This window comes from Accipiter gentilis, chromosome 29 (assembly GCF_929443795.1).
Source record: "Accipiter gentilis chromosome 29, bAccGen1.1, whole genome shotgun sequence".
In the NCBI taxonomy this organism is placed as follows: domain Eukaryota; kingdom Metazoa; phylum Chordata; class Aves; order Accipitriformes; family Accipitridae; genus Astur; species Astur gentilis.
This window is the reverse complement of record NC_064908.1, coordinates 2,481,092-2,755,208: the sequence shown is the minus strand read 5'-3', so window position 1 is coordinate 2,755,208 and position 274,117 is coordinate 2,481,092. Positions and strand designations below refer to the sequence as shown.

Sequence of the window (274,117 nt, the reverse complement as noted above, 5' to 3'; positions counted from 1 at the left end):
CACGTTCTGTTGGTTAGTCAACCCCACCGACTCTGATCTCCCACTGGAGCACAGCAAAGGTCTCCGAAGCAAACATCACCCCTGAGAAGACCCTGCCCAGCACAGGGGCAGCCCCCGGAGAACATCGTGGAGCCGGCGCGGGCTGTGCGTGGCAGACGCTGGGCTGTTTGTCCTCGGCAAAATGCTGAGGCTGGACGGCGCTTTCCTGACAGCCCTCTTCTCAGCTCTGCCTCCGGTGACCTTGAGCAAGGGCTGTTATCTTATTTGTAAAATAGGTGCAAGATAGCTGCCTTCTCCAGGGGAACACACAAGTACTCAGCAAGGTCTGCCCAAGGCCCAGAAACACGAACGGTGCTCAGCAGCGGGGTGAGCTGCTCCCAGGGGCTGGGTGGGGAGCAGCCCCAGCCCACACCTTCAGTCAAAAATGCGTGGCGTTGCAGCAGCTCCGTGGCCGGGGGGGGGGCCTCACCGCCGGCAGGATCGCCCCCCAGCCCGCAGGCTGCCGTGCGGAGGATCCCGCTCGCCTGGAATCTGGGCTTGGGGCTGGCTCCAGGCTCTTCTTCCCCCCCCAACCGCTCATTGCTTCCCCCCTCGAGGCTTTCTGTCCACTCTGTGAATTAGGAGAGTCAACCAAAATGAGGCTTTTTTGCACAATTGAATTCCAGTGAAGGGAGGCTTTCCAATTTGAAAAAAAAGAAAAAAAAGAAAAGAAAAGAAAAAAAAAGAAAAGAGGAATCTTTCCCCCCAAAAATGTGGGAAAGTGTGCGGAGGAGTTTGGGAGAAGCTCAGCAACGTGCAGCTGCTCCCTCCTTTATGCCAGCGCTTGTGCGAGGCAGTGCAAAGCCGGGGAAGCTGCAGGAGCAGCGGGGGGGGTACGTGGAAAGCAAAGGGGGTCCTGGCAGAGCAGGAGCCATCGCGTTTGTACCTCACTGCCTGCTACGTGGCCTTGGGCAACTCATTAAGGCCAAAATGCTCAAACCTCAGTGATGGGAGATAAAACATCTCATTGTTCGGGGCTCTGAGGTCAGTATCTTCAGAAGTACTCAGGTGTTTAAGGTGAGGATGGCTGCGATGGAGGTCTTGTCGCCCCTGGTTAGAGAGATCAGGATCCAGCTTTTAGATGAAAGAGCCGGCAGCCCGCTTGGGCTTTTTCAGAAGTTTTAGGCAGGGTGTTGCCGATGGCCGGGTGCCGGTGGCACGAGGCCAGGAGCCAGCTCAGGCTGCCAGTCTGCCTCGAAAGAGCCAGTGGGCAGCAGGCATTTAAAGCTAAATAAATAATTTTGGGCCAGAGGGATGCAATGCCTGGGTGAAATCTGGTGGGAGCATGATTCTCTGCCCTGTGCCTCACCCAGGGCTTGGAGGGAGTTCTGCAGCCTTGGTCCATGCGTGCCCGGGGCTCCTGGTCTGGTCTGGCCATGTCCCCAGGGATGCTGGTGGCCTCATGCAGGCTGTGCTTTGCAAGACCCAACGGTGCTCACGAAGAAGTACGTCTGCACTTTCCCTTTGGGAAAGGTTGCAAGTCACCATGGTTCGCATCTGTCCACGCTCTGAGGAGCTGCTCGTTCGTACAGGACAGAGTCTAGCCCATCTCAAGCCAAAAGGACGGGAATCTGGGGGCAGCGAGCTCCTCATCAGGCAGCAGGTACACATCAGCAGGAGGCTGAAGCTGCTCCCACTCTCCAGCTGCAGACAAGTACCGAAATTCCTTAGCGAAGACAATGTCCACCCCTGCGCAAAAGGCCACATCCACCCTGTGGGGAGCACTGCTGCATGCTCGATCCTGCCTCGGTCACTGCCAAGCTGCCCGCTGCTTTTGCTTGGATTTCTCCAAGTTGCTTTTGCTGCCATTATTCCTGTCCGTGCCTTGCCCGTGGGTCTGGCCCACGCACGGGACCCTCTCCACAGCACTCAGCATTTCTGGAGGGCTTTGCAAAATGCATATCGACTGCAAAAAAGGGTTGAAAAACCCTCCAAGCAGAACACTGCCCTAGCTAGTGCCCCACAGGACCGTGTTGCAGCCCCGTGCCAGGCTGGCTGGGGCAAACCTGCCCGTCCCAGCAGACTGCACTTTGCTGCTGTCCCGTGCGCTGCGGGAAGGACGCCCGAGGCTCAGGCTCGCTGCTGACTTCAGCATGTACCTTAGCTGACTGGGGGACTGGCCACAGCCCTTAATCCTCTCTACGTGCTGGCTCGCAGACTTGCTGCGTCCCCCGGCCCTGCTGCTCGCAGCCCCCGGGGCTGGGCAGAGCTCTGCGGCCCCGCACGACCCTTCAAGTGGACGCTCGCCGCAGCTGGGACGCGGTAACAAAAGCTCCCGTGTGATGGGTTTGAAGGAGAAGCATCAATATTAGCCATGAATAGGTGGATAATGAAGCAGAGGGCAAGGGGATGGCTTCAAGCAGGGGCTAATTGCACGTCCCTGGCAGTTGCGGGGGGGACAGTCACATAAATCCCATTGGTGACACCCGCAACAGGCTCACTGCTGGCCGGTTGAGGTGGAATAATGGGGCAGTGATTGAAGAAACAAAGAATAGTCATTCAAATAATTAATAGCATCAGCCGTGCTCATGTAAAGAGGTGCCAGTGTGCCGCGGGATGCTCCGGCGCTGCTCCGTGCCCAGCCACGCCACGCCACCGACCCTTCGTTAATGAGCGAGCGGTGCCCGGCACGGGGCTGGTGCTGCCGCACGCGAGGGACCAGGCGCGTCCAAGTACGGCACACGTAGCCTGCAAAAATCTGGGCTGACACCCTGCAGCTGCAGTTGCATACCTGCTGCCCGGTTGCACTAGAGGGCAGAGGTAAGGCTTTGTGTGATGCCATGATTTTATTTTTCGTGTTTGTAGTTCTTGAAAGGTTACCTGTAACTTCGAACCTCTGGGGTTTGTCAGGTTTGCTTTTAAGACCAATATCTTGAAGTGACTGGAACCGCTGCGTTACTCTCAATCCCAGCTCCAGGTTAATGGGGCTTCTCCTTTGGAACAGGAAAACTTGATTTTTTAAAAATCTGCTTTGCAGCTTTTTAAGCTACTTTGCAGTGCCTTTGTTTTAATTATCACAAGTTCAGTAAGAGAATTTAATTCCACCCGGTACTGGGTGTCGCAGGCTGGGGTGGACGGACAGACACTGCTGCCTGTCCCCGGACTGCTGGGACATGTCTGCAGGCGCGGAGCTGCAGAGCAGCCGCTACCTGTCAGCGCTGCAAAGAGGCAGTTTGCGATGCAAACCCACAGGCTCTAACCAGACTGCCACACCTGGAACCAGTCAGAACTCAACCAGTCTGGTTACACGAGATAAAATGGAGCGCATGCTGCAGTTTTAGAGCAGACGGGATGGCGGAGGGTGGAAGAGCTGTTAGGAGTCATTAAACCTCAGAAGCGCTGGAGCAAACTGCGGTGGGAAGTCAAGGGTTTAGGGTGAGTGTCAGGTGCTAATTCTGCAAATACCAAGGGCAGCTCTTCTGTACATGCCGACAGGGTAGGGATGGTTTCCGTTTGGTGATCGGCATCCTCAGGGTTTTACCCATTTTTGTGTGTAGCTTTGATCAGTGAATGAAAACCTGTAAAGGCAGAGGTACAGCCTGGCTGAGCTGGCCAAGCTGAGTGAAGCGCAGAGCCCAGCATCACGGCTGCAAAGTATCTCTGACTTATTAAATACGGCAGTGTGGGGTAGGACAGCGGGAGGGCAAGAGCTCGGGTTGATTTGGTTACTTCACTATCGCCATGGGCCAGGCGCTCCGCTGGGGTGAGCTGGTACCACTGACTGCACAGGAACTCACTGAGTCACACAAGGCAAATATTTTTCCCTTTGATTTTCACCCTGAGAAAATCTTGAGCTGACCTTGTTAATCCCGTGCGTTACAAACCTCCCCCTGTCCTTTATCAAGTTTCGGCCACGGGATAGTATTACCAGCTTAGCACCTCTGGCCGCTCCTGCCAGCATCCTGCCTGGCGCGGTGCCACCCCATTCAGTCTCCCGGTCTTCCTGGAGGAAGGATTCCCGGAGCGATCCCGACTGTCCCAGAGCTGCCGGTCTGGCAGGACCACACCGGTGGTGGAGGGAGAAGAAAAGCTGGATGGCTGCGGTCAGCTCCAGCGTGGTGCTGCACATCTGCAAGGTGCGTTAACTGGGGTCTCTATAGGGTGGTGATGCCATTAGAGATCCTGCCAGCTCCCGAGTTTGCAATCTCTTACGCAGTCTTAATTCCTGTGTCTGGAATGATGCTCCACGGCCACACAAAGTGCTCGGGCCCCGCTATTCTCCATCCCCTTCAGCTCAAGCCCAGCATCTCAGAGCCTGAACAAGGGCTCTGGAGCAAGCTGTGCCTGCCCTCGAAGGTCTGACCCCAGCTCGACTGGGTGCTGCGACACTGAGATGGGTTGACCCTGGCTGAACACCAATACAGACGCTCCTGCCCGTGCCTTGCCAGAGCAGCCCGGTCTGCAGGTGGACCCCCAAGCCAAACCTGCAGCTCCTGCCTGGCTCCGGCTCCTGCCGCTCACGGGCTTCGGCACCCACAGTAGCCCTGGGCACACGCCAGTGGCTACTCAGCCCCGGCCGAGGAAGCACCCGCTCCACTGGGTGCGTTTGTTCGACCTGCTCGGCGCTGGGTGTCCAAATAACTGCTTGCTGGAGTAAAACAGATCAAGTTTGCATCTACCTCCAGCACTGAGAGCTGCCGGAGAAAGGGTGTAATTAGAAACAACATCGCTATTGACACAGCCTGCCATCCAAACAGACCTGGCCGAGCGCACTGGCTGATGCTGAACCCAGAGCTGTGCCGGGACGGGGGCTCCGGGCAGGCTGCAGAGCCCGGCTGGGGACTGGGGCTGCACCAGCCAGCACTGGGAAGGTGCCTCGGGGGATGCAGGGGGAAAGAGCGTGCGGAGCTCGGCGAGGAAATAGTTAATGCCCCTCTCCTCCCAATATTAAGGGACAAATCCTTTCCCCGGCCTGGTGCCCAAATAAACAGGCTGAGTGTTGCACAAGGAGGAGGGTGGGAACACCTCTACGTGCCTCTCTGGAGACTGGCTGTCTAATTACGGCGTTGTGGCCCCCCGTGCTGAGCCCCCCCTTCGGGTTTCGCCCTGCCTGCACGCACCCGCCAGCCCCGTGCCCTGCCGCTGCCACGGACGGGTGCTGTCACCAGCACAGCTCGATGGTCCTGGGTGGGGAACAGCCACGATGGGGCTGCCGCTCGTGGAAAGGTCTGGGCGATGCCAGGGCAGAGCCCCCACGGCCCCTGGGAAGCTCTGCGGGACCACTGCAGTCGGCGTGGATGGGTCTGGGGGAGGGTGGAGAGAGGGCAGGAGGACCCAAGGAGACCCACAGGGCAGGGTGCCCACCCGGGGGTCTCCCTGGGTCCATCCAACCCTACGGCTCTGCAGCGAGCGGGGTGCCGCAGCCCCAGGGATGCGGCTCCCAAGGCCACGGGGAAGGTGGCACGGGGTGGCCATGGCCACCTCACCGGCCCCAGCCTGTGCCTTGACATGGTTTCTCGAAGGTGCCCAAGCAGGAGCAGGATGGATGCAAGAAGGGAAGCCGGTGCCTGGCTCGGCTCCCAGCAGGCTCCCTCTGCTGACAGCTGCCCCGGCCAGGCTCCCATGCCACCACCGCACACCCTTGCACTGGAAAAAAAAAATCCAGCCCCAAAATGCATCCCTTTGCCCCAAGAAGCTGGCACAGGCTTAGAGCTCCTGGCCTCGCCGGAGGAAAAGCTGGAGCATGGCCCACAGGACAGAGCAGGAGTCCGGAGCCCCCACCCCGTCCTCCTGCTGCCGGACCACAGTAGCATTTCACGACACATATATATAAATAAAAATGAAATATTTAATTTCCTTTTTTTTAAAAAAACGAATCCCTGACAAAGTGCTTTACAGAGCATCCTCACCAGTGAGGTGGGAGGTGGAAGGTGTTTGACAGGGGGTGTGCATGAGAGCAGGGGAAACTGAGGCACGGAATGGTTACGTCCACAGCGGCTGAGCCCGGGAGGGGACCCGGCTGCTCTCACGCCTGTGCTGTGGCCACCAGGACAGCCCATATGCACCGTGAGCACCGTGAGTGCCGTGGGGCCACCAGTCCACGCGTGGGGAAGAGTCACCCATGGGGCCAAGGTCGTGGTCTCTGGAAAAGCATCAGGAGCATCGTCCAGCTCCCCGGCACCGTCACCGCAGGGGGATCGCCCGCTCGGGTGCCGGACGGCAGCAGATCGAGGGGGACGAGGCCACTGTGACGCAGCGGCCGTTTGGGAGGCTGCTGGTTTGGGAGTGCAGCTCCGGAGACGTGGGGAAGCGGCAAGTCCCGGGATGCGCAGCCAGCTGGACCCGGCGCGTCGAGCAGCGGCCGTCCTGTGCCCTGGCTTGGCCAGCCTCTGCGGCCGGGCTGGGGCGGCCGGGGGGCACGGACCCCCCGGGCAGGGCTCCAGCCTTGGGCATCGTGGGGTCCAGGACACCTGGGCCGTGTTTGCGCAGGACAGCCCGGAGCGTGGCAGAGTGCCCGGGGTCAGCAGCACCTCTTCTTGGGCTTGTCGTTGGGAGTGAGTTTGATGGAGTCGGTTAAATAGCTCTCAAAAATCCCTTTATGCTGGAAAAAAACCCCAGAGAAGAGAAAGGGTGAGTGATGCCAGCTCAGCGCCAGCTTGAGTGGACTGAAGGACTGGGGAGCACAGGTTCACATGACAAAATCCAGGGAAAAGCCACCTGGCTCAGCCAGGGAGCAGGGCTATCCCGCTTGCTTACTGCGGGGACACGAAGGTCCCCGTGGGGTGGCCACTAGAGGACAGCGCTGGTGCGCTGTGCGCTGCCGCACACCCGGGCAAAGAGAAATAGCGATTCTTATTCTTTTCTAACTGGTTTAAGATCTATTTTAAGAAATCAAGCACTGATGCAGTTCTCTTTCCTGGGGCTTTCCTACACGTTAGAAATAGAAGATATTCTGCATCAGAGGGTGAGCTGGGAGGGTCTGTCAGATCAGCTCAGGGGGGTGGCTGAGTCCGGCTCCCACCCAAAATCCCTGCTGCCGGCACAGGCTTGGTGCAGGAGGGATGCTCACCGTCATTAACGCCTGCTTTGCGAGGGTCTCGAAAGCCTCTGCGACGTTGATGTTGTTCTTGGCACTGACTTCAAAATAAGGGATGTCTTTCTCCTTGCACCAGGCTGAGGCAATCTCCTTGGGTACCTGCGGGAAAGGAGGATGGAGCCACAACCCAGCCCGGCGCAGGGCTGCCCGGAGCTGCCGGCGAGTTGGCAGAGGGGACCCTCCTCGCCCACCCAGGCACTGCGGAGAGAGGGCAGGGTGCTGGCAGTGCAGGCAGCTATCTGAGATGCTTAATTCCTGCTGTCTTCAGCGAGGACAATCTCTGCCATAAAGGACAGTGGGGGGATGCTGCTTATGCCCTCCGAGAGGCATGGGGGAGGCGGCAGCACCAAGTGCCCAGCAGCTCCTCGCCCAGAAGCCCTGGTTTTCATGTGAGCATCAGAAGAAGCCTGGTTCTGCAGGCAAAGGATCAGCGCTTGTAAGCCATTGGGGCACTAAGGTGTCCCAATCCACACACCCCACTGTCTCTCCTCCACCCTTACCTGCCGATCGCAGATGTCTATTTTGTTCCCCAACACGACCATGGGGAAATCTTGCTCCCTCGGAATGACCTTCTCCAGAAAGTCATCTCTCCAGTTGTCTAGGGACTCAAATGACTCCCTGTCTGTCACGTCGAAGGCCAGCACGCAGCCGTCCGAACCTTTGTAAAAGGTCGACACCATGGACCGGAATCGCTCTTGTCCCCCTGTGTCCCAGATCTAGGGAGAGAATGGCATGGGTACAGACACACGACATGCACCGGCGTTTGCAGTCCTGTGCTCTCTTAAGCTCAGAGGACCAGCTTCAGGGAGTGCTGAGCCCCCAGAACTCCTGTGGCATTTCAGTATGGTCCTTGGATGCTCGGGGCTGCTGAAAATCAGGCCCTGCAAATCCAGCCCCACACCTCATGACACCTGTAGGCATTTGGGGACAGCAGGATATGGTGGCACACGCATGCCCACGGGATCGGGGTGGGCACCCCGGGCAGTCCCAGCCCCTCTCACCTGCAGTTTCAGGGGGGTGTTGTCCACCGCGAGGACTTTGGTCAGGATGCTGGCGCCCAGCGTGGTGCGGTAATCTTCGTAAAAAGTCTTGTGCACGTACTGATGCAGGAGGGAGGTTTTGCCCACGCTGGCGGGACGGAAGGGACGTGGGTGAGGATTTGCACTGCAAAGCCGGGCTCGGGGGGTCTGTCGCAGCAAGGACAGGGGCTGCGTACCCACAGGCTCCCAGACCAGTGCACACGTGGGGCTTCCCTCCCATCACCAGCACCGCTCCTTACCCCAGAGCTCCTATGATAATTATCTTCAGATCCACCTTCTTGCTGGCATCCATGGACAAGCCCTGCGGGACAAGAGGGGGTCACCCGGCTGCGGAGATGGGACCGGCTCCCGGCGAGCCCTGCGGCGCTGGTGGAGGTGTGGGAGCAGCCGCTGCTCCCCACGGCCTCTCCCCGCTCCCACCCCAGCCATCCTAGGGCCCTGGTTGCCCGATGTCCTCATCGTGCCAGCACCGTGTCCGTGCCGTGCCAGCACCCAGATGCACTCACGTCCCGGCGGTGGTGGGGGCAGAAACCCCCGTGCTGAGCCCAGCCCGCGTCACTGCCTGGGACCGGCTCCCGAGGTGCCGGTGCACGTCCAGGCACGCCACCGCACCACACCAAATCATCGCCATTAAAAGCTGCTGTGAGCAACTAACTTCCCTGCCTCTCCCTCTCCCTCTAAAGTGCAATCCCTGCACCTAAACCTGGCACACACCGGGGGTCCTGGGGAAAATTACAGTTATTAAAGAAGACCATGGTCGACTGGACTTTCCTGGGTACCCCAAACACAGCCCAGGGATGCCATCCAGCCCGGGAGCACCCCAAAAGACTCCCCACAGGCTGCATCCCCAACATGTCCTGGTGTCCCCACGTGCTCTGCGCCCGGCCATCTGGAGGCAGGAGCCCCAAACACCTCCAGCAAACCCCCTCCCCAGGCGGGGACGAGCATCCTCCGGCGGTCTCAGCAGCCCCGTCCATGTGGCAGCGTCAGGCACAGCACTGGCCAAGGTGCAGATGGAAATACTTACTGACAGCCTCTTCTCTGCATTTTTCCCCGATGCGTTGGCCAGTCCTGCGCCATTCCCCCTTGGCACATCGCCCCTGCCAGGGCGGCTCTCGGCCGTGGGATCCAGGCTCTCCCGCACCCCCTCTGCCACCCCAGCCCGGCCGTGGGCAGCAGCCTTGGCACAGGCAGAGCTTCATGTCTCAGCATACACAAATTTTCCAGTCTTTTTTGCCAGTGCTGGACAGCTTTCTCGGAGGCCAGGAGGTTTTAAACTCAAAATGGAGTTTCCCAACGTTTTTGCCCACCGGCTGTTGCTCTGGGGGTCCCCTGCTCAGCCGTGGTCTCGGACGCAGCCCTGGGGGCTGGAGGGCAGTGCACTCACCTGCCGGGGCATCCGTCTGCCGGGCGGCCAAGGCTCTCGGCTCCTTTCCAGCCTGCGTCCCGGGGAGGGAAGAGATGAAAGAGGAGGATCCAGGAAAGGGCGGCCGGCTCCGGCGCTGATTCCCGCCTGCTCGCCGCCCGGGGAAGGCGGCTGTGGGGCCCCGCACCGTGACATCAGCAGAAAGGGGCCGAGATCCTGCCGGAGCCGGCGGAGGAGCCACGGGCGGGTGCTGGGATGTCACGGCGTTTCCCTCGGCTCTGGGGCTCTGCCAGGCGCTCCCCGGCTCAGACTCTGATAGAGGAACGAGAACAAGGCTCCCCTCATCCCCCGGGCTTTGGGATTGACTTTTGGCCTCTTCTTTTGCTCAGGATCCCCCAGTACCTTTTACCCACCTCCCCGGGACTCCTTATCTGCGTTCCTGCCGGTAATTACTTAGGTCTGAGAACAAAAGTCTGGCAGGGCTATCAGCAGCATCCCTGGAGCCCGTGGGAGCCACCCTGGACTTTGCTCAGGCAGCTCAGATGATAGCGTGGGATGGGATAAGTGGCTTCAGGAGCTGGGAACAGTGGGGGACGGTGGCAGGGGAGATGGGGCTGGGGGCTTGGTCCAGCAGAGAGGGGGGAGCAGATGGGCAGGGGTCCCTTTGAGGGGGCTGTGGGCTCTGTGCAGCTTCATCTCCTTTTGCAGGCAGGAGGGGCAGGGTGGAAAGCCGGAGTGTTTGCAGCCCCTCGGTACACTGGGCCATGTCCCTGCAACCCCCAGTCTTAGGGCTCCCACCCCACACCCACGGTCAATGCCAGCATCCCGTGAGCACCCTAAAAGGAGGGGACCATGTCAGGATGGGAGCCCCAGTAACCAGAGCTGGTGGCAGCTCCTGGAGGTTGATGTGTTCAACCTTCAAGTAGGATTTTGGGGATCTCAGCTGCCAGCATGGAGCAACCGAGGAAGCCTCTGGATGTCTCTCTGAGCATCGGGCTGCTGGCCACAGCTCTTTGACGTGGGAAAACCCACTTGGCTGTGGCTGCAAAGGCAGAGCTGTGCTCCCTGGTGTGCAAGGGCAGCTCCTGAGCCTTTGCCAAGCATTCAGTAGGATTTGGGGTTTGCACTGGGAGAGGGGTATCCCCTCCATCTGTGAACCCTCCTGGCTCCCTCAGCCTGAACAGCAACCACTGGTGGCCTCGGAGGGACCCTGTGCCTGGGGACACAGGGGGAACCTGCATGTCCCCCCCGCGTCCCCAGGCATGGGGTCCCTCTGAGACCACCAGCTTTTGCTTTCCCACTGGCTGCCTCATTTTTGTAGACTTTTTTTTTTTTTTGCCGTAGTCATCCCTTATGGGATCTCAGGGAAGATTGCTGCACTCAGCAGGACAGCCCTCCTCCTCCTCCTTCCCAGGTGTAATTTTGGGACCTGTCTGGCCAGAAAAATCTGTTTTTTCCCCCCACAGGGCAAGCGCAGGGAGGAGCTGGGATGAGGCAGGAGAAGCACCTGAGCCAATTCTCACCGGTGGTGGGTAAAAGGCTGATGTTTCCCTTACTCCCTGTTTTCAGCCTATTTTCATCATGCCGCTTCACCTTTGCCCTTGCAGCAAGACTCTGTTGTCCAACCTCCCCCCCCAACTACTTCTGCCCTCATTCCTCTCCGCGTGTCCCTCCAAGCCCGGTGGGATGGAGGTTGCTCACCCAGTCAGATGATCGGTGCCGTTCCACGCTGGTGGAGATGGGGTTTGCGGTCACGTTGCTACAGCTGATGCTTGCAGCCACTTCTGCTTCTGGGCAGGAGGGGCCATACCCATTAGGGTGCCCAGCCCGGGCTCAGCACCGGCTCCAGCTTTTGTTTGATTTCACAAGAAAAGGTATTTTCCCAAAGCTCCTGCTCTCCTTACAGCTCCTGGTGTGAGCTTTGCCCCACATGAAGGCGGTGGGAGCAGTGGTTTAGAGGAGGTGATGGCCAAATTGTTGCTCAGCAGCTCCTGCAACCACAGCTACAATCCTGTCCTGATTGCTTCACCAAGTCAGCAATTCTGAGAAAAAAACCGTGGGGTTTTGTGCCCTGTGACTGTGAGGAAGATCTCGCAGCTAGGAGACGACGAAACACAGACTGGGACGGCCACGTCCAGAGGAAAGGACAAGGAGAGGACGGGCTGTTCCCTGCAGCAAGGCTTGCAGGGCAGTGACAGTGAGGGAGGGGGAAGAAAGCTAAAAGGCATCCAAGTGACTGAACTGTTCCCTATGGCTGTTCGGCCACCTCTGCTCCCCGGGGGACAGCGGGAGGCGGGTTGCTCCCTGTTGGGATGCTCTGTATTTGCTGTAGCAACATCCCTTGAGCATCTGCCGTGGGTGAGGAGGAGGGCAGGAGAGGACCCCCCAAAACCTGCCAGGAAGACGTGGCATGCTCTGGGATCCCAAGAGCATGTGGCAGCTGAGCAGTCCTGATCAAGTCCAGGCTGGGCCACCTCTCGCTGCTGGCCAGTGGTCCCTCGTCATGCTGGGGAAGCTGGATGCTCCCCCGCTGCCTACAGCTGCGGTGATGGGCTGGTGCCCAGCAGCACCTCGGCGTGCTGAGAGTTAAGCTGGAAGACCTTTGTCCAGCTGCCCTGGCATCTTATCTGTGCCGTGCCTGGGGAAAGCACAGCTGAGGTGAAGTCAATACAGGAACCGGTTACAGAAACCATATGCTGTCAGTGGCACAATCAATGTTTCTGAGTAAGGCAGATATCTTCTTCTATTGCAAACGACAAGGCTGAGCTGCAAAGTTTACAATCAGATCTGAATTTTCCAGCACTCACAACCCTGAAGACTCCTCCAGCCTGGCAAAGATGCAGCAGGCACGAAGCCTGGCCCTGGCCACGGGGACCCTGGCACCTCGACCTCGATGCCAGCCCTCTGCAGGGCCTCACTTCAGGAAAGCTGAGCAAAGGCACGGACAAAAATAACCCTTCTCTGTGCTTCCCTTTCTCGCTGCCTTCCATGCGTGTTTCGGGATGCATCATGCATGAGCCACGATTGCTCATGCTTTCTCCCGCATCTCTTGCGCCGTCAGCAAGTCACATGCGCTGCAGTGACTCTTGGGGACCCCCGTGGCCAGCAGCCCCCCGCAGCCCCCCGCAGCCCCCCGCTGTCCCTCACAGCCCCCCAGCCCCTGCCACCCTCCCAGCCAGTGCTGCCCTCTCTCGCTTCGTGCACCCACCAGCCACGTTGTCTTTGCAAGCGCCCCGGGGGATTGAAGCAAAATTCACTGGAAATCACTGGTTGTTCTGGGATTTTGTGGCACAGAAAGAGCCTCAGGGTGTCTCCAGTCTCCTCGTTACCTTTCGGGCTCGGCGGGGAGCTCAGGGATGCCCACAGCCGCCTCTGGGGACTTTCTGCCCTACCTGAGCAAAGTGTTCTCTTCTGCCCGGCTGGAAATCCCAGCTGAGGACCACAGAGGCTGACCTGTCAGATCCAGCATCTCCTGCACCACCAAGGCTCCCTCCAGAGCAGGGAAACTCCGGTAACACTGGGCACGCAGCCCTGGCAGTGCCGTGGGTGCACCGAGGCTTTTAGCTTGCCAGGGAGGAGGGCAGGGTCTGGGCAAGGCGGATTTAACACTCCAGTGCAACCCAGTCGAGATCTGCAGGGTTACTGCTCTGCTAATTACAACATGAGCATGGCAGGTTTTGTTTTATTAAAGCTTTTATTGACCCGTGTGTGAAAAAAGAGAATCTGCAAAGCAGATCACAGAGCTGCTCAAGACATTTTTATATTTGTTATTAAATGGCTTCCTGGTGTGGACTGAACTTCTGCTGGGCTCTTCAGCCGCAGACCCCAGGTGTCTTCATCACCTCCAGGGACACCGATGCGGCGGTGAAATCCCCTGCCCTGCCCGAGGGCAGCAGCCCAGCAGCTCCGTTCCCCTCCTGCCCCATGGGATGCCACAGCCCTAAGGGGTGGCAGGGGCCAACCCCACCCTGTTATTTCCACGGTCAAAGACGGAGTAAAACTGACGGATGAAAACGTCTCCCAAAATCCAGAGGGGTCCGGCAGGAGGGGGGATGTCCAGCCCCTGGAAGCCACTGGTGCAGAAGGCCATGTTGTCGCTGTACTCCTGGGGAAGGACAAGTGCAAAGCTGGGGACAAACCCGAGAGCCTCGTGCACATGGAAACACGCAGGAATGGTGACTGCAGGTCCCGTGCACGAAGCAGCGGGGCTTGAATCCGCTGGGACTCGTGGCTCAGCTCCCGGCGGGGCTCTGGGCCACCTTTGTCCCCGGAGCCATTGGGAATTGCAGCCGTACCGTGAGGGTGTAGGCCTGGGCACTGAGCGTGTAGGGGAGCCCGTTGATGGTGAAGGTCACGTCGGGCATCACGTTGAGGTTGCTGCACTCCACAGCGTACTGCGAAACAGCCGGGGGGCTCAGCGGTGCTGCTCCACGGCAGGTCCCTCCTGGTGGGATGGGGGTCCCAGGGCTTTGCCCCCCTCCTCTCCCTACCCTCGCTCTCACCTCTCCATCCACAGGTGTGGCACCAATATAGCTTTGCAATTCTTTTATATCCTTGGTGGGACCTGTGATGAGCGACGTCCCGGTGTCCACGATGGCCTGGCAGCCGTTCACGCAGAAAGCCACTGTCCCATCCAGCTGGATGCTGGAGGAGGTGGAAAAAGGACCAGGAAGGACTTGTCCTGCTCCCCTGCTCCAGCCCAACCCTTCCCTCCCTGCCCAGCACCACTCACTTGTCCAACTGGATCTGCCAGTACCCTTGCTGGGTGACCGGCACCCAGTTCAGGGTCCCCGTGAAGCGAGAGGGGTCAAAGCCACCAAAAAGCAGTTCTCCTCCCAGGGAGGATTCAGGATTCCTGGAGGGAGGAGGAGATGTGAGGGGTTTCCTCTCTTTTACTTTGCACATTGGATTTCAAACGGGTGGATTTATACCTACTTGCTTCCCACAAATGCTTAAGGTCATTTGCTTTATTCCTGTAAGGCCTGAGCTCTGTGATGCTCGGCACGGTACCAAAAAAACCTTTTACTATCTCAGTAAAACATCCTTATTTTAGCAGCTCCCTCTAAAAGCAATGCCTGAGTCTAAGCAAAAGCCCGGAGCAAAGCCGTGTCCATACGTGCTCAGGTAGACGGAGAACATCGGCAGCTCCACCAGATTTTGTGCTATCATGTTGTCAAAGACAGGGGTGACCCCATCCACGGCCAGCGAGGGGTAAGCCAGCCCCAGGATCCCATCGAATTCGGCATCCAGGAAGGCTTTTCCTGGCTCACTGACGCTCTCTGCAAACTGCTGGTTGCTCACGGTGAGGCCCTCAACCTGTGGGGAGAAGAAGGCTTGATGGTGGTGCTGAGTCTGTAGGCAAGTCCCAGGCATGTCATCCAGAGCAGGAGAAACCAAAAGTGACTCACAACTACTTGGTCAGATCCGATGACCCCCGTCAGACTGCCGGTCCCGTACTGGATGGAGAAGGGGGTCCCTATCGCCTGATACGTGCTGGACTGGGACGGCTGAAACTTGGTGTGCTTAGCTGGGGAAGGAGATGGGAGCTGTCAGCAGAAATGCTATTTATCTGCGTGGCCATGGATGCCAGGAGCTCTGGCCATGGCCTCGGAGCAAACCGATGGGGCAACGTGGCGTTGCCGAAATGCCTGCGTCGTGGGCGTGCTGCTGAGGGAAAGGGCTGCTCATGAGACGACAGGGCATGCTGGCATTTTGAGGAGGGATAAAACTTACCCTGTTTCAGTCTGCCTGAAAGATGTGAGGTTTGTTAAGGGGAACGGGATTAGCTCGTGCAATATTTTTATGAGACCTGAAGATCAGCACTGCTGTTCCTGTTTTACGGACAGAAGCAGCCCCACGGGCACTGCTGCATCCAGCTATTTTTCCCAACCCCTCCTGGGTTCTGTTAGAAGAACCCGAGGAGCCCTGGGGCTGCTCAGAGATGCTCCACATCCCAGGGCAGCAGGGCTGGACTCGCTGGGGCCGGCTCATCGCCGGCAGCCCAAACAAGCCCAGTGCTTGTCACCCACCGAGCCCGCGGGCAACCAGCCCGGAGCCGTGCCGTGCTCTGTGCCCGCCTTGTTCCTGCCACCCAGCCCCTTGCTGACAGGCTATATTATGTGCTATCATCTTTGCTTGTTTGTTTAAAGGATCTCCCCTAAGAATGGCCTAAAGAGCAAGTCCGGTGCTGGTGCTGTGGTTGCCGCCTGCGCCTGAGCAAACAAATGCGCTGAGGCTCCCCCCGCTCACCCCCCCGCCCTGGATTTCTGTTATCCGTGTGTGCCTTGGAGGGATCAGCTGGGTGGGGAGGTCCCCCCAAAGGTCCCTGGGCTGTGTGTGCTGATGACCCCCCATCAGCATCTCTGGGGCCACCCCGGGGGTGTCACCCAGGGTCCCACTGCAGCCGGCTGGGGGGGGGACACGGCCGGTCAGGGAGCCCCCTACTCACCGCAGGCTTTGCTGACGCAGTAGACGGATGGCACCCAGAGGTTGGAGGAGCCCGTGTCGAATATCACAGTGAAGTTCTGGGGGGGGGTCCCAATGGAGATCTCCCCAAAATACTCCATCTAGCAGAGAGCGGAGCCGTTAGCCGTCGGCACGGCAAGAAATCCTGGCAAAGGGGAGCCTGTGCCAGGGGGTCTGCAGAGGACTGATGGGGTTCGGTGCAGGGGATGGCTGGTAGTGGGGCAGCGTTTGATCTGTCATGGCCACATCATGGCAGGTGAATTAAAGGAGCCAAATATTTAAGGCAAGCCGAGAACAAAAGGCAGGACGACGAGTGTGGGCACCATCCTCTTTCCGCTGGATTCAGCGGGAAGTCTGGGCCCCGAGGGGACCCTCATCAGCGGGATGCAGACAGTGGCAGGGGCTTTGGGGACAGGACCCTCATGCTGTGGGGAATGGGAAGAGCCTGGGGAACACCCTCCGCCTCTGGCTCTGGGTCCTTTGTGGTGGGGTCTTCTCCGATGAACGTGAAATGTGTTAGTTTTGGAGAAAACCTGTCTTGTCGCCGTGTGCCCGAGAGCACTGCGGGCTCCGGGAGTGCAGCAGGCAGGGAGAGGGCTGGCAGCGCCTGCCATGAATGTGGTCCCTTGTCCCCTCTCATCATCACATTCCCGGGAACAAAGGACCAGGCAGGAGCGAGCAGGCAGCAAGCCCTGGCACGCTGGGGCACTGGCTGCAGGCATGCTCTGTTAGCAGGCGTGGGCTTTATGGGAAGCATTTGGGCATTGGGGACCGCTCATGCAAACTAATGTGCTTTTGGGGTGTCTGCGGCACGCTGCTGGGACTCGGTACCCCCCAGCCCTCGATGCCACCACGCTTACGTCCAGGTAGTTGATGAGGGGCTCGTTGGCCTCCGTGAAGGCAGTGCAGTCCTCGCTGTACTGGACCATGTCCAGCCTGTGGGATTTCCAGAAGTGGGAGAGCTGCCCACGGTCCCGCAGCGACTTCTTCAGGGAGGGATACCGCTTCAGGGTCACCCTGGGGGAGCAAGGGTCCTGGTCACTGACCCACGGCCACGGATGCTGCCGATGTCCTGCAGTCCCCACGTCCACCCTGAGGGTCCCGGCACCGCCAGGATACAGGTCCAGAGCCTGCTCCCCTGCGTTCCCCACCGCAACGCTTTCTAACCGAGGCGCAGCGAAACGGGGGACTTGTTCTGTTTTAGGAGACAGCAAGTCAAGGGCAAAGCTGGCAGGAGAGCACGCCCGCCCCAGTGCAGTCCTGCTTGCAGCAATGGGGCAGGCAGGAGCTCCACCGACCGATGGAAAAGGACCTTCAGGCTGGGAGAGGGGACCAGGGCCAAGGTGAATTTCTGCCAGCGTTTTCTGCCCCGGCTGCTTGCACAGACCTCGGCTGCGGCTGGCTGCTCGTCCTGCAGACCTCACCGCAGCCCACCGCTGCTGACGGGGTCTGCCCAGAGGGATGGAGACCACCACGGAGCCGATGGACTGATGGGAGCAAACCAGCAAAGCACCGCGTGGTTGGTCCCTGCGTGCCGGTGCAGCCGCAGGGTGTCCGTGCCGGGGGGAGCTCAACTCTGCCCGTTCACCACTGCCACGCTCGGCGCTGGCAGGACCCTGGGGGAAAAGCCCCTCTGAGAGCCCAGGGAGCTGGGGTGCACCCTGGGGGACCCTCTTACCTTTTCAAGCTGCTGGCCAAGGAAAGGCAGAGCATGGCGAGGAGGAGGAGGTGCTTCATGTCGGCGGCTCGGCAGCAGTGCTGGGCTTGGCTGGGGTCTGCGTGTACGGGCAGCAGCGCGGCTTTGTTCTTATACCAATGGGTACACCCTCACCGGTGTACCAGCGCCCGCGATAACACCCTTTCAATGTCAACACAGGGCTCTGGCAGTAGAAATGAATCACTGGCCATGCCCCAGGCGAGGCAGAGCGAGCGCACCGGGGTCAAGTTTGCTTTTGTGGGCGAGTGGCTGGTGGCGGCCGAGCAGGGCGGCGCACGGGGACCGGCCGGGCGCTGGGCTGTGGCGGCCGCTTTTGGGGCCAGTGAAGGTCCCGCGGCGGGAGCAGAATGGGATGTCCGTCCCGGCACCAGCCCCTTGTGCACTGGGAATCGCATGGACCAGCTGAGCCGGTGGAAGCCCCCCCAGATGTGTTTCCCCTTGCCTTTGCCCCCGCAGCCGCCCCCGGGGACTTGCCCGTGGCCGTGGGGTGCCCCACAGCCCGATAGCCGCAGGGAGGGTGCGGGAAAGGGACGTGTTCATAGCACGGGGCAGCTGCTGAACAAACTTTAAAAGGCAAAGACTAATTAGCAGTGATGAACTGCTCAGGAATCTGCAACCTTCCCTTTTAAATAGCAGTCAGTGCCATCAAAGCACGGTGGGGAAGAAGTGGCTTTGCATGGGAGACAGTTACACGTTGCTTTACAGCCACTAATGGGCTCTTCCCCAGTGGCTGATTTTTGTTTAACACAGGATGGCCGTCTCATTAAGCCTCTGTGAATGCAAATAAAAAATGCTAATGAACAAATAAAGCCTTCAGAGACGAGGGGAGGCGAGTGGGGGAAGGCGAGGATTTTCTTGCTGCCACCATCTCTCAGACACGCGGCTGAAGGCTTGTGATGATGCCGTGTCGTCCTCGAGGTTGTTTTCTGCGTTTATGCCGTGTCGTCCTCGAGATTGTTTTCTGCGTTTATGCCGTGTCGTCCTCGAGGTTGTTTTCTGTGTTTATGGCACTATAGTAACGGGTGAGGGGTGCCACAAAGAAAGGTGTTTTACCCAGTGAGCGCTGCTCATGTAACTAACAGGGTTTCTACCCTTAGCACGGTGCTAATCGATTTTGCATTTACCCCGCTTAGTATATTTTATCTAATTAAAGTCCTCGCCCTGGGAAATTAAAGTCCTCATCTGTGAGGCACAGGTACCAGCGGGGCTGAGAGTCCAGCGCAGCCACATGCAACCCTGGCTAATAGGGGATGGCCCGAGAAAGAGCCGAATCCTGTCTCCTCTTAGGGGGGGTCTTGTGTCCCCATCCCTGGGAGATGCTGCTGGGCTCCTCCACTCCTCGGCTTCGCCGGCAGCTGAAGCTTAAAAAAAATCTTATCAGAGGTTTCTTTAGTGTGAGCGCAGAGACGCTGGGCACGGCAGAGTCGACGCTGGTGGCAGATACAGCCATTTTTTTTTCAAGCCAAATGCAAATTCCCTGCATTTCCCCACGCCTAGGTCGGTAGCTGCAGTGTTCTTTACTGAGTAGCTTTAACACAAAGTTATTATCTATTTCCCTTTTAAGATGCAGTTTAATATACCGGCCTCCCTTCTTGTCCTAATCATATATTCATAGAAGGGATTTAAAAAAGAAAAAATCCTAAAACAAAACCAACTGCAGCAAGTGCCAGATCAGCCGAAAGCAGCAAGACGATTGTTACGGACATGGTTTATAACCTGAAAATCCTGTAAGAAAATCCAGCCTGAAGGATCACTGGGCTTCTGAGATAAACGTGAGTGTGAGCTGTAGTACAGACAAGCTGAATACTTCAAGCAAAATAGTTTATTTAGTGGAAAAGATCCCCAATTGGATCATCATAATCTGCAAACTCGTGACAGTAGGTTCAGCGTTAAAATATGAAGATGAAAGAAATAAAGAGGCCAAACCTTTCATTTAGAAATTTTTGAAGTTAAGCAAAACTATTTCTACTTTTATATAGTTATTTTAAAAGTAATTTTAAACCCCAAACTCTTAAAGGTAAATCAAAAGTTTTCTTTAAAGTCGAACAAAATGGTTTTTTTTCTCTTTCTTTTGGGAGCCAATGCAAGACTCGGCCGTATTTGTCCAGAACATTGGGAAAAAAAGGCTTTGCTTCATACATACTTTCAGCCGTACCTCAGTGTTGGAAGTACACTGCGTTTGCAGATGGAAGAGCCGCACCATTTTCAATACTTGGTGCTCCTCACCTCACAGGGGTCTGCTGCGGTGCTGCCTGTCCCTGCCCGTCCCTGCCCTTCCCTGCCTGCTCCTGGGGCATCCGCGCTGCCTTTATGGCCCCTCCTGATGTGGCGGAGAAAGCCCAGAGTGACGGAGCCAAACATGCAGAATTATTTATAAGACCGGGAGCCTTTGGACCCGCCTTGTTAATAAAACAGCAGAAAAAGTGCTTACATTCAGTAGAAATGTAATGAAAGGTGACTGCCAGCTACTAGAACATCCCAGGTCTTATAAGTAATATATGGCCTATATATAGTGCTGTATTGCTTAAAGGCAGTAGCTGTCATAAAGTGTATCTTACCCCATCCAGCTTTACATACTTGTCCTCAGATATGTTAGAAATAGGTTATGCATCTTGTGCGGAAAACATGCCTCTTGCCGGTTCAGCATACAGCGCTTTACTCATGTTAAGAAACCTGCTTTCAGGCTAAAAATATGTTATCAGTATTCTTTTTTTATATTTCCTTTAGTTTAGCCACTTCCACGATTAGCTCTGACTGGTTCAAATCACACCCAAATAGGGTTTTCTGAAAAGCCTTTTTTCTCTGTTTATCAAATACTTCTTCCACCTGTTAATCTGTTTATACATCAGTGAGCACTTGAAAGAATGAAACCCTGCAATAGGAAACACTTTAAAAAAAAAAAAAAAAAAGCAACAAGCAAGCTTCAGTTAAATATTTACCCGTGGCACAGAAGCTGTGGGTAAAGCAGGACTAAAATCGCCCTGCGATGGAGCTGATGGATGGCGTGGTCCCCGCGGTCCCAGGGGATGGGGGGGCAAATGCGGACAGCGATGGTGGGGACCTGCCAGGGGACCCCAACTCACGATGCAGCTCCTGGGGGTGAACCCCAACGGCGCCTGGCAGCTGGGGGTACGTAGTTCTTCTTAGGAGTCGGTCTTCTCTTTGCCTTTAGAAAGTCCCAGGGGATTCACCGAGATGCCAGGATGTTATCAGCCCAGGAGAGGATTGCTATGGGAGTGTGAGGGCGATGGAGATGTTTAAAAGACAGCGGGCACCGTTCCCATGAATCAGGACCCCGCGAGAAGGGGAATCTCTCGCTCCCTGCCCATCTCCTGCCCAGGAAGAAGCACAGGAGAGGTTGGGCTGCTGCAGGGCATCTCCAGCACCAAAACGCTGCTTCAGTGCGAGAGCTGCAAAATCAGTTCCTACGGAGCAGTGGCCCAGCGCTCCCCAAATCTGCTGTGATCCAACGAGAGTGAGTCTGCGTCTGCTGTTTGCACCCTGCTGTTATTAAGTGATGGTGCAAGTTACTACTGACCAGAAAATTCTTCCAGAAAATGGACAGGTGGAGGCCCATTCACCCCCAGCTGACACCAAGCCATGCCAGGCTCTGCAACCATGTCCCTTACGATTTAAAATGTTTTACCGCTATAGAAGACTTTAACTTGGAAGCACCCGGAGCGCTTTTTGGGTGGCAGCTGAATTGCTCAGGGCTGAGCCAGCTCCACTGCTGCTGGCAGAGCTCTCTGCCCTCGGGGACCGGCTTTGCTCCAACGATGCTCAGCTGCATTTTAGCACAAAACTGCTGGAAGGTGTTTTTTGGGGGGGACACCTCCAAGGAGAACCGCCCGGGGGATACAGCGTCCCCAGCCCTGGATCAGAAGTGACCGCAGAACAGCAGAAAAGCACAAAACAAATATATTTAAATGAACCAGTTGACAGAGGGGAAGCGTCATGGAACCTCTTGTGGGCTCGTTCCTGCCATCGCCATCGAGGTAGAGCGAGACCGCATCCGGCACCGAGCCGGCGAGCGCTTCTGCACTGCTGGTCCCCTGTGGCTGCACGGCCACCAAAAATGCTGCTGAAACGTCCTTAATTCCTGCTCCCTCCAAGGCCCCGGCTGCCCAGGTCCTAAGGAAAGGGAAGGTACGGAAAGCTCTGGTCCCCCAGGTAAAACCCCGTTGGATATTGCGCTCCATCAGCTGTTGCACGCGATGCCTCGGAAAGCGGAGGGGTTGTACATCGGGACGAGAGCTGGGTTTGGTGACCGTGACTGGGGGATGTCTGCAGGCATGTGTCACTGCCAGCCTGAGCTTTAGCCTTAACCTGGGTCATCGAGGCCCGAGTCAAACAGGATGAAAATAATTTGAGGCATTCCTGTGATTTTGCTTACCTTTTGACTGAGTGTAGATGTCTTGAATTCACTACTTGGTAACCAGCCGAGTAGGAGCTCTTTACAAGCCTTGATTTCAGTAGGGCATCTTGCTTGAGAAAGAGTTAATATCCTGGGGGCTGGTGGGAGGGAGGCTCACAGCAAGTTACCTGATTGATACACCAAAAAAGTACATGGGCTGCCAGCATCGTGCTAGCTGTTATCTTCAAAATAGATATTTCAATACGCATACGCATATCATCTCTTCAATCTCACCATACCCCATCTCAGCAAAGAAGCTGCCTGCTACTGATATTTGGATTTGGGTCTTATTTTGCAATTTCCTTTTGAATACCTCATTTTTCAGATTATTATCTGCTGCAGCAGCATCTCCTGCCCCACTGTAGGAAATGAGCCATTTAAGAATGACAGCCATTTGAGAAGGATATTTGGGGACAGATCAGTTCAATAAGGGAGGGGGGAAAATTCCAGCAAGAAATGGACTTCTAGCTTGGCAGTTCCCAGACTGTTGGGGTAAGTGGAATTTCACAGGAGATTGGTGAGGTTATCGGAAAAGCTTTTAATGAGTTACTCTCAGAAATGTGTCGTAGAGGAAATTATAGAATCTGATCCATAGGATGGGTAATGCCTTTGCTCTAACTATCAATCTATCTGTCAGTCTATCAGTCATATTATATGGTTCCTTTAATCATTGTATCAAAGCTTTAGCTGAAGATACCTCCCTATGTTAGCCATTTATAAATAGTAAGTATATAGGCATTGAGTGAAAATTTAAAGTACGTTTTTGGAAGTGAAAGGTCACAAAATTAATGACCCCGATTGCTGTCCTTTATTATAAATCTCTTTAGTATTATGGCCGAAATTCCCAAGCAAAGGGGCCCAGTTCAGGCATATGTGTTTTCTGATTATGTGCCTTAAGTTCCCTTAACTTCAAGAGGATTTAAGTGCTCACCTAGAATTAAACTTGAGGTGTTTCAAATGCAGAGGTGTCGAAGGGCCTCTGACCTTTCTGGCTGGATCTTGACTGATGCAAGTGCCTGCCGTGAAACCCGTGGCCTTCTTTTGGTTACTTTCTTCTATGGGGTTTTTTTCCAGATTATAGTTATCAAATATTTCTCATGGATTAAAAAAAAAAAAAAAAAAAGAAGCGTGAGAGAGGATAAAAGCAAGAAGAATAAATTTCAGTTCTTGTTACTATCAGTGCCACGGCGGAGCCCAGAAGCTCCCGTCAAGTATCAGATATGACTGAGGCGACAGTGTATAAAACCGTTAAGCTTGATGATAACGGCCGGGAGAGCCTGGCTGTGTAAGGGGTGCATACGAGAAGGACTTGCACATACAGTAAGAGCCTCGCGCGGAGGGAAGGCCGGGTACGTTTATTTTACGCCTGCAATGTCAGACCACTGCTTTCAAGTGGCGAGCCTGATCTTCAGTTGATGAGGAGCAGCGTGAAGCTCAATGGGACCATTTTGGTTGATTGCCACCAGGGCTAGCTGCCTCTCTCCGTCCCCTCCCAAGACCTCCAGCGCTTCGCTGGGCGTCACGCCGACCGCCGAGACGCCTCGCGGGGAGGATGAGCGCTTGCGAGTGGTGAGTACAACGCCCCGGGCTAAAGAGCGGCCGGCAGCCCTTCTGCGGGGAGAAAAACGCTCTAAGATGGAAGGATAACCGTTGCTACGTGGCACCTTTCTGCTAAGTTTCTCAGTCCTCGCTTGGCCGGGCTCTGGCTGCAGGGATGCTGTGCCCAGGGTCCGGGAGCAGCGGCGGAGCGCGGGGATGCCGCAGCCCCCGTCGCCGGTGACACCGCGCCGGCTTTTTGGGGTGCTGGGGAGCAATGACGTGTTCTCGCTGGGTGGCCGAGTTTGGCAGAGTCTCAGAAAGGGCTCGTGAATTTGGCGGGAGCCATATTTGTAACTTCTCTTTTTCAGCAAGCACTGCGCAACCTGCCCCGCCCTGGCAATGAGGCTTTTGAAAAGACGGGCACCCAAAAATGAAGTGCAAGGAGCACTAGTCATTTGTGAAAATGAAGCCCCAGATTTTTGGGCACATCGCCTTAAAGACAAAAAGCAAAACTAAAAACTGTACCAGTGTCGTGGTTTAACCCCAGCCAGCAACTAAGCACCATGCAGCTGCTTGCTCACTCCCCCCAACCAGTGGGATGGGGGAGAGAATGGGAAAAAAAAGTAAAACTTGTGGGTTGAGATAAATACAGTTTAACAGGACAGAAAGGAAGAAAATAATAATAATAATAATAAAAGAATTGGAATATACAAAACAAGTGATGCACAATGCAATTGCTCACCACTTGCTGACCGATGCCCAGTTAGTTCCTGAGCAGCAATCTGTCCCCCGGCCAACTCCTCCCAGTTTATACACTGGACATGACGCCACATGGGATGGAATACCCCTTTGGCCACTCTGGGTCAGCTGCCCTGGCTGTGTCCCCTCCCAGCTCCCTGTGCCCCTCCAGCCTTCCTGCTGGCTGGGCATGAGAAGCTGAAAAGTCCTTGACTTAGTATAAACACTATTTAGCAACAACTGAAAACATCAGGGTGTTATCAGCATTCTTCTCATACTGAATCCAAGACTATACCAGCTACTGGAAAGAAAATTAACTCTATCCCAGCTGAAACCAGGACAATCAGCAAACCTTGGTCTAAAACATGCTTTGAAGCAATGGCAGCTAAACAGATTTAAAATAATTTGGTTATTTCTTTCACTTAGACAAAATACTTTTCTCTTGTTCAGGTGGGTGCTTGCTGTCATCTCAGCTGTCACCTTGATCCTATACGCTCTCCTCTTGCTGACACTTTACATCATGCTTAGCAGGAAAATAGGTAATTCACTATCTTGTTGGCTTTATCTGTTGTGTTCCTCATTCTCACTCGCAATCGTCCAGTTCAGAGGGGGAAAATCATTTGCCCAAAGCTTCAACATCCCCCAGTTTGTAAAGCACAACCAAGTCCTTGTTCTGGGTCTGGTTCTCGCTCCCGCTCCGGGGAGTGACCGGCACCGCTGCGGAGCCCACATGGAGCGAGTGCGGGAGCTGGGCCCCCCCAGGGACCCGCCGGACCCCTGGGTGGATCGGGCACCGGCGTGGGACGGGAACAGGGCAGGGCAGGGACTGAGCACCGGCATCGCTGCGCTGTGCTGGGGGGCCAGACTGCGGCTAAGGGAGGCTACCCCTGTGAGCAGCTATAGGTGGTGTGGGCAGTATCAGATAGGGTTATACAGCCTTTTGTTGTTTCAAAACCATTTTCTTTTATTGCTTTTATTAGCAAAGTGGTGGAAAAATACCATCAGAACCCATTTGCTAAATATTAATTTGGATGAAGCTACAATTTCCAGCAGGAAAATCTTTCATGCAAAACTGCTGCCCGCATTTGTACACAGACAAGCTCTGCTTGGCCCCGTGGGTCAAACTAATTTCAAACTTGCACAGGAAGAGGCCCTGATGCCGTGATTTAACACTGGAGTCTTTCATCACGGGAGAACAGGGCACGCACTTAATCATCCCAGTAACTGAACTGATAGATATTTGCCTGCTCCAATACATAATAATAATTATTGCCGTGCCAGCGGCTTGCACTGAACTGGCTTTGCTGTGGGGCAGTGCTGGGGCTCGGAGAGCGGGTGGGGGTCCGTGTGCGGGGTGCGTCGGACACAGCCGGCGTCTTGGGCTGGAGCAAGGTGCTAACTCACCTCTTGGTTGCAGCCAGCCATTCCTGCAGCAAGCGGGCGAGCAGCAGCCCTGCAGCGCAGCCCCGGCAGCCTCCGACCTCTTCAGCGGGAGGAGAAGGGGTACAGAGACCGACCTACATGGGTAAGGGGATCCTGCAGCGATGGGGTTTTGTCCTCGCACATGAATGGAAACGTATGGTATTGCATTTGTGCAGGACTCTCTTCCTTAACCAGCTGGGAAGACCCTCACCTGCTGGTTTCGGGGTGGAAGAAGGAGCGAGCGGCCGGGCAAAGGGCAGACGCAACAGCCGCTCGCAATTCCAGTTTTGCCTCCTGCCTCCTCCGGGCTTCCCTGCCCGGTTCCCCACGGGCAGGGGGATGACGAGGGGAGAGATCACACTGATGCCTTTTGGTTTTTCGATTTTCACTCTCGAGGGTGTTCGCTTTTTCTCCCCGATTACTTTTTTCCTTTAATCCCCCCTCAAGTAGTGATGGAGGTGGTAATGTTTCCTCTTTTTAAGGGAGCAGCGACACGTCTTCAGAGACCTCGGATGACTCGGACAGCAGCCCTTCCAGCCCGAAGGTACGGCCGTGGCAGAGAGCCTTTGCCAAGAGCAGCCTTGAGACCCGCAGAGCAGCAACGGGGGACGAATGCATCGAACCCTATTGACATACTGGCAGTGAGGCTGGGGTGATGGTTGTCACCTGCCATACACAACATTCCCCGTTTAGAGGGAAGCATCCCCAGGGGCCAGGGAGATCCCTGGGCACATCCCGGGCACCTTGAGCGGCTGCACGTCTTTGTGTGGGTTCAAGGGCAAATCCATCCCCGGGGGATGCCGGTGGCTGACTTGGGGTTTCTGTCTGGTTCTGCAGGGCCCTTGCGCAGAAGAAAAGCTCAATTACACGTCCCTGGTTTTCCCGGGGAAAGGCTGCGGGCCAGGCTCCACCAGCGACTACGAGAACATGAAGACCGGGGCGGACTACGTCAACGTGGACCCAAAGAAGAGGAAAGCAGATTTCTGGACCTGCTCCAGCCCCGTGACATCCAAGTCCATCGAGTACACCGAGGTGAAGCTGTGACACCCAGGATGCTGCTGGCGGGGTTTCGGGTCAGACCGCCGCCGGGACGGGGAGATGCCCGAAGCCCCCAGCAGCCACACGACTGGTGCTTCCCCTTCCCCTCGCCTCGGTCAGCGCCTGGCACCGGCTGACGCCTGCCAGCTTTTATTCCTTGTAACACTCTAAGCCGCTGATACAATTTGCTTGGTATTTTACTTAAATGCATCACTGTTCCTGAAGGCTGCTGAGCGTGGGATGGCGCAGAGAAGCGTTCCTCCTACCCAGGCTGAAATATGCTCTCCAGTTTTGCGTGACGGCCCTTTTTCTCATTTCATGAAAGCAAATGAAACATCCCCCCCTGCCCCTCAAAATGGGATGTAGTTCGGGGAGGGAAACGCAGCGATCTCCAAAATATCCACCCAAACTGGCTGGCAGCTCCTCTGAATGATGCTTTCTTTGCTGATCGCTGTCATAAAATACTTTTAAATACGGTTCCTCCACCAGCTTTGCCCTCGCTGCCCAACAAGCCCTGATTCATCGCCCTCCCCTGCAGCCCTTTTCCACTGATGCTCAAAATCTTTCCAAGTCCCCGTCACTCCCAGAACTGTCACTGGAGCTGGGGTGGCCATGCGGGCAGCTTGACCTCCCCGACCACGCATCAGAGTTTCCTCCACAGTCGTCAGCCCAGCTGGCAAACGGCCGATGGATTCCCAGGGGATTTATATCCCTCCTTTCCAGCTGGTGAACAGGGGTTGGCTGCTGGTCCCTTTGGGCTGTGAGGGCACAGGACTGGACCACAGGTTTCCACGTGAGTGTAGGCAAGTGGAATCCCACTGTGTCTTGTGGGGAGGGGCACTATTCCCTGTTTCCCACCTTTTGCTTTTCCTGCTTTGTTCCTGCACCGAATGCCCTGGATGCCGGAGTCGGCTTCTCCTCGCCTGAGCGATGCCTGCACCCAGCAGAGCTGCAGAGGGGGGGTCAGTGCCCTGGGCTGGGGCACACGCTGCTTGCCCCCCGCCCTCGCCGTGATCTGGCACCACGTTTCACATTTTCCTTAAGTATTGGTTTAATTTCCAGGGGACTTGAAGTAGAGCACTGCAATTTTCTTTAACAAAACTGAGTTGGGGGCCTTCCAGCTTGCAGAGATAAGCTTGGGATTGTGAACAGAATATGCTTGAAGGCTGTTATCTTCTCAGAGGTGCTGTTTCCCCTGCTTGACAGTGATTATATTTGTCAGGTCACCTTCATGCTCCCGAGGTCCAGGAGAGCCAGTGCCCGGCCAACCCTCCCCATGGCTGGGGCTCGCTGCCCTCGCTCTGCTGCAGCAAATTGCTGCTGCAAACGGAGCTGGTTCCTTCCCCTCCCTCTGCATTTTGTTACTTATGATTTTTTCAAGAAATAACTTTCAATGTGCTGGGAAAGGGGAACGGTGCAAGAGCTGGGAGCTCTGTTAGGGGGATGGAGCCGCTGCCTCCCAGCACAGCCCCCCTCCATCAGGGATGGAGCTGCCCCAAGTGCATTTCAAATCGGCTCAGCCACGATGTGCTTTAATGAAAGGTTGTGAGAGAATTGATTTAGTATCGATCCTGGGGGCGTCAGGCACTCTTGGGTTTATGACCTTGTTGTGCAGATCTGGCCCAACTTGAAGGGCACATGAAGGAAAATGTTCAAAACCCCAAACAATCTCTGGAAAACTTTGCTAAAGGCCAGGAGAGGTGCGTTAATGGAACTAGAAATGAGGTCAAAAGCAGCTAGGGGGAGTTTCTGGAAAAACTGATTCAAATGCTTGGTGATTAAAAAGTGAAAATAATTTAAGATTTCAAAACACTTTATTCTTAATGTCTTATTTTGACAGAGTTAGCCTGCGATAAGAGAGGGAATAATGCACCTTTCTTACAGGGAATCCGGTACCCTCGTGCTTGCTGGGGCACCTGTACATCCCCCATCACTAGCTTTTGAACTGGACTCCCAGAGCAAAAGGATGCTCTTGCCTGCCTCACTCGTGCTTTCTTCTTACAACAAACAGCTTCTGGGAGACCCACAACACGCAGGGGGAAGGACGGGGGCCAGGCTGGGACTGCAAGGCCGTGGCTCGGTCCTGGCTGCCAGCCACCCCTCCTCTGTGCTCCCAAGCTCCCTGAAGCCGTCCCTGAGCCCTGGGTGGTTTCAGCACTCTGATCTCTGCTAAATAAGACAAAAGCAGCAGCAATTTGAGAGCAGCTCTTTAATGGGATGCAGCAGCTGTTGAACAGCGCGGAGCAGCCCTGCGCAGCGGCTGGGGGCTGCAAATAAACCTGATGGGAAGTGTCAGGGCACCGAGGGAGGCAGGATCTGCCTGGGCAAGCTGGAGCTGAGGCAGGGCTGCTCCCAGCAGCTCTTTGGTGGTGTCAGCGCTGCGTTTCGGATGCTCGCACCAGCCCGGTGCGATGCCGCTGTGCGCAGCGGGAGAGGACATTTCTGCCCTGGGGCTTTTGCTCCATCCCTGCCCATGGGGAGGTGGGCAGGGGGTCCAGCTCCAGAGCTGCCTGTCAGCTAGAAGGCAACGCTATGCCGCCCAGAGGGGAGAGCGTGGAGTGCCCCAGGGCGTGGGAAAGCTGTGTCTGCTCTGCCCGCAAAACCCTGAGGATGGGAGATGAGTAACTTGCTTGCAGGGAGCTCTCGAGCAGATGTAGCCACGTTGCCTCCTGCTGTGCTCAGGCTGCTTTGCTGGCATCTGTTAAACACCCAAAGCTCCAGTCCCTCCAGGAAGATGTGCTGGTGCAGCATCCCTTGGCAGACACCTGGGTTGCGAGGCATTCCTGGAGGAGAGCAGCCAGGCACCGAGAAGCTTCCTAACGTCCAAGGGAGGTGCATGCTGTGGTCAGGCAACAGCTGACGGGGCTCTGTCTATCGTCCCCGATGCTCACAGCAGACGCAGCGTGCACAGTAAGCAAGCACGCAAGGGCAAGGCGGACGGCGATGCTTTCTGGGTGAAGCACGCAGCTTTCTGCGAAATGAGATGCTACTAGCTGGGGAGAGAGACAGCTCTGCAGCGACAACGTTCGTGGTGTCACATCTGGTGGCAGCTGTCTCCAATGGAGAGATGTGCCTGGGGACATCCGCAGCCTAGAGCGTGCCCGACTCGGTCACCACCTCCTCGCAGGGTGGGCAGAAGTCCTTGGCGCTGCCCCCCTGCAGGGGGAGGCTGGCGGGGCTGGTGTGGTGGCTGTGGCTCAGGATAGTGGTTTTCCTGCTGCAGAGGCTCCCGGTGGACGCCTGTCTCCGCAGCCCGGGCCGGGGGCCGCCCCAGCAGGACAGGCAGCGTGCTGCGTCCTGGAGCAGGTGCCCGCTGAAGAACATGTAGATCCAGGGGTTGCAGCAGCTGCTGAGGCTGGCCAGCAGCATGGTGATGGTGAAAGCCACGTTGGTGGACTCTGGGAAGGCAAAAGAGAGAGAGGTGAAACATCTACCAGGCTAGGTATGATCCGGGCAGGGTCCCAGTGCGCAATGGGCAGGACCTGGGGATCCTCCTGGCTTGGGCGCGTGTCCTTTGTCCCGTTGCCATCCCATCTGATGGGCGTTTCTTTGGGTAGGAGAGTTTGCAGCGTGGCAGGCAGAGCTGGGCTCTAACTTTGGCTGTGGGTTGGAGGTGGGTGATGTACTGTTAATGGGGATGCGCTGGAGCACATCCTCAGGGAGAGCGCTGGGAGATGAGACCCGGCAGCTTTTGGACCTTCCTTCAGCCTGTTTGCTGGCCAAAGCATCTCCCAGAGGCCTTTCAAGATCTTGGATGAAGATCCTTCTACCCATGAACAGGCAAGAAGAGCTACTGAAAACTTTCAGAAAAAGTTAACTATGAAACCAGAAATCCACTTTTGAAACCTCTGGAGCTGGCTCAGCAGAAGCCTTACGGGCACTTGGTGTTCCACACGAAGGACCTGCTCCAGCAGCACGGCTGCTCCCTGAGGCCGTGGGAGGGTGGGAGCAGCCGGCACAATTCAAACCCTCCCTGCAGTCACGTAGCAAACACAGCAGCTCCTGAAGCAAATTCCCGCATGAGGGGAGAAACACACACGGCAAAGATATTCCCACGCCTTTACACGACCCTACAGGTGATGGGCAGAATCCATTGCTTTTCAGTGGGTGTTCTGGTGAAAGAAATGATTTGACTCTGCAAACTGTTTTCTATAAATAGTACCGGGGAGCAAATCTGTAGCCATCCCCATGATTTTTAACACGACAAAATAAGACAGCTCTTGTTTGTTAAAAATGCAACGAGTATGTTGTGTGCGTTGGGTGCCCAGGGCTCTGCCTGCCGTGAGCTGCAGCCCAGGATCCCCACCGCTACTCACCATCATCAGGAGCATCCTCGTCCCACACCGACCACATCTGCATGCTAAAAAACGGTGCCCAGCAGGCGACGTAGGCCACCACAATGACAAAGGTCATCTTCACCGTGCGGATCTTGGCACGGGAGATGGTCCGCACGCTGCTTACCCGTGAGGGCTGCCCGCTGGGGCATTGCCCGCTCTTCTCGGAGGAGCAGGGAGCAGGAGGGGCAGCTGCCGTGGGCCCCCCCGAGCTGGGGGCACCGCTCTGGGTCTTGCCCTTGAGGTTCTTGCAGATCTCGTAGCAGATGAGGCTGTAGCAGACGGTGAGGATGCTGACGGGCAGGATGAAGATGCACAGTGTGGTCCAGGTGATGTAGGCTCGGGCTCCCCATGGGTACCTGAAGTCTGCCCAGCAGTCCAGCACCCCCGAGCCCTGGCGTACCTCCCGCAGGGAGAAGATGAAGATCTGGGGCAGGCTGAGCAAGCAGCTGAGCAGCCACGTAGCCCCGATCATCACGTAGGCCTGGCGGCTGGGCTGCTGCAGGGTGTGCAGCGGGTGGCACACGGCCATGTAGCGGTCCAGCGTCATCATGATGAGCATGTAGGTGGAGGCGAACATGCTCAGCACCTGCAGGTACTTGACCGCCCTGCAGAGAGGGTCTGGGCCCAGGAAGCGGTACGTCACCTCCCAGATCATCTGCGGCAGCACCTGGAAGAGCGCAACGCCCAGGTCGGTCAGCCCCAGGTGCAGGATGAAGAGATGCATCCGGCTCATCTTCTTCCTCAGGCGGTACATCGCCAGCAGCACCCCCACGTTGCCTACGGTCGCTACGGCCAGGATGGTGGCCAGCACCCCGATCTCTGCCTTGGCCAGCTCCTCATCCCGGGTGTGCAAAAGGGTCAGGTTGGGGTCCCCTGCCAGGGTCTGGGGGCTCAGCAGCTCCTGGCTGTGCCCAGACCGGCCGCGATGAGTGCTGTTCCAGCCCCATCCTGGCTCCATCCCTTCAGGAAGCTCTGCCGGAGCACAGGCAGCTATAACGCTCGTCTCTGAGGGCCTGTTAAACCCTTCCCTGCCTCCCCAGGGCTGAGCTGTCGGGGTCAGCGCTGCCCCCGAGCGCCGCTGCGCCAACTCCTCTGCCCCCGGTCGCGGGGGGGCTGGACATGCCTCCTCCAGCGGTCCCCAACACCGGTGCAGGTTGTCACCTCTTCTGCCTTGCGCTCCTCAACGTCACACTAATCCTGTGCCGCGTGGCTGGGATTCCCCTCTCTGGCTGGGCTGCTCCGTGCAAATATTCCCGATAAGTGAAGAGGTGCAAGAGCTCCCGGCTCAGTCCTCGATCTTTTTCTTATCTGCACTAAACATTCCCAAATCCCTGTTTCCCCCTGGACTGCTCATCTTGTGTGCCCCCTCTACAGCCTGTGCTGGTAAATTGAAGGGGAAAGGGGAGTCGTCTTTGTTGCTTCTTTTTAGTGCAGTAAAAGTAACAGGAAAACGCTACAGAGGCTGCATCTCTTTGGCCTTCTCGTTCCAAGAATAGCAGAAGTCAGGCGAGCAGTGTCCAAGCGCCCGTGTCTCTGCGGGAAGCGGAGCGACCGTCTGTCGGCGATGGCTCTTGGTCTCCGTTTATGTGTGAACGCCGTCCGCCCGGGTCTGGGTTTTATAGCCTGGCAGCTCCCCTCCCTGGCTGGCCCCAGCCTCCTGGCTCCACCACGCCGGCTCTGCCGCCGCGCTGTGCCGAGCGCTGCCGGACGCCGCAACGGGCAGGTGAGAGCCGGTTCCCCTCCTGCCGTTCTCTCGGGAGCTGCTATCCATGGGCTTTGCCAGGGGCTTTTACCAAACGCGATTTCTGGGCGAGAGCCAAAGGCTGAGAATCCTCCTGCGCTTCCACCCTCGTCCCCCGCATCCCCTCTTCTGCAGCGTGTCAGGGCTGGGGATGCTCTGCCCCCAGTTTGCACCGTCCCTACTGGTCCGACCCCCCCCAAATCTCTACCCTTGGCTTCTCCGGGCCCAACAGGAGAAGCCTCTGTCCTGAGAGCCTGCGCATGGGGGGACGAGGGGGTGCGGGTCCCCCAGAGCAGCTTGTGCAGCAGGAGTCAGACATCCAGCGGCTTTGTGAGGCTGGGTCTCAGCCCCGCAGCAAAGTCGGCGGAAACATCATTTACTGGCTCCACGTCGTGTTTTGATCCGCTGTCCCTTTCCTCCTGTGTAGGAAGGGGATTGAGATTGTCCCTGGGACATGGCAAAAGCCTGAGTCTGCCTGCTTAGTCCTCAGCTAAGCGCTGTTGTTTTACTCCACCTGACAGAAAACCACCCCGAAGGTGCGGAGCGGGATGCTGCTCATCCGCAGAGCAGGCTCTGCCTCGGGTCGTCAGTATTTGCCCCATCCCTCATCTGCACAGAGCCTGGAAAAATTCACGGGAAAGGACAAGCTGATGGGGAAAAGTGAGCTGAAGGGGCCCCATCAGCTGCAGACTTTAGGCAAAGGTGTGGTGTGAGCCAGAGGAAAGGCGATGGAGGAGAGAAGCACCCCCAGCCAAGGGACAAATGCGCTGTAAATTCTGTGGCAGAAAATACAGACGAGACTATGCTGAAATGGTCTTGCACCTCGCCTGCCTCGGCTGAGCACGGGGCCGGGAGCTCGGGGACCTGCTCGCCTGTCTCTTCTCCTGATCTTCCCTTCCCACTCTTTTTTGAGCCTTTAATGTGTCTTCCCACACGGTGTGTGATTGCAAAATATTTTCATTGCATACATATACAAATATAGGGGTGTGTATACACAATTTCACTTTTGTTTTGCAACGTTAAGACTTTGGTTTTCCCCTACTGGCTGTGGAATGATGTCAATAAGAAATAAAGCCACACGTCCATTTCCAGCATTCTTTCCTTTCTCTACTGGAGAAAGACAACAGCAGCAAACAAAAGAAATGCATCGACACAGGCTTCTTTCTAGCGCTTGTCTGCTTGACACAGGCTTCGCTGCTTGCAGAGCCTGCTCTGGCTCACTGGCTGTGATATTACAATTAAGTTGCCTGTAAGAAGGCTGTTATTTGCTGAATAAAGGTTTGCAGATCACCTCTAATAACCATAAATGAGCGCAGTTTGTATCTAATTAAAAGACATTCATCCTTATAAGAGACCCTATGGATATAAAGTACCCATCACAGGAAAGTGCCTGGCTGAGGTGCTGGAGTTAGAGATAGGAAGGTATTTCAGCGAATAATGTAATTTTCTATGTTTGTGATCAGACAGCTGATTTTCTGGAAGATTAATAGAGGGCAGTGCAAAAAACCTACAAAGCAATGAAAAGCTGAGATGAAGGCAGAGATGAAAGGGCAGATTCTGCAGAGAGAAAGAAACACTTAAAAGGTTTTGGGGACAGACTCGGCTTTCACTGGCACCAGTTTGACTTGGGAGCAATTCCCTCAAAGTTAGAGCTTTTACTCCAGATTTACCTGAGTTTAGTTGTGGGGAGAATACTTCTGCAAAGGTGCTTAGAGGAAAGTGAAGCTAATTCACAAAAGAAAAATGATCCTTGGAAAATAGAAATTCATTTTCTTTAGAGAGATTATCACAGGAAGGAATTTTTTCAAGCAGATGGATTTAAAAATAAAGTAATTTTCTTGCATTGGTTCCCTGAACATTTTGACACATCACTAGTATTACCAGGCTGGACGTGTTTCAGCAAAACCAGAGCTGGGTTCTCCAACTCGGCAGCTTGGGAATTACTCGCTGAGCACGGTGCTGGTTTGGTTAGTGCTCTGGGAACCCCTGGGTGGTGATGGCCCAGCTGTGCCCAGCTGTGCCTGGGCAGCCCTGCCCCGCCCAGCCCCGCCCCATCCCACCCAGCCCTAACTGCAGCTATTTAGGCTGTTTCCCATATGCCAGGCCCTGGGGGAGTTGGGGTGTAGTAGTAGTAGTAAAAAAAAAAAAATGCTGCTTTTTTGTGGTAATGGTGGGTTTGGGTTTTTTTTTTTTTTTTTTGCTTGGTTTGGGGTTTGTTTGGGGTTTTTTGGTGCTGCAGTGGTTTGTGTCCCCAGTGGAGGGAGGATGGGTGTGCGGGTTGGAGATAACCCTTAGGGCTCTGCGCCGCTGGCTGTTGCTGCTGTGGGGTGATGTGAGCCCTGAAAGACTGTGAAAACTGTTGTCACAAGGTCTGTGTTTCCTCCCTTCCCTCTGGGTGCGATGCTGAGGTATGGGACCATGTAACTGGATTTCTAAGCTCTTTAAGTTTGGTTTGTCAAGGTAACACTGTATTATGTGGCTAATTTTTGGTAGCTGGTAGCATCAACACACCATGAAGCATAACGTGTAAAATGCTGTTTCTATTGCCAGTTGGTATCCTGTGCTCTTTTACTGTGGAGCACAGAGGTAGAGGTTTTGTGATTGCTAAATCATTTGGCAGAGTAGCCGGTTACTTTGCTTTGTGGGTAGCTTGCTGGTTAAATAAATAAATAAAATTTGTTGGCTTGGGTTTATATGCTGATTTGGCTTGCTTTTCAACACAAATATTTTATTTGTGGTATGTGATGGTGTTAAACTTATTGCTGACAGCACAAAGCATACTTGGTCTGTCTTTAGCATTTAATTAGTGAAATGCCTTCTGTGGTTCAGGTCAGGAAAAAGCAAGATTTGGTCATTTTGCGCTGGTTCAGATCCTGTAAAATTAATGATGTTGCAACTGCTTTATAGCAGCTTGGGATCATCTCCTTGGAAAAGCCGAGGACAGGAATGAGGGCTGGGAGTTCCTAGTATCTAATGCTACTTTTAATGCCAAGTCTCTGTCAAAATTAAGCCATGAATGACTTCCCCTCTATCTCCTGAAAATAGAAACTGTTGAGACTTTCCAGTTCTTAAAGGCTTCAGGACCTTTAAAAGCCTAGCTCGCTCTTGCCATTGCTCTAACTCCATGTGGGACTGTCCTTTGTTTTTCTCAGACCCGGGGAGTTTGGAAGCTGAAAACTTGATATAATTCTATTTTTTTTATGTTTTTTATTTTTAAATTGCTTGTGATGTTTGTGAAGCGTTCTCAAAGTGACTTTGCTGTGTCTGTCTTATTAGGGAAACAAATTTCTCTGCAGTGTGGTCATTAGACAGAGGATGTGACTGCAGCCTTTACTGGGAGTGCCTTGGTCCATCCTGATACCATGTGAAATGCCCCCAAATATTAAACTGTTTCTAAATGGACACCTGGTTCAACACTTGCACCATGACTCCCATTACCCTCCAGAGGGAGAAAACTCTGCTGTGTAGTTGGGCAGCGTTATCTGTCATACAGCTCTGGGATCTGACGACAGGAGCTTCTCTAATTTTAAGGCAATTATAAGCCAGATGTGTCAGTCAGTCTCCCCTTTCCTCCTGCCTTTCCCTCATTCAAATTTGGTTTTTCCATTTAATTAAAACATCTGATCCTGCTTAATATTAGAGAGCATGGCTGGGTGCATAAATAAATATGCTAAACACATGGCAAATGCCCCAAGCGGTGCCTGTTAGGGACACTGCTAGGCAGAACAAGCGGTTTTGATTTTAATGGAAAATCCATGTGAAGCTGTAAAACTTGGCAAGTGGAATAACAAAAGCTGACAGTGTTGCATTAAAGGACTAAACTTTAAAGTATCAGCACTTAAAAACATTGCCTTGAACATAAACTTGGGAGGTTGAGCTGCTGTCCCTGGAGGTGTTGCGTCCAAGCTGTGAATTTGACTCAGCCTCGCTTGTCTCAGAGCATCGCTCCCTTCGTCCTCCATGCTGCTCCCCCTGTCTCTGCTGCTTGGGGACAGACCTGCCCACCCAAACTCTCCGTGTCTCCCAAAACTGAGCCCAGAAGCACATGTCGTCCCCCCCCTCCAAAAAAAAACCCCTGCGGAGGCAAGCCAGCCTGCACCGGTGGGGTTTGGACTGGCCTCTTCTCCCTGGCACAGGCAGCAAGGTGAGCCTGAAATGCCTTGCAGGCTGGTGAACAGCACCAGGGGATTTCTGCTGGATAAAATAAATCCAGTCCTGGGGTGTTATTGCAGCTGATAACTCTATTACAGTTTACTTTTTCCTTGTTGTTTTGCTGTGTCTTTTCATTTGACCCATATGTGTGGAAACAGTCTGCTTAAGTAGAGGCAACTGCCAGAGGAAAAATTGAAGCTACAGACATCTTCAAGATAGCAAATTACTTGTTTATCATCCTTACGTTCTCCCTGTGGGTTTTCTTGTGTAGCCAGGGATGTTTAAAGACTTTGGTAGCTGTGAAATGCTTCAATTTACTTCCCCACTCCCTCATCTCCTTTTGCTGTTATCATCATTAGCATTTAAACCCCAGACACAGCCAGAGCATTTACAACCTTAAAATCAATAATAAAAAAACCAAAATTACATTTCAAGGCTGGAAACAAATGGCTTTTTCCTGTCCTCTCCTGACAGGCTGCTGTGGGGAAAATATATATCTGTTAGCTCTGGTGTGGACAGACAGACAAGCCAGTTAACAGCCGTGAGGCGGCAGGGGCAGGAGAATTCGCCCGCGTTAGAAGTCCCACCAAGGCAGCAGTGACGCCGTGGCCAGGCTGGGAAAGGTACTTTTTTAGGTCCTGTATTTTGCTTTACACAGTAGAGGTCTGATCAGTGCATGGGATTTTCAGGCCCTACAGCCTATAGAGAAACCAAGATGGTTTCTGTTGGTTTTTTTGTTTGTTTTTTTTTCTTTTTTTTTCTAGGAAATTTGCGTTGGTTGCTCAGATCACTCCCAGGCTCCGGTCCCGAGCATGGCTGTGTTGGGGACAGGTTTGCGTGGGACCGGGCTGGCAGAGCTGGTCCCGCAGGCAGTTCACGGCAGGGCGGCTGCTTGGGCTGCTTCGGGCATTGGCACCTACAGCGGCTTCAGCCCACGTCACCTTCCAGCATCTGCAGCTGAAATCGGGGTTGCACTAGTCCCGCTGGGCACAGGGATGCTGGAGGCGTCCTGTGCCCCGGAGTGGGAGATGAACCGCTGGTCTCACCCTCCTCCCTCCCCTTTGGTGCAGGCAAAGAAGAGCCCAGGATTTAAGATACATTTAATTGAAAAATCTCAATACAGGGGGGAAGCTCGCAGGAACCTTTCCATGACCTCAGATCTGCTTTGTCTACTGTTCCCCTGCTTGCCTGCCGCAAATGCTGCGGTTATTCAGAACCCATTGCCTTCCAGGTAAGAGAGGCATCAATCAGGATTGTGAAAGGAGAGGAGCAGCTGTTTCAGGACAGTATATTAGAAAATGATGAATCATAGGGAAAATGTCTGCAGTGATCTGTACTCTCTCTGCTAAAGCAAAGTTCAAGGCTTCGTGATTAAAGGTTGTTCTTGCCTGGGTGATAGTCAGGCCCAGGTTATGCCCAAATACAGGGAAACTTGTCTGGGACTGTGCAGCTGCCTCGGTGAGTCCACTTCCCTCTGAGTGATCAGCACTGAGGTCAGCTTCTATCATTCAATGAAAACACTGGGTATTTCGTACCTGTCCTGACGTTATTACCCTGAAAGCCCTTGGAGAGTCAAGCTGAGGGACTTTAAGGTGCTGAGAGGCAAGTTCACAGAATCAAGGCTGAGCCACTAGAAGCACTGCTATTAGGCACACTGCTTCTCTTAAGCTGTTTGAGCAACTTCTTTCCTTTTCTTGCTGCCTTTTTGTGTATGTGGAGAATAGGACAAAATAAGCCCAATTTAAGCACATTATTGTAGTTTCACTAGTAGTTTAGCTCAACAGGCTTAACAGATAAGAAGTGCCGGTGGAATTGCTACCTTCAGCTTGCATGAAATGTGGAGTGGGGTTTTTTCCCCCCTATCTTAGTGTGTGAAAATCTCCTAGGAAACGTAGCCCTAATGGTCTGCCTCCTCCCTGTGCTGCGGTTCTTGTAAACGAAGCAGAAAGCTGTGCTCTAAATATGCTGTCTGGTTCTCCTAATTAAATGGCTGTGGGCAGAAGAGCCTCGTAGTGTTGATGGAGTTGTAACACCAGGATGATGGCTTTGTTTAGCAGTTTCTTGCCGTAGCTCTTGATTCTCGGGCATCCACGGTTCATTACCGTGCTCTGACGATCCCTGCTGTCACAGGAATTGCCAGGGTGGAAGGTCCCAGACGTGGAGGTTGGGGAGCATCCCAGCTCTGCCTGCCGAAGGACATGCCGCCCCAGATCTGTTCTGACCGTGACCCAGGGGAGCAGAATCTCCTGGTGTGAACTGGGAGATGCAGCTTCAGCCCTTTGGGCAACAGCAGGGGGTTTGGTGCGAGGTGACATCCCACCGGGGAGTCCTTCCCCTACCCCCCCAGCTCGCTCTGCCCGAGGCTGCGGCACTGCCATCACCGCTGCTGGGGCTTGGCTGGGAACTGGCACCAGCTTTGGGGGCTCGCACAAGTGCGGTGAGCCCTTCCCCTGCAGCCCCATTAACACCCACCCACCACCTCTTTGTCCTTTGGTTCGGGCAAGAGTAGTTAATCCTCAAACTGCTCTCGTCTCGGTTCTCTGGCAGGCAGAGCAGCAGGATGGGAGCCCTCGGGAAGGCAGTTAATGCTGGTTAATCCTCTCCCGATGTGGGGTGTCTGAGGAGAAGGTGATAAAGTACAGCGGCTGCACGGAATGTACTGCCTGCCTGGGAGATGGATGGCTGGGGTCACATCAGGCAGCCCAGACCTGTTACCGGCAGCGCCGAGGCGAAAGGACCGGTGCGGGCTCTGCGGGACCTATCCTGTACCCAGCTGCAGCACAGGGCGCTGAGCTGGGTTGTCCCTGTTCTGCCCCCAACGGACACCGTTCCCCAGCATCTGGGATGCTGCACGGGCACTTGTTGCGGTGGGAATTTAGGATTGTGCCTGCTAATGTTAGGGTTATAGGTGGGTGTGTTTGTCGTCGAACTCGGGCGTGTGCTCCAGTGTTCAGGGGATTATTCAACTCAATGGGAAATCAGGTTTAAACCTCCCAGGGATCCACGGATAAACATCTGAATATTCTTCTGCATTTCAATTTTTACTTTTTTTTTTTTTTTTTTAACCTGAAGTTCAACCTCTGATTCCTTTCGGGCTCTTGTGAAGAACTGGCAGAAATTGGTATTTTTGGCCTAGAAAGCAGGAAGCTTGTGCATCTGTTTCCCAAGAGCTCCTTGCAGACCAGGACTTCTCTGGGGAGGCAGCAGTTGGGATTAAGAACGGTTGGTTGCTTTGATGGTAAAGCCAACAATCTAGAGCTCTTGTAAAAGCAACTTGTTTCACTTCATACTGATTGCCCAATAAGGTATTCAAGCAGCATGGAAGAGAAATGATTCTGCCCCCTCCTCAGAAATTGATTTTGAGAAGTATCTGACTTGGTGCCTCTAAGTGCACGATAACGGCGAATGAAGGTAAAAGCCGTGGCAGGAGTATAACTCTTATTTTTCAGGCAGATCATAGATTGAAGGGATTATTTTAGTCGAAGGTTGGACTAGTCTGTGGCAGTCTGGTTTGTGTGCCTCCAAAGAACACTGTTTAACATTACCAGACAATTGCTTTGTCTCGGACTCTTCCCTGCATGTACAGTGCTAATTGCCAAGGCATCTCTTAAAAGCTATTTTCATATGCATTTGCACAACAGATTTGAAAGGCCATGAGGATGTACTTAGCACTGCTGCAAATGGGAAATGTTGCCCTGTGTTTCAGAATAATGACATTTTGGAACCTGCCAAATGCATAGTTTTATCACTTATAATTCAGATGATCTGTGGACCAGGATTTTTGGCTGTAATGGATTATCACTTCATCATGCAAGCAAATCACAGTCTGTAGTGAGAGCCTGCTGGTAGGGAAACCACAGACTGAAATCAATGGATTTCTTCATTGGCCTTTACATTATCTCCCTGTCTCACCGAGCTGCTGTTGTCTAGAAAACGAACCAAATTAACATGCAGGTCAAGCATCAATGGGTGATTTTTCTTTAGGGTTTCTGTATGGGCATGAGAATATGGGTATTGCTGTAGCAGCAACAAAATAATTACATCTGTTCCGCATCCCGTCTTCAGGGGAGCTCACACGCTGAGTTAGCGGCAGAAGTGGGTGAGTGTGGGGAATCCCAGAGGGTGTTCAAGGAGGGGGGTGGGAGGGACAGATGCTTCTTTTTTTGTGCGTTGGTCATTTGAGGTTTTTATGGTGTTTTGTTTGGCGAAACAAAAAAAAAAAAAAAATCCTGAGAGAGACCTTGCTCTGATTGTAGTTCTGATGTTTCCAAATTAGATGGGGATTTGTGTGCGTGGTTCTGCCCTGGGCCTTTCAAAGCCCTGTATTTGCTTGTGTTTAGTAAATAGTCCATACCTGGTTATATCTAAGGAGCTTTTGCCTTACTATCCAGCACCAAAGAGAGATCGCCATTGAGTCTGGCTGGAGTTTGGGACCATGAGCCAGAGAGCTGTTGGGTCTCCTCGCAGACCATTCGTATCAATTCAGGGCATCAAATCCCAGCCCGAAGCTTAACGAAGCATTGCGCCTGTCACACCGAGGTGAGAGCAAACACCGCCTCAATGAGGGGGGTGGATTTACAGCTAACTGTTGGATTAAGATGAAATGTGAAAATCACTGCTAAACCCCTTGCATTTAGCCAAGCGAGGCAAGGAGGCTTGAACCTGCCCCGATGCCTCGTGGGTCCGGGCTCTCTTTGATTGTTAGCTTCAATGGTGAGACTTAAAAATAATTAAATTAATGTCTAAGCCCTCAAAACCTAATTGGGAAAGGATTATCCTAGATGGAAACCAGAGATGCAGAGGAAAAGGGACAGCTCCCTGACGTGACCTGTACTTGCTGCTTCAGCGGGTGATGAGCCAGATGCTGTTTTCCCTCCTGGTGATTTGTGTGTAACAGAATCCCCTGCTAGTCCCAGCAGCCAGGCTGGGGTCCCGACGAGCCCTGGACTCGACTGACAACCTCTTGGGAAAGCTGGCCTTGAGACATCTCGCCGGATGACTCGGCCACACCGGGATGGAGAGCAGAGCAGCTCTGACAGTGCAGCAGTTTTGAGGGGAATTATAACGCTGGGTGATTTCTGGAGCAGCAATCGGCATCTGACCTAACGTGTCTTGATCTTGCAAGCGTGCGTTTGTGCTCAGTGCGGGAGCAGTCCCTCTGCCTTTAACGGGAACAAGCGCGGCTTTTGCTTCACTCGGGGATAATTCTCGCACTCTTGAACAAGTCGCTGCAGGGAGCCACCAGTTCTCTTCTCATCTGCCCCACTTGAAAGACCACGTTCAGGGTAGAAGAGCACGAGGTATTGCTTGGGAAGTTACAAAGGTCCCCAGAGCCTTGGGCAACCCCATTCGACTAATATCCCAACTTCTGACAACCAATATCCACTGTCCTGCCCCCAAACTAATTAATTTTATACATGAGTGAATTTAACACCATCATTTAGCTCTGTCTGCTGGCGGAGACTTTGAAGTACAAACTGATTATGCAGGGAACAAGCTGGGAGCTGGTTAATAAGTTCCAACAAAGTGTGTACTGCTGGGAGGCCGTGGTAGATTAAATGTAGAATTTTATTGTTGTTTTGTCTTGGACTTCAGCTTGGAGACAAGTGAAGCAGCAGCAGAGTCTGTCACCAGAGAGACAGAGAGAACCACAATGACGGTGGTGGGAAACATTTACAAATTACATAAGTGTTAATGATCGGGATCTGACTCTGCCTCCTCTGAAAACCTCATTCTTCACCTCATTTCCTTGGTTTTGCTTCACTTCAGGCAGGCTGGTTGTTAACGGGGGAAATCAAAGTGAATCAGCTCAACAAGTCGGCTTTTATGGGGCTGACTGGACTAAAGCGTGAGATTGCTCAGGTCCGAGGCGGTCAGCTGAGGGTGCTGGGCAGCCCTTGGGCCGAGGGTGTGTTGCGAGGTCTTGGCCGGTCCCTGCATCGGCACTTCCAGGGCCACACAGTGGCTCCTGATTCCATCCCTCGAGGTTCTTCCCAACCCGAACGGCTGGGGTCTCTGGAGACTCCGTGTTCGTGGTGAAGGGCTGAGGCGCTAATGAGCTGAGCTCTTCTGCAGAGCAAGGGGAAAGCAAGTCCCGAACATTCAATAAGTATTTACCCGGACACGGTCACACTGGGAACTGTTGGTAACCTTCTGGCCAAGCAGCAGCGATGACCAGTCCAATCTGGGAAATTTAAGAGAAGTTCAAGCGTCCAACCTGACATGCAGTAAAACAGCACAACCTTTCTGACATCCTAGGTAATTGCCTTTTGCTCCTTTCAAATTCACAGTATGATCAAGGGAGAGAAGGGGACAGAAAAAAGGCAGTAGAATTGCTACGGGGAGGCTGTTTTAAGTAGTTGTTCCCACACAGTCCCCATGGATTGCTTGTTTCCTGGAAAGCTGGGTGCTGCAGAGTAGGCGCAGACTTAAATCAAAGCTTGTTAAATTGTGAACACTGCTTCTGGATGGCCTTAAGTCCTGATGCCCATGATTACCTCTGCTGAAGGCGTTCTCTCTGGATAACCCTGCAATAGCCGTTTGCTTTCTTTTTGATAGTCTCGAATAGGTAAGGCGTTACTTAATTGGATTTAAATGGCTTTCCACTACCTATTATCCACTTGATGGCACTTCTGAGGGGAAAACAGACCGGTAAGTATGTGCTGAACTTCAGCACAAATTCCAAGAGAAGAGGTTTGCCAATGGGAAGCCAAGTCCTAGTCGTCATGTTCTCCAGGGATTATCTTGGTTTGGCCAGTAAAGGAGAGGTAATGGCAGTTACGGTATTTTGAAGCTGTTTTGGTGAAGGGCAGATTTTCCATAGCCACAGAATCAAAACACAGCTGCAAAAATGTTTGTAAAGTCAGATTAAAACACTAACCAGAAGACGACTTTAGCAAAGACTTTAAATGAACCATTTCTGAGACTCTACAGACTTTATTTTTCTCCTCATTTCTTATTTTGCTAATGGAGAATGACCTCAGAAGGGGTTCAGCTGCCATTCACGTAGAAAGGGAAAGATGTAAGTCATGAATAAGATTGCCTGCCTGATACGGACTGTTAATTTTCTCGAAAGCGGGGCTCTCCCTCTGTCCGGCAGTGTCAGATACCGGGGCTGTGTTTCACACACAAGTGCCGCTGAACTATGCTGCCCCAATCAGGCAGATTTCTACGCCACGATCACGGTAAAAAAACCCAAAACAACAACAACAACAAAAACCCTAAACCAAAAAAACCAACCACCAAAACCAATTTTAAAAAGTAATTCTCAAACTTTCTATCCGGGGCGCGCAGGGGCGCGATTCCCCCGCGCTCCGGCAGGTGGCGCCGTGGACCCGGCTGCCGCAGGGGCGCGGCTGGAGGGGCTGGGGGGGCACAGGCGGTGCTGGGGGGGTATGGGTGGTGCTGAGAGGGTCAGGTAGTGCTTTGGGGGGGTTACAGGCGGTGCTGGGGGGGTATGGATGGTGCTGGGGGGGTTACAGGCGGTGCTGGGGGGGGTTACAGGCAGTGTTGGGGGGGTATGGATGGTGCTGGGGGGGTTACAGGCAGTGCTGGGGGGGTATGGATGGTGCTGGGGGGGCACAGGCGGTGCTGGGGGGGTTACAGGCAGTGCTGGGGGGGTTACAGGCAGTGCTGGGGGAGTTACAGGCGGTGCTGGGGGTGTATGGGTGGTGCTGGGGGGGTGTCAGGTGGTGCTGAGAGGGTCAGGCGGTGCTGGGGGGGTACGGGTGGTGCTGGGGGGGGGTTACGGGTGGTGCTGGTGGGTGAGGCAGTGCCTTGGGGGGGGGGGGGTGACGGGCTGTGGTGGGGGTACGCGCGGTGCTGGGGGGGTTATGGGTGGTGCTGGGGGGGTACGGGAGGTGCTGGGGGCGTCAGGCAGTGGGGGTACGGGCGGTGCTGGGGGGGGGCTGCCAGTGCTGGCGGCTGGGGGGTCAGGCAGGACGGTGCTGCTGCACCGGTTGGGCTGAAGCCGGGCAGGGAGAAGCCTCTCCCGGGCAGGGAAAAGCCTCTCCGGCTCCTCCGGCGCCCCGGGGCCTCTCCGGCTTCCCCACGAGTGCCAGGGAATTACCCCTCGGTCTGCTGCTCCCCTTCCAGACGTGGCTGGAGGCGGATGCTGGAAATGGGGTTTGCCGTCTCTGAAAGTGCTGGGATGGGGGGGGGTGTGCGTGTTTGCGGTGGAGATTTTTCCCTTGGGAGCGCTGGAGCTTGGCAGGGATGCGTTCAGAGCATGGGGGGCTGCGGTTCAGCTGACCACACCGTTCCATCCCATCTCTTCTGGCCGTGGTTGTGCTCAGGGGTCCTCCAAAACGTGTTGCTCCGTGACAGCCAGGGAGCTGGGAGCATCGCGTCCGTGCCGGGATGGAGGACGGCGATCGTCCCTCTGGACACAGTCGCCGGCGTACGGCCAGCCCCGGTGTAAGCTGGTTTACTTACTAGGGTTTTAAAAGACATACGTTGCTTGAGTCGCTTCACAACGTTCAAGGGAAAGGGTGACTTCTTCTTTCTCCTCTTTTGGGCCACCTGTAAAGCTGTGCCGTGGGCTGATGTCGGCGTTGTTTTCACCCAGCTCCCCCATACTGATGCTGAAGACGTTTGCTCCTAGTCCGTGGGGCAGTTATTACATGCCCGCCAAAGTATGTCTGATGCCACCAGGGTCAGGATTTCTGGATAAATAAGACTCGCCAAGCAATATCGCTGCCATTGCTTTCCTGCTAGTTAATTATGGCCAAATCCCTTGTAAATGAGACAGAGGCCTTTGCCCTGAGAACGCCTGCCATGACATTCTTTTGGTTACACATAAGCAGCTAAACATTTTGGAACCGGTTGGGAAATTTTCACCAGTGTAAAAGAGAGATTTGGTTGAGGTTGTTTTGTTTGTTTTTGCACATGTGAAATGTCTGGATTTTTCCCTTGTGTCTGGCAGGAGAGTTGCAGTTAGAGAATATTCATACGCTGATCTCGCTGACTTCCCTCAAGCTGGTTTTATTCCTACCACTACCCTATCCATATACTGCCTTTTTTTTCCCCTGTTCCAACTAAGACAAGAATAATCTCTTACAACGCTTCAAACTGTGAGGAGAATGGGTAGGGTTATTTTTGTGGCTGACTGGGCACATGAGACGCAGACATTGTCCTGATGTGCGCATTAACCGTGCCAATGCAATGCCAGGTTGATTCTTCTCTTTTCGCCTGCCTCTGAAGCTTCTGACACAGCCCGTGGCTCCAGCAGGACACGACAATGAGGAACAGGAATATAAGCAACATTTCCGTTGAGTTTAATAGCAGCATTTCTTACCCCTGCTGCATGCCTCAAGAGTGACTCCAGGCTTGGCCGTGCATCTTGCAAAACTGATCTGGCATTCTTAGGAGAGCTGATGTTTTTGGCTAGTTGGAGCTTCTGATAAATGTTGGCACATCTGATTTATTGTCTGACTCGGTTCCCAAGGCGACCACATATGTAGCAGTCTGAGATAAGCGGCTTATAACCTAAAGGTGAATGCCTTAAAATATCAGTGTCCCTTTCTCTGTTTCCATTGATAGTGAGCTCTTGCTTTTTCCCGGCTATCTTTATTTCACTCTGTTATCAGAGAATTAAGTACTTCGTGTTGTGTTGAGGAACAGTTCTGTTTCTACAATTGGCTGAAGTTATAAATTCAGCTGGATTTTCTGTTATCACTCTTAATGCAGATTTGTTGAGCGTAATGCCGGTGTCTATTATTCTGCGGACCGATGACAGCTATCATGCTGAGACCCAGAGCTGGAAGACCCCTAGATCACCATGGAACGTGCCCATGCATGAATTTGCTGTACTACCCCCACCCCCAGCCCTGCTTATTTGTGTGCTTCAACCTCCTTCAGCCTTGGTTAGAAGGCGGCGCGGTCGTCCTGCTCTGGCTGTGGGACTCCACCAGCTGGAGAAGGCATTTGATGTGTGGGGCACAGTTTGTGACGGTGGCGATCTTACGATAATGTTTTTCTGGTAGTAACTTCAGCAGGATGTCAAGCTACGTGGCCTCAGCAACAGGGACAGTCGCCTCCAGTGTCATCGACACCATGAGAATGCTAAAGGGGCCTCTAAGGGTACAGTTGGGTATCTGCGGGGGCTGCGAAAGGGGTGTTTTGGGGGCAACAGGCTAGCACCAACTTCCAGCAGGAAAAAAAAAAAAAGCAAACTTGTCAAGCATGAAACATGTTATTTAGCACGAAACAATTACTGGTTTGTGTTTAAAAGTGGGAAGAGGGAGGAATTGGATTGTCTGTTTTACAAAGAAATTTGGAAGGTAGTGGGGGAGGCACAAGTGCTCCTGCTTGGCTTAGGAAATAGTCAAAAGCTGTTACTAGAGCTCTGGGAGCATGGGATAGCTATCTGGCAAGATACTGGGGTATTCATGCACTGTAGGAATGAAGGCGGTTGTCTCCTGAAGCGTTAGCCAAGGCAAAGGGATGGGTATGAGTTAGGGGGACCAGCGGTGTGCTCGAGCATAGCAATAGACCCATCTTTTGAGTGGCACAAACGTGCTCTCTCGCTCAGATTGGCATGCCCAGACATCGCTTGCTACAAAGCCAACCTCCCCACCTCTCCAGTGAGAGAAAGGGTGAGTCTTGTCAACTTTTTATACACCTTTTTCCCCTGAGCACATTCCAACTGGTTCAGCACCTGGGGTCAATTTGCGAAGGTGTGCACAGACCTTGCAGGCTTGATGGATTCACCCAACTAAACCTGTATTTTATCCTTTCCCTCCCACCGCTTTGTTACACCCCCTCAGAGGCCACGTCCTGCAAAAACAGCAGCTTCCCTTGCAGGAGCAAAAGAAAGAAGATCATTCTTGACGTTGGTCTGTGTCCTGACCAACAGCCCCGGTGCGTGGTGTGGCAGCCTGCGAAGGAGATGCCATGCTGGCGCGGTGTCCGTGCTATGAATTATAGCATCACAGGGAATATCCTGGGTTGGTTTTGTCTATCAGTGGCTACCATGGCCCCATCGAGTGTCCTCTGGGATGTAGAGCACTGGCTCAGGCTGTGATCCCTCCAGGAGGGTGTTCTCCTTTCTCTCTCTAGTAGTGGCCAGAAGATGATGTCAAAAGACTGTGCAGTTTTGGGCTGAAGGGATGCTTGTCCCCAACTCTTATTAGGCAGAGTTTTGACTTATAATCCAAGCTGAAAGTCCTATGGCATCATTTGTGAGTTCCCAGCACTGTTCCCTTTTTGTAACCAAGTCAGCAAAAGGAAGATCTCAGTTTCCTGATTTTTCTGCAGTCATACCGTCAGCAGCGTCTGTGAAATCAGCAGCGTCTGTGAAATCAGCAACCCAACAAAGTAGCCATTTAGCCATAAACATTTCCCCTTCCATGAGGCAGGCAGGCTCCTTTGCAGTGACTGCTGATCTGACCGCGTGCTGGGCAGGGAAGGTAAAGCTCAAGAAATAAGTCACTGGGTCTGTGCTATGGCATCAAAGCCTGCGTTGGTGTTGAGTTTCTGCTCTTCAAAGCACAGGTTTTTCAGCCAAGATACACTTGGTTGATGCCTCTTCTCCCTAGGTCATTTGCAATCCAAGCTTGTTTTCGAGGAGTAAATTGGGCCAGCATGAGGTTTTTTGTGGGGGAGAGGTAAGTGACAAAGAGGGAACCAGTTCTTTTTCTAGCAGAGAAATTTTCAGACCATAATTAATGTGTCTTCTCCATGCATGTATGTGCATGCACACACCCAAACGTAGCTGTCTTTGATCTCTGCTGGGAGGCCAGGGAGAATACAGAGACTATAAAATCAAACTTATTATTAGGGACAGAGCATGGGGTTAACTGCACTGCTTTCCCTTGGGCTTTGGAAAACGGCAGGCGTGGATCCACCGGGCATCTCTTGCTGGCCATTATAGTATATGATGAGATGTGACTGCTTTAAATACACTAGCAAGGCATTGGGAGGGGAAAGTAATGCTGCTTTGTTGTCAGGTCTGGCAACGTACACTACAATTAATGCCAAAGCCATCGGTGCCCGCGTTCTGAACCCCCTGGCGGGAGCAAGAAGAGGCTCAAGTGATGCAGGGAGAGTGGCAGGTTGTAATCAAAGTGCTGCCACTGTCCAAAAGCTGCTTCTTATTAAGTCCTATGATTTTTGTGGTCGACTTACAGCAAGTGCAGCTCAATTTGCTGAGAATTGCTTTGTGCCATCAGAGTGGCACAAAGGTAAGGAGCAATTCAAGTTCATGCATCACTGGCATGTTTGTATCCAGTCAGAGTGGGCACCCAGTTAATAAGGTAAAAGGTTTCTTACAGTGGCCAGAGTCAGGTGCTTTTAAGCAGTTTTTAAATTTTGATTTCCCATAAGGAGTGGAATAAAAAAGTGGACATATTCTGCTGAATATATACTTCCTGGCACTTATGAGTGCTGCCTTCTGGTAGCAGGTGAGATGAAAAGACGTATTTATCTGAATTTTAAATTCTAAGCTACAAAGAAAGTAATTTGGACTTTGGGTAAAAATTGAAGCAGAGTAAAATTCACTTCCAACCTGGGGTCCAATAAAAAGCAGAGCTACGTTGTGGAAAGTCTTGTGATGGGTCTTTGCACAAGAGCAGATTGCTTAATTTTTTCCAAATATTTTAGGCGCTTATTAACATCTGAGTGGATGCTAGGGTAAATCTGCAGCTGCTTTCACAATCTTCCCTCAAGTGTGACCCTGTGTTATTCCATCTGCATTTTTAACCAAATAATTATCTGATTGTGTTGGCTTCATTGACCACACTGTGAGGAAACTGTTGCAGCTTTGGTATTCTGGTGGTCTAAAACCATTTACATCTGTCTTTATGTCCATTTAGACAGTGATGACTCAAGAGAATAAGTGAATTGGTCAAAGCAAGTGGCTCTAAAGTGGCTTAAAAATTTTGTAATTGAAAGGGCCTAGATTTTGCGTCTAGCATAGTAGCCTAACGCATAGTTTTGCTTGAATACACAGGTTTTGAAGGTGCATTCTTAGTCCTGTTTTGGGCATAGATCCTATCTATGCCGTCTTCAAGTGTTTTTGGGTCTATAGCTTCACGCGCTGTGTTTTTAATTTAGGCCAAAGTCTGCTTGCAACACTCACAATGAAGACTGGCACTCTTCGCATCCAAAGCAGCTTGCTGCATGCTGCACGCTATCTTGTAGCTCTTCCCTTGCCAACGTCTCTTGAAGAAGCTTTCTGGGTATGTTCTGTAAGCGCAGCAGAAATAACAGACCAGATTCATTCTTGTTGAAGCTTTGCTAGTCTCAGAACTAAATATATACTTGTACTTTTCAAAATGAAGGCAAGTAAATTCGTACTAAAAGAACAGCTACTGGCAAAACCTCCAAAAGGTGTAGACAAAGGGTGTGTGAGCTTTGTATTCCCAGTTTTCTCAGTGTCCTTTGGTCCTGAAACCCCTTTGCTTATCTGGGCAGGCTGTTGCTGGAGCATGGCATTGGCTCTGAGAGGCAGACAGATGATAGGAAGAAGCAAAATCAAATGAAAAATTTGTTTTTATTCAATTCTTATTAGCTTGCTTTTGTGTATGGAACTGTCAGATGCGCCCAGTAGACACAGGACCAGTTTCTCTTTAGTTCTATGTTCCCACAGAAGTTAGGATGAGTGTCCCAAAACACCTGTATTTCTAGCATTGTCTCCTCTGTTAGTGGAAATTTCCTATTCCAAAGCAGGCCATATGCTAGAGTGGGATGAACTAATAAGCTTCTGCCATAGCACAGCAGGGAAGAATCCTAGTGTGGCTGCAGTTACGTTGGAGAGATACTGGGTTATTTTTAATTAGCACTTTCCTCCAGGAAATAAGTGTAACCAGAGAAATGCAAAAGATCAAGTCTTTTTTATCAGTCTTGCTTTATAACTGCCTGCACAAATTTCTACATACGTTGACATGCAGATGGCAGTGCCTAAGAGTGCTATGGTGCTAATTTCCCTCGTGTGGCATTACCCAGAGACATCAAGCTGTCAGCATTCAGATGACATAAGAAGTGAAGCACCAGAGATTTTGTTTGGCTTCTATTTGACCAGCTTTGTTCCCCGTTGGTTTTTTTCCCTCATTGCTGTCCAAAATGTGAGGCATGCTTTCTAATGAGAAATCAATGGAGTGCAGACTCACTTTGTTAAGCTTGTCTCACGCGTGCAAGATGACAAGAGACACTGCAGACAGCAAAGCAGCTAAAATGTCCCCTGGCTAATAGCTGCTTGGAAATGCTGATGCTTTTTCAGAGCATAGCGTAGTTGATATTTCCTGATGAGAAGAGGGAATTTTGGGTGGTGCATCAACAACTTGGAGTTAATTTCACAGGAGATGTTCAAGGCAGGCATCCTGCTTTTCTCTCTCGTCGTTCCTGTATACCGCATAAATTGAAGAGCACATCTCTCAGTTCTATGAATGCTGTATCTATGCAGGTTTGGAATAACCTGTTTTCTTTGTAGGCTTTTTATGGGTGTTTGGCTAGAGGCTATATCCACCTTGTATGCTAGAGCAAGAGAAAAAAACTAATAATGCAGTAGAAATCCAGAAACACTGGCACAGAGAAGGATCCTTGCTTTAAGTACGTGATGATCAAGTATGTGTGCTGAAGAGATTCATCTGTTCATAGACTTGCAAATGCCTGTTGGAATAGGAAGAAGTGATCCATAGCTGCAGGAACAGGTATGGTTTGGTTCTCTGTTGTAGACTTGGAACTAAGGAGACTCCTCTTCAGGCTTACACAGTTCGGGCTTTCCCTCTGATCTCTGATCGAGCCAGTGGTGCCGTTCCCTTACCATCCCTTGGCTGCTTTGTTTACAGTGCAAGTTCTCCGAGTCTGCAAGTCGCTATGCTCGTACAGCCTCTTGCACAAGAGGCACTCGTAGTTGTTAGACTATACTAGCCTGTAGACACTCCCTTAACCCAAATAATAGCACACAAAGGCTGTTTACTTGGGATATGCACTCTTCCTTGGGGTATGCTTTCAGAAACCACACAGACTGCGAACGTAATAGGGTATGTAACACTGATCTCTCATGACAAAGTAATTGAGTGATTTATAATAAATGACCATTTTACTTGACTTCAAAAAGCATGCTAGCTCTTACATGCCAGAGAGAAGAGCAGAAAAGAAAAGATAGCTTAGTAATTTCTGTCTCTTGTAGGACTCTTTCTCAGATTCAAACCCTGGGACTCCAGGTTCTGTCCTAGGAGAGGTGACCCATCTGTCATCTGGCTGGAAGTGGATGAACTGCATTCCAGGCTGCGTAAGAAGAGAGTGTCTTTCAAGTCGAACCTCCCTCAATAATCAACATATCGGTTTGTACTGATAGAGATCACATACTGAATTTCATTACAGAATGATGCTTACCATGGTCCTTGCAGCATGCTGTCTACTTGGCAGCTGCTTTGCATCCTGGAGTTGGCTGCAGTTCAGTGGTAAAAGAATTCTTAACTGTTTGTCATTGTAAAGCACTTCGGGATGGATGGTGTTACATAAATGTAAGATTATGATTAGGCATTAATCTGTACTGGAATAATGAAGAATATTTAAATATGCTTTTCCTAGCAAGCCTTATTTAATATGAAGGGGAATCAATTTATCACTGTCTTGCTATGACTTTCTCCTACGCCTCCAGCTAGTATTGTGCATTGCAGATTATGCATTGCAGGAAAGAAAATGGTTGACCATCAATGGCAGCATGATTACACAGGTCCCTGTGATTTAAAAATCAAAGTTAGTTATCCTCAGTGGCTTTTGGAATTCTACTTCCAAATATTTTCATCCAAACGAGTCCGTGACCCTGAACATTCAAGTCTGTATTACACAATATCTTATAGCTGCAGAGCTGCTGAGAACAAGCCTGGTACATTGTGTGACCGATGAGTGGCCCGTGGCAGATGCAATACCAAGGGCATTAAGGCTGGCTGCATCGATTTCAGCTGGGCTGTTAGTGCCAGGAGACTTTGGAAGTCTTGCAGAAGTGCTGACTTTGTGTCTAAAATTTAAGACCCTTTGCCTGGTCTTCAGTACCTTCTGAATAAAACCAGATCTGACTAGAGACAGTAACGTTCTTTAATTACTTGCCTTGTGTACCTTAATGAGCAGAAGAGAAAGGCTTTAGGACTTGTTTCTTGTTTTTCAGCTTTGTGCTTTGCTTTTGACTTCATCGGCTGCATGGCAAAGATCATGTAAAATTTCACTGTAAAATCCTTACCAAAGACGACAACAGCTGCCCAGCTTTTTCTGTATCAGACTGACCACAGATCCAATCAGGAAGTTGAATTGTGCTGATATATTCATTCTGGAAGTTGTCTGTCTTAATGTTCAGTGTACCAATCCCTTGCAACCATCACGTTCCAAATGGTTCACAGCAGATTCCAGGGTTGTACTATAACATATGTATCTTGTATGTCGAAGAGTACAGAGAAAACAAAAACCCCCATAAAGTAGAGACCTGAGCTGTTTTATTTCAAAGCAAGCTTTGGGTGGGGTGAAGTACTTGGCAGTGTTTCTAGAAATATTGATCTGGTTTTGTGCCAGCTGTTTAGTGTTAGATGTATCTATCATCCTGGAAAGTATTTCCTTACACAGGGTGATTCTTGGAAATTTAACCCAAAACATTAGCACCCTGTGAATAAGAAGCGGTGGCTTTACCACAAACTGCTTAGTTAGTTCTCTCTTGAATTTCAGATAAAAAGAATAAAAGTAGCCCTAGCCATGATTGGTTTGTTTGGTAACATTCATGACAGCTGGGGCAATAGATGATGTTTGTTTACTTTGTATATAATACCTACAAATTCTTTATTGTCAAAAAAAAAAAAGGATTGAACCTACTTAAAAGTTGGCTCATTCTTTATTTCAAGCTGATGCCTGGTTGAGACGAACCAGCTCAAACAGGCCTGTGTAATTAAGGTAGTTCATAGTAGAACTTCCAGTTTTATGTGTACAAACAGATAGGGAGCAAAAACAGAATTATTGACGTGATGTGAAGAAATTATAGTCCTCTACTTCTCTGTGGGAGAATAGCTCTACAGTCAGCTCTGCCACTGACACAGAGTTGACTTGGAATTGTAAGGGTTATAAATGGCAAGCGCTGAACTTGCTACAAAGCAGAATTATATTACAGGAATTCTATTTGAACTATTGTGCTACTTATACAAAAACAATCAGATGTATTTTTAGCTCATGAATTCTGTTGGAAAAGTCTTTGTGTGAGATGTCACCTTGCCAGCTTAATACTGTAGTTACAGCATGATGAAACTCATGCAGCATAGAAAACTGGCAAAAAAATGGGATGTTGTGTTATAGAGGAGTTAACTGACTAAACACCTTTAAGACTGAGAAACTGTCAGGTTTGTCAGCCTAAAAAGGAGGCGATTTCTTTGGGAGCGGGGGTGTTCTCTAAAACAAAATCATAGTAGTAAGAACCTAATTATGCAACTAATTTAATACATTGTTTTGATTATCTAATATCATTACACATCCATATTTATTACAGCCCAGAAGACTAGGTAGTCCAAAACTTTTATTTAATGAGCAGACATAACACAATAAAGTCAAAACAAGACATACACATACACACGTACATATGTATACCAATATACATTTAAACAATGCAGAAGAGGTAGTACCGTTAATTAAGAAATATATAACATGCAGTAAAAATACTAAGACAATTCATATCTGCCTTCATTGCACCTCTTCCAAGTATCACAAGAGGCTATAGAACAATGTATTCAGCACCAATCCAAACTTAAAAATGTACTCTGTACTCTTACATGATTGTACCTTGAATTTTCTGAAGGTGATCCTTCAGGGGACAGTATTTAGTTCATAAGTTAAATACTATGGCTGTAACAACTCAGATAATGAGCTCTGAATTCATTTACTTCTCACGGGAACCAGATTGTCTGTACGCTTCAGGATGTAAAGTTAGGCATTAACACCAAATATTTAACCTGGTCTCTTTTTTTCTTTCTCTAAGACAACCCCATCAGATGACTGAGTTCTGTTTTGGAGGGATGCCTACCCTGTAAGGGGAAAAAACCACCACATAAAACTGGATAGAGTTTTTGTTGACCTTAAGAAAAACTCCAGTGTAGGCTTGAAGTTCTGTTAGACAGTAAGTAACTGAAGTATTTAGGTTTTACCGGGGGGGGGGGGGGGGAAATTATCTCTGCAGAAACATGATCCTAAAAGTACTGAAAGATGAAGAAGGGAAAACTCTGTAAGATAGCCCCCCTGTACACATTCAAGAGCATCCTAGCATGCCTCAGATGCTCAGAGAACAAGCTGCTAAAAGCAGGAGAGCCAGATCATAGAGCCAAAGCTCCAATACGTTAAGCCACTTATTCAGCAACTCTGTATACTCAGAATAGAAACTCTGGGCAATGGTCTGTGTGACCACAAAAGCAGAGCTCTTTCAGAACTTCGTTAACCAGACTGACTATTTCTTAAGATTTTTAAGCTGTACTTGCAGCAAGTGAAAGACTTTGCTCTGTGAATACTGTTTTAGGAAAGAAGAAAAAATACAGTTAAGAAGAATTATCAACTGTTGAGACTTAAATGTAAAAACCAAAACAGACCTAGACCTCAGTAAATGCACCTTCCATCCGCATTTCCAGATCTAACCAAGGTGTGTCTCTAGTCCCAAGATCCACACTAGGCAGATTCAGGAGTCTAAGGAAGGCTACAGTGAAAGAGGAAGGTGATATCTTCCTTTTTTAGGATTGTTTTCCAGATTTCCTGGTTTCCTGTATCATTTAAGCTCTGACGGGCCAGCAGTAAAAAAAAAAAAAACCAAACAAAACGGCAATGCAACAAATCTAGGGAAGATACTGTAGTATATTGTAGATAACATTTATCTGATATACTCCTCCTCAGAGATGCAGGACATATCTTCATCTGTGCTTTCTTCCAAATCTGGCAAGTTGCCCCAGAGCAATACATTCACACCTGGTGGGAAGGAGGTAAGAAGACAAAGGAGGGAAAAAAAGAAAAAAGTATTTTTGGATTGTGACCTTATTTTGAAGTTTCAAACTGTCTATTTTCAGAGAAGATAACTACTCTAATCATTGCAAAACCTGGTAAGTCACGTTCATGATAAATATATCTAGACTATTTCCTATTTTTCTTCCAAAGTGATCTTGTAAGTGTTGCTGTTTACAGCATAGTTCAAAGAATAAGTCCCTGCTCACAGATGTATTTATATAGCTAATTCATGTAATTATTGATAATCCCCTCATGGCTGATTTATTTTTAAATGCATTGATCTGAAGCACAGGTGACACTGAAAGGTTTAGACAATAAGTTACTCCCATCTGCAAGGAAGAGAAATGATTTGTCAGAATGCTATGCATTCCTGAGGACTCAAGGCAAATTATGCTAGACACTTGGCATCCAAACAACACCTAGCTGAAGAAGCTAGCTAGCATGAGCTGTAACTTCAGCTTGAGTTAATGAGGACTCAGTTATATAGGGTCAAAGTGACAACATGACTCACCCAAAAAGAGTGCCCGTTGGACAGCTGCCTATGTAGCTATACATACCACTATAAATAGCAGCTGGTGGCTGTGTTCATACTAGTTATAATATTGCTTCAGAAAATCCTGACTTCTGCCCACAAAAGGGATAGGTTAAGTTTTCTGATGAAGATAAATTTCCACTTAAAAATTTTCATTTACAAAGTAGCTACAACTACCTCCCCGAAAGTAGTTTGCTAGATTAGCAATACAGTAACGCTTGCCTTATGCCTCCATATGTTACGCTCCCTCCATATGCTTTAACTATATTGAGATGCCTCATTAGAAGGAGGACTTGGAATTCAAGATTTTAAGGAAGAGAAGGAAACATATGTGTTCCTTACCAGAAGAGTCTAGTCTGTTGATGCCAAAGACTGCTTGGCTATGAAACATCCAGAAGTGGCCATTATTACAGGACAGCAGGCAAGGTTTGCAGGGAGAAATCACATGATAACCGACAATGTTACCACTAGAAAGACAAGTGAAATAATGAGCAACACAAATACCTGATGAAAAGATACATGTCGGCTTTTCCAGCTCGAACTACTGTTAAATAGCCATGGTACCAGACCATTGTGTAATGCTCCTATTTTGATAAAAGTTAAGGGAACATAGTTAAATAAGCATCTTAAATACTTAGGGAACATCTGTCAGGAGTTACAGAATATCTAAGTTTTAGATCTTTGGCTTAGAGAACCATTTAGTAACCTAAATTGTGTAATCCAGATTAGTTTACATACCAGCAAATGGTGTAGTTTCTTTTTTTTTTTTCCTTTGGAAGGCCAGTGATTCCATTGGAATCAGTGTAGAAGTTCATCATGCACATAAAATCCATCTGTACAGAGGCACTGTACATGGGAGGATATCAGTAGTAGGAGTAATGAGACTGAGAATACTGAAGCCTTATCTACTCTCCTAGGTTGAGACCTAGAACAACTGTTTTTCTACTTTCTCAGTCATGCACTCCAGTGAGATATTTCTGTTTCTCTAATTCTAAAAAATAAAATACTGTGTTCCTATCACCCCCCCCCCCCACCCCGTTTAAATCTGAACAAGGTAAAAGTCTTGATTATGAAGCCAAAAGTATCATCTCAAATAACTGTGAGCTACTTGAGAGTTGTTGTTTTCACTCTTAAATATCAGGCATTAATAAAGAGGATAAAAGAACTCCAAGAACTTTAGTGACAGCATGTTCCATCTGCTAGCAACAACTAGATCTGCCAAGAGGATGTTCTATTAATTAGAATATGAGTAACTACTTCTTACTGTGGCCTTATTCACACAATTATCTCAGTGTTGAAGCAGACATTTAATCAGGCAGGTGGCATGCAAAGCTTTCCCATATACTCAGACTACTGACAAGGTTGTCACATTTCCACTTGGGACTTGCACAGAAATAGACTGGCAGCCATGCCCAGAAGTAGTGGGCTGAGTTTCTATCAAACAGCATTAAAATTGAAATAGAGTATGCAATCTGTTCATTCATCCCTTAACTCTTGCGCTGCAGTAGTCTGCAGTGAGAAGGTTAAACAGTATCGCGTCAGCACATACATGCTTGAGGAGGTGTTCGTGTCATTGAATGGCACACTTACCACTTTAAACACGCGATGTTCTTCAGTTTGCATTTGCAGATTTCAGTAAAATAGCAACTTCCGATGAAATCAACAGTACTAGATGGGAAGAAAGTAAAAATACAGAAGTTCAGGTGTGGCTATGATTAAAACTATAAAGTTTTGGTAATACTAGTCTGCAGTCGCAACAAAGTGATGTTGCCATTACGGTCTCCTGTGGTTTTATTTTAACCTTTCCCAAGAGCACACAATACGTTTTTCCTATCAGCTACCAGCCATTCTCATATCGAAACAAAAAGAGGACCCATGAGATGTTACATTAATGTATCGTAAGTCCTCTCAAATTAGATCAGAAGGCACCACTGCTCTCAGTACTTCCTAAGGCTTGCAGGCTTGGCCCTGCTGCTGGCTGCGTGGCACTATCTGTCCGACATCTGATTATAGACGTTGCCCTGGTTCCTGGCAAGTCTCAGCTAAGACTACAGAACAATAGCTTAAAGGCTAGGACATCTAAAACCAAACCTTTGATTTCTTATCTCCTTTCTAACCCCTACTTTCTTATTAACATGCCATTTTGCAATCTTATTTCCTTAGCATTCAAATATTCTTATGGGAAAGCAACAAGCAACTGACTTGGAGGAGAGTCGTGCTGGAACCAGCGCAAGATCAGGTTTGTTCTGTTTACAGGTATTTGTTTCAAATTCTCATCTTAAGGAAGGAGCTGGAGGAACTTCCCAAGGCTTCCTGAGCCTACGTCTTCCCCACGAATAGATTAAATTAGACTTTTCACTTGCTAGAGGAGGGACGGCCTTGCTCTCGCTGTCCCGCCTTGGCTTCCCCAGGCCTGAAGGAACTGCGAACGCAGGAACGGGTTGAATCGTGCCCTTTGGGGCCCTTTTCCTGGTGACACCACGTTTGCAGAAGGATCTTTGAGGCACCCGGCCGGCCGCTGAGCACCGTGCGGCCTTGTGGGCCCCAGCCGAGCCCGCTCCCTGCGGGGCAGGCCCGCGGCCCCGAGGTTGACAGGCTGCAGCTCCCGGGCCGGCCGTACCCCGCCGGAGGGACCCCCGTAGGGGAACCAACCGCCCCCCTACCCCGCGGGGTCCCGGCGCTTACCCCGAGGGCGGGATGTCGGTGGAGTAGAGGTCGATCTCGGTGTCCGCCAGCAGCACGGCCTTCATCCCCCGCGAGCTCAGCACCTGCTGGCAGAAGCGGCAGCACAGCACGGCCACGCACCGGTCCTCGAAGGTGCAGCTGCTGGTTGACATGGTGGGGGGGGCTGGGGGGGGGGGAGGACGGACACCTCCGGGCCAGGCCAGGCCGGGCCCCGCCGCCGCCGTTCCCCGTCCCGTCAGGACCCGACCGCCGCCAACGGCCACGCTTCCATCTGTCAGTTTGAATTCCCGACCTCAGTCTCCTATTGGGCGCGGCGGGCCCCGCCCTCCCCATCTGATTAGTGGAGATCGGCGGCGGGGCCCACCCCCTCCTTGCAGGGCCGTTGGAGGAGACGGGTGGTACCACCCCTACCGCCTGGATATTGGCGGAGGGGCACGCCCGCCCTTGCTCCCATTGGCCCAGCCGGCAGCCTCTTTGCATGACTCGCCCCGCCCCTGCGCAGTCCTTGGGGCGGAGGCTACTGCGCTCCGCCAGGCCCCTCCCACCCCCGTCCTGGCGGGGCGGTGCTATGGGTGCCGAGCGGCGGGAAGAGGGGTGGGCCCAGCTGACAGACGAAGCCCTCTGGTTGGCCGGAGCGCCCGTCGCTCCTTGCCCAGCTCTCTCCGTCGATTGGGCAGGCCGCGCGGCGGGGCGGGCCGGCGGCAGGGCCGGTGAGGGGGACCGGGTGGCGGGCGCCAGCGGCCGGAGGACGCCCGGCTGCGGGAGGCGGCTCCGCAGCGCCCAGGTAATCGCCCCGCCTCGGCCGCCGGGCCCCGTCCCCTCCCCTGCCAGCCCGCCGGGGGCCCCCCGAGCTGCCCCCCGAGCTGCCCCCCAAGCTGCTCCCGTCGGCCGGCCGGCCCCACCGCCTCCCCTCAGCCTCCCCTCAGCGCGGCCCTGAGGCGGGGCGCGGGGCCGCGTCCCTCAGCCCCGGCCCCCCCTCTACCCCCCCCCCCCCTCCCCGGGACCCCCCCACGCTTCCTCTCCCCGCCGCCCTCATTGTTCTTCCCGGGCGGGATGCGGATCCGGCGGGTGCCGTGTTTATTTATTTCTTCCTTCTATAAGCGCATCTTCCGCGGGGAGGGAGGGGGGCGGGGGGCTGCAGCCTCGCCCCCTCTGTCCCCCGAAAAAAAAGGGGGGGGGGGAAATAAAATTAAAAAAAAAAAAAGACGGGAGAAAAGTTGTGTCCCGCCGTCCCCCTGCGGGCAGGTTTCCGCCTGCCTCGCACATGCCGGGCTGCGGGCCGGCTCTGAGCCATGCCCCGGCGAGGGGCCGCCGGAAAAAAACCCAAAACGAAACACCACAAAAACCCCAAACCCAAAAGAACCAAAATTCCCCGGAGCTGCCGAAGGAAAAGCTGCGGATGGAGCCGCGCCGCAGGGGACGGGTCTGGTGTGGCGGGGAGCTCCCGGGCTGGTCCTCCGGCTCCCAGCCGCTGGTGTGGCTGCGGGCTGGGGTGCAGATTTGCAGCGGAGGATGCTGCAGCTTGGGCAGGCTCTGGCTCTTCTTCCCCCCCCGTATTGCTGCTCGTTTAGAGAAGGGCTTTTTCTCTGCGCAGGCTGGTTCCCCTCCCCTCCCTTCCCTCGCTCCCCTGGGGACCCCGCTTTCCAAATGAGCCCCTTCTCCCCCCCCCTCCCCACTCCTTGGGGCTGGCTGCCATGTAGGCGTTTTCCCTTGGTTACCTGGCCGGTCTGCATTTCTAACCTCATGCTGCTGCTTAAAGGACAATTTGCAATGTCAGGGCAGCTTTTCTTTCAGTCACAGATTTTGGCTGCGCATCTTGCGACTGCTGGCTGCAGGCTGTAATTCTCTACATTTTTTATTTTTTTTTTAATTTTTTTTTTTTTATTTTGCATTTGCAGGCAAGCAAACCAAAGAAAACGGCTTCTTGTCCTCCGTTTCTGCTCTCGTTTGGGATTTGATTTGCATCATCTCTGAGCCCATTTGAAAAAAAAAAAAAAAAAAAAAAAAGAAAGGCAAACCAAACCCACACAAAACATGTTGTGCGGAAGGACTTCCACTCCCTGGCTGTGCTATTAACGTTAGCAATCAGGAAGAGCCTTTGGGGGCTGCAGGATCTTGCTAGTCTGATGCTGCTGCTAAAGGTTTTGGTGCAGGGAGACAAAACTGCTGCCTCTTCCATCCACTGATCTCTTAACATCTGCATTTTGCTGCTGCTGTGCTCCGTCTCACACCCTCTCTCCATGGACTGATTTTTTTTTTTTTTTTTCCTTTTTGTGGGGGGGGAGGACAAGCGGAAAATCAAGGCATTGCACTGAGAGGAGCGAAATTGCATTTATATCTTGTGTTCTGGTGGATCTGTTTTGAGGTTAATCTTTTTGGAAAAGAAAACATGACGTCGCCAGCAAAATTCAAAAAGGATAAGGAGATCATAGCTGAATATGACACTCAAGTTAAAGGTAGGAATGGTTTTATTTTCATCTCTTTTGCTATTGCAGTCCTGACTTGCAATTGTAGGAGTTTGCAGTAGATGTTTGGGTGGGGAAGGGGGAAATCATTTGCAGATTGCCTGGAATTTGCAGGGCTTTTTCATAATACAATGCTGGATCGGGTTTGCAATGCTTTTTCTCGTCCCCATGGGGTAGGTTCCTACTATGGTATTGCTGTTTTAAGGTATCACGGTAAGGGCTTTTTTGCAGAATATAACAAATCTTTGAGTTCCAAGAGATCCATATTTTTCTGTCTGCTGTTCTAAAATATGGCTTTGCATTTGAAATATGAGAGCCAGTTAATTGCTTTTTAATCCTCCTCCTATCATGGGAATCTTTTAAAAATCTGTGTAGTGTCAGAAGAGCATATTTCTACTGGTAGTAACAGGGACTGTGCTGAGGGTCCCTGTAAAGCTGTTTGTGCTAGAAAGTTCCATTATTCAGGATTTTGCTCTTGCTGAGTCCATAATATTACTGCTTGGTTTTCCTTACTCTGCTCTTGGGTGTAACACCTTAAGGTTGCAGAGTATGTGTGTGTGTATATACACGCATATATATGCATACGTATATAAATGAATAAAACGAATGCATCAATGTTATTCCCACCATCATAAGAAAGGTAATAAAGAGTCAGAGGCATATTTGCAATGATCATGCAAGTCTTCTGCAGAATTCAGTTGGCTGGGTTTCAGGCTATCATGTGTCCTAGGTTAAAAAAAAAAAAAAAAAAGGATCGTGAAATGTCTACTTAGCTTCTTATTTTTGCAAAGTTTTCAAGATAACGCTTATTTAAAAAAAAATTATGGCTTGTGTGTGGCTTGATGTATTGCTTTTAGGAAGTTATGAGATATAGTGATTTATCTAATCGGTTAAAACTTGCTTGGTATGCTCATAGCATGCAGGAAAGATGGCCTTCGGGCAGGGTTGATTGAGTTAAATCAATGCGATTTAAAAAAATGTGATTTAAATCTGAGTAGGAAATCTAGATTAAAACTGACAATTAAAATATTGTTTTGCAATTATGTACTTTAGTTATTTTTCCTACTGGGGGGGCTGCTTACTGGTTGCAAATCATTAAAACACGTAGTCCTACAAGATGCATGCCCTGCACTGACCCTAGCACTCTGTACCTAGAAGTAGTTTTGACATTTATGTTAAAAAATGCTTACCTGAGCAAATACAAGGTTCGGTAGGAATTTTTTTTTTTAAATTATTTTTGGAGTTCTTAAAGTTAGAAATGGAGAAGAGCGTGTTTCTTTTTTACTAGTTTAGTTTCTATTCCTGTTTTCTAGCTGTCTTTGGAAATGGGAATTAAAGTCAGCGTAAAATTAGAGGCTTATACGTTCTTTCATTATTTACCCCATCAAAATGTGCATGATGGACACAAGCTTGTAGTCACAGTATTTGTGAATTGGACGCAATAATAAGAAACAAGGCTTCAGAATTAGCAAAGCGCATCTTCTCACCTCTCAGTTTTTTTCATGCATTAGAAAAGAAAAGAAATCTTTCCCTTCCTTTTCAAGAAAGAGACAGACAAGATGGGTAAAATGGAAATGAGCCTTCCCTGTGTTCAGAGACCATTACTGCCAAAACTCAGTTCATCTCTCAAGGTGCTTATGCAGAGACCTGTCAGTTAGCCTGTAATTGTGGCCCCACAAGTGAATTGTTGTAGTAGCATATAGATATTTTGTTTTGCTTTTTGCCTTGTAAAAAGTTCCTATCTTAAATATGTGAGGTTAAGAAGACCAGAACTGTGTAAATGGATCACGAGGTGCAGGGAGAAGGGGGCTTCCGTCCTGAATTAGTGACTAGGGCAGCTACGAGTTTGTCTTTGGATATTCATCCCTCTTGCAGTTCAGCTTTCCCTGCCCCGGGGAATCCAGAAGCGGTAGCCCCAGAAGTGGCTAATGGGAGGTGTCAATCCATCTGCTCTTCCCTTGAGAGGGAGGTGTACCTGGGACAAACAGCTCAAAAATTCACATGACAGTGGGGTAACAATCCTCTCCCCCATCACCTAATTTGTTTCAAAGTACAGGGGGGAGCTTCCCTGCTCCACTGAGCTTCAACATTTCACAGCCTGCTTTGACAATGGGGGTCGTTGTCCCTTTGCTTTTAGGTGTCAAGTTTGGGGGGAGACTTTGAAGTTATATATGCTCCTCTTAAAATTTCATGAAACTTGCTTTACATCTCATAGATACCTTGGCTCTTGAGTTGGATGGTGATTTGGCTCTATAGGGAAGCTCTCATGAGCGGTAAGACCTCTTGCCTCTAATTCCAGAGGTGTGCTGGTCTCTCTGCCACGGTGGGAAGATGACACGGTACTAAAGACACACTTAAATCCAAAAGTGTGGTGCTTGCCTAATCATTAAACATACCATGGTCCTTACATAAAAATTTTGGTGTCTTGATCAAATTCTGACTTTAACTGTGGGAATGGCGTAGAAATGGTGTTAACTTTGATTATGGGTTGTTTGGTATCTTTTCTCTTGTGTTGTGAAATGATGCCATGAAGCAGTCATTGTAGGAGTGAGATGAATCAGGTGTTGGCGTGCTACATAAATTGTAAGGTGTCATCTGTTTCTCAGGTGAGAAAACTGTGGTATTTTTTACTGGCATTTAGAAACTTGCTGCAATTTTTTGCTACGCTCCACTCTGGCTGTGCATTGGAAGCTGTGTTTAGAGGCTTCATTTAAAACCATTAATCCACAAACATACTCAAGCACTTTAAATTACTACTAATGGAATGATTGAGCTTTGTTTAAAAATTGAATAGTCTTAAGTTGTTAATCAAAAACTATTTAAAGAATAATTTGGTTATGGTTAATAGATTGTTGTTAGGCAAATTTTTGATTTTCTGTTACTGAATGAACTTGGTAATTTTTCTTGTAAAAGGTGTGTGGGGGTGACAGGGTGTCGATGAGTGAAACTTTTTGTTCTCCCGTTGCCATGCGCTATAGGTATTTGTTGTCCTCTTCCAACAGCCAGTTCTTTGCCTCTTGTGGGTTGGAGTTAGCTCTTCCTGTGGTTTGCACACGCAGCTAATGGCAGGGGACATCAATATTAGGAGGAAGTGAATTTCTGAAGATGAAGACTGTTTACCTCTTACACATGAGACTTACTGTGCAGAAGCTAGAGGACACGGAGGGAGGGATGTGTTTTTTCCTGATTACTTGTGCACTGTGGTTGAGGACAAGTTTTGCAGTCTTGTAGGTACTGGTGCAGTGCATCCATCCGTGGAGGCTGCTGGAACCAGACTGGATACAGCCTTGAGTTACGTGGTCTGACCTTATAGCTGACCACTGGAGGTTGGGGCTGGATGACCTCCTGAGCTCCCTTCCAACCTGAATTGTCCAATGATGCCATGGTCTCCAGTATCTGGAGGTTCAATTACAAACTCGATGTCTTCTGCAGAAGTGAGTTAACCTGCAGAGGTGTCCAGACTGGGTAGCCTTCCTCAACAACTGCACTGACCTTGAGTTTTTTGCCTCTGGATGATGCAAGCAAAATTTGCGTTTTATTTGGTTGCATTGGCTGTGCTATCTGCACTTGAATGTTTCATGCTGTTGGGAGAGGAGAGGTTGCCAGTATTGGAGGGCTCTTCTTGCAAGACTTACTGAGAGTGCCTCTCTCTTTGAGGAAACTCTGAAATGGCTGCGTGTCATGTTGTAGGAATTCTCCTGACAAGATGACATGGGGTCAGCAGGGGAGGGAAGTGCTGCTTTGATACGTTTCTGTACCATGTGCTCACAAAGATTATGAGTTCTGTGAAGCTGGAAAGTGAGATTCTGTGGTCTCCATATGGAGCCTTTGATATCTCAAGCTCATCCCCTTGTCTGGATTGTCTCTCCCAATTCCTTTGTGCAAGTTGCGGTAAAGCAGAGATAATTAATTTATGCTGTGTAGTGTGTTCCATATGAGATTTGGATGCTGCCTATCTATGCCCGACCAAGGACTGTCAGACTGTTTTTAATGTATTAAATTGGAGTGTACATTTGCTGAGGAAAGAACCGTCAGTGATTTATCTCTTAATTCTTCTTTTCTTTCTCCTCGTGTCCCACAAGAGCCTTATATTTAATTAGTTTGTATAAAGCTTCAGTAAATAGCTTCATGGTTTGGGCTACAGAAATCTAATACTGAAATTCTTTACACAGCAAGGGTTCATAAGCCACTTCTGTCCTTGAGTAGTCTCTAGCAAAGGTTAAAATGCATCTCTTGCAGCACAGCCCAAAAAGCACTAGGAGTATGAAAAATAGATGAGGTAATTTGTAGCAGGAGCAAGCACGGCACAGAGGTGGCTGCATGGTTATTTAGCAGTGTGTGTCTTGAACTAAGAGAAGATGCCCGATATGAACTTCAGGCAAGCCTCTCAGCTGCCATCAGATTCAGGCTACTATAATGTCTCAAACTTATTTTTTAATCTCCTAAAAATTGCTGATAAATTTCAGATAAGTCCCTTTTTCTTTTCTGGGTTGAACAACTGATAGTGTATTTGATCCGATTGTGATCTTTTGCCTTAAATGCTGCATACGAATCTCATTCTTATGGTACATCTTCTGTGTGCCTTGATTGATGGGCAGCAGTTTTTAATCCTGATAAACTCTTAGGAGTGGTACAGACCTTCTCTGTGTGAAAGGTTACAAAAGTAGTTGTGATTGGGTCAGCAGCTGTAATTTGGGGGCTAGAAAGGAAGTGTGATGCTTTTGGTGGTGATTTGAAACAAAACTGGCATTTCTCTCAACTGTTGAAAGTTTTCTTGTTAACACTGCACATGCAGCGCTTGTCTACAAAGAAGGTATTTGTAGAACTATCTTTAGATTTTTTTAGATCAGTGAATTGAAATCACTGTAATTTATTTTGTTCCTAAACCTGTGCACCTAGGGATTTTCAATACCGTTGACGTTAACGTATATATGATGATTTGTGTTCGTCTTCTGTTCAGGTCACCAAGTTGGTCGCTGCACACTATGACTGTGTTTGCACATCCAAGCACCATGTATGTGTGCCTTCAAGAGTTATGGCTGAGCTCTTGGCCACTTCTTTGGCAACGCCTATTTGATACACTGTGTAAATAGACTTTTCAGCCATGCACCCTGGTGTGGTTGAGTGGAATAGTTTTAAATTTTGAGATTTTGAGTTTGTATGTATTGGATTACCATTTACATTTAAAATGTAAAACTACCTTTTAAGGGGTTTTTACAGTTAATCATTACTCTGTGCGTGTAAGTGATTCCATTTGTTTGCAACAATGACTTGCTCCAAACTCCGGCTATGGGATTGCTGTAGAATCATCTGTTTTTCTGCAGTTCTTGATAGTGCTAATCCCTTGAGTTTTGGAGCTGGATTGGGCCAACAAAGCAGCCTGCTGCCAGAAAGGGGGAAGGGGCTGTTGGGAGACTGGTTTGATGTTACAGCAATAGTTTGTATTTCATTTCGTCCTATGTACAGTTCCTGCTAATGGATTATTAACGAGAATGGAAAGAGGTGAAAGAATGCAGAGTCTTCCTTCTTTCCACTGCATGTCCAAAATCCCTCTGTTGCAGATTCATCAAGTACTGCAAGACTAGAGACCAAAGCTGACCAAAAGGCTCGGTCCACTTAAGTGTTGCAGTTTGTTCCAAAAGCAGAAGCAATTGCCAGTGTAACTCCAGTAGGGTTTCTATAAAAAGTTTACTAGTGATAGCCAGTTTTCCCTGACTCCCAACTAAGGGAGCCCTACGACATTTTTCCTTAGCTCTAAATTATTTCCTTTCGCAGTAAGGGTACACATTAGTATCTTTTCCTTTTTCTGTTAGTTAAAAGGCTTGACTTTTCTTTTTTTTTGTTTTTAATGCTTACTAATTTTTGCCCATTTTGGGAATTGGAAGAACTTATTTGCCTGGTCAACTTTTTCAGCTGTCTTTATGAAGAGTGAAAAATCTAAACCTTTGTTGAGATGGAAAGTATGTTTAAACACATGTTCTTTTGAATAGCTTTTGCTATGCCATGCACAGTTGATACTCATTACTTAGGACTTTATTTAGTTCACTTTTGTATGACTTTTGCAGATTTCATGCCTTCTTTTTGAGAATTTCTACAACATCATGGGAGTCCTGCTCTCTGAATATTGTCAACGTTTTATAGGCGATGGAAGCAAATGCAGAGTTATGGTTTGATTTGCTGAGGGATAAAAAAAGTATGGGAGAAAATGGGAGAAAGGGTCTTGACTTCACAGTAATTCCATCATTAGAGACCGTTCTTCATTTCTACTTTCTCCTTTTCTTCCAAAATAGCAATATTACAGAAGACAAAACAGGATCTTCTTTTTGTGAAATCTCTAGGTAGTGGTCAGTGAAACTCTTGATGTGAGTGTTTAAAGTCAGAAAACACATGTGGATATAGAGTAACTGTGTCAAGGAAGCTCAGCTGGTATTTCTTCCAAGTAGATGCTGCAGATGGATTTGAACCATTTAAAGTAGTATTTTCTTGCCATCAAAGTAACTATTTACTGTTGTTAAACTCTAAAGCTTCTGATGCAGTCATTTTGCTTTGAGTTGATACAGTGAGAGTTAATTGTTGCTTGGAGAAAAATAAGGGGCTGGGAATTTAAAAAAAAAAAAAAAAAAAAAGAAATCACTTCCTCTGCGATTCCGAATGTAAAAGCATCATGTGTTTATAAGAGCTAGAGTTATTTGGGAGTGCTGCTTGCACTCTGAAGCAGCGTGGGCATGATGTTAGGATGGCAGCATGCAGCCTGTGGTGAGCCTAGATGAGAGTCAGTGACAGGCAGCATCACGAAGATGCGCACGTCGGGAGAAACGAGCATTTGCTGTTCTTTAACCAAGCAAGGCAGCAGAAATGGAAGCAAGTATAAATGTAAATGTGAGCTGTGCCTGGGTGTAAATCTCAGCTGATATGCCTGGCACAGCCCTGCAGTTTAATCTACTGTGTACCCTTTTGTATGCTGCAGCATGCTGCACAGAATAGTGCAGTAAATCTTTGGCATAAACTACAAGCAGCAATTTCTCAAAACATTCATAGGGTTCCCCCCTCTCCTTTAATGAGCGCTTTTTCTCCAACGTTTTCTCTCAAGGTGTTGCTAAACATGGTGCAAAAATTCTTAGGTCTTAAGTGTTTTCAGCATGCCACAGAAACAAGTTTTGCTTCACATTTATTTCTGTGAAATCAGCTGAATTAGGCCAGGGGAGCTGCCTTATCCTGTGGCACATAAGCAGCTCCTGGCTTTTTGACTCTTGAGAAGGAGCCAAATAAACAGATTAACTCTAAACCAAGAGTGGATTTTAATCTACAGTCGTGAAGTGCTGTGGCAGGGTGATTTGGTCAGTCCTACTGAGTTTGAAGTTGTTTTGTTTGGTTTTTTTTTGTAGGACTTTCCAGGAAGAGCCTTTTGGCTTCCCTTCTTTTAAGTAGGGAAGGGTTTTTGGTTTGTTTTTGTACCACTGTAATTGGACAACAGTTTGCATGCAGAGAGTAAGACATAGAGCTATGCAATTTATAGATGAGGAGTGCTTGCAAATTGAATCTACTTAAAATAACAACAGTTGTTGCCTGGGAATTAGTCCCTGACTCTTTCTTTGGTCCAGTCCCACTGCAGGGACATACTCTGACGGTCCCGTGAGGAAGGGGGGTTTGTTCCTGATGGACCTGTAGCTGCCAGAATTGCTAAACTGCTCACTCTGAACAAGTGGATCGATTGTTTTCTAACCAAAGATCCGAAACCTCAGTCAATCAAAACATTCTAGGCATTAATTGATCCCCTCGTTCCCCTTCTCAGCAGGGAGGGAGTGATCCATGCAGGGCAGGAGGAAACCAAATTGATGGACAATTTCAAGGAACTTTCTGGGCTGTGGCACGTTACATATGGTTATGCCTTTATTTGAGGAATATTTAAGATGCCTGTTGGTTGAGGTTTAAATATAGCGGGATAAGTTACTCTTGTGTCTTTGAGGATGCTCCTACTCATTAGCACTTAATTTGTGCTAGGTGTTACAGGAAATGCCACAAAATCCTCTTCTTTATGCAGGTTAACACTGGAGCAGTGCTCTTGCTATTCTACTGCTAAGAGTATCTGGTATCTAAAATGCATTTTACGTGATGTTCTTTCTTTTAGGAAACAAAAAACCAAACAAACAAAAAGAAGAGTTATTCACATGTTTCATTAGTGCTCTTTGTTATTAAACTATGAAGAAATATTTTAAAGAAAAAGAAATATTGATACTTTGGATCCAAGAACCTTCCTCTCAGCTACCAGATGTAGTTATTCAACTTGGGCAGTACTGTGGCATCCACAGACAGCTGGTAGCTGTTGTGTGCTCACTGGCATACGGCAATTTTCCTTCCTCCATCCTGGTCCATCTGGGGAGGGCTGTCTTAAGTGTTTTACTTGGTAATCACAACTATGATGAGTTAACTTCTAAGGCTATTGATGGCACTATGTGTAACTATCTGGGCAGTTTTGATCAGTGAACAGAAATGAAGCTTTCTAGAAAACATGGTCTTCCACCTTCTTGGAAACCCACAGCGGTATCATATGCTTACAAAGCAGAATTTGGACACACAGCACAAAGGCAGGCAGAGTGAAGTTTACTAAGATGCTGACATGCCTGCCCTCTGAAAGGGCTGCTTTCCTGACCGGAACATTTGGTAAATCCACTGACAGCGTTCTTTGATTTATTTATTTATTTGTTTGTCATCAGTAGATACAAATTCAGTTCTATGGACCGTAAAGCAGATCTATTACAGGTGTGTTTTGAAGGGTCCTGTCTGATGAACGTGAAGTGCTTTGAAAGCTCAGGACAGAAAACATGTAAGTAAGAAGCAGCCATTATTACTGTGAAAAAAATTTGTCTCAGTTTTTGTTAATATGTCCAGTGAATACATTAATGAATGATAATGACAAATCATACTGTACTAAGTGTTTTATGGACTGTGGAGGTACAGAGCTCTGAGCAGGCCTGTGGAGGTTTCTCCTCTGCCTTCGATAACCAGTTACTCAGAAATTTAATAAATGAATATCTCTGTGAAGTGGTTTTGGAAAGGAGCCTGGTTTTGCTTTGGTCTCTTTAATGAAAGTAACTCTTCCTAACTTTTCTATGTTCTCTCCATCTGTTGAAGAAGGAAGCCTGCTTTATCCCATTTACCCTTTAAAAAAAATGATCAGTAAACCACCAGTATTTCTGTTGCATAGTGGCCTGCTTGTACCCGTCTGTGTCCCAGCTCGACGGGGCAGACGCCGGTGCTGTAGAAAGATGCTGAAATATGAACAAAAGACTTTGCCAGTAAATGACTTAAAAGTGTGCAGCTGGAAAAGGGAGGGGGAAAGGGTTTCTGTGCTGTATTTAGGGAGGAACAAATACAACACTACAAAGGTCACAGGATACAGTAATGATGTTTGGATGGAAACTTAACTTGCTATGAATGAAATTGTGCTCTTGAGTTTTCCCCCTGGAGCTGAATGTCTAAAAACTCTGAATACTTCTTGTTCTGTTTCTTTTTTTTTTCCTTTTCTTTTTTTGGCTCTTGTGAGCTACCATGAGTTGTACTATAGAAATGAAAAAAAAATTGAAAAATGGAGGACGGACAGCACCCACACATGTGCTAGGAGAGTCTTAAATACACTAATCTCTATTGGGTTAATCAGAGCTGTGACAGTATTAATTTCTGGTTACTCTAGTACAACTGTTGCAAGTCAAAGTTTTGTCTATGCTAAACAAATGTGTAAGGTTTCTTAGCAGGGAACTTACTGTGTTACCAAAGTCATCAGCACTACTGACCAGGATTAGATAAACTCAGAACTTGCACTGAGCACCCTTTGGAGCTGACTCTTGGACCCCTTGAGTGTTGGTTTTATTTCCTGTGTGGTGTGAAGTCTTGTTACTGATTGCTAAATTGCCTTTTCTCTTTCCATGTGCTCTTATCCCATCCAGATTGCCTGTATTTTCTCTGAGGTTGGTTTGATCTTTTATCAATCCATATGCTGTTGTTACCTTCCATTATATGATTAATTTCTGCCTGTAATGATAAATTACTTTACCAAAAAGTGTAAGAGAGATCCTTTTATTTAGCCCAGTTATCTAATGCCAAGCTCATTCATATGCATTGTCTTCATACTTAAGGAATTAATCTTTACTTAGGCTTTAAATCAAATTATTTCTCCCATCCCCATCAAAATGATCTTGACAGAAGATAGCTGTGAAGGGCTTCTCGCATCCATTAATTTCAGCCTTTCACTCTTTCTCCCCGGAAACCTTCGCTAGAAGTGGCCTCCCCCAGATGTGCCCCTGAAAGTTCAAGTAGTAAGTTTGTTTCAGGTTTAAAACAAGGGAACAAATTCTGGCACTGGCCTCTCTGGAAAATCCCTATAGGTGGTAGTCTTTTATGTACTGAAAGCAGTGACAGCTGTTGCCAGCAAATGAGAAAGTGTTTTGGTTTGGTTTGGTTTTGGGTTTTTACTTTATTTTGTTCTGAAACTTGGAAGTTATTTTCTGGTTAACATATTCTAACAGTTGGTCGTTCTTGCTGTGATTTATAAATTTCCTTGACTGTTGCTGATTAATTTCTAGCTTAAACTTAAGGAGCACCCATGGTGGGAGTATTACAGTACTGCAGTCTTGGAGGAGAGAAGGCTCTGTCAGTATTTTGGGAAGGAGCTTGCAATCGCCAGACCAGCATGTACAGAGTGGACGAGTACGTTTTTCTGCTGCTGGAGGTTTCTCCAGAAAGCAGCATCTGTAACTTGTGAAGTTCCATAATAAATACTTGCTGTAAGCTGAAAGAGCAGCTATAATTTTCTCCGTACTCTGTTCCCTCTTCCAGCTCACTCACATCGTTTCAGTGGTTTTATGATTAGGCTTCACGCAAATAGTTTTCATTCATGCCCCACCCTCTACCAAACCCAGAGCAGCACAGCCAGCTGCTATGGTTGGGATGAAAGTGCTGCTAATTTGCTGTTACCTTTAGTTTAAGGATTCTGGATCTTGTGAAAGGTTTGCTGTTGTCCTTGCTGTAAAAAGTTATTTATATGTTGACTATTTAAACACATTTATCAGTTCTCAAAGATCCATGCCTCTCCTTTCAAGAAGAAGGTTGCTTTGAGACCTTACATGGAAAGGTGCGTGCAGAGGATGACAGCTGTATGTATCTATAGGACAGAGTAAGGTGATTTCACACACACACCACCCCCCCCCCCCCCCCCCCCCCCCTCCGAAAGTGATCAGTATTCAATCAGCCTTGCTTGGGCTGTCTGTTGTGGAAAGGTTACGCTATGTTTACAGAGCTACTTTGAATCTTTGACAGTGATAGTGAGAATAAATTCAACTCTTTTCACTAAGGGCTCTCTTGATGTACAAGGCAAACAGGTTCCTTTTCCTTCCCTGCCTTCCTCCCCCCCCCCCCCCCCCCCCCCCTTTTTTTTTTTTGGCTTCAAGTCGTGTGTCTCTCCTAAAGCTTATTTTGTTAACAAAACAAAGATCCCCCTGAAGCCTCACTATGCATGCTTTTAGCTTATGGCAATAATATTAAAATCTGTTGACCATTAACTTTTTAGAGCACAGGTGTTTTACATAGAGTGGTTTTTATCAGATATATGGGAAGCTCTTTTATTTTTATTTTTTTTATCTTTCAATGTATGAAGTGTTTATTTACTTTGGAGAGGTGAGTTTGTTTTTAACTAGCCCAAACAAAATGCCTGTTCTTTTCAATATGCTAAAGAGCTATTCAGCTGTATCGTAAACCTCTTGCAGTTCATATTTTATTACTGCATCACTTTCTAAAGTCCTCTTTCACTTAACATCTTAACTCTACTTAGGTTTCAGTCTTTCAGTGACCCCTTGCCAATCAGTGAAAGTGAGGGCATTCATGCATAATTATAACTGAGAACTCTTGCATCTTTGATATTAAAACAAAAAAAAGAAGCCCAAAAGCCAGGGTTGTCTTCTGTGGAATTCTCTGATTCTGAAACTTCCTGTGGCATATTTTAAGCATTATAGACATTATTCCTCAGCTACTTTGAAGCTAAATAAAGCAAATTATTTCTGGGTATAACTGTGGGTATAACTGTATATGTATTTATAACATGCATGTAATAACAATTAACTTTCTTTTCTCTTTAAAATTCCATCCATTTTCCTTTCAAATAGCTTTAAGTGGCTTATGGTCATTGAAAGAACATCCAGGCTAAATCAGCCTTTTTACTAGTCTGACAGTGTCAGAGCTTTGTGGGTGCTGTTTTCCCCTTGGGTGGGGAGAGGCATCCTCCTACATTTCGTGCTGTTAATTCAGATCTCTTTTGAGGAGTCTGTGTTCTTTGGGTTGCTGAATTAGGTCTTTCCACAGATCTTGCACAGTGGAATGGCATTGTGTTTGAAGTAGACTGAAAGTAGGTAAAAAGATTAAATGGTAGTGAATTACTCAAAATGACCTAAATCAAGGTCTCCAGTGAGATTTATGGGATTCGGTTACAGTTCTTGAAACATGTTGAGAAAACACTGAACTTTTTTTTTTCTTTTTTTTTTTTTTTTTTTTTGTGGCAATGCAGCCTGCATGGCTGGAAAGGATGTGCCTCTTTTTAAGAAAAGTTACTCGGGTACAGGAGATAATTGCATAGTGGTTTTACTTTTTTATTTTTTTGTTCTTGTTTGGTTTTTTGGAGGTGATGGAATGACAAATCCCAGCATTGTTTTGAATGAGACGGCTGTTGAGTCAAGAGGTCCTCACTGGTCCGAGTGGAAACAGGGAGCGGGGGAATGCAGCTCGCTGCTCAAATAAAACTCAGTGGAGTTTACTGCGAAGAACAGCCAAAACCAATTCCATGAATGAGTCAAAGTTTGTAATAGTCTTGAATTGGATTGTCAGGTAGCTGAAATGTGTCTGTAGGTATCCCTTCTTTTGACTCCTTTCTCCCTTCTCTTCTTCCTCCATGACTCCTGCCGTTGGGAAACGGTTTGAGTAGTAAGTAGGAAATAAACACTCCCCTGAAATTTCCTAACACAAATAAACAGGTTTGCTATTTTTAAGTGCCAGTTTTTTATGATTCTTCCAAAGTTCTTTTTGCTCCACTGGGATTGAGTCTTGAATGAATGTTTTCTTTAAGATTTATTTTTAGGAGTTAAAGGCTTATGTGAACTTTAGTGCTGGCAAAGATACTAGGTTGCCAGTCCTAGACATCAAATTTGTATTTTTTAAATTTTTAAATCTTTAAGCTGCCAAGAAGAGAGGCCGACTGAGAATACTGAAAGAGATGCTCATTTTACTACCTCTTGTACCAGGGTTTTGTTGACACTTTCCTACGTGTGTGAGAAATAACTTCATGTTGAAGCAAACCTTCACTGTTGCCACTGAAGTTGAACTTCAGAGCTTTGTGAAGATTTTCAGTTTAAATAGAAGAAAGTTTGTGAATGTTAAATATTTCTTTTGGTGGCAGAGCAAGCAGGAAACGCTTGTCACTGCAAACTATTTGGGGGCTGATTCCCTGTCCTTTCCTTGTGTATAAAGTGCTCTTGTTCCTTGGAGTGGACTTGCCTGGTCCTAGGGGATGTCTTGTTTCTGTTTGTGGTGAAGAGAGGTTGTGCCAGAGCAAACAGAAGAGCCCCTGAGCTGCAGAGACCTTCTCCTTAGTTTTAAGGCATGGGGCTGGGAATTGCTTCTTGCTTTCTGACCCGTTTACTTTGTCCAGCAAGAGAAGGGTCAGGGAGGTGGCTTCAGGGCTTGCTCTTGTCAAAAGCTGCATTTTTAGGAAGCTTTCTCAATGCTCCCAAATGCTGTTAATCCGGATGAAAGTGTTAATGCTTTTTTTTTTCTTGTCAGTTGGGACTAGAATAGACAGGGGAAAAGATACAAGGCAATCAGACGTGTTCGAGGAAGAGGAAGAGTGTGTCAGGAGCGAAGGAAAATCCGCTTTGCCTTGTCGGTAATTAGGGTGGACTTAAAATTTTAGCAAGTGTCTGGCTCCTTGGTGATTTAATTTTTTACGTGCCTTAGCTTGGTTTGAGGTTAGACTGTTCATACTAACGTGTTTTACAAAATGGATGTTCTCTGCGTAGTGGTGGCAGTGGGTATGTCTATTATTACTGATGGCAAATTGGTTAATAATGTGGTTAGTCTAAATAAACTAATAGTGCAGACTGTATTTCTTTCATTGCCTAAGTTAATATTTTTATACACCTACTGTGAACTTTCTGGTTTGGGGGTTTTCTGGGGGGTTGGGGGGGTTAATTTTAGTTCTTTTGTTCAGCTAGATGGAACTGACTGCTCAGCTAGATGCAGCTTTTTTGTACATCAGTTCTGTAACCATCCACTCAGACCTTGGGAGAATTTTAACAGCGAGTGGTGGTTCTTCCCCAGGAAGGCTTAAAAAAGCCACTGAATATTACAGGCTTAGGGCTTGAACTCATTTTTATCAAGCTGAGCAACTTGTTAATGACTTAATTGCTGTCATTTTGATTTGGATAGGGGTTAGTTTCAATCTTCTGCTGTTGGCAGGGTTGTTCTAGATGAAGTGAGAAGTCCACAGTAAGTGGAAGAGAGCTGGTTATCAGTGAGTTCAGTTCTGGGGGCTGGCTTCTTCCTCTGCTTGCTAAAGGGTTCCTTAATTATATTTTCTTTAATACACTGTTCATATGTAGCAAGCTGCAAATTGGGAATAAGTAAAATCTAGTTTAATGAGCAAGAAGTCAGTGTGAATGACTCAACCTTCATCGTTTTTTAGGTCCCGATTCAAATTCATTCCCTGTTTGTAGCAATTGAAATGTCACCAAATGTTCACACTGTCGGAAGAGTTGGGAGTGACTCCTGTCGTGATGATGGATTGCACCACATTGCCAAAGGTGGTGGGCTCCGACTGCTTCTGGCAGCTCTGGCGGAGGAGCAGGAGCCTTGGATGGAGAGTGGGAGGATGAATCACTTTTCTGCTCCTCTGGACCCAGATTGGAGCTGGGAGGAGCTTTTGGCTCTGGGCAGCTGCAGATAGAAGAAGAAATTCTGCCTTGGGTTTTTGCAGATGTCTTACAAGCGCTGAGGTTGTGATGGGGCTCCTGGGACTTAAGTAACATGTTTTTTTAAAGGCTGGTATTTCTGTGTCAATTATGAATCAAAAAAATTAATGTTTATGGAAATAACCCAAGTACATTGCTTTATTTTGTGAATGGGGCATCACTTCATAAATAATTATGAAGTTGTGCTGAGATGTAGTATCCCTAGGCAATGGTGTTCATTCCCAGTATACGCTTACTGGTTTTGATATATTTTGACTTCCTTACAAATGATGGAGGTTAGCTAGTGTTGTCTTGTTCTTGGAAAGCAGAGGCGCAGCTCATGATTTCCGATTTCAACTTGAAATGTGTGACTTCAACTTGTGACTGACTTGCTGTATGATTTTGCCTGCTTTACTTGCTATCTATCAACTTTATTGGTATAGGAACAATGCTGGATCAGAGAGAATAGTGGGAATTCAGTACTTTTATCAAACCTTTTCAGGTAATTCAATAGAAAATTACCAAATTGCTGGCTTATTGCAGGTATACTAGGAGGCAGTGGTTGTAATTGGGATATATTCACTGTATGAAGACAATTCACTGCACAGTCTCTCTTCTGTAGTTCTCTGTGCCTCTATCTATCGTGGATACTCTTTAAAACCTTAACCAGATTGAAAATGGTGGTGGCCTGGATGCAGTAGCAGCTGGCTTTTGTTGGGAAGGTGCTGGCTTTCAGGTATGCATGTTGTTACATGCAGCTTTCCAGACCTGCACTGGTGTGTTTCTCTTAGCAAGTTATTTCCTCTACTATTGTTTTTAAACATGAGATCCACTCTGCGCTGCTTAGTTGGTAGAGTTTTTAAAATCCAGCAATCTCAAAAGACTGCGTTAGCTCTGACTTGCCATACAGAACTGACATTCAAAGAGAAACTTGCTTCGTTTATGCTTTAAATAGCTCTCCAATGGGGAGGTGAATAGTGAGAGCACACAATACGGCCAGCACTGGGTTGTGGGGGCTCTGCAGGGCTATTATTAGATGACAATAGCCGGAATGAAAAGCCGTAGATGCTGCATCATGTTTGGGCCATTGTGTGTGACCGATGTTTTTAAGTTGGAGAGCTGGAGGTCTTTCAGGATCTCCTTCTCTTATGCTCCTCATTGGGGACCTCTTGCTATTTTTCTTTGCTGGGGACAGTGGAGGTTATGAAGGAAAATGGCTGCTAAGTGACTGCTTTTAAAGCAGACTTACAAATTCTGCTTGCATGGGATAATGTTTAAGACTATATAACAGGCTGTATGCATTTTCCCGATTAAGTGCTTGGAAGGTGACTTTTTTGCAAAGATGAGTCAACTGTAAGTTCAAAACATGGTTGTCTTTATACCTTTTTGTTAATGTTTTTGTTTTCAAAAGGAGGTTCATGCATGCAAAAGAAAGGTGATGATCTGTGTATGTATTCTCAAAAGCCAAAAACTCCCAGGGCGCCAGGGGAAGCTGATGTAGCTGAGTGGAGTTCATCTTGACCTTGGCTGATGTCAGAAATGAACAGGATTTCTTGGCATTTTGCTGACTCAGTCCATCACTGTGTTTAGCAGTAACAAAGCCTTAATTTTTAAGGAATGGTATTTTTTTGACTGAGCAGGTCTAACTTCTTTGTAAGAAAGTAGGCTGTTCATTTGTAATCTCTGGCACAGGCTACTCAAGTTATGCATCTCCACAGGTGCATCCATCCACAGATGTTCCTATGTAAGAGACAGCCTCAATTTCAAGGGCATGCAATTTCTGACAACTGCATGGGTCAGGGAAAGAGAGAGTGCTTGAATATTTGTATTGCAAAATAAAATCTCGTTTATCTATGGCTTCAAATAACTGCATCGTATTTTTCACAATATGTTGTATAAAGTGCCTCTTTCAAGTCTGGTTTCCGGGTGCCTTTTTCCCTTTACCTTCGCAAGCTTTAGCAGAAAAAAGCCGCAGCTACACAAATTGAGCATCACTCTATAGCATTGGGAGGAAGTCCTAAAAGACAAATTTGCCAAATTCACAGTTAAAGGCATTTTTCATGTATGATGCTATAGACTTGAACTTCTCCTATTGCAAGTCCTCTGAATTTCGGGTCTGCTGAAATGACATAACTGGCACCTAAGAAACAATCCCAACTGTTCCACAGCACTGAATATAACTTTATTATTTTAATATATTAGCTCTTTACCTGACTTGTTTACAGAGTGAAATCTTGGTCTGTTTTTCCACCAGCATTGTATCCTGTTTTCTTCTGTTTTGGTCTGCAGTTTTTTATGGTTAATGATAATTGATCTTTGACTTTCAACAAGACTAAGTTGAGCCCCAAAGATTTAATTGGCAAGTGTCCGCTTTTGGAGATCTGAACATGGCAGACAAGGAACAGTCTTGTCATAAGTCGTTGATGCAATTTTCGAAAAGAGGGAACTGAAACCTCTTGAGGAAAGAATTTTCTGTTCATTCTATTTTGAGTATATTGTGAAATCAAGGAAAGTACAAACTAATATTAAAATTTAGATGGTTGTGTATGCTGCAGCAAGAATCAACACTTAGGGTGAAGTGCTTGGTGATTGGGAGAGTGTATCCATCAGGCAGTCTTGCACTAACAGCCCTTCAGTTGTGCTGAAATACAGTTTTTGAACTGAACTGCAAGAAGAAATATTGAGCAGAGACGTGATGGGGCTAAACCATAACATTGTTCAGAGCGATGTGCAGTGATGGTGATTTGCTCTGAAACTCTCCTCTTGGAGGATGGTCATCTAAAATCCTCCCTACGAAGTATACAGGGGGAGAAGTATTTTCTCTTACAACTTCATTTTTAAGTGTGGAGCTTTCTGTAAGAAAGCTGCTGCATGCTTCTGCTTCCAGTGGCTGCAGTCGGTCTCAGCCACAGGGGAAACAGCTGCTGTCACTGGGCACATTGACTTCTTCCTCTGCAAGCTCTTGAATTTGAGGAAGATAATTTGCATTACTGCGTATGTTGCTGATGCAAGCTCCCAATGTGGAGCTGTTTGTTTCAGTCCAGTCCTTCTGTACATCATCTATGAGGATGTGCAGCAGCACTGCTGAGTGTCACAGCAGCTAAAAATGAAGTTTTTCAAGTTGGGCTGAGGTGGGAAGCTGGAATGCATCAGGCTATCTTCAGATTGATTGGCTTGACTTCCTTCCCATGCAATGGTTTCTTAGCTATACTTTAGAAGGAGATTAAAAGCTGGACATCCTGTTCTTGAGGAGGTTTTGCACTTCTGGCTTGCAGTGTAGGTTACTTGTAAGTAGGAATGCTGCAACGATTGATGTCTTATGCTTATCTCATTAGTGTGATGGTATTCCCAGTCCAACAGAGTAAACTTCCAACCATGCTATGGGACAGCCAAATGTAATGTCAGCAGCTGTGCTGAACCCTGTGCTGTTAAATGCAGGGGATTTTCATACAGTTCTTTTTAGTCTGCCCTGTCTGCAGACACAGGAGGAAGAACAAGGGGGAATGCAAGGTTAGGGACAGGAGTCTTAGTTGCTGTGCTCCGTAAATATGGGACAGGGCAAGGGGTAGGCATTTGTCCTGCGGTGAAATGGGCTGTTGCTATGTTGGTACACAGAGCAGTTCAGATTTGTGTTCTTGCTTCCTTTGCAATGACACTGCAGTATCACTACTTCCCCTTCACTGCATTTCTTAGTGTCTTTTTTCTTTTTGAAATCATGCTGGACATTTAATAGCAAAAATACATTTTGATTTTTCATCCTTCTCTTTTGGTTTTCTTCTACATGGTGTCCTTTTGCCTTCCCCTAAGCTCAACCCTGACTTCCCCTTAAAAGTAACTTACCAACAAGCTGCTGGAATTTATCAAACAAAAAAGCCAGGGGTTGTTAAAACAATGAAATACTTAAGAACAAGGCAGAGTGCCTACTTTGCTTTTTGTAAGATTTATTTTTTGGAATTGCAGGAGTGTGTGTAATTCAGGACTTTAAAGTTTGCTGACTGACTACTCACTCTTGCTGAAGAGCATCCATACTTGCTCACTTCCTATGTAATCCATTTTCTTCATGCAAATAAGCTGATTGCGTCCAGGTTTTTTTTAAACATAATTTTATTCCTTTTAAATTACAGCATCCTCTGCAGATGTTGGAGTGTCATAAAAATGAAATGTGGAAACAAATGCAAAGTTGTCATGGCTTGCTCCAAATTTGAGACAGTAATTAAGCTGTCGGGGGAGTAGTGGAAAGTGCGGCTGACTTTATCTGTATGTCCTTTGGCAAATGACGTATGGACTCATTAATGGGAAAGGCCAATGTGAAATGAACTATATTCAGTGGTTTGTCTGTATCAGTGCATCTGCTTTGGCAGATAAAGGATAAAAACTACCCTGGATAATCAAGTCTTAAGATTTGGCTTTTTATTTAGTAGCTGGAGCCATTGCTGTCAGGGGAAGTTGAGGTAGAAATGAGCAAGAATACCCAGGGTCTGAGTATTTCTTCTTTCTGGTTGGTAAGAAGAAATAGTGGCATGACATTAGTGTTGGGAGATTGCTGGTGTAACTTAGAAAAGCAGCTGATGAAGATGAGCTAGCGGGTCCAGAATTCCTTCTACATGGCAGTGACTTAAGGGGGGTGGGGACCAATTCTTTATGGCAAATGGTGACCTGATCCTTTAATGTCTCTTACACTGTAGGACCGTGGGCTCCCTTTAACACCCAGTGCATTACCTGCTCTTGGGTTTTATATCTGAAAACGCTGAAATGTAAAAAGATAAGTCATAAGCGGATCCCAAAAGGATACATGTTTCCTACCCTCTGTCTGCTTTCAAAGATTTTCTGGCCGTCTCTAACACGTTCAATGGATCATTTTGTGTAATCCTGTCTGGCAATTTGTTTCAAGATGCTGGGATTTTTAAAGCTATTGTCTGAATGTTTTGTCCAGATGGTCTTAGTGTGAGTCAGACTGTAAGGTACAGTGTCTTGCTTTGATAAGGTTACTCATTCTGTTCGGATAGCTGATGGCTTTATAGCAGTAAAAGAACAGATCTTTCATGTTAATGGGAAATTACCATTCATTCTCTTGGAAAACGAAAATAGGACCAGAGCGTCTGAAGCTTTCACTGCTCACTTCCCACTGTAAGTTATTCTCATGTTCCTGCGAAAGTGTTGGATTTTAAATGGTGATAACAAATCCATCTGTCCTGGCTCTTGGCAGGAACGTCTCTTGATAATAATGGTCCACCACTATGAGAATTTACAAATGTCAGTCACAGCTTTGCGGCATTAATGATTTATACATACAATGAGCAATAAAAGAAAATGAAATGTCTTGGATTGATAATTCGTAATTCAAGGATGCCAATAACTGGATTTCATAAGTTATCTGAGGTGTTGTCAGCATATTAATCAAATTTAAACAAGTTTTATTGAAAGTTACACGTGTAACTTTATCATTGGAGATTTTACTACACCATTTATTTTCTTGCTCCATATTGTTACAACAGTATTATTCATAGCTCTTCCTGACGTAGGCTTTTGTTAAGTATATGTATTTCCCCAAAAAAACAAACCAAACAAACCCCCCCCCCCCCCCCCCCCCCCCCAACCCAAACAAAATGCTCCACCTTCTTTGGCATTTTAATGAGACTGAGAAACATGGATATTCCTGGGCTGCTTAAATCTCTGGGTAAACTGGTATGCCACTGAAGGAAATTTCCTTTCTCTCACTCAAAGTGCTTTTTTCAGTGGGAAGATGGAGAGGTCTCTTGAAGTAACCTGAACCTGAATTCACACTGAAACTGAGAATGACTGGCCCATAAAATAGTTGGCACTCAGAAGCCTCCTAGCTATTTCTAATATTTCTGTGCTGGGCTGGTTGGTTGGTTGGTTTATTTGGGCGTGTTGTTTTAAGTCACTAGTAAATGAACCAACATAAACATTCCTTGTAGTGAGGCTGGCGGAAGAGCCGAAGCCGAAAGCTTCTCTCTCGGCTTCCATGTTGACTTTGGCTGGTCCTGTACAGTGCTCGTTCACAGGCTCCTTTTGGCAGATGGCTGGAGCTTCAAATAGTAAGGGTAAATAAGTCACACCCAGTATCTGAATTGCAACAGTGAATGTGTTACATGTGCTTTGGTTTCCTCCTGTCCAAATGGCTTTAATAAACCTTAGGGTTTTTTAACAATTTTTTTTGGGTGGCGTTTTCTAGGGACTGAATTGTTTTTGTGGCATTGCATTAAGCAAATGAAAAATGAAGTGAGTTGCTAATCAGGGCTCGGGTAGAGCTCGAGCTGTGGGGAGGAGACATGGTATGGCTGGAATCAGTCTGCAGGAAAAAATAAAAAATGACTAAACTCATTACTGTCTTTTGGGGGTCCAGTCCAAAATAGAAGAAAAAAGAGTTGTGCAGATCTTTAGGGGTTTCAAACCACTGAAGATAAAACAGTGAGGTCAAATATAAATATTCAGGAATGGAAGCAGAAACACTTGGCCAGGTGTGGAAACTACTTTGGTGCAGTGCAGTGGTCAGGAAAGGTTCCTGTGCTTGCAAATGTGAGGGGAAGCCAGGATGTGCACCAAGAGATCGTATTGTGCATCCAGGTGATTTTTGCCACTCTTTCTGTGAAATACACCGGCCCTGCTGCAGCTTGTGGTCATGCCCATCTCCCTGCTGCCAGCTGAGGCTTGGAGGCAGATCTCTGGGCAGAGGCTTCAGTTTATCAGACGTACTTATGCTCTTCCATTTCTCTGGGTATTGGCAGCTGAAGCTAAAATCCTCCTGATGTGATCTGAAGAGAAAAGCTCCTGGTTGTAGTCTCGTCTGTGTGTCGAGGATGCTGAAGCAGAGCCTCTGTGCCTGTCCTCTCCCTCCTCGTCCTTTGGGGCATACGGAAGACACCCATTTCTCTCCCACTTTTGCACAAAAGGGCTTTTAGTTCCTGCCTTTGGAAAATGTGTGCTGTTGTCAGTTTTGCTTTGGTTTCTGCTTAGAGGGAAGAGCTTTCTGATGTAGATAGGTGCTGAAGGACTTCAGTTTCCTAATGCGTTTTTTTTTTTAACAGTGATAATTTTTGTTATGTAGGGGCTGAATTTTTCTAGAAGCATCAAATCCTGCAAATCTTTAACTTTTATGCAGCTTTATTCAGGTATATCTAAGAAGTGCATTTTCTCTGATTTTGCCCAATGTTTCAAAGGCTCCTATAAGAGCAGGATTATTTCCTTCCCTCTGTCCCTGCTTCCGTCTGCTTGATAAAAAGGCTCCTTTTGACTTCTCAGAAGTGGAAGGAAGTGACACTGGACAGCATTCTGCTTTTCAGTGAACACATACTTGACATCGGCAGTACAGGATGCTTGATTGCAGGGAATACTTTATCGATTCTGTTATCTAATTGGTACTGGGAATCCAGATCACCACCTGGTTTTGTGTCTTGTACTCTGACTTCAATTGATTCAAAGTTACATATATTAAAAAAAAGTGGATTTTTTTGACTATTAGTCATATTTCTACATGATCATCTTGATGATCGGCTGCAATTTGTGTGGTGGGTTACATCTGTGTTTCTTGCAAAAAGCTTTTTCTGGGAGGTGGGTCATTTTCCCCAGAGGGGCCTGGGAGGGGAGCAGAGAGGATTTTAATTGTATTTTTATTGCAGAAGTTACCTACTGTGCAAAAACTAGGTAGAACCTTATATATTTTCCAAATAGCATATGTGGTATGGTTTGCTTTTATTGAACTTTGAGTAATTTATTGTAAAAGTTGGACCCATATAAACGATTTCTAAATGATAAAGTGTGCGTGTGTGGGCATGTAAAAAGGAGGACCGGAGTTTTAATGTCAGTTTTCTGACAAAGGCACGTGAAAAATAAGCATCTTGTTGTTCCTGATCTGGTCTAAGCTGCGCTGATTAATGGGTGTTGCTGTAGCTGACAATGAACTGATAGAAAAATGATGATTCACATAATTTGAGCTTTGCAGGCTCTGTCAAATATTCATTTCCATCTTTACAAGAGGTGCTATAGATTAAAATGTAAGTTCCTTTAAAGACAGCAGTCCTCAGCTTACACAGCTGAATATTTATAACTCTAAAGGAATGACTTCCATGTTTCCTATGATTGTATAGGAAAAGCCTGCTTGGGATACCTTTGCTTTCATTGAGTATTCCTGGTGTAAACTCCTTCTGAGTGTGAACAAAGACTGAGACAGAAAGCAACAGGGAATCTGGAACAAGATTTTTTTACATAAACTTTTTTTGGTGGTTTTAAATTAGGCTTATATCTGCTGGGTTTTATGTGTGCTATATAGGAATTAAAAACAATGCTCCAATTTGATTTCTTATGTAGACAGTTAAGACTGATTTATTGTAAACTCTCATGCCAGTTTAAAGAGGCGTTACTTTGATTTCACGTAATGGTTTTGGTTTAATGGCAGGAATTACTTATTACAGTGGGGAAAATAAGAGGCTGCTCTGGTGGAAACTAGCTCTGTCATCAGTGTCCACTGGTACCGCGGGCAAATAACTCAGACCTTTTTGATCTCGTTGAAGTCATCTGTGAAATGTCTGCAATGATGCTTGTTATTCACCTCTCCTGGAATGCTTATGGTTAATTAATGGTTCTCAAAACCTCCCAGAAACACGCACAGCAGTGTCTCTGCTGGGACTGACAGGGAGGCAGTGATGACTACATTGGGCTGCTGAAATATATTTGACTCGCCTTGTTGACTTCTTTGGACAGTCATCTTCCTTCTCGATGGACTGAGAGCCTTACCCGGTGTTCCAGCGGGAAGGGAAACAGGAACATAAGGAGGAGGGCAGCAGAGATCCTTCATGGTTCACTTGTACAAGTCTCCGGGCTGCTGGCCTGCGGCGGGCTTGGGCACTCGCTGGGTTATTCGCGACCGACCAGGTGGGTCTGTCCCTGCTGCGATGTGATGGTCAGCCAGGAGCACATCCAGCCTCGGATCTCCTGGGGACCCTCAGCTACAGGAGCTGGGAGGTGTGCAAGGAGGCGGGAGGGTTTCAGATCTGATGTCACCTTTTGGGCTGCGGCAGCTCCAAAATGTGGTTTATCTACATGAGACTGAGGACCAGGAGAGGAACGTATTGGAGGTACCAGGAAAAGGTATTCGTTTCCATGGCAGCTTCAGGATGCCTCTGGAGTAGTGGTACTAACCCAAGGTTATCTTTCACTGTTACATAGTTACCTGATTTTAAAATGAAGCCTTTTCCTGTTTGCTTATTTTGTACCTTTATGAAATATTCCAGGTAAATTGGTGTTGGTTCTTCAAAATGTCAGCTTAAACACAAAGCAAGGATGATTGTTGATGCAATTAAAAAAAACAAATTAAAATTAAAAAAACAACCCCACATTTATCTGTTTTTCCCCTAGCTGCCAGAGACAACTGTGGAAGCTGGCAGTCTACTGGAAGTGATTTTTGAAATTTAGCTTACTCTGCTGTGCTTGAGGAGTGTTTACATGTCCCTTTTTGTTTCTCTTCATTTATTTCTCGATTGTTTATGCATGTTAACGTGTTAGTTACCCAAGAGGAGAGGGAGGAGAAGAAATCCTGAAGTGAAATTAAATTAGACACCAGCATTAATCATTCTGTTTGTTTCTCTAAATATATGACATAATTCACCAAAGGATTTTCCTTTCCTTGAAGATACTTGTCCTGGTTTTGGCTGGGATAAAGTTAATTTTCTTTCCAGTAGCTGGTACAGTGTTGTGTTATGTTTTGGATTTAGTATGAGAATTATGTTGATAACACACTGATGTTTTCAGTTGTAGCTAAGTAGTGTTTATACCAAGTCAAGGACTTTTCAGCTTCTCATGCCCAGCCAGCAGGAAGGCTGGAGGGGCACAGGGAGCTGGGAGGGGACACAGCCAGGGCAGCTGACCCAAACTGGCCAAAGGGGTATTCCATCCCATGTGGCGTCATGTCCAGTGTATAAACTGGGGGGAGTTGGCTGCGGGGCACATTGCTGCTCGGGAACTAACTGGGCATCGGTTGGCAAGTGGTGAGCAATTGCATTGTGCATCACTTGTTTTGTATATTCCAATCCTTTTATTATTATTATTGTCATTTTATTATCATCATCATTATTATTTTCTTCCTTTCTGTCCTATTAAACTGCATTTATTTCAACCCATGAGTTTTACTTTTTTCCCCTGATTTTCTCCCCCATCCCACTGGGTGGGGGGGGAATTGAGTAAGCAACTATGTCATGCTTAGTTGCTGGCTGGGATTAAACCATGACAATATTAAAACATGTAACTTGTTAATTGCTACTTTTGTTCTATCAATTTAATTGATTTGAAAAATACATTTGATGTTACTTTGCATGAAGGGCTCGTGTGTAAGAGCGTAAATATCAAGTCTTACAAATTGGGAAAAAGTAATAATTTTTTACATTGCTGCTTCTGGGTTCTTGCATCCCAGTATCTTTCAGCACTTCCTTACTTTACTTAACCTTTGGAGCACCCTTGACAGATGGAGAAATGGAACTTTATAGTGTCAAATTAACTAAGGTTTTTGCAGTAGGACCAAACGTGTCTGGGGATTGGGTCTGGAGAACTTGGTCCATCCCTGAACTCTCTTCCCAAGGAAACAATTAGCACTATGGAGGATTTCATGCATCTGTGTGTGTATGGATGCCAGTTTCTCACCTATAGACGTTTCTGTGTGTGCATGCATATGAATGTGGTAGTCTAGTGATGTATAGTGAGTTTAATTTGGGATTCCTGAAGTGAATTGAAGCAGTGAGAACATACGGCAAATGCCAGAAATAATGATCGCATTACACATTTCTGATGAATAATTCAATTCAGTTTAGTGCTTTTCCACCACTGAAATAAACCCCTCACAATATTTGACATAATGCAGATGAAACACTTCAAGAACAAAAATTTGGAAGGCGAAAGAAGCAGTTGTTTCACTTCTGTTTGAATTGCCACTGGTAGAGGAAATCTTAACGCTCAGAATGAAGACGTATGTAAAGTCTTGGGCTGGAGCTGTGGCTATTAAACAGCTCTTCTAGTTGTGCAGCCGTGGAGCAGACTTCAGGAGGAAGAACAGTGGTCGCGAAGGGCTGCTGTGGAGCTGCAAAGAAACTATTTTTAAAATAGGCCAGGAAAGCACAGCAGAAACTATAGCAAACAATACAAACCATACACAGGAGAAATAATTTTTAAAATTGGTAAAAAGAAAAAAACCCAAAAAGTCGTCTTTCTCCTTACTCTAAAATCCACCTTTCTGAATTTGCGTACTGATACATTGTGGGCAAAAAGAGTGAAAGACAATATTTCAGTTACACCCAAATATTTTTGAGCTCTCTTGAAAAGAAGTTCTGCCATCTGTCACTCGAGGGGTGTGTTTTGGGGAGCGGGAAGTGAATGTTTCTGCAGCTGCTGGATGCTGTTTAGGCTTAAGTTTTACTAAGTGTTCACAGAGCTCTCGTGTCAGGTATCCTGTGTAGCTTTATAAATGGAGAAAGCAAGGCACAGGCTTAATTATTTATTAAAGGAGTAGGAGTGTTTGGAATGGAAATTAGTTGTCCTACTTGGACAGTAGGAAGAGGCAGTGGCACTGCAGGTACCTAACATTGCCTGTGAATTTGGGTGTATAAAAGCCTTAAGCAGGGCTGCAGGAGTTAGGAGTAGAAAATTCCTCTTTTAACTTCTGGTGTCAGGTAGCTAATGACATACACCAAGGCTGGTTCTTCATCGACTGAGCAAAACAGAGGTAACCAGCCCACTTTGTATTTTGTTGCATCTGAACTAAAACCAAAGATAATACAGATAATTCTGCATTTTACCATCCACTTTTTCAGTTTGTTTTGGGTTTTTTGTGTGTTTTGTGTAATGCATAGGAGAAGTACTAGCACACTACAGAACGATGAAATGCAGAATGATCCTACATCTGCTTCATGGTGATTTCAGGACGTAGCTCTAGCTGCTTGTTTTTCATCTTTATTTTTTTCTGTCTTGAATGAAGCTGGTCTGGAGCAGAGGGGTGTCCCACAGCCCTCATCTTGCATGGGGCTGGGGCATTTCCGAACCACGGGGCGAGTGCTGGCGCACCCCATGCTGGCAGAGCTCATCTGGGTCAGCAGCGTCTTGACTCTGCTTTTGTCTCACGGACCTGTTCTGCTGTTTCTTCCTGATGGGTTTCCATTCTAGAATAGACAGACGTTTCTGTTGAAAGCAAGCACCAGCCTCTCCCTTTACAGAGGAATTTAACTTCCTTTGTGCAGTGTGAAACACTGCAGTACAACATTCTTCATTCAAATCTCCTCCTGTTTTGAAATGAAGAGCCATGCGTACCTGGCTCCCCTCCCTCCATCTGTCCACACCCAGGCTGCTCATTGCTTGCAAATAAATTAACATGACTTCTGAAGGGTGTTTCTGTACATTTCCCACACTTTTTGGTCAGTCTCATTAATTCTCACACTCTGATGCTCCATGGGGAAGCCCAGGATTGATCACTGCTTGTGAGCCTTTGCTGGACTTGATACTTCATTCCTTCATAACTTTTTTGTGGTGTTTGAAATGTTAAATAGTGGTGTTAATGGTGTCCTGGACAGCACAGCAAGTGTTGGAAACGGCGGGTGGTCGGGGAACATAGGGTGGTCCGAGGGCTGGTGGAGGAGCAGGAGTTAAACTTCTTTCCTGGAGTGTGAGCGCCTCGTGCAATACCCAGTGGAAATCCCCACTCCTGTTCTCTCTCCCAAAAAGGATCCAGAAACTTACGTTTTACTCGTAGCCAGCCTTGGTTTCCTGAGAAATTGTGAGTTATTTGATTGAAAATGTGTGCAGCATGTGTTTAGCTTTATTCCTTACTGCATTTATTCCCTGTTGTTGACTTCCTATACCTGGGAGCACACGTCCAGGCTCCTTGCACTGCTAACCACCTTTTTTTGTAATTAACACAGCAGGGTTTGAGGAAAGAATCTCTTCTTTCTGGGAGAAAGGTTTGAGCAGTCAGGAGAAGAGTGTGGTGAAAAATACCTGAGAGTCTGGTGCTTCAGGGAGACTTGGTTTGCCCTGGGCCACAAGCAGAAAGGGCATTTAAAGCAGGAAAAACCCCCAAACCTTATGTTAAAGATGTTCACCAAATTTTTGGCTATCTCTGCAGTGTTGGCTTCGTCACCCTGCATGAGAGGAAGCTGTTCAAATAAGTATTAAAAAGTTGTTTCGAGAACATATTATTTCAGGTTGCTTAATGGGCCCAAAGCAATTTCTGCCTCCCAGAGCGCACAGGCACTTGGGATGCTCGTTACTGGAGGCTACAAAGAGCTCATCAGCTTGAACTATTTTCTGAGTACTAAAAATGTGATCTAGAGTGTGTGTGTGTTGCTTTTGATTAAGCTAATAGTCCATGTGTCAGAATGACTTTTAAATTGTTTATTACATAAATCCATGCTGCAAACCAGTGATAAAATGTAGTTTTACTCCTTGCCTATAGTATTTTATCCAGCATTCAAAAAGTGGGAAAGCATAAGAAAAGGTTTGTCTGAGGTTTTTTTAGCTTGATATCATCTGGGGGAAACCTTTAACTGAGTAGACAATCCTAAAATAGCTGTGAAACTTCCTGTAGGCAGAAGTAGTTGTAATGCTCCTGCATTTAAGTTTTGGGTTTTCACTTATTTGAAATGTATTGATAAACTTTTTTTATTGTTTTGAATAAACAGTTGTAGAACCTAAAGTATAATACAGTCCGATGTACTTAGACATGTTATCTTTATCAGGGGTTTTATGTGCACTATGGATTAGTTACAAAGATGAGGACTTGGCTTGTGCATACGGGAGGAGTTACCCACACTCTGCCATTGGAATTAGGGCAGTGAATCCCTGCACAGGGTAATTTAATCTGGATTCTGTTTTTAAACATCCTCCCTGAAAAGTCAACAGCGTGGACTGTGTTTTGATAAAAGTAAAGGACACTTTCATGGCTATTTCATTAGACAAAAAGAAAAAAAAAATCTAAATATTTAATTTGAATTCTCCATGGATTAAATGCCTTGGCAACTTTGTAAACATGTTTAATTGCATAATTTTGAGCATTTGCTTAAAAGCTTTGCAGATCTGAAGCCTTGCATCAGTTCACAGTCTGAATTGCAGATGACTTTTTTCGTACGGGTATGGAAAACCAATGTGTAGGCTTGCTGCGTTCAATGGGATTCTAGTTGAAGGGTGCTTAAAGTTATAAAATTTTCAAGCTACCAGTTGCGATGGAGATGTTACACAACTGTAATAAAGGCAGAAAGCATCGTCTGCCTTGCTCATTTAAGTGATGGTTTTGTTATGCCTAGAAAAGCTGGTAGACCCAAGTAATTAGTGATGCAAATATATTATGATGTAGTTATGAAAATAAAAAATGAGCGTCCTCAGTACTTCACTGAGACTAGCCTTAATTTTTGCTTTTAAGCATGTCTTGCATCCTCTTCTTTTACTTCACCAATGCAAAACTTTATGCACTCATCTTACACCTCAAAATGATTTTATCAATCTGTATTAGAAAGAATTTCAGGTACTAACGCCTACAATTTTGTTTATATATTTATAACTATAAAGGGATTCTTGTCAACGTGTATTACCCAATGCTAATATTTCTCAAATAGGTAAGGAATATTCTGGTTTTTAAGGGAAAATTTACCTCTTCCAGGGCATGCAGTTTCTGACAAGATTATCAATCTGAACCTGAATCTCCCTCCTGGCTTTGGTCTTTAACAAAAGACTGTATTTCCTCCTGTTATATCATTTTCCCTTCAAAGCCTGGTTTTTAGATACCAGTGAAATTTTTAAGGCTGTGATGATCAACAGCTTTCAGCTCGCAGCGCATTTTGTTCCGTGAAGTTCTTGCTGTTACTGTATAAAGACTTTTCTAAGTCATTAAACCTCCCAGCCGTAGTCAGGGTTGTTGGGCTATTGTCTGTCATTTGGCACAGCCCTTGTTGTAATCATATACTAAAAAAAATATTGAGTCTGTTTTCCCCAAACTACAAAGTCTTTCACTTTTGGAGTACAGCCTTACTTATATATGATGGTAGAGCAAATGTGAACAATTCCTAGGAATTAATAACGTAATGGGAATATGTCAAAATATGTAATCCAAAGCATTCTCCAAAACTTATTTATATATTTAAATGGTTTTAAATTTTAGTTGAAGCTGTGTTGTTGCTTGTTTTTAATTTTTTGAAACTGAATGGAGTGTTAACTTCAAACTAAACTATAATCTTAACATAAACTTCCACAGGGTTTACAAAATAAGGCAGGTGGATGCCTGTGCCACTGCTGTCTTACTCTGTTGTTCAGCACCTGCATGTGTGGCAGCTTTTAGGAGACGGGAATTTAACAAACTCATCACAGACAAGGTGCAAGATCTAAAATTACTGCTCCAGGCTTCTCTATGAAGTGGAGATTTTGTTCATTTTGGGTTGCTTTGTCTTTCATATGCCTGAAAGATAAGACTGCGTTGGAGCTGTGCGTGCAATTTAATGCTTGGTGTCTTCCAGTCTTTCTGTGTAATTGCTTCTTATATGCTGGGTGGGGGTCCTGAAAAGTCAGGGGTAACTGAGCTACACGTGAAGGTTTTGAATCTGCTGACTTCCACCTTCCCATTTGTGGTTTGATTCTGTTTTGCTTTGATTTCGACGTGCCTCCTGTTTGTATTGAGCTTATATGGCATTAACATGGGAGGAGGACCGCTCCTTGCAAAGCAGCCGTGGGGGACCACTAAGTCAAGGCAAGAGCGTGGACGGTTTTGGAGTTCAGCTCTGCCAGTTGGAGCGGATTTGTGTGGGTGAGAGGATTGCTGTTTAATCTGGGCGGGAGCTGGGGGTTGTTGGTGCTGTTTTGTTGTCATCCCACTCCTTTCCCAAGCTTGTCATCTTTTTATACAGCATGGCATTTGGGATAGGGGTGGGAACATCCTGAGAAACCTACAGCGCAGATACATGGAGATGCAGCTAGATACTGAAAAGCAGCTCGGGTTGCTTGTGCCTTCTCCTGGTGCTCTGTGCTGCGCAGGCTGTGATTCACCGTGTTGCTATCCAGTCAGAGCACTTAAAGCTTATCACTGGAAAGAGTTGAAACCCTGCCTAGGGAGATGATCCTGCTTGGAGCAGGAACGTTGCTCAGAGTGCGTGAGACGACTGGGCAAGGAAGTCTCCTGGGTCTGAGTTTGTCCTTCTAGCTCTGTGCATGACCTACTGAAGAATAAGTTGGTACAGGAATTTGTTTCTGTACTTCCAACTTTAGTTGATAGGATGCTTAAGCCTAAAAAAATAATTTTGGTAAATTCTTTTTTAGAAGCTGAACATTGCATGCTGCAGAAAAGCAAGGTATAGTTCCAGTCAGAGTGTATGTATCTGCCTGCTCTGGGTGTAAGTATTTTATGATAGTGCATATTCTTGCCAGAAGCTTTGCATAAACCCTGTCCTCTTTGGTGTAGTTTGAGAAGCCCCCACTGTTCAGTAGAGGTTCATAATTGCACCACAATTCTTATAATCTGCTCAAGTGTAAAAAAAGTATCGGTTTTAAAAAGTAAGGATAACCTACTATTAATTTTGTTTACTGGATCCTTCCCAAGATTGTAGGGTAGGAGTGTTTTGGGACCTCGGGTTTGTCATGTAACTAGCCACATAGACACTAGTCTAGTTTATGGGCTTTTTCAAGCAGGAACAATCAATTCCTGAAGATCAGCTGGATTTGTTAAAGAAATGACTGAGTATGGTGGTATCTTAAAATGTAATGTGTCTCTTAACTTGCCTATGATGAAAACTACTGGCAATGACCTTTCCATAGAAGTATTAGAGGGACTATCGCTTAAATACCATAATTTTATTCAGGGACAGTTACCTTCATGATAATGCAATATCATTTGTGCCTATCAATACTTTATATGCTTCAAAGTTTAAAAAGGAAAAAAGTCAAATAGATGATAAACATCGAGAATGACAAATGTGACTAAAATACAGGAGGTAGAAGATCCTTCTTTACCCCTTGAATTCATTAAAAAATAGACATGCCTGCTGAGTGCTACAGGGAATGTTGGACAGGTAGTTGCAGAAAGAGTAAAAGTAAAATTATGCAACTGTCTAGCATTATACAATACTCTGTCCCGCTGTGACCTAGGTGACTTTATGATCTGGTGATGGAAGTGAATAACTGCTTTGTTTTAAACGGATGGAAAACTTTTTTGTTGCTACTAGGGACGTTTTAAATAGGTAGCTGTCAGCCAGGTGAGCTTGAAATACAATAGAAAGGATTCTGCAATACAGGGCAAGGCTTAGTGTGAGAATAAGAATACCTGGTGTTTAATTGTAATTTTACTACAGGCATCTTGACCTTGAATTAAATGTGCTTATTCACCTTCAGGCACTTGAAGCATTGGCAGCAGGAGCACAGTCTTCAGGAGGTTGTTCCTTGTCTTGAATGACCACAGTGGGTGGGATCGCTAAGGTCTACAAGTTTTAGGAAAGGAAAGGAGGTGGAAGGCTTTTTGGTGTTTAAAGTGGCTGTTAACCTAATAACCTGTGTAAATTAAAAGAAGCGAAAGCAATGAATTCAAAATTAAAGTGGTTGTTGTGACTGCAGACATAAAAAGGTCCTGTGTAATAGGGTGACCTGTGGGTTAGAGCATGCACAGCCTCTGACTCTGCCGTGGTATGTTCTCGGAGTAAGTCTGAAAAAAAACCCCAACTTTTGCTTGTGTAAGCAATAGGAAAACAAGCAGATACTTTATACTCTAGAAAGCCCAATAAGCCTCAGGAAATTCCTGCATTCTTGATTTTATTTTGTGGCAAAGAACTGTGTGGTGTGTTTTTGAAAGATGAGCAAGGTTGCCCTTCTCCAGCCCAGCGCCACAGACTCGATAAGCTGGAACTGAATAGCTTATTGTTCCCTTGCAGGCAGCCCGATCAGCTGTCACTGCTCCCCTCAAAAAACACTGAGTTTATTTATAAAGAAAAAGTGCTGATATCACATTTCTTACTAAAGGAAAAGGTTACTAGTTCTTGCTGCTGTTTAGCAGGAGAGCTGTGTGTGAAGTATCCCACCTTGAGAACCAAGAGTTTGAGCTTCGTTGTAATTTTGTAATTAAAATACATGTGCTCTACTGATCTTCTAGTCTTTGAGAACTACTAGTTTTTTGGAACTGGTCCTTTGTATTTCTACTTTTTCTCCTGGAGCTAGATTCTCAGTCGAGAACGTGACTGATTGGAGAATGTCAGAGTTGCCAGGTTGTCACCCTCATAAAAGCTCCATCAGTTGTAGCACGGAGAAGGGTAGGTGGCCACACCATTACCTGTCTGAGCTGTACCTGGTGTTTTCTATTCCTACCTCAATCCTCTTTTTAAACATAGTGCCTACTGTTCATCCATACTAATAGGGTAGCTGACTTTTTCTGAAAAATAACACTGTGCAGATGATCAAGCCCTAAATGCACAGATAGGTGCATCATATACAAGGAAGATATTTGCTGCATTTGAATTCTGTGCCTCTTTCTTTATCCGCTTAGCAGAAAATGCCACATCTGCTCAAGTATTTTCTATGTGTGATACCTTTTCACGGGCCTAGGAACTAAGCCACAGCTTATTAAAATGAATGTCTTTGCCCAATGACTTCTGAAAAGGTCACAGAGTTGTTTCTATGTTGGGACCATCCCTTCTGCTGAGGAAAGGGTGGAGGAGAAGACACAAAGGGAGGAAGAGCTTTCTAATACTTCTTGCCTTGAAGGATGTTCTTTCTTGAATGTCAGACTTGCAGATGAGTGTTAGGTTAAGGACTAGGCAGACTGATTCATCGCAGCAAGGAAACACTACGTTACTGTGCATTTTGGTGCTATTATTGTCTAGCTACCTCACCTTTTCTTTATGAAAGTCTTAATGACAAAGCCTCAGGTAGAATGGGGTTGTCTTGTTTGCATTGCACGTGGCTAAACATGTCACTTGTGCAGAGTTTTGCAAATCCATGAGTAGTTTTGTAATTGGGGACTGAGCTGAATGAAGATGATGTATATAGCATACGTTGAGCATCAGCAGCAAATTTTTAAATAAGTGCTAGTGGACTTAACGTGTGTAAGCATTCGTTCGTTCCCCGTGCCCCTCCCAGCCCCTGTCGATCCTGAAATACTTCTGCTAGCTGGAACCGAGCAAGCAACAAAGAAATCTCACAAAGAAAGAAATCTCACAATTTGCAAGAAACGCAGTATGCAGGTTTTACCTAGCGTTGCTCACGCCTCCCTGTGCCGCCTTCCCTGTGGACCGAGGGTTGTGCCCTTGCGAGCGCTGTAGGGCAGAGGTTTCCCCCTCTGGGCTTGCTTCTGCAGTGCCCTTGCAGCCAGCCACGGCAGCAGGACCAGATGGTGCTGGTCCCTGCCCAGGGGTGAACCCGCACCCTTCCTGCTTCGGCCGCCTCGGCTGGAGAGGGAACCGTAGCTGGGGCTTCCCTCAGCCCGGAGAAATGGGCGTGCTGAAGTGGTTTTGATTAGAGAAGTATGTGGACAACTCAGGCCTGTGTATTTGCTTGTAGTTCTATTTCCTGATGAAGGAAGTTTTCTGTTTTCTAAAATTCTCTCCTGAGAAAAAAATAAGCTTGACCAGCTTTGCCCACACGTCGCGGTTTCGACTACTCAGTTTCATTCTATGTTACGACCTTGCTGCCTGTATTTTCTTCTCACAGTGAAAGCTACAGAAGACCCTGGTTACTACATTCTCAGAGAAGTGGTACTACCAAATGAAAGTGCTAATCAAGGTCATCTTCAAGCCTGGAAACCCCACATTTTTGCAGATTTTTTTTTTTTTTTTTTGGCAAGCCTAACTAGGAGCTGTATTTGTATACATGTGTTTTGGGGTTCCTAAAATAAAGATGCGTGCTTTCTTCATTGCAAATCCTGGACCCCCTGAAACTGTTTGTTCCCACAGATGTGAGCACAATTCAAGGCAACTGATACTCATAGTGCATGGCAAGAGTAAAGCGCTTGGAGGTCCAGATGGTATGCTTTTTCTGGGCAAAGGGACAAGTGTACAGAGGAGGCCAAGCTGGCCTCTATAACTGCGTATCTCAGGAATTAGCAATGAAGTAGTTGATTAAAAAATTGCATTTGGAAAATGATACTTACCCATCTTCAGTTGTGGTGACGAAATTGTGGGTGCCTGCAGTTGCAATGCATAGATATAAACAAAGCTGTGCATGCTGAAAACCTGAATGTTACTTATTTTATTGCTGATTCTGAATTCAGCTTGGAACAATACACCTCTGAAAACCTTTGGAAAGAGCAGCAATAATAGTCAAGCAATAGCGGGCATCTCTACGGTTTGAGTGCTCAAAGACCTTTAGATGAAAGTGCATATTTTATTGTTTTCATGTTGAATTTATTGCCTGTATAAAAGCCAAATAACCTCTATTAGCTGCATCACTGAATATTTCTGCATTTTTATACTCCGAGATTGACATGCTTCTGCTACGTTTTCTTGCCCTGCTTGATGGAGAGCAAGTCATTTCACTATTCTGTCCCTCAAATTCGCAATCAGTAAGATAAGGAGAACACCACCTGGGCTTGAAGGGCTAGTGTGAGAAGTTTTCATATTTGTAAAATGTTTGAAAAGTGTTTGTAAAATATTGTGTTAATACAAATAGATGTCTTCAGTAATAATTATGCATAATAATACTACTAACACCTATACCTGTGTGCTTTATGGGTCCTTTAGACATAGATAAGTTACTTGCACATATTTTAAAAAGAAAAATAGCCTTCCTGGAGATAATTCCCTAGTGGGAAGTGCTATCATGTTGGCTCTCCAAAGGGGTGTCTTTATTTTGATGGCTTGGTTTATAATGAGAGCTGCACAGCTGGAGTCTCAGTAACTAACTGAATAATCCGAAGTTGGTGCCTTTGGGGAGTGCCCCAGTATGTGCAATGTCTTGTTTCTGCATCAAGAGTAGTCTGCGAAGGAATTTGATAGAAATTCCCTGAAGTGATTTTCTGAGCTGACGTGGGGTATTGCAGCATTCAGTCCTTTTTCCAGACTGAGATTCAGTACATTTTTAGGCAGTGACCACTTCTTCTTGATGCCAAAAATGCACTTGACACTCGTAATTGATGCACTGTTCAGCAGTAGAGCTTTGCTTGTAGGTCTGTGCACCAGATTGCAGGTTATTGGATAGATTTCCTGCAACTGGTGCATCCAAGATGCAATCGCAATATTTCTGTCTGCAGATATAGTTAATCATAATTGCGCTTTGCTGACATACCACTAATGAGGGAACATATTTTAAACTATATTCTACTGGAGAATTTTTATGGTGTTTTTTCTAATGGGATTTTGTTTAATCTTTAGTGCTTTTATTTGTTACAGAGATCCGTGCCCAGTTGGTAGAGCAGCTGAAATGCCTTGACCAACAGTGTGAGCTTCGGGTCCAGTTACTGCAGGACTTGCAGGATTTCTTCCGCAAGAAGGCAGAAATTGAGATGGATTACTCAAGGAATTTGGAGAAGTTGGCTGAGAGATTCCTGGCTAAAACTAGGAGCACCAAAGACCAGCAATTCAAGTAGAGTATTTGCCTTTTGTTTTTGCCCTTTTTCCCCTGTAGATGTGGTCACAAGGATAGGAATACAAAAAGAGAGCTGATATAGCACTGCTGTGAATGTCAGAATAAAACGTTTCCCAAGTTTGTGTTAAACACAGAACCCATTTCATTTTTTCTACACAGCCTGGTTGCTAGCTTCATTTCAGTAATTCCTGGTAGGTCCTGTGTTGTCAATAGGGATTGGAATGGTAAAAATTTGCATGTCTAAAAGGAGTACTTTTCTTGGGAAGGTGGGCACAGCTGTACACCTGGTCTAATGGACAAAGCCAGAATTTCCTTCAGCCTCGGTGGCTTTGGTCTGTTTTTTCAAGTATAACTGTTTCTAATCTGTTAAACGCTGTGATTTACCATTGCAGCTCTCTGTTTTCAATATCCTACACATATTCAGTGCAGGATTTAAGAGTGTTGTACCTCTGCTACTATTACTTCAAAACAGGACAGAAATAAGGCCAATAGTACTTCTAAATGGAGCTGTGCCGTTTGGCGGGGCAGAATCCCTAGATACAAAGCTGATGGGACTCGTTAAAATTTAAAGATGTCCTTATTGACAATCAGCTGTCTCACCAGCTTGAAACATTATTTACAGGTAGATCTGACTGTACTGTTTTGGTTGTTCCCTGCTCAGATGTTTGGGTTGGGATGACTAATGTGTATCAAATGTGGTTTCATGGATTCAAAGCCTTCTGATTTACTACTGACTCCTGGCTGGAGGAAGGGACACAGGTGCTTTTCACAGGAAGGGGGATGCAGGAGAGGACCTGTGGGTGAAGAAGGGCCTGGTGCAGGCTGCATGGCATGGAGACATCAGCCCAGTGAGTAGGTGGCCAGCACAAAGCCACAGCCACATGGCTTTTGTAGCTGACATCTGGCCAGTGCACAAGCTTGGTGGGTTTTACTGTCAGGGTAGCAGCTGGGGAAAACACCAAGCAAAAGCAGCCTTGGCATCTGAATCATTTCTGCTTTGGACAGATTGGTCTGAGAGGATCCGTCTGGGTCTGCCTCCACCCAAAGTGCAACGTCACTTTTAGCATTATTTGGGTCGGGCCATTATCGTGTTTTTGTTGTTTTGTTTTTCTTGTGTTTGGAGGGTTATGGGGATATATCCGCTTTGCCTTTCCACTAGAAGCTCTTTTTGTGAAAGCCATTAAGTAGGCACCATTTTAGTTTGCTTTCTGTACAGCTTTGATGTCATTTACTTGAGTTCTCATTTAAAACGCATATTGTGCTATGTTGTCGGGAAAGCACGACTCCCAAGCATAGCTATTTGACAGGTTGGAGAAGAGTTATTCTGCGTATCTATAGAGCTGTAATTGTCTTAAGTATTTTTTTCTTTTCCTTTACAGTGAAAGTGTTCTTGTAACTATAAGCTGCGCATATTCTGCATGTGCCTTTAGGATGGCACTAAAGAAATGGCATCTTGAACTACAATTTTCCTCTGCATTATGATTGGTCTTTTTCAGTTTATTTTGTTGTTATACCTGGTGAAAATTGAGGTGATTTCCTTTATATTACATGATATGAAACATCTCATCAGAAATGCTTTTGTATTCAGCTTTCACTGTTGGGAAAGTTGTATATAGCTTACTTCCTATTTTGAGATTTAGAGTGAATTTTTAATGCGGAATTTTTTACCCTAATTGAACAGAATCCTATGTGGTGTCATGCTTCATGTGAATTAAATATGCTGGCTGTGATACTGCAGTGTTTTTTAAATTTGTTTGTTTGTTCTAATGCGTTTTCCTCACTGACCCCTGCCCCTGGTTTTTGAGCTGTTTGTACTTTAGATAGGCTTTATAAAGTTGTGCCTGGACCAAATCGACCTCAAATATCCTAGCTATTGAGTGTAGCCTGAATTGGACAGGTGATTTTATCAGCACATAAAACTTTCACTTGAATTCCTGAATTAAATGTCCATGCTTTTCTGGTCAAGTCCAGGGCATTGCCCAAAATATGCTAAAACCTGTTACTGAGCATCAGTTTCACTTTGCTTTGCAGAGAGAGGGCTAATGCTGCTCAGGCTCCTGATTTCACTTACAGTAGCAGCAGATAGCTCCTGGCAGAAAAGCATCTTGCTTTTGGAATATGTTACCCTGCAAGGTTTGAGTCCCAAATGTACATGTTGTTAATTTGGTCAAGAGTTGGAATAAGGGAAAAAAATAACTACAAGGCTGCTGGGTCTGTGGGCGGTATTTTGTCAGAGCAGTGGCACACAGTTGTGAAGCTGTCTGTCCTGGGTAGTTCCATCTATTACTTGTTTGGTCATTTGTGTCCGCTGGCTGTAAGATTCAGAAATGTGTCAGAATACCACAGGGATCAGTAAGGAAGCAATTCCAATTATAATTACCTATCCCTAACACTGCTTTGTCTGAATAGCGAAGAGTAACTTGGCTGGTATCTTTTCTGTAGATGCTGAAGCTGTAATCTCATTTGGAAGCCCCCAGAAGACCATTTGATCAAAGCCAACCATCAGATCTCTCCTCCTAAGGAGCCTGGTATTACATGACTATGAGATGTGCACAGGCGGGTGGCTACTCTGTAATTGCCTGGCTGTGACCCTATAAATATACAGTAATAGCATGTTCTTTTGATAACATGATAATTATGTCGGAAGGTACCATATCATTCAGTGACTGCTTACCATGTCACTTGCCGTTTTTAGATCTCATAACACACTGTCAAGGAGGAAATCTGTCAGGCAGTAACCCTGTAATTTGCATGTGCTTTCATACTCAATAGCTATTATGTAATTGCCAAGTTGCTCCAAATGTGTTCATTTAAGGGAATGCTGTCAAGGGCAAGAGGCTTCAGTCTGACCCTTGAAATTGGATTGTGTGGCTTCCTCCACCATCCATCTCCAAGCTGGTAAAAGCACATGCTTAAAGGAAAGAGCAATGTGAAGTGCAGGCTTGTGTTGGGTTTCTAACAAATGCATTGCATGGGGTTTATTTTTCTTAGATGTGGTTGCATCAGAGGGTAAGCTGATCAGGTGGCTACATTTTCCATATGGGTTTTGAAATGTAGGTGGTTGGGTCTTGACAGCAAACTGTGTATAGCTGGTGATGGACTTAAAGGGTGCTTGCACATTGCGCAGTTTGAAGCTAGCTTCACTGGAGCATCTTAAAATGATTTACAGAGGTAGGTGTATGTTATTCTCATTTTATATCTTTGAAGAAAGGGAACAGATTGGTTTAGCCAAGGTGACATACGAGTTGATGACAGTTGGATATGTCCCAGGTTTTACTTGCTTTTAACTACTCTACCATGGCTATTAGACCTCACTTTGCCTATTCTCTTTTAAAAATGTTTTTTCAATTAGAACAGACTATTAAAGAGAATAGTCATATAAAATGTATATATTTGGTAAGGCTTCTTCAGTACCTGTTGGTAAATGTCCTTGCACAAGATGTAAGGACTGAAGGAAATGCATTTCACGGCCCATGTCTGGCACCTCTAGTTGTTACAAGAGCTTGTTTGTCACAAGTTTGGTATAGTCATTGCTCCTTAAAGACCTGCCTAATTACAGGTCTCCTGTGTAGCAGTTAAATCAGAGCATCTATCTCAGCAGGTGTCCATCTTGCCTGTTGGGTCTCGGGGGTCCCTGCAGGCAGCAGTGCTGGGTGTTGATATGACTTCCATCCTCAAAGGAAGGTGTTCTCCCACTGCAGTGAAACCCTAGGACCTTTTACTCCAGACTTCAGTTCTCCCATTTCATGTGATTTTGTCCTAAAGGCATTTGCCTATTCAAATAATCAGTTAACAATATAAAGACTGTGGCAAACCTTGACTGATTCCTTTCAAAAGAGAAAATGAGGAAAAAAAAAAAAAAAAAAAAGGGAAAAAAAAGAAAAAATTAAAAGACAATGCTATTTTAAGGCTGTATTTTAAATCAAGTTAATCTTTGGTAGTAGGATACTGAGTAGCAATTGTCAGCTGGAGAGCTGAATGTCCAGGATATCCCAGCATGAAATTCAGATGGCTTTCTGGCAGCCTTTGCCTTGAAGTAGAAGATGCAGAATAAGTCTGGCAACCTTCAGGCTGAGCACTTGTAAACAACAGATGTTCATAACTGGAATCTTTTGGAAGAGAAGGGCAGTGAGCAGCGTGTATGTCCATGCTTGTAATTCTCAAAATTTGCAGTTAACACTGAGCTGTGTCAGGAAGACTTTAAGGGGAAATCAAACACTGATTTGAATGAGCAGCTTGCAGAGAAGTTCAACTTTAGTATTCTTAAAAGTGGAATGATTTCTTTAGAGGTGAGATGATACAGGCTGTGAGGGAGGTATCGACAAAAGCATTTGGATCACGTGGACTTCAGTTACTGTTGTTGTTACTATTGTTATTTTAATTGATAAATATTGTCATAGGCTATCTTGACCTGTGATTCTTTTTGACGGAGGTGATTCCTGAACATTTTTTTCTGAGTCTTTCAACTAACAACATTTGGAAGATTTTTCTAAGCATGAAGCATTCATTAATTCAGTGACCTCACTGAATCTGGAGAGCTAAGGATACATGACCAGTGAAAATTGATGTAAAACCCCAGGGAGGATCTTCGTGGCGTTTTTCATCATATCAGTGATCCTACTATTGCACTGTATTGGTTGGTATGATGGTAGCTACTCTTATGGAGCACATTGCAGAGGACAAAATACAGACAGGTTTGAAAAAGTATATACAGAAACAATTACGTCTCTGCTTTAACACTTGGTCTAGCTCTAGCTCTAGTGGTTTGTAGGGTGGACTTGACAATGGCACAGATCCGCAAATTACTTTTTCATCTCTCCCTTCACCTCATATCTAATTTTAGCAGGTAGTTCAGGTGAGCTGGGCATGAGGTCAGTACTGCAGAGCGAGCACCCTGTAGAGCTCAGAGACCTGATCCCGCAGGTCCCTGTTGGGCTGGGAAAGGTAGTGCATGCAGGTTGCTCTACAGAGTGAGAAATAAGTCAGTTTCTCAGTTCCCAGGATTTTGATCACTATTTCAGAATGTACCAGGTCTGGAAATGTCTGTTGCACACCTCTAGGAAACAGAGCCCGAATATTGGGGGGAGGGGGGGCAGGGAGGTGAAACAGGAAACTTCAGTTTTTGTATGTGCCACCGGGAGACTTGCTTTAAAAAACTCAGTTCGAAGGAGGGACTGTCAGAGAAATTTTCTGTTCACACGGATGATATGACGTGCCTATGTTAATTTAAATGTTTCTCTCTTTCTATTTAGTAATATTTTTGTTCTCATCTGACTCATTCCTTTGTTTTGCACTCCTTATGGAAACCCAGTATTCCTATTCCTGGTTTGTGGGTGTGGGTTTTTTGTTTTGTTGGTGTTTGGGTTTTTTTTTTTAATCTAGTGTCGGGGAGGAGGTTGTTTTTTAAGATAATTTTTCTGCTGTTGCTCTGAACAGGGTTACCTTGCAATGCCAACTAAGGGTCGCTGGCCTTTGTCCCTCTCTCCTAATTGCCTTAATGCAGGTAAATCTTGGATTGTCTGTGAGTTCCTTGTATGAATGAGTAATTTAATTAAGACGTTTTGGATTCTTGGGACTCAATCTTCCCATCTGATCTTTTGAGACTGACTGCGACCTTTGAAGTGGAAGTTGCACAGGACCCAATCAAGATAACACCCGGGAAACCACAGAGCTTCATACTTTGTGGTTCCTTAAAAATCTGTGCACAACTTCCTCTTCCTGCTCCCAAACACCCCCGATTGCTGTGATCTGCTGTAATTTAGGCTAACCTAAATAAACTCTCCAGATTCACTATCATCACACGATCTTTAAATGAGTATAAATAGTTCTTGAAATAAACCTAGATCTTGGCATCTCCCTCCTCCTCCTCCTCCTCTCCTTGCAGGGGAAGTTTGAGTCAAACAGTTGTAGTGAACGTGAAATCGCCAGCACTTTGGGAAAGTTCATGTACAGGTTCTAAAGTTTTGGGTTGATCTCATCAATTTTACTTCTTAAGGGTGAATACTGATTCCAGTCCTTCTGCAGAATCTGTGGAAGTTGAGCTCGCTCTTGATTATATGCCACAGTCTCTATTGCATATTTTTCTTCCCTTTTTCATCCCTCCTCTGTGGTGACATGAAACTGGAAGCAGAGTATATTTGCCAGCTCCTTTGAGAATTGAAATGGTTAATGAAAATTGCAATTTGCTTCTCTGCCATCTGCTTGTGGTTATGATAGAAAAGGGTCTGTTGTAAACAGTTGTATAACTTCTGCTCTGTGTTGTGAAAACTGTTGCCATGTTCTACCCCAGAAAATGCTGCATTTTTAGAGGTGCTTTAACAGTTAATGTGTGTGTAGTTTTCAAGGCTAGTTGGAAGGTTTGAAGCAAGTAACTGCCTCTTTCCTTTTCTGTTTCATTTCTGTCTTAAGGCCTGCCTTTATCTGCTTTTTGTCAGTGCTAGGAAAATTGTAACTAGCAAATAATGAAGGAGAGTTGTTGTCTTCCTGTGAAAACCTTGCTGTGAAAACATTGGACCTGTACAAAAGCGAGGTACTGAACAAGGTACTGAAGGGGTTAGTAAAACCAAGAGACACCAAGAAATTAAAGGAATTTAAATGAAAAATCTTGAAGTGTGCAGAGCTGTGGTTGCATGAGGTTGAGCTCAGGGTGCGGCACAGACCCGAAGGTGACAATCCCGGTCGCGGATTGGAAGCATGTGGGGTTGTGATTATTTTTTCCTGCAGGATGGCCTTTCATGTCTAACCACACGGAGTGTGTCAACAACCCATCTGGCGCCATTAGACACCAGCAATTTTACTCACCATGCTTTTCATGGACTCTTGGTATTCGTGCTATGTGCTGCCTTAGAATAGCTTCGGGTGTTGTGGTAGGGCAGCCTGGACAGCTGGGAATTGTCCAGTTAACTATTGCATCTCTTCTGGTTCCCGTTTGGTGCTTCAGTTTTCTTTGGAAAGCAAGGCACTCGTACTGTGCTGCTCTCTGGTCCCTTGCATGTATTCTTGTCTATAGTCATAACCCTTGGTCCTTGTTGCTCACAGCTCTTCCAAACTGCTCAAGGTGGGGTTGGACTGATACCTCAGCGAGGGCATCCATGAACAGCCAGGTGCTCTTAGTGGAATAGATAGCAAAACTTCGTAATGAGATGGAGGATGCGGTGGGAGATACTAAGGATCAAAACAGCTGAGTTTCTGGGTTAACAGTTCATGCAGATGAGTAGTAGTAACTTGCCTGAGAAGGCAAGTTAGCAGGCTGCACACAGCTGGACTTCTGGCTGCTTAGAGATCTGCGGCTGCACTGGTCTTAGGAAAAGAGTGAAGCAGCAAAGTGATGAAGCAGTAACAGGCTGTTAAGGGTTTGGAGGCAGGATTTTGAACAGCTAGAACAAGATCAGCTGGGGGAGAGTTTGAGCTTTTTGTTCCTATGTTTCATTCCCAGACTTTTTTACAGTAGTTGATTAATTTTCACTTGCTGAAGCTCTTGCAGCTTTAGAGGGCAAATACTAATTTGCTGTGTAAAGTACTTCAATATCATTGGTGTCAAGGAGCAAACCAACCAACTTTTAACATCTTTTAATACTGTCCTTCATAAACTGCTCTTTACAACCATCCACAATACTGTCTCATTTAGTTTGCTTCCTGTCTTCTACCTGAACCACAGTTTGTCTGTTGGTAGAGATGGTGGCTCTCCAGATGGCGTGTATACCTCCAACCCAGCTCTGCTCCTTGAAGGAGCTCTTTCTGGAGATGCCTTTCTTCCTCCTGCCCTCTCTTTAGTGGAAGAAATCTGGGTGTTGTTTTTTGTCTCACCTAAATTAAAAAACCACCTTAATGTATATATTATGTAATAGAATCATAGAATGGTTTAGGTTGGAAAAGACCTTTAAGGTCGTAGAGTCCAACCATTAACCTAGTGCTGCCAAGTCCACCACTAAACCATATCCCCAAGTGCCATGTCTACATGTCTTTTAAATACCTTCAGGGATGGTGACTCAACCACTTCGCTGGGCAGCCTGTTCCAATGCTTGACAACCCTTTCAGTGAAGATGTTTTTCCTAATATCCAATCTAAACCTCCCCTGGCGCAACTTGAGGCCATTTCCTCTTGTCCTATCACTTCTTTCCTAGGAGAAGAGACTGACCCCCACCTGGCTACAACCTCCTTTCAGGTAGTTGCAGAGAGCAATAAGGTCTCTCCTCAGCCTCCTTTTCTCCAGACTGAACAACTCCAGTTCCCTCAGCCGCTCCTCACAGGACTTGTTCTCTAGATGCTTTGCCAGCTTTGTTGCTCTTCTCTGGACACGTTCCAGCACCTCAAGGTCTTTCTTGTAGTGAGGGGCCCACAACTGAACACAGTGTTCACGGTGCGGCCTCACCAGTGCCAAGTACAGGGCAATGATCCCTGCCCTGCTCCTGCTGGCCACACTATTTCTGATACGAGGCAGGATGCTATTGGCCTTCTTGGCCACCTGGGCACACTGCTGGCTCCTCTTCAGCCGGTTGTCGACCAACACCCCCAGGTCCTTTTTCTCTGGGCAGCTTTCCAGCCACTCTTCCCCAAGCCTGTAGCGTTGCATGGGGTTGTTGTGTTCCAAGTGCAGGACCCGGCACTTGGCCTTGTTGAACCTCATACAGTTGGCCTCAGCCCATCGATCCAGCCTGTCCAGACCCCTCTGTAGAGCCTGCCTACCCTCAAGCAGATCAATGCTCCCACACAACTTGGTGTCATCTGAAAACTTACTGACGGTGCACTCGATCCTCTCGTCCAGATCACTGATAAAGATATTAAACAGAACTGGCCCCAATACTGAGCCCTGGGGAAACCCACTTGTGACCGGCCACCAACTGGATTTACCTCCGTTCAGCATCACTCTTTGGGCTCAGCCGTCCAGACAGTTTTCTACCTAGTGAAGAATACATCTGTCCAAGCCATGAGCAGCCTTCTCTTGCGGTGGCAGCTTTTATCTCCATTTCAGTGGGAGTCAGAGCATATGGCTCCTTATCTGCATGTGTGCCCTTCGAGGGCTGGCTGCAGCCTGGTCAGTACACGTAGATTCACAGTTCTATTAGCCGGGTCTTGTGGTTACTAATTAGCTCTCTGGCATATTAGCAAAACGAATGGTATGCTGCAAAGACTGGTTGCAGATCGGGGGGCAACTATTTGATTTATATAGCTTAACATCTAGCAGTTTCAACCTTATACAGTTCAGCATTTTGATCATTCCATCTGGTTTTGTGCGTCAGCAATATCTGCAATACAGGACACTAGAGTACGAAGGAAAATACTGTCTCTAAATAAAATCTATGCCTTCTCACATTTTATTTTCTTCTTTTTTTTTTTTACTTAAAACACCAGGAGAACCAAAAGCCCAGAATACTTTTTATACCCCCTCCCACTGTACACACGCGTGCACTCCAAACCTTGAAGCAGTCCAGATCACAAGCTGCAGTGATTTCCTGAGCTTTTCATTTTTTTGAGGAAAAGAAACAAAGCGTCAACATCAGCTGTTCCGAAACTATTCTTCTTTATCTAAAATTATCCATATTGTACTGCAAACCCAACCGCTGATGTCACGAGAAGGATAATGAAAGTCTGCTATGGCTTAATTTTCACATTTTCACGATGTCAGACATTGCTTGCAGCAGAGATTGCTGTCCTTTTTCAGTGGAAATTAAATGGCATTTCTTTTAAGAGGAAAGAAATCTGATACAGTTGCATACAATAATCAAGAAGAGCTCTGGCTTTCCACCAGAGATCTGACTTACTCTTTTCTAAATAAATATTATTGTACTGTAAACAAATGATAAACAGATCTAGAGAGAAGTAGATGATGTAGTTAAGACTACACCTAGATCTGCCAGTTTCAAACACTGCTGCGGGGCTGCTGGAGGACCATGCAAAATCATTGCTAATGTCCTTGCTTTCATCTGGTATGAAATGCTGCCTTAAGAAATGACTTGCTCCTTCCAGTAGATGAAATGTTGATCCAAATAAACTGAGGTTCCTCTCATCTCCACTTTTGCCCTTTGTATTGCTTATTTGCAGGGTACAGGGTGAATCAGCCATAATAAGGTGGAGTAAGTTCAAAGATGAGAAAATAAAGCTGGTTGTATGAATGTTGCCTTCTCTTTTGCTTGGGACAGATATAGATGCTTGCACATAATTGTTTTTGTACATGAAACATAACATTTTGTTTCCTATGCAGATGCTATTTAGCTAACTGGATGCTTGAAATCTTTTTATTGTGGTTAAGTCACAAATGCCTGAGACAGCACTGTGAAACCTATTGTCAGACGCTGGAGCCATCGCTCTCCCTCAGGCACTGTAATTTATGAACAAAATCTTGGATTCAAAGGAAAAAATTAGAGCCTACATTTGGCACATGGTAGCTTGCATTTGCCTTATGTTTGTTGGGGGACAAAAGCCCATGGCCATGTGAATGTAGTTGGTGTAACTGAGGGCGTATTTTCTGTATGTTCAGTAGCCATTTTGTAGCCTTCCTCTCCTCTCCCTCAGTAAATCCGTACGTCCCATAGCTGAGTTTCTAGTGTTTATAGGTGTAGAACATCATGAACAGAATAATTTTGTCCCCTTCAGCTAAAGTCCTATCCAATTCTTGTTTCTATTTTGTGTCCTTTATAGGAAGGATCAGAATGTGCTATCGCCAGTCAATTGCTGGAATCTCCTGCTAAATCAAGTGAAGCGAGAGAGCAGGGATCACACCACCCTAAGTGACATCTATCTCAACAACATCATCCCGCGCTTTGTCCAGGTCAGCGAAGATTCGGGGCGCCTGTTCAAGAAGGTAACTGAGTGTTACAACACATGTATTTTTGTTTGGGCCTTCTAAAATACAAAGTTTTAGCTATTACTTCTGGTGGAAGTAATTTACTGTTGACTCTGCCTAATACATGGTGCTTTTTTCCCTCTTTGTGGGTAACTATGCTTGACTTACCTTTGATTTCTTTAGTAATTTTCTTCTTCTAGTATTCTAGGATTTTCCCAAAAGTGGTCGGTTGAGATTTGTTGGTCTAAAGTTAGGCCATGTTTTTTCCTCTTAACATGCTCACAGTTTTGTATGCATTCTGAAAATTCTATTAAACAAGCAGAAGCCCTCCAGGTCTTTAACTCTGAATATAATCAAGAACAGCTCTCTAAAGAGAAATTTGTATCTGCCATGGAGGAGAAACTACTGTTAAAAGAAAAATTAGGGAGAATTCCTACCATGCTAGATAATAAAAGGTTGTATTGTCCTTCTCTGGAAAAAGGAGAAAATGAAGCTGAAGTCTCTTTTGTTAGCCTTGTCCCCTTGCTCTCCCCTTGATTTCCACCTGGAAAAAAAGGTGGGGCAGTGTGTGAGGGTATTTTTCTCTTAAGAATCTGTTCTTCCAGTTGAAGAAACACGATATGGAAGCTTTGACACTCCTATTAAATGGTAATGCCTAGTCTCTTCAGACATCTGTCAATCGCTGTAACATCTGCTAGTTACCATGTTAAAAACACTGCAATTCTACTTTTGAAAGCAATTTCTCTTCCCCCACTCCCCACCCCCTTGCAATGTGTCATGATCTTGGAGAGTTATTTCTGTTATTGCAAGGCCTAGAGAAGAGAGTTGCAGAAGGACTCGAGCCTTCTGAAGAATACTTTTATGGAGACTCATCCTAGACCACATTGCCTCTGAGAGAAACGGAAGAGGAACACTTTTGATAAAAAAAACTCCTAGCGTACTTTCATGTCTGTCTTTGCCTTCAGTGGTGTCAGTTGTTATATTAAAAGAGAGTCATGTGAGTAGTTTGTGACTTTAAAATTAAAATCTGTTTAGGTGCAGTCAGCAGTAATTGGAGGCCTTGTTGGCTTTTCACTCTGGTCTTGACAGTCTTTTGAAATGTCTTGAGGAGAGAGTGTTCAGATATTTCTTAACATCTCTATACTGCTTTAACTGATAAAGAGAGTCTATATAATGCAGTCCCTTTAGACTGCTAGAAGATGAACAATGCTCAATATTGTGTGTGATATTTCATGTCAAGATGCACTTGAAGGAGCAGCATCTTGTGTGTTACCTGGAGAGCAGAATGCATTTGCTCTTTTACAGCAGGTATTTGTGTGTGTTGGCAACTGATTTCTATGGGAGAATGAAAATAAGTGCAAGTGCACTGTTGCGTTCCTTGTCCTCTGCATATTTCTTGAATTTTTAATGGGTGGCAATGGATTATGAAAAATAAAGTGTTACATTCTGTTTGTCTTTTACTTCTTTTTTTGAGATATTGCCCAAGCAGAGGAGGAACCTTCTCTTTTTCAAGTAACGTCACACTAAGGCCTTTTTGACCTTTTAAAACTTCCTGGTAATTACATTATGGTTGATTAGACACTTACACGGGATTATTGAATGGCAGTTACTCTTCAATTCCTTTAATCCTTCCAAAGGATAAGTAATCTCCCCACTGAATTTCAACAAGGGCTGTGCTTGAGGAAGGTTGCTGAGAAAATGCCTCAGCAAAGAAGTACATGGAAATTGATATTATCCCAGTTTGGCTGGAAACTAGCATCTTAATTTTCAGCCCCTTGTATAAGCATGGTTTTGCCCTGTTTTGTTTTATTTGGGGCAGTAGGACTGGAATAAAAACAAACAAATAACCAACCAACAACAAAATACCCTTCTGGTTTCTTTCTCACAGGCCAAATGCAAACTCCGTATTAATTTGTGCAAACAAAAGGCACTTGTTACTAAATTCCAACTACTTGTTGTCTGACTGTTTGCCAGGCATACCAAACTGGCTGAAGGCCAAAACAGGTATTAGATTACTATTCCACTTGTGCTGGGTGGTTAAAAACAAAAATTGCATCCTGTCTTATCTAGAGTGTCACATAGTTGAGTAAGATAGCACCTGATAAATAAAGAAATTTGGCTGAACATGGACCTGCTGCTACTTGTGCTTTTTCACTAGAATCTCTTACCTTCCTGAGCTGCAAGAAGCGGCATGAAGTGGTACAAAAGATACTGTAGGCTAGAAAACAGATGTGGTGTGTTGCAAATCAGCTTTATATTCCATGGATTTAAAGAAAACGCTATCCATTTATAAAACCCTTATGTAGCATGCTTGTAGTACTCAGTATATCCCAGGGAACAGTACAAACAATCTCTCTGGACCATAAGCAGACAAGAGGTACCTTTTCCTGGATGAAAAAACAGGGACAAGTGGATGAAGTCACTTATCCAGGGTTGCTCAGCAAGTCTCTGGCAAAGCCAGGATGCCTTCCTGATCAGTATCTGTAGGAATTGAAGGGGAATAATTAGGTGACTCAGCAAGATGTTTAGGAGTGGCATATATTTTTGTGCCTGTAACCGGAAGTTAAAACCATGCTAGCCCAAAGGGAAATTAGTCCTATTGATGAGAAAATCTACAAGAACATTCTCCTCCCTCTCCCCTTTAGCTTCTCCCATCCTTTTTTAGACTTTTGAGACATCCTTTCCCATTTTTTAATGGAGAAGAGCTACCATAGTATGTGACAGCTCAGAAAACTGAGCACTCTTTAGCAGTCTTGAAACAGATGTAGTTTATACAGGAGCTACATGGAAAATAATGCTACTGTGCCGTGCTGCAAAACTTCCCATGAAGCTGTGGAAGGCAAATTCAGAGGTCCTAATCAAAAACCAAACGTGAATGAGCTCTGAATGGCATAGCTGAATTAGTGTGGTGCTACATCTCGGCAAATTTATGTAGCTTCTTCACAGATCTAATTAACCAGGCTACGTCAGTGAAGTAACTGGCTGTATTACTTCTGAGACCTGAGTTTCCTGCCTCTCTTGTGCCATGCAGTCGTTCCAGCTCATTCACTGCTTCCAGACTATCTCCTGTGTGGTGTAACACATGCAGTATGGTCACGCTAAAATGCACTGCAGTTTAATGAAATGCAGCCTGCAGGAGAAAGAGCCTTAGCTGTGTTGCTGTTAGGGCACTCAGGTTTAGCTTAACACAAGAGCTGTTTTTTACTGTTTTCCAACAGAAATTGTAGCTGTTTGAATTGTGCTGCCAATCTTGCTGCTGGTTTGGGAGCTCTCTGTCCTTGTGTCATGCTACCCAGGGAATCTATGTTAAAAACAAGGACGCTTTATTATTTGAAAGGCTGAGGAACATTATTTTTACATTTCTCTTTGGAAAATACCTTCTCAAAAAAGTTATACATGCGTCTGGCTGATTGCACGTGCTCTAGTAACTTACATTTAGGAACTGCTCACTGGGTTGTAAATAATGCTGTGAAATATGGAGAGGATAGTGATATAGAGATCCTCATTTGCTGAGGGCAGTTGGGATAAAATCCTGTGACATGAGATCTTTTTCTTGGGCCATTTATAATTTAGGGCTTTCTCAAATCAGTGCTTAGTATCATGCTGGGATTGAGCAGGTGAGCTAGGAAGGACAGACAGGGTAAAAAGGATGCACTTAAGATCTCTTTTGGCGCTAAACTCTTGAGTTGCTCTATCTTGCACTGTCTGAAGTGGTGAGCTTTTTCAGACGAGAGATCTAAGTACAGCGTGCAGCCGTAATCCAGCCTTAAGGCTACAAAGGGCCTGGATGGGTGTGATAAGGTCTGTGCTGGGAAGGAAACACGTTGTCAAGGGCAGTGGAGATGCGGGGTGGGAGCTGGCTGTGTTGCAGCGGGAGCAGCGTGAAGCCTGATGTGGGCAAACCAGGTCTCTCTCTGTCCGGAAGAGCATCAGTAGTGGTGGCAATGTGGGCTTTTTGTCTCTTCCAGCGACTGCGGTGGAGAATCGTCAGGCTGAGACACATTCTCGTGTGTTCACTCTTGGACCCCTCGGACCAGTTATACAAAGGGCACAGCAGTGCTGACAGTTGAGCTCGGATGGGTCTGTCTTGATATCAGTGTAATTCTGGAATTCCAGTGGTCATGCCTGCGTTGCATACAGGTTTTCAGAGGGTTTATGTTCACAGTGTTTGGATTCACAGTGTCATGGGAAGCCTGCATGGTCTGTGGCTTTGTCTCATGCAGTTTTTCTGTTCGTGTCTTATGATGAAGAGATCCCTCTCCAGGGCTGTGTTACGATGTGGAGGGTCTTAGTTGTTTGAGTGTTAGATGGAAGCTTGCCAGCCACTTCAAAGGTATCTTTGCTGATAAGAGAAGCTGTGTTTGCTGCCAAAGCCAGCACTGAAGTGGTGCTGGATGTACAGTGTGTGTCAGCCCTGTTTCTTCCTGGCTCTTGGATTTGTTTACTTCCTCGGTTAGCTCTCCCTGCAAAATCTTTACATGTCTGAGCACTGGGCTGTTTGCATCAAATGTGGTTTTATATCTTATTGCAAACTTGCAACCTAATGCATAGGTATTCTTTGAACACTGTACTCTTTCCGTACCCTTTGTTTTGGTTTCTCCTGAGGAAACACTTTTACATTTCAGTAAAAGATGTTGTCAGTAAGGGGCTTGCTACTATAGCAGTCTTGCAGATGAATCCTATTGGCATCAGTGGGGATCTGGTGTTTGGCTTCAGCGGTGCTGCGGTGTCAGTGCAATTCTGTGCTACTACAAAAGATAAATGGTGAAATAAATAACCTCTCTCTTGAGCAAATAAAACTGGAGGGGAACTGGTGGAAGTGCTCTAATAACAAATTGTTACACCTTGGGAAGGAGGTAATATTTTCTTATTTCTCCAACAGTTAATGACATAGCCCTGGGTTTCACACACGGTTGAAGTTTAAAGCCTGTGTGCCACCCGGCATTGCTGTTCTGGTCACCTCTCCCTCTCCTGGAAGACTGTCCTGCTTTGATGTCAGCACCTGTTCTTGTGCACACTCTGTTTCATTTCTCCATCTACTTTTGTGGAGAGCACTGCTTTGATTTTTTCCTGCTTATCCTCCTTTAGTGTGGCCCTTTTATTTATATATTTATATATATGTAGTCAAAATATTTTTCCATTTGAGCTGACTCCTGTTTTGATTTGCCCTTTTTTTCCTTTTCTCTCTATCCCCCTGTCATCCGGTTGTTTTAATGTGGCCCTTGATTTCTCTGCATGGTACAACCTTTCTGTTTCTCACATGGTTATCAGGTTTTCTTGCCTACGGACGTGTCTTTTTAGCGGGATCCCTTGGTATTATTTATATATGTATAGCCTTTTGAGAAGCAGTCTTTTTAATTTGGTATCTTTAATCACTCTTTCTCTGTTGTCTCTTTGAGATTTCTCTAGAAGTAGACTGATAGTCTTGTTCAAATTTAATGAAAAAAACCCTTTTAAAAAGAATGGACTGTGGAAGCCTCAGTCACTTTGAGCAGTTTCTGAACAAACTGATTTTTTTCAGTTTGACAGATTTTTACATAACAAAATTATGAAGTAATTGGAAAGTGTTAATAGGTAGAAAGACAGATTTATTCTGCGTATGTGTAAGCTCCTGTGTCTGGAGGGGCCTCAGGACAGGCAGTGGCTGTTAGTTCGATGCTTTTTAGAGCTTTGCCTCTAAATAGAGCCAGGTACCTTCTCAGCATCTGCCTGCCTTGCTGTTATGTGTCCCTTTCTTGCAGCGTTGGTCCTACTGTGTTTATACCGTAGGTCCTCTGCTGTATTTTTAACTTGGGGGTCCTTGCAGCAGTGCAAACTGGGAGGCTCGCTGGAGATGCTCGGAGCTGTAACCCTGTCCTGCCCTGCTGTCTGGCTTGTACAGGTGGACGTGTTCTTTTGGTATAGAGTAGTGGCGACAGGGAAAAGTGGTTGCCCTACAAATCTTGCTTTGAAAGCATAGCATTCCTTTACACTATTGTATCAAGTTCAGTTGTAATATTTATGGGGAGAAAACCTTGTAAGGAATGAAGAAAACAAAACTGGGGATTTGAAATTTGCTTCCTGTCTAATACCGTTGATAGTGGAAAAAATGGTTTATCTACAAGTACACTGCACAGTATTTGACGTGAAATGAAAAATGCACAATGAGTTGGCTAAAAGGCTTGCAGTAATCAAGGAAGAAGAATTATTAATTCTCTTAAGGGGTCTGTGCCAAAGATGACCTACTTTACAGCTGCAGTGTGTCTCATTGCTACATTGGTACCAGAATATGAAAAATGTTAAAATACACCACACATGCAAAAGCCACGCAAATGAAAGAAATGCACTGGCCAAAATGCTGGGCATTTGTAAAAATATTTCTCCGTAACAGTGTAAACACATAAATACAGAAACGCCATAAGTAAAACTGTCACTGAGGTGCAGAGTTGGTAAGTACATGCTATATCCCTCCCCACTCTCACACTCACATCCTTACCCACTGCATCTTCCTCTGCCTTAGGTGCTTTAGGAAATAGTAATGTTGAGTTCTCTACTCTTTTCCCAAAAGTTAAAGAACACAGAGGCCTGTTTTGAAATGATACTTTCTGATTTCTCGCTGGGGAAATGAAATCTCCCAGTTTTCCTACCTGCTTATTTTTAGAACAAGTGGAATTGAGAAGGGAGAGGGAGTGAAATAATTTGTGTAGTGCTCTTATCTGAGTTAGCAGTATGTAAATCTGCTTCTAAGTTATGATTCCCCCCACCTGTAAGTGGAGTGGATGGTTTCTGTTGTGCTGCTAACACTGTACCTGCTCAGATACAAAGGGGCGATCAGAGCCTATTGCCCTGGGTGATGTACTGGATACTGAAAGCTACAGCTGGAGTAGTTCTACTGCATATGTTACAGGCTAAAAATGTCACTTCTGCATATAGATTGGGCAAGGAATACACTGCATTTGACCCTATTTAATGTGTGAAAGTAGTCCATTGTTATTACATTTTGTTTCTAATTTCCTGTATGCTTACGTTGTCTTTCAGTACACCAGTATGCTAGTCTTTATTTTGCTGCAGTGTGAATTCAGGTCAGCCAGGAACAAGGGAACAGCAGTTGTACACTCCAGGTCATTCATCTGACTCTGATCCCTCCAGTCAGTTTTTCCTAGAGATACATCACAGCAGTTTGAAAAAGGGTATTGGGGAAGTTGGTAGCACAAAGCTGTCGTGCAGAGCATTAAGAGTGTGAGCAGAATTACAGAATGTTACTTCTAGTATTTTACAGGACTTCACCACTTGCTGGTAGGTCTTGCCACCTTCTGAAGCCCGTTTCGCATGCGGCTCATTCAATGAGAGCAAATGTAGCTGGCTTTACAACAAGAATGAATGCTCTCAGCCATAAAATTGCTTGGTTGGTTGGGATTGAGTGCCTGAAGCCCAAGATTCAATAGGATCAGCACAGAATTCTGCAAAAAAAAAAAAAAAGAGAAAAAGGGCGTGAGGTTTGTTTGGAAGCAACTCTTTCAGCCCAGAGCATGGGAGGCAGCGCTGTGACGTGGTTTCATGGAGGAATGGCTTTTCAGAGTACACTATTGCGCTGCAATAAGGAAAATGCCTTATTACTGACATAGTGGTGAAACAACTCACTAGTGAAATGGTGGAGAAAACTAGATAATACAACTGTAATTTAAATGTGACTGACCAATGCATAATGGATCATTAAACTGGAAACTGATGATCTATCACCCAAAATATGCATGTATATTGTATGACATAGATTTTGTTTTCCTAGCTTTTCTTTAAATTCTGGAGAGTTTGGAGCTTTAGAAGAAGTCTTTACAGAATTCCTGTTCTGTAGGGCCATGTGATAATGGCCAAGCACTTCATCCGTAAAAGTTGTGGGAGAGACTTGCATAAAACTTGCACAGTCTTCAGGTAGCTTACAGGCTTTGTTGGGAGTACATCCTTGTAAAATAAGGGGTACATGTATGACAAATGGATTGGATTGATGGTGGTGATGGAGTACTTCCATACAGTGAAGCTAGTGATTGTTTAGATGAGAACATGAAGATGATTCATTCATTTGCATGCAGTAGCACATATGATTTAAGGCAGGCCTGTTTAAAAAAAAGAAAAAAGAAAATTATCAAGAATCTACCTGTAAAGAATTCCAAACTTTAATTAGCAAATTATTTTTAAGTGCCACATGTATGATCAGGAAAATTTTACCTGGCAAGCCATCTCTTTATCAAACTTAGTAAGTAGATGTTACCTAATGCATAATAAATACGCGGTATTGTAACCTTGATTTAGACAGGAATAAAAAGCTTCTTGCACTTCTGCAAATTTCCTCACTAGTCTCAGCAAGAAGTCAATCCACTTGCCTCCCAGCTCCCGCTGTTGATTCAAAAAGCGTTAGAACATTTAATATTTGTTTTCCACCTAGGTATAGTTAATTATTCCTTTTTGAAAGATGTAGAGAAATGGTCTTGTTAGAGAGTGGTTTTCTGAATCAGCAGATTTGGGTTCCAGTTCCAGCCCTGTTACTGGCTAACATAATTTTAGGCAATGTATTAGGTAAAATCTCTTATCTCAGTATGTTACGCATCCACCCACCAATGGTTTCTGAGTGCTTCCTTGCTGTTGTTGAGTTTATACAGAAAGCATCTTGTGAACTTCACGGTATGTTTGTTTTGAAGCCGTACCATCTTTCTATCAGATTTGGAACTACGTTACTGAGGCTTGAGATCCGGGGCATAAAATGTTGACAGCATTCCTTAGCTCTCATATTTATTATCCCCCCTAAATATTTTGAAGCTGAAGTCGTTAATGTTTGGTGGAATGCGGAACAGCCAAGCGAGTGCTGCAGTAGATCCCAAAAACATCTTGATTAAATTAGAGGGGAGGTGGAGGGGAGGAGGGCTGGAACAAAGAGGCCGTTGAGAAGCTGGCACGGCGTGCTGGGAATTTATGTTCCAGCGAGGGGTGGCAGCAACCTACAGCTCTGCACATGGTGCATATACACCCTGTTGTAACAAAGGAGTATGTGTGCATGTGTGAGTGTGTATGCTTATGCATGTGCACGCACGCACACTTAGGGCAACTTCTTTTGCTTTCCTGTTTTGGGTTGAAGAAAAGGCTTGAAAAAGGCAGCTTGTGAGAAAAATACTGAGCTTGCAAGTTAGCACTCCTGGGCAACAGTTACTGTTGTCACCCTGCTGAAATGACTTTCTTGTGCTCTTGGGTGCTGTTGATAATTTTCCTGATTTGCAGAGAAGAGGAAGGCTGTGTTTATCACTGATCAGCAGGTACCTTTGCAGCAGCACAGGTGAGGTTGTGCTGGCGCCCTGCTCATCCCCTTCCCCAGCCTCAGGCGTGTAGTGGGCTCCCGTGCTGTGCCATCTTGCAAGACCATTAATGGTGCATATCAAACTAGATAATCTCCCAGATCAAGAGGACAAGTGTTTAACCCTGATGGGATAAGAAAGAGACAAGATTTGTGGGGACACCCCCTCCCCACAGGCACGCACAGTTTATTATTGGAGACAGTTAGGTAAGATTTTGTTGCATAAACCTTTCCTCAGGCTTTTCTAAGGGATTTACAAATAGACTCTAGTTGCAGGTACAGCCAGGAATAGATAATAATAAAATTTATCAGATTTTCTTCTGCTTTTATTTATTGCTTTTTTCCTGGAAGACTGTTTACAAAATGAATCACTCTAAACTCTGTCTGCCTTTGAAAAACATAATATATAATTTGACGTTGAAATAGAAATTGATACCTGGAGATGTTTGCAACTGCAGAGACTATGTTGTTTTTCCTTGGCATACGTTTTATTCGTAATTCCATGCCATATTCTGTCATGATCTTGAAATCTATTATGCCTGTATGGCAATGGTTAAGATCGGCAGCCCTTAATCTGGATGCACATTGAACTCCATGGGACATCAGAAAAGTTCTCGTTGTGCATCAGGTCTACCACCCTCTACAGCCCTTGAGCAACGTGTCTAAGGCATTTTCTTTTGACTTTCCCAAGCTAACTGTTCTGCTTCCTCCAATGTCTTTTCATTTATCAGGGTCACCTAGCTCAGCTTTTTTCTCCTAAACCTTTTTTGTTGGTGGAATCAGTATGGGGACCAGCATTAAATTAACAGTGTTCATTGCATAGCTCTTGTTTTCATGACACCTGTGATCTATCTTACCTTCATCTTAATGTAAGGTTTTTTCCAGTCCAGCAATCTGGCAGTTTCTTTCTTGAGAGCTCATTTGGAAGCACAAAGAGTTTTGTGTTTTGACAATTTGGCACTTAGACTTTTTCTTTTCTTCTTCAACCTGAATATGCATTAAAATATTCATTTTAATCTATTTCGCATAATTGATGCTTCAGCAGTTTGTACAGTGAATGAGCAATTTTATGCAAGAAATAAGTAAATGGGCTGAAAAGAGCCGGGTGAAAGGCAGATGATTGGTCCAGTCCAAGCAGTTTAACCAGCACAGTGAAGCGTGCTGCTGAAAAGCTGCTTCTGTGTGAAAAGTTCAGTGCTCAGGGCATTTAAAACAGACCCAGCCAGTCACTTTCATTAATCATCTCCCATGTTGAGAAAAAGGCAGTCATAAAATCTTTGCGACCCATATCACTGCAGTGATGAGCAGCAGCTTCAGCTTTTTTTCTGCTTTCAGAGATGAAAAAACTGTAGATCTTGTTTCTTTAAACTCTCTTGGAGATTGGGAATCACCGACTTTTTTGTTTTCTTTAAATGAAAGACTCCTCAGAAAAAGCAGGATGCTCCCCTTTGTCAGCATTTGTGTCAGACACTTGTTTTTCCAGTAGCACATCTGGCCACCTGGGAAGCAGGTTTAGGAACATGGGACTGGAACATATGGAAATGCAAAGGACCCACCCTTGGATGCTTCTGCTTGTACGTCCCATTGCGCTGCCAGCAGCGCGATGCCAGGCTGGTCTGAATGGGTCACAACATACATAAACAGTCTATAATAAACCATCTATCATCTCAGAAACACAGTAAACTCTGAGCACTGCTGAACTGGACGGTATTCAAAAAAGGATAATTTAAAATTAAATTATATAATCTTTCTCTTTTTGCTTTTTAATTTATGAGGTGTTTTTTTCCTCATGGCTTAATGCTATCTTGACTTCTTAGGCAGAAATAGTGGTTTAAGTGTGGGTTTGCCTGCATTACCTCTTCATCTTTTTATTTTCCTGAACTTTGTAGGCATAAATAATCTTGAACCTATCAAATTTGCTTAGCCCAGTAGATAGTATATACTTCTAACATGCAGAGCGCGAAGGTTCAGTAAGGCAAGCGCTGCCTTAGTAGGTAGTGAACGAGTAGAATCTATAAACTGAATAAAGTTATTCTTGTTATATGTAGCAGTAGATGCATTTGCACTTTCTAATTAGTGGGAAAATGTGGAGAAAACATAGTTCTTAGATTATGAGTGCTTAAGCCTGCCTGTTTTTTTGTGAATAGAAATGTTAGTGTAGAGAGACAAGATGTCTGCTCTTTTCCTTGGCTTCTCCAATTACTCACCTGGATGTCTTTCATTAATAAAACCTCAGAAAAAGTGGAATTCTGTGTGCTTATCTCTTTCCTGCACCTCAGAATGATTAGAGCTATGAAATTACAGGCAGGGGTTTGAAAACGTTAAAGATTGTGCTGCAAGTGCTAAGACTGCATTTCTGAGATTTCTGTCATTAAATACTAGTAACTGTTGGGGTGTTTTCCAGCTAAACATTTTATAGGAGCAAAGCTGTTGAAGCTGGCTGGCTCCTGTGCAGCCCAAGTGGAGACGACATTACTGAGTGTCAGAGATGGATCTGTCCTTTCCCTCTGGATAGCGTGTGGGGTTGGTTTTTTGTTTGGTTTTGACAAGGTAACAAATCCCGGTGCGTCTGTCTGCTCCCATCTCTCCATAGGTTGGGGGAGATGCTACAACGAAACCCTTGGGGTTAGACCTCACCCCCATAGCTTTTCCCTGCGCTCTCCGGAGCTGCTGGTATGATTCCTTCCCTTCCACCAGACTGAGAGAAACATTTTGTCCGATGGCGGACAAAGGCAGCTCTGTTTTATACTTCTCTCCCCACCCCCATTTCCCCCTATTTTGGTACCGAGCTTACAAGGTTGACTCAAAGGCCTCTTCCTCTTGTCGTGGGCTGTACCACTCTTCATGTAAGAAATAATTGCCTCTTATCCTTAAGTTTGTTTTTTTTGAGGGAGCTTTCCCCTTCAGCTGTGTTTTTGGCCCAATACGTGGCTTTATAAAATATCTCATGATTGATCTCTCCCATTTCCCCTCCTCTTCCTTTTTTTCACGCCTTGAAGGGTGCGTTGTATAACGCTCTGAACCCAACAGCTCCGGTATTTGTATAATATGCTTGCTACGAGGCAGGGATGATAACCAGCTCCCTGTCAGAATGGATATGGATTTTCCTGGAATTTCAAAGGATGATTGGGTGTGATAATGTGACCACAGAACAGGGTTGAAGCAGTAAGTTAAAATCATTCCAGCAGCCTCTTCGGGTGAACAGGATAACAGTTGGGACATCACTTCTTGGAGACCTCAACAGCAAAGAAGGGAAACATCTGTTTGGGTCTAACTGTAACTTGATTGGCTTTGATCTCTTTCAATAACTAGGCTGAAAGATGTAATTGTATTATAAATACAGACTTTTTCCTTGATAATTTATACTCCTGCTATAGAAAAAAGGGATTTGTTGAGGTTTGTGTGCACAGCAGTGCTATGCCATGGCAGCTGGAGACAGCAAGGCTGGAGTGTGTGGCTGCACCTTTGCTTTGCTTTGCAAGGTGTGTCAGCAAACGCTGCCTCAGTGTGCTTTTTGATGTGTCTGAATTTCTCAGCTTTTCCGTGGAAGCTCTTCAGAATGCAAACAGTGACAGTTTTAGCGTGAAATCCTGCCTCTAATGAAGTGAAGATTAATAGTACCATTGAACTCATTAAGTAAGAAAGTCTCTTCGCCCTCCTTTGCATACAAGCTATATTGTATGCAGAAACACCTCTTCAAAGAGGGCTTTGCATACAGAGGTGCCGTCTGACAGTAATTACGGATGCACGTCTTTGGACATTCCAGTGTATTTATTAGAAAACCAGAAGCTTAGTTGTTCCTGTTCCTGTATTAGCTAAAGCCAAATGTTTGCCAGCACCGGCTCTTCATGTAGTAGTTGAGTCCAATTGCAATGTAGAAGTGCTGGCCGCTTGTTACCTAGCAGGGAGTTTAAATAAGTAAATATATTTTTAAAATCCGACACTTGGCTGCAGGCTAGTTTGGATGTCAGCCGATTTTGACAAGCAGTCATGTCTATCTGCACCTCTTTTTCTTTTTTCTTTTTTTTTTTTTTCATTCTACTGTTTTAGTGAAAGAAGCAAGTTCATGAGTCATATAGCCTTAGGTTTAACTAGGCAGCTCACTAATGCAAGTGTCCCCCAAGACAGAGTGATTTGTATTGATATGGTTAAATTGTGTTATAGTCCTTGTAGGTTTAAAAAAAAACCAACAACAACAAAAAACTTTTTGCTTTGTCTATTGAGGTAAGTCCCATATTGATTTAAGATTTGAATGGAAATGGGAATGTATGAATGTAAAGCCCCATAAGAGTAAATTTATTTTTTTATTTTTTTAATGTTGATGTGGTGGTTTTTTTTGTAGCTGTGGTGATGAAATAGAAAAGTGAAGGAACATTTGCCAGAGGAAGCTAGAGGATGTAGCAGGCTATTGTAGTCTTTGTGGAAGAAGAGGTAAACTTTTGGTAAATCTCATGGAGACTCAAAGGAGAGATTGTGTATCTGAAAGCACATACTTTTCTTTTTTTTTTTTTTTTTTTTTTTTAAAACTCCAAGTGGCTTTATCATACAAAACTAAAAAACCCCCCCCACATTTACATTAATACCGTGCTCAAAAATAGACTGCAGGCTCTGTATAGCCTTTCAAATACAGTCACCACAAACTGTAGTTGGATCAAAGCATCTCCTTCAGTACCAACAGGCAAAAAGACCTGCTGTTGAGCACATGTCCCTACTCCTCCAGACTTCTCTGTGACAAACACTGCTTCTTCAGCAAGCCATTTCCACTCCAGTATCCAAGAGTGACTGTTGCCCTAGTGAATCCAGGAAATAGGTTTAATAATCTGTGCACAAGGCTTATCAAGGGAGAGCTGGCAGACGCTGGAGTAGGGTTTCCCTCCTGGATCTATCTCTAAGTTGTAATACCTTGCCAGACCCCACCTGAGCAACCTAGTTTCTTCAGGAATCATCACGATGGGGTGGCACTGGCAACTCGTGATGTGCGTGTGGTCGAGGGACAAGGAATAAGGATAGGAGGGGCAGGCAGTACCAAAGGGCTGCAAGTGAGATGCAAGGTCAAAGGAAAGAGCAGCGGCAGCATTGCCTAGAGAGATGGGAGTGTGAAGGAGGTGGTGGCCAGCTGTCATCGCAGCCTCAGAGTTGGGCTTTGTCAAGGAGGTGCCTTACATCAGCAAAATTGAAGTATTGCCTGTTTTGTGATATGATGTTCAATAAAGGAGGATCATTCCTGTCGGCTTTCTTATCCTGCGTTTCTTCAGCTTCCATACCGAGCTGTCCTATATTCGTAGTTGATCCTGCTAAAATGGGCAAATCTATGTGTTTCCAAGGCTTGTAATGTTGAAAATCCTACATTCTCTGGAAATTTCCCTGTCTCCACGTGGTAGGGCTTTCCTGACTGTGCATATATAACATTTCAGTTTATTAATACTGTTTGTGCAATTTGACCATAAGTGGCTCTGGTCTGTGCAGTTACTGGATTTGTTAGCATAAATAGTGGTGCTTAATTGAGCCTAAATTATTTGTAGATGCAGAGCATGCTCACTTCCTCCGCCTTTTTACTGTCTTCCCCAATTAACTTTCATTTCTCTGTTTTGTTGCAGAGCAAGGAAGTGGGATTGCAGCTCCAGGAAGACCTGATGAAGGTCTTGAATGAACTCTACACGGTAAATCAAACTGATTTCTTGGCATCTTTTCAGGCAGAAGGAAGAAGTGTTTGACTTCTCCCAGCCTGCTGTTACAGCAGAGATTAAGCACCAAGACTGATAAATGTCTGCAGTCGTTGCAGTTTGAGGCAGCTTGTGTTTGCCAGTCTATAGAGTACCATAAATCACACTTTTTTCACTCTATCCTTATATTGTTTCAGTTCTGTAAGTGTTGGCTCCACTTCTCAAAGATCTCACCTTAATGCACACTTGCTGCTAGCTGCAGTGTTGGTTTTAAAAAGAGTAAGAGATATTAGAATTATTTCCAAATACACTAAAAATCTTCAGTCCATGGTTTTGTGTGGTCTGAGCGTACAAAAGGCAGCATACAGCTTCAGCAGGGGGATCCACTGTGTTTATTTGTTCCTCAACTCATTCAGCAAAACAGCTCCCTTTAGAGTAATAGTCCTCCATCTGTGCTTTTTGCTTCTCAGTATATCCATTGGAGACACCAAGAAAGAGGCACTGCCTCAGAAAGGAAAAGGAATGTGTTCATAAAAGTTCATATGCTGCTTGGGGATTTTTCTTCTCACATAGATGAATGGAAAAGCCTATTGTTCAATTAATTTTTTGCTTTCTGCAGCTGTTACTGAGCTAGTTCTGTTTTAAAAGCAGAACCTACGCACAGTTTTGTTGCTCCAAATATTTTGTCTTTCATCCTTAATGATACATTGGGTCATTACACTGAGGTACATGTTATTTCCTTCGTTCTTTCAATAGATGATCCAGGGTTGTCTCTCAAGCCATGGCATATCAACCTTGTGAAGAAATTTGGTATTAATATCGATGCTAGAGTATTAGGGGATTTCCCTGAAACTTCCCATATCAACAAAATGTATAGAAGTGAATTATTTGGCATTGAAGCCAAATATTCAGACTAATCTTTTAGGAAGAAAGGGAGCTCAGGAGTAGGAAAAATGTTCTTGCTGCTGAAATGGCAGTTGAAGAGGTGAGACACTGAATCCAGTTTATGGTTTTCCTCCTTTTCTGGGTTAGTGTTTAGCATGACTGAGTCTTTTCTGTGGGCAAAGAGGGTTTGTGTTCCTCAACAGGAAAGCCAAGAACGAACAGTACAGTGGAAGCTGGAGGCACTTTGAAGCTGACGTGTTGTTCAATGGACTGTCGCTGTAGATAGTACAGCCTTGGTATACAATAGTACGAGCAAACTGCGTTGTGCTCGTGTTCCTGAAAGGCAGACAATTTACTTCGGGTATGATGGCTTTGTAAATATAGCAGTGCCTGTCTTCAGCGCTGCCTGCTTTCTACATCTAGAAATTATTTTTTATTTGAGGGCACAATCTGATTCAACTTTTGAGTCATGTACTTGGACGGGATCCTAAGGAAGAATATAGGTCTGTCTCTAAACACAGACTTTTAGGAACTGAGATTTATTTCTAATCCAAGTTCACATGGCACTGAAGTTGATAAGGTGGCTGGATAGTGGTGTTTACATAGATGTATGTAATTATTTCTGCATGCCAGGCTCTGACAGATCGTTCAGCCAAATACTGAGTCCTGATAATTTCTCTATCACTGGAAGGAAGATCTTCCAGAATTCAGCCTTTGATAAACAAAGCGATGTAGGATATTAACTTTTTTAATGTCAGTGCTAGGAACTTGAAATCTATTTATTCATTCCTTCTGCTGTAAAATTTTAAATTGTCCCTTCACCAGAAAATGTCTTTTCCTTTGAAAAAGCCACTTCTGCTGATCATATTAAAAGATACTTCTTGCTGGACTCAGTTTAATCACTGATGGGATTGCTTTTATTCATGCTTTTAGAAATACTTCCACCTCTTGTTCTGCTGGCTATCCAAAGGATTGGCAGAATCCCTGTTTTCAGACAAAATGGATATGGGCAAAGTCTTTAGTTTCTCTACACGGAGAAAATGTAGAGGATTGCTATAACCTGTTAAGTTTTTGTCCTGAATTGTCCTGTGCAATCAGTCCTTGACTGTGCTGTTGCCTTCAGCAGGCTCTAGTGAGTCAACAGTGACCCCATCACCTAATGTGGGGCAGGCAGAGCTTGTGGTTGCCAATGTGGCACGGTGGCACCGTCAGTAGGATAAAAGAATTAAAATTTTGATTTCTTTTTCTGCTTCTCTTGCTTTCTGCCAGTTCCACTTTCAGTGATAGAGGAAAAGAAACTACTTTGCATCTATTATTATAAATGCCTGCTTTATAGTCTAAGCATATGCAGGAGCTGAAAGTGTGTGTGTGTGTAAATTATTCAGAAAGTCTCTCTTTAATACTGGCTGCATTCACATTCTCTTTCATGTTTAAATACAACGTCTCTTTGTATCTAAGAACCTATGCTGATCATTGCATAAAGAGAGAGCATGCATCCTACTTACGTAAAATTATGTTACGGTTCGAACTAAGGGGAAATAGGTATAAATGGGTTTTCATCTGAAATAAAATCAAATTATTTGCAGGTAAGGTCTTTATTAATGCTGGAATGATACTATTGGGGTGTCTATGCAACTGTGCATTTTTTGGCCCCCTATCAAAATTATATCATAGTAATGTTTGCTTTGGTATGTGGATTGAATTGCTTTGCATTTATGGATTAAAAAAGCTAGTTTATATATTATGTCCTTCGGGGTTTTTTGGTTCTGTTTTCTTAACACAAAGCTAGACATGAATATCCTGTGAAACAAATGTTTGTTGTGTTTCTTTTTTTTTACTTTGGGGGATATTTATCTATACTTAAGTATTAAAAATGTGCAATAATAAAAGTTGTCCATACAGTACAGGGCCCAGGTCTCCCTGAGCAAAAGAACCACACTCTGTTATTAGTATTTTTATTACATAAGGTGAACAGAAGTACTTTTACATATCAAATTTGATTTAAACAAATTGAACCTGAGTTGCTCTTGCAGCCATTGTGTTCAGACTATTGATTTGCATACGGTTCCTCAAGACTTGTGATGTTTAAAGGACTGTGATTCATCCAGATGAGAGACTGATAGGCATCCCTTCTGAAACCTTACCTGCTGATGAAAACCTGTCATTTTCCAACGTTGGCATATAATTTTCTTTGAATAATAAGGAGGCTAGATTTAGTCTGTATCTCTTTTTTGGTTTTTATGACTCTTTATTGGATCGTACAAGAAGGCGCATGACAAAGTTAAACAAAGAAGCAGCTGCAAAATAATCCACTTTGATTTCAGATTCATTTTGAGAGCCACACTTTCATTTGTGCATCTTCTGTCATGCTTTTTTGAGATGTGAAATTTCCTTGAGTATTTTGCCAGTTTAGGTACTTCTAACTCAGAACTAGCAACCAGATCTGACTTGCTGGTCACTGTCCAAATGCCTTTGCTTAGTTAGTATGATATCTTGCATTTAATATTAACATGATGGACAGTTATTATGAAATATTTATGTTAAAGAAACCTACAGTTTTGGGGAGTGCATTGGCCAAATTACAAAATAACGTGTCACAGCATGTGAATTCTTTCTTAGGATTTTTTCCTCCCTCGTAGCCCGTGAGCTTTCCAGATTCATCTATTACTGTTCTCCCTAAGACTTCGTCATGCAGATAAAGTAAGGCAAAACATCTGTATGCCTAGTTTGTTGGTTAGGTAAACCCACTTCTTCCTCAGCAAATCGAACTGTGGTGCTCTCTGACTCTTGTGTGTCATTTTCTGCAGGTCATGAAAACCTACCATATGTACAATGCTGACAGCATTAGTGCTCAGAGCAAACTGAAAGAGGCAGAGAAGCAGGAAGAAAAGCAGATTGGAAAATCGGTGAAACAAGAGGATAAGCAGACACCACGCTCCCCTGACTCAACTTCCAACGTCAAGTTTGAAGAAAAACACGTTCGACGAAGCTCTGTCAAAAAAATAGAGAAAATGAAGGAGAAGGTACTTCCATAGCATTGCTACTGCTTGTGTAGCGTGCTTGAGGAGGGGACCTTTGCAGTAGTTCAACACAGGAGCTACTGAGTTCCCTCCTTTGTTATATTCAAATGCAAGTGTCAGTTTTTACAAGTTCTAAACATTCAGATTTAGGAAAGGCAAAAGCTAGCAGCAGGGTTCTTTTAGGACAATCAGATACATATTTTGAATTATCCCAGGTTATACAGGCATGGCACAAAAAACTAAAATGAGGTTCGAGTATGAAAATAACAACTGTCTTCTTCGAAGTCATGGTTAACAGATTTTTTTTTTTGTACAGAGTACAAGATTTTTGTTTACCATTTCACGCCAGCTTAAGATCTGACCTGTGCTACAGGGAGACGTGCAGTCCCAAATTGACTTCATGGGCAGAACCAGTTGCCTTAGCAATTGGTCAGTCAGTTAAGCAGTTCAGCGCTAAGATTCAAGCCAATAGAAAGTGAAGAGTTATTTTTGGATTGATTTAGGCTCTGGAAGGACCAAGTTTAGGCCTAGCTTCTGTTGGAAGAGGTAGGGTGCCTGCAGATTACCTGTGGGCTTCTAGCAGCTGCTCTGGTAGTGCTGGAGCTGGCCATAACGTCATAAACCCACCTCGTTCCTTCATTCTTCCCTTAATCTTCTCCAACCCTATTTTAAGAGAAGACTTTAAATGCAAAGCTACCTAATATAGTAATGCTTAAAAACATCTAAATAATTGATCTAAAATCTAAGTCTTTGAGTCTTGATAAAACTGGAATCCAAATGAACAAAAACTGTGAGCAGAGTAAGATTTGTTCTGTATTCTCTGGTGTTACTAAGAATGCTATTACTCCTGCTGCACCCCTTTTTAAAATGTATTCTGTTTTTGGTTCTCTTTTAGCGCCAAGCAAAGTACACAGAAAATAGACTGAAGGCTATTAAGGCAAGAAATGAGTATCTGCTAGCTCTGGAAGCCACCAATGCATCTGTATTCAAGTATTACATTCATGACCTGTCTGATCTCATTGATGTAAGTGCTGCTGCTTGGGTGCCTGCAATGAATATCATTGCCATTAACCCTCACATGTGCCTCTCCTTTTTCAACATCTTATATACCAGCACAACTAGTAACCTCTGTACAGCTGTGGAATGATGGTCTTGGATGGGCAGCTCAGAGGGTAACAACAGGCATGATAATTGGTCATTAAGGTGTTAAGTGAGCTTTTCTTAGTCAGTTTGTTGCACAGACAGAAGCTTGCACAAGAAACCTGGCATTGAAATGTGTAGAAGGAGGAGTTGCTTAGTTAAAATGAAACTCAGCTTCAGTATCACACTGTTGCTTGACATTTTCTATTTACTATTTTAAGCAAACCTGCAAAACTATAACTCAGAAGCACATTTAAAAAAAGAATGTTAACTGGAGAAACAGTATACCAGTTGGTAAAAGAAATCAAGGAAAGAAGCATTTTCTAAAGCTGCTTTTAACTTGTTCTGAAAAATTCCATATATTTCAAGGTTAATGCTTTCTCTAGCATATTTCACAAGAGGCTTGAACCTTCCTGCTTTTTAGACCTTCCATTCTCTGATACCCCGACCACCAGCTCTACAGCGACTTGATGCATTTCTTCGGTCATTGGGACTGCAGAGCACTTTCAGTCCAGTTCTGAAAGGTGTCTGAGGAGCGTCAACAGTGATGGAGGTTCCACTGCTTGCCACTCTGCCATCTCTCTGTCTATGCAAAGAAACAAAGAAATAATCTGGCTATAGAAACTAGTCCCTTATTTCCTTAGAATGAGAATGCTCTCTGCAGAAACTGGGTAATGGAGCAGAAGGTGGAGGGAGCTTGTTAGCCAGCTGCCTGAAACCTCTCTGTTCTGCAGCTGAATGATGCCCCCAGTATTCAGGGGGCATCAATTCTGCTTTTAGTAAAATGCAGAACAAAAAACCCGAAATTTCTCCTTTTTTGAAAAGTCAGAAAAACCAGTTAGGAATCCTGAGTTTTTGCACAAATACATAACTACCCACTTCAACCTGCAGAACTAGAGTACCAAATGCACTGAACATGTTGTGTCTGGGTCAGTGACTGTTGCTTGATCTTACTCTGCTTGCCAAGGACAGCACACTGCCGTCGCTATTAGAAACAATCAACTGCAAAAGCCTGAAGGGAACTTTCTTTGTAGGAGGGGGGAGTAATGAGCAGAAGTGTCTCTAGACACAGGCAATAAAGAGCACTCAGATCACTATTAATTAGTCAGCTATTATAATACCTAACAGTATATATAATACATTTATTCAGCTGATCATAAAATCACATGAAGTGCTCTTCTGGTAGGTATTTATTTAAACCTGTCCTTTGGAGGTCAGGATTGTCAGTGCTAGATGGTTTTGAAAAATACCATTATTTAAAAATGTCATGTTTTGCAGAATTGCTGCACTGAAGAGGCATGTTTCATTTATACCTGCTGCCTGTTTAGGAGACCTTTTTTGGTTAACATTTGCTTAACTTGAATTGTGCCATCTTGTTTTTTTAACAAATTATACCTGTCTATGTATTTTTATATTGAAATGTACAAGATAGGGATTCATTTCACTGACATCAGCATAATTCAATTGTCTTCATTTTTTCTTTTACAATCCTATCTGTAAGGCCTCCCCCAAATACTGCAAATGTGCTTGGTTCAGTTTTCTGCTAACAGACTGTTCTTAGTACATTTTCGTGAGTCGTATATAGTAAAGAATCCATTTGGATTTCATAAACCCATAACAATTTTTAAGCACAGACCTGAGATCTTTCAAGTAGTACATTGACAAATGTAGGTTATCCAGCTTTGAAGGAAGTGCTTCTCTCGCTAGATAGTCTCAGCCGTCTCTGAGGCATGGTAGGCAGTGGTGCAAGACAAGAAGCCAAGCTTCTGCAGTATGTGGATTTGTCACTTTTCCTAGAGAGGAGCCATCGTGACTCTGGGTGAGTCCATGGCCATGTTAACCCTCTTGTGTTCCTTGAAGCATTCAGTTTAACACTACATTGCAAATTCTCATAATCTTTAAAAGAAAAGTACTATCTGCTCTGTTTGCGGAAGAAAAACGTCGGATTGCCTGGGAGCACAGGAGATGGAATTCAGTTATCTCATTGTTAAGACGCAGGGAATATGGATTTACTAATGCCTTTGATCCTGAAGGATCGAAAATTAACAATTATAACCAACGATGGTTATCTGAAACATCTGACTTAAATAAAAATGTGATTTTTAAGCCAGGTCTTAATTCTTTTCCTTGATCTAATCATTTGATGATATTGAATTTTTAAATATAATATAAAAGCAATCTTCAAAGTTACTTACAAGTAGATTGTGTTAGGCCAAATAGCATTAAACTTGTCATGTTTATACAACACATTGTGTTCCCCCTCCAATGTGCATGGAAGGATAACAGTGAGTTAATTCTTCATCGTGAGTTAAGAGCAATAAATTGTTCCTGACATAGCCCAGTAGTTTTGAATTTCCTGACTTTGGGGACTGAGACAGCTCTTTGATGCTAATGAAATATTACAGTAATGGGGAAGTTTGTATTAACTCATTTTTATGAAAGGGTCACTAGGACAGAATTTTAAAAAAGATAAAAGCGCATGTGTATGTGTCAGTCCTAATGTTTGCTTTTCTACGAATAGGTGTGCTATTGCTGCTTACTCCAGGATCTCCTACTTTCCCTTCCAAATGTAAATTGCATTTTAAAACAGAGGGCTCTTTCTCCTTAAATCTTCTGGTTTGGGCCTGTTTGAAAACTGCTATCTGGCAAAGGGTTAATCAGCTGTCATGTTGAGAAGTGAATTTGAATGAGTTATCATTAAATTCTTATAAAAAATTGATTTCCTTGGGGAACGATTCCATCAAACATTTATATAACCCAGAAAAGGGATGACAAGACTGATACATTTATAAATATGGTGTGCTGGACTTTTTAAAATGTTAAAGTGGGGGAGTGGGCTGAAAAATGTTTCCTGTCACTGGCTTCCATAACATAAAGCTAAAAAACTTTGCTGTCTTAATGTAGTCCTGCTGCTAAGTGAGGTGGGGTGTAAAATATTAAGTCTCGTTTGACTTCCCAGTCCCACCAGCGAGCTCCCCTTGTGCAGCAGATGAGCTTTCCTTCTGGACACAGATGTGTGCTGGAGGAGGGCGAGCGCAGGGAGGACAAGCTGGTCGCCCTGGGTGGGTGTGCAACTGTCTGGCCCACAGCAGGAGGGGAAAAGGAGTGACTGCTCCTGTTAAATCTGAGCTGCTCCTAATCCTGGCTGGACTGTTGGCCCAACTTGGACTAGCTTTCCCCAAATCACTGCAGAGGATGGCACTGTAATGTGCATGCAAAAGAGCAGTAGCTTTGAGTGGCTGTTGATCCAAGACTGCCTCCACACGTGCAAATTCTCAATCAAGCGTCTTTTGTTTGGGTTTTTTTGGCTAGTTTTTGTTCTTTCTGATTGAATGTAATGTCCTTTAATTCTCTGCCTCCAGCCTAACCAGCAACTGCAGCTCTTTTTACAAGACTCCACACCTGCCACAGCTTGTTGGCACAGGAGGCAGGCATCTAGCAGCACTTGGTGACAGAAATTCTGTGAAAGCAGGGAATGGTCCAGTAGTTGCTCTCTTCTCTCTCCCTCCACCCCTCCTTCTCCCCGCCTTTTTTTTTTTTTTTTTTTTTTTTTTTTGCGTTTGCACACAATGACAGTGATGAGACCCAAATGATGGGTGAGGAGGAGATTTCATGTGAATTTTGCTTACAGAACAGCACAGCAATCAAGCAGATGGTCTCTTTCTTTTTGGATATTCTCCTAGCGTATGTAATCTTGCTTGTAATTCCAAGAAGGTGGGCTCCTTTCTCACTCACTTTATTAGATGTCTGAAAAATTCAGGCTGTTTCTGATCAGCTAATGAAAAGCGCCTTTCTCCCTTCTGAAACATTAAGACTTGGCTGCGCAGCCATGGTGGAGATGAAGCTGCTTGATTGTCTTCCAGTGACATCATCCTGCTGTCAGTAATAGCCAGGAAATTCTTGACCACGACCACTTTTTGCTTGAAAGTTTTTGCTTTTCTGTTTCACCCCAGCAATGAAGTCATCCCAACTGATTGCTTGTTGCTTTTTGGATTTCTCTGTTCTTTATGCCTGTGATGTACAGGTCATGTTCTTGCTTCCTGAAATACACTGAATTAAACAGTTTTCTTTATCTTGGGTGGGAAAATTTAGATGCAGATTAACCTTTGCAGATGATCCAAATCCTTTGTCTTGTTTCTCTGGGTAGTACTTTAGTGCATTGTTTCCCTCTTTGAATAATTTTATTGTAAGGATTTTGGAGTGTTTTCAATGGGAATCAGTGCCCCTGAAAGTAAAAATCCAAAGAAATACACTGAACATACCCATTTCTAGGTTGCTTTTTGGTTTTTTTAACAGCATTAAGTGAACTCTCCAGTACTCCATGAGAGCTCTGCAAAGTGTTACAATAGTTTAAGCTGTACTTGTCTTGGAGACTAATTATAACATGATGTTGAAATTTGTATGGGATTAGAGGCTGAGAATTCTGTTTAGGGCCAACTCTGAGGACCTCTAGTCAAGATGCCTCTGCATTCAATGAGAGATGTGAGACTGCTCTGGTACCCAGAAGATGATAAATATCCACGACTTGTTATCCATTTATATAACTTCTGGCTTTGGAAACGTTTTACATTACAGAATTTCTTCGCTTATTCATATGGAGTTGTGTGTCTTTTTCCAGCAGTGTTGTGACCTGGGATACCACGCTAGCCTCAACAGAGCTCTCAGGACATTCTTGTCTGCTGAGCTAAACCTGGAGCAGTCAAAGCATGAGGGTCTGGATGCCATTGAAAACGCCGTTGAGAACCTGGATGCCAACAGTGATAAGCAGCGCCTGATGGAGATGTACAACAATGTCTTCTGTCCGCCCATGAAGTTCGAGTTTCAGCCGCATATGGGTGATATGGTCAGTTTATATTCCTCCTCCAGCTCTAGCTCTGTAAACACTTGCAGCTTTGCCTGTTTACTTCCCTCGTCTTTGATAGATAGACCCACTAAAAAGCCACCTGTTTGGCTCTATTTTTGGGAGGTAGAAGGGAGCCTTGGGAAAGGGAGCTGATTTGAAGATTAAGCAGAGGCTCATGGCACAGATGTCTGAATACAACTGACTCTCACTTTTTGACTATCAAAGCTACTGAAGATGAAAATGCTTAATTAGGTATAATACTAAATGTAGATTGGAAACACTGTTTTAACTTCTGATTCAACCCACAAGTTAACCCCTGCACCCTGAGACGGACTCTGAAGTTAGAGATTTGAAGGGGCAACAAAATAAGAAACTTAAATGCTGTGTTTTGAGGCATTTGAGTGTGTAATCTTAGACTACAAATGGTTTATAGTGGTGCTTTATGCATCTTCATTGTGAGACAGGGCGGTCAGGGGACTTTCATTTTTGGCAATGAAAATCTCTCTCTGTATAGGTTTATCAAGATGTGGTTACTCATCTGGGAACTGTTTAAAGTCGCACAAGCTGAAACCGGTTCTAAATGGGAACACATGTACAATGTAATAATTTAGGTCAATTGGTTGGATTTCTAGATTGTCCTGAACACTGAGGAAACACTGTAAGGATGGTCTCTTGCAGCCAGCCTCTTCTTTTGGTCTAAGAATTACAATCGCTGCTTAAGGCTCCTCCTTGTCTCTTCCCTCTTAAGTGAAACACTCAGACTGCAAATGACTTTTCTTGGGTTTTCTGAGCTTTGGTTGTATCCTGTAATATCATGGGAAGAAAAAGAATTACCTGCAGACTGTCATTCGGTTAACAGCTCACATTTGCCGAATCATTTATCTTGGCTCTTCTCAAGGCCAAATGAGTGTTTATAAATGCAAGCTGATAGTCTTGTTGCAATGGTCCTGTGTATACCAGATTGAATATATGATGGCGTATGTGCACGCATGTGATAAAGCTCCAATTCCAATTTCTTTCTTTAAAAAATAGTCTTATGCAGTGAGGTCAGCATTTTCCTTTTAAAAAACAGCAACAAAACACAACTAAAAGGAAAAGCTGCCTCATGCTGTGAAATAGTCAAGACTAATTCTTAACAGTACAAGGAAGTCCACAGTTCTGGCATGTTTGACAGGTCTCTAGCCTGCTCTTTTTTTTTACTTCAACTACCCTGAATTTATCTAATAGTGGATCGTACTTGTTGCTGCAGTGTACAGGTAGTTCAGCTGAGCAAGCTCAGCCACTCATACCCTGCCCCAGGATGCCTGGCTAATACATTGAACCAAGTTCTTCTTGATGTGCAATGTGATTTAACCTAATATCTGTAATAAAGCACCTTCAGACTTTCAAAACACATGATGAGCTTACATTTTGGAAAGTAGCTAATTTATTCTAGTTCTTCTTTGGCGTTCATGTTCTCTCTCTTGCTTACTTTTCAATACAGTCAGGAATTTGATATTGATACTTAGTAGAACATGGACCTTTCCACTGGTTGAAATCCAGGGCTACAAAGTTTTAAAATGAAGCACTTTGAAAGATGTTTGCTTGTAATAATTGAATGAAGTAATCACAATGTTCTTGATTATGTGGGTTTTTTCCTAGCCCTCTAAAAGCGGTGCTGTTTCTCTTCCAGGAGTCGCAGCTCTGTGCCCAACAACCAGTCCAGAGTGAGTTAGTGCAGAGGTGCCAGCAATTGCAGTCTAGATTATCTACGCTTAAGATTGAAAATGAAGAGGTGAGCTAATCAACCAAAAATCAACAATGCTCTTACCACTTCCAGTGGGGAGTGGGGACTAGTTAAGGAAGAATCTAGTTGCTGTGATCCTCTTTTATGAAGACTTGTGGTAAAATTCCAGAATAAGTCAGCTGAGGCCAGCAGTACATTAGTGTGTGATCTCGCATGAAAGCTGGGTGTGTGGTGAGGATCCTTTAAAATACCTCCACATATCTCTCTTCCCATCCTTAAGTTGATAGGACTGGCTATGTTGCAAAAGTTGTATTTGGATAGCTAAGAGAAAAAGAGGAATTTAATGTTTTGAAGTGAAGACAGTGAGTTTGCCTAACCTAAGGTAAGAGCTAATTTTTGTTTAATTGGTCATCTGAGATGAGAAGACTAGATCAATGGCATTTGTTTGGGAACAGGTCAAAATACCTAATCTGCACCTCTGTGTTCAAGAATTTTTAATCCTCCTTGGGCAAAATTTGTGACTCCTTTATGTCTAGGAAGTTGATTCTGGTCTTCAGTAAAGATTTATAGTGCTGCAAAGTCCTGTTTTTAATATTTAACATTTGATGCCCAGTAGATGTAGTTACAGAAGACGATTATAAGATCTTTGTTCCAGCACTCTTTGCTTTGAGGTTGAATTGCCTTACATCTCCTCCTCATCCCAGCCTGTAAGATCACAACTGTTTTCCTACTCTTGGCAGGTTCTGCGTGCTGCCAGCCCTTTGTTTATATGGACTGTGCTGTTAATGAGCAAAACTTGCACCTTAGTTGTGGCACACAGGATGTGAAACCAGTAATATCTGTTTATTAGTAAAATGCTCCAGGGTACTTACTAACTCTGTTTTTTACTTGCAACATACTGTCTTCGGTTTTTAAGTACTCTTTATGCTTGCTGGACAGGTTAAGAAGACTATGGAAGCTACACTCCAGACAATCCAGGATATAGTCACGATAGAGGACTTTGATGTCTCTGACTGCTTTCAGTACAGCAACTCTATGGAGTCTGTTAAATCCACTGTCTCGGAAACATTCATGAGCAAACCGAGCATTGCCAAGAGACGGGCCAACCAGCAGGAGACAGAGCAGTTCTATTTCACAGTAAGGAGTTAATTTTCAGTATGAGCACGTATAATGTATTTAGAATTATACTCACAAGAAAGTGCAAAATGATGCTATCATCTTACAAAAATGCTTCTGTAATTGATTTTGGACAAGCAGAGTAAGCATGTTAGGTTTTAAAAATGGGTGCTTTGAATTCTTTACAAATATATTGGGATACCTTTGTTGATGTGGATAAGTTGTGTAAAATTTGATTTCTTCTGCATCTAAAAAGGAATTGTCTGAGAAAGAACTTAATAGCTTGTAAATATCCATTTTCAAAAATAATACAAACTAAAAGAATGTTTAGCTCTTTCATATTTTTGTTATTATCATCTTAAAATTTCAGCTCACATAAGCTTTTAATTGAGTCGATGCATTTTTACAAGATGCTAAGAGCTTTTTATATTGAATTTCATACCAGACTATATGTTTTTTTTCCTAAGTAGATTTATGTTAAACTGTTGAATTCATTTCCATTTTAAAAATATTTCAAAATAGCAGATGAAAATCACACCTCTTACCCTGGTTACTTTGTCATTCCTTTGGGCATCTTTTGCTATACTTAATGCCCTTTACAATCCTCTTCCAAGAATGGTTTTGCTCATTAAAAGCCTGAAGTTTCTGTGCAAATTACACTAGCTGGCAGGATGGTTTCTGCCAGGCCTTGACTTACAAAAGTGAAAAAGCCTTCGTAGAAGGTGAAACTGGCAATTGAGAAAAGTGGGTGGAGAAACTGATTCAATTAAGAAGGGATTGACCACCCTGCCCAGGGTTATGAAACTAGAAAAATGATGTTTAATTGAACTCTAAGCGTTCCCTCTCTAGAGAGGGACTATTGTAAGTTCAAATAGGAGACCGAACCCAGGGCTTTATTTGGATGTAATATTTTTCCATTTCATCGTGTTCATATCCTGCTGCAGAGCAGTGAGGTCCCAGCAGGACTGCGGAGCCATTTCAGTAAGCAGAGGTGCAGCCTGTCATGTCCTGCACAACGTGGGTAAAATAACTATCAACAGAACGAAGCTGTTACAGGGAGGCCCTCTTTAACCAGCCTAATCAGATGCTTGATTGATCTACTATTGACCAGACTTATAAATATCCTTTATAAGGATTTCGAGCTTTGAATCTATGAGAAGTTTTTTCAGTGTATGAGAAAATGCTCAGATGATTATTAACGAGACTGTGGGCAGAGCTGTGCAGCAATATGGGCGAGGCATTCTTTGTGTAGGGGGAAAAAACAGTGCAGTGCAGAATAGAGATTTAAATCCCCTCGTACCTTATGATGTGCTAAATGCTGAGGGCTATGAACTGAAAAAAATACTGATTTGAAAGAATATTCCATATTACTATGTCACTCAAGTTGGAAATTCCACGTACTGCATTGCTAGCTAGGCAGAGCTCTTAGGTAAATATAGTGATGCCACCATGGGAATTGAATTGAAGGAGTACTGACTGTAGTATCTCTACGCTGGTATAAGCTGTATTTCCACTAGAGGCATATCATCGCACGCTGGTGCCGAGATGGCTCTGTTGTTAGGGCTTTGAAGGAAGATTTGTATGCAGAGTAGAAGCTTAAAACTTCCCCGTGTCAGTGAAAAGCACAGGAATGATGATTGACTTAACACTGAGCTAATGCAGGTAGCTAAAGCAAGGAAGCAGCAGTGACTTCAGGGAGCTGAAATCCAGGGATGTGTCCTGGGTGCCTGGCAGGAGGGTGCTGCCGCTGCCATGGCTACACTCCTGCTTCCTGAGCCAGCAAAATCGGAGAGCTAGCGTGAGGATGCCTGTCAGAGCTGAAATCCTACTGCTAATTGTAATACAGCTGGCACTCCGCCCTACCTGAGAAGTGAAAAGGGGAATGAATGATTTGATTCTTTTTACCTCTAAAATGGGGTAATTGTAGCTCTTTGTCAAAATGTTATTTTTTCCTCTAGCAAGATTAAACCCCAGTACAATGCTCATTCTATGAAGTGCCTTAAAAATTAATGTAAATTTGTTATTACCAAACCCTTAAGACATGGGTAAGTATTATATAAAGCTCCCCTGCTAATCGATCCCACAGAAATGTCATGCTGGTTATGTCAATGTGCCACTGTTCCCACGTTCAGTCGCGCGCAGGGGCGCAGGGGAGCGGGGATCTGATTCACCCGCTCCTTCAATCGAGTGCCTTGTTTGAAGTCGTTCTTGTGGGGTGGAGGAAGGGAGGAAAACTGCTGAGCTTTCCAGATGGGAGACAGTTAGGGATGTGGGACAGTGGCAGAAACTGTTTTTCTTTATAGCCTCAAAAGCATAAAATCTCCTTTCCCACAAGGCAGGAAGATATGGTCTAGTTTGCATTTCGCTTCATTATGTATGCCACCTGACAACTGGTTCTCGCTGGAAAAATACTGCAATGAGTTTGGGCTTAGAGAGGGTGTCAAAGTTGCATGTTTTTGAGGAGATGATAGATGCAAAAATGCTTACTGTCTCTGGCTGACAACAGATCTTCACCTCTTAATTTTTACAATGCAGAAGTAACGTGACTTGAGGATGTTTCTACTGCTTTGTGTCTGATTGTACTTACTCTGACTCCAGCTGTGCTCTGCCAGAAATGAAATCCGTAGGAGTTCTCCTGTAGTTTGATATTTTTTTTTTGACTGTTTTTATTAAGCCAGAAATCAAATGCATGGATCTTTGTAATTCATTGAAAAAAGCCTGAAGCCTTATTTTGAAATTACCTTCTTTTTTTTTTTTTTTTTTTCATAAGCGTACTTGTAACGAGCAGGGTACAGAATGTTAGGCATGAGGAAGTAGAAAGAACGCATGAAATACTGCACTGGATAGGAACCTTCTCTTTTTCTCCTTTAAAACAATCCCCGGTACTCGTCTGCGGGCAGGCGATGTTCTCATTGCGACCGCTGCAAATGCCTCAAAGCCGGAGCGATCAGCCAGAGCATCTGCGAGTGCCAGCAGCGTGCCTCTGCTCAGGGAATTCGCCTGCCCTGTGCTGAACCACAGCTACCAGTAGGCTGAGCTTAAGTTTTTATATCTGCTTCAAAGGGCAGCTTAATACTTTTCCAAATTGAGTTGATTTGCTGATCTTTAAGCTGCTGTTTGAGCTATTTGAAGCTGAGCCTTCTAGCCCTTCCGTCTCTTCACCTGATCATGATTTTGATACAGGGAGCTTGGCAGTTCCCAGAAACAGATTTATACTCAAATTCCCACTTCAAATTCTCCAGTTATTTTTGCAGCTTATCCTCTTCATGTTTTCTTCTGTCAAAATTTGATGTGAAAATTTAACTGATTGAGCAAAATACATAGTTGGGGCATAGCAAACAAATTCTACAGGGAAATTAAAAAAAATATGGTTAATTTTTTTTTGCCGCAGTGATCATGCTTCCTGTTTTCTTCTAAAACAACAACAAAAAGTTGAAGTATTAGCATAGGAAGCAGGAAGTGCTGAGATTCTCCGAAGGGACTTAAATTCTTGTGAAATTTTTCTTCCAATGTTGTCAACCAAAGCAACATGAAACACAAACTCCTGGCAGTTAATTAAAGCCCCAGCTCAGCCATTTTTGTCTGTTGTGTCAGTACACACTACTGCTGGAGACCCTGCAGTAGAAACTTTGTTAGCTCCTGGAAGGTTTCCCCCCACCCTCAGTACTGCCACAGTATATGTGTATGTATATACTACTCCTTAGTTCTTTACACCTTGCACAGAGGCTGCTGTTGTTGTGACCTGCATAGTTCAAGCAGGGTCCAGGCACTCTTATTGCTAAAATCCTGGGTTTAACCTTAAGGATTTGCAGTCTAATTTGGCAATACCAAAGCAGAACTGGAAGAAAGCGGATAGAATTGGGGAAGGCTGAAGACAAGAACTGAAACATTTCATTATTAAATGAGAATCCTTTCTTTGTGTTCATTTTGCTAGCTGAATTTTTAAAATATCTCATATCTAAAGAATGGCCTGTGGTATTTTAATAGTTATGTGCTATTTATGTATTTTTGAGTCTAAACATGTCCTAATTATAATGTGGACAGCTACCATACAGCAGAGTATTTTATGTGCTGCAGCACAGTGAAGATAAATAATGCTGTTCTGAACTACAAAATAAGAGATGAAAGAGCTGTAAAAACCCAGCATTTGCAGAGCTGTGAAAAATCAGAAAGAAGTGGGAAAAATGACTGCATGATTGTATAATATTTCACCGAGAGAACAAATCTGAACTTAAATAATATCTTTATTTGTTTTGTCCCATGCCCCCCCTGCAACCCTGTGTATCATCCAGCGTGGAGGCAGACACACTATTTGACAAGTAAAGTGGGGTGAGAGAGGTTAAGTGAGAGAATAAGCACAGTAGCAGCCTTTTAGTTTGTTAAAACAGATTGCTCATTCAGTTGCCTGTGACGTGCGAGGGAAGTGCATTTCCATTTCACCCTGTCTGGAGAGGAGATGCATGACAGCTTCTCAGATGTCTTAAAAGATGCCAAACATTCAGCTGATTCCCCAGTGAAACAATAGAAATTGCACTGCAGATACGTATGGACAAGCTTCAGATTTGCCTGAGTATATAAACCAGGAGGACTTAGCTCATCCTTAGCACCGTAAATTTCAGTGCAGGATTATGTTCAGAATCCAGTAACCTAAAGATGCAGTCAGAGAAATTAAATGTCCACTCATGATCTTGTTTTTTTCCACGTTCACAGAAAATGAAGGAGTATCTGGAAGGCAGGAACCTGATAACGAAGCTCCAAGCCAAACACGACCTCCTTCAGAAGACCCTAGGAGAAAGTGAGTCTGGGACCTGCTCGTCACTGCTATTAGCCAAGCTATTGCACTTATTGAATTAGTCAGGTGACTGAGTGTAACGGTCTTGGATTACTGACGCAAAGTGGACATACTCATGTTTTATGAATTTATTTTTCCGATCTGCATCATGGAGAAGGCAAATGACCTACATGGCTGCTTGATTAATGGTGAACAGAAAATGCTTAATGAATCACTAATGTGCATCACTTACTTGTTAAAATGAAGCATATGCCCACTCATTCATCCTGTCCTGTCCCTGTACACGCACATTCTGCTTCTCACTTAATAATCTGTACTAGGGTAAACCTTCTGATTTACAGTTTACTGATTAGTTGAGAAGTATTGCCTTGTTAGGCTGGTCAGAAGTTTCATTTGCATGGTAGTTTAGCTGCTTCTCACCTCTGTAGGTTCAATCCAGACCAAACTAATGTATTTGAGCGCAAGCTTTTATTAGGAGAAGAGCAAACAAATTTCAGAGTATGTAAAATATGTTGCCTATCTAGGGGGCATTAGGCAAAGGGCAGCAGCCAGAATTGAATATGCGTTTGCTATTAGTGTCAGAACAAAGGAAGATTTCTTTCCCTTCATGGTATGGGCAAATCCTGTTGGCCAAACACACTTAAACTATGCATCCAAGTTTCCATAGAAACCTGTCTGCCTCGTATTTGCAGAGGAGAAGGTTTTAACAGTCTAAATGTCAGGTCAGAAAAATGGCTCAACTCGTTCCTGGGTTTATACGCTGGAGCAGGGCTTGTGTTTTGATATGTAACTTAACTGGACTCCCCACAGTTTATGGTGTGCAAATCTTCTGAATGAAAACTTAAACAGCATGTGGTCTTTGAAGTGCTCCGCTTTCAGTTTAAAAATGCACTATAAAAATAAAATACTTATTGCTACAGTAATTAAGAGTTTCATGTTTATCAGACCCAAACCACTAGAAGGTATGGAAAGGATGTTGCCATCGTTTTGAGCTTTCTTGTTTAAAGTTGCTCGTCTCTTCAGCTGTCCTGTAGAAAGGGTGGATGAAGCCAAAGATCTATGTCCTTAGGGTATTTTTCTTCTGCCTCTAAATATCTCCAAATGACACCCATGCTGCCCCTGTGACTAATCACATTCCTGGATCATAGCTGACCTCTGCATACCGAGACCTATTTCCTCTTAACCTGCCTGCCCCTTGAACCCATCTCAAGCTGTGGTGGGGGGAAAAGAAGAGGAAATTAAATGCGATTTCTGTATTGCTATGTAGATTTAAAGGCTGCTTCTGTTTTCTTGTGGTTGCTTTGCAAACCAGAGCTTTCTTAGTCACTCTGTGAAGGGACCCAGTGTGTGTCAGGGTGAGCTCCTGCAGCTTCTGAAAAAAAATAATCACTTCTGTCATCTGTGAGATCAAAAGGAGCTGAGAAAGGGAGGTACATTTCGTCTCCAAAACCACATTAGCAGGTTAATGGTACAAACTGGGGACTGTGCCTAGACTTATCCATAAAATGTCACTTAATTGGGAAATGGGCAAATAAAATTCCTTTCACAAGTCCCAGGAGCATGGTTAGAAGCTTTACTGAAAAACGTGCATACAGCTGCATGTCTTCAGTCCCTGGAAAATTCGTGGTTTTGTTATGATTTTTATTCTTCTTTGCCCATCCTCAGGTGACATATATTAGTCCTCTTGCAAATTACCTTAATCTAAAGATGACAAGTTCCAGTAATAAAAATAGCAGCAAGCCTTCCTATCTACAAGTAATTATGTCCCTGCCTACTGTACATATTTGTCACCCTAATGTAGGAGCCCCTTGATGTTGCCACAGCCATGTAATTTATATATATGAATATTCTATGATGGAAGTGGGACAGATGGCTGGAAATTCTGCTTCAGAATAACATTTTCATGTAAATTATGCACTGTTTTGGCTTTACGTGGGGAGAGGAAAGTGGCTATCGAGATGTGTTCAACTAATTGTCAGCCATCAGCAATTAGACGTTTCCCTCATTCATTCTTCCATCTCCCCAGGAGCAGGAAGACAACTGTAGGGAAGGTGGATTTTCAGCTGTTGTAAATCAGTATGGTTTCACTGATGATGATCTATACCAGCAAAAGATCTGGCCTGTACAATTCCCAAAGGCACAAACTAGTTTTCTGTCTCTCTTACTCCTTGTTGTGCTATTTTAAAATGATGCCTGCATTAGTAGTAGTCGTTAGCTTGGCTGCTTCCTTGCAAACTCAGTGCAAGTTCATGGAACGTTTTTATAAATATGGTTGTGGAAAATATCATTAAACGTCTGTCTCCCAAAATAGTTAATGCCAGCACATTCAGTCTGTGGGCTAACAAATCTGTGAATGTTTTCAATCTTACTAAGTGGCTTTATAAAGTATAATCTCTCACCCCACCAATTCCCCTGGGAAGGGGGAGGGAGGGAGAGGTTGACAAGCCCAGTTTTTTGGCAGCAGAAGTCAACAATTAGAATGCACAGGGAACTAATTTTCAAAAACAATACTTTCCAAAGAAAGAGTCCTCAGGCAGCCCAAGCTGTTTGCTGCGTTTCCTGGTCAGCCACGGCGGAGCTGTGCCAGCAGGGATGGGCTTCAGTGGTCTTCCCAGCAGCACTCCTGGGGGAGGCAGCCACTGTCTGGCTCCCCAGAGCTGCCCCCTCCCTGTCCAATGGTTCTTCTCCTCCATCTCCTTCCAAAACTGGCTTTGCAAAGCCTTTGAAAGTATTTTCCCATTCCTCCCTCCTAATGCTGTATTTCTTTGTTGTCTTCACAGGTCAACGGACTGACTGTTCCCTTGCCAGGTAGGTGTGGCTCGGGATCATTTTTTTTTTAAGGAAAATCTGATGCAGATTGGTCACTGCCATTCTAGATCAGTTACCAGCCCAGGATATGTATCTGTTAGAAAAAAATATTCATTTAGCTAAAACATAAGCAAATTTGTGCTAGTTAATATGGCTTTAAATACCATCGCTATTACCTACATCAGCGCAAGGTAGTGGCACAGCTTATACATACATTTAGTAACCTCTGGTCAGCTAGGTAATGAATATTTCTTTTGATGCAGTGCCTGCTTAACACCTCTCCTTGCTTGTTGCTGCCCTGTGTAGCTGCCGCAGTTGTGACCGTAAACCTGCTGGCAGGGCTGCCTGTAGCAATGGGTTGGGAAACTGGCTGGGGTTAAAAATAACCAAAGGAGGGGAAAAAAAAAAAAGATACATGGAGGTTTTGCACTTTTGATTGCACCAGTGCATTTAATCCAGATCAGGAAGGGGACAGGCAGGTGTGAGAAACTGTTTAATTTTTAGAAACGCATTTGTATTTCTGTAAGGGAGATGGGCCCGTGACTCTGCAGGGTTTATCCACATGGTTGGTGTACAGGGCTGAGTAACATTAATCGGAAAACTCTTTATCCTGTTGATGCTCTCTGCTCTGCCATGGAACTGGATTGCAGCAGTATAGAGGTCATGGAGAATAAACTTTTCGTTTATAATTAGGCCAATCACAGAACCATAACTAAGCTTCTCCTGATGGGGTTTTTATAAAACATAACAAATCTCCATCTCCAAATTGATGTATTCAAGGGGCTCCACTGGGCACGAGGAGCTGGAGTAGGGGCTGTGCATCATCCTGCCTTGTTAACAAAAGGAAGGTGATTACTACTGATCTGGAGTCATTACTACTTTTCACATTCCTTACAGCAAAGCAAAGCTGACAGGTCCTAATTAGAGCCTGACATCTGTAATAATAAAATATTATTCATCATGAAACAATTTTAAATATCAAAGAATCATTACTGCTAATAGTTTAAAATAGACCTTATTGTCTGTGACAGCCCATGGAATCTGATTTTTTTTTTTCATTCAGTGTTTTTGATTTTTATAAAAGGAATTTCCCCTGAATTAACACACTGTACAGTCTTTTTAAAAATCGTACTTCTAATCACCTTATTTATAATTCAGCAGCCATCTGCCCTAGCAGGGAATTGGCTTGAATCATACATTAGGGCCTCTCTACTATTATCTCTTGTGCTTCATTTTTACAAGAAACTATAGGAATTTTAAACCCCAGTAATAAATTTTGAGAGGAAAAATCCTGGCAAAGCAAGGCTTTTTCCTGTTTTTCTACAATTAATATCTACCAAGATAAATAAATGAGACCATCATGGTTTATACTGAAAAGGCTTAGCCTGGCTAGTGTGTGCTGGGTTTTGAGAGGGTTTGTGTTATTTATTTATTTGAAGTCTTATCAGAAACTATAATAAAGACGGCACAATGGCAGCTCTTAACAGCACAGTAGGAACCAGCATGCTCCCACCTGCTTCTCCCCTCTGTAGAGTGGCTCATTCAGAGAACAGCTATGTGCAATTTATAGCAAACTTCATCTTGAACAAGGAGCCCTATATAACAGATTTCCATGTGTTTGGAATTAAAATGTCAAGGGTAATCTTCTGTCAAAGCAGTGGACTCCCTTGTGTCTGTTTCAGGTTTTTAGTGATTTAAAGTCACTTAAAATCTTTCTGAAGTTCCATAAATTGAATGAGACTAAGTCGTTATGATTGACTTGTATATCTGGCTCCTTCCCTCCTCCAAAATACGTGTGGTTTGGAATACTGAACGAATGAACCGATGATAGTAGAGGATTATCTTGACTTTTCTGTTCTGTTTTTTCCCTCCTGCACCAATGGGCGGTTCTGATCTTCTCATCAGCGGCAGGCGCAGCTCCACCATAAGGAAGCAGGTAATAAACATTTCCTTAAGTAACAAAACAGTGGTACGTGTATGTTTGTGTAGAGGAGGATAGATGGAAAACAGGCAAGTGTTGTTATCCTTCCTTCCCTCTCTGTCACGGACCTTTTCAGTCTTGTTCAAGTGGAACTGGTGTCTGCTCTTTCAGTAACTGAAATCAATAAAACACAGATTCACAGCCTTGATTTGGTTTTCTTTGACAAAATTTAAAAATAGTTTTACTCTGTGTTTTGACAGACCTGGAACCAAAAATGCCAAACAGCCTTGAGCTGTCTGGACAGTCATGGTTTATGGGTTTCATGCTGTTGTTTCTTTGTCCCCTTTCCCTTTACTTTCACTGGTATCCCACAAAAATGCTATTAAACCAGTAACTGCTCGCTTGTTGTGCCTTCTTGTAATAAAGACACAACAGCAATGCTTTGTTTCCCTGGCTGTGGTGGATAGTCTGTTACTTTTTAGTACCTGATGAGGTAGAATGTGTTTCTTTGAGATAGGGAGAAACCAAAATATTTCTTGTTGATACTGTAAAGACAAAATTTGGTTTGGGATTTCATTTCATACAGTCTGTCTTGGGGTGCTGCTTTGTAGTTTTTAGGATCTCTGTATACTGGAAATTAAAAGGGCAAATTGGGGTTTTGGCGTGCAGAGTGACACCTCATTTTCTGAGCTTAATTGTTGTTCCTTTATTTATGCTCTAAAAATGGTCTTTTCCTATGCTGCAAATGAAGTATATTTGTGTCTTGCCGTTTTCACAAGTAGTTTTTGAGGTGTCTCAGAAGCATATTCTGACTCGAGTCTCTGATTTGGAAACCTAAATTAAAAACTAATCTGTTGGCAAACACTGAATCCACAGCTTGCAGTAACCTACATGATATCACTTGCATGTGGTTTTAATGGGTTTTTTTGATTGTGACTTAACAGTTTAAAACATAACTGCTCTGAGAGTTTTAATCTCTGCTTGGGACCCAGAATATGTGATTCTCTGTGAGTTCCTACTGTCGAACTCAAAAATAAGTCTGGGAGCTTATAATGCTGTTTGGATGATTATTAATAAAGCATGTCTTCAGGGGCCAGTTGAGTGGCAGAATGGCTTTTGAAGTATTCTTAATTGGTTGGTGGTGTTCTGTACAGCATATAGTTCTAGTTCTAACTGCCTATGGCTAATTAGTAGAGAAATCATTGTCAGTATATGACCAAGTTCTATGACATTTCAATAAAACAAAAAATCATTAAACCTAAACAAGTTAGGAAAAGTGTTGAACTGGTTTTTTTTATATATATCTTTGAGCAGAGGGTTGTCATCTTTTTTAACTGATCCAAATGTGTCACTGTAGCATCCTAACAAGTGAGCATTTTGATATAAATTAGAGGCATTGCTGTCCAAAACTACTGTAGAATAGGCCATACATAAACAGAAACTTGGAAGTTTTAATCACATGGTAATTTTAATCACTGGCATCTGACCTTAAGCAAACTGCAGCACTTCTGTTGCTTAGTTGCTCTTCCCCCAAATGGGAGGAATAACTGCAGACATTGCAGAAATTCAGTTGTCTGAAAAGTAATCTGTGACCCTGTGAAGCAGAGACTAAGGAAGTGTAAAGGCTTGTTTCCATACTGAAAAATCTCAATTAATGGTGTTTAAGCTGGAAACTGTCAATCTAGAAGATTTTACTGTGTTTGGGCCTTGGACTGATGACAGCATTTTCCTTGAGCAGGTGCCTGTATGGTGCACCTTATTTAATGAATTGTGACCGCAGGGCACTAAACACATGTGGAACTGCATGGAATCAGAATATGGCAGATGAGAGGACAAATTTGCTTGTCTTTTTTTTTTTCCCCTTCACTTTTACCATCACTCTTCATTCTGACTGCTGCTCTTCTTTAAATTTCTCTTTGCGCAGGATTCCTCACAAGCCATTCCCCTGGTCGTGGAGAGCTGCATACGATTCATTAGCAGACATGGTGAGTTTTTGGACAAAAGGTATCCTGTGATATTTCTATAAAATGAACGGTGATGTAGAAGCGTTCTGAAAAATGTTCAGAGTTGCTCGGGAGACAGTGCTTGTGCAGAGGAATCCTAGAGACTGCAGTATAAAAAGTCACACTGACTTTTTGGCAATATTGTTGGTATTGTGTGTGTGATCACTTTTCCAAATAACTGACCTTGCAAATGTTGTTCTTTCAATAATATCCCTTTGATTCTTGTAAAATAAGATTCCCATCCATAGATACCACTTACCCCTCACCTCCACTCACCTTGCTTAGAGCCCTGAAATGTGGCCTTCACACCAACAGTAATCATGCGCTTCCTAGAGGAGGAGGAATACTCTTAAGTATTTGAATGTAGGAGGTTAAGTAGTGAATTAATTGCTTGCTTATTGCCACAGTGAGATGATTTATACCTGTTCTGAAGGTTAACTTCACAGCCTTGAATGCTGTAAAAGATTTTATACGTTTATTGTAATTTGTTTTCATTTTTAATCGATATCATTTGTTAGTAGTATGTGAAACAGCTGTTAATTAACATATGTAGAAAGAGGTTGAATTTATCTTCATTAAACAAGACACAGAGCCAGATAGTAGGTCCCGTTTCATTTTCCTTGTTTAATTACCACTTTAGAAACTATAATCTAGAGTCCCATTCTCATCATCACTTGGAAGAACCAAGTGCTATAATCCTTCATTAAGGCCATACTTGGCATTTGCTGGAAGAAACATTGAAACCATATTGCAATGTGAACCAACACATGACAAATCAGGGCCATCAGGAGATTTCATTTTTTAGACTCATATTCCTGGGTTAGCTTAGATCCCCAACAGAAAGATTTTCCAACAGACTCAACTGATTTCTGCACTGAATATCAGATCATGGTGTAAAGGTACAGTTTGGAGTTAGAAGGAATGTGCTTTTATACAACAAATCTACTTTAGGCAGAAGAAATGATAAAACTGCCCGCCTGACGCACTTACACTGCAGGAATAAGTTTTGTTGGAGGTAGCCTGACTGACACTTCTAAATGTTTTGCTGCGTAGGTGTGGGATGAATGTCATTTTCATTCTTGCTTCTCTGCACTTGGGATTGTTTCTTTTCACTGTTCATAGCTGTGTGTCACAGCTACCAGATACAGCCACATACTGCAAAGGTTTCAGTGCGTTGTGATAAAAACAGTTGCAGAAATTGAGAGGAAGAGGCCACAGTTGCAGTCAAGAGAGCTTATTAGTTTATAGCCGTTATTATAAATAAAGCAAAGACATTGCAACATTCCTTGTTTCAGAAAGTGTACAGTTAAAAGGCTTGAGTGAACGGGAGTTGATTTCCCTATGTGAAGCATATACTTTGTTCATTAGTTGATTTGTAACAGTTGTTGCTCATCTTACATGTACCAACAAAATTGTTATGATGGTAGTATATTGGAGCATCTCGCCTACTTGATCATTGGTTTTAATGACGTTGCTAATGCTTACTTTTTAGCAGGAATGTCTTAAAGACTATCCTAAAACCCTAGATAGCAGGTCACGCTAGGGTAATTAAATGCTTCCGTTTCAATTGGTTGACTTGCTCTGGGCCTTTGTGGTATCGCTCTTGCAAAATAAACTGCTTCCTTGTGTAGTTAGCCATATTTTACTTCTGGCTGGTATACCATTAGTTTATGACTTTCTCTAGGTTGTAAAATCCTCTGGGGATCCTTCAGGGTAAAAGATAACATGCACGGCTGTTATAACCCAGTTATTCTGTCAGTTTACGAAGAAGGGTTAATATTTTTTCTCCATGTGCTGAGTTCTGTATTTACATATTCTGTATGTGCCTGGACATATAAGGGAAAGGTGGCTTTTAAAACAGTGTATTTTTGCTTATATTTCCTTTATCATATATGCAGTATCTGATGAAGGTGCCAGCTTATCTTATCTTATTGTTATCAACATCTCTTATTGTGTTACAGGTTTGCAGCATGAAGGAATATTCAGAGTGTCTGGGTCACAAGTTGAAGTGAATGACATAAAAAATGCATTTGAGAGAGGTAAGGAAGATCTATTCCAGTATCTCAGAAATGATTGCCAAATCTATGTGTTTGTTTAAATATTCTGAAATGGCCTGTTTTGAATGCAACTTGCTATATTTTGTCCCTTTAATTTCTGTGTTTCCTAAGTGAGCCTAGCCCAAACACTTCCCCAGTGCTCATTAACCTTGAATACTCAGTTGTTTGGCATTATGCTTTATATCTTGTAGAGTGTCTATACAATAAATACCCTGAATTCAATCTTCTCTCGTGTCTGATAGCTTATTGATTATTTGTAACGCTAAAGGATATAGAGAATTTCATTATTGGGTGAAACTGCATTTTCCTACCCTCTCCCCCCAGCGCTTTGTGAATAGGCTGGCTGCTAGAGGATGAAATTTTATGTTTTGCGTGTTCTTGAGGCACAGCTTGGCTACATTTATTCTAAATATCAGCAAGTGAGAGAGTAAATTTCAAGACACTGTTAACTTGACGTAGCTTTTAATAGATTTGATTTTCTATGTGAAGAACCATTCCATACAAAGGCAAAGAACGGCTGGGAGTCTCCTGACTCATCAGCTTCTAGCTGAGCTGTTCTCCCTAGCAGAGCAGGTTCAGAAGAGCTCGCTCTTCAGGCAGTCCTTGCAGCCGGTCTCCCCAGTCTTGCTTGGGTCACTGAAAACAACAGGGCTTGTGTTAATTCCCTGATTACATCACTCTGAAAGAATATCATGTGTTTCTGTGCTTGCTGTTGGAAGGGATGAGCAGTAATTAATTAGTTATAGCAAGTTTATTTTGCTATTGGGAAGAGAGAACTTTAATGAGCAACATGTGTGAAATGTGGCATCTAATTTCACCTGTCTTCATCTCCATCTACCTGCAAATTAAAATCTCAAGAATAGAGGAAGCAGAACTGTGTATCATAGGCTGCAGGTAAAGGCTTGATACCAGAATCAGACCCCTTTTTTACATAAAGGAAATACCAGTCATCTTGGGAAAATAGCCAGTTGTTGCAGCACTAACATGCAGAAATAAAAAAGGTGGGCTGGGGTTTTTTTTTGTTTAGGTTTTTTTTTTTCTCCTTTATCTCACTTGTCTCTGTAAAGCATATGATAGACAGAACTCACAAAGTTAACAATAATGTCTCTGCAGTTTATTACTTCATCCAGAACCCTTGGTGGCAGTTAATATCAAGGATAATGCTCCGGTTTGTAGTGGCCCATTTATTATCCTGTGTGTTATTAAAATAATAGGCAAGCTTTGGTAATTTCAGTCACATAATGGATATATATAGCTTCAGTTTGAGGACTGCCCCGTCATTAAATCTAATTATATCTGATAGGGAGTTTTCCCTAGAGAACAACTCCTTAAGTGGGCATCTTTTCTTTTGTAATACAGACAAACTGTGGCATATCTGCAGCAACAATTATCTGTCCCAGAAACACTCCTCCCCCCCGCCCCCCGCCAATTCAACATAAGATGTCTGCATCCTGCCGAGCCAAGTGTATGATGCTCAGTGGCCTCTTGTGTGTCCACTGAATCCACTTTAGCTTCAGTTGTGAGTTTGCGTAAAGACCTTCTCCTGGACTCGTGTGATGTTCACCTCCGTGGTGGATCTGTGGAGTTCACAACCTACCAGAATATCTGGAGCACAGAGCCTGGAAATGTAACTACTGCTGTAGGAGCAACACCACCCTCTGTGGGCGTGAGCCAGGCGCTCCGGTGTCAGACTGTAATCTGTTTGATAGAAAGCTGTCCCAGGTCTCCTGGGATTGCTGTCAGAGGCTTCCCTTCTCAGCTGCGATGCACAGGAGAGATGTCTCTCTACCTCATGCTGGTTGTAGTGCAGTTGGAGTAGGTGGGATTAACTTTCTGCTGCATAAATCCTTTTCTCCAGCTGAGGTGCATCCTCCCAGTCTGATACTTTTCTCCAGTATTCTGATTTTTCTTGCCTGCTTTTCTTTGCTTGTCATGAAGGGGAAGATCCATTGGCTGGGGACCAGAATGACCATGACATGGATTCAATAGCAGGAGTTCTGAAGCTCTATTTTCGAGGGTTGGAGCACCCTCTCTTCCCCAAGGATATCTTTCATGATCTGATTGCCTGTGTCAGTAAGTATATGAAGATCTGAAAAAAAAATAGGATTAATTTTTCTAATCTCCCACTTTTCGCCCCTCCCCCTTTTTCCTGACTCTAAAATAAGGTTTTTTGTGGTTACTTTGGTTGGGTTTGTGTTGCACTGGTATCCTAGTCTTTATTAGCCACAGTCTGGGCAGTTACCTGGTCACAGCCATCCTTATTCTGATAGCAATTTTTTTAGGAATGAGCAAGGAGATAGAAATGAATAGATTTTAAGGGCTGTGTCATGGATTTTTCTGAGACAGTGCTTTGTGACAGGGTTCTTTTAAAACAGAATAAAGCAAAGCCCTCCACTTCTGAAAAATGATCTTTAAGCCCTCTCATCAGAAGGTGTCAGAAATGCCCTCTCAGAAGCAGGGATTGCCAGCAGAGTTTCTTGCCCTGCGTGCTTTCCCTAGCGTGGATAGATACACACTGCCTGTACGTCTGCTGCCAGGCTTCTGCAGGCTCTCTTTAGCTGGCAAGGTAGTAGTCATATACCTTTTAGCTTCATGACTACGAGGGGCCATTTACTGACTCCTGTTAAAGAATTTCAGTCATGAGGGCAGTCACAGGCTGGTTGTTAACATTTTTGACGGTTCCTAAAGGTGGTTCTGGTAGGCAGAGGGTTGTTTGTGGGTTTTGTATGTGAACAACCTCATTTTAAATGGCCTGACTATTGCCATGTCCTTCAGAATCGAAGAATGATCCTATTGTCCAAATAGTGAAATGGCTTTTGCGGTGGCAGCCTTTGAAGTAAAGCAAAAGATAACTGCTTCTAAAATGGCTCATGGTTTTCTTCTCCTGATAAATGCATTTACAGAGTTGAATTCACATTATATGAGAAGTAAAATCTGCTTCCAAATAAGTTCTCCCTTCTGAGATGATTTATGCTGCCCACTTATTTCTCAGTAGGCTGCTGCACACAGAGCTTTTTGCCTCACCCTTTAACTATGTTAATTTTCCTTTGAGTGTTATACAATTTCTTTTTTAAACACCCACCTTTCTAAGCTAACTTGAATGAGCTATTGTGCCAGAACTATTGAAACAGATGACATCCACTGCTCCCACGCTAGGAAGGAGCTTGCAGTGAAGTTTCACGTGTTCAGGGACCTTCATTGTCAAAAGGCTTCACCAGCAGGTTCTGCAGCCTTTGCATTCCCATGCTGGGCAGCACCGGAGGATTCTGGAAATGGGCAGACCCTTCCTTCCTCCTGCTGCTGCTCTGCTGGCTGCCCTTCTGAATAGTTTGCACAGGAACCATCACAGTTTACTGGTTGCATTGGGACTCAGTGGCAAGTTGTGGGTATGTGATGTGATGACTCACTGGTGCTCTTTCTTCTTTCAGCAATGGATAATTTACAAGAGAGAGCGCTCCACATCCGGAAGGTGCTTCTGAACCTGCCGAAGACCACTCTGATTGTAATGAGATACCTCTTTGCATTCCTCAATCAGTGAGTATCCTTGAGAGCACCATGGCCCTGCTGTAGGACTTGGTATAAACATGATAAATGACAGAACCAGCCTTGATATTGCTTCATGTGATCTGTGCAACGGTTCAAGGTACAAAGTGCACAGTAGCTTGCTATTGCATCTGCCTTCCTGGGCTTTTCAGCCATGCCAAAATTCATCCCAATGATAAAAATGGAATCTCAAAGGAGTTCCAGAAATGAAAGGGAATAAAGTGCTGGTAACCCAAGCAAAAAGTGATACGAAAGAGTCAGAAACTGGGTTCCACACCAGCAAGGAGCGTTACGTACTGAGTAATATGCGTGGTAGAGAGTGAGTTTATTTTTTTAAAACAGTCCACTGAATCAGGCTAGTTCATTGGATAGCTTGGCAGCAAAGAGTCAATAGTTTCCTCCAGTAACATGGTCTTGACACCTGAGGTAGCATAAAGGAAAAATGTCCTAACCGGAAGGTTATATATACATTGTCAGAGCCCTTCGAATGCCGTTTAGGTGAAAGAGAAATACAACTGTAAGACAATATTTTGACCTGACAGAGACCTGAGGCTTACTGTCTGCTTTTGTAAAGCTCCAGTTCATCAGCTACTTTTGATGAACATCTTATTCCTTACATTAAAATGAGGCAATGTTAGAGTTTGAGGTTTTTCTAAAAGATTTGTATTAAAATGGAGCAGGACATTTACTAAACCTATCCATATATTCAAGTGGTTATTTCTGTTTGGAAAGCAGGGGGGTTGTTTCACAGATGTCACTGCTGGAGTCACTGAAATGTGATTTTCCAGTCTCAGTAGCTTTTAATTATTCCAGGTAGTGATCTAGAAAACAGGGAATTTCAAGGGGAATTGTATTGGAACTTAGTTTTCTGTTCATTCTTTAATGGGCATCTGAAAGGCTTAAATTGCAGGCTTGGGACAAAATTTAGTGAGATAAAAATTGTGTTTTAAAAAATGGCACCATATAGAAACTATAAGATTCAGATTTGCTGGGAAATCCTGAAGAAGAGTCTCAAAAAAGGCCCACTTGAGAAGCTCCTGGGCCTTGGAGAAAGGATGGAACACTCTGTGCGCTTGACCACATGCACTTAGGCAGAGTGGACCTGATATAACTCTGGTGAGTGTTGGGCTGCAAGTGGCCTATGAAGAACAATAATACAGAGTAATTAAAGACAAAGATTGATGTCCTCCCCTTGTAAAGTCAGCACCTAGTACTTTTCACATAGTCTCGAGCTTTCAAACTCCATTTGCAGTTTCTATTTCATTTCTCTGTAAATGCAATCAGTATCTCATCTTTTACACAGACCCAGAACATTCATGTCCCAGCTGATCAGCTTTAAACAGCAGAAAGCCCAGAGCAAACTTTCCCAGATCATCTGTCCTCCAGCAGATGATGGTGATGATAATATTGTTTTCTGCTGTTAACCCTCTTCCCCACTTCTGTTTTGTGCAGCTTATCTCAGTTCAGTGAAGAGAACATGATGGATCCCTACAATTTAGCCATCTGCTTTGGGCCAACACTGATGTCTGTGCCTGAAGGTCATGATCAAGTCTCTTGCCAAGCTCATGTCAATGAATTGATCAAAACCATCATCATCCAACATGAGAACATCTTCCCAGGACCAAGGGAGCTGGAGGGTCCCGTCTATAGCAGAGGTGGAAACACTGAGGATTACTGGTATGATAGATACCTCTGAGGAGAAAATGAATGGGTGGATATTATTTACGGATTAGTATGCTACAGTCATGTGTTCTGTGTTGTCTAATTCTGGATTTGAGCATCTGGCCCAGCCTTTCAAAAATCTGTTTTATGGAAGAGAAGATGGCTGTGGCATCTCTGGAGAGTCATCAACTTAAAAGAAAGAAGCTGGTAGAAAGTAGCTATTCAGTTGCCAAACCTAGCTCACTTACCTTGAAGAGCAAGGTTGTGTAGGGATTTTCTTGGATGTTCTGATATGGTAGCTGCCCAAATCAATCTTTTTTTTCCCTCTTCTCTTTTCTTTTTAATCCTGCTTTTGGTTGGGGTTTTTTTGTTGTCGGGTTTTTTTCCTGCTTGTCTTGAGTGCCTTTGCTTCAGATACAGGGGTCACTTGCAGCTGAACCTAGAAAGCTGTGGCATGGTTCAATTTTCAGGGCAGCAGTGATGGTGGGGGAGGGAAGAGGGAGGAATGCAAAATCACCGTTTCCATCCAGCTTAAAGCTCAAGAGGCCCGGCCGCATGTTCAGTCTGAAAGCCACATCTGGAAACAATTCAGCCAGAGCGGCTCCTGTCATCTGGGGTGGAAGGTTGGGGAGTGGGGGAAGGAAAGGAGGTGTTTTCTTTCCTACTGGCCAAGCTGATCTCTCCCTCTGAAAATGAGGAATGTTAAATTGTGTCCTGCTTCTCCCCCCACTCCTTCCCTCCTCTAGTGTCCCAGGAATGCAAGTGATTATTTTCATATACTAAAATAAATACATTTTTTAAATGAAGTCACTCTGGTGACAGAGCTAGCCTTGTTTCCCTGACTTGTTTCAGAGTAGCTTTAACTGTCAGCTCACTCCACGTACGTGCAGTGAGGAGAGGCTCCTCTATACTAACTGCTGCATGCAGAAGACTTGCCAGAGCCCCTTTTGGAAATTATGTTAGTTTTACCCTTCGCTCTGATGTTTTTAGCTGATGTTATATGTGAAAGAATTGGAGGGGAAAAAAATTTAAGAATCTTTATGACCTTAAAGAAGCACATTAACTTTGACAAGAGGTTTTGTCCCATAAGGTGAAGGGGATAAAAATGTGAAATGTTGAGTACGCTCAGTGCGGGTGCCGCTTCACATGAGTATGTAGGAGGCAAAATGTCCTGAAAGGTAATACCAATTTTCTGAAGGCATTTGGTTTTTCTTCATTGCCCTTCCTAACCACCCTGACCTGAGACCCTGCTAAGCAGAGTAGGGTAGAAGCAAGCAAGGGAGACAGCTTAAAGCCAGGAAGAAGCATCTGGTTCCCATTCAAGCCTTCTCATAGCCCTGGTATTTAGATAGTTGTTAGTTATTGCCCATAGGGCTCCTTGCCGCAAAGTGTGCAAGCAGCAGAGTGAATCCTTGTCGTTCAGCTGATTCATCAGGAAATGGAGCCTGCTATGTTTGTAATCGCCCGGTGCCACTTCACTGGGCTGCGTCGTCTTTGTGCCGGGGAACTCGCAGACGGTGCTTTGGCATGGAGGCTGCCCGGGCTCGGCGCCACGGCTCGTGCGCTCTGCGCCTCCGTGCCTGCGCTCTCGCTGTGAGCGGCACTCGCTTCGAGTCGGCAGCTGCCGAGGAGCTTTGAGACGGCTTGCCTCAGGCAGAGGAGGGTAGGGTGAGGTTCAGAGTTTATGACAAATTCGGGGCTGTGCTGCGGGCATCTTTGAAGTGCTGCCTTTGAGTCAAGCCTAGGACTGTGCTGCATGTCTCTGTCCATTTGAGACTGCACAAAGACAGCATGGGGAGAGTCCAGGAGTCCTGCGTCCCAGCAAGTGAGACCATCAGAATTGCAGGGAAGAAGATAGCTTATAGATGCTCAACTTGCGCTGCACTCCTCTGGCGGTATATGTTGCTTGCACTTTCAGAGCCCTCGGGGTGAAACCCAGCAGCCTAGCACTTCCCACTGCAGCATCCCGGGGCTCACATGACAGAGAGACTGAGTCTGCAGCAAGGACAGGTTTTTTTGGTGGAAAGTGCTGTTGGAGGCATGGATAGGAAGAGGCACGTGGTCTTTGTGCAGTATTTGGATCTTTAGCATTGGCTGTACGCGACATTACTTCACAGTCTGTGTGAAACTTTAGCCCTCAATGCTGTGCTCCTCTTGGGACCTCCATTTGGCTTCAAATTCTTCTGTAAACTTTATTAAGTATCATAAAGGCTTTGCAAAGGATGGGAAAGGTTGATTCCTGAGGTACTGACTCAGAAGATGGTGGGGCAGCTTCGTGTCATGTGGATTAAGCGTAATGAGACGCCAGAATTATTCAAACATTTTACCCCTTCTCCTTTTTCTTTTTTTCTCTTCTTTAAAAGAGTATAGGAGGTAGATTACCAAAGGGAGAGCACTTTACATCCATGCTCACTTTAACCATTGCAAGGCCAAAGCGAGGGATGAAGTTATTACTGTGTGAAGAGAATTAAAAATCACCTTTAACGAGTTACAGTGTAAGAGCGCAGCAAACACGTTTTGTCTTTAGCAACAGCGTCTGGTAAGATGAGGAGTGAGCACTTTTCTTCTTCCAAGATGAGCAGGCAGGGCAGGCAGGCAGCGCTGCCAACTGGCAGCAGGTCTGTGGAGCTGCTTGGGAGAGGCAATGGATCCTCTTCCAGTTTCCTTTCTGCTCCTGTCCTGAGGGAACTGCTCGTGTAGCTTCTTATAAAAACATAACCTTTCATTGCCACTTGTTTTCTATTGATCCTTTCAAAGCTTTTCTTCATGCAAAACATAAATGAGTACTCTTGGTGGTTTAGGTGCTCTGTAAATAAAGATTCCAGGCAATTAATCTGGCCATGGGAGTCGTTCAGTGAAATGAATGGGACAATTTAAGGTTGTGATAAAAGGGAAGGAGGGAGATGACAAACTCAGACCTGGAAACATCATTATGAATTGAGAAATAATTTCCCCCAGGAAGTGGTAGCTATCTCATCAGTCATCTAATGAGCTAATTAGAGCAATGGAGAATACAGCCGGGGGAATAATTCTGGCATGGCAGAGAGGAGCTAGACCCAACATGCCACTGTTGTCTAACTTCTAAACATCTCCAAAGGTCCGGGTTATAAGATCTGAAGTTGGACTTTCCTGATAGCATACAAGAAGGTTAACAAAGATGTTCAGTTTGCTCGATCAAGTAAAAACTTAGCTTGATTTTTAGACGCACTGACTTCAGTATGTGCAAATGTGTCTGTCACAATGGAACCTAGATATTGACTTCCGATACGGATGTTCCTAGTTAAGTTATCTTTGATTGTTGTAAATGAGGAAACTCAATTTCTATCAGTGTAAAGCACTGTCTCTATTTCCTTCTGTTGTAGCGAAAGTCCTCATGGAGAGAGAGCCTCAACAGAAGACTCGGTTCAGGATGTTACAGCTGAACACCACACCAGTGATGATGGTATGCAAAGTCTATTAACTCCTTGGTTAACTGTGCAACCTGCTGTGGGGGAGGCAGAGAAGATAGTGCCTTGCAGTTTAAGTTCAAAGTTAGATCCAAAGTGGGGTTTAAATCAGAATAGTCACTTGAAACACCACATACAGCATTTGATGCCAAAAAGTAAAAACATATGGGATCAACATGAATCTTTAGAAGTTACCTGACTATTTTTAAAGTATCCCTTCTTTTCAAGGGTATCTCATCTTAGCAGCAGGCCTGGGCACATGCCATGTTTGCATTACTGACTGAGCTCATCTGTACCCTAAAAGGACCCTAGAGTTGGAAGTCATGGGGGAAGTGTAGAGCCAAGGCTGGATATGTTTCAGCATGTGCTCCTGCTCTCCTCTGCGTGTGCCAGGCACTTCCCCTTTTGGTAGCTTTGGCTAGAGAATTGTGAGTGCTTTAAGCCCCAGTTCTGCTTTAAGGAAGCAAGCAAAATAAAATCAAAAAGTGTTTGTCTTCCACTGAGAGCCAGGTTTTAGGGTAGAGGGTCCTCGTGGCCTCTCTCATTGATAATTTTGGGGTCGTCTTGGGGAAACTGTTCCATTTCTTGTCTGATCAGTGAAAAGGTGTGCCAACACTGAGAATTTCACGGTATTTCCTAAGGAAAACGTGATTCTTTGAGTGTCTGTTGTTGATACTTCCAAAGCCGCCTCCTGCAATGGGGAACAGCTGCATGTGAGCCCCATCCAGAGCAGAGGAGAAGACTACATTGTGAAACGGTGATCCCCAGAATACTGACCAGCATGTAAAGCAGACTGACCAAAACAGGACAGAATATGGTTTTATTCTTGCGTTTTGGCCCCTTGCAATTGTCTAAGCAAGTTCTGCGATGGTTTTACTTGTGATGGCCTCAGTTGTAAAGGTGGACAGAAGGTAGCATTCCCTCAAAATTAGGTGGCATCCTTTCTGAGTTGGTCTTCAGTAATTTGCTCAATAGCCCTACCGTGTGCTCCTGTGCTGCTTTTTGCTCTTTGCCATGGCATTGCTGTGCTCTTGCTAGCTTCGTGGTGTTGACACACCAATAACAAAGTAAACGATGTTGAGCACTGCTAGAAACGCTGGAAAATCAGTTCTCCCTCAGCAAGGTCAAGCACTGTCACGGCGACTCCTCACCAAGGTTGTTGGGAGGAAACACAAAGCCTATGGGAATGAAACATGAGTTCCCTGTCTGTCTTGAACAGAGTGTTCTTTCTGAAAAGTGTAAGCTGCTTAAAAATGCATGAAAACATGCCGGGTTTGAGTTTGTACCTAAAGGAGGAGCAGTTTCATTGCTGTAATGAAGGAAAGACTAACTCATCCTGTATCTGTAAAGCCTGGGACTAAAGCCTGCAGGCTGATACATCATGGCGTGTACTTGCATTGTTTCTGTATGGGATTTTTAGGATCGCTTATGTGGCTGAGAAGGCACAATGATGATAAAATGAGCACTTAGAGATTACAGAAGGACAATGTTTTACAGTGTCTGGAACTAGATTGCATGGGGCCCCTGAGCAAGGTAAAATTTGGAGGCATTTTGGATGGAGTTCTGCAACCTACATGGAATATTCCATAGGAAGCATTTGGGAGGGAGCATTTGGCACTGAAGCAGAGGAGGGAGCTGGGCCTCTATCTCTTTGAGGGAGTAGCAAGGTCTGGTTAACTGAGGTGTCTCATGTCCTTCTAACCGAGCTGTGCAGTGTCACACCTCGGGCATACTTGTCAGAAGTGCAGCATACAACTCCGTGACTCAATGGGATGGACGTTCTTAGGTTTTTCTCACTCCTCAGTCTTAAGATGTGTCCAAGCACTTGCTCCTTTAGCTCTTTTGTGAGGCTGGCACTACTGCTTCCAAAGCAAAACTGTCATGCCAGCTGTCTTCATTCGAGGAAGGAATTGGTTTTGGTGTGGGGAGAGAGGTCATGTGTTGCAGAGTATCCATGTTGTTCACCGTCAGCCTTGCTGTACAAGTGAGTGGACACTGTGAGACAGGCATAAGAGGTCAGAAATGCTGAAAGACAAGCAGGTCGTATGTTCGTTAAATTATGAGTGGAAAGATTTTTAAACTGCTGCTTTCCTGCACAGGCTGTCAGACTGGCAGGGGTAATTGTTTGGCTTAGCTGTATTGCTCTTTATTCACACAGCTTTCTTCTCTGAGCATAAGTGTAGTAGGAAAAAGCTACTGGAAATTAGAGTCTAAAATCACTTCTCTGGATGAAAGCCAGAGTCCTAAAAAGCAAATTGGAAACATAAGAAACCTGAGTGCCGCACTCATCTGGAACAATAAACACTTCTTAATGAAACAGATGGAATTTACAAAACCACACTCCCATCCCCTTCATAATGGAGGGGGACACCAAAAAACATCATTATCGTTTTTTTAGTGTTGTGAAGACACTGGCTCCAGAGGCAAAACAAGCAAGAGGAAAGAAGGAGCCAAAACCAGATAACCATGTGCTTTGGGGAGTCTGGAGCAAGGCGGCTATCGCAAGCTGCAAACATGGGCCAGGCTTTTCTCACCCTTGCAAATCTCTCACTGGTTGCTGAGGGCTGATAACGGGATTCGTGTGAGTCTGACCACAGGCTTACCTGAAATGTGTGACTTGACAGAATTCTGAGCTGTCTGGTTTAGTAATGGAGAGATGAATTGTTGGGGAGGTCTATCTAGCAGATCCTGTTGCTGGTTGCCCTCAGCGCTGGGTCACTTCATGCTTTGTAACTACAGATGCTGCTGGGGCTCTTTGGTGGGGGATGCTTCTCTCTGCTCTCTCAGACCGGCTGATGAGACGGTGGTACTGCAGCGTCAGCTTGCTCAGATGGATTTACGCTATATATTTTCTCAAGCCCAGCTACTACCTTGCCTGCCTACAGTCCACCTTGGAAGACCTAATTGTTGAGCATATGTTCTCCCAAGGAATATTTGTAAAAGCTGTGGCTCCTGTTTGGCTTTCCAGTCCCTTTTGGCTGGCTGTTGCACTATATAAGCTTCCCGTGATGCAGAGGAGATTTCAGGACAAAATGGCATATCTTTTCTTGTCCTGGAAGATGAACTGCAAATCTTTTTCTCCAGGAAAAAACCTCAGTTTCCGTGGACTGCTTGGCTGCGTTAAAGCTCCTTTAAAGTAATTAGAGGCTGAAGTCCACTGGGGCCATGTGGCTGAGCTCATCTCCATTCCCCTGATGTCTGCTTAGAATTGGGAGCTGGCTTAATATATATTTAGATTTAACCAATGGCAGATTTTTCTAAGTCTTAAAAATAATCCACGTGAATTTCATATTGATTTTCCTGAGTGTCTAAATGCCCATATTGTCCCTTTGTATAATATCGGAGTCCTACAGGAACCCATATTAGTGGCTGGTTGCAGACACAGCATGGTTGTAGTTCTTCTGTGAGCTTTTCAAGGAGGAGCAGTTGGATTTGGAGCATGTTGCGCAGCTCCAAGTGCAGCACCGCTGTGCTTGGCATGCACAGTGCAGCCCAGCTGTATGGAGCCCGGGGGAGCCGCTTGCTCTCCTGATTGCTGCACAAACCGCAGTGGTGGAGGCACTGAATGTTTTTGTTAGCTTCCATGACAGTTCGATGAATAGCATGACCTCCCACAGTGCCAGAATCCGGTCTCCTGGGTCAGGTGAACCTCGCAGGCAACAGAAATTTCTTTCTCAATAGATGCTTTATTTCTGAAGCAGCTTGGAATCAGAGGATGTTTACCTCCCTAAATGCTAGTAACAACTCCTGCTTGCCTGCCCAGGAGTTTAATTTAGCTGCCTGTAAGAAAGGTACCATAGGCAGATTTTGGTCTGGAACATACCTGATTGCTACACAGCTTTGAAATATTTTTTTTTATTTTAATGAGATACTAATTTTGCCGTTGCCACTTCCATCTTTGTACACTTGAATTGCTGTAAGTGGGTTTATGACTTGGAAAATGCGAATGTGTCCACCACGTAGAGATTAGGTAAATGCTGAAATTGCAACATCCTCATATAATAGGGGTTCCCCTCTGAATCTTGCTGCTTCAGCCCTCTGCTGCTTTAAGAAGCAACACTTTATCCTCTCCCATGCTCTCATCATAAACTGTTTTGTGGTAGGTTTAACTGTTGAATACTTACCTGAGCCCAAGTGTTTAGTGAATTATTGTTTATTCCCTTCTATCTCCTAGAGTGTGAGCCCATAGAAGCAATAGCGAAGTTCGACTACATTGGCAGGACTGCACGAGAGCTGTCCTTTAAAAAAGGAGCTTCTCTCTTACTCTATCAGCGGGCCTCAGATGACTGGTGGGAGGGACGCCACAATGGAATTGACGGCCTTATTCCTCATCAGTATATCGTCGTTCAAGACACGTATGTTACACTTTAAGCCCATCTGCAAGATGGGCTTGCTTAAAACTCAGGTGTGGAATGGAGTGTTTGTGTCAAGATGTTGACACCAGGTGGGGAGAGTTCACCCTTTGGCCTTCCCTGCAAGAAGGGAGTCCTCTTGAAACAAGCAGAGCTCCGCAGAGGCGTAGGTGTCCACGTATGTGGAGGCATGATATAAAAATTGTTCTGGTGCTGCCAGCCTGTTAAAGATGCAGAGCTGGGATCTCCAGGTTGCTCACGGAAATCAGGCTCTCTCATTTGAAAAATATGTAATGAATCTTAAGAGAAAGATGCTAGCACAGTATTGTTGTCCTGTATGTATGTTTACATACACAGTGCTGTATTTGAAATTCAGTGCTGTTCGTCCTGTTTTGGTTGTGATTTCCTTCCCTCCTCCTTCCTAGTGAGGATGGTATCTCTGAAAGATCCAGTCCGAAGTCTGAAATAGAAATAAATTCTGAGCCACCGGAAGAAAAAGTGACTGCTAGAGCTGGTGCCAGTTGTCCAAGTGGGGGTCACGTCGCAGATATTTACCTTGCAAACATCAACAAGTAAGAACAGCCTTGCATTATTTTACTTAACTGTAAAGATCTTGGTGATGAGTCCAGTAAAATATTTCCTTCCTTGAAAAAGGTCAACTAATGAGTGCTGCCACCATTTTTCTCTGCTTCCCCCTCTTCTAACTTGCTCACATTTTACTGTCCTCTCTCTTTCTTTCACCAGTGTGGCCAATGCTCATTTAAAATCCCACTGGCTATTCTTCCCTATCCCTGAGGTACCATCTGTTCCCGTTTTCCCAAATATGTCCTATTTTATAAGCTAAGCACACAGAGAAAGGGAGGGGAATAGCAGAATGAGTTCTTGTAATCGTGTGTTCCCATTTGTTGTTACGTTCTGTGATTTGTTATGTCTCGTTTACGTTTAACGTGTTTTGTTTTATGGGGTGGGGGACAATTTCTTCAGAAACTAGTGTCACATTTTGTGCTAAATGACATACCTCAAGTCCCACCATCTGGCATTGCCCATAACATTCTTTCGTTTCTGCAGCACTTCTCACCTTAGGTTACTAACCATATGCTTGCAGTGAAACAACACACCTCCCTGTTGCTCTAACTTTACCTCCTCAACCAGAAATTGTTACTTTAGCAAACACTCAACATAATAAAAAACTGGGAAATTAAGTTAGTAACAGACTAAGTTTCTTGATCTGTTATTTAATTATTCTAGAGCAGACTTATCTCCCATATTTTTCTGATTATTTCCTTAGTATTAAAAAACCCCACCTCTCTATTGTGCAGTGAAGGTATTAATATGATAATTACAGTTTTATGGGAGTGGATATTTTTAACCTTCAGTTAATTTAATGGAATGTAGTCTAGAAAGGCATTAACAGAAATGCATCCTTTTTAAAGGTTTGGACCTGCTAATGTCCTACACAGAGCCTGGTCCTTGGTTTACGGGAGTCAGCAGAGCTCCACTGCTATCTGTGAAGCTATGTTAATATGCGTCAGCTTGGGATCTGGGCTTTCTTTTATGATATTTATTGTCTGAGCCATTGAAGTATGCCATTCTGCCAGTTACAAAAAGATTTGTATAATGAACAGACCTATGTTGGAGCTTCACCATCTGCTGGTTTTGGTAGTGTTGTATGTAGTGTTTTTAAGAAGCCTGGGTAATGTCCACTCCGTTTTTTTTTCCCTTTACTAGGGAACTGATATTTAGCAATAGTAGCATAAGACTCATTTTGTTGTTTTTTCTTTAGGAATGAATCTTCTGACCTATGTGTGAACAGACTTGGGCAAAATTAAATCAGATGGTTTCGCAATGACAGTTGTGCCACCCACTGAATTATTATTTGGATGCCAAAATCCTACTGGAGTTAACACTTTCTTGCAGTTATTCATGGGGCTGGTGCTATATATAAATGGATCCTTTCCCTGTATAATGGATGCCAAGCTTCAGACCTATGGCATAAAGTATTCTGCTGCATTGGCCTTCATATGATTTGAATGGAATCGTGCTGTCAGACCGCATGGTGCTGGGGTAGAAACTAAATTGGTTGGACCAGCTCATCCATTTGACATCATCTTTTGGTATATCTGCAGCGCTACATAGATAATGCCTTGTGGTCCTGCTAAAGCAATGAAAAAGAAACATCTATTACCACCAGCAAATATTGGAAATGATCATTAACCCCAAACTATGGGGTCCTTTGCTTGCCAGTCTCTGAAAATAATAACTTGATGCCTTGGGCCAGGAGCTTAGTAGACTTATACTGTGTCCTCCAGTCAAGAATTGTAGCTCTGCTCTTCTAATGTAATAAAAACACATCATCAAAACCTGTCGATGGCACAGAGGGTTTTTTTTTTTGTTCAAATATAAATTCTTTTCCTCTTGACCAAGTTAATTACGTTCCATCCAAGTTTTCTGCTTTGCTATGAATGTGCACAGCTGCCAGAAACTCAGTCTTGTTGTTAGAAGTGTTGAACTGAAATGATTTATAATTTCACTGTTTCACAATGACTTCTAAAATCCTGGGTGTATTTGTAATCTGAGTATCTTTGTCTCTTCCCATTGTCCTCTGTGTTGTTTTGGGGGGATATCTTCAAATTGCAGCCCGTTATGTGTACCTGCTTGTATTGACTTGTTTTGCTTTTGTGACTGAAGGCAAAGAAAGAAACCAGAGTCAGGCAGCATCAGAAGAGCCTTCCGTCAAAGTGACAGCCATGGACTAGGTAGTTCAATGGCAGAACCAGCCTCCCCAGGAGCCATAGCCGGTTCCAGACCCTCATCTCAGCCCATTATGAGCCAAAGTCTTCCCAAGGAGGTTCCAGATAAATGCTCCATCAGTGGCCATGGCAGCCTCAATTCTATCAGCCGACACTCGTCCCTGAAGAACAGGATAGACAGCCCGCAGATCCGGAAAACTGTGACAGCAGGGAGGTCCAAGAGCTTCAACAACCACCGGCCCATGGACCCTGAAGTTATTGCACAGGTAAATAGGAGTGCTTTGCTTTAAAGATTTGTTTTGGAAACTTAAAGGATGTTGGATACAATGAGTTGTTTTAATGCAAAGTCTGATTTAATCTCATATCCCTTCCCTTCTCTCAATGCAATATTAGCTTACTACACAGCTTGAGTCTAGTCTTTCACCCTTGTTTTGTGTAAGTCACTGAGGCTGCTTTCATGGGCAAAGATAAACAGTAAGGTCCTTCCTCCATAAAAACTTGGCCCTGTTCATTATTCAGAATTTAGTTTCAACAATAAAAACGTCCATTTCAGAAAGTTACACAGATTCCAAAGCTGTCAGCAAAAAATTAAACAATCATAACTTCAAGACTTGAGAGAAGTAAAGTATTTAGCGTCAATTTAACATTCTCCTGTCAGTTGTGCAAACTTGCCTGTGGTTAGACATTGGAAGCATATGGAGTAGTACAGTCAAAATAAAAGCAGGCTGCTGAGTTGTACAGTGCTCACAGTGGCATCTTTATATGCTTACAGCGTTCAGTGTGTGATTAGAAACCAACTTTGAACATAATACTGCTAGTTTTCATTAGTTATTTATTTAGACAAGTGCCTTGAAATGAGGACAGGCTACCGATGCGTATGCAGCTGTGCTTTAACTTTGCAAAGAGCTCTGCTTTTGGGACTGATTCCACACACTGACCAGACGACAAGGAAACAGTCTTCTCGGGTCCCTTCTGTGCAGCTTAAAGGAAAAGGTGTTCTTAGTACTTTTCTTATACTGTGTCAAAAACTAGCAAAGACTTTTATTGCACATTCTTCGTCTCTATGCATATTTTCTGCATCCCTATACACAAAGATCTGTCCCGTCCCTGTGTCTGGGACTATATGCTGCCACAGGAGTGACTGGTGGTCACAAAAAAGCAAGTGGTGTCTTTGCATCCATCCATCTGCGGTTTCACAAGTAGAACAGAAAACAATCGAAAGTCAGATTTCGATTGGAACAACTGACAGCTGTTAATGGGGTGAATGATGTAAATGTTAAGATTTCCCTCTTCCAAGAAGGATCTTCCCTTTCTCCCACTCCAAGCTGTTAGATGTGCCTGCACATGTATGTTGCCTATACCAACTGTTTTCAGTATGCAATGGATCTATCTAAAGCCAAGGAATGCTTGGGTCTCGGATTACAAAGCCAGCCCTGGGAGACCTGACTTCTTTGCCTGGTTCAGGAGTCTGTAGGTTTCTAAGGACCTGGGGGAAGATATGTGAAAATTATCATTTTTATTGACAAAATAGCATCGCGAAGTAATAAATAAGGTCCAAATAAAGATCTGATATGTATTCTGATGGAAGGTTGTATTTTGCGGTTATGATATCTTCAGCTCATTTGTTACAGTGGAATTGTAATATATGGTTCTTGTTGTCTTCATATTTCATTGTCCTTCCAAGACTTTGGTTGACATAAATCAGTTTTTTTGTTTTTTCAATTAAGCTCTAACTGAAGTTGTTCTGTCTTCTCTTCCTGCCAGAACTTTAACTCCATTGTTTTCACTGGAGAAGAGTCTGGGGAGAAAAAGAAAAGGGCGGGGGGAAGAAAAGGGAGCGGGGCGGGAAGCTGTGTTAAATTAGTGTTTCTCTTTGCCCTGTAGTATCTGTTCAAACACCATGTAATAATCATCCTGCATTTTACATATTTTCCCTAACTTCATAAGTAAAATCTGCCTGGCCTCAAGATAGACTCGGAGGTGTCAGATTACTGTCTCTGGTTTCTTCCACCATTCCTTGACTGATTTACCTTCCCCACCCCCTGAAAAACCTCTAAGGAAGCTAAAAAGCTGTAGCCAAACTGTGAGTCACAGAAAGACTGAGCTTTTCTGCTCTCCGGTGAATTCTGTGCACCAGTGGGCTCCGCAGCGCGGGCTGTAGCAGACGTGTAGGTCCTGCTACAGCTGTGAATAAAAAACCCCCACTTTTTTATCTTAAAGTTCTCTTTATTTTTTAATTACTGTAATATTTTATAAGAGGAAGGAGAAGTGCCAACTTGAATTTCTATATATGTTTCTGATATCTTTTGTGTTCTCTAAAACGTGAAAATTTTGAGTCCCGTGTAATACCTTTCTGGGAAGGGAAGACTACTCAGACAGCAGGAAAACCAGTGAGGCAGCAAGAGCACACAAGGATTTCAACATTCGGTGTGTGGCCCTCCAGCCAGTGTCAAAATGATCAATCCTTTCTTCAAGGATTTACTCTTCTGAATCTCACGTGCCAAATAAAGTACAAGAATGGATCCTAGTACTTTGAATCACATGCTTTTCTGTTCGTTGCTGCATTTGGGGATTGTAGTCGTCTTTGAAGTCCAAGCAGCATCAGGACCAGTAAAGGACCAGATTAGCATCGAGAAAGTGCTAGCAATTATTTTGTTCCCTGTTGATGGAAAATATTAGTGCTTATTGGCTTCAGTATATAATGCTGTGTAGTTTGGCTTGGGTTTCACTTTGACACCTGAAGGTCCCCAACCCGCCGGTTGATTCGAGTGTTGGTGTTTACAGGCTAAAACCAGATGCGTCGTTCTTAAAGACTGACTTTTATCTCCATATTTATGTGCCTGAGTTCTGTTACTCACTTGGTTTCTCTTTTGTCTTTGCAGGATATTGAAGCTACTATGAACTCTGCTCTGAACGAGCTGCGGGAGCTGGAAAGGCAAAGCAGCGTAAAGCACACACCAGATGTTGTCCTCGACACCCTGGAGCCTTTGAAAACGTCTCCAGTGGTGGCCCCCACCTCAGAACCTTCCAGCCCTCTGCACACTCAGATCCTCAAGGACACTGAACCAGCTTTCCAGCGCAGCGCTAGCACAGCTGGTGACATACCATGCACCTTCAGGCCAGTGAAGTCGGTCAAAATGGCCACCCAGGTGAAACCTCCGGCAACTCGGCCGAAGCCTACAGTTTTCCCCAAAACAAACGCCACGAGCCCTGGCGTTGCCTCCTCTGCATCTCAGCAGCCTACTGACAAGTCCTGTACTGTCTGATAAACTTGATGCTGCTCTGTGGATATAACTGTATTGTTTCAGATGAAGAGACTCTGTTAAAGACATTAAAATTCCTATTTAACTAATTTTTGAACTTCTGCTGAAGGTTAGTTGTGAACTGCTACTTACTGCTGGGAGCACTTCCTGGGAGTAGTAACAACCTCGTCCCATATACCCGTATCAGTGATGTTCGTAAGGCAAAACAGTTCACGCCACACTTAGGAAATCCAATATCGGGTCACTGTGAAGCTGAGGAGGAAAACACACAAAAAGCAATGAGTTGGATCTTGGTTTCTAGTTGATGCCTTGTTCAAGTGTTTGGCCACTGAAAGAAATATTTAGTGGCATCATGTTTTGAATACTGGTGTAGTGACTTATATATTCTGTGTTTCATTTATCACAGGGAAACAATAGGATAGATTTTAGTCTATTGCATGTTTTGGTGCCACTGGTTACGTGGAGCTTGGACATGCCTGTTTCTTGTGCATTATTATTATTATTACGTCGCCCGCTGGTGCCACGGTGGTTAAGGGTCTGTCTCGACTTCCATCACATCCTCTGGTTTTGTTTGTTTGCTCCCCCATCCCTCCCCCCAGGGCCAAAGCTCTTGGCCATCCAGCCTCATCCTTTAGTCGACACTTGTCATGAAAAATAGTTTACTCTGGAACACTCTTAGATTTTGTGGAGTTATATGTAATATGTGTCTGTGCAAATATAAACAAACATGTTCCTGAGGTTTAGGAGCATAAGAAAGAGCCCAGTTGTTGCTTATGGACAATCTAGCTGTTTTCCCCATTTGCTCTCCCATATTTAAAAACAGCTTTATTGTTTTTCAGTGTAATTTTCAGCCCATAGGCTATGATGTGGTGTGTGGTCTCGGGAGACTGAATGTAAAAACAAGTTAACTTTTGAAAACTAAGCGTACTCTGATGGGAGTTCATTTACTAACGCACACGTTCTTGTTTTGATCATGTATCAAGATGGATCCTTACCAAAATCCCAGTTACAAGCACTGTAAAAACTTCAATCAGAAGTTCTCAAGCTTTGTATCTTCTCCCTCTTCCTGGTTGCAAATGCTTCGGTCGGTGGCTGTGACCGCTGTGAACTGCTTTAGGGATCTCTGCTCTTATAGAGCGGTGTAGGAAACGCTGCTGGGGACGGCGACGTGACAGCATGCAGCTTCTGGAGTGGCTTCCCTACGTGTTCGTTGGTAGACTGGCATGCCTCCGTAGGACTCTGCAGACATGTGAATGAATTCTTAGTACTTGTATTTATATGGTAGGCAGCAAATGCTTCAGCCGCTAGCAGGCTGCATGAACTCTTTTGTACTCTACTGAGAATTTTCCACAATGCTAACATTTATTTAATTTAAAAAAAAAAAAAAAAAAAAAAGGCATGTGCCACTTACAACGGTAAAGAAGATCTCGCAGTCCTGCAAGAGAGGAGACTCTGGCTGACCCTCAGTTCACCTTGTTCCCAAACTTTTCTGGGATTTAAAAAAAAGCTGCACATCTTATGTTTTCATCAAATAAATTCAGGCAAGGACAAGATAAGAAAAGTCATTTTTCTCTCCCATTTAGCTGAGTTTCTTTTAAATTTGTGGGTTTCTCACACAAGGCTTCCTTGTGACTGCAATGTCGTTTTAATCGGCACTTAGTAATTAAAAAAGAAGAAACAAAACTTGCATTTCTAAGAACAGTTTCCGAAATGTACTTTTCTGATTCATTTAGGATGTTACTTGGCGAAATGAACAGGGGTTTACTGTGTCCCTGTCCATCCCCACATGCACACCCCCATCTCTACAGATGTGTTATATCCATATTAATGATGGTTTTTAAAAAGACCAGCTTTCTCTGTGCCCTAAATTAAGAACATGTGAAAATTGGGGAACACCGGAAAGATTTCAGTGAGAACACTCCTTATTATTCTTTCTTCCTTAGCTGATCTGTAGCAGCAGTTCCCCTTGGGAAGCACCGCGGTACGTGTGTGACTGTCACTGGACCTTACCCTGTTCCTTTCGCAGGGGAAGATCCCCACCAGTGCGACCAGCGATCTTTGCTCTCAGGTTCTGATGGACTTCTACCACCAAGGAATCACTTGTTCTTTTGGGGAAAAATAGAATTAAACTTGTAATTTTTTGCTCAGGCAGAACTTTCTGGCATTTACTTTTAAGTAGGGAGTTTTTTGTTTTCTTTTCTTTTTGGTCATGAATGGCCAAAGTTAATCTGTGTCAAGAGCAGGATCTCTGTAAATTTACTTCGACTCATTTGTAATGCCTTATTTTCTTTATATTTTTATGCCTAGCATTCATGTTTCTAAGAATAAGTGTCCAGCCATGCACAGCACATTTGGAGGAGATGCTCTTTTCTATCTTCGAGGTCTGAAGTATGAATGGAAATTAAGAGATGATAAAACCCCAAGATTTCAGGTTACTGTAACAGCAACTGTCTGTATATGAAATTACTGTGTTTATCTCTAGCATCCACAGCTCTGGGACAATCCTACTGTCAAGGGGAATATGCTTAGCAGGATAACCTGTATATTGAGCAACTCAACTGGAATTTTGGTGTGCACTGTGATTGACACTTACACTTACAGCAAGCAATATGGCAGGCTGAAGATCATCCTTCCTCTTCCACGTGCTCTGGGTCTGGCCAGCCAGCAGAAAATTCACACACACACGCACACACACACGCGGGAGAATAAAAAAAAAACAAAAAAAGGAAACTTTTAGCTTGTCTGCTTCACTCTGTGAACATACAAGGCTGAGAGAACATTTGCCACAAGTGTTTTATGACCAGTCGTTGCAGAAGAGGTGGGAAGGAGAAACTGGAAATGTCGGCACTGCTCCCTGCAAAACCAGTGGGCATCTTGTAGAAGAGACCAATGTAGAGTGGACAAGTACGACACAGTGGTTTGCTTGGGGAGGTATCAATGTTACTTCATATCTTCATATTCAGAAGAAATATTAGCTCTTCCATGGAAATTCTCTTTCATGACTTTTATGTAATGTTTGTGTCAAATATAAAGACAAGAAGTGTTTGATAACTGGAATAACATATGTCTGTTTGATAGTGCTTTGTATGAACAAAGGATTCTTGTTCATCAGATGTTGGATTGCAATAATCCAAAGCAAAACTTTTAAAATAAAATACGATTTTAGGTGATCAGTCTTAATAGTTTCTGAAGCTCTAACCTTTTATGTTTTATTTCCCTAGTTGGGAATTGAGCAGTGTGCTTTAACGATTGCTAAATTTCTGCCTCTCTAAGGTAATCCAAAGGCTCGCAGTTTATAACTTGTAAATTTGTTCTTCATGTCAAAGCAGGGGGACATGATCCAACTCTCTCACTTTATCTGTACTGGATATTTTGTTGCAATGAAAGTGATTAAATAATTAGAGTGCACTGTGACAGCAGAAAAAAAATGTTGTATATGTATGTATTTTGATACCTGTTCAAAAAGAGTCTTTGGGTTTCCTGTGATGAATACCTCATATGTTGGGTTTTGGGAGTTTTTGTTGATTTTTTTTTCTTTTTTTTTTTCTTTTTTTTTTTTAAGGCAAGATTGTTCTTGCACAAAAGTAGGTTAAGATAACCGAGTTCTCATAAATTTATTTACTGAATCAAAACACTTCAGAGTTTGGCAAGAAATTCCATCTGTTATAGTTCCCCACCTTGCACTTGGTACGGGGTGAGCAGTCACTGGGCTGTTCACCTGCGCGCTTGGAAGAGCTCTAGCAATATTAAGACTAAAGAGGTCGTTGCAGATGGAGTTTGCTGCCTTATTTCTCTTCTTCTGTGTGTCAAAACCTCAAATTCAGTTGAACATTGTATAGGTTTGGAGATTTGTTAAGCATTTGAGAGATGTTCTTCAATAGAAATAAATGTCTCTAGTTAGCACTTCAGGTCCTTTACATACATGTACCTGATAGACTGGAATGCTCCGTCGCCTGATGAAATACGTATTGAGGGAACACTTAAAGGAGATTATGCTCTCAGCAGGGCATAGCTTGCTAGTAAGGCAACAGTAACGATGGAAAAATACCCATCGAGACAATTTGTCTGGTCGACTTGGTAAGACGTTGAGCCGTCTGGCCCCTCTCCAGCACATCAGTGAGCCCAGGCTTGAGGTTAAGCACAGGAGCAGCCTCCGCCCGTTACCACTCCGAGTTCGAGTGCCTGGTGCTGGCGTGGTGGGCCAGGTCAGGGGTACCTGTGCTTGGCAGGATCGAGCCCTGACTGTAGAGGGCATGTGCTGCAAAGTATAAATACGTTTACTCACTGGCCTATGAACCACAAGCTAGGAAAACTGCTTTAAAAAAACCCAACAAAACTAAAAGGGAAACAGAAGCATTTGGGCACTCCCATCACTAATGAGCCTATCCAGAACAGAAAATTAGTTTTAACAAGCTGGGGATTTATTTATTTTGAGATTTTTTTAGTTTTCACAAAAATAATGAGCCTTTTTGTAGGCTTATCTGGCCTTGGCTAACATCCCACAAATGCAGTTATAGACATAAGGCTGTTTCTTTAGTGGACCGGTAGCACTAGAGGCCTTCGCAGAAGGGTGCAATGTTCTTTCGTGGGTGAACGTTGTTCCCTGCAGTTTGCTTCCAGCCTCCGGGTCTGGGAAAACGCTGAGCACTTACTGGCGCTCTGGACTGAACTTTGGGGTTTGAGCTTACATATCACTTTTGAAGATAATCCTCTCTCCGGATCAGCTTTCTGCTTGTCTCTGTGTGTGTGCGACAACCTGGTACTTGAAAAAAAAAATAATAAATACTTGACCCACTGCCTTGTGCCCGCCGAGGCTCCGACGGGGCCGGCATGGTCCGGCGGCTGCGTCACGCACAAGTGGCAGCGGCTGCAGGGGCGGTTTGATCGCTCGCCTCTGCTGACCGCCCCGCCAGGAGGCAGATGAATTCTTTTCCAGGCTTGGTTCTAGGAGTCTATTTTGGTAGATCTAGAGATGCCAAAACAGCAATTCAAGGCCTGGAAAACGTAAGGTTTGGGGTTTGGGTTGTGGGGTTGGTTTTTTTCCTATTACATTTTGTGCTTCCTATTACGTAGTTTGAGACAAGAGAGTGTTTTTTTCAACGATGGGCCAAAAAGAGGTAAAGGTGGAGAGGGAGGGCAGCTCCCTACTGTACTAATACTTGATATACCAAGCTTCATACAGGGTAAATATTTAGCAGTTTGCAATGGAAATAATAGATGGACCCTTCCTTTTAAAGGCACTATAGTAACCTTACTTCTGAAGTGGACTTCACCAGCCTTTCTCTCCAGGCAGAGTCCTGTAATTTGAATAACTGAAGTCCAATGGGATTGGACTCGTGAGTGTGCCAAACTGCTGGAGCAATACTTGTGAGCAGCAGGTTCTTCAAAAGACCAGCTCTATGTAGCCAAAATAGGGCAATTATTGAAAACCATCTCTGACGCATTTTAAAGGATCGCAGTGATGTCATGGTTCTGCTGTAATGTAGGAAAGTTCGGTCGCAAAGTCTAGAAATCTTTGTTTTCTCTGTTGGTCTGAAACCTCAGTCCTGCAATAGTGGGCTCGAGCTCGTATGGTGCGTTGGGTTTTGGGTTTTTATTAACAGCAGTTGTTTAATGGTGGGATGGAATGTTCTTGCTAAAACGGTTTCCATTGTTTCATGTCTTCTACACCAATATATATATGGTGTATATATTAAACTGTGTAAAATTGTACTTTGTATATATAACTCTGTACAATATGGAGGTACATCCTTTTTTTTCCTTTTGGTACAGTATTGTACAGTATTAGGAGTATATGTGTTGGAAATGTTAAATCCATACTGGGGCAACAAAATGTATCCATTGTCATTAGCAATAGTTTTGGAGAAATAAATGTTTTGGGTATGGTGGAAGTACTGACCTGTGGAGACCCGTACGTGATGTACAGAGCGAGCGCGTCTGTGTGAGCGAGCGCGTGTGTCTGCGAGCGCGGGTGCCTGTGTTTGAGTGAGGGAGAGGATGAGCATCTCCTGCGGGTGCCTTCCTCGGCAGGCGGCACCAGCTTTGGGAAGTGCGGGGAATCCTTGGGAATTTTCTTTGACCAGCGACTGGCACCGGTAAGTAGGTGAGGAAGAATCTGCAGGATGCAGAAATACACAGTGTCTTTCACAGGCGCTGGGATGCTTGATTGCAGCGGGGAAGGAGACAGTGGTCCATAGCATGGCGATAAGGAGGATCTGAAAAATAAGTGACTCTACTGTGGTGCTTTGAACCGCGCCAGCCGCAGGCAGAGCCCCGTGTTTCCCCACCCTTGGCTTGCACATACCTACCAGTAATAACAGGATTCAGTAGAGCGTAAACTTCCCTTGCAATGACCTGATTTAAAAATGCTTAATCTTCATCATTTTCCTGGAGAGGATGGGTCTCCAACTGTCTCAGGGAAAGAGGATTTAAGATTGAGATTATGGATTGGATCGTTATTATTATTACTGGCTTTCCCCATCTCGGTTTTTCAGTATGCCTTCTTCAGAGCACGGCGGGGAAACGGTTTCAGGGTTTTGTCATTTTGGATTCTCTTTGTTTAGGTTTCAAGGAATGAATTATTTACGGTGAGGTTTCACGTTTAACCGAGCCATTTTGTTCTGTGCTGGAAGTCAGCTGGGGACAACCCAACCCCACAGCCCCTGGGCTCAGCTCCTGCGGGAACGGAGCATCCCTGTGCTCCCCGGGGACCAGGGCGAGGAGGGGGCTCGGGCGGCCGCTCCCCCCGTGCTGGTGATGGCCCACGTCTCCTCTAAAAGCAGCTGGTGCAGGGGTTCAGGAGCTGCAAAGCCGGGATGCTTTTACTCACTAGTTTAGTAGCTCAAATCACAGCAGCCTAAATGGTAATGCCTTAAAGCAGGCTGGGCGCCCGCGGTGGGCAAGGCAGCAACTGCTCTGTGGTATCTGCCTCTCGCGTCTCAAATTGCTGCTGGAGAAGCTTGTTTTGCTGAAAAAAACCCAGTTTTCTGCAGAGTGCAGGTCTACTTTGCAGCAAGGTGGGACGGACCTGTGCCTCTAATACGCAAAGTAAGTTGTTTTTTTTTAACCTGGGGACTGCACTTTGAGGTTGTCACGGCGCTTTTGTTGCTGCCTTTTGCAGATGCGCCTTTGCCACCCCAGCGCCCGGTCCTGCTGCGGGGCGGCTGGCAGGGGTTTAGCAAACTCCGGCTGCGCAGGGTGGGAGAATCCTGCCCGGCATCCGTGTTAAACTGAAACTGCAGCGCAGACCCTGAAACCGCACCATGGCTTGTGCAGCCAAGCACCCACCTTGGCTGGCCCAAGGCTGGCCCCAGCGCTGCCCGCCGGGGCTCTGCCTCCTCCGGGATCGGCCAAAGAGGCCAGGTGAGCCGGGAGCCGACCTCCCTAAACTGGCAGCTGGGGTGAATCCTGCTTCCCTTCCGTCTGAGTGAATCTTCGATTAGTGTCCGTTGATTTCTGGGGGACGCAGGTGGCTTCTGGCACGTTGGTCGTTGGGGTTTTTTAAAGCATGAAATAGGAGTCAGAAAGGTAACGGGGTGACGCATAGAACAAATTGCTTTTTATTTTCCGTTAGTCGCTGCAGTCCAACAGCACAGAGGAGGACACTGTAATTAATCCCTTAAACCCTTCTGATCGCATCATTTCTGCCGAACTGCGCCTAGGTCTGACCCTCTCCTCGCAAACCTTTTGCTACGTTTGGTTTTAATGGATAAAGAAACACGGCGGTAAGGGATGGAAGGATTCGGCCACTTGTGAAGGGGCGGTGAGGGTGGGAAAGGTGATGCTCCGGGCAGGACCGTGGGATCGGGATGTGAAGAGATGGGACACGCAGCGAGGCCGCACCTGGGTCCTGCTTTGCTTTGCTTTGCTTTTTTTGGTTGGGACAAACCCTGCTGCAGGCAAAAGTCAACCTGGGCGTGCAGCAACCTTGCACGCAACCGAGTGTGCAACCGGGCGTGCAACGGGGTGCGTAACGCAGCGTGCAGCCGGGTGCTCAGCGGGTGCCCCCGGCACAGGGGGTCCCTGGGGCTGTGGTCTCTCCTGGACGTGTCCCACGCTCCGCACGTGCCAAGGAACTGGTTTTTGTCGCAGGGACGGTGTGGGGACAGCAGCGGGACCGTGGCTTTCCCCTGCTCCTGGTTGTGCCCCGGTTTTGTGTCCCAAGCCCCCCCCAAGGACAAGGTGCCTGCTGTAGGCACAGCACGCTGCTTGGCCTTTATTTTTTAGGCTTTGCTGCCACCAGCTGGAACAATTATTTTTTTATTACAAATTTGGGTTCGAGGCCGTGGTTTTGCTCTCCCAGCCGGTGCAAAACGGGCACACGGGTCCCACGCAGGATTTGTCTCCCGTGGGCTCTCGCCGCAGGTTTGGTGCTGAGTGTGACTGACTGGTTTCTGACGATGGACGTGAACGCTCTGAGCGGGTCAGATGGGATGTGGGTGTCAGCCTTGAGACAGAGAGGATAAAAACTGCTGTTGGGGCAACCGGGGAAAGGAAATAAGCTAGGAAATGTAAAAGGAGAGCAAAAGAAGGGAAGGGGGGTCTGAAAGGAGCTGGGATCTATTTCAGGGAAAAACCCAGCGGGTGAGTTCCTGGGGTTGGACTGGGATCTCCCACCGAGGCTGAACCTGAAGGTGCGACCAGCCAGGAGAGCTGCTGGGGTAACTGGGATGTCCTGGAGTCCCTGGGCTCCCAGGGCTGGCACCATCCTGGCATCAAGGCATGTTGGTTTCCCTTTTGGGAATGTTTATGGAGAACTGTGTGAAAAGACTTGCAGCACAACCTGAAAGTAATCTTTTTTTGGGGTGTTATAAAATATTTTGATTATTTCCTTCCTGTCTGTCTTTACCCCGCACCAGCCCAAATCTGCTTGCCCATCAGTGAAAGCTGAAGCACCGCGTACAGGTCAAAAGTCTCAGAAAAATGCCTGAGTCTGGGGTTTCTGCCTTTAAAAATCTTTGTTTCAGTTTCTTCTTACAGTAGACAGCTGAGTTGCAGAACGGCCCCTTTCCACCATCCCTGGACGGGCTCCTCGGGCTCCCGGGGCTCCTGGGCAGGAGCTGAATTTGCAGAGCCGCAGCGGGTGCAGGGGGTGAGCATGTGGTGCACGATGCACCACTGAATCCACAGCAGCTCCTGGCCTTTGGGCAGCTCTAGGAAAAAGCCGGGATTTCCCTCCAGAGGTTTTACTTGCCCCTCTTCCTTGCGTTAACTGCTCTTATCTATGATTTCAGTGGTGGTCAGAGATGAGAAACAAAATGCGGGGTTTTTTCTGCCTGGGGAAAGGCTTCTCAAGCATCTCCAGCTCTAATCGACAATTCTTTTTTGTCTGGTGAGGGAGGGATACCACAAAGCAGCCCAGCCAGCACATACCCACGCTGGATCCTGCACCCACAGCGTGTGAGCTTGTGCAGAGAGATTAATGGTCCCATTTGGAGGGGACAAGGACACGAGTTACCACACGCATAGAAAATAAGGCTGGAAATGACTTCAAGAAGTCACCCTCTCCCTTTCTCTTCCTGTTAGCTGAGCTGCAGCAAAATGACTTTAATCAAAGCGATTAAAAGTTTCGCTTGGTTAGACTTACGTCACGCCGCTTCCGCAGCTGTCATGAACTCTGCTCCCGGCACCAGCCTGAGCCGCCCCTTCGATAAGCTCAGGGCAAGGGCCAGCCCGTGCCCCGCAGTTTGGCAGCTGAGCAGCTCTCTGGCAGGTTTCTCAAGCAGACTCGCACGTGGCTGGGAAGTGAAGCTCAGCAGTAATTAGCAAACTATAGGCGCAGAGTTTGTGTGCAGGCTGGTGAAGTGTCATATCAGTTTTTGGATGCACCACACGCCGATGGACTCGCCTACCTTTGTAGGCTTCATTTTGTGAGGACAGGGCCCTCAGACACACGTCCACACCAGCCTGAAATAATTTGTGCTGGTGAGACCCTGGCTGCTGGTGCTGAGGCTGGGCAGGGCGAGGCGTGGGTGTCTCTGGGCCAGAAAGCGAGCGGGCAGAGCGAGCAGCCCCGCTCTGCCCTGTGCCGGCAGCGGGGGCGTGCTCTGAGCACCCTGCATCCCATCCTGCACCCTGTTCTGCCTCCTGCATCCTGCCCTGCACCCTGCATCCCAACCTGCATCCCGCATCCCACCATGCATCCCACCCCGCCCTGCATCCCACGTCTCACCCTGCATCCTGCTCTGCATCCACCCTGGATACCACATCCCGTCCTGCCTCCTGCATCCCACCCTGCATCCTGCCCTGCATCCCACTTCCCACCCTGCACCCTGCTCTGCCTCCCACATCCCGCTCTGCCTCCCACATCCAGCCCTGCTTCCCGCATCCCACCCTGCACCCTGTTCTGCCTCCTGCATCCTGCCCTGCACCCCACATCCCACCCTGCCCTGCATCCCACATCTCGCCCTGCACCCTGCTCTGCATCCACCCTGGATACCACATCCCATCCTGCCTCCTGCATCCCACCCTGCATCCTGCCCTGCATCCCACTTCCCACCCTGCACTGCCTCCCACATCCCGCCCTGCATTCCGCATCCCAGCCTGCATTCCGCATCCCCCCCTGCCCTGCATCCCACTTCCCACCCTGCATCCCACATCCCACCCCCCGCATCCCACCCTGCATCCCACTTCCCACCCTGCACCCCGCTCTGCCTCCCGCATCCCACCCTGCCTCCTACATCCCACTCTGCTTCCCGCATCCCACCCTGGATCCCGCATCCCACCCTCCACCCTGTTCTGCATCCCAGCTGCCGGCCGGCTCTGTGAACCCCTGCCTGCTCTCCCTGCTGCCTCTCGCCCTGGCAGGGCTGGGTGCTGAGGATTTGGGGCTGGTTCTGGTCCCTCTCTGGGGACATCCCATGGAGGGACTGCTGTAGCTCCGGGTTCCCGGTGAGGCTGTGCCGTGGCCCTGCCATGAGCATCACGGGGTGCTGCCCACTGACGGAGTGGGATAGACGGCGTCCGTGTTCATGTGGGGAACAGCGATGCTCAGCCCCGACACAGCCACCTTCGCTTTTTCGCACTCAGATGCGAAGTCCTTGATCTACCTGATCGATCTGAATCACCGCGTGACTCCTGGTGAGAGCGATGCTGGCGGTGCAGCTCGGGACCGGCTGGCGCTGGAGCTGGGAAATGCCCCAAAATCTCCCCTCTGCCCCTTGCGCGCCTCTGAAACCCTCTGGAAGCGTTTGCAAGTGCCGGGGCTGGGCCGGATCCATTGCTTCACAGGGATGGGGGATGGGTTTGTGGCTGGGGAAAGGATCAGGGCTCTTTATTCGATTTACACCTGCTTCCTCCCTCCTTTTCTGCCCTTTATTATGAGCAGTTTTACCCGCTCGAGGGCTGCCCCTGGGGATGGGGAGCTGCAGTTCTACAGGAGCCATCCCTGCAGCTGGATGCAGGAAAATTCTGGGACCTGTAACTCCTGCGCAGCAGCTCTCGGAGATGGAGAGCTTGAGCTAAACCACCTCGGCCCTGGCATGGCTCGCGAGGATCCATCCGGAGCAGGCGGTGGCTCTGTAAAGCAGGACAGCGGCAGCAGCTCATCGCAAACGCATCCCGACGTGCGACGCTGCGTCCCGTGCCAGGGACAGCCAGGGCCGAGCACTGACCCCGCGCACGGCGGGTGCTCGCCATGGCTAAGGAAGGCTGCCGCAGCCCCTGGATGCAGATCCCGAGCTGATTTCGCTTCCCGACTCCCCGACCCAGGCAGAGCTGCGTGATGGCTGGTGCTCAGCACCATTTGCTGTTACCGGAGTCCATCCCGGCCCTGGCCGCTGAGCCAGCGGAGCGGCTGCGGAGCCCAGCACGCCTGGGGATGGCTGCAATTCTGGAATTTTTTTTCTCGAGCAGGAAGCTGAAGCATTTCCTCCTCCAGCCGCAGCTGATGCTTGCAGAGCGGGTTTTGCAATCCCATAGGTTTCTGTTCTCGGGGCGGGGAGGTGCCTCTCGCCACCTTGCAGCTCGGCAGTTTGTTTGCTCGTATTTTTTTTTTTTTTTTTTTTTAATGCATCTGTCAGTGCTTCACTGCCAGCCCTGACAGGTCCCAGCGACAGGGTGGTTTTTGGCAGCCTAACAGCTCCGTCCATGCGCGGCCCTTCGTGTGGTGTTGCCCGCTCGGTGCTGGCGAGGTAGGAGGCTGGCGGCTGCTGGCCAAGGACTATGTCCCACGGTCGGCTTTTTTTCTCCGTGCATTGCCAGGCCAGGACGGATAAACGCCGGGGTTCGGTGGTGGGGCTGGAGGAGCCCAGCGGCCCCCCTGGGGGTGACCCGTGTGCTTTCCCCCCCTTCCCGCAGCGGCGCTGCTGGAGATGCAGAGCACCCCAAACTACCTCTGGAGCACCGAGGACCTCCTGGGCCAGGGTGCCACGGCCTGCGTCTACAAAGCTCGCAACAAGGTGAGCGGGGGCACCGGGGGGGGGGGGGGGGCAGCCACCCCAAAACCACGGTTCCCCTCTGTCCCCTCCATCCCTCCTGCCCCGCGGCGCGGGGATGCCCGTGCTCCCCTCTGCTCGCCCTCCCGGGAGCTCCCCGGCTGCCGGCAGCGTTGGGGGCTGCTTCGGGTTTTATTTTCGTTTTTCATTTGGCTGCTACTCCCCCCACCCCCTCCGCGGCACCAGCTCGGGGCTGCGGTTCAAGAGCAGTTTTTGGGGTTGCTCGCAGCCGGGTCCGGCTCACCGGCGCTGCCGTGCATTGGGGGGGGGGGGGGGAAGAAGCTGTTTTGGGGGGAATGCCCAGAGGTTTTGAAAACCCCGTCTTTGGCGATTTGCATATTTCATGCAAACACTTGCCAAGGTTAGAATAGAGCCTCTCTGCCTTGCTGGCTTTTGAAGTTTATTGAGCAAGCTGTCTCTGCAGGGCGCAGGGCAGGAGAGGCGGCTTCGAGGACGGTTTGGAAACAGCCCCGTCCCGCAGAGAGCAGGGAGGGAGCTGCCAGCCACAGCCCCAGCTATAAACGATTTTATGAAGCTGAATAAACACGCTGCCATGTAGCACGTGGGCTTCAGGGACAGGAAGCAAAGGGAGGTGAATAACAGCCGGTTGCTTTTGCAATGGAGAAAACGAAGGCTGGGGGACGCCTGTTCAGAACACACGTCACGGTGTCAGGGTAGTTTGCATCCCGAGCGGGATGTGGGAACAGTAACGGAGCTGATGGAGCTGCTTAGGGTATGGATGGTGTCCCCTCCCATTTCCTTTCTCTCCTTTTCCTCTTTCCCCAGAAATCAGGGGAGCTGGTTGCTGTGAAGGTCTTTAATAACGCCAGCTACCTCCGGCCCCAGGAGGTCCAGATGAGAGAGTTCGAGATGCTGAGGAAGCTGAACCATAAAAACATTGTCAAATTATTTGCCGTGGAGGAGACGGTAAGTGGGACCTCAGCTCAGAAACCCCCTGGGCCAGTGATGCAGGGAAGCTGGTCCGAGGTGCCTTCTCCTCCCACCTCCCTCTGGCTCCACACCAAGCCTCAGCCCACCCCCTTCAGCACTGGGGGCACTGGTAGCACTGGCTCACTGGGCTGGAGCACAAACGTGACCTGCTGTTGTCCCCTGGCCAGGCGCGTGGCACAGCAGGGACATTCTCCAAAACTGGTTTTTCTGAGCAGGAGAAACCCAGGGACCCACCAACCAAGGGAGGGGACCGGTCCCACCTTGGGGGGGCGGCGGATGGGCCACCGGCTGGGACCCGAGGCTGGCCGAGCCCCTCACGTCTGCTCCCCGCTGCAGGGCAGCAGCAAGCAGAAGGTGCTGGTGATGGAGTACTGCTCGAGCGGCAGCTTGCTGAACGTGCTGGAAGACCCGGCGAACGCCTTCGGCTTGGCCGAATCCGAGTTCCTCATTGTGCTGCAGTGCGTGGGTGAGTGGGGAGGGGTCCCTGCACCCCCCCCCCCCGTCCCGGGACGGGTGGCTGCCTGCCGCCGCCAGCGCAGCCCAGGGCCAAGAAGCTGTGGGCTGGGGACCTCGTGGTGCTGGTGGGACCCTGCGGGCGCCAGCCCCAGGCTATGGATGGGACGGTTGTGCTGAGAGGTCAGAAATTGCACCTCTGAACGGCGTGGGTTTGTGAGCTTTGCGTTCAGGGGAAGCCTGAGGGTTTCTCCTTGCGGACCTGCGCCGGGAAGCAGCTGTGGGAGCAGGCTGTGTCCCACGACGGAGGAGCAGGAGGGCAATGCCCTACCGTGCTCATCGTCTCCATTCCCCCAGTCACGTTGGTCCCCATTTAAGTGCAACCAGCCCTGGGGGTTGTCCCCTCGCTGGCCCTTCTCACGTTCCTACATTTCGACAAAAATGCAAAATGCTCCAGCCCCGCGCACGAACGCTGCCTTCCATCCTTGTGCCCAGTGGCAGGGATGAACCACCTCCGCGAGAACGGCGTTGTCCACAGGGACATCAAACCTGGGAACATCATGCGGCTGATGGGGGAAGATGGGCAGAGCATCTATAAGCTGACGGATTTTGGGGCCGCTCGAGAGCTGGATGATGATGAAAAGTTTGTGTCCGTCTATGGGACGGAGGAATATCTCGTGAGTATGGCGTGCCACCAGTCTGGTTGGCCACTGGGAATCCTGGGGGAAGCTGGTCCCCATCCCTCCATCCAACGGCTGGGCAACTTGTAGAGAGCAGCAGTGACTCGGAGAGCCCAGTCTCAAAGGGGCCACGTTTTTCAAAGAAGAGAGGCTCAGCATTTTTGTTGTAGAGTTCCAGTTGACATTTTGTTTAGAGGATCCAGCAGCAGGAGAGGCCAAAGCCAGCGGTCAGTGTTCAATCCCAGCACCCAAGGCTCGATGCAAACCCGCAGCGCTGCTCTCTGCTTCATCCCTGCAGCACCCGGACATGTACGAGCGAGCGGTCCTGCGCAAGCCGCAGCAGAAAGCCTACGGCGTCACCGTCGACCTCTGGAGCATCGGCGTCACCTTCTACCATGCTGCCACCGGCAGCCTCCCCTTCGTCCCCTTCAGGGGACCTCGCAGGAACAAGGAGATCATGTAGGTACCGCGTCCAGCTGGGAGGGCTGGTTGCTGCTGCTGCGTGGGGAGGTGGGACCTGGGGGGCTGAAGGACAACCCGGCTGCGGCTTGGTGTGTGCCAGCAGCACCGTGAGACTGCGTAATTTGCTGCTTATTTATTCCCACATAGCCTAGAAAGCCCTGAAATGTAGCCCATCAAGAGCGTGCATGTGCGGTGTGGTAAAGGATCTGTGCCCCATTTACCACGTTTGCCCTCAAAACACGTTCTCGTGACTTTGTGGCTAAATGGCTGGAAGAGAAGGCAGGGTTAATGTTTGCTTGAAAGTTTTTGACTGTTTCCTGAAGTATTTTCCCTCTGTGTGTTTTTTGTGGTTTGGTTTTTTTTTTCTTTCTGCTAATCGTGTCTTTCCCAGCCCATCCATGCTCTGCCCTTTCCCTCTTTGCTGAACCCGAGGGATGTAGTGCCCAAACAGAGGTCCCTTGGCTTGTTTCAGCTGCAAGAAATTTTCTTTCAACAGGTATAAAATTACCACCGAGAAGCCTGCCGGAGCCATCGCAGGGGTCCAGAAGCAGGAGAACGGGAGCATCGAGTGGAGCTACGAGCTGCCCGTCACTTGCCGGCTCTCCGCGTGAGTGTCCCTTGCAGGAGTTTTTAACGAGGCAGATGAGCTTTTCGTCTGCAGAAGCCAGAGCTCTCAGACCAGGCCTTTGCTTTACAGCCAGGAAAAGGGGGTGTAAGGCAGGGCCGCGGCTCCGTCGGTACGGGAGCTCAGCCACGAGAGAGGGGCTGCAACTCTCCCCGGCCCCGCGGACCACCGCGGTGATGGCTCAGGGTTATGCCAGTCTGTGCTAACATCTCTTCTGCTGCTGCTGCAGGGGGCTGAAGGACCAGCTGGTACCCATTTTGGCTAACATCCTGGAGGCGGATCAGGAGAAATGCTGGGGATTCGACCAGTTTTTCGCAGAAACCAATGACATTTTGCACAGGATCGTGGTCGACGTCTTCTCCCTGCAGCAAGCTTCCTCGCATCGCATCTACATCCATTCCTACAACACGTAAGGATGCCGAGGCCGTGTTAAAAGTGAATTTGGGAATTGAGCTCAGGAGCCTCGGCCCCTCACTTCAGTAGGTGAACCTGGGGGGAGCACCCATTCCCTTTGCATCGCAGTTAAACCAGCTTAAAACAAACCAGGCTCAAACCAGCCTTTGCTGGGGAGTTCATTAACTGGGAGCTGTCAGCTCCTGGCATGGCACATGGAGAGCCCCAGGGGGGTTGTCTGAGGGGCTCTGCTGACTTTGTGCAGTATTTTACTATGAGAAGAGGGTGGCAGGCTGTTAAAGCGATGGAAATCTGAGCGCTCATTGCTTATTCCCTATCCTTTCATTTCTTCTTCATTTCAGTACCACCAAGTTTTTAGATGCTGTCTTCAAACAAACAAATATAGTCCCTCACCATCAAGAATATTTTTTTGAAGGCCATCTGTATGAGTTGGATCCTAATCTGCAAGCTCATAATTTCTGCAAAACCACAGAGCACAACCCCCTGACCTTGCTGAGCACCGCGGAGCAGCCAGAAGAGATAGTAGGAGTGAGATACAGAGACCGTGAGTACCGTTGGCTTGGAGATGCATCACGGCATGCCGGGTGGGTGCCATAAGAGAGATTTCCTTAAATTATTATCCTAATAGACTCCAGTGCACAGCAGGAGGTGGAAGGGTTACGATGCTGTAGCAGGATTAGGAGGTTTCAGGGTCAGTTTTCCCCCGCCGTGTGCTGTAGCTCCATGGCCACCCACCACACGGGGCTCTGCAGGTGGTTCGTGCCTTCGTCCACATTTCCAAAATACCTTGGAGGGCTGCGCTAAGCCTCCAGCATCGCGGCTGCTCCTCTGCCTGAAATCCTGAGCGGCCGCCGGTTTTTCTTAGGTGGGTGTGAGACATCCCTGTGGGTCTGCAGCCGCGGCTCGGGAGCTCCAGGCTCGCCCCCCAAAGTGACCGCTGTCTGTCTTTCCAGCAGCCCTTGAGTTTCCAAAGTTTGTCCCCAAGGTGGACGTGGTGGCCGACTGCGGCGCAGCCAAGGTACGTGGGGGTGTCCGTGCATCCCGGGGGACCCCCGGCCGCAGAGGTGCAGCCGCCGGCAGCACCCTTTGCTTTTGCAGAGCGCGGTGGGTGCTGTGCACCAGACGCTGCGGATCGCCCAGGACCTGCGGCGCTGCCGGGAGCTGCTGGCGAGAGGGGTCCACTGGGTGATGTGAGTGCCGGAGCCACCGCGGTCGTGGGCGGCGTGGGGGGGACCCCCATCCCTTCCCAGCACCAAGAGATTTGTGTGTCGAGAGTTAAACCCCTCGGGGTTTTCCAGCCTCTTCCAGACAGTGCAGGACCGCTGGGTCTGGTGGGATGCGGTCAGGGCGTACTGGGAGGGGGCACAGCGCAATGGTCAGTGAGTGCCAGGCTGCGAGGGGGCTGGACCTATAGGAAAATACCACTCGGTGGTGTGAAGATGCTCCCGTTCCTCTTTGTTACTGTTGAGTCACTTTTTTTCAGTTTAGGAGATGCTGAGGAAAACAGAATAATAATTATTCTAATAGTAATAATAATAGTAGTGGTAGTAACAACAATAATAATAATAATAATAATAGTGCATTTTCACTGTCCCACCTATTTCCTTCGGGGCAGGAACTTCTTGTGCAGTGGCAGGACAGTGCCCAGCAGGCAAGACCCCCCTGCCCAGGAGCTGCACCCAGTTTTACATGCATCCAGCCCCCCATTTTCTCATGAGCAGCCAGAGAGGAGCCACCAGCTCCATCCTAAACCCCCGCCACGCGTGGCCGGTGATGGGACGGAGGTCGGGCTGCCGGGGAGCGTGAGTCGAATGGGCTGTTTTCTGTCCTGGCAGCGGGAACCTGAAAACAGAGTGCTTGAGGATTTTGGAGCAGAGGAGAGGGGCTCTTTCGGTGCTCACCTGCCTGCAGCTCACTGAGGTGAAGACCCGCGTGCTGTAAGTGTGGCTTTGCGGCTGCGGGAATGCAGGTGCTGGGCTGCGGCTGCTGCAGATAAGATACAGGACTCTCAAAGGTGCCTGAATAATCAGAAATAAGTAAAATTCCAGGAATAAGCTGGTAGCTGGAAGGTAAGAGGCTTTTTCGCTGTACGTGGAGGCTGTGGGACATGAGCCACTCTGGCTGTTTCTCCCTCTTTGCTTCAGTTTTTAGTGATCGGTCCCTGGTTTCGCAGGAGCCCAGAATTAGTCCTTGCTCCCTGGCTCCTGCTCCAGGGTTTTCTGACTGTTACAGCCCACGAGCTGCAGAGTTAGTGCGAGAAGGAGACAGGGCTGCTGCTGCCAGCTTGTGGGAAAGGGGAAAAAAAGAGCCGCTGCTGCCAGGAGAGTTAAAATAATGGGCAGGATGGCATCAGGGGCCACGTCCCCTCTGGGGTCTGGCCACCACGGCCAGCCCCGCTCCCTGCAAACAGCCTTGGAGAGCCGAGCGTGGGGAGCATCGGGCAGCGGCCGGCAGCCCATCGTGCTGCGTTCCCACGGAGCCGGCATCCCGCCTGACCACACCATCCGTGATGAGATGTCTCTTATTTCCATTCAAGAGGCTCCACGAATGGAGCATTCATCGGAGGCTGAAGTACGGAGAAACCCTGGGCTGTCCTCAACATAACCGATGCATTCATTCCCACTCAGGCTGCCCCAGGGAAAGCTGACCTGTTTTATCTGAAGTAACCCACGGTTATTTTGCTTTTCTGTTTTGTTGTTGTTGTAGTGGAAAATTCTTTGCTGCTGGGCTGCTGTTCTTCCATTCTTTTCAATTTAGCAAGTCTTTTAATTTCCATTTCACCCAAAAAGACAGGGACACATGGTTCCCATTGACTTCAGCCGGATTAGCGCAGGGCTGTAGTGCCAAGAGCGCTAATGCTGCAGCTGGATGCTGCTGCCTTATCCATCCCTTCCAACACGGTCTGGATCAGGCGTATTTCTGCTGACTTCGCCAGCGTGCACCGCTCGGCGTTACACTCCCGTGCCAGCTGCAGGGAGGCAGACAACATCTGATCTGGCGTAGAACCAGTGGCTATGAAGCTAAGAATTTTGGAACAAATTGGACACAACGGGGTGAGTTTTTACCGGATCAGCGCTTTGCATCTTGCGGCTCAGATTCGGTACCCTGAACGCAGAATTATTGCCTGAGCAAACCACCCCAGCGACTCTGACACTGCCTCCACCACGGGATGGATTTTCTTTGCCCAGGTGACGGCTGCCTCTGGCTTCTGTTCTGCTTCAGGACTATTCGTTTTCTGACTTTCTTCAGGTACGAGGCTGTTCCTGCAGGCAGCGGGGTGCCGGCTCTGAAGGACGTGGCCACGGTGAAGACAAGGCTGCAGAGGGTGAGCCCCCGCGGGCAGCCGGCTCCGTGCGGGGCCGGGGAGCACCCGCAGCCGCGGGTGATTTTCGGAGCAGCCGGCCCCAACGTCTCCTCCTCATCCGCAGGTGGCCGAGGAGCTCTGCCAGTGCTCCCACAGCATCTTTGACTTTCAAGGGGCGCTGGACGGCATTTTGACTGAACTGGTGAAGCACGGGCAACAAGTGCATGAGGACAAGAGGTTTGTAGTAGAGCCGGCTTTACCGAAATGCCTGCCAACGCTCTGCTGTTCTCAGCTGGATTGAGCAGACATCGCCGCGGGCTCCCGAACAGCCAGGCACAGCCCTTCATTGCAAACAGCTTTTAACAGCCCTGTGCACGCACGTGTAACGTTGCGTGATGTCCCTGTGCGCAGACGTGGGTAGCCGCAGTGTCCCCTAGTTACGGCGTGTTCGGGTTTCACCCCAAAGTGCTAATTTCACCCCAACCTCATACCCTTCCTCTTGCGGGGTCTCACGTCTCCTTCCCTGTCCCGATTTCAGCATCCGGCAGATCGAGTGCTGCCTGGAGAAGATGCAGCTGATCTACAAGCAGTTCAAGAAGGCCAGGACGTGTCTGCGTAAGTGCCGGGGACGGCAGCCCTGGGGGCACGAGGCACGGGGCTGCAGCAGGAACATCCCTGTGGAAAATTTGATTATTTCAGTTTGCTGGGTTTAGCAGTTATTTCTGTGCCATAACAGTAGTCCCAGGGGCTGCGGCCCTGAAAAGCCCCTCGAGTGATCTCTGTGTGTTGCGAAATTGCCCATTTATTGGGTTATGAACCAGAAAACGTGTGGTGACCGGTGTCTTTCCTCCTCAGGGCTGGGCTACAATGAGGAACAAATACACAAGCTGGATAAGTAAGTCCCAACCCTCTCCCTTTTCCAGGTGTTTGGTGTCTCTGATTGAATCCTAAGGGGATGTAAAATATTCCTGGGTCACTAACGCTGAGAGAGGGCACCTGTAAACGGCTTCTGTGATGGTTCATCCATGCGGGACCTTTCACAGCAAAAACTTTGAAGCTACAAGCTATTTCAGAGGAAGATGGGAGAAAAACCCTGCAGACCCAGGGGCAGGGTGCTGCTGGTGGGCCAAATCCCTGCGTTGGACTGCGGGGATAAGCACATTTCAGGCTATTGCTCACACAATACTTAGTTTGTGGCCATTTATTCGCTGAGATGCTGATTTAGGAAGTGTCCATGCTTTCACGTCTGCTTGACTTTCAGTGGGGGTGAAGTGTCTGACGCCTTTTGTGCCTTTAAAAATCCTCCTTTCAGTTTCCACTGAAAGTGGGGGAATTTTACATAGGCAAGAAATAAAGCGCACTTCAATATATACCAGGGATGGTGCAATTTAACGGGCAACTCCTTTATCTTAATTAATCTTCAGTCTAACCTTGGACATTTGCCTAAAATTCCAAGGTAAAGACTTCTCAGAAGTGCCCCAGGGGTGGGGATGACAACCCAGCTGGGTCCCCCTGGCCCCCGAAACCCCCCTGCCCTCTTCATCATAATTAGGTTGTGTTTGCTCTGTAACACTGATGCAAAATTCATTACTGAGCATCCAGTCCCTCTTTCTCCATTTGGGAGCCAGCTTTAGGTCTCCTGCCATGTGAACTGTGATGTTCATTTTCATACATTTAAGGAAATAACAGTGTTCTCTCTTTTTTTTTTTTCTTTCTCCTGGTTTTAGGGTGAATTTAGGGCATCTGGCCAGGAAGGTTCTGTTGATTTTCCAGGACAACTGTGTCCAGCAGTACCAGGAGGCTCTGGCCCTCCACGGCAGCAGGATGAGGTACCAGCCCCTGGGGTTTCGGGGCTCTGGCTTTCGGAGCTGGTGGGGATGGGAGAGGGGACTTTCCAGTAACCTTCCAACGACCAGGGCTTCAGAATGCACTCTGCTATTGATTGAGTATTGGGAAGCAGATGGAGATGATGTTGTTGGTAACTGCTGCCGAGGGACTCGTAAAGGGGTAATAAGGCCTTAAAGAAGCAGCTCTGTGTGACTGCTAGAAATCCTGCTGTGTACGCTGGTTCTTATCCCTTGCCATGTATTTCTGCCCTGTTGTTTTAAGTTTTTTGTTTTTAAAAAGCCCCCCAAACTCGCAGCTTGAGTTCAAGCAGCTGGTTACCTCGCTCTCTGATGGGGAGAGGTTATTTTATCAGGACAAAATTGCTATTGAGACAAAGAGATCTACTTATTAGGAATGATTTTCTGTTAAACGGCGTTTGGGGAATAATGCAAAGAGCAAATTACCTTGTGGTGATTGAGCACAATCCACTGCCTATCGCAGCAGCAAAGAGCAGGGGTGAGGAGGAGGCCGTTAGGGGAAGAGGATGTTGCAGAAATTGGATTTTTATTGCAAGGTTCCTTTTAGAGAGGAGCATCCGTTCCCCTGGGCTGCCAGTGTGGGCAGAAGGAGAACGATTTTCTAGAATGCCTCCTAGAATTAAACCCGGCTTTTGACCTGGTCCCTATTTCTGGTGTGGAGTAGCCCTGCACAGGATTTACTAGGGGGTGGATTTTTAGGCTAGAAGTTTGTCCCAGGTGCTCAGGAATGTCCCAGGAGCAGCAGGCAGTGTCTGCCCTGTCCCTGCCCTGTCCTGCCTTGCCTCGTCCCTGCCTTCTCCCCTTTCCAGCCTCAGCTTGTGCAGCCGGGACTTTCCACGCTGCAAACCCTCGCCCACGGGCAGGTTTCACTTCGGGGACAGAAGATGTTGCCCACAGTCGCCTCCCACCATGTCCCATCACGGGGCACTGAAATCTCCCCTTGGCTTCAGTGGGAATTTTGTCTCAGGGTGGGATTCCTCTCTGGGTGTAGAGCCCCACAAAACCCACGCAGCGCAGGAGCCCTGTCTGCACTAAAGCAGGGCTTTTAGCTTTGCTCACAGGGAGGAAAAAAGCTTCTTCATGTTCTTCTGGAGTATTTTTGTATCTGTTTTTCTGTCCTTAGGGAGAAGGCACCGTGAGTCACAAGTGGATATTTTTGATTTATTGTTAGTTCAGTTTTAATCGTCCTGTTTTGAGTTTCTTCCTGCTAGCAGCCAGGGGTTGTGGTGTGGTGGCTGTTTTTCTGGGGACTGGAGGTGGACCGTTCACCTGAAATATTCTTTCCTTTTTTCTTTTTTTTTTTTTTAAAGCCAAACCAAGTCTCTTTTCATCCAACTCACGGCGCACCTGCTGGGTGCGTGGCACCTCCACCTTGGTGCCCCTCACCCTGGCAGGAACAAGGCAGTCGGTCCCCAAAAAACTCACAGGAGGATTTACACCCCAGGCTGGGGCAGAGCAGAGCAGGGCACTGGTCGCACCATCCTGGCCCAGCTCAGCCCCAGCGGCAGAGCCCGCCGAGATGCTGCCTGGTTGGGGCTTTGGTGTCAGCCGTGGTGCCTGCAGAGAGACTGGCCCCAAGGACGTGCGCGGGGGGAACCCTTCTGGCCTTCATACGCTTCAAATGCGAAAGGAGAGCATGTATGAAGAAATGCAAAAGCAAGAAGCCTTTTTGAGCAGATGGTCAGTCCTCCACAGGGCACGGAGGACCGGCCTGCGCGGCACTTACGGCAGAAGGGATGGGCTTGAGCTGTCTCTCATATAAGCAACACTTTCCCTAATTAATTTGCTATTAGTGTTGTTTGGATAACCTGGCCTATGGTGGCTATTAGCAGAGCTGCAGCTGCGATTACAACGCTGTTGTGACTCACTTGCTTTCCTTCAGGATTTTAACTTAAATCCAGACAGGTTTGCAGAAAGCAGTACAGAAGTAAAACACACACGCAAAAAAATTATAACCACGCTGCTGCCGAACACTGACCGGGAATTTTCTCATCGTTTTTCTTTCTAGGAAAGTCTGTGAGATAAAGAAACATCTGAAGAGGCTCAGCAACTGCATCAGCGCCTGCAGCGTGGAGGCAATGGAGTGCCAGGACTGCCTGCAGAGCGTAGGTGCCCGCGCGGGGTCCTGCCCGGGGTGCAGCTGCACAGCATCTCCCCGCTTCCAGATAACGCTGCTGCTCCCCTCTCCCAGCACCCACCGTATGCATGAGCGCCTGTCTTCAGTAGGGAAACCCTGGAGCATTTTTAAACAACTTGCTGCAGTTCTTTGGGGGTGATCCACACCGGAGAGCTTGCTTCCCCCCACTGCGCGAGCGAGGAATGGGTAAAACTTTGGCAGTGGCACCCCTGGTCTGGAGGACTGCCTGGCGCACGGGAATCTGTACCCGGTAAACAGGAATTGCTGTAGTAGAAAAATGATGCTTCACCTCCAGCTTTCGCGATGGACTACCTGCCAAGCTGCGGCACAGCCACCCAGTAGATGCCCTAGTCCTTTGGTTATTTTATTTCGTTTGAACTGACGAAGTGGATGTGCTGCGTGTGACTATGTAGGCGTCATTTCCCCAAAGTGTTTTGTCCCGGGGTAGGCACGCCGCACTCGCAGGGCTGCAGGGAGAAAGAGCCCAGGCACTGCAGCACCCGGGGATCAGACCACCATGAACAGCCCCGCTGTCTGCCCAGGGCTGCCAAGTCTCTCCGTCTCTGCAGGCTCTGGACAGGTTTCTCCAGACGGAGAAACGGAGTTTGGCCCCGGTTCCTCCCGTGCCTTCACCCTTCCATCTGAGCCAGGCACGCCAGGAGATGGCTTTTCGGTGAGTCTTTTTGGAAGAGGGTTTTGCGGACAGCCCAGCTCCCCTGGGAAGAAGCGGGACCTCCCGCTGCTCATCCTCTGCACCAGCAACCGGGCAAGCGTTGGGGCGAGGGCTCCGCGTCTGCAGGGCTGGGACAGTCTGCGTTAAAAGCCCTTCACCGCCGCGCACGCCGTGGCCCTGCCGGGTGCGATCCCCGCTCGGCGACCCGTGGGTCGTCATCCCTGCCGGCTCAGCCAGCCCTTCTGCAGGACGTGGTCCTGCGGGGAGCAGGAGGCTGAGCAGCACGGGGGTAAGGGGCTGGTTGTGTCCCCGGCAGGATGCAGGAGCTCCTGGAGCAGATGAGGTCAGTAACTTGTGATCTCCAGTTCAACAACAGCATCATCGAGCGGTGAGTAAGAGCGACCAGAGAGGCTGCTCTGAGCAGCGATTCCTGCCCCTAACACCAGGACATGGCCCCTGGGAAGGGGTGGTGGGTCTGGGTGGGCTCCCTGGGAGTCTGTGAATGAGCTCCGGCGTGGGGAGCCGTGCCCGGCACCGAGCACAACCACAGCTACTCATGGGGTGGTTCACGTGGTGGCACCAAGTTTACATCATGATCTGGCAGCAGAAGAGAGGTTCTCTCTCTTGGAAGTTTAAGCATGATCTTCTGCAAATGCTATGTCATGTCTGCACCCTCTTTCCAGCCTTTTTTCCTGGGCTGCTCAGCAGTGTCAGCTGCTGACTGCGATGGAGAAGTGGAGGCTTTCCGTTTCTGGATGAAACTCTGCAAAACCCAGCATCCTACTGCTGACAAACCCCCCTGGGTTTTTTCCTCGGCAACCTTTTTTTGAGGATCTAAATGCAAATCAACAATATGGATATGCATATCAAAATGTCAAAGGGTTTCAGATCAGATTTTAAAAGAAAAAAAGAAATCGGTGATTCACCCCAGCCCTGTTTTTATAGGACCAACTGTGTTGTTGCAGCATCTCCACTGTGAATAAGGGGATAAGCAAGGTCTGGTATGCTTTCAGTATGAAGAGCTTACCCCAAGAGACACAGGAACGAGCCCAAAGACTAGTGCCTAGCCCAAACTGTAGTTTAGGACTGCATGAGCCCAGGTGATTCCTCTCTAGCCTAAAGCCTTTGGTTTTGTTCCTGCAGGTTAAGTGGGGCTGCCCCCACTCCTGGTATTTGAGAGATGTGGTGAATTTGCAGCTGCTGAAGCAAACCGCTTTCCACAGCAGGGAACACTTACAGCACTTTGGGTCCAGAGCATCGGAGACATTTGACATTCGTGTTTGAGGAGCTCTCTGTGTCCTACCTCTCCGCTCCAGCACTTTTGCACAGTTCACCAGCATTAGCTTTGAGTGGCTTGCAAGCCTTGAGCCTCTGAAAATTTGACCAGAAAATTGTTGGGTTGGGGGTTTTTTTCCCTTTTAAAAAGTGCTTGAAGGACTTCACGTTTTTCTAGCTTCCCCGCATCACCATGTCAGATGATGAAGAGGCTAGACAGATAAATTATCTTTTGCCCTCTTACTCGTTCAGGGATTACTCCCACTTTTAACGTACTTCTGCTCCCTGAGCCTTCATGGAGCAGGGCAGGAGCCCAAGGCAGGAGGGATGCTGTACGTGACGGACAAGAGAGGAGATCCAGCCCAGGACGGCTCCAGTGCTCTGCCCAGGAGGCAAGAAGAGCATGGGGAAGGTGGAAGCCGCAGACGTCTGCCCGCAGACACTGCAGCCTCCCCTCCTGCTCCAGGGCTTCACCTCCAGCCCAGCCCTGTGTTTGGGCTGCTGAGGGGCACGGGAGTGGGAGGCCGAGGGAGGATTCTCTTTTTTTGGTACATTTCTATAAATGTAACTGTGTTCTGTGTTTATGCATGTGAGGGTGTGTGCCTTCTCCAAACAACCCTGTACTGAAACTGTGGCTCCAGCCACCGAACCTGGGGGTGCTACTGAATGCCAAGGCAAAATCTCAGACAAAAGGGCTCCCGCAAACCCTCTCCAGGCACATCTCCGCAAGAGAAAGCAAGGATATTTCTTTTTCTTTTAGGTGAAAGATGAAAAGAAATCCTAAGCAGCCACCCCTGCTGTTCACACGCAGGCTGAAAGGATGCATTCATCTGTGGAGGTGACAGCAGCCGGGATGGCAGAGCTGGGATGGGGACAGGAGGGACCTGAGCAGCTTCTCTGAGGGCTGGCTGTGAGCGTTGGAGCTGCCCCGGGATGGGCATGCACAACACTTCACCCCTGTTACGCTCCAGAGAAATAGGATGGAGGGGAAACACGTTACCCCCCACCTCATTGCCCCCCAGGAAGCACACAGAGAGCTGCAGAAGGACCCCAATGCTCCACGTCGGGGCTGCACCCAGCCCTTTGTTAGGGGTAGTTATTATGCTCTGATTTTCCTACTGGTTTTTTGACCTTGGGTTTTACAAGGAGCCGTAATCCTCTGGTTATCGGCTGAGTCAGCTGCTCAGCAGCAGCAGCGTGCGGAGCAGCGATACGGGAAGCCTGGGGTCTCAGGAGCGTGAGCGTTAGATGGTATCAAGGAGCTCTTTGTGGGAAGAGTCAGACACGCCGCCCCTCCGTCCACCTCTTCCCGCCTGTCCCCAGCGTGATTTATGGATTCTCACCCTGATCCCACAACCCGCATTCCGTAGTGCAGCAGAGGGGACCAACGTCCCCAGGCTGCAGCCAAAGCCAGGCAGGGTGACAAATCCCATCCAGCCGGGCTCAGACGTGAGTATTTACACCTGGGAGGCTCCTGGCAGACCAATGGGCAGAATTGCCTCGGCTCTTCCCACCGCTCCCTGGCACACACGAGTGCAAAACCATATAAATCTCTGCCCTGCCCTCCGAACCCTCCCCAGGGAAGGGGACCGCGCTACTGAGGCTCACGGTGGCAGCAAACGGCTGGTGGGAAGCGCTGGTCCCCCCTGGTCCTGCAGGGTGGGAGGCTGCTCTGGCAGGAGAAATGAATGCTTGGATTCATTCCTGTTCCCTGCACAAAGCCCTTCCCTCTGTGTTTGCCCGGTTCCTACCAGTGTGTAAACTGTGACTGGCTGCTGGGGTTAAAGGACAGCACTGGCACCAGCAAAGTCCAAGGCTGAGGGACTTGCTGCAGCTCCCAGGGACTGATTGTGCATCTGGAAGGAGAGGTTGAGCCACCATCTGGGCAAGCAAACGCGTCTGACTCGGCAGCAGTAGGGATGCTCAGAGTGCCTGCCTGGACCCGTCCCTCCATAGAAAACAAAACACCCGACTCTGCCCTTCACCTTTCCCTCAGTTTCCTCTCCAGCCTCTTTTCTGGAGGTGACACACGTTAGCTAAACCAAAAGCCTTCAGCCGAGTCTGGGCCTGCCGTGGCAGTTCTGGCTGCCCGGAGGCTGTCCCCAGCCCCTGGGAGCCGGGAATCTCATTCCCTGACGGTGCTCAGAAGCAGAGCTGCAGCAAGGATAGAGCAAGGGGTGGCCGGCCACGGATGCTCCTTGGATTGACCGTAGCAGCAGATATTTCTAACCTCTGCTGGGAGACGTACGGGGACGTAAGGCAAAGTAATGCATCCCTGGAGCTGAACGTCTTGCTGCAGCGCTGCCCCGAGTCTCAGCAAGGGAGCAAAAGGAGGAAGGAGTGGCAGCTCTGGGGCTGTGCCCGGCTTTGCTTTCTTGTAAGAACAGGCAAAGCGCGCCCAGGAGCTCCCCCCGCCAGGAAACCTTCCTGAGTGGAATTTGGCACCAAGCTTTGCCATTCATTTTCATAGTAAAACCCAACATCCTGACTGTCAAACCCAACTGCTTACTGTAGAAGAGGTGGAACTAAGCAATCACTTAAAAGCTTTTCTCCCGCAAACTATTTTCTAGGATTCTCCTAGTTTTATAATGAACATTATTTTTAATCCAGCTCGAATTCACTGACATCCCCTGTAGGAGCAGGGCAGGGAGCCCAGGCAGAGTCTCCTGCCGCACTTCCTCGGATTCAGTGGAGCTGCACTGATTCGTACCAGCTGAGCGTTTGACCTGGAACATGTTTGGCTTCAACAAAAAGGGATTTATTTCTTGGCAAAAAGAAAAAAGAGTCTTTGCTAATAGCCCTTGTCATGCTTAAACTGCCATAACACAGCAGCTGCAAAGGGGACTCCCGGAATCCAGATGAAACAGGAATTTTCCTGCCAATGTTAATTAGGGTTTTTTTCCCCAAATATTTTAACCCTTGGCCTAAAAGAGCTTCCTAGGCTGTCAGACCTGAATACCTGGAGAGACAGCTGAGAAGGGTAACAACTCTGCCACATCTCTCGTGCAGGTATGAGCCAAAGCTTCCTACGTCGACAGAAAATACGACATTATTTATTCTAGAAGCTGGGGTCTGCAGCTTCCAGCCCTGGCACAGCCACATCAGCTGCCAGCAAGAAGGGGCCAACGCCTGTGACCCCTGGGCAGAGGGTCCTTGGCATCGGGGAGGACTTTCCCCGAGGATGTCAGCCTCCGCTGGAGCATCTCCTGCGGGAAATTGGCTGCAAGCTGCAGTCAGGCTGTGCGTGCACTCCCGCTGCGGCCGCTCGGCTCCCAGGCACCGGGGATTTCCTCGGGGGCGAGGGAAACCAAAGTCCTTCACCATCAGTGGGGGATCGATCCTCTCCTGCCTCCTCCACCCTGACGCCGCAAAACTGAGACTGAAATTGTGCCTCAGGATGGCACTGGAAAAGCAAACATCCAGAATGGTTTTAACAGGTTCCCAGCCAGGTGCCAGGTAGATCTTTGCCCCCAGAAAGGTCGTCTGCTTTCTTGCAGGTGATTCCTTATACTATCAATGGTCTGGGAAGAACACAGGATAAAACACCAAGTTTGGGGGAAACAATTTACCCAGGGAAAAATCTGCTGCTGTTCTCAAGCAGAAGCAGAGGACTCATGAAAGTGAATCAGGATCCTGAATAGGGAAGGAAAAGACCTTCCAAAAACTAATCTTGCTACTTAGCACAGAACAAAACTAGAATTTTTCAAGCTGCATTATTGCTCCTTTAGTTTGAAGCTCTTATTAGTGACTGCTTATGGCACTAGCCTTTTGTAACTCAGAGCCAGTGTTTTAATCCATCCTTCAAATTAAAATCCTTGAAAAGGATTTAGATATCCTTGGCTTATCCTGTCCTCAAGAATTCATGAGACATCAAATTCAGCTTCCCGCGAGCTCAGAAGCCAGGAGTCACACAGCCCAGCACTGCACTCACTGCAGCTGCCTCTTTTACCCGGCTGCTCTCACGCAAACCAAAGAAGTTCAGGGGCAATTCTTTCTGAGATACATATTTCAAACCAGTATGACCACGGGGGAAAAGGGCAGTAGCTCCTGCCTCTTCCAGCCAGCGGGGAAGGCAATACGGTGACAGGGGACCTTCGCATCGTGTGCGATATCCAGCCCTTGCGTTCAAAGGAGGAGAGAGTCACTTAGTAATCAGACTGGCGGAGCGGCAGAGGACCACGCCGCCCCCCCCCCCATTCGTGCACCCCCAAAACCTCCTTGGCCCAGGGGAGAGATTTGCAAGCCAGCTAGGCAGGCACGGGCATCCTCGGAGCTGGAGCCTGCTTGGAGCCACTTCAAAATTTGGCCATAATATTTTCCTTTTCGCATTTCCCACAACCACAAGAGCCTCATTTGGGAGAGATAATTACTTCGGCTCACCGCCCTGAGAGTCGCCCCGGAGCCCCTGCTGTCATTGCAGTGGGGAAAGGTAAATTTCTTCCAGCTGCTCTCACAGCCTGGTCCACGCACCCGCCTTGTGCCAGGGGAAGGTTTGAAGGTTTGCACCGGCCTCTTTCAGTTTCATCCGACAGCTCCCGCGGGGGCAAAGCCCCGGCCACGGGTGGGAGGTGGTTGCGCTCAAGGAGAAAGCCCCCGGCTCCGCTTTTTGCTTCATTCCCCCCCCCCCCCCCCGCGGGACCCGGACCTTGGGGGGGGGTAAGGGGGGATGTCCGAGCTCCCCCAGGCAGCCCGGGTCCCGTGGAGGGGGGGAGGCGGGGGGAATTCCCACGGGGGACATCCCACGGGGAGGAGAGTTTCCACGAGGAAGGAACACCCGGGGGGTGTGGGGGGGGTGCCCAACGCCGATTGCTCCCGCGGAGGGGGGGGGGGGGGCGGACACCCAGGGGTCGGTCCTCCGGGGAGTCTCCACGGGAGGGGTCCCCCGTAGGGCCGGTCCCGGTCGTCCCCGTCCCCCCCCCCCCACGACCGTGTCTCCTCCCACCCACCCACCCGCCCCCCCCCGGCCGGGTCCAAGGCGCCTGCGCTGCCCCACACCCGCCCGGCTCTCCCAGCCCATGGCGTCGCCGGTCTTGGGGCCGTGCCCCCCCCGCCCGCTGCCGCCCTCCGTGCCCGTTTCCATGCGGCGCCGGCGACCACCGCCCGGTCCCCCCGTTCCCCCCGAAGCGACGACCGGTCGTTCCCCGGAGAGCCCCGGCGGGGTCAGGGCGGTGAAGCTGCGGCGGCGGCGGCGGCGCGGCGGAACCCCCCGGCTGCTGCCCGACGTGCGGAGCATCTTCACGGTACCGGCAGAAACGGCGGAGGGCGGCCGCGGTCACCGCTTCGTCCTCCGTCCCCCGCCCCGCGGCTGGTGCGACCTGTGCGGTGAAGCGGTGCGGGAGCGGGCCCTGCGCTGCGACTGTGAGTCCTGCCTGCGCCCTGCCTGCGCCCTGCCTGCGCCCTGCCTGCACCCTGCCAGCACCCTGCCTGCGCCCTACCAGCGCCCTGCCTGCGCCCTGCCAGCGCCCTGCCAGCACCCTGCCTGCACCCTACCAGCACCCTGCCTGCACCCTGCCTGCGCCCTGCCTGCACCCTGCCTGCGCCCTGCCTGCACCCTGCCAGCGCCCTGCCAGCGCCCTGCCAGCACCCTACCAGCACCCTGCCTGCGCCCTGCCTGCACCCTGCCTGCCCATCGCTGCCCCGCAGCCCTGCCCGCATCGCTGCCCGGCCGCTTCATCCCGCACTGCAGCCCTACCTGCCGCTCTGCCCGACTCTACCGGCCCGCAGCCTGCGCCCTTGCCCGGGTTCTTCCTTCCCCCCCCCCCCCCCCCGGCCCCTCTCCCTCCCTTTCACCCCCTCTCCCTCCCCCCCGGGGATACCGCGGGGACCTGTCGGGCTTCCCTGGGGCGGAGGGGGGGGTCCCCGGTTCCCCGCGGTGCTGCGCTCCGGGTGTTGGATGGAGGAAGGGACCCGGGCCGGGGTCTGCCCGCAAAGGGGCCGCTGTCCCCGGGGGACCGGGCTGGGCACCGGGACCGGGTGTTGGGGACGGGTGCGGTGAGGTGCTGCCGGATGGATTTGGGAAATGAAGCTTTTCCGGGAAAGAGGAGGTGATCGGGTAATCGGCGGGGTTGTGAAGGGGTTGGTGTCAGCGCCGAGCAGCAGGTCTCAGTGAGCAGGAAGGATTCGTGTTTGTAAAGCTTTACGGTGAGGTGTAAATTCCTCTAGAAACGGTACATTTGTCAGACACGCCTTGCTTCGCCTAAACTCGGGTAAGAGCGCTCGTGCCAGTGAGATTCACCGAGATGCATATTCCTCACGTCAGACATGTGCTGTATCCACGCTTGTGTTCTGCAGGAGAGATTAATCTTTCCATCCTGTGGGAGGGGACACAGAGGGGCCAAACGAGGTGACTCAGCTGGGGCCATGCAGTAGCACATGTGTCCCATGTCCCTGGGGTGCTGCTCTCGGGCCACGGGGGGGTTTGCGTGGTCCTCGGAAAGATGTGACCCGTATTGGTTGTTGTGGCTGCGGTGGTGCGGGTGGGGAAATGAGGAGGCCGTGGGGTGCCAGGGCAGAGGAGGTTTGAGCGAACCAGTGTCACAGGTAACTTGGTCCTGGGTGCTGTGCTTGCTGCTGGCAGCGAAACTGCTCTTTTCCAGCAGGGTGCATGGGCAGATCTCCTGCTGCAGGCTTCCAGGGTGGAAACTTGTCTTTTCCGATGCAGCTGGAGTGCTGCACTCGGGCTTGAGCGACTCGAAGGTTTGCTAGTCAGGCTCAGCTGAGCCTATTGATTTTTGGCCGAAGCAGTTAATGCCAACACCGTTCACCCCAGGCTTGTGCCCGCAAGACCGCCCGTACCCTCAGCGTCGGTGTGGAGGGCAGGGAGTTGGTGCCGGTCGTTATTTGGGGCGAGGGAATGAGCTGCATCCCACCCCGGGCTCTGGGCCATCTGCCCAGCTGGTGGCTCTGGAGGAGGCTTCGTTGCTCGTTTGCTGGTTTGTTTGGGGGGTTATGCCAGACACGTGCTGTAACGCCAGCCTCGCCGGGGCAATTAGTCCCTCGCTCAGTCCGTTCTGGTTCTTACGCTTGGCTTTCCTTAGCTTGTGAATCAATTAAATGTTTCTAGCGGTGATTTGCATAGCGCGGCGTGAGCAGGACTCTTCCACGTGCCTCCTGGTGCCGTTTGGAAATGAAGGGCGATTGGGAGAGACAGTCGCACCATATGGCCCTGCTGCATCGCATTAAGGTTTTAGCACTGACTGCTGTTAATTAAATGTAACCCAGCCATCACCACGCAACCAGCGCAACGTGACACAGGAATATTCTGGGGCTGGTGAACTTGCTGCATGGTGCGTTGTTTGAAAGATGGTGATGTCAATATGTTTTCTGGTGTGTGCCTTTGCTTTTTGCCTGCTCTTCCCGGTTAACTCCCTCCAAACCTGGTAAGGGCCAGTATATTCCCTGGGGCTGGCAGCTCTGCTGTGCCTGGCACACCAGAGCAAATGTGTGAATGAACGTGCTTAAAGAAATAGCGTGGGTTTCTCTGAAGCACAACAAACTTCGTTGGGGCTCTTGTCTTTCACCAGACACCCTGCAAAGCTGTCACAAGGCTCGTGCGTGAGGTGAGGTACTGGGCTGTGTGTTTCGAAATATTCATCTAAAGTCATAATTCACAGAATTTTGTGGTGTTGCAAATACTATAAATAGTTGTTTTGAGGGACTTCTCCTCTGGCAGGATTTTTTCCAGAGTTATATTGAAACAAATCTTAAATAACTCTATTTCCCTTTTCATTTCAGAGGAGAGTTATTCAGACCGTGGGAGTAGTTCTGTCTCTAAAATTCCCCAAACAACCAGGCTGGGGGGGGGTGGGGAGTGGAAAGTACAGTGGAGATGCTCATAACATCATCTGCATTCCCTGTCATCCCAATAGTGTATCCTTTTAAAAATGCCCAACAGCTGCAGACGGGGTGTGCTAGCCTCCCTTGGTGAATATTTCTTTTTCTTCTGATGCAGGGTCGCTGCTTGTTTGCTTTTGACTTGCAGCCTGAGGATATTCGGGTTTTTGTTTGTATACTTCTGGCCTATTTTTATTTACATCAAATATGGTCGTCTTTACTAAAACAGGAAAGTGGTATTTCTTCCTCCTCCCTCCCCAAACGGTCTGTGTCCCTTCCCGTCCGTGCCGTGGGCACAGTGTCCCGGGTGGCTGCAGGTGGGACGGTGCCTGGCTCTGGCAAGAGGGGAAACAGGGAAAAGGGAAGGGGCAGCGGGAGCCGGCCCCGCTGCTGAGCGAGGAGGGGGTTTTGGCCGCGTGGTTTTTATGCCAACCGGCGACGCACCGAAATCCCCTCGGGTCTGTTTCCCCTTTCTTGAGCGGCGTGGAGCCGTCTTTCCAAGACTAACGTGGGATGCTTGCTCTGTGGTTCCTCTTCCAGCTGGGGGTCTGGGTGGAAGGGGTAGGAGCAGAGACCTGGCAGGTCCCAGAGTCAGGAAAATGACCCCCTTGGGTGGCTTTCCTTGGGCATCTGGTGGGTTTAGGCTGTCCTGGATCAGTTTTGTGGCTCTGGAGGTGGCGGACAGGCTCTTACTGAGGTTTTAGTTCAAGTCCTACCCACGGGTGCTGCATCTGGGGCTTATGCAGATGTCGTCTGAGACATGGGGAGCCTTTTCACTGCCTTTATTGGGAGTTTCTAGGTCGGTCCTGCGTGTGACAGACATCACGCACGCTGCTCCCATTGGCATCAAGGTGAAGGGATGGGGAGGTGGGAGCTTGGGAGCGACTGATCCCGGGCTGTCCTGCTGGCGTTAGTTAAAAGTGCTTCTTTTCAGTCTCCAAGTGAATGCAGTTGGGCAGGAGGAGTAGCTGTGGCATTATTATGCTGTGTCTTGAATATCTCCTATCTAACGTATGTGGCTTTGTGCTGCTGGCACCTTTCAAAGCCTGAATGAATATTAAAAAAATAAAATCTCCCCGTAGGAGTGTAAATGTGTCCTGCTGCCAGCAGCTTTTCCCGACACAAGAGGCTGCTGTAGCTGGGGAGAAGGGGGCTGGATGGGCAGGTTGCAGAGGTGCGTCTTTGCTGTGGGGTTTTTTGGTGTTTGTTCTGGTGGGGTGCAGTGCAGTCATTTGAATGCAGTGGTGACTAATGCAGCTTCAAAGCCTTCAGCGTGTTTTATTTTGCTCTTTGCAGGTTTGTTGGGGTTTTTTTCCCTGGCAGCATCACACTGGTGACTCAGGGTCCCTCTGCGCTGCGTGGGGTGGGCTGGTCACTGGCAACTGGGCATCTTATAGCTTAAGGCAGGAAAAATTATGTGAGAGCCTAACCTGTGCATGGGTCGGTGGCTTTGCTCCTTTTCCATCCCTGAGTTGGACTGGTTCTTCCCAGGGGACTTTCTCATACTTGCTCTACCCGTAATGCAGGTGCTGATAGGAAATTCCTGTTTCTGGTACTGCAGCCGTTAGCAAAACCGGCAGCAAGCCCCGTCCCAGCGCTCGCTCAGCAGCGCACCCACTCCTCCACCTTGCTCCATCCTCTGGTTTGGCCGGGGTGCTTACCCCAGGCGTGTGCCAGCCCCGTGTCTGTGCCGGCAGGGCTCCCCCGTGGCCGTGGCCAATCTTCTCCTGGCAGCTGGGGACGTGATTTACCGCCCACGTATTTCCTGGGTCATGGTGATGGAGCGCTGTGGAGTTGTTTCTTTGGCCCAGGTGAATTAAGCCGGATGCATCTATTGCACGTGGAGTGACCATAAACGGTTTCTGTTTGGTGGGCGGCGGGAGCTGTGGTCTCCCCAGTAGAGCCGCTGGCAGCTGGAATTGGACGCCCGCCCCGATGGGCCACGCTCTGGTGGCCACGGTGTGACCAGACTGGGACTTTGTTGGCTGACGTGCTGCTTTGCCAGAAAATCACTCCAGCTCTCTGTGCTTCCCTGCCGGGAAGGTGATTGTGAGGCACTGCCTTGGGAAAACCTCGGAGCAGGTCCGGCGCCTGATGATCTCGGTGGCAAATGCAGTTGTACCTGAAGTCAGATTTTGATCTGTAGGTCTTGCGACATGGACCTGGCTCAGTAAAGCACTTCGGCGTGCGCCTGGGTTTATGCCTCTGGTCTGAAGCCACCCTTATCTCTCAGAGCAGTTAATTCTGTGGTCGGGTACCGTGCTGAATCAGGACCTATTTCCTTAAGGAGTAAGTTGGTTAAACGCACCCCACTTCTCTTTCTAGTTTGTAGAGCAAACTACAGTTCTAATATTACCGGTTCTCAAGTAGACGTTTGCTTAAGATAATGAATTCTTTAGCAGGTGTGGACACTCTTAAAAGGCACAGCCCAGCCTCGCCGGGACGAGGCTCTGCTCACCCCACCGTCACTCTCCGCGACGTGGTGGTTTTTTACGTTCTCTTCTTCCAACACGTCCTCCTGCGCTCTGTTGCGTCTCCGCTCCTGCCGCTGCAAAGCATAATTGCTAACAGTTCGTAGGACGCGTGGTGCTTTGCGTTTCTGTCCTGTTTAGCGGGGTCAGACAGGGTCCCGAGGTTTCTCCTGCGCCCGGGTGACTCGGGCGGGTTGGGATGGCTCTTGCCGGGCGGGCGCTGCTGAGGTCGGACGAGGACGGGGTGGGGTGCTGGGGTGCATCCCGCCCGCTGAGGCTCCCCGAGGCAGGGCGTTCGCTTACCCTGGGGGAGACGGAGGTGTGGGGAGGGACGGTGACCTGCCCAGAGCTGTGTGGCAGGCTGCCGGGGCTCCGAGAGCAGCTCAGGTCTTCAGGGACATGTTTCTTGCTGCAATCCGGTCCGGTGCCTTGGGAAGGATTTATGGAGAGCAATACCAGGCAAGGCTCCAGGTCTTACTTTGCAGGTTGGTTTTTGGGCTGTCCCTTTTCTTTTCCCTCTTTGTCCCTGGTCCAGTAAGTTTAGTTGAGTTTGCTGGTCACGGTGTGGGAAGTGGGGATATGTGTCGCTGAAGAGATGCTGTCTAGGTGTTGGGGCAGCGGGGGGTGAATAAGAAAGTCTCTTGTTTTAACTCCTTGCTCATGCCGCTTGGTGTGATTTTTAAGATTAGTTCAATTTCATCTTTGTTACTCCCTGTATAAAAGCAAGAATGTGTTGTGCAGGGTGCTGGAAACCTAGTCTGTTTGTGAGAGGAGTCCTGAGCAGAGAGGGGCCAGTCGTGATGTTGAGGGTACAAAGTGGCAGATTTCAAGCATGCTGTTAAACTGATGTTTATGTCCTACCCCATCATTCGACACCTGGTAGAGTTGTAACTGATAGGTGCTGTGAAAGGACTGTAGTATTGATCTAAAAACCTAGCTAACTATGTGCAGCGTTTAAATCAATATTATAAATATAGTTAATCTCAGTGTATTCCTTTAATTTAACCTTTGATTAAACATTGGGGGCTTTTTTTTTTTCCTTAAACTGTAGATGACCGTAGGGGAAAAGCAACAAAGTGAAGAGGGGATGTTGGAAAGAGCCCTTCCAGTGTATGGCTGGGTCCTGCGCTTTCTCTCTCTAATCTCTTCCGTTGGGTTGTTTTATCTTATCAAGCAAAAAGCCCCAGAAATAGAAAGTTTTCCATGGCTAACAGGACAAGCCCAGAGATGCACAAGCTCTGAGCTGCGTGTTGCCTCATTGCTCAAAAAAAAAAAAAAAAAAAAAAAAATCCATCAAATGTCAGCGGATTGTAAATGGACAATGTCAATGGTTTATCTCCGTGGGAGGAAAGGCCTCTCGTGGAAGCAGACGTAACTTGCACCGATGCACGCTGCATCTCGGCAGCGTTCGGCGATGAAGAGCTGCCCGCTTGGCTCCGCGTGCCCGGGAAGCTCTTGATCTCCTCTCTCAAGGATGACAGACGGGAAAGCAGGGGCAGCTGCGTGCTTTGGGCTTGTAACAAAGAGAATTCGCAAAATATTCAGGCATTTTCCCAAGTCAAAGACTTGGTCTGAGGGACTCCGGCTGCTGAGGACGCCGAGCAGGGAGGTCTCGCTGGTTAGAGGTAGGTGGTGGTGTAAATCGGTGCGTTTGGACGCGTTTGCTGGCGGCCGCTGCGCGCAGGCTTTCTGCTGCTAATTAGGCGTTGGGGGATTCCTGCGGCGCTGCCCTGCCTGCGCTGCGGAGCACGGTGGGCGATGGAGGGCCGGGTGGGATCCTGCCTGGCAGGTAGCGGGGCCGGCACGGGGCCGGCACGCTCTCCTGCCACCGCGCCGCCTTCAACTTCTGCTCCGGCTCCTTCTGCAGCCCCGTTCTCGCGGGAGTGCTGCAGCAGAGCGTGGCTCGGGGCATCGGTGCTGCCCCAATTGCCGCTCAAAAATTTGCCTTTTAGTATAAGTAACGGCTCTAGAGCATCTGCCTGGCAGCTGGGATTACATCCCGGATCCTGCAATGGTGCAGGTACCTCTCAGAGGGGTTGTTGTCAGCAGGGGGGGTCTTGTCTGCTCTGAACAAACAGAAGGCCACCCGTGGGTTTCACCTGTGTTTGCAAAGGAAACCCAAACCATCTGGTTTAGACCTAAAACTGCTGAGAGCTCCAGTGATGGAGCTGCAGACTTGAGGCAGAGACGGGGCTGGATCGTTGCCGCGGGGGCTGTCGGAAAGCGCTTCGCAGGGAAACTTAAGACCCTTCCCCACATTTGCCGTGTGAATGCTGGAGCTGGTGGCGATGCTGCAGGTCCTGCCCTGTCCCCTCCCGGCAGCCGGAGACTCCTGCCAGCTCTTGTGATGTCGCAGGGCCACATCCTGAGGTTATCCCGAGTGACGTCAGGCATCACCTCCGAGCGAGGGCAGAGGCACCCAGCCCTCAATCTTAAGCAGCACAGCTTGCAAAATCAAACCTCAGCCTGCATTTAGAGGTGTGTGTGAGCTGGCTGAAGGATTCCAGAGTTGGAAGGCGAATGGAAGAAATCGCCGGTCTTCAACATCGTCCACTTCAGTGCTCAAACACCTGCGGAGTCTCAGACCGCTTTCAAAATTCCTGGCGTTTTATTTTTCTTTCTTTGGTGGCTCTGAGCCTTCCCGTGGCAGCTGGGTCACGCTTCAGAGGTTTTCCTTAACTTTGCTAATATGGGGAGCATTTCTGATTTGCCTTTTTTTTGTTTGTTTGTTTTTGAAATGAATGGCAGGATCCTTAACAATGCAGGAACTGGAGCCTTAACGTAACCCCTGCAATGTCATGATTCATTTTTAACATCACGCAAGGGGTTTTTCTATAGCTTGTTTGAAGCGTGCCCTCTCAACAACCCTGTGCTACGGTCCTGTGTGTGCCGGGGCTGGCAGCCCTGCCATGGGGGGGCAGCCGGGGGGGGACGCATTTTCACCAGGGCAGAGCAGTTGCCCAGCACTGCTGCAGGAACCGCAAACTTTGGCCAGAAATTGGAGTTTAAGACCATCCCAGAGGAGGTGTTGGGACACTTCAGACCCTTTCCGTTCTAGTTTTGGGGGCAATCGTATCTGGTCTCCAATGCGGTGTTGCTTTGGGGTTGCAGGAGGTTTTTGTTTAGGTGAAAGCCTGGCTGGGGTCAGGTTCTTGGAGCTTCTGTCACCGCTGGGGCCAGGATCTGGCCGCTCTGCCACAGACCCGCACCTTCTCCTTTTGTGTCCCTAACCTACAGATCTGGGCCTTGCACGTGGGCTGGATCGAAAGATGCCTCATAGCTTCTGCGGTATTTGGGAGGTGGGAGTGGGAGGATGGGGGCGGGCAGGATGACTGCAGTCCTATATTTAGGCATCTGGATGGGCATCTGTATTGGACTGTTTTACTCTATCCAGCTTTATCCCCCTGAGAAACTTTATCTATGGAGAAAGGGGAATTCCCTTCAGCCACCGAAGTTTTTCACAGTGTCGTGATCTGACTCATTATTTTATTTTTTTTAAAGAAACTACATTTCCAAGTGTTGCTTTGACTTGAATGGAAATTATCTTCAAGCCTAAGTGGAGGCATCCTGCTCCTGTTGGCAAACCTGTCACGTGGCTGCTTCCTAAAGCTGTGCTGCGTTTCTAAAATTAGTGTTCCCTGCCAGATACTGAGCGATTAGGTCTGTTAATAGGTGACGGTGACTAAGGAGGTGTCATACTTTAATCCCGTAAAGAAATGCCTGGCCGTACTGGGCCTGATCCAGAGGTGTGCTTGAAAGCTGTAATTTCTGTGGTTCGTATTACGTATTTCAGACCTCTTACTATGTGCCTCCTTCACCAAAGATGCTCGAGCCTTCCTGCCCTGGCAGGCTGCAGTCCAAGGGAGCAGGAGGCAGCTGCCCAAATCTGAAAATTCTGGACCAAATGGGCAGAAGGGACTTTCTGCTGGCGCCAGATGCTCAGGTGAACCTGCAGCCGGAGCATCCTCATATTGGCACCTCCAGCAAAGACTTGGCAAATGTCCCCCATTAAAAGGCTGTTCCAGTTGCTCAAAAGGTCATGCATTAAATTACCATGTAACTGTGCAGCTTATCTCTAATTAAAAAAAAAAAAAAAAAAAAAAAGTGCAAGTCTCCTTGCTTTCCCCCAGGCTTACTTGAGACAACTGACTTGGAATAGGAGAATGATAGACAGCTCATGCCAGATGAATGTTAAATGATAAATGATTTCCCTGTTTCCCCTGGAGATTGATGTTTTCCCCCCTCAGGCACCAGCTCCCAGCAGTGGTTCAGCTCCTCTCATTCATTCTCAGGCATTCCCGCATGTGAGCATTCAGCAGAGCTGAGCAGAAATCGCTGTTTCCAGAGCAAACACGGGATATTTCTTTGCTTTCCTGCAAGCCTGAGATATTCAAAACCAATGACCCAAATGCTAAAGAAAAAAAGGAAAAGAAAAAAAGAAAAGAAAAAAGACGGGTGTTTAAAATACAAGCTCGCCAGCTTGGAGTGGGGTGGCAGGGCTGGTGCAGGGACAGGCACTCAGTCCTGTTTCCTTCTGTGGAGTGAACTCTCTTGCCTTGGTTTTAGGATATTATTTTTTTCAGGTTGGTGACCGCTCTGGAATTTTAGGTAGTGTAAAAAGTAAATTTAATGCTGTTTGTACGACAGTTAAAAATTAAAGGGATCAGAAGGGCCATTAAAGTGGAAGGAGGTTGTTAGCTGCAGTCAGGGGGGTACGGAGAAGTCGGGGCTTTGAGGGAAAGGGCTGGGGGAGCGATAGCCGCGAATATATAACTGTTGTGTCTGGTAGATGGAGTTGGCTGTCCCGAATGCTGCCTTCCAGCAGCCGTGGGCTGTGGGCGAGCGGGACCCTGTGCCTAAAGAGGTTAAACCTGGGCTCTGCAGAGTCGTCTCTGCAATTCCTACCTTGAACTAGTTAATGTCTTACAGGATGGGTCAGCGTCCAAAGAAAACACGCTACGTAAATGCCTTACCGTACCTGGGCAGTGTGTGTGCCGGGGATGGGAGGTCACAGCCTTTGCTGCAGCCCGGGACGTGTCCCTACCCTCTCCAGGGGTGGCTTTTTGGCAGTTTGATGGTAGATCCATGCCTCAGTCGCTGGCTCTCGAAGCGTTCCTATTTAGTGACCTTAAATAGTTTGACTTCTGTCTAACACAAAAATGTTTCTTCCCTCCTGATGTTGGAAGACGAAGTATCCTTTCCTCGTGAAGTGGCCAAGCTTGTGCTGCAGGCGCTGTGCAGGTGACATCTCCGAGGAGCATAGCTGGGGAGCGGTGTACCCCGTGGTTTTGGTGGGACTTGAGCATATTCTTTACTTTGTATATTAGCGTGCCAGCAGGTCGGAGGAAAGGCAGCAACTCCGCCCGTGCCGCAGCACTGCAGCAAGAAACACAGGTTTCCCTGGGGAGAGGGCAAAGGAGCAATTTTTTCTCTGGACGAGGTATTCTGGTACCTCTCCCCATCTGCAGAAATGTACCCCGATGGGGACATGTCCCTGGCTGGCAGTTCTGACCATGCCCGTGCCCACGAGCATCGGTCTGCCCTCCGGCAGGAGTCTGGTCCCTTCCCGGGGTTCCCGGCAGGCTGTGGGTCTCGGGTGCCTGACTTTCTCGTTTCTCCCCCCCCGTGCAGATTGCAGATACACGTGCCACCAGGAATGCCGCAGCCTTATCCAGCTGGACTGCCGCCGGCCGGGCCAGTGCCAGAGCCAGCTCTCGCCCGAGAGCACCCTCCTGCCGCCCTGCACCCAGGTACGCCGGGGAGGGGGCTCCGCCGGGGGGGTCGACAGCCTCATGGTGACCGATCGCATCTCCTTCAGAGACCTGATTTCTTGCTCCCGGAGGGTTTTACAGGAGGAAGGGCTTGGCAGGGAGGTCAGCCCATCGGTCCTGCAGACCCAGGCAGGGCTCGCTAATGAGTTGCCCGTGTAGTGGGTACGGCTTGCCTGGGTGGGTGCGATCTGGCGTGATGGAGGTTGTGCCCCCGGGCATCCCCCTTGCCGTAAATGCACGTGTGGAGCCGTGTCGTGTTTAAAATGCTGCTGTGGGCCCGGCTGCCCGGAGCAGAGGGGGAGAGAGGAGCCGTGCCCTGCGGGGACATCGGCCCCTGCGCTGCAGCCCGGCCGTGTCCAGGCGCCTGCGAGGGAGGGTCGATAGCGGCGTTAAATTGTGTCCCAGCACCGGGTGTAAAGTGCTTGAAAAGAAGCAGCAAAGGTGCATTTCTCCTGCATCTCGGCAGAGTTTGCAAGGAGCTCTGGCTTAATAACCTTGTTTTAAGAGTTTCGGTAGTCCTGGGGGATTGAGACTCTTCAATCTGTATTAGGGATGTGCAGTAATCCCCAGGGCTGCTCCGGAAGGCTTAGCTGTTTGTTTAATCCCCCCGAGGGTCCCGTGGTGTCTGCGATGCCGGCAGTGGCCTGTGAGCCGGTGTGGGTGTCTGCTGGAACAGGCTGCCGCACGTGTGACAGGGCGCAGTGAGACCGTACGATGCCACGCAAGTTGAGATGTAAGATACTTAATGCTGGAAGCTTAAAACATTGCTTAGAAACCTGCCTAAAGTGGATTTGACTTGCACAGAGCCTTTTCAATCTCTATATGCTTTTTAAAAACTGTATTCTCTCCTTTGTTATAACCGTGCATTTATATTCCTCTTTTCGGAGGACCTTGATGCAGTTGTGCAAAACTAGAAATGGAAATGTGCACTTTTTCAAAGAAGATGTGGGGTTTCTCTTGGGCGTGTGAGGAGCCAGCGGTGGCGTTTGCTTGTCGTCTGCGCTTTGCTGTGAGAGGTTTGCAGAGCTTTGCCTTGTCGGCATGTGGCTGGGCGATTGCTGCTCAGAAGAAAATGGTCAGGAGGGAACCTGGAGTTAGATGAGTTTTATCTTATGCGTTACAAAGGGACTCTGAGTGGATTCTCCACTGAGCCTTGAGGTATCTTTGTAAGGGGGTGAAGCGAGATTTGTGTGTGTTTACATCTCCTTTGGATGTCATTGGGCTTCCCTCAGCAACGTGAGAAAAGCTTGATTTTTTAGAAAAATTAGAAAGGCTTGTTTCTTTTTCAGGGTGATAACACCAGCCAAGGGTTATTGATGGTCCTAATAATAAACACGGAGCCTGCGCTTCGTGGCAATTCATCACTCTGACGTGTCTCTGGTGCGATCCCGGGAAGGGAGGAGGCATTTTGTGCCAAGGAAACAAAAGTCTCTCCAATTACAGCAGCAAACACAAATCCATAAACCCATCCCGAGGTCCTGGTCTGGGATTGCACCTCTGAACCCTCTGCGCAGCAAAGTGCTGTCTGCAGTCTTGTTACCTGTGCTGGGAAAGGCTGCAAGGCTGGGGGGGGCTGGGAGGTGCGTGGGCTGGTGTGAGGGTGGCCGAGGGTAAATCACTGCAATAAAGCTCCGTTCTCATTTGTGGATAATGGATAATCGGGGAAAAGTCACCTTCAAGTTTACTTGATCTGAGCCCATAAAGCTGAGTACACAGCCATGTTCCTGGTGTTCCTGTTGGCCAGGCAGGTTTTGCTGCTCGAAAGAAGGAGGATGGAGGGAAAACAGTGTCAGTATTCCAGAAAGAGCCAAGGGGGTGCCTGAATACACTGGGGGTGAGGGGAAGGGGTTTGCACACTGAAAACACAAGAAACTTTACTTAATAGCCGACATAGTTGGAAGTCATTAAATAGTATTATCAACTGTAAGCAAACTAGAAGCATCATAGAAATAGCTACTTTAATATCGCATAGTTAAGTACTGTTACCATGTAATACCAGGTATTAATAATTTGGGCTTTGATCCAGCGAAGTACTTAAGAGTGCATTACATTTGGGTCCCAGGTTAGCCTCCCTGGGTGAAATCCACTGAAGCTGACGAAAGCCTTGGCTAGTCTCAACAGCACCAGGAGTTTGGCCCTTGGTTTTGGCGGAGCTGGTCATGCGCTTCCCACCTGCGAGCTGGTGCAGGACATTGCTGGGTGGGTTTTCTGGGGGCTGTTTTGCAGGTAAGCTATTAACTGGAGCCGCTGCTGAACCAACGGGTCAAAATTACTTGGGTTTTTTTGCTTGGTTGTTTTTTTACGGAGCTGATCTCCCAAGCAGGTGGACCACAATGGAAAAGCAAGGGCTCCTTGGAGAAGCCCATGGAGCAAAGCAGTGGGAGCGCATCCAGCTTTGCATGGGGCACTGTAAAGCTGGCTGCACCCTGTTCCCACTGTGAAACGCCCAGGGCTGAGGCTTCCATGAAGACCAGACGCCTGTGCCATTCATCGGCCCAACGTTCACTTTCTGCTCATGTTGTACATGCTCAATTTAAGCCTCTTTCTCTTCTAAATATAGCCCTGTGAAGCTGAGGAGGTTTGTGCCACTGCAGAAGTACGCGTGCTGCTAAGAGGCTAGCTTATTTATCTGCAGTGTTACAAGTTGCTTTGTAAATATGCCGTTTGGATTCTTGCCTTCCCCTTTGAGATGCAGATGTTGCGTCCTCCCGCTAGGCTTTACATTGACATCCTGGTTTGTATTCACGGGATGCTGCTGGCTGTGGGGTACAGAGCTATCAAAGGCTTGTAGCAATTTAAGTCCTTCAGCTGACAGATACAGATGGAAGGGTATGAAACACCATCTGCAACCTATCAAGAGGGGAAGAGGTTTTTGTGCATAGATGGTGGCTTGTGCGAAGACCTTGGAGCCCTTTTGGACCAGTCGAAGGGGCCCTGTGAGCTGAAGGAGTGAGTGATAACTCCAGTCTACGGGAGGGCTTTGCTGATGGTCCTACTGCAGATAGTCAAGCTGGGGAGCAGAACCAAGGCTGCTGCCCGCCAGCTCCCCCCGCTCGCTGGCCTGCCGTAAAAATAGCACTTAGCGATGGTGAGAGTTGTGCCTGGAAAAGGACACGAAGGAATTAATGTAAGAACAGCCATCTGGGCACAGCGGTGTCTTCTCTCTGCTCGGCTGGTGGATGTGGAAGGAGAGACTCTGAAGGTGTGCTGCCGCTGTGGCCTCCCTTCGAGCAGTCTCGTGGGCTTCCCTCGGGGTTGCGTCTGGACCGTCATTTTTAATAGCTGCCAGTGAGCTCTTTCTGATGAGTCTGACGGTGCACGTCCACCACCAGAACACCTAGTGATGAGTTCTGCAAATCTGATAGTGCATGGCCTGGAAAAGCACTCCTGCTTTTGGTGTTAAACTTAACCGCACTCCTAGTGTAAACATCTCCTGCCATTTTGTAGCTCTCCATCACGTCTATGTTCTTTCTAGTCCTTCTTTTCCAGATGCATGCTGGCCCCAGGCATGGAAACCTTCCTGTACCTCTAGCCTGCCCTGCCCTTTGTGGTACCTCTTATAATCCTGTATTCTTTCTTGGATGGGCTGGCCAGGTCTTGTGGGAAGTATCCGAAGCGTGGGCATAGGATGGACTAACTCAGTGGCATGATACTCTCAGGCTTTGTTCCCTCTTCCTTTTCTGAAGTATGCTGGAGAATTGTTAGGATGTACATTAATACCGTACTACCTAAGCGGAGTCCTTTTTAAGACGGTGTGTCGGGCTTTTTCTTAGTCCCCTCAACCTGCTCCTGAACACACGCTGGGTTTCGAGTGGGTGGGGAGAACCCGTGCAGGGATGTGCTGCATCCCTATGGATGCACGGCCCCTCACGCGGAGGATGATCGGCTGTGGGGAGCGGAGCCTTTCCCCAGCCAGGGTCTCCAGAAATACCTGCGATCCTCACCAAGGAGGGAGGTCACCGCTGCCTTAAAAGCTGCTGGGTAAAGCACAGGGTATCAGTGGGATGGTGGTGGCTCTGGAGGGGACGGAGGAGAGTGGGACGGAGGTGGCAGCTCAGGGGATGGGTCTGTGCCGGGCTGGGTTTCCGCAGGACTGCGGGGGGAGAGGGGAGCGGGGATGATGCTGTCGCTCTGAGGCTCTTTCCAAGGCCAACACAGCATTTTAATCAGTCTGGAGCGAGTGCTTCTTGCAAACGGGACCGGAGAGCTGAATGGCTTTTTCCTGGGCTGCAACCGAAGCTGCCTCAGCCGGGTGCCGGCGCTGCTGAAGTCGCTCCTGCTGCTCTAAAATTAGCCGCAGAGCGGAGAGGCACCCGCTGTCTCCCGGAGTTTGGTGGCCGGGGGCTCCTGGCCACGTCCTCGCCAGCCTCCCCCCATCCCCACCACCTTTTGGCAGCGCGGTCAGGCTCGGTCCAGCCTGGACTTGCTTCCCCAAGGCATCCGATGCAACGCAGCTCTCGAGGACGTGCGAACGGGGAAAGGAGCGAGAAGCCAGCCTGCCGTGGCGATGTATTTTTGGGGAGCAAAGGAGGTGCCGGGGGTAACCGGGGGCCGGGCAGCGCCCAGGGCCAAGCCCAGCACCTCTGCCCCCCGGCGCACAGCAGGGTGAGAAATTTTGCAAGAGGAAGTGGCGGAGGGCTGCGCGGTGCGAGGCGAGCGCAGGAAGGGGAGGCGATGCTGCACGGGAGCCCGGGGGACCAGACGACGGGTGGTGAGCGAAGCCGGGCACCGAGAGCGGGAGCAAATTTTGCAGCTCTGCCCCTTCCATGCTACCCCAGCGCTGCTGCGCAGGGAGGCGGGTGGAGGAGGAGAGGGAAGGGTTACCCGGCACGGCTGCCTGTTAAAGAGAAATAGCTCTGCTGGCTCTGGAGGATGAGCAGAAGGAGCTATTGCAGATAAAGCGCCGGCGAGCTGAGGATGTGAGAGCGGGCTCGCTGCTGGTGCGGGAGCCGGAGCGGGGACCGCCGATGGTGGCCGGTCCCCCGGCGAGCCCTCTGCGCGCTCGGCCTCTCGCCTCTGCTGGGCTTCGATGACCATCGGCAGCAGCATGAGCAGCGGGTATTGTAGCTTGGATGAAGACCTCGAGGATTGCTTTTTCACGGCAAAAACCTCTTTCTTCCGGAGCACGCCGAACAAGGTCCCTGCCAAGGTAACAGCTGAAAAACTAGTGGGAAGGGCTGTGCTGGGTGGGAGGTGGGGGGGGGGGGGGTTGCCGGCGAGGGGAGATGTCGGTGTTCTTGCACGTCTGGCTGCAGGTGCTGCCAAAATTAGCTTGCAGCTGGAGTCAGGGCAGAGCTGCTGGTGGGGAGGAGGGCTCGATCTGCCTCTTGCAGGCTCCCCGCTCCTGTGCAGGGGGTCTGCACTGCTGCAGATTTTTCTCGGCCACGTCTCGACCTTTTGCGTGCCGGGTTGGCCCCTTCCTGGGGGATCCACGGTGGAGGAGCCGAGTCTAAATGTGGGTTTTTCAGCTTTAGGGGGGGCAGGCAGCAGCCCTGCCAGCTGCCATCCACGGGTCAGGCTCGCGGCCAGGGACATGTGGTTTGGCCTTGCGAAATACGCATCGTTGGTGAAAATTGTGCCTCTGAGGTGGATAGGGAGATGGGAAAGTTACAGGACTAAATTAATCTGCGAACTTATTAACACAGTGATGAATCTGGTCCTTTTCTGGGCGCTTGGGTGCATGTGTACCTGCCTTGGAGCAGGACGAGATTTCTGTATCGGTAACGCTGACAAAGCTGCTTCACGTTTAAGTGTTTATTTAAAAAAAAACAAACACAAGAACATCCCCATCATAAACTTTGGGGCCCCAACCAGAACTGAGCACAAAAGGAGAAGGCGAGAAGGCGCTGCTGCGGAAGTGGGGGTTTCGCTCAGGAACAAGAGCCCTGCGGCGCTGCGAGATGAGATCTGACCCGGGGAGCAGCTTTTTCACTTAGAAATTCCCCTGCAAAACATCAGCACCAACGCGCTTCTGTTCGGGCTCTTGCTATATTTGCACGCCCGAGGTTGCTGAGCTGCAATCCTCAGCAGGTGATTTGGGGTTCGGCTTTCCGCAGCGTGGGGTCCGGAGGGCTCTCCCGGCGACCTGGGCTGTTCTCCTTGGTGGTGGGGGGGTTGCTCTGGGGGAAGAGTTTCAATCAACTGGCAGTTTTGGTTTAATTTCTTTGAAGAAATGCTCCCTTGGGTTTAACACGGGATATTCCCTGATAGCCAGCAGCTCCCTCTCGCTATGATTAACCGACACGTACTGCTGGTTTTTAAATGTCATTTGATGATTCATTTGTGTAGGAGATGTAAAAGATGACGGTGTTAGTGCAATAGGCGCTGCACCCCACACCGGTTTAATGCTGTTCTTTTTGAGCCATGGCACTGCAGATCCTCAGCTACCTTTCCAAATCAGCCTGATCCCGTTCGTGCTCGGGAGCTCTCCCTCGCAGAGGGGTCAGGGGCTGCGGCAGCCCCTTTTGCCCGGCTCCTCGCCTGGATGTGGCCGGCGTAGGTGACAGACCTCGTGGCTGCTGGAGAAGATGGAGCCTTTTGGGCGCTTGGTGTTACGGGGAGGAAATGGTTCCTGTGCATGAAAAAAAAAAAAAAAAAAAAAAACCCACACAAAATTTGCTGCTCAAGCAAATCATGTTGCATAATGGGTCTGTGTGCAGGGGTGGGTCTTCGCATCTCGCCGGCAGGAGGTGGAAACCATCCTCAGGCCTTGGTGGAAGGAGGTTTTGGGGGGTTCGTGGCATGCTGGGGGGTTGGTGGTGGTGCAGGTCTTGCAGGAGCATGAGGCTGGACCTCAGCTCTGGATGGAGCTAGCCCTGGAGCACGGTGGGGAGGAGGAGGAGGAGGAGAAGGTGGTGGTCCACTGAGGCTGGGCTGGACGGCGGGTGGAGGGCAGCAAGGAGAGCATGTGCCTGGGGAGCAGCCAGCAAAGCAGAGGGACAGGCTCAGCCCCAAGGTGGACATCTCCTTTGGGTTTTGCTTCACTCCCTGTCCCCCCCTTTTTTACTTGGTATCTCACTGCTCTTGAGTGATGGTATTGAATGTGGAACATTTCCACCGCAGCAAGAGCTGCTTGTGGCAACAGCATTGCTTTTCACCACCAAGTACGGTACCTGCTCCTGGCTGTGGGCAGAAAACATCAGCTTGGACCCAAAAGTGAGTTAACCTGCTGGGTGTGTTTGGGAACAGCAACGTTTGTCCGTCCTTAGATGCCCAGGAAGGATTCCCGAGCCCAGAACGCACAGTGTGGTCAGCGCTGCAGCAACGGCAGCCACCAGCCCATGGGCATGCTCTGCGCTGGGCAGGAATAAGCAAAATAAGGATAACTTAGGGAAGCATGTCTTACAAGACCTAGGAAACAATCTCTGTAGAGGAAATGCATTGTAGGTGGGGTAGGAGGGGACATAGAGACCTCCCACCATTTAAAAAAAATAGAGACTGGAATTTGATCACTATGATTAATGATTTTTCTGATTGAAATAACTGTATTAATCTGAAGAGCCTCTTTCTAGGAATTTTGTAATTCCTTTTTTATTTTCAGAACCATCAGCGCAATCACTCTTCATTAGCAAAGAACCGTTTTAGATCTCAGATGTGACCTCATCCCTGGAGATCTATTACTTGGCATTTTCGTGACTCTTCAGCTGAATGGCTTCAGTGACTTCTGCCTGAAGCGTGATTGCTTAAAACTCTGCAAAATTGCTCTTCGAGTCCTGCATCAGTGGCTGCCGGGAGAGCTAGCTTAGAGGAGAAAGGGGCAAGTTTCACCATGCAGTTTCACCCGGGGCGGGATCCAGGGGTGGAATCCAGGGATGGGGATGATGGGAGCAGCTCCTGGGTTCGGGGTCCCTGAACAACATGAGCTGGGGTAACCCTGCAGGCAAAAGTCTTCTCCGCTGAAGAAGAGGGAAGCTGTCACATCGTGGAGGCGTTTGCGGTGGGATGCACGGGGGGTGTTGCTCTGCTACCAGGTGCTCAGAGCAGAGACCACCGCGGGGGGGTGCCCCGTGCGGGAGGGGGTGGCCGGCGGGGAGTTACGTGAGCTCGGGCAAGGGGAGTCAGAGGACACCGCAGTGCTGGTTTTGGCTCCGTGTCTGTTTTCTCCCTCTCTTCAAGCCCTCCGCGGCGGCAGCATGTGGTGGTGCCTGCGATGGGGGCTACATCCCTGGAGATGCTCGAAACCCAAGCAAGGGCTGGAGGTGATCTCCAAGATCCCGTCCAGCCTTGGAGAAACCCCGTAGTCCCCGAACTGGCTGCTTGTCAGGTGCAGCATCTGCACCAGTTTGTGGGTTGCAGGTAACCAGCAGGAATTTTGGTTGCCTGTGGTGGGTGGGCAAAGGGGGCATCGCTCTGCCTGGTGCAATGCAGAAGGAGCCAGAGGCGAGGGACCAGCACAGGGTCCTGTCCTTGGCCCGTTGTCTCTGTCTTCCAAAGGACCGTCAGAGCAGGGAGTGATTTCCAGAGGGGAGGCAGGTCTGCAGGGGGTCTGGCGCAGCCTGGAGCGCAGGAACGGCCCTGGGGCACCTCTCCTGGGGGGGAAGGGGCTTTTCCTGGCCCTGCAAGGCTGTGATCGGTTCCCAAATGTCTGCTCCTAAGGATCAGCAGATCCCTCTGATCCACCCAGCCTCCCTGATCCAGGCCGGGGTCTCGCCAGGCTGATCTCTGTGCACACAGACAGTGGCGTGGGTGTGCGCCCGTGGGGTCCTGTCCAGCCCAGACCCCCCTGAGATGGAGCTCCCTGGGAGGACCTGCTCAGCTCTCTCTGCTGAGCAGCGATGTGGCAGGAAAAATGGTTTCTAAGTGAAATCTCCATGGCAATCAAAACACCGAGCCCATCTCCACTTGCCTCTAACCTCTCTGAAATGCAGCAACGATCCTTCTCCCCTTCTCTAGAGATGCACTGCTCTCCTATCTTTTGCCTTTTCCTCTGAACCCCAAAGTAAACTGCAGCATCTCGTTTGAATTTCTCAAAGGGAGTGAAATATGTTGGGGTTTTTGGGTTTGTTTTGTTTGTTTGAATCTGTTGTATGATTCTCGCCCCCCTCACCTGTCCGCGCTTTAGCAGTCAATCCTTTCCCCGAATTGTGCTGTGTATCGTGGGAGTGCGCGGTGAAGGGGGAGGTGTTGGGCAGTGATGGAGAGCTGTGCAAAAGCAGAGATGTCCCAGCTCTCTGGTGACTGTGGTGGGGCTGGGTGGTCCTGCCCCAGCCCCACTGCACCCCAGCTGCCACTGCTCCCTGCTGCAGCTGGATTTACAGTTCCGAGCTGCTGGTTCTCATGTTTCTGGCTCCAATTTGAAGCGTTCACGTTTCTTTCCAGTCCTTCGTGCTGCGGTGTGGTAGTGGTGATCACAGGGTGTGAGCTGGTGATGCTCCTCGGAATGGCTCCCCGGCCAACAGCACTTGGATGCACTTCTCCAGGCTTTGTTTTCTGATGTTTTAAGACAGCTCTTTCCTTAATAAGGAGAAGAATTGAGGATTGATGCCCTGAGGCATAAAATCGCTTCGGAAGAGGTCTTCTAAATACTCTTGCAATCTGAACATAGGAGCCAAAGGGAGAGCTTGGGCTGTGTTTTTGGGAATGCAAGTTGTCACAGTGATGCTGATGTAAATGGTGATGGACCTGTGCCCGAGCACACCAGGGAGGACTTGGCCACTCCTGCCTCTAGATAAGACAGTCATTGCCAAGAATGTGGTGATGTCGTGCCAAGTCCTTCTCCACCGTTCTGCTGTTCAAATTCATTAACTAAATAGCTGGTGAGGAAAATCGGCTGGGAGCGAGGGGGCAGGGGTAGTGTCTCTGAGGCTGGTTTGTGGCTGCGGGGAGGCAGCCCTTGCTCCAAGGAGAGTCCCATGGAAGTGCACGCTCAGCCTTTCTACCTATGGGCCCTTTCTATGTCTGGTTTTCTGGCTAGCAAAGCCACGGTTCATGAGCTGCCCGTCTTCCACCTCCTGAGCTGTGCATCCAAGCTGTAACCACACACTGGCTCCTTGGTGCTGACTGGGGCTGTGGTGGGACTGGGAGCTGGGGAGAGAGGGCACCATCCCCTCTGCACTGCTGCAGCGGTGTCGGAAAGCTCCCGGGTCCCACCTAGAGCTGTTATTCCCAGCAGAGAGGTCTGGTGTGGTGCAGAGCTACTGCCTTTGCTTGCTTTAAGAAGGTTTTTAAGCTGGGGGTTGACTTCTGCAAGGTGAGAGGCTGTAGGAAGGATGCTCTTCAGCTGGATGTGGAGCGTGTCTCTCCTGGCATCCTTGCAAACAGATAAATAGAAAAATCTGTCACGGAGGCTTCGTTGTTGCCTTTCTTGGATTAGAATCACTCTTTTGAGAGTATGTCACCATAATCATTATGGCCCATGGGTTTTTTACCTCTTCCGTAATAGCCTGTCACAAGCTCACGGCTCATTAGATGAGTGGTGGATTGCAAAGAGGAGGCTGGTGTGGCTAACTCCCTGAGACCACGGCTGCCCGAGCCCTGGGCGGCGGACATTGTGCATCGCAGCTGCCTGCCTCTTCTCGGGGCGCGTGTTCTGGGCAGCCTTTATCCTGCCGAGCATTAGCCCGAGTGCCAGATGAGGCTCGAGTCTTTTCTTACAATTGATGTTTCTTACAATTGAGCAATAATGTAGGTTATGGAAGGGAAGCCCGTTTGCAGCAGGCTGTGACGGGCAAGGGGAGAACACGGGCACGTTCCCTTCCCTGTGCTGCTGCGGGTGCCCCGGGCCGCTGTGGTTGCATGGCTGAGCTTGGTCCTGTGCAGCCCGTGGTTGCCTCTGTCTCACTGCAGACTACAACTGCCTGCACGTTATTTTATGGTAGTTTCACAGGGGATGGTAAACGCCTCCCCTGATGAATTTAAGTGATGCCAGCAAGCTGGCAGTAGTGGTTAAACTCTGGCATCCATAGCCATGCAGTGTTCTGCATCAGGTTTTTAACAGGGCAGGAGTGGAAGTATCCTGGCAGCTCCAGTCTCTCTATCACTTTCCTTCCAGTTGCACGTGAGGGTGGCACGATGGAGGCAGTGGGAATGTGCTGGTTTTGCAGGCTGGCACACAGACATCATGGTGTGCTGCCACACGGCCAGGCCATCCCCGAGGGTGGCTAATGTCATTCTTTCCCAGTTTCCAGCCAGGAGAGCCACAGGTCCAGCAGTGACTGCCAGGATTTAGGCGCAGGCAGAATTACCGAGCTGTTGTTTTGTTAACCGCTTGCTTCATCCTGTCCCGGTACAACAGGAAATGTGGCAACGGTTTTATGGTTAATAGCTTCTGTTTTTCTTCCTTCAGTCAGAATTGCATATTCTGCACCAGAAGCTTTGCAAAACCAGAGGTCTGGATAGATTAGTGAAGAGCAAGAAGGAGCTGATTTAATCGTACATGACGGAAGGAGCAGCACTTCTCTTCCTGGGCCGTGGCTGCCCTTCCTCGGGCTTCCCCTGCCGTGGTGCTGGTGCTGCTGGGCCGGTTTGGGTCCTGCTTGCAGGCGGGTTTTGATCTGGAAAACAGAAAAGCAGAGTCTCCAGCCGCGGGGTGTGCAGGGAGTTGGCGATGGATGCTATGGTCACTGCTGGGGGCTCGTGGCATAGCCGTGCCTGAGCATTGCTACCATGAACGGCAAGAAGGGGTGAGCCCTTGGAGCCCCAGTGCCCCTTTTGGTCCCACAGGGCTCCCCCGGCCCTAAATAGCTGCCAGAGCCGGGACGGCACCACGCTGGGTCCCACGGGACAGTCGGCTTGGGTGTGCGGTAGCTCTGCTCCAGTGGCCTCACCGCTCGGCCCCGGGTGGAGCGTGTCCATCGGGTTTTGTCCCGGCGCTGTCGTGTGTGCTGTGCTCGTCAGTCCCGTGGTGGGACTGCTGCTAGAAAGAGATTATTAAAACTTTCTTTCCCTTGAGTCCGAGGGTGTAGGAAGCTGGCGCGGTAGGATTGCTCCCGTGCTGTCTCTGGGGTGGAAGTGAAGAGCTTTTCTGCAATGCTGGCAGTGTTTTGTTGCAGTATTGGTCCAGCTGATTCTCATAACGCATGGCAGTTTTCCTTTTAAAATCCAAGCGGTTGTAAGAACCGGCCTAGCTACGTGTCAAGCCCACTTAGATGTTAACAGTGTGGAAGCAGCAATTTCTGGCTTGGTTTTTGCACTACAACTGATGCGTAAGGGACGAGGGGCTTGGGAGTCCCATGCGGCTTTATGCCATATACACAACCTGCTGTTCCAGAGATGCATCTTTAAAGCCATCTCCAGGTTGCAGCTGCTGGCAGAGCCAGGAGCCCTCTGCAAAGTTGCTGGGTTTGTTTTCTAGTGCGGTTTGGTTGCTCTCTGCACACCCTAAATTGTGCTGCAGTGGAAATGGTTAAACCATCTGTCACTGACACTGGGAGCTTAATAAAAGCAAATTAATTCCACACCGTGTGGAAGATGACTTATAAAATGACCCTAAGAGAACATAATATGTCCGTTTAAAACCTGTATTTGTCAAATTGTCATAATGCAGGGTTTCTTTTTCAATTAGAGTTGCACATGGAAGGGGAGAGAACAACCTGTTACCGTAGCTGTGGCCGCAGAGTCATGTAAATTGTCGGAGCTGTGACGGCCAAGGGTTGGAATCCCATTTCCTTGGGGCAATCCCGACATCAGGGTGTTCGCTCTTCCAGCCGCAGATGAATGCTCGGCATGGCAGGGGTGCTGTGCTGCTCTCAGGGTTTGGCCACGCTGGCTGAGCAGCGGGTGCAGGTGCCGGTACGTTCCCGTGTGCAGTGGGATCCTGGGGTCTGTGGATGCTTTGGCTTATGTTTGGGTTAGTCAAAACAAATAGATGTGGTAAATAAATAAACTACAAGTGGTGTTTCTTTCCTAATACGTTTTCCCAGACTAGAGTCTGAGCATCAAGAAGCTGCAGGATGGGTAGAGGAAGGCGGCGATTTGGGAAAACCTTCACGTTCATGGGAACTGAGCTGCCTCCTGCCTTCCCCAGTGCTGCCAGGGCAGGAGCAGCAGGAAAGGGGGGCCCAACTACCCTCCTGCCCGAGAAGCATATCCCAGCCGCAGGCTGATCCCAGCTCCTGGGAGCAAAATTCAATCTCCACCAGCAGTGGCAGGGCAGGTTTGGGTGCCTCAGCAGGGTCCCGCTGCTGTGGGAGCACTGGGGAGGGCAGGCTGCTCAGCAGAGCTCTGCAGCGCAGCTGACCTCTGCCAGACTGGAGCGGTTACGAGTGTTTTGCCAGGATTTGGGTGCGCTGGGGGAGTCAGGGGGGCTGAGCAAGCCCAGAGACCCGCGGGTACGTCTGATCTGCCAAGATGCACGCGTGGGGAAGGCAGGGCGCCGAAGGCTGGGCGGCGGTTTGTTGATGGAGTTGTGCGGGGACGTGGTGCGAGACCTGTGACGTGGTGCCACCAGCGCTGTGTTCCTGAGCCAGGTTTCCTGCTCCTCTTTCTGCGAGTGATTTGGGCTCCCTGGAGCATGAAGCAATTAGCATCTGCCTTGTGCCTGCTGCAAAACCCTGGGGACCGGCACCGCTCCAGGCTCCTGCCGTCCTGGGTGCATCGTGCGTCCTCCATGGAAACCGGGTGGCATCAGCACACGTGCTGCTCCAAAAGCTCTTAATTGCCGGCATGTGCTATTTTCCTCAGCTGGAAACATCACAAGAGGGGAGGGTCTTGCTCCGCTGGGGAGAAGCAAATTGCAGTGACAGGAAGGGACCGAGCCGCTCTGTTTGCTTTTGCCGTGCGTGTCTGGATGGATGCTGGTCTGCACCGGCTCGCGTTTGTGCCACAGATGAAGTGTAGCGTACGTGCACAGCATGCCTTACCGCTGCAGCTGTGCCATGCAGCTACAAGTCTCCCTGCGTGCAGGAGGGGATGGTCCGGGGGGGTCTCCGAGCACTTGCTCACTGTGCGATTGGGGTGGGGTCCAGCCCTGGTGGGTGGCAGCACAGCCGTGCTTGTCTCCAGTGCTGTGAAATGGGTGACATGAGGAAGTGGAGGGTTTCTGAGTGCACAGCTTCTGTTAACTTAAAGGGAAGGTTTTTGTCATTTTTCTTTTTTTTTTTTTTTGTTTTTTGTTTTCCCCAGTGCTACTTTTGAAAATCTCTACCCTTGGCTTTATTTTCAAAGACTCCCATGCCAGCCCGGCACCTGTGTGCAGCCATGTAAGACCTATTGGAGTCAATACACTGCAGTGAAGCATGTGCTTAAGGACTTTGAGAAATTGGGGAGTTGAAATTGCCATTATGATAAGTGGATGTTTATGTGCAATTCTTAAATACCCCAGGAAAGCTTTGCTTTAGTTCCTTAAGGCACTGAACAAGGAGACTCTAATACAATGTCAGTGTTCCTCCATTGGGTTCCTGCTCCAGATTGGTGTTTTGAGAGGTCCCGTACTGTTTGCTAGTCTCAAGCAGAAATTGTGAAATCTCACTTGGGAATCACCTGAATGAATTCAGGGCTCTCGAGTCCCAGGACTGTAGCAGTCTTGCCAGATTGCAACCAGGATTTCAGTTTGTCCTGTACTTGATTCTCCTTCTAAAAGAAATATCATGGGTAGCCTGGGGCAACACTGGCTTATTTACAGCTTGCTGCATCCTGGTGTCATATGCTGTGGGGCTGCCTGGGAATAGATGGGCTTTGCTCCCAAAGTTGCTTTTTTCCCCTTTTTTTTCCATCTTAGAGGTTACAGTTTTCATTCTGAGCCTTACCGGCCTTGATGGCACATCCTTTCACACTTTCTGCTCTCCGTTAATGCTAACTTCTGAGCAAGCCCACATAAAATATGGGAGTGCTGCTCGCAGTTTCAGGCAGCGCTGGCGAAATGTATTCACAGCCTGTCTCCGGGGAAGGTGGTGAGTTATGGAAAGGCAACAGAGCATTGCGCTGGGAAATCCAGCCCACTGAGCATAGTCCAAGAGGCCCGCAGGCTTGTTTGCAGCAGGTTTGGATTTGGGGATGCTGAAGGCTGTGCTTTAGAGGAGACCTGCTCTCCCGGCTGGACGGAAGGCCCCTCCACTGAAGGGCTTTGGGTAACCTGGGCTAAAGTGGCATCAAAGCTTGAAGTACAAGATCAGCCTCACGTAGGGAGTTTCCAATGGTCTTGCAGCAATAAAGTCATCGAGGCTTCTTGAATGCCACTGTCGGACCGGCATCCTACTGTCGGACTGGCATCCTGCTGCTGGCGAGGCAGAGGTTGAAGAAGCCGATGAAAAGCTCCAGCCATCGTGCGAAGAGATGAACAGCGTGTATTGCTGCAGGCTGCAATTCTTGCTGCTGGTTTGTGTCTGACACCATGGTTTGACGTGATCGGCGTCCCTGGGCTGGAGACATGCTTAGGGCAGGAGTTCAGCTGCGGTACGTCCCAGGGAACGCTGCTCAGCCGGCTGTCCTCGCGGGCTGCCCGCAGAGACCCACGGTGCAGTCGGTGCAGGTTATTTGTCTGTCCTCGCAGGCTGCCCGCAGAGACCCGCGGTGCAGTCGGTGCAGTCCTGTCCTTGCAGCAGGTTATTTCCCACGAGGAGACCCAAAGGTGGCTGCTGGGCTTTACCATGCAGCCGGGGAACTCCTGGGTTCGTTTAGCTCCCTGGGTTTAATTTCTATTAATAGATTTTCTTAGCCCACTTGTGAATTTGAATTTACTTCAGGGTCACATGAGTCCTTGCTTCCATCTCACGATTACAGGAGCCTTTAACTCTGCAGCAGACTGCTCCAGACGCATGCTGAAGGCGAGCGGGTGCTTTTGTCCCGAGTACCTGCTTTGGGCTTGTTGACACAGTCTCCAGGGGACGGGGATGGGATGCAGGGGGGTGTCCCCAGAAGCACTTGCTGCTTGTCTGCTGGGAGCATGGCTGTGGCTCAGTAGCTTTAGCTTTGTGCTCTGAGTTTCCCTCCCCTCCACGGTGCAGACAAAGCACAGGCACCTGGGGACGGCCCTGGGAGCATCGAGGGGCTCTGCCGAGGCTGCACTTGAACTCTGAGGGTGGGAACACACAAAATCCCTGCCCGTAAGTGCTGGCACATCCTTTCCTGCCTTCCAGCAAGTTTTTGGAAAAGAGCTCGCCAGTTCTTGTGTTCCCGCAGTGCCTGAGCGTGTCTGGGCTCTGCTGTCGTGTCACGCTGGGCGCGATGGTGGAGGATCGCATCCTGACATTTCGTTTCCAGGGTGCCTGTGAGCCTTTGCAGCCTGTGCCACGATACTTGGGCAGATGGGAGGTGGGAGCGTGGCTCAGGCTCTCGCTCGAGGCTGCTACAAACCTTCTCTGCAGAAAACCGCCCGTAACTGCATGTTCCCGCTGCCTCGTCAGAGCCTCCCTCCCGGCTCCCCCGACACTGTTCCTGCTCTCTCCCTGTCTCACGTGTCCCCAGAGGAAGGTGGCTGGTGTCCCAAGAGCCTTGCTGCGAGCCAAACATGTTGCCTGCCTTTGAGGCTGGGAGCAGGGAGGTTGGGTGGCCGGAGACATCTCCCTGGGGCTGGGCAGGAGCAGTGGGACGCAAGGGCAGGCAGGGCTTGGCGGTGGTTTGCATGCTTTCTTCCAGCATATCCCAGAGATGCATGTTCTGGCCCTCTTCTGCAGAAAGCACCTTACTTTTCCCCTTTTAGATGGCCTGTAATGGGCACCTTGGTCCTGCTCCCTTCTAGCACAGGTCATGCAGCCGCTCTGACCCCACGGCAGCATCCTCCTGGCCTGGACTCTTCCCCCAGTCCCAAGTCGGCTCAGCCCGTGCTGCTAGCAGTGCTGGGCTTTGCTCCGGCATTTTACGCAAACCTGTTCATTGTCTTTCTGCTTAAAAGCTCTAAACCCTGGGTTGCATATGGGAAGCTCCCATGAGCTGCCTCTCCATGACAGGATCGTGTTTTCCCATTATTCATTAGCGACATTTCCATGTGTGACCTGCAAGTAAAGCCCACCTACATGCCGAATCTGTCACTTTGCCTCCCAAAAGGAAATCCCCCAAAACCTGAGCGAGAAGCAGCAGCCATCATCCTCCCAGCAAGCCCACGCGCAGGCAGACGCTGAATGGTTTCTGACATGGGCTGGGATGCCTTGACTGGTTTTGCAGTGACTGATTTATTAGTCATGCAGCCGGCTTGCTGCTTGTGTGATTCTGCTGCCCTGAGCTATAATTTCCAAAGGTTTGGACAAGAGCAGTGAGGAGTAATCCAGCAGAGATTTAACTTCAGGTTCTGCCTGGGTGAACCTGCTGGAAGCTGGCTGAGGAGCACCCTGGGTTTTTAAGGGGGTGCCTGGCTTGGGTAGGCAGAGCCACGAATACTAGAAATAGGACGTGATTTTTTTTTTTTTTTCCAACTGCATTGCAAGAAGCAAAGAAACACTTGGGAAGTGCAAGTGGCTTTTTTTTTTTTTTTTTTTGAAAGCAGGTTTTAGAGGCTGGATTCTTTGCCCTGGTTTGTACTGGGATGTCTGTACTGCTCTGTGCCTCAGTGTCCCACTAACTGGTGGGTTTTGTGTTACCCTCCACTACTGGTTACTGGTGTATGGAGGTGGTTTGGGGCAGGGACGTGGCATCCTGCACATTTTGCCTCTTGGCTGTCGGGACCATCTCCACCTATGCCATTGCTGCTAGCGTGAGCTCAGGATCTGCACAGCCTCTTTGTTCCTGCATTTCCCGAGAAAAAGTAGAGCTGAACAGATGCAGTGTTACCCAATACGTAAAACAGCTAAAGCCTGTCTTTTCTGATTTCAGAATGTAACACAAACAGTAGAAGAAGAAAAACCTGAGCCTCCGACCATCCAGGAGATCAAACAGAAAATTGAAAAATACAATGCAAAAGTTACCAACTGCCTGTTGATGAAGCTGGTATGTATGGGGCTCTGTTTATCTAATATGCAGAAAGACTGATGCTGGTTCCTCAATTCCTCTGTGAATTGAGCCAGCCTGTAGGAAGGTGTCTCCAAGGCAAGAGGGTTTGTGGCTGTTGAGATGTTCTTATCTTCCTTACCTGATCTGCTTTTTCACCTGCTCTGTCCTGCTTGGGTTTCCTTAGTGTTAGTCACCGACACTTGAGGTAACCCTTCCCTGCCTCCATCCCATCTCGACTGGGAACGCTGGCACAGTAATTTCTGGCTAGTGTGTGCTACAAATGACTTGCCACAAATAGATGAGCCCATGTTGCTCTAGCAGGGATGAGTCATGGTAAAACTCAGGCTGCGACACTGCAGTTCAGCAGCTGTCGTGAAGTGGATTTAGAAACAAAAAGTGTATTTAGAAACACAAAGCCTTTCTCAAAAGAGATGCTTTTCTCCTCTTCACTGCCAGGCTTGCTTAAGCAGAGGTCTAAGAACCACAGTGGGTGCCTTATATTTTGAAGCTTTGATTGCAGACTTGCTTATCACCACCTGTAAGTAAAGCCTTGATGATATGTGGTGAGAAGACAAGGAAATAACCTCTTTTACAAACTGAAGTACTGCAAAGGTACAAGCTTCACAGGATCTTACAGAGAGGGGGGGAAAAGCTTCTTAAAGAGTGAAATAATTAAATTGTAGAACTTCCAAGAACAGCAGCTGTGTAACTCCCTGGTGCTTGCTAACATCTGAAAATAAACTGAAATTTATTTAAAATAGTAGATCTTACAACCATTTCCTTTGTGAAGGCTGCACAGTAACTGCAGCTGGAATGTCTTGCCCATTGATTTTTATCAGCCCTTGGCTTATAGGAGTCATTTGGGACCCAAATAGTTACTCTTGAGTTACTTTGCTTGAAGCTTAGCAAAAATACAGTCTTGGGACTCAATACAGTCCTGGGACTCAACGGGGCTCAGCTGCTGGTGGTGGCCCTTTGGTGGGACCACAGGCCAGTGCTCCCGGCACCTGAGGTGGATCCCTTGGCTTGTTCCTGCCTGGCACCCGCAGATGGACTGTACAGAGCCAGGCTTTTCTCTTCGATTTCTGCATTTTTGCAGAGCTGAGGCTAGGGTAAGGGACCTGTTGGGAGACAGGCTGATCTTGAATGATGATTTATTACTTGATGTGAGAATCCCCTAAGTGGGGAATGAAACGTGAGGAATATGGTTGGGAGATCCTGCTGAACATGAGGGTAGAGACCTTCCCAGAGGTTTCAAATCCTCACTTAAGTGCAACTACAAATTACATGTAATGGTTTCCATAGCTGACTAGTAGCAGTGTCGGTTTTAAATAAGACAAGATTGCATAGACACGAGGAAGGGATGAGTCATTACCAAGTGGAAGGAACGGGAGAAAATCAATAGTGACTAACCTGAAATTACTGGTTACTTTTAATGTGATTAATAACAAACCCTCAAACTCCTAGCAGTACTGAGGGGTGGAAAGTCCTGCAGTCACCCTGCAGGCTGCAGCACTGTAGACCAGAAAGCCCCTTGTAGTGGGGGTGGGGGGGGTGGGGGGAAGAACTGGAAAGGCTCCCTGGAGCCTGACCCCCTCTCCTTTGCTTTAGAACGACGATGGGACGTACACAGGTTTCATTAAAGTGCATTTGAAACTGCGCCGCCCCGTGACGGTACCGGCAGGGATCCGGCCGCAGTCCATCTACGATGCCCTCAAGGAGGTGAACCTGGCCGACATGACGGACAAGAGAACCTCGTTCTACTTGCCGCTGGATGCCATCAAGCAGCTCCACATCAGCAGCACGACCACGGTGAGCGAGGTGATCCAGGGGCTCCTGAAGAAATTCATGGTGGTGGATAATCCTCAGAAGTTTGCACTTTTCAAGGAGATGCGGAAAGATGGGCAAGGTGAGTTTGTACGCTCAGACCCACCAGCTTTCCTGCGGCTGATCGGGTTTGCTTACTATTTTGTGTTGCAGAAACGAACCCAAAGCATTCTTCTAGGACTCAGTGATGTGGCAGGTAGGAAGTGTCTAAATTTCAGATGAATAAATGGCTGGACCTCCACAGGAGGTGATGCTGCTTAAGTTAACAGGGAATTACTAGTTTTCAGAAGGGGGCTGAAGCCACCTAAGACTGTAACAGAGATCCTTGCAGATCTGCGTTAGAGACTCAGCTGCTTCCACTATGATTCTGAGCAGCATGAACTGCTTTTATATGCTCCAGTTGACCTGCTGAGCTTTTGTCTGCCCTGGCAGCCAAGATCTCACTGTTGATGTCTGCTGTCCCCTTTTAGTGCTCTTCCAGAAGCTCCCTCTCACCGAGTACCCCCTGTACCTCCGGCTGCTGGCAGGTCCTGATACAGATGTGCTCAGTTTCGTGCTGAAGGAAAATGAAACAGGGGAAGTTGAGGTATGTCGGTGACTCTTTCTCTTGGTTTTTACATGAACGTTAAGAGCGTTGTGGAGCGTGTGGCAGCATTGCGGAGCTGGGAGATGTATGGCAGAGGCAGCACGGGTGAAGTGGTGCGACACAAGCAAGGCTGTTTCCCTCTAATAGGTTTGCCTTCTAAAATACTGAGTGTGATACCAGCTTTTCTCCAAACTTAAATTACCAGCTGAATGGACTGGTTGTACCTTACTTTAAAAAAAAAAAAAAGTTTGGTCATTTATTGCTCCTAAATTATGTTGATCTTTAAAAAAAATAAACTTGAGCTGTGAAAATGCTGAGGTCAGTTTTGATGGCCAACCTATAATCTGTTTACAGAACCAAGCGATGCCACCCCAGAGTTAATCCTCAATAATTAGATTAGCTAAACACTGTTGTAAGTAATCCACTAATTTAAGTAGAAGCCAGGGACACTCAGGTAATAAATTCGCAAGCAGTTTTTGGTTGCAATAATGCTCCCCACCACAGTGAAGGCAAATGTTGAGAGCTTCTGCATCCTGTGGGATTCTGCCTCCCATGCCGGGAGCGGCTCCGTGCCGCGGGGTGGTTCAGAACGTGCCGTGCTGCCAGAGGAGCGGGACTGCAGTTGGTAAGGATGCCGCAGGAATGCCGGCTTCCCACGGCAGTGCTGAGCAGACATAAAGCAGTATTTATTAAGTGATTGCAATCACCAGCCTGTGGCCTGCCTGTTCCTTGCTGTCAGCCCGACGCTCTTGTAGGTGACAGCTGGAGCAGCCTGTCTGCTGGCGCCCCATGCCACGAGCTTTACTGAAGCTCAAACAGTTTTGATAATTTTGCAATAAAATAAAGAGAACTGGCTCCTGCTGGCTAGCATTGCCTGCTGGGACCTCGCTCCCCCTTCGTGACAAGAAGTGCAGGTGAATGTCACATCAGTTACTCCCATATATTTTTCAATTCCTTAGGTAGCTGTGTCATTCCTTGCAGCGGGAGCTTTAATTCACCTGAGTAAAGATGATTTCTATTAAATCTACAGTCTGAGGGGCTCAGGACTGAGATGGTCCTTTATGGTGTAGCCCATTATCCTGTTCCTCTCATATGAGGCTGTGAGATTAAGCTATCTGGAGATCAGATCCATGTTTAAATGCCTTTTATTGTTCCTCTTTGCAGATTCAGGCGAAAACCCCCACAAAAGCAGTAAAGTGAATGGTGTGTGCTTACTTGCCCTCTGCTTCTGCTCTTTTTGCAGTGGGACGCATTCTCCATCCCAGAGCTACAGAACTTCTTGATGATACTGGACAAAGAAGAAAAGGACAAAATCCAGCAAGTGCAAAGGAAGTACGAGAAGTTTAAACAGAGACTGCAACAGACCTTGAAAGAAGCCAGAGGCAAGCCTGGATAACCCTTCAGGAGGCACTGGTCATCAGACTAAGCTAGATATTATTTTTAAAATGAAAAGACACTTCTCAGGACACCTTATAGTAGTCACTCTCCCCCTTCATCCTTCCATTAAGGACTGGCTCACAGCACCCATAAAATGAGCGTATTGCATTTTCTTCTTCTGAAACCTCTTATCCCAGGACCAGAGCCAGTCAAAGAACAGGAAGCCTGTTTTAAAACTGTGCCCGTCAACAAACCAAACACAGCTGCTGGTTTGCTTTTCAGCTGTACCATCAGATGGAGAAGCTTCATGGAAAATGCTTGGTGTTAAGCCCAACAGGAACATCTACTGGCTAATGTTTTGAGCAGGGTAACACTTGCTGTTCACACTCCTCCCAGCAACTTGCTTGTTCTTGTTCGGAGGTGCTGTGGCTCATTGCGTGTGCCCACGTGGCCGAGTTCTCATTTCATAAGTAGAGCACAGGAAGCAGCAGATAAAGTGGAGGAGGTTGTTGCACCAAACCACGTGGGTGTTGCAGCTGTAAGCAATGCCGGACGGACTTGTTCAGGGCTAAGATAGCCAAGGCAATGTCAAGTTATGACACCAAGGCAGCTGCAACACCCAAACAGTCTGTTAGTAAGTATTACTGAAACTTGGTAATATTAATTCCAGGAGAAGTCATCCATTTTGATTCTATTTAACTTCCAATTTTGAAAACAGATATCAGTTAAAGCAAATACCCCTGATGCTTAGCTGAGCCAGTGTTTTACCACTTTTCTGCTCTATAGGAATTGGGACCTATGTTTTAAGAAATTCTGTTTGAAAAGTGTAAAGATGATGGTTGGGGCACAGGCCAATGGTTCGATATTGAACGTTTAGCAATACATATCCAACAGATGAACGCAGGAAAACTCAAAATCCCTTTCATAAATCAAACCGATTTTGAGCTATGAACGGGTCTGGCACTGAGGGAGAGGAGCTCCAACCAGGGCCAGGGTGTGGAGGTGGCACCGCAGGCTGCCTGTGTGGGAAAACCTTAGCACCAGGAAGAGTAAGGTAACTATTAGACTCGGATGCTTTCCGCCCACCACTCTCTCATGCTATGCTTCCTCCTGCTAACCCTCCTTGTGCTGCTTTCCTACCGCTCCTGTCCATGACACACCATTCTCTCCTGCCCTGTGCCACTCCGTACATGTCATGTTCTCCTTCCCTCCCTCCCCACTCGCAATCGGTGCTCTGCCTGCTTGTCCAGGATGGTCACCAGGTTTTGCTCTCTACATGGAGCTAGGAGAGGACAGAAGTCTCTCTCCCTCTCTCAGGGCTCCCACGTCTCCAATGCATGCACTGTGCATCCTTCATAAAAATCCTGGAGCTGGAGCCTCGGTCACTGCCATAGCTCTAACCAGAGACCCTGATCTTGCTGAGGCCATGCAGTGATCACTGAAGGCTCCAGGGATGCCAGTCTGAGAGAGGATGGTCCCCATGTTTACTCTCAGTGCTTTGTACCGAGCACGCTGCACACAGCCAGGTTCAGTCTTCCCTCTGTTTACACAGGACACCACAACAAAGCATAAAGAGAAAATGGAACATTAATACTAGCTAGATGCAGATGGAGCATGTGAAAGGGTTTCATACTGACTTGATGAACAAGCGGCCCTTTGAGCTCACTGTAGACTGCTGTGATCCCACCTGCGTGAAGTGGGAAGGGAGGCAACAGGTTATTGGGTAACAGTTACCACAGAGACAATGTGGAAGAGTCTAAAATTTACCTCAGTGCCTTTTTTTTTCCTTAGGTGTGAAAACTTTGCATTTTGGGCTAAGGAGGAAGTTGGAAGGGGCTTTTGTCGAGAGGCCTTGTCAGTCCTGTCCCCCTAAAGTACTGCTGTGATGAGGCTGCTTTTGTCCATAGAGGGACAAGGAACTGTTTTGTTTCTTTCTTGAAGGTGACTGCTTGGGATTTTTTTTTTTTTTTCAGATTTGTACTTGAGTATGTTTGTTTATAAACTAGAGTAAGAGCATCACTTAAAGCCCCTTGGTTTGTATAAATGCCACTTTCTGCAAGCTTAGTTCCAGCTCATGTTTTAGTCAGTAGTATAAAAGGGTTTGCTAACAGGGCTATGGCCTCTGGCACGCGGTGCAGGACAGGCCTCCCAGCTGTACTGTACTCTACACCCAGATGACCTTTAACAATGTGGCGGCAGCCCACATAGAGCAACAATTTTCATGCTCTGGGGCTGTTTGTCCATTTACAAGAATACTTATTACTTCACCATGCACTTGTGAAGTAATTTAAATAACATTTATCTAGTGCTTTGAGTCTTGAAAGCACTGTATAAATACTTCTGTTCAGTCAAGAGGAAGAACACTGTAAAAACTGCCATTGGTTCTGAGAAGTAAGATCCAGATGCTTGTTTTTAAATCCCTTATCTTTCTGGCTAAAAGTTGTAAAGTTTTCTTTTTTTCTTGTTGTTTTCTACTAGAGTTTTGGTGACTGTCTCCCTCTCCCTTCCTGGAACCCAGCATGTCTTTGACATTTTGTAGAAGGCATGGCTTCTTATGCAATTACCGTGAATGCTGCTGAAAATCTCCTGCAAAGAGGAGGGCTGTTTCTTTTGTTTTGACGAGATATGGGGCATTTGAAGAATTGGTAGATCTTGTAACTCAAATTCTCAATGGTCAGTTGAGCTGTGGCTAGGATAGAAGTATTGGCCCCTTCCTTAAGCGCAAAATACTGTTGGCAGTGCCTTTGGTTAGTATATTGTCTTGCCTAGTTCGTGTGAATTTATTTTTCATGTCTATTGTAAAACATGTAAAATAATGTGTATAGAATGGAATAGTAAAGCTTCTATGGCAAAGTGAAATGCATTTTTGCAATGCTGTAATTTATTTTTACTACTCCCTAGTAATTCTATGGCATTTTTAAAAAATGTCTCACTTCCAGCTTTTTTGAAGGTTCTGAAACTACTTGTTCATATGCAGACAATGTAAAAGACAATGGTAATAAAACTGTCAGTAAAGAAATCTCTTTAACTTCCTTTTCTGGCGCCCTCCTATGGAACTTTCATGTATTAAGTCTAAAGGGAAAAGACAGGAATCCTTCCTAGAAGTTAATTTAAATTTCTTAACCCTACTGTAAAGTGTTTAAGCTTCAGCTAAAGAAAGAGGTACGGAACATCTACCCCTGTGAAACCTGACCAAAGTATTCCGTAATCGTCTCTTAATATTTTAGCTGGATTTGACAGAACTGCTACCCATGTCTACCTGTGATAAATTACAGTTCATGTCATACATTAAAATGTATTTATTATATATAAAAGTAATATAAACCATAAAAATCCAGCTAACAGAGTTCATTCTCAGTGCTGGAATGTCTGATGCTAATATCTGGAAATGTTTAAAAGGATAAAATCTAAAACCAAGTGGGTTTTACTTCTGACATACACAACCTATGGCACAACACACTGGACTGTTCTAGAACAATGTGTTGGAATATACTTGCTTGCATTTTAGTGGACGTTCTACTACCATGCCTCTTGCTTTGCATCTTTTAGCAAAATATTAAACGAGCCAAAAGCTACTGTAGCCAGAAAACTAGTGCACCATTAGGAAATTCTAGAAAATACATGGAAGAGGATAATGCTAGGGGGTTTATTCAGCTTTTTATTTTTATGAAAAATGGACAGCTGGAGCAATATTATTATTTGGGTGAATCCTAGACCTTGTAAACATCCAGGACTCATTTTTGAATGAATAGGGCCTGTACATTATACTTGATTTGTTGGCAGAACACTTCTATAAATAATGAGATCTGAGTAATTCTTACAGTAGATTTTTCTCTTACTTCCTCCGGCCAAGCTTTGGAGCCTTCTCAAGGCCTTGAATATATTTCCGAGGTAGCTGGTATTCTTCTGCAACATAACCAAGAGTTCACTTCAGGTAAATATTCAGAGCTCAAGAATTAAAATCTGTTATCTTGCTGTAACCAGTCCCAGCCCAGTTCCAGAATCGACTTACCTAGCAGCATCTTGGCCAGATGATGGATTTGGTTGCCTTGGATCTGGACCTGAACTCTGTCTTTTGTTCCTGGTACTGGGGTGATGGTGGCACTGGCTTGTACTTTCTGTTGCAGAATGTTGGCCACACACTGTGGGTCTAGACCATACAGCTCAAGGTTCTTGATAATTGTCACCTACAGGTTTTAATAATTATTGCAAACATCACTGCTGTAGGTATTAGCAAGTCATGTCTCATTCATCCCAGAAAAACGAGCTGCCAAAGCTGCTCTCAGAATCTGGGCTTCTGCTCAAACCCCATAATTTTAGTTTTCTTTTTACCTTTTTATTTGATGATCTCTGTGCTATGGTTATGTCGATGGCCTCAATATTTCCTTTCCTCACAATAGGTTCTTGTCCAAAAAATGTTACCTGGTGTAAGGGCTGCAGTCGTTCAAGGCACCTGAACAAAGTTTATACATCCAATTAGTCTATACAGTACTGCAAGGCTGATGTTAACTCTGCTTTTCCACTGCAGCCTCTCACAGGTTTTTGAGACTACATGAAAGCCAAGATTCTGCATGTGAGAAAAATTTGTATCTTAAGAAGATAATGCATGATGATCTCATGCAAAGATTTGCATCCTAGCTATTATTTAAAGAAAGGGACTGACTACAAAGAAAGCTAGTCTGACTTGCAAAAATTATAGCTTAGACTGTTACTGGTAAAATTTTATAAATTGGGTCTTGTAGAGGAAAACCTTCTTTAATTTTGTCTTTAAGCTATTGTTCAGTTGTATTGTTCACAGACAGGTGAAGCAACTTCAGTTTAAATTTCAGCATAAACTGTGTTACTGTCCCATGAGCAAACTTGGCTTCAGAAATAAAAGAAGCTGCTGGAGGTGCTGTGGAAGCACTGTGTGAGGAAGAAGCTCAAGGTAAGAAATACATTGGGGATATTTAGGCAAAGTTTTTCAGTATATGGAAGCAAGGGTCTTGTGTCAGATACTCAGGCCTCTTGGATCTAGAAGGTGGGTTTAAGTTGTAAATGCAGAAGTTGTCCTGTACATAAAGAGCAGGATGATGAGCATGGCCTAAAAAGGGCGTGTTCAGCTATCTATTGAAAAGGATAGCTTTATAAATATGTACATACAGATTATACACAAAACCAGGCACTTTTTCTTTAGGAAGCCTTGCCCAGTAAGTGGTTAGCAGGTAAAAGAAAAAACCCTAATGACAACAGTTAATGCTAGGTGCTTGTTAAGTGGTGGAGAATGAGAGATCCTTCAAGTGAAGGTCTCTGGATATTTTTTGTTTTATTACCAGTAGGAAGTTACAACTTGGGTAGCTCCAATAACATGTGGCTTTGAGTTGCATGCTATATATCTGTGTAATACTGAAATGCTACGGTGGGAAAAGTCACCTGCTCAAGAGGTCATCCCATTTAAGTTTTGAGATTTCATCTTGTTCTGATTTATCTAACAGGCAGTCGCACAGAATGGCATTCACCTTTACAAAGCTACAAAACAAAAACACGCATTAGTTAGAAGGGAACAAGTTCACTTTTTTCCTCTAACTTCAGCATCTCCTGTGGAAGCAGGGTAGGACAACTTCCATGTCTACTTACTTTTTGTTTGTTTCATCAACCAACTCATTAGTCTTCACATAGTTAATGATGATGTTTCTCACCTCACTGCTTGAGAGGATGCTGCCTTTTCTAAAGAGAAGGAAAACTTTTTCACTTACTACTTTGTTAGGTGTTGGGTTCTGTCGTTAAGACAGAAGACACCAACTACCCTGACAACATTTGGTAGCAACAGCTCAATATTGAAACACATCTGCTAGGGAGTGATTTCTTATTACACCTCAGCTGCTGTATACCAGATAAAAGGCTCACAGCAGTAATTACAGAGACTCTAAAACTCTTGGTTCTGGGAACCTAGTTTGGGAGGATGACCCTAATGGCACCCCTAACTTCAGGGGACAGTGGATAATGTACAAAAGTGCTCAGCTGGAGAAAGGCTGCCACTGAGTGCTATCTAAACTACATCAAAACAGACAAGATTAGGGCACAAGGAGGCAAGTGAGTTCTTTAAATTATCTGAGCATCCTCTTTTCAGTAAACCATACTGTAGGTGGGCAGAATATGCCTTACCCAATGGCAAATTAAGACAATCCAAGTAAAATATATCAATTTTGACACTTGAGCTATCACCTCCTTAGCTGTGGGAGAAGTGATGTGAGTACTTGCTGAATGCAGTTGTCACAGCCTCTTCTCTTTCTTCCCTTTGTGAAGCAATGAATATATTCTTGATTCCCATCACCTTTCCTGACAGCATTGCAGGGCCCTCCGATAAGGGCTAACAAAATGGTAGCAGTATAGGTTTGTTAGTCTCTCTCTTTGCGTAACAATGGGGTTTTTTTGTACTTTTCTAGTGCTTACCTGTGTCCAGATTCCTGAAAGAGTGGGATCATTTTTGTTGAGACCCCATAAAGCGGAATGATTTCAGGAGCATGGTACACTTTCTCTCTGTCTTCATTCTTGCTGTCTTGGGCAGCAGAGGCTGAAGAAAATCCTTCGGGTACTGCAAATGCTTTAATGCTGAAACGAGAATTATTTGGCATGAGTGAAAGGGATTGAAACTTAGCACTTCCATTTCACTGAGAAACTAAAACCTAGCAGAGTTGCACAAAATGCTTTCTGGTCTGTTGTATAGTATGTCAGTTCCTCCAAATGCATTCCATTGCAGTGGGGGGCCTGTGTCTCTGGATTAAAGAACATGGTGAAAGAACAGTATTTTGAAGCGTTAGCTACAATTACTAGATTTGTTCTTGTACACACTTCAAAGAAGATACAGATAAATAAGCACCTTAACTCAGCTGATATTAAACACTTTTCGCTCTGAGTAAAGCCCTATATGATGGGAAAAAGTTAATCTCTCCACCTATTCTAGGCATATTTGATTATCGTAATTAAAGACAACTGCCATAATTCAAAGGATGCTGCCCCATTCCGTAGAATTGCTAGAATTAAATTAAAAAGACCCAACTGTACTCTCCACAAATGTACAATGATTCTTTAGTGGTCACTGAAAAAAGGCAATTCTGGAAGAGAGGGGTAAGAACTGTATCACTGCAGGAGCTGGAGTCTCATTTCATTGACCAGAGCTGCAGATTCTATGCTCGCAGGCAAGAGAATTGACAAACTGAGTTTGAATATGCCTGTCTCCTAATGATAAGGCCAAGTTTAATGAGAGAAAAGTTAATGCAAAAAGTCAAAGTAATTCTGCTTCTTTCCAAATGCAGAAGATATGCTTCTATCTACAGAAATATTCTCCACTCCATTAGTTGCCAAGGAGATGTTACAGAAGAGGAAGCCTCAGGCGCGCTGGGAAATTTCAAGAGAGAGCTAACGTGCCAATATGCAGAAGGAACAAGTAGGATGTGAGGTATCTGCTAAACCTTAGAAAGATAATAGAAACACCAATAAAGGAATTGGGTAATAAGTAACTGAAAGGGTAAGAGTATTTCTGCAAATCAATATGTGTAATGGAAAACAGGAATTTTTTTTTTTTTTAGATTATAACTTTGGCTTCTGATTTGCAAAGTGCTTGATTTGATCCTGTATGACATTCTGAGACTGTAGTTTCATGAGCATTTGTTCAGCAGCAGTCATCTTTTTACTGGAGTTATTGTTCAGACAGGTAAGTTCACTTCAAAGCTGAACAATGAGTTGTCCCAGCACATAGATGGAATGGAGAGGGGGAGACCTGCTTAAACTTGGAGGGCATAAAACAGTCATACCATTATAGTCACTGTTAAATAGATTGAAAACTGCCTGGTGGGTTTCAAAGCTTCTCGCCTCCCTTCCCCAACAACAACAAACTCACACAAACTATCAAGACACTGTCAAAGGAATGTACTTTTTAGTGACTGCTAACAGGCTTGATACTGTAACTCTTTTATTAGTATCCAAACTGGATGCCAGAAATTGTCATGCTAACACTGCAACAAATTTGCAATTAATTGAATCCTCCTTAACGATTTCAAAGCCATTTCTATGGAAAATTTGTACACCCACTACAAAGATAAAGAGCCACTTGCAACTTTCAGATCTTTTAACAGTACTTTTTGATCTTAAGTTCTATGGATGAATGGACAACTGACAAGAAAGAAAGTGTTGTGGAGATCACAACACTGTCATTAGACTTTAAGCATGCTCAGTGCCACTGAGTAAAGAAGGAAGAATATAGTTTACCTGGAAGAACTTCACAAGAGCAGGAAACATAAGCAATGTTGTACAGAAGCAGGGTATAAAACCCCTCCATAGCACATTAAGATTAGGAAATGAGGGCTGCTACAGCTATTCAGAACAGGAATTCAAGTAGAGTATAGGTAATAAAGCTGGAAGTAGCAGATTCCACACCCTTCTTTCAGAGACTACCAGCTCTTTTAAAGACTACAATATTCTACGTACTCTGGATGTTTCCAGTCCACTTCCACGATGCTCTCCACACCTTTGTTCAGCTCCTTCACTTGTAAGATCTTCTGGTGCTGCATACATTGCAGGAATTTAGAGAACTGAAGGAAGCAACAATCAGAAATGTGGAGTCAAGCATTTAAAATTCCTGTTCATGTGTTTCTGACTGCCCTAAAGTTACTTGCTAAATCAGAAACCCCTTTTTTTAAAAAAAAAACAAAACAAACAAAACCAAAACAACCCCACCACCACCACCTTTGCTTCTCTAAACACAGCAATTGCTAAGGAGCAGTGAGTACCTCTGGCTCTAAAACAGAGTAAAAGCAAGCGTTCCTTTTGTAGGTCTGCCATCTGTTTGTTCTGCGACTTTCTTAGCCAAATCACAGTACATCTCACGTGAATTACTGGGAGATCTTTGGCAATGCACTTTGTCTTTCCTTGTCATCTACACAACAGGGACGATATTGTCTCTTTTCTCTTCACTTTTGTTCATTAACAGCTTTAGAAAGGAATGGCCTCTTCTTGCAATTGCACTGTCCAACAAGATCAGAACCCTTTAATAGCTATCGCAGTATATAGCGGCAGATAGCATCAGCTGCATTCAAAGCAGATCAATGCTCATGTTTTCAGGACAATGACTTTTCTCCCTGGATCCCACAGGAGAAGAGAGTTGAGAAAAAGAACTTCACTTTTAATAACAGCTTCTGGGCTTTTTGTTTATGTTTGTTTTACTAACACTTGAACAATTACAAGTTCAAACTTTTTCTCTCCTTCCATACCTTATTTAAATTAATGCAAAAAAATGACGGAAAAATCTCACCTTCTTGTAGCTTGATTTCTTTATGTCCAATTGTTGTCCAGCAGGGCTATAAATGGATTTTTTAAAAGTTCGTTAGTTATAAGTCACCCTTCATTTCTTCTTAAATCTTGCTACTTATGCTAGAAGTTTCTTAACAGTGGAAATACAAATCATACAGAGAAAGAATTACTTCAAACAAGCTAACAAATAGAATATGATGGCGAAACTAGTGCTAATGTTCCTATGGATAGGCAAACAGCCATGCAAGTGACTAAATGATCTTGAAACAAACGTCAGCCAACTCAGGTTAGCTACCAAGTGCATATCCTGCTCTGGACAATCCTCACATCAAAGCACTTGATGTAAGAAGTGAGCATAATCCCAGGTAACCTTAGGTAAGGACTGAATTTTATTTTTGAGTCAAAAACTTCATCCTAAATATCACACTTGATCTCCACAGTTTTAAAGACAAAAACCCAGCATGCAAATCCAAAGACAATCTTCTTACCACATACCAGCATGAGAACATATGGCTGCGTAGAAACGTGCTGGTGAGCAGAGGGAGATCCGACTTCTTTACTTTGCATTTTAAGGCATGAAAAAAACACTGATTAAATAACGCATCCATTTGCTCTGCAGGGAAAAAAAAAAAGACAAGCCGTGAGTAGTCTGTCTTTCAGAACACAGCACGCAGTTCCTTCAGACCACACAGAACTGTCTCTACCTCATTCTCACAGTGAGCTGTCTAGAATGCACAGTAATCTAGGTTGTGGGTACAGGCTTCAGCAAACCAAAGGGACATAGTTTGGTTTCATTTGTATGCAAAAATACCTTGTGGAGTCCTACTGTCTTCAGCTTCCTGCTGAACCTCTGTGTTGGCATCTTCAGCTGTTTCTGCAGCTCTTTTCTCATCGAGTTCCTCCTTTCCCAACAGTATTGTACAACTGTCTCGCCCCTTCAGGCTCAAATCACCAATGTCCACATGCTGCAGTGGGTCAGTGGAGAAGCTGATGACAGGCTCTTTCCCCTCCACCTCTTCCTCATCTTCAGCACTCTCCTTTTCAGCAGAATCTGTTACCAAGGGAGCTAAAGTAGGAGGATAAGATTTGTCACCATATTCCCTAGAAAAGGAAGAAAAAGCATAACATAGCTTTCTGTTTACTGCTTTGAAACCCACAGGACAATGAACAAATGTCACCATGATAAAAGGCACGGGCAGCTGCATGGATCTTTTTCCACATTCTCAAAACCCTAAAATGTATTTTTAACTCATCTTTCTCCATAAACTCCATGTTCCCTCCATGAATCTTAAGTTAAAACCGAGCAGACTAGTTGAATCCAAATGCAGAGCAACTCATTTATTTGGTTGAGACTGGCACAGTTGACTGTTTTTAAGCAAAAGTCATTCAAAGTTCACTTTTGATAGACAAAATTTTCTAAAATCAGAATAACAGGGATGTTCTAGCTTCATTTCTATAATAATTACACTCAGGTTGAAGGAACTGAATCAAATAAGTTATTTTATATATCTATTTCCGATATGTATAGATGTCAGGACAGACACCAGCTCTGTCAGAAAAATGTAGCCATCAACACCATGTAGCCGAAACCTTAATAATGGTCGTATCTAAACTGTACCAAAATAACTCAATATGTTGAACTAACAGATTAAACCTACTGGGGCACAGATGTTGGTTTTAGTAAACACATGAGACTTGTTACACATTTTACCAAATGCCTGGCAAATATACCCACCAGAGGTGATCCATGTAAGTGTGCAACACAGCAAAGCCCTTCCCTTTCATTCCAGCAGCCAGCATCTCCGCAGTGGACATAGTGGCAAATGCAACTGCTACTGGAGCTCTGGGAAAAGAAGGGAGTGTTACAGCACACATACACTGTACTACTTAGACAGACTGAGCCATTGTGATATACCGAATTTCTCTTGCAATGTCCTTGTTCTTTAACACCTGCATTTTTTAAAGCACCTAGGTATTTTCTGGTTTTGTCCCATCTTTCTGGTATGTAAAGTCTTCCAAAGAATCCCAAGGATATGTGCAGCTGTGATACTGAAGTGAAGGTTGTGCAGTGATGCATTCTTTGCTTTAATAAACTACAAGAAGCATATGCACTGCCAAAAGAGACTAGTAGTGGGGAAAAAACCCAACAGCTTTAGCACTGCTCCCTCACTCTGAATTTCCACATGGGCAAAAAGACAACTGTGTAGAATACAATCTTTTGTTTAAAAAATTACTCTTTCAAAACAAATCTACCAGTTGTGCCCCCGCAGGTCCAAAAGAACCAATTTGCAAAGCTGTCTGCCCGAGCTCAAATATATCCTAACTCAGAAACGTCAGTGGATTTTTTTTCCTGCTGTATTTTCCATTGTTTAGGCCCACAGCGCATCAAATGCACAAGAACAATTCTGCTTTTATTTCCTCAAACCCCCCAGAGTCTTCCTGTAAAAAATAGCTTCATTTCATTTTTAGTTTCTAAGAAAAGGTATGAATAAAGAATCCTCTGTACCTGTTTCCCAAGAGGGTGACAGCACAGACCGTGCCCCGCTCTACTTGAGGAAAGCCAGAAGATGGCACTACAACTCCTGGCAGCATCAGATCTAAAGAAAAGAATAAAGCACATCCATTTCTCAATGAAAGACTCAGCCACTACCTCCTCCACCCCCATCCCTCCTGTTACTCAGCAAAAACACAAGCCTGTTAATAGCTGAGCACATGCCAGATAAAACATGATTCTCTGTTTCTCCTAGTAAGGCAGCACATCTTACTACCACCCTGTGGAGTAAGGGATCCAGTTCACAAGGGTGCTGGGCACATCCCAAAAAATTGCAGAGGAGCTAAGCATGCTCAGCCCCTTGCATTGTCAGGCCCGAAGGGAGTACTGTTTTTAACAGAAAGGTATGAGCTCCCAGCCTAGACAGCATTACTTTTCATTAATGACATGGAAAAAGAAAGGAACAAGGACATGTGTCTGGAATGACCCTTCACTCTTGCTGTCCCAGGGGCAGGTTATCCCAGTAGCTCTCTCCCTAAAGAGAGAATTGCCCAAAATTTGCCACTGCCGACCCAACCCTCCTGATCTGACACAATAGCTGCTTGCACTCAGCTGTAAACTCTCCTTAGCAAGAGGAAGCAGCCTTAACCATCTCCTTGCTAATCTGGACAGAAACAGTACAACTTGTTGTGTGCTTCCTTCTGCTTTCCATACCTGGGATGAATAGACTGGCATGTGAGTAAAGAACAGTCTTCCATGCCGCACATATGGCACCACGTCATCACCAAATTACTTAAAGAGCATCTGCTCTCCCTTATAGCAGCTGTAATTGTCTAGAGCTTGCAGTCTCATGGACTGACCTGTATTCCATGGTTTGGTTTTGAAGGCATCTCACTTTTTTCTCAGCATCATAGATTTAATGTGTATGCTGAAGAAGCCAACAATATTTTTCCTCCCATTCACTGTCACAACTACTTTCAGCAAATCTAGAATGAACTCTGCAATTGCAATCAAGGCTCCACATCTCTGAGGACAGAAATCACATAAAGACCTTAACGTGACAAGGTAAGTAGCATGTGTATATTATGTACATAACCAGGGCAGACATTAAATATTTGACTTCACGGATAGCACTATTTTGATGCTCCTCTTTGTAACTGAATGGTCCCTAAATCTGCTCCCTCCCTCCCTCCACGTCTCCAGCACTGGATAGTCTCATGCCTTTCCTCTTCTTTCTGAGATGTGGCTCTACCTCTCCTCTCTGCCTTTGTTGGCCATTGTCTCCGTGGCCAGCTTCTTATCTTTGGATCGTACCCAGAGGTAGCCTGGTTGCCATGGGAGATGAATGACCCGCAGCCCTCTTTCATCAATTAGCCCTCTTCCCCCATTAGCAAGACTTTTTCTTCCCAGAAACTAGGTCACTACAAGCCAGCAGCAAGGCTTGCTCAGATGTCTATCACAGCTACACATTCAAGCCCTTTATTTCCCCAAAAGCAAACAAAGTAAACAGAGAGCCTTGAGTTCTACTTTAGATACTGTGTAATGGAAAAAAGACATCTCTTCCTACACGTACACTTCCATTTACAGACTAAGGCCCCAGTGGCTGCAATTTAATCTTTTTCTGGTTGAGCAGTTCAGCAATTTAAACTTTATAAAGACCTGATTCTCATGAGTCTGAACTGCGTCCAAAGCAGGTTCCAGAAAATAGAATCCTTTCTTTTTAGTCTTGATCCATAATTAGGTCGTAGAGCCAGTAATCCAGGAATTCAAATCCAACCTCACCTGCACAATCCACCATTTACCTGACAGCGATTACAATTGTAGGTTCCAATATAAACTCACTTCTTATCCATAGGATAAGCTAGTTCACCTCTGAATTGACAGGAAGCAGGGTGGCAGCAAAGAAACTCAGCTGCTCAAGGAAAGTTACAAAAAAGACAGACCAATGACACAGGCAGTTCTGTGTCCCAATTCAGACTGGCTTATCACCCTGAGAAGACATTTCCAAGTCTGAGACTCCCACATTGAACAGGTTACTGCATTTAAACAGCTTGACCTGCTTTGTTTCATTCACAGACTTTTTTTACAGCTAATTTATTTTCCTTTTTAGGACATCACCATGACTACTTTTGAGTACGTATTCTTTATACTTCTTTGTTTCAGGTACATTTTTGCCACTGGGCAAGATAACATCAAAGAAGCCCTGAAGGCAATTCCTTTTTGCAGTGCAATGTGACAAAGTTCTAGTCCTCTTACCTGCTCCTCCTGCTAGTTTCTGTAGCACAGGGGGCCATGTTGAAAAAGCAGGGAGAAGATCTGGGTAGACCCACAGAGTGTACACTGTCCCAAAACAGAATCAAATTTAAAGATGCATCATTAAAACCTTCTCTAGCTGTTGCTTCTTCCCATCTTTAAGACTAAGCAGTACAACACTAACCACAACTAAGCACTCCCCTGTTACTCAGGTAACCAAGAAATCTGAAGTGAGAACAACCCTACAATAATTAGTAGATGTGATGGAGAAAAATAAACTCCTAGTTAATTCAAGCCCCTGTGAATTATTATAAAGGATATAGATAAATGTTTGCATTATTTTCCTTAAATCAAGGACACTTGGCACTAAAATGCCACTCTAACAGGGGAGAATTGCTGGGTATGGGAAAAATAAAAGCATAGAATATCAGAGCAATTGCCTAATTCCAGGGCTGCCTGGAAGTGGACATCATGCTTTTGGGAATTACACCTTGCAGTGGACAAAAGAGAGAAAAGGGGCTAAGATGCTAAACTATGACTTAGAAACCAGGAAACAAGTCTTTTAACCTCTGAGTGCGACAGTTGCCTTTTTGCAGAAAGAATCCAGAAATGCCACCGATGTCGCAAAGGTGCTGGCAGAATAAATGCGCTAAAGATTATGAAATATACCGATACAATAGCGATAGGTACTTAAGACAGAGACAAGGAAATCTTTTGGGGGAAAGCTGGTGCCCAGTAAGTACAGAGGGAGGATTATTCTAGTCCACTGCCCATACCTGTTGGATACAGAGCTTTCTCAATTTCAAACAGTATTGGGTTCCTGTTATTCATGTAAACAGTGACGGCCTCCCCTTTGTGAGAGTATATTTTGATGACATTAAGCTCTTCCTTGTTTGGAATAAACTCAGTCAATTGTTCAGCACTAAGGTTGGGAAAAGCTGCCGCAACATCGGTTCGTAGTTTTCTCCTGTAATGATAAAGTTGTAAGCGTGTTACAAACCTGTCTAGACCATGCCTCCCTCAAAATAATTCCTAGATCAGTAGTTACTATTTTGTTGGCTGTTCACACAATTCCCACTTTTTCACGGAAGACAATCTGAAGCATTTGTGTCTGGTTTTACAAATGAGATAGTTGCATGCTGGAAGAATACCGGGAAAAGTCCAAATATGCTGGCCCTGCTCGTATTCTTCCTTAAACACCTGCTTACAGCTCCTGTTGCTGTCTTCGCCCCCGTTTCGCACTGTGGTTTCACAACTGCCCTGATCTCCTGAGCACAGATCTGGGGGTGTCAGGCTCGCTCGGCCCAGCCTGTCGCCTACAGCTTCCCGCAGCTCCAGCACGGAGGAGCAGGGGTGCAGCCAGATTTCCCTCTCCCCCCATTTTTAACTGACGTTTAAGACACGGTGACCGGCACAAGGCGGGTTTGCGTGGCCATTCACAGATCGGCAAGCCGGCCTAGCACGGCTACGCGAGAACATAAAAGTAAAGAAGGATCACCTAGGCCTGGACGAAACCGTTCATTTAAGCCTAGTTTAAGGAGGGCAGCACCTTCAAGCGTTCGAGTTTACCACACGAACCAGGCGAAAGCAGCCGCAGCTCCCCGCCTGCCCCGGGCCCCCCTCCCCGCCTCTCCGCGGGGGCAGAGCCGCTGCCCTCGCCCCAGACCGACGCCGAGGGCCGGCCCGGCAGCGGGATCGAGCCGTTCCCCTCAGCCGAGCCCCCGGCCTCCCGCCTGCGGGCCTCCCCGTCCTCGGCGCGGCGGGGTGTGCTCCGGCCCAGCACTCACCGGTCGGACCCTTTGATGGCGGTGTTGGATCTCACCCGGAACGCCCTGGAGAACATGGCGGGCCCGCGCGCCCCGTCAGCCGCCGCCTCGTTCCCCCTCAGGCCGCGGCGGCCGCCATGGCCGCCGTCCCGCGGTACAAAAGCGTCCGGCTGGAAACCGCCTCCCCGCCAACCTCGCTCAGACCGCCCGGCTCGTTCCCACCGCCCCGGGGCCTGTGCGGGTTGGGGCTCCGCACGGAGGAAGGCGATCGCCGTGAGCCGCCTCGCCGGTGTTGCGGGTTTTCTGCCCGACGGAGCCTTTTCGTCTCCCCACACGCTTTGTCCTGCGAGGGGGCCCCTGGGGCGGGGGGGGGGGTGGGTACGGGGAGATGAGAGGCGAGAAACGGGCAATGAAACCCCAACGTTTCGCATACGGATTTTAAACCATAAGGGCTTTTATTTTAAAATTATTTTTTTTTGGTGAAGAGAGTGCTCTGCCGGTTACCGGGGGCAGGCCTACGGGCGGCGAAAGCACACCCCCCCCCCCTTCCCCCGGCCCGCTCCCTCCCTCTGAGCCGCCGCCACTACTGCGCAGGCGCCGCCCGACGGCGGGTGGGCGGGACGGACGACGTTACCGTGGCAACGGCCGGGCCAGTGGCGGGCGGGCGGCCGCAGCCTGAGGAGAGCCTTCGCCGCCCGCCGCGGCAGCGCTGGACGGCGGAACGCGGGTGGGAGGCGGCGGCGGCGGACGGCGGTGCGGAGCCCGGCGGGGGATGGGGACCGCCCTCCCCCCGCCACGATGCTGCTGGGCAGGAAGCCGGAGGCGTCCCTGGGGGCAGGTGAGGCGGTCGGTGGGGCCTGGACGGGAGGGAGAGGGCTGAGGTGGCCGCCGGGGCCCTCCCCGGTACGACCCGGCGGCAGCCGCAGGGGTCCCGCGGGGAGCGGTGCCGAGGCCTCGGGGAGGGCCCGAGGGCGGAGGGAAGATTCCCCCCCCCCGCCTCTTCCCGGTTTCTGGCGTTCGCAAACCGGCCGAGCTCCCGGTGCGGGGTCGGTCGCGTTACACGTTGCAGTTCTCGGTTCTTTAACGGTGTTTGCCAACAGTTACAGTGCAAACCGACCACCCCCCCACCCACCCCCCTTTCCACCCCCTTGCAGCAAATCTGCTAACGGTAATTCCCACGTATCATTTTTAAAGGATAACCTACTTTAAAGGATAGTCCTATCAAGTATTTAAGTGTATGCTCGTTTTCTGTTGTCGTTCTCCATGAGGCTAGTTCGGGATTATCCTACTTAAGGGAAAACGGGGAGTGTGTTGGTTAATGTTTCTGAAGGATATATTTGCAGTGCAGAAGTTGATTAAAAAAAGAGAAGCTCTAAATTAAAAGAAAAGCATCACAAACTAAGATTTCCCAAGAGCTTCGCGCTTTGTTGTGGTACTCAAATTTAGTTAGATTCTAAAGATCACTTAATAAATGAACAAGAACTGATGATCTTGCAGACTAAAATGTGCAAAATGAGATACATTGCAGCGTTTGTCTGTCTGTATCAACATGAATTGTTGTGACTAACTGGTTTGCATATGGGATGTTTCCAGCCAGGTTTGGAGATGGATTATATGACTCCTATATGAGGATAGATCAGATTAGGTACCAAGAGTCTACAAATGAAGAACACAGCCCTGCAGGACTTCCTTCCCTTGGAAGATCTAATGTGAGTATTTTGAAGTCGTCTGGGTCCTCACCTTGTGTTGTGTGGCAGTGGGAACTACTAGGGAGTTGGACATCTCCCTACAAAGAATAAATTAAAAAAGTGGGATGTTGCAGCTTTGTAGTAACTTATTAACATTATTGCTTTTACTAAGCATAAAAATGATGTGGTATTCTGTTCAGTGTAGAACTTGCTAGGCAGCCTCAGAAATCCTATCTTAGTATCCTCAGCTCATGTTTTAATCAAGAAAGTTATTTTACAAAAGCTTGAAGTGTTCTGTCATGTCACCTCGTATGTCAATAAGTATGTAAATCCACACATGCTTTGCTTTACCTCTTGCACGTTTCCATTTTAGTTTCCCTCATGAAAATTCCAAGAGATAAGTACTTACGAACAGCAGAAGGAGCAGTGTGGGTATGCGTGGCTGCCAAGCATCTTACAAAAGTATCTTTCTCCTCTGAAAACTTTGGCATTATCTGCCACTTCCTTTGCTAGCGAAATAGCTCTTTATAGACTGAAGGTGTTAATGTGCTTCTTCGTAAGGGCTGTGTTTCCTCAGCAGATGTGAAGTTATGAGATCTTCCCTTAAATTGATTCAACTGAGCAGTAGTGGTCATGTTTAGCTGTACAGTGATCTGACCTTTATATGGTTTTTAAATGTGTTTTGGCTCTTGTTGAATCCTGGCAGAAGTGAAGGAGCTTGAGCTTAAAAAACCCCACTCTCTGAAAAGTGAAAATAGGCATTTCACCAAGTAAGATGCATTTGAAAATCATCACCTTGCGGGAATTTATTGTAATACATATTAGTAATTAATTTGGTCTGTGCCATTCACTGAGCAAACTCAGTAGCATGGGTCTGTGTTTTCCCTTTTTGGCAATATTGAGGGAGAGTAGAAGAAAGTTAGAGATTTGTTGAGTTTGAAGAGTAGTGGCTTGGATTTTTTTTGCCTGGACATGGGAACTTTTAAACTGCAGTGTTTATGTCATAGTGTAACTTCAGTTGTTCATAACTGAACAGAAACCAGAAGAATGCAACTATCCAGTTAAATACAAGTATAACTTTATGAATATTTTGTTTCACTGGTGTATCTTATTCTTCGTCTGCGTTTTGTCCATCAAGCCTGTTAACTTCTTAAGGCAAGATTAAGGATTATGAAATGCCTATTTTGCCATGATGACACATCAAAAAATACAACCTCAGTGGTATCTTGCAAGCAGGAACTGAGATGAAGCATGCAAGGATGAAAATAATGATGCTCAATTTTAATGGGAAAGTATCTGGAATTAAGTGATATTTGGTTTCCTTCTTGCAAGATTTTTGTATTACAGTGTAAAGTTACATGAGAATTGAAGAGTTCTGATGTCTGCAGCTGTCTGTTCTTTTTATCTTGGCTATAAGAGAACATAAGTATTTCTGCTTTGAGAATACTTGCGTTTAATTCAGTTTGTTTAATGCAGTATTCAGAAAATAACTGACATGCTTTTGCAAAACCAATTGTGTAGGAACTGGACTGTTTCCTTCTCAATTAGAATGAGGTTTTGTAAGGATGTGAAAATCTTCAACAGGGTGCCACTTGTGTTGTCAGTCTAATTTCTTGGCTGCTAATAGCATTTTATCAATAAAACAAAACCTGTGCAGCCTGTGATTTGTGAAAGCAAGCTGTTGAAAGAACGCTGATGATACCCAGAAGTCATCTGACTTGAAGCATAACTCTTCTGAGTTCAAGTTAAGATTGATCTATATTTGTGTCTCATCATCATGTGGCAAATTATTTTGGTAGTCCTCTAAGAATGAAAATGTAGTCCTTTACTACTGAATGACTGTTGAGTCGCATTTGAGATCCAAAGCCGTATTTTCTTCATTAAGAAATAGTTCCAGGATAAATGGAATAATGAATTCCTTGTTTATTTGGGGATTCAAAGGTACAAAATGTTGCTACAAACAGCAGCGCTAGCAGAGATGGCTATTGCTCCTGAATAGAGAATATTTAGATTTAGCACTGTTTGCAAGGCTTTCACACTTCATCATTTTGCTACAGTTGATGACATTCAGACTGTTAACACTGTTTTTGGAAATCAAATACTTGAAAGAAATTGATGTAATAAGTAGCATTTCTGCAATACAGTAGCAGGTTTTGAAGTCTTGGTCCTGTAATTCATTCATCCAGCTAGAGAAGGCTGCTCAACAGAGCCCTGCTAGTACAAACTGCTGTGGCAATGTTCTGCGTCAGGGTGGCTGGCTGCAGAGGTGCAGTTGTGTCTGTTCTGAATCACAGTGATAAAAAGCTGCTTCTGTTGCGCATCCAATTGAAACCCACGTAGGAACAATATCAAGTTTTGATTGCAAAGGTGAAAATAAGACTTTTACTGTAGAAGGACAGGCTTGTTTTGTTTTGGTTTTCCCCCTCTCTCCTGCCCCCACTTCCCCGGAAAACTTCAGAAAACAAACAAGTGTGAACCTTGTTCGGTGCATAATGTTCTCTATTTATTTGTAAACTTACTGTTTGAGTCTGTTGGACTGAATAGTCTTTTAGCCAGTTCTGAAAATATGCTATTCTTATCTCAGAGGTTCAGCCAGACTCCAAGAAAAAGGCGTTTCTTCTAAGTTACCAGGGTTGGGCTTTGTATTTTTATTTAAGACTTTCTGGAAAGGCGTGTCTCTTACAGTACACTGTATTTTGGGGTTGATAGGATGCAGAGTAGCGGAACTTAGTAGGATATATTCGATGGCCCCTAGTCACCACTGATAAGGACTGGCTTCTGCAGGAAATGCCCATTTTTGGGGGCTTGTGAGCAAGAGCTAACATTTCAAGGCAGCACCAACAGACTCTTAAGAGAGATGTGTGTAGTTGTTTTTGGCAAGAACATTCACTTCCCTTCTTTACGGACTGTGCCGAGATATTGGATTGTATGTAACTAAAAAGGAATTTGGTCGTATTGCTGTGGATCTGCAGGTTTATTTCTATTTTTTGTTTGATTCCTGTGTAGTTATTTTGGTTTTCAGGGATTTGGTTTGGCATGTGTCTCAAATCTTTATTTTTAGATTAAAGGACAAAATGGAAAACAGATGTTGCTACTCTAGTCGTGGCTTCTTCAGTGTTGCACAGGATAAGGCAACACCTCTCTGCTGTCTATCAGCATGGAGCGTCAGTGAGTAGAAAAGGGGAATAACTGCTGTTCTAGTAAGGAACTGAACTGAACTCCAGGGAGTTCAGTGTTTACTAAATTGTAAAAACGACAAGCTTGAAAAATTTCACAGTGCTTTTCTCACCTGCTATGCATTCATTTCAGATGTAAATATTTTAACATAAGGCAGTAAGAGGCAGTGGTTAGAGACTACTGTCAACTAAGTTGGAGTAAGACATATTCTCGATTATTCAGAGCTTCCAAGTCTGTCTTAAGATAGTTGTGCAGCTATCATGATTTCAAAGGGAGTTGTGGCTATGGTGGTATTTTCCCCTTCAAAGAAAAAGCTTTTTTTTTTTAAAGTATGGTTTCTCTTGTCTTGCTCTGTCATCCTTTTGCTCCTCATTCAGCTTGGTTACACCAGCCTTATGTCACCTGCTGTTGTTTCTTTGTCTTCCTTTGGCACACTTGTCTTTGCAATATTCCTGACACTTCTCTGCACATTCATGTGATGTTGCATGTTTTAGACAGGTGCAAGTTGCATCTGTCGTTGGTTGTGTTTGCTGCACCCACGTTTAAAGCTAAACATAGCTGTTCCCCCGGCTGTTTGCTGACTATGTGAATACTAGTAGAGATAGGTATTGTGTCCTTGTTTGAGTGTTTAACTCTCTCAGGTTTACCCTTTATGGACTTAAAAGTACTTGTTTCAGTAAGTTGCATTCTCTTTGTGTACCCTTCTATAACTGCCCTTGTAACTTGAGTTAGTTTAGGTCCAGCATTTTATATTTGTTCCTAATAGAAATGCAAAACCTGTTGACGTTACTGTTTTTGTTTAACGTGGTATTGATTTTATTCTCAGTCTTTGCTTTAAAAGATAAAGTAAAGCTTTTTTTTTATTATTTTTTTTTTCTCCCCTTCCATCTCTAGGTTTCTAGCAACAAACTTGGAATGAAGGATCACCCTCTGACCGGAAGTCAGGTCAAGGTGGAGCAATTGTTTGAAGACTGCGGCAACAGAAGGAGTAGCACTCTTCAGTCTGCAGGAATTACTGGTTCAGAAAGATCTCTTCCTTCCCTGACAAAAGATAAAAGTATAGAGAGTATAAACACTTCTAAAGGTGGTAGTAGTTCCTCAAAAGCACATAAAGCTATTTCCCAAGCTCCAGAGCAAGCTGTCAAACAGTACAAACATCAGTTATCTGCTTATGAGCAGCAAGAGATATTTAATTTTTCTGAAATTTACTTTGTGGGTCCAGCTGCAAAAAAGAGGCAAGGAGTAATTGGTGGTCCCAACAATGGAGGTTATGATGATGACCAAGGCAGCTACATTCACGTCCCCCATGACCATCTTGCTTACCGGTATGAAGTACTCAAAATCATTGGCAAGGGCAGTTTTGGACAAGTTGCTAAAGTCTATGATCACAAACTCCACCAACACTTAGCCTTAAAGATGGTTCGCAATGAAAAGAGGTTCCATCGCCAAGCAGCAGAAGAAATCCGGATTCTGGAGCATCTGAAGAAGCAAGACAAAACTGGCAGTATGAATGTTATTCACATGCTGGAAAGCTTCACCTTTCGGAACCACATCTGTATGACCTTTGAACTCTTGAGTATGAACCTATATGAGCTGATTAAAAGAAATAAGTTTCAGGGCTTCAGTATCCAACTGGTACGCAAGTTTGCTCACTCTATTCTGCAGTGTTTGGATGCCCTTTATAGAAACAAAATCATACACTGTGACTTGAAGCCAGAAAATATCCTCCTAAAACAGCAAGGGAGGAGTGGAATCAAGGTTATAGATTTTGGGTCCAGCTGTTTTGAGCACCAAAGAGTCTACACATATATTCAGTCTCGATTTTATCGGGCGCCAGAGGTAATTCTGGGAAGTCGCTATGGGATGCCCATAGACATGTGGAGTTTTGGCTGTATTCTGGTGGAGCTATTGACTGGATACCCTCTTTTTCCTGGGGAGGATGAGGGAGACCAACTGGCTTGTATGATGGAACTTCTTGGAATGCCACCTCAGAAGCTTTTGGATCAATCCAAGCGAGCCAAGAACTTCATCAACTCTAAGGGTCATCCTCGCTACTGCACTGTAACTACACATGCAGATGGAAGAGTGACCCTTATTGGCAGTCGATCGCGCCGGGGTAAAATACGAGGAGCTCCAGGGAACAAAGACTGGGTGACGGCACTGAAAGGCTGCGACGATCCCTTGTTTATAGAGTTCTTAAAAGAATGTCTCAGCTGGGATCCTTCCGCACGCATGACTCCGAGTCAAGCTTTAAGGCACCCTTGGATTTGTAAACGAACGCCCAAACCACCCAGCACTGATAAAACCTCCAATAAACGGATTTCTAGCTATACAAGTTCTTTCACAGGAATAAGTTCCAAGTTGCCTCCTGTAGTTGGAGTAGCGAACAAGCTGAGGGCTAATTTAACATCTGACTCCAATGGCAGTATACCTCTATGTACTGTGCTACCCAAGCTGGTTAGCTAATAGAGAATTATGTATTTCCAGAATACATACCTTGTATTTTAATTGTTTGTTAATAATGTGTAAGGAAGTTAAATGCAGAGGTTTTTAATGGATTTACTTTTTATTAGAGGCTAAATCTTGAATATAAAAAGTTCAGTCAAAATGTACACATTTAAAGGGCTAACTTTTATCTAATTGTTTCACTCACAATGTGGTGCATATTACATTACTGGGTAGGTCAGCTCAGCTGTTGAGTAAGATGACAGTTTGGCAGGCGTGCTATTTAATAATGCTGTTTTAGAAACCAAACTGTTTCTTATCAGGACGGTTTAACACATTCTTTTGCTTAAGACAGCAAGGGAAATGGATTTAAAATACATATTTTCAGTTAACCTCCAACTGAACTCTTTTTATTCTGGGGAGAATTTTACATCTATTGTCAAAAGCACAAATGTGTTAATGTAATGCATTAGGAACTTACTTGCAAATTGCTAACTTATGTTTGAAGAATTCTGCTTCTCTGCGCTGCTTTTCCCTTATCTATCCTGACTGAGGTTTTTAAAAATACCATGGGATGTAGACACCAGAGGAATTTGGTGTTGAAATTTTATCATCTGAATAGTTGGGGTTTTTTTCCCAAAGGAGCATAGAAATGCCACGAAACACAGGATATATCTAAATAGAACTACTAACTTCTGTACACTTTCTGTTTCCCTTAAAAGTCTATGGAAAGCTGGTAGGGGAATTCAGGATCATGACTGGTCCATCGCAAGTGTAGGCCAGTTTGTTCAGGGCTAATGAATCAATTATATGTTTCTTTGGAGCTCATTTAAAACATCAGTTCTGCCAGGTGTGTGTGTGTTTGTTTTCCCATGTTGTTTCCAAAACAAAAATATTGAACTTAAAGAGCTGTTTTATATGCATCTGAGATTCTGGTCATTTTAAATATTTCTTTTTTTGTGTGTAGAGTGAATTCCATTGATTGCATGGAGCTCTTTAATAAAAAGCAAACATGCCACCCCTATCAGACAAGTCAAAGTTTTTGAGGCCCAGGACTGTAACTGGAAAATGGGTGCGGGGAGGGCACGCTTAATAATTGGAAGCATGTTCTGAGATCTAAGTATAATCTGTGAACTATCAGAAAAGACTGATAAGGTGCAAGAACTGGTGGATCCAAATCAAAATACATTACGGGAAGAATTGCTTTATTTCTAATTGTATTCCTTCAGGTCTTTGAGAGAGAGATGCCTATGTTTTCTCATTCTTGAAACATATGAGCTTGTATTTCCTCTTCCTTTATCTTCCAAGAACATGAAAAGGTGGTGTGACCTGTAACGACAACAGCACAACTCGTTTGGGTTGTTACTTCTTGCAGCCGCATGGCCCGAGTCCATTTACAAAAACATCTGATCTCTTGCCAGGTGCCTGAACACAGTTTCAAATACAATTTAGAGCTTTTATGAACAGAAGGATTTAAATATAATGAGTTTCTCTGTAGCAGCTTTTTAATGTTAAAACAAGGAGGCTCTCAGTATACAAACAAAGGAATGACCAGGGTGAATTTTAAGATAAGGTGACCACATGTTCAATACAAGACCCTCCCTCTGAGAAGATGGGGCTGCATTTTCTCTTCTGCTCTATTTAATTACAGCACTGGCGAAATGCTGGGTGGAGGCCTGTATAAAAAGTCAAAAAAGACAGAGCCAAAGCTCCAAACTTTCCAGGACTGTTGTTTAAACTGAGGTTCTCGTGTATGTAGCTTTTCTGAGTACTTTTGTTTTATAAGTGTAAATTCAATAAGCTTAGTAATAACATTAAAATAACAGTCTAGCCTTTATCCATTCAGCTACAAATAATACCAGCGTGTATGGTATGTTCATAGTTCACTTCGTAATGATGCATGACTGGTTTTATTTTTTTATTTTGCTCGGCTGAGTGGAGTTTTATTTGAATGGAGAATCAGGGAAGTGGATTTTGGGGGGAAGTGGCAGAAGACACCATCGATTTTCGTAGAATCTCTAATAGATGTGGCACATTTTCAGAAGCCAGAAACATTCTTCTTCCTCCTCTTCTCTTTATACATTTTTTTGCAAAATACACCTGGTGAGCAAGGAGAAAGGAACCTTTCAGAAGCAATAGGTTGTTAGGGAAAGATGCATAGAAAAGCACTTTAATATAGAGTCCGTAAAGTGATGGTAGTGTCTGGAGCCTGGCAGAAGACAGTGGAGTGTTGGTGTGCTAGGAGCTGTACAAACAGGTCTTCTCATAGGTACACAGAGCAGTATCTTGGTTCTAAACCACTTTCATCTATAAACTGCCAAATGTAGAATAAACATTCTCCTGTGACTTCTGGGAACTGGTTACTATGAGGTAACTTCTAATGTAAGAGCCTCTGGTGTACAGACTGTAATCTCACTTAAGGCTGGTGCTGTAAAGCTGCAGATAAAGTAATTAGCTGGCAAGAACATTGTTTTTTATCTAGAAAATGTGTTCAGCGTGACCTGACTGCACAAGGTGCCTGTTAAAAGTTGTGTATGTTTAAGATTGGGTCTTATTTACTTGGGACTACTACATTTTAGAATGAAGTGCATAGTTAACTGTCTTGCTAATAATTTGGGGCTCTTGTCCATACAGCCATAATAGGTGAGATGGAAAAGGAAGCAGCCTCAGCAGATTTTTGCTATATTGAAAAGGACTTCTTTGTAACCCAGGGAACGCAGCTGAGAATCTTTTGGTCTTGTTTGCGATTACTAAGCCCTATTTTCTTTTTTATAAAATGTTTTCTTTCAGCAAATAGTGTGACATGGTATTCCCAAACTGGGAGAGCCCTCCAAGTGAGCTAATAAATATCATATCTGGGCTGAGGAATTGTCCCTGTAAGCACTTAAGTTGTCGAGTTCCCTGTGAATTAGCATAGGAGTTGCCCACAGCCACGTGTGGAGGGTTGGACCACGGGCTGCGTCATTGGACGATGTCATCTATAACGGGTGGTCGCGATCACAGTGGCTGTGTTCAGCGAGATGCAGTCAAATCCCAAAGTCACACTTCGTTTTTTGGAAAGCTAAACACTAGTGAGGTCTGAAATTGCCAGAAGTCCATCATTTTCATTAGTTGTGATACTGGTTAGTAGTATAAAGCTAAACTTAACTTGTCTAAATAGATTAACAGAACTGCTTTTATTTTTGCAGTAACTCTTTGCTTTGCAAGTTTGTTAATCTGCCAGGACTAGTGAGGTTCCACTGAACTTCAATCACATTCTTCTAGGAAGGTAGCACAAAACAAATGCAAATTACTTGGGTTTACAGCAAAACAGACATCGTATTTATAAAAGTCACCCAAACTTGTTTTAAAATGTTTCTTATAACATTCCTTCTGTTTTACTACACTGCTAGTCTCTGTATTGTAAATAACATGCTCTGTTTATTGTCTGCATTTTTAGCTGTTTGGTTTAGCAATATTTTTATATAAACGAATGACAAGGCATGAGCATCACATCTGACAGATACACCTTGCTTTTACACTGGGGTCCAAATGTTATCTGCCTGTCCAAGTTGCAGGGAGAAACTTGTTCTTATTTGTCTCAGTGGGACAGTGAAGTATGCTTCTTCCCTGCAGAACGTGGTGCCACAGGCAAACACCCACCCAGGCTGCGTTTAGTCCTTTGCTGGTTTGGTCTTACTAATGCCAGCTGCTGAATGAGAAGCTTGTTTCACAACAGTGACCTGATTCTAGAGATCTTCTGCGTACAACAGATACTCTTTGCTAGAGTTTTTTGTCCTTCCCATCCAGCTTGAATAGGAACTCTAGTTGTCTGGGGACCTAAGAATCCACGGCAGACTAACTGGAAAGCTTTAAGGTGACTTTTGTGGAAGAGTGAGTGCGTCGCTCCATCTGAAATTGCTTACAATCGTTGTGACCTGTTAGGGCTTTCGCGCAGTTGAAAACTTTTAAGCAGCAATTTAACAGTAGAGGTTCTTTGCAATGGCCATGCTCTTTAAAACTACCTCTGAAATAAACCTAGGGTCCTTTTTAAAGGGATATTCACTGCAGACTACAGCTCTTCTGTTTTTCTCTTGTTTAACACTAATAGCTGTTTTGGCTGTGAAACATATACATGATGATCTCAGCAATGTCTTACTAATCCTAGCCATACAAGCAAAAGGCTGATTCTGCACCCAGAGATCTCTGCTGAAATGATTGATACAAATCCCTTGCTTGCCAAAGTTTAATACTGTTGTGGAAGTGGAGAGCCTAAATAATATGGAAAGATCTGCGGTACTTATCTGTAGTACCCAGCTGAGATTCAAAACAAACTGTGCTGAAAGACTTTAATGAAAAAACCTGTAGCTTTTGCATGTGTTGAGCACTTGGAGCTGTGGGTACTTGACACTTTTGAAAATTGGACATAATGTTTTTATACTTAGTGCTTATCACAGATACTACTTGATTTTTTTTTTTTTAATTAACTTGATAAGGGTTTGGGGGAATGTATACATTTCACACTTCCCATAAAAGAGCCCTTATGTGTTCTAAAACTCCACGGATATCTTACAGTTTTTTAACTCCCACCGTAACATGTAAAATCCTTGGGTCATCAGAGCAGTCTTGGATAGGTGAACATTGTCCCTGTACTCAGAGGGTGCAGTGACTTTAATCCAAATACAGTTCTTGCAGACAGGCTAACTAGGTCAGTAAGTCTGTGTTGCTAAAAGAATAACCCGTGTTCCCTATACATAGTACTGTGCCTTATTATTTTACCAGCCTACATCTGTCTCGGTGCAATCAAATTACTATTCAGGGTTTCTTATACATTGCAGGTATTCATAATAAATGTCAACGTCTAAAGAATTTACAGGTTAGCCTTTTTATTATAAATATTGTGATGAGATGTAATATGGTGGGGAACATAGAAAACATTTAAGGTGCATGTGGATATAACTCTCTGTGAAGGAACACTTTGGAAATAAGTCAGTCTCGAACTATGTATCTAAATGTAATGAACAGATCTTTCCTAAAGTTGTATTTCAGTTCATTTTTAAAAGAAAATAAATACGTAATTTTCTTTAGCAACAGACTGTGCAAATTCCTAGAAGTGCTTGATTTTTTTAAAAAAAGTATTAATTATTTCCAGATGGTGTGACTTACCTTGTATTGCCAGACACTACCTTCTGTGGCATCTAACTAGAGATGAGTAAAAAATTTTCAGACTCTGTGTGGATAGATGATTTCAGTGTGTCTATGCTAAACATGATGAATGCTCTGATATGAGAAATGTTCTCATTAACAGCGCTGTAATTAGAACATATCGACGTTTTGCCATGACATTCTTCAGTTGTCACTTTCTTATTCAGCCCACTAGCGATCTTTTTAAAGCCCAGAATCCTGCTTATCCCTAGGCTGAAAGGAGAAATCCAGTAATAGCCACTTAAGGAAGATTTGCTTTTATTAGAAACCTATAAATGGGTAACCTACTGTACACAAGTGAATAGTGGAATAGTTTGAAGATGAAATCATGCTGCAATAAAAAGGTCTCTAGCTATGACCTATATGATTAAACAATGCATGTTACATGCAGAAAGTTTGCAGACAACACCGAGTAAATTTTTAATTTACTTGTTTTAATGTGGGTGAAGGGCAAATATTTGATTTAAAAAAGTTTACAGTGTGAAAACAGTAACAAGTATGTACACGCAGATGTTTAAGTGTTCTTTGAATGTCTTTGTTTATAGTATATGTGTATAAGTACGTGTAGCTCTGTAGCCTGCAGGCCCAGTGCCTGCTCAGCCTGCCATGGTTACTGATTTCCATGGGACAGTCTGTATGAGGGTTTTGTATGACTGAGTGGCATTTTCTCAGGCACAGCACCTCATTTAAAAAAAAAAAAAAAAAAAAAAAAAGCTTATCTTGCCATGCTGTAATGCTTGTTGATGTAATCTGATAAGGTGTTGTATCACAAATTCTGTGTGATAGAGAGAATCTCTGCTCTGGAGTTTGGAGCTGGACAGTGTGCTGCTGTAAAGAGAAGCGCTGCTTAATGCCAACTAAGGAACTGGGGAATCCGATACTAAACCTGTATGCACATAATTCTGCCAGTCTAAATTATGTTGAGGGATGTCAATATAAAATCTGCATTTCTGCACAAAGAGTCAGACGGTGGGGCAGAAGCCTGAAGTCTGGCCTGTTGTTGCTCACGTGGTATCTTCCATCCATTATTAATTATCGCTGTCCATTAATTGGTGTGGTTTCTTGAAGGAAAAATTAATCAGGAGATTCTTGAATCATTTTGACAGGCAGCAGCAGAAGAAATTTACTTGCATTTAGCAATATTCCTTTTGGTTTGCTGGGTTTAACTTTTCAACCTTTGCATAGTAAGAGGGCGATGCCATTCCACATAGCAGATTCATTTAGCACAAAGTGCTTTAAAGAGCAGCTGCATCAGTCTAGCAAATGAGTTGTTGCTTAGTACAAATTTGTCCAGCTTAATTTTTGCCTGCTGACACTTTAAAGACACAGGCTGAGGGCTTTTTTTAAGCTGCCTATCTAATTTATACTTGTAAGCCAAGACTTTTCAATGGTGGGTAGCTGTTACGGAGCTTCAAATTTGGGTCTTCTGCTTGCTACGTTTTAAAGGGACCTGATTTTTCTGAAAATAAGAGCCAAGAACTTCCTAGGGCTATTCCAAAGGGCCTCAAAATTACCAGACTGAAAACTTGGGATGTATCTTCTAGTAACAGTAATGGTATAAATGACTAACGATGCCTGGGCTCGCCATGGGCGGGATGTTGCCATGCTCTCCCTTCCAGAGGAGTGCAGCACTTGACCCTGCTGTGTCTGCAGGGTTATAAGACGGTACCAAACACATCAGCGGCTGTTAAGCTAAATCTGCCAGTAGTCCTTACGCTCACCGGGCTGGAGCGAAGGGGAAGGATGTTTGTAGACTTTCCTTCCAAGAGGCGAGGCCGCTGGGTGTCCAGCGACAAGGAGCCTGTTCGAGGTCCTCGGCTGGGCTGGGCTGCATCTCCCGCTTGCGCTGGCGACGATGAGCAGCCTGGCAGGCTCTTTAGGGAGTAAAACGTCTGCTGGAACGGGTGGTATCAACGAAACGTCAGTCTGTATGGGGAGTCTTTGCTGAGCTCTGTTTTCGATTCTTACACACTCGCGCTGTTCTTACGGGTGTGGGTCAGCGTGTGGCTCAAGGCTGTGTGGACCAAAGAGGTGAATTTTGCCCATAAATAGGTTTTCTTTAAGCATCAGCTAGCAAGCTAGTGCTAGTCTTCATATGATTCATGTAATCCTTTTTATAAACTAAGTTCTTTGCTGCACAGACGATATGAATGAATGGCAGGCAGTGTTGGGTTTGTTTTCTTTCCTCTTGTCAAATTAGGCTAACGGGCTTTACAAACGCTTTTTAGGACAACCACATGCACAGATGCTCAGAAATGCCTTTTCCTCTGAAGATCATTATCTTCTCTTCACACGAATTGCACGTTCTTCGAACAAAGCACATACGACGTACACTAAATGTTTTTCTGTAGCACCGCTTCTGTCTCTCCCCAGTGTTTATGCAGACATCATAAATGCGCCGGGATATACTTCATGCAGTTGCAGCCAGCAGCAGCAATCTGTGCCCCAAGGCATCTGTGAAGTCTGAACGTACAAGGAGTCAAAGGAGGGTTTGGGATCCGGCTCTCTGCTCCACTCCAGCACTGCAGGGAGCTGGGGTCATCGGCACGAGCACTCCCACAGCTTTTCCCTCGCCTCTCGCGGCAGGGGTTTAAATGAACCATCCCTTAAGTGTGCTTCAGCTTCTGTGCTTTGTCTGCAGGGATGAAACAGTTGCCTGGTTTAAGTCTGCCCATTCTTAACTGCTGAGAGGAGCTTTCTAAAGATGACAGAGAGTCAGCCCCAGCTTCTTGCTGAGGAGCAGAGCCATGTAAGGATTTGCATTCCTCCCGCTAGCTTGGAAACTCTGATATTTGGCTTTACCAGTGGAGGAGAGGCGTATCGGAGAGAATTGTTTTCCTGGACAAGTGGGTTGTAGGTAAGAAGGCAGAGACCATGATTATAATAATTAAGAGTAATTAAGCATAGCTGAGAAGGGATTGAAAGAAATAAAGCACATGCCTGATTAGCCCACAGAATTTATTGTTGGAGGCTGTTGTAAAGACCAGTGACATTGTTTCTAAAACAGGTTGAATTTAATATGAAGTTCTTCACGATTTTAATTGCATTGCGAGAATACCTTGGATGCGCTGCGCCAGAGAAGGGTGCTGTTGAGCCAGGGGATCCCCAGGTGAGAAATAATGCAGCCAGTTCTTGCCCTGGGCAGTTTTCTGGCTGCAGGGAGGCTGCTGTGGACATGTGTCCCTGGAAATGCCAGAAGTCATAACCAAGAAGGAGCTGGGAGGGTGGACCATCGCGCTCGGCTGGTGGCCTTCAAGGGCTGTGAGGTGGGTGGCCGTGTGGAAGAAGGTCTTGTAGGGTAGGAAAAAGAATTGGAAAAAACTAGGATTTCCACTCTGCCCCACTCAGCAGGAGCTTCAGCAGCTCACACTGCTCATTCTGGCGTGGGAAAAGGATAAGGAAAGGACGAAAGAAGTATTTTACTCAATACTATCACAGGTCTGACCGATAATGGCCAAGGTCCCCATTCACGTCCTGCGCTGCCCGGGGCGGTGCAATGCGGTAATATCTTCCGAGCCTGCGTGCGTGCCCATCCTCTGTCCAGCCGCTGCCGTAAGGCTGGGTGACAGTAGCACCAATAATGTTAATGATAGAAGCTGCCAGCCTCTCCAGCAGGTGTTGATGATGGATGGCATAAATGAAATCATATTTGAAGTGTGGGCAGCCAGCTGTAAAGTCATCAAACAGGAAAGGTCATGCAAGTAATTTACACCAGAAGTTCTCTGCTCTCAAAGCCATAAGCACAGAATAAATATGTGCAAGCAAGCAGAGAGGGATATTTTTTTTGTCTGAGGCTGAATCTCTGAGACGTGAGACATATATCCCCTGTATATCCCCTTCACGATTCCCTTCATTGCTGTTGCCCTGTCTGGAGCTCAGGGAGTAACAAGCCTTTGGCATAGTTTGGTCTTGATGACATGATGAAGCTCTTGTCTGAAATGGGATAGAAAGGGGCTGGAGAGGGGCAGCCCCAGAGCTCGTGTAGCTCCTCGGCTGGTGCCTCTGGGCTTGAGCTTCTGAAGGTCCTGAAAAAGTGTGCTGCCCACCTTTTGCTCCATGCCAATAGGATTTAGGTGCTTAATTTCTTCTTTAGATGTAGATAAATGTGAAAACAAGGGGGGCAGTTTAAGGCGGTTTTGCCTCTTTGCTGGAGGTGCTCCGCAGCCCTGCACAGCCTCCACACAGGAGACCGGGCACTGGGAGGGAATAACCCTGTTTTCCAACACTTTCCACATACTTATACACTGATGATCTTCAAGAATGCCTCTTTAATCCAGTCAGTTCTAGGGGCACAGGGAGGACCGGGCTGGGCACACTGGCTGTGCCGGCTGCGGCTCCTGCGGGTCCCTGAACTGCTGGGGAAGGCAGGAGAGAGTGTGTGTGTTTGGGGGGGGGGGGGGGGGGGGATGAGTGTGGGGAAGCTGCTGGTTATTTTGGGAGGTGCAAGAGGGGAGCAAACAGCCCAGCTTTCATTTTCCAGCCAGCTGGTGCTGATTCAGGATGTTTTTTGCAGCGACAATTGCGTGGAGCTGAGCCACCGAGGGCTTGGTTACATGTTCTGGCTGCAGTTATATGTGCAGCAGCATTTTACCTCCCTCATCGTCTTATTTCTCGCTGCGTGGGACACTGGTGGTGCTTTTAGGAGGAGCAATAAAATGGCAGGAGGGTAAGAGAAAGCCAAGACGTCCAAGTTGGATTTTCTTCTTCTTTTCCCCAGTCCAGTGGGATCACATGCTTTGCTCTAACTATTTCCAGACCCCTCTTCAGCACTTGCTGGACTAAGCATGAGCCTTTGACACATCCCCATGTGATGGGAAATGCACAAGAATGACACAAACTTTTATAAATATTCTTTGATGATTCTTTTTTTTTTTTCCTATTAAACTAGAACCAGAGCTCCATGCATTGTTCACACTGTTAGGTCCAATTACATGTGGCAGATAAGACAGCCTTTATGAAATGATTTCTCAGGTTCTGGTCTTGCTCCGTGGCCCTTTCTACGAACGGGCAACATTACAGAAAGATGCTTTACTTTCCCATAGGACCACAACAAATGCAGTTTTTGATGGACCCAATTTCAGGCGTGCCCCCCCCCCTTCCTTTCCCTGTCTCTGACCTCCTTGATGCCGTTTGCAGAGTTCTTCCTACGCGGCACTGCTGAGGGATTAAGCACCGCCAGCAGCAGGGATGGCAGGCGGGGGAGATGGGAGGTTTGTCCCCGCTCTGCCCGCAGCCGCGGGGTGACCTTGTGCTTCGCTCGCCCGCCCGCAGCTCACGCGGGAAACCGCAGCCCTGCGAGAGCTGCCCCGAAGGAGCAGAGCCCCTACGCTTGCAAGAGGGTTATCTTCTTATTTTGCAGGCAACTGGTTTGGACTCATTTATCAGGCCATCTGCCTGATTTTCTGTCTGCCGGCCGTGGTGCTTGCTCCTTCCACCCGGATCCTGCCACTGCAGCGGGTACCTTGGCACACTGCTCAGTCCTGAGCCTGAAGTCAGTCTGAAGAAGCCCAGCGACTCCCTTTCCCTGTCCGTAAGGCGGGCATAACAGCTGGAAAGGGACTAGGACGCAGCAATGTAGGCGATGTCTTCTGAACATCGGGGTGCAGCCTCGTTCAAGCCTGTATCTGCATCCTGCTAGCTCTGGTTTGTGCTACGTGCAGCATCTCTCAGTGTACGCCAGCATCCAAAAGCCTGTGGTACATGAAAGGGCAATGCAGGTGTTGCTGGGACCAGTGAGTCCAGACCTGCATGGAAACACCCCCGCTGCCACTTGCAGCATGGGGAGAGTCCGGGGCACAGCCTGGCGAGCTCGCATCCCAAGCAAAACCCCTTTGACTTGTAAACAAATCTCATCCACCCAAATAAATAAATATTTCTGGCATCAAAAAAAAAAAAAAAAAAAAGAGATACACCTCACCTAGCTCCTGTTGCTATTTTTTTCAGTTGCTACACAAACAGTTTTATTTCTGGCCTGCACCGCATGCCAGGTCCCAGCCTGCTGCAATGTAATCTCGTGTTATTGGTTTAAGCACGCCGGGGCGGATACGGCGGTTTCAGAGCAAAGCCCTTCCAGCACGGCCCCCGGCAGCTGCTCGGCCTGACCCTGGGCACTTTTAGCCTGTTGCTCGGTGGCCCAAGTGTTTTTCCACCATCCGCAGAAACCCAGATAAAGCCCTGTCAGCACCCTGCTGCCACCAGCACCCGTGCGGGAAGGCAAAGGGGAGAGGTGGGAGGCTCAAGGGGTGGGAGGCTCAAGGTGAGCCACCGCCAGCCTCTTGCATTGCCCCCCCTGACCCCGGGGCTCTCTTCGCACCGGTGCTGACCCTCAGCTCTTTGGCTGCTCTGTGCTTTACGCTGAGGCATCGCTCACAACCCCTTTCGGCCACCTTTTCGTGGGGTTCAGGGGATCACACAATTTCTATCTTCCCATGGGTTGCATTCCCCTTTCCCCCCTCCCTGCAGGCAGGGCAGGCAGCGCTTGTGGCTGCCTGGGGTTCAGTGAGGTCCAGCTGCTGATTATTGGGAATTAATGGTGTTAATTGCTATGGAAGAAGCTTCCCTCCAGCAGTGCTAGTCCTCCCTCCTAGCAGGGAGTAACTGCTGCTGCGGAGGGCTGAGGACTCGCTTGCTCTGCAGCTGATCTCCGTGAGCCCTTCAGCGCTTTGCTTTGGGCTCTGCTCGCAGGTAAGCTGGGCTCCCAACGGCGAGCCTTCTGCAGGTGAAAAAGTCAGGCAGTGGGGTGTAAAAAGCTGTTCCGTTTGGGATGCATAACTGCCCGGGTTTGTACGGAAACCTGCAGAGAGCAGTCGCCGTCACGTATGTGGGGTGGTTTTGGGTTATAGCTAGCTAGCACCGCCTTTGTTTGCTGTACAAGGCACCTGGAGAGGTTGTGTCAAAAAACACAGAGGGCAAACTCTGCCCTGAGGACCCTGTGCTCCTGTTAGAGCGACCGCTGGGCTGAGAAGCAGCCACGGGAGCAGAAAGAGCCATCCCAGTGTGGCCATCCCGTTAGCAGGGACTGGGCTGAACTGGGAGCATCTGCGGGGTCCCCACTGGCACACGGTGCCTGCCCTGACGTAGAGACACTGGTGAAAATCGTCTCTTCCAGCTCCCACAGGTTCTTCAGGCCAGGGAAGACTGTAAGTGGTGGCACATGGGCCGCATATGTCCCTCTGGATTAGGGCCAGCCCAGGAGCTATTTATGCTAACGAAGCTAATCTCTGTAATCTTGTCACACAAATGCCTCTTCTCTGCTGGCGGACCGGCGGGGATTTGAGTTATATGTAGATGCCAGCAGATGTAAGTGCACTAGGAGGTGGCAAGGAGAGGAGGCACATCTGCAGCTCGTGGGGGCCCCACCAGGCTGCATTCAGCTCCCATGAAGACCCCTCTCCTGCGCTCTGCTCCGGGGGTCTCGCCCCATCGTCCCCCCGCAGTGCAGGGTGAGCTGCTGTCCCTGGAAAACGCACCTCAGGATGCTCGGTTTAAAAGCAAGCCCCTTTGCCCCAGCCCAGCGCCTGTAACCCCTGCGTGCCGCCGTTCTTCTGGCCTTGCGCCCGTCCCGTGTCCTTTTCTGGGTTATGCCATGTTTTTCACCCTTCCTGCTGATACCCCCAAGGCGATCGCCAAGTCTCTGGGCGATCCTGCAGCGCGTCTTCCCGTGGCTCACCTGCCCTTGGCTGAGGGGCTCAGGCTGGGGGGGCCAGACTGGGGGAGACTGTCGGTCCATCTCTGGGTCTGGTTTAGCTTATTTCCTTCTGTCGGGCCTCTGGCAATCTTTGCGGGTCACAAATATTGCTGGCTGGGCCCCTGCGAGGGGTCTTTGCCGTGCGGGAGCACACGGTTGCTTCTGACCTTAGAAGTCTGACCCGCTCCGATGCCACCTCTTGCTGATGAGGAGCTGAGTCTGTTCAAGTTCATCCGAGTTATTTTGCACTCAAAGAGAAGCCTCTGGGCTCCCTATCTCTGCTCCAGAGCTGCCCATGAAATTGCATATAGCGATGAGTGATGGGGAGGCGTGAGGCGGGATCTGCCTTCCCGCCTGTCATCGAGGTGGCGGCGGCGAAGCAGACAGCTCTGTCCTACAAAACGTGACGCGTTTGCCTGGAGACCCCCAGGGTGACAGACCACGGTGGCTGTGCAGGGACCCAGGAGCTGCAGAGAACTGGGTGCCTTCTCCGATGGGATCCCCGGCACACGAGGGACCCATTTTTAATCAAATGATCAGAGGCTCTCTGTCTGATCGCTGAGCTGAAATCCCATCCTCTCTCCATAGTGGCATTGCTGTGGATTTTCTTAGAAAATAAATAAAATAAATCTGCATTTAGAAAAAGTGATGTGGGGGCTAGACGTGAGATGCTGGTTGCTCCTTACTCCGAGGCCGCGGGGTTGCTCTGCTGCTCAGATGTGCCTTAGGCAAGAACTAATATTTGCTTGCAAGCTCAGTTTTCCCTTGTGTGGGATCTGTGGTTTTGCTTGTCAGTCGGACTACATCCCTTTCAAAGCAAATTATTTTAGAAGATCTATATTTCTGTATTTCTGAGTAGCGGTTTTTGTGACTGTAAGTTAAGGAAGTACATTTGGCATCATCTTGCGGGCAATGAATCAGGATACAGTTTCCAGGTGGAAAAATCACCCTGTGTTGAGAAAAGCAGCGTAACGGGCCAGGGCTGGGGGCTTTTATGTATTTTTAGTGTGCTCTTCCCTTGGGCTGAACGCTCCCTGAGGCAGCGGGGATGCTGCCCGAGGTGGACGCATGTAAGATGCACCCATGGCACGATGGTCTGTCCCGTGGGTCTCGCTGGGTGCTGGTCCGGAGTCCAGCGACCGTGGGCTGTGCATCCTCCCCTGCGCCGCGCGTAGGGGTGGCCGGCCGGCCAGGGAAGGGGGAGGAAAATCCTCGTATGCGTCAGTCGGACAGATATAATCCTGAGCAATATTTCCTGACATGTCTTGCAATTATGGGCTCTGTGTGTCAGCTAGAGTATGTCCAGCGGGAAGGGTTTGCGGAGCCGTCCCGCTCAGGTATGCGAGTAACGCCGGAGCCAGCCGGGTGCTAATCTGCCGAGGGGAAGCCCAGCCCTGGAGCTGCTGCCTCGTCCCACCGTGTGCCAAGGGGCCTTTCTCCTTCTCCTGCCACAGAAGGGTGGTGCCAGTGGGGAATATCCCTGGCGAGGGACTGATATTGCCAGCCAGAAACATCCCCTGCTCTGACAGGGGATGTCAGAGGGGGCTCCATCTAAATGCTATTGCTCAGGTTTGTCTCGAGACAAGCAAATGAGGGGTGAAATGGAAAAAAAAAATCATGGTTACTTTTTGGGTAATAAATCCAGGTTATAATAGCTCCTTTCATCCTAAAGGATCCCACAGTGCTTTATAAATAGATATGCAAACCATGCACAAGGATCACTTCCAAGCACTGAGATGCAGCCGCTTCCTGGGAGAGCGGAGCAGCTGGTCGGAGCAGAGCTGGAGCTCCCGGAGCGATGGAGCCTGGTGCAAAGCAACTGGGAGAGCTGGGCTGGCAGCGGAGCAGCTCCTCGCATCCCACCATGTCTGCACGGAGCTCGTCTCCCTTGCCGACATAGAGAGCTACACTCTACGCTCCCTTTGCGTGGCAAAAATCTTGCAGTGTCATACTTACTTCCAGTGCTACCTCCCGTCCTTATTCCAATCCTCCTCTTGCTTTACGAATGACATTAACAGCTGTAATGGGGATTAACAATATCTTTCCAATTCAATTACCCCTATCCTAAAAGCATGCGGGATTATTTAAAGGTATTATCATTTTTTAAGTGGGATATCTTTTCACCAGCCTTGTGCTCATACAAATCTACCCAGAGAGAACAGGATGCATACAGCCTTAATGATCATTACGCTAATCTTCATGGTCTATTTTTTCTGGTTACTCTGTTATAATCAAATAACAATCTAGTTTATTACTTGCCAGGGAAAGTGCGTTAGCAGATCAGCCGCTTGTGTCATGTAGATGTAAAGGTTGAGCCCGCTGCTGGCCATTGCTTTTTTCTCTAATGGAGTCGGGAGTGGAAGGAGAGAAAAATCGCTTCCCCTTCACATCCAGATGAATTTCCTCATGGCTGAGGAGTGGAGGCCACTGCTGCTGTGTTTGTTGTTCGTAGGGGGTTGTTTGTTTGGTGTTTGTTGTTTGCTGTTTGGGGTGGGGTAATTTGTTTTGGTTTTTTGTTTTGGGGAGGTTTTCTTGGGTTGTGGGTTTTGGGGCCGTTTTTTGGCTTGTTTTTTTTTTTCTTTTTCTTTTTAAACAGCAAAGGCTGAAGCAGCCGGATCTGGTGGGCTGTGCAGAAGAGGTTGCTCCTGTGGTGGGCCCCGTATCGTGGTTCTTCCTCTGCCCTGCAAAGCTGCGCGATGTGCTGGGAGGGGAGCGGGTGGATGGCAGGGGATCTGGCTGCGCTCCACACTTGCATCCCTCTGCCTCTGAAAGATCACAGGGGAGATGGATACCTCGGTGCTTCTGGGCCACATTTGAATCGGTTAACGGAGAACCTGGAAATCGGTTCCCAAATCTGAGGACTAGCCTGTTTCTAGCCCGTCTGCAGGATTAGGAGAAAGTGGCTGTGAACATGTGTGCCGGCGGCTGGGTGCTGCTCACCTCGGTGCTTCCACGTCCAGCCTAGACGGTCTGCAAAGCGTTTGGCAGGTCCTGCACAATAAATCACGGTGTTGGCCTCCTTCCTAGTAGGCCTGGGGAGCTGCCCTGGGAAGGGATGAACAGGGCGGCTTTGCAACCCGGAGAGACTTTCTCTTGTCCTGGGATGGAGGGAGAGACGCTGGGGCAGAGCAACCGGCCACGCAGCCCACCGGGATGGGGTCCCACTTTTTTTTTTTTTTTTTTTTTTTTTTTTAGGGGGAGGGGAGGAAAGACACGGGTGGGGGGTCCATCTGGATCCCACCCTGCCCCGGGGCTGCGAAGGGACGGGGACCCCCAAACCTGCCGGCTGCCTCCCGGGAGGGCTCCGTCCCGCGGTCCACGCACCTTGCAAAAGTGGGTGTTGGTGCTGGGGGGAGCGCAGGGAGGGAGAAGCGGCCGGACCCCAACCCCGGGGCGGACAGCGGCTCCGCGGGGGCCGGGGGCCACCTCGTGGCGGCGGCGGGACGCGGTTCGGAGGGCCGAGGTTTGCAATCTGCTGGGTGTCCTCGCCTCAACACCCCCCCACGGGTCACACCACCCCCCCCACGGGTGTCCCCCCCCCCCCGCCCCCCCCCCTCCAGGCTGGACAAGCACACGGGGTGCCCCGGCTTTTAGTTTTTTTGGGGGGGGTACACGAGGGCTGCCCTGGCCGGCACCTCTATGGGAGCGGGGAGCCCTCCCCTCCCGTCGGATGAGTCAATGGAAGAGGTTTCCCTGAGAAACTTGGGACCCCAAAGCGTGCCTCCGCGGGAGTGGTGTTTATCTTTGAAATAGCTGCAGGGTCGGGTTACAAAGCAAATCTGAGCGAAACGAAAGGAAACGGAGGAGCGAAATGGGTCAATCGCTTCCCTTTGACCAGATTCCTCCATAAAGAAAAACTGGGGCTTGAAGGCTCATTTCCCCAGACGTGCCGAGACGAGCCCAAATAAGGGGAGGCAAATGCTGGGAAAACCCCACAGAGTGTGCTGGCAGCTTTAAAGCATCTTTGATCCGTGATCCGTCCTTACAGGGTACATTGGATCTGACTCCGAGCCCCCCCAAAGCTCCTTGTTAATTGGGGTGAAGGACGCAGGATCGGATTCTGGGAGGTGCTGCGAGTCCCAGCATTAATCCGCTTTCCCAGTAGGAAATTTTCCTGCTGCAAACGCTTACGCCGCGATGTGCCAGGAGCAGGCGAAGGCCTCCCGCTGCTCGGCGGCTTTCGCGGGGGAAACTCGGGACCCGCAACTCGACAAGAGTTTTATTTATAAAGCTGCCAGCGCCTGGTGTAGGTTTACTCACTCTCCCATCTGGTGACTATCGCTGCCACCTCCCGACAGACGCTCCGTCTCTTGCTGCTAATGACGTACTTTGATTAGCTGGATCCGCTGCTGCACCCAGCTATTGATCAGTCTCTGGTTAAAAACTGGCTTTTGAAAAGCGTGAGCTGGCTTTTTTAACAGGTGGGCTGGTTTTATTGGCTTGACTAAAAAATGCGAGAGGATGTTATTGATCGCAGGAGGTGCTGGGATGGCAGACAAGGACTAGACGCCTCCTGCTCCGGTGCAGGCAGCTCTCCGGGATCGGCAGAGACGATGGCTTGCTCTTCTCTGTCCTGCCCGTCTCTGTCCTGCCCCTTTCAGGCTCTGGATTCTGCTTTCTTCTGGTGGCAGCTGCTTGTTGAGGACTTGGTGTGGGTCTCGCGTACCGTGGGCCTGGCGTTCCCTCTCCTGAATGCCGCGGTCATTTTATTTTGCTATCGCTTTCCTTTAGTTGCGAACAGAAGAGGGAAGTCCCACTTGCAAGCCTTGCTCTGTCCTTGTGACACCAGTGAAACTGCTGACGTGAGTGCAGATGGAGTCGGTGGTTTCTCACCAGGACCCTCCATCAGGGCATCTCAGAGGGGCTTCCAGAGCTCTTCGCGGTTCACAGGGAGACTGGAACCCGTCCGTGGCTTGGGGCTGGGGCTGCCTGTCGCTTCATAGCCCCGTGGACACGATCCGCAGGGCCTGGGAGCGTGTCCTGCCCCCCGGCGGCATGTCAGCCCCTTGGCTGTGCCGCGCAGGGTGGGCTCGTGTGCGGGGCTGGACGTGTACCGCCCGCCAAAAAGCAGCGGCTGGACCTCTGGAGATTGCTCTAGGCTCTGCCGTTTGCTCCTGGTGTGGCTTTGGGCATGTTTCTTCATTTCTCTTCCCCGGGGCGCACTCGCTGCTTTTTGTGGTACAGCTGGGTGAGAGAGGGATGAATGTCAAAACCCCCGTGTTTTTTACTTGGAAAACAGGGATTATCGGTGATAAGCGGGCTGGGCTTTTTGTGTCCGTAAACGAAAAGTCTTGATTTCCCATTGTGCTCCAGCTGGAGAAACGTTCATTGGATTTTGCAGGATGCCGGGCAGCTCAACGGCACGTTGCACCTCGGCACGGATCCCTTCTCTCTTAGCCTTGTCGGCGTCTTTATTGGGTTCTGGCCTGGCCATGGAAACAGGGGTTAATTTGTTAGGGTCAGGAGGGCCTTTACTCTTTTTGGACTGGTTTCTCACCCCCTGCCTTGGCCCTGGTGCCTGTGGTGGTGTCGACATCTCTCGTCTTCCCGGGCATCGCTTATGGATGGAGGTACCGGTGTGCGGGCACCGGCAGAGCCATCCTGTCCCCTTAGGGACGCTTTCGGGGCACCGGGAAGACGACAGACGCATTAACTGGGGGTCACTAACAGACGCGTTAACTGGGGGTCACTACGGGGCTGTGTGTGTGTGACTGGGAACTCCGCGACCTGTTGACATCCCACCGCGGGTTCCAGGACACCCACCGGTTCTGGGGCAGGCGGCTAAGACCCGCACCCCACCGGGGCCGGGGGGCTCCCTTCTTCCCCCCCCCCCCCCCCCCGGCGGTGTCCCGCAGCCCCTTTCAAGCACTAAGCCTCCCCTCGCCAGCCCCTTCAG

General features: G+C 47.1%; 10 protein-coding genes across 26 annotated transcripts; 5 read left to right on the top strand and 5 right to left on the bottom strand.

Moving 5' to 3' along the window:
* The first annotated feature begins 1,525 nt into the window (after window positions 1-1,525).
* RHEX (regulator of hemoglobinization and erythroid cell expansion) lies at window positions 1,526-28,513 on the top strand. Its single transcript, XM_049832903.1, has 8 exons — window positions 1,526-1,642; window positions 2,197-2,301; window positions 3,938-4,115; window positions 23,544-23,646; window positions 24,805-24,893; window positions 25,772-25,879; window positions 26,259-26,320; window positions 26,614-28,513. The coding sequence occupies exons 1-8, from the start codon at window positions 1,526-1,528 to the stop codon at window positions 26,818-26,820; spliced, it is 969 nt and encodes a 322-aa protein (XP_049688860.1). The 3' UTR covers window positions 26,821-28,513.
* Window positions 5,865-11,440, bottom strand: RAB7B (RAB7B, member RAS oncogene family). Of its 3 annotated transcripts, XM_049832273.1 has the most exons (7): window positions 11,183-11,440; window positions 9,503-9,793; window positions 8,355-8,416; window positions 8,077-8,203; window positions 7,576-7,791; window positions 7,049-7,174; window positions 5,865-6,580 (listed from the first exon to the last, which is right to left on the bottom strand). In XM_049832273.1, exons 2-7 carry the CDS (start codon window positions 9,674-9,676, stop codon window positions 6,500-6,502), a joined length of 786 nt encoding a protein of 261 aa, XP_049688230.1. In that variant the 5' UTR covers window positions 9,677-9,793; window positions 11,183-11,440; the 3' UTR covers window positions 5,865-6,499. The 3 variants fall into 3 exon arrangements, with proteins under 3 accessions (XP_049688230.1, XP_049688229.1, XP_049688231.1); XM_049832272.1 differs by lacking the exon at window positions 11,183-11,440 and having other exon boundaries at window positions 9,503-9,874; XM_049832274.1 differs by lacking the exons at window positions 9,503-9,793; window positions 11,183-11,440 and adding an exon at window positions 9,143-9,210.
* CTSE (cathepsin E) lies at window positions 13,422-16,891 on the bottom strand. Its single transcript, XM_049832268.1, has 8 exons — window positions 16,807-16,891; window positions 15,930-16,047; window positions 14,890-15,008; window positions 14,598-14,797; window positions 14,214-14,336; window positions 13,984-14,125; window positions 13,777-13,875; window positions 13,422-13,586 (listed from the first exon to the last, which is right to left on the bottom strand). The coding sequence occupies exons 1-8, from the start codon at window positions 16,873-16,875 to the stop codon at window positions 13,422-13,424; spliced, it is 1,035 nt and encodes a 344-aa protein (XP_049688225.1). The 5' UTR covers window positions 16,876-16,891.
* A 1,391-nt stretch (window positions 28,514-29,904) lies between the features above and the next one.
* Window positions 29,905-32,313, bottom strand: AVPR1B (arginine vasopressin receptor 1B). Its single transcript, XM_049832267.1, has 2 exons — window positions 31,131-32,313; window positions 29,905-30,212 (listed from the first exon to the last, which is right to left on the bottom strand). The coding sequence occupies exons 1-2, from the start codon at window positions 32,107-32,109 to the stop codon at window positions 29,905-29,907; spliced, it is 1,287 nt and encodes a 428-aa protein (XP_049688224.1). The 5' UTR covers window positions 32,110-32,313.
* A 22,237-nt stretch (window positions 32,314-54,550) lies between these two features.
* On the bottom strand, window positions 54,551-59,373 carry FAM72A (family with sequence similarity 72 member A). The gene is made up of 4 exons (XM_049832276.1): window positions 59,222-59,373; window positions 58,127-58,204; window positions 56,879-57,003; window positions 54,551-55,968 (listed from the first exon to the last, which is right to left on the bottom strand). Exons 1-4 carry the CDS (start codon window positions 59,371-59,373, stop codon window positions 55,874-55,876), a joined length of 450 nt encoding a protein of 149 aa, XP_049688233.1. The 3' UTR covers window positions 54,551-55,873.
* Window positions 59,374-59,908: 535 nt separating this feature from the next.
* Window positions 59,909-175,196, top strand: SRGAP2 (SLIT-ROBO Rho GTPase activating protein 2). Of its 7 annotated transcripts, XM_049832233.1 has the most exons (23): window positions 59,909-60,005; window positions 61,120-61,677; window positions 98,018-98,210; window positions 108,852-109,014; window positions 123,913-123,975; window positions 127,671-127,886; window positions 128,779-128,907; window positions 133,642-133,866; window positions 135,539-135,640; window positions 136,532-136,729; window positions 141,419-141,503; window positions 144,281-144,308; window positions 146,214-146,244; window positions 148,154-148,214; window positions 150,194-150,271; window positions 152,228-152,362; window positions 153,718-153,823; window positions 155,285-155,509; window positions 158,857-158,936; window positions 163,115-163,295; window positions 163,718-163,864; window positions 165,981-166,308; window positions 168,925-175,196. In XM_049832233.1, exons 2-23 carry the CDS (start codon window positions 61,611-61,613, stop codon window positions 169,306-169,308), a joined length of 3,225 nt encoding a protein of 1,074 aa, XP_049688190.1. In that variant the 5' UTR covers window positions 59,909-60,005; window positions 61,120-61,610; the 3' UTR covers window positions 169,309-175,196. The 7 variants fall into 7 exon arrangements, with proteins under 7 accessions (XP_049688190.1, XP_049688195.1, XP_049688191.1 ...); XM_049832234.1 differs by lacking the exon at window positions 59,909-60,005 and having other exon boundaries at window positions 60,963-61,677; window positions 133,645-133,866; XM_049832232.1 differs by lacking the exons at window positions 59,909-60,005; window positions 61,120-61,677 and adding an exon at window positions 85,537-85,565.
* Window positions 175,197-181,239: 6,043 nt separating this feature from the next.
* Window positions 181,240-197,268, top strand: IKBKE (inhibitor of nuclear factor kappa B kinase subunit epsilon). Of its 3 annotated transcripts, XM_049832683.1 has the most exons (21): window positions 181,240-181,436; window positions 181,603-181,703; window positions 182,526-182,666; window positions 183,027-183,156; window positions 183,639-183,820; window positions 184,122-184,282; window positions 184,782-184,892; window positions 185,140-185,319; window positions 185,666-185,868; window positions 186,278-186,342; window positions 186,423-186,514; window positions 187,160-187,261; window positions 188,574-188,649; window positions 188,753-188,865; window positions 189,167-189,243; window positions 189,484-189,523; window positions 190,356-190,457; window positions 192,502-192,598; window positions 193,200-193,303; window positions 193,620-193,691; window positions 194,447-197,268. In XM_049832683.1, exons 2-21 carry the CDS (start codon window positions 181,617-181,619, stop codon window positions 194,478-194,480), a joined length of 2,169 nt encoding a protein of 722 aa, XP_049688640.1. In that variant the 5' UTR covers window positions 181,240-181,436; window positions 181,603-181,616; the 3' UTR covers window positions 194,481-197,268. The 3 variants fall into 3 exon arrangements, with proteins under 3 accessions (XP_049688640.1, XP_049688641.1, XP_049688639.1); XM_049832684.1 differs by having other exon boundaries at window positions 181,240-181,703; window positions 186,281-186,342; XM_049832682.1 differs by having other exon boundaries at window positions 181,240-181,703.
* Window positions 197,269-199,589: 2,321 nt separating this feature from the next.
* On the top strand, window positions 199,590-232,261 carry RASSF5 (Ras association domain family member 5). Of its 2 annotated transcripts, XM_049832038.1 has the most exons (6): window positions 199,590-199,936; window positions 210,514-210,632; window positions 228,336-228,449; window positions 230,064-230,361; window positions 230,750-230,865; window positions 232,109-232,261. In XM_049832038.1, the coding sequence occupies exons 1-6, from the start codon at window positions 199,594-199,596 to the stop codon at window positions 232,259-232,261; spliced, it is 1,143 nt and encodes a 380-aa protein (XP_049687995.1). In that variant the 5' UTR covers window positions 199,590-199,593. The 2 variants fall into 2 exon arrangements, with proteins under 2 accessions (XP_049687995.1, XP_049687997.1); XM_049832040.1 differs by lacking the exons at window positions 199,590-199,936; window positions 210,514-210,632 and adding an exon at window positions 215,343-215,802.
* A 219-nt stretch (window positions 232,262-232,480) lies between these two features.
* EIF2D (eukaryotic translation initiation factor 2D) lies at window positions 232,481-248,393 on the bottom strand. Of its 3 annotated transcripts, XM_049832036.1 has the most exons (16): window positions 248,062-248,393; window positions 247,051-247,241; window positions 246,278-246,361; window positions 244,037-244,127; window positions 243,266-243,373; window positions 242,342-242,631; window positions 242,026-242,143; window positions 241,532-241,577; window positions 240,709-240,812; window positions 238,675-238,833; window positions 237,859-237,948; window positions 237,655-237,750; window positions 236,575-236,695; window positions 236,255-236,429; window positions 236,064-236,148; window positions 232,481-233,782 (listed from the first exon to the last, which is right to left on the bottom strand). In XM_049832036.1, the coding sequence occupies exons 1-15, from the start codon at window positions 248,115-248,117 to the stop codon at window positions 236,078-236,080; spliced, it is 1,800 nt and encodes a 599-aa protein (XP_049687993.1). In that variant the 5' UTR covers window positions 248,118-248,393; the 3' UTR covers window positions 232,481-233,782; window positions 236,064-236,077. The 3 variants fall into 3 exon arrangements, with proteins under 3 accessions (XP_049687993.1, XP_049687992.1, XP_049687994.1); XM_049832035.1 differs by lacking the exon at window positions 232,481-233,782 and having other exon boundaries at window positions 235,865-236,148; XM_049832037.1 differs by lacking the exons at window positions 232,481-233,782; window positions 247,051-247,241; window positions 248,062-248,393 and adding an exon at window positions 244,882-245,047 and having other exon boundaries at window positions 235,865-236,148.
* A 332-nt stretch (window positions 248,394-248,725) lies between these two features.
* DYRK3 (dual specificity tyrosine phosphorylation regulated kinase 3) lies at window positions 248,726-260,422 on the top strand. Of its 4 annotated transcripts, none has more exons than XM_049832411.1 (3): window positions 248,726-248,878; window positions 249,638-249,749; window positions 253,800-260,422. In XM_049832411.1, exons 2-3 carry the CDS (start codon window positions 249,666-249,668, stop codon window positions 255,369-255,371), a joined length of 1,656 nt encoding a protein of 551 aa, XP_049688368.1. In that variant the 5' UTR covers window positions 248,726-248,878; window positions 249,638-249,665; the 3' UTR covers window positions 255,372-260,422. The 4 variants fall into 4 exon arrangements, with proteins under 4 accessions (XP_049688368.1, XP_049688364.1, XP_049688366.1 ...); XM_049832407.1 differs by having other exon boundaries at window positions 248,737-248,878; window positions 249,634-249,749; XM_049832409.1 differs by lacking the exons at window positions 248,726-248,878; window positions 249,638-249,749 and adding an exon at window positions 252,402-252,654.
* Window positions 260,423-274,117: the final 13,695 nt, after the last annotated feature.

What these genes read in the sequence shown, in the direction of transcription:
- RHEX (XM_049832903.1), top strand. Translation starts at nt 1,526, where the DNA reads ATGGTTCGCATCTGTCCACGCTCTGAGGAGCTGCTCGTTCGTACAGGA. An exon ending in TGGTGCTGCACATCTGCAAG is followed by an intron (nt 4,116 to 23,543) that starts GTGCGTTAACTG and finishes GATTGCCACCAG; the next exon opens with GGCTAGCTGCCTCTCTCCGT. An exon ending in GCAGCCCTTCCAGCCCGAAG is followed by an intron (nt 26,321 to 26,613) that starts GTACGGCCGTGG and finishes CTGGTTCTGCAG; the next exon opens with GGCCCTTGCGCAGAAGAAAA.
- RAB7B (XM_049832273.1), bottom strand. Translation starts at nt 9,676, where the DNA reads ATGTCACGGTGCGGGGCCCCACAGCCGCCTTCCCCGGGCGGCGAGCAG. An exon ending in TAGACATCTGCGATCGGCAG is followed by an intron (nt 7,175 to 7,575) that starts GTAAGGGTGGAG and finishes CCTTTCCCGCAG; the next exon opens with GTACCCAAGGAGATTGCCTC. An exon ending in CAAAGCAGGCGTTAATGACG is followed by an intron (nt 6,581 to 7,048) that starts GTGAGCATCCCT and finishes GTTTTTTTCCAG; the next exon opens with CATAAAGGGATTTTTGAGAG.
- CTSE (XM_049832268.1), bottom strand. Translation starts at nt 16,875, where the DNA reads ATGGTCCAGTACAGCGAGGACTGCACTGCCTTCACGGAGGCCAACGAG. An exon ending in TGGCAGATCCAGTTGGACAA is followed by an intron (nt 14,126 to 14,213) that starts GTGAGTGGTGCT and finishes CACCTCCTCCAG; the next exon opens with CATCCAGCTGGATGGGACAG. An exon ending in CCACACCTGTGGATGGAGAG is followed by an intron (nt 13,876 to 13,983) that starts GTGAGAGCGAGG and finishes GCTGTTTCGCAG; the next exon opens with TACGCTGTGGAGTGCAGCAA.
- AVPR1B (XM_049832267.1), bottom strand. Translation starts at nt 32,109, where the DNA reads ATGGAGCCAGGATGGGGCTGGAACAGCACTCATCGCGGCCGGTCTGGG. An exon ending in CGAGGATGCTCCTGATGATG is followed by an intron (nt 30,213 to 31,130) that starts GTGAGTAGCGGT and finishes TTGCCTTCCCAG; the next exon opens with AGTCCACCAACGTGGCTTTC.
- FAM72A (XM_049832276.1), bottom strand. Translation starts at nt 59,373, where the DNA reads ATGTCAACCAGCAGCTGCACCTTCGAGGACCGGTGCGTGGCCGTGCTG. An exon ending in ACCGACATCCCGCCCTCGGG is followed by an intron (nt 58,205 to 59,221) that starts GTAAGCGCCGGG and finishes CTTCCCATCTAG; the next exon opens with TACTGTTGATTTCATCGGAA. An exon ending in AACATCGCGTGTTTAAAGTG is followed by an intron (nt 57,004 to 58,126) that starts GTAAGTGTGCCA and finishes TTGTCTTTCTAG; the next exon opens with TGGTAACATTGTCGGTTATC.
- SRGAP2 (XM_049832233.1), top strand. Translation starts at nt 61,611, where the DNA reads ATGACGTCGCCAGCAAAATTCAAAAAGGATAAGGAGATCATAGCTGAA. An exon ending in ACTGACTGTTCCCTTGCCAG is followed by an intron (nt 144,309 to 146,213) that starts GTAGGTGTGGCT and finishes TCTTCTCATCAG; the next exon opens with CGGCAGGCGCAGCTCCACCA. An exon ending in TACCTTGCAAACATCAACAA is followed by an intron (nt 163,865 to 165,980) that starts GTAAGAACAGCC and finishes TTGTGACTGAAG; the next exon opens with GCAAAGAAAGAAACCAGAGT.
- IKBKE (XM_049832683.1), top strand. Translation starts at nt 181,617, where the DNA reads ATGCAGAGCACCCCAAACTACCTCTGGAGCACCGAGGACCTCCTGGGC. An exon ending in TGAAGACAAGGCTGCAGAGG is followed by an intron (nt 188,650 to 188,752) that starts GTGAGCCCCCGC and finishes CCTCATCCGCAG; the next exon opens with GTGGCCGAGGAGCTCTGCCA. An exon ending in CTCCACGGCAGCAGGATGAG is followed by an intron (nt 190,458 to 192,501) that starts GTACCAGCCCCT and finishes TTTTCTTTCTAG; the next exon opens with GAAAGTCTGTGAGATAAAGA.
- RASSF5 (XM_049832038.1), top strand. Translation starts at nt 199,594, where the DNA reads ATGGCGTCGCCGGTCTTGGGGCCGTGCCCCCCCCGCCCGCTGCCGCCC. An exon ending in GCGGGCCCTGCGCTGCGACT is followed by an intron (nt 199,937 to 210,513) that starts GTGAGTCCTGCC and finishes CCCCCCGTGCAG; the next exon opens with ATTGCAGATACACGTGCCAC. An exon ending in ATGAAACAGGGGAAGTTGAG is followed by an intron (nt 230,866 to 232,108) that starts GTATGTCGGTGA and finishes CTCTTTTTGCAG; the next exon opens with TGGGACGCATTCTCCATCCC.
- EIF2D (XM_049832036.1), bottom strand. Translation starts at nt 248,117, where the DNA reads ATGTTCTCCAGGGCGTTCCGGGTGAGATCCAACACCGCCATCAAAGGG. An exon ending in AGAAATCAAGCTACAAGAAG is followed by an intron (nt 240,813 to 241,531) that starts GTGAGATTTTTC and finishes TGCTTCCTTCAG; the next exon opens with TTCTCTAAATTCCTGCAATG. An exon ending in GTGGACTGGAAACATCCAGA is followed by an intron (nt 238,834 to 240,708) that starts GTACGTAGAATA and finishes TTCTCGTTTCAG; the next exon opens with CATTAAAGCATTTGCAGTAC.
- DYRK3 (XM_049832407.1), top strand. Translation starts at nt 248,839, where the DNA reads ATGCTGCTGGGCAGGAAGCCGGAGGCGTCCCTGGGGGCAG. An exon ending in GGAGGCGTCCCTGGGGGCAG is followed by an intron (nt 248,879 to 249,633) that starts GTGAGGCGGTCG and finishes GGATGTTTCCAG; the next exon opens with CCAGGTTTGGAGATGGATTA. An exon ending in CTTCCCTTGGAAGATCTAAT is followed by an intron (nt 249,750 to 253,799) that starts GTGAGTATTTTG and finishes TTCCATCTCTAG; the next exon opens with GTTTCTAGCAACAAACTTGG.